The sequence below is a fragment of the Oncorhynchus tshawytscha genome, unplaced genomic scaffold (genome assembly GCF_018296145.1).
Source record: "Oncorhynchus tshawytscha isolate Ot180627B unplaced genomic scaffold, Otsh_v2.0 Un_scaffold_9311_pilon_pilon, whole genome shotgun sequence".
NCBI lineage: Eukaryota > Metazoa > Chordata > Actinopteri > Salmoniformes > Salmonidae > Oncorhynchus > Oncorhynchus tshawytscha.
The window spans coordinates 1-212500 of record NW_024609770.1 but is presented as its reverse complement, the minus strand read 5'-3'; the positions used below and the strand labels follow the sequence as shown (position 1 = coordinate 212500).

General features: G+C 44.8%; 5 protein-coding genes across 13 annotated transcripts; 2 read left to right on the top strand and 3 right to left on the bottom strand.

Moving 5' to 3' along the window:
* The first annotated feature begins 4249 nt into the window (after window positions 1-4249).
* tarbp1 (TAR (HIV-1) RNA binding protein 1) lies at window positions 4250-41110 on the top strand. 2 transcript variants are annotated; one of them, XM_042317828.1, is made up of 29 exons: window positions 4250-5547; window positions 5702-5805; window positions 5921-5990; window positions 6086-6234; window positions 7424-7476; window positions 7623-7720; window positions 9079-9214; window positions 10350-10446; window positions 10608-10697; window positions 11593-11743; window positions 12123-12449; window positions 15654-15751; window positions 16318-16470; window positions 16696-16925; window positions 18908-19133; window positions 19467-19655; window positions 20962-21167; window positions 21313-21384; window positions 23488-23608; window positions 23963-24073; window positions 24149-24298; window positions 24897-24983; window positions 25527-25747; window positions 26482-26563; window positions 26785-26956; window positions 27264-27449; window positions 34240-34364; window positions 34770-34906; window positions 39824-41110. In XM_042317828.1, exons 1-29 carry the CDS (start codon window positions 4536-4538, stop codon window positions 39990-39992), a joined length of 5022 nt encoding a protein of 1673 aa, XP_042173762.1. In that variant the 5' UTR covers window positions 4250-4535; the 3' UTR covers window positions 39993-41110. The 2 variants fall into 2 exon arrangements, with proteins under 2 accessions (XP_042173762.1, XP_042173763.1); XM_042317829.1 differs by lacking the exon at window positions 5921-5990 and having other exon boundaries at window positions 5408-5547.
* LOC112243578 (NACHT, LRR and PYD domains-containing protein 1 homolog) lies at window positions 28949-32169 on the bottom strand. Its single transcript, XM_024411393.2, has one exon. The coding sequence runs from the start codon at window positions 31706-31708 to the stop codon at window positions 30161-30163; it is 1548 nt and encodes a 515-aa protein (XP_024267161.2). The 5' UTR covers window positions 31709-32169; the 3' UTR covers window positions 28949-30160.
* An 82-nt stretch (window positions 41111-41192) lies between the features above and the next one.
* On the top strand, window positions 41193-49522 carry LOC112253202 (octopamine receptor 1). The gene is made up of 5 exons (XM_042317822.1): window positions 41193-41673; window positions 45301-45461; window positions 47004-47119; window positions 47860-47982; window positions 48277-49522. Exons 1-5 carry the CDS (start codon window positions 41502-41504, stop codon window positions 49520-49522), a joined length of 1818 nt encoding a protein of 605 aa, XP_042173756.1. The 5' UTR covers window positions 41193-41501.
* Window positions 49523-59490: 9968 nt separating this feature from the next.
* slc35f3b (solute carrier family 35 member F3b) lies at window positions 59491-149643 on the bottom strand. 8 transcript variants are annotated; one of them, XM_042317807.1, is made up of 12 exons: window positions 149284-149638; window positions 91927-92153; window positions 91667-91788; window positions 82856-82964; window positions 80851-80961; window positions 69033-69158; window positions 65847-66039; window positions 64171-64260; window positions 62424-63620; window positions 62298-62393; window positions 61956-62217; window positions 59491-61215 (listed from the first exon to the last, which is right to left on the bottom strand). In XM_042317807.1, exons 1-9 carry the CDS (start codon window positions 149357-149359, stop codon window positions 63382-63384), a joined length of 1293 nt encoding a protein of 430 aa, XP_042173741.1. In that variant the 5' UTR covers window positions 149360-149638; the 3' UTR covers window positions 59491-61215; window positions 61956-62217; window positions 62298-62393; window positions 62424-63381. The 8 variants fall into 8 exon arrangements, with proteins under 8 accessions (XP_042173741.1, XP_042173740.1, XP_042173744.1 ...); XM_042317806.1 differs by having other exon boundaries at window positions 59491-61929; window positions 62026-62217; XM_042317810.1 differs by lacking the exon at window positions 64171-64260 and adding an exon at window positions 64044-64115 and having other exon boundaries at window positions 59491-62217; window positions 149284-149643.
* A 30209-nt stretch (window positions 149644-179852) lies between these two features.
* LOC121845812 (proline-rich protein 36-like) lies at window positions 179853-181890 on the bottom strand (the record flags this gene model as incomplete). Its single annotated transcript, XM_042317803.1, has 1 exon — window positions 179853-181890. A coding segment is annotated over one exon (2038 nt), but the record flags the coding sequence as incomplete, so codon positions are not given.
* Between the last annotated feature and the right edge of the window lie 30610 nt (window positions 181891-212500).

Sequence of the window (212500 nt, the reverse complement as noted above, 5' to 3'; positions counted from 1 at the left end):
TGAACATTGCATTTCTTCGGCTTGTGTGAATCGTGGCATAGTTTGAACCAGGAGAATCTCTAGAAGTACTTTATGGTCGATTGTGAAGAGCAAAGGACTTTACTGCACATTGACATCCTGTGTAAATGTAAATGTACCATCATTACATTATTACAGTTTTTTTCGATTGCTAAACGACAGTGGGCACAACTGGAGTCATGTGCAAAACTCTAACTACAGTCTGCACTACCAACAGTCACCTGAGCTAAACAGTTCACATCGCCTGCAAAACTCATTCCAAGCAACACAACTCTTAACACATGTCTCAAAACACGCTCAGTGCAGCCAAACACTATGCACAACCCTCACTGAGATAACACACACTGTCACTCAGAACACACTGAGAGTAAAAACACTAGCATCAAACACCAATACAGAAAATACAAACTTTTCATCTTTACAGTTTGAACAATTTCAGTGACTTCATACAAAGTAATATTTTCTTCAAAGAAAAGAGTGACATTCTTTCACATGATTTATTAAAATTTTTAGAACATAACAATTCTTTAAGGTAAATGAAAATTAGCAGTTTGCTTCAATAGTCTGTAGTAATTTACGGAATTACAGTAATGAGAAAAAAAAGGTAGAAACTGAAAGTACATACTGTAATTCTAACAAATAATTGAGGGGCTAATCCTGCCTCTAGCATCAGGCCACAGGTTTTCTTCAACATCACATCTAATGTTTTCTCTTGCCATGCACCTGGGGAAGAACCTACTGGAGTGCCTTATCCATCCCTGGCAGTCCTCTGGACTCGTGTCCTCACATCCGGCACGCATGGCTTCCAAAAGAGACATTTGGTCATGTGGGTGGTGACCAAACACTTTCCACCTCCAGGCAGAGAAAAACTCCTCTATTGGGTTGAGGAAGGGTGAATATGCAGGCAGGTACAAAACCATAAATCTGTGACAGCTGCAGAGTGGTGAAAAGCAATGTTATCGCAAACTATGACAAAAACTTGGGGGTTTCTTACAGGCTCCCCCTGTTCTGCTGGCACTAGCTGAGCATAGAGCTGTTCTAGGAAAGCTATAAGCCTTTCTGTGTTGTATGGGCCAATAAGTGGTGTGTTGAGAAGCAAACCATCATTGGCCATTGCAGCACACATGGTGATATTTCCCCCCCTTTGGCCTGGAACCTCCACAGTGGCCCTTTGACCTATAACATTCCTTCCTCTGCGCCGTGTTTTGGCAAGGTTAAATCCAGCTTCATCGATAAATACAAATGAATGTGGTCTTTCCAGTGCTTCCACCTCCATTACTCTCTGAAAAACAGTAAGTGCACAGTTTTACTGTAGAAATGCTAGTGTTTTTTTTTTTTTTTTTTACTGTAAATATTTTGTATAGCTGTGTACGTAACCTCAGACGTGTTACCTGGACATATTGGTATCTTTGCTCTTTTACCCGTTCACTGTTTCTCTCAAACGGTACAGTGTATAACTGTTTCATTGTAACTTGGTGTTTCTTTAGGACTCGAGCAATAGTTGTTGTGCTGACAGAATTAACATTTTCAAATATATCATTATCAGCCAGCACTCTATCTTGAATCTCCCGCAGTTTTATTGCATTGTTGACAACAACCATGTCAACAATAGCATTTTCCTGTGCATCTGAAAATATTTTTCCTCTTCCCCCTGTTGGGGGCAGCCTTTGGGTCCTGTTGTAAAAATATATTTTACAGTCAAACTTACTGTAATATATATTGGTGTAAATATTCTATAATTGCAATAAAATAGATTCCTGTAATGTTTTCATTTACTGTAAGGATGTAACTCACCTGTTTGCATGATGGAAAATTCGCATTACAGATGCCACTGTGGATCTTTGCAGATTGGGTTGCACCCTCAACCCTGCCTCTCTCAATGAGAGACCATGGTTCACGACATGGTCTATAAGTGTAGCCCTTATTTCATCTGAAATAACAGCTCTTTGTCTTCTTTGCCTTCCTCCACGCATCCGCCCTCTCCCTGCCACCCTTCTCCCTCCACGAACCCATCTTCCTTGTTCCATTTCCAAAACAAGTCTTTCTGAGCTCTACCTATATATACTGTAATATGTGTGTGTGTTCACTAACAAGTCTAAAACAAGACACCTGCTTAGCCTTTCAGCTGAAATTGCAATCAGCAGTGTTTGAAAGGCACAAGGCTGAAATCTATTCTGTTTTGAATGTGTGGTTCACAGTTTTGACAGCAGTGTGTTAGCATTTGAACAAAGTGCTGTAATCCACAGTGTTGTGCAGGTTGTGGTTAAAGTCATGGGATAAGTGTGTAGAGTTTTGAAAACTGTTCAAGCAATGAAAAACGAACTAGAGTTTGGTCCACATGAACTGCTGCTGTGCAGACTGTAGTTAGAGTTTTGCACATGTGACTCCAGTTGTGTCCACTGTCGTTTAGCAATCGAAAAAAACTGTAAAAATAACCAACTGCATTTTTAATCTTATGTTTTGCTTGTTTCCCTTGTATGTCAGTTTGTCTATAAAAAAAGAATGCTCTGAAATGAACATCACATAAACAAGATTGTATTTTGTGGCGATAATATTTGATGATATTACAAGTCTGCCATAGCTGCAACAATGTATTGTCCTTTTTTTAAATACAAAACTCAAAAAATTAAATTGTAAAAAACAGTTCATGCTTTCACTGCTTGTCAATATTACATTCACTCCTGTGTCAAACTACATTTCATCTTTTCTTTCTATACTAATGTTTTTACTTTCTAAGTAGAGCAGCACATGAAATATGTCTGTGTCTTCATGCATACACTGGAATGATTATATAAATAAAGCAATGACGAATCTCTCTGTACGTTGCTCAAAGCACATATTGGGGTCAAATCAAATCACATTTTATTGGTCAAATACACATGTTTAGCAGATGTTATTGCGGGTGTAGTGAAATGCTTGTGTTCCTAGTTCTAACAGTGCAGTAATATCTAACAATACACACATCAGTTCTATTTTATATTGGTCCATTACCTCTTTGTTACTATAGTGTGTAATTGGTGCACTTTGGATTAGATACAATAAGCCTAAATACTGATCTCTTTTTTGATACAATACAGTCAATGGCAGTGTTATTCAAAGTCGGTTGCGACCCCTAGTGGGGTTTCAACTGCACTGGTGTCGCCAAACATTTAAGAGTGAATTATTGTATGGGACAATATACGTTTTTGAGAAAGACATTTAGAAAAATGTATTTGATGAAATGTATTTATTGGTTTCTTTTCATTTTGATAAGAGAAATGTTATGAATTTAAGGTTATTTGATGTAAAAATCGAATGTACCGATTTTTAAGGTCATGAGTTTGAAATTATAATTGGCATGGGGTGATGTTCCCGCTGAAAAAGTTTGAACGCCACTGGGTCTATGGAATGATCTTAATACTAATCCAAGGAAATATTGACATTTTTCCAGTTTATTTGCCAGTTATTGAATGTTTTTGTTGATTTACTCAAGAACACTCTCCTTCCAATGAAAGGCATAACTATTGTAGTGACTGATAGTAGAAACAAATACAACAGGTGAGTTATAGTGGTGTCTATTGGTGCATTGTATTGGTGTGTGTTCTATTGGCTTCTATTGGTGCATTGTGTTCTATTGGTGTATATTGTTATATGCATTGATGCTGAAAAGTATCTCCTGATCCACTGAATCTCAACAGATCACATGAGCTTCATATGTGACCCATGCATTTACTGCTACTCCTGAAATTGCCCTTCCTCTCAACCACCCAACACAATCAGTCTGACAGTCCTGCCTCCACCACCCAACACAATCAGTCTGATGTCCTGCCTCAACCACCCAACACAATCAGTCTGACTGTCCTGCCTCCACCACCCAACACAATCAGCCTGATGTCCTGCCTCAACCACCCAACACAATCAGTCTGATGTCCTGCATGTTGCACCAAGTGCACCTGCCATTAAAAGAGCGAGAGAAAGAGAGGGGGAAAGATTTTGCATCTGACAGGAATTATTTTGGGCTCCTGAGTGGTGCAGCGGTCGAAGTCACTGCATCTCAGTGCAAGAGGTGTCACTACAGTTCCTTGTTTGAATCCAGGCTGTATCACATCTGGCCGTGATTGGATGGCGCACAATTGGCCCAGTGTCGTCCGGGTTTGGCCTGGGTAGGCCGTCATTATAAATAAGAATGTGTTCTTAACTGACTTGCCTAGGTAAATAAAGGTTACATGTCAGTGGTGCGGGTCTGTCTCAGATTAGGGATGTTTGAAATAAAATAAACGTTTTCCACTTGCAGGTAATAGAGAGAGTTGTATAGAGTACAACAATTCATCAGGTTAAGTGAGCCACATGCATTTATATATATATTTGCAAATATGGTGCAGTAGGGCTAGTTTGAAGCTTTGGGTTGCTGTAAGTTTATTTCTCTCGCGAGAGTTGCGTTTGGCAACGGTGAGTGACGTATCAGGAAGTTTACATACCGACAAGAAACGTGAGGTCATGTATGAATCTCTGTGAACACATTGAAGTCGGCTTTTGAAATGTCTTCTATTTTAATCAATGCCCTTTTATCAAGTTGCCATGATCCGGATACTTTGTTTAACACGTTGCGCTGGCCAACTGACTCGTGGCCGGACACAGAAAGAGTAGAGGCACTGACAACGTTTATTGATGGAATTGGTAAACTACCCCAGTCTGACACATCTGACGATGGCGACAAAGTTGCCTTTTCAATTGCAAAAAGAGACATCTTTCTACGAAAAGTTGAATCGATCATTTGGACACAATGTTTACCACTTCTCTTGAAAGTCTCTAACGGAGACGGGGCGTGCAAAGGTAAACGTGTGCCAGATGGAAGGGCTGAAATCACCATCGCTGTGTGCAGGCTTCTTTCTGTCTGCATCAACACACTGTGTGACACGGCAGTTTCGGGGCGAGTCGCCCGCGCTGTCCTGCCATCCTTCCAGCTGCCAGACGGGGAGACAGAGGAAGAGCTTCCCGGCCAGGGTGAGGGGCGGCTGGGTATCGACGTGGCTATCGAAGCCTTGTCAGTCATCCTACCCGCTCTCTCATCCAACGAAGAATTGACCACGTCGATCCTCTCATCTGCCCTGTCCTGTATCAAGACGTTGCCGGATGCTCTGGTCTCCAAAATCACCGTTCGGCTTATTTTCACTCTCCTCAACTGCTACAGCGAGGATGGGATAGCGAGTAAACTCCGGTTCATTTTAGAGGATTTGTGTAGTTGGCACAAGAGTGACAGCTCAAACACGGACTCACCTGTGGTGACAGAACGCGCCTTGCTGTGTTTAACAACTCTCTCGGACTATCTCTTCTCTCCGGCTAAACTACAGCAACACACCCTTCCTCAAAGTCTGAGCTATACTCGACCTGACCCTCGTCGTTCTCTGCAGTTCTGGAGGATTCTACAAGATGGACTGACGCACAAAGACAACGTGTCCCGGAAACGGGCGTTGTACCTGCTGAAAAGGTGTGTCGCTCTGTCAGAGGATGAGGCGGTTGAGTTTCCAAGCAGTTCAGTGTCAAGTGAAGGTAAGATGCTGATACACGTGACTGACATTCAGACAGACAAGCTTGATTATAATATTACCTGTGTTAAAATATTTTCTTCACTATACAGAATCATACTCAAGTCTCTAAAACTGGTATAGTTTAACCTAATTGTAACTATGTGAGTCCTTTGCAGATAATGAGGAGATCATATTCAGATGGGCCCCAGACAGATGCAAGCTGCTCAGAGAGTTCTGGGAGGACTATGCCTTGGTTATGGAGACACTGGAGGAGAACCAGGTGAGATATAACATGGATAACACTTGCTATGAAACCCCTCTTCCTAATGCATTATACATTTATAACACCATTATGATGTCATAAAGAACTATTACTGTTCCTCTGTGTTGTGTAGATTCACGTGGTCCGCCCTGTGCTCAACAGGATCCATACGTTGATCCAAACAGCAGCCAATGATAGTCAAGGTGATGTGTGTGTCTCTCAACCATAAGGTGACAACACATAACCTTTTATATCCCGCTAAATACTGCCTACCAATCGTCCATCTGTCTTCTCTCAGGCGTCAGTCTGTTCCACCCGTCATGGCTGCTGGGTGTGTACCAGCGTATGTTCCACAGTGAGAACAAGTCCGTCATGAGAGAGGGAGTGGATCACCTACTGGAACTCCAGGTGCTCCGACGCCCTGCCTTCTCCCTGGCCTTCTCACAGGTACCTGGTACAGTTGTCAGTCAGTGTTATAGAACATCAACCCAGACTCCAGGTGCTCTGACGCCCTGCCTTCGCCCCGGCCTTCTCACAGGTACCTGGTACAGTTGTCAGTCAGTGTTATAGAACATCAACCCAGACTCCAGGTGCTCTGACGCCCTGCCTTCGCCCTGGCCTTCTCACAGGTACCTGGTACAGTTATCAGTCAGTGTTATAGAACATCAACCCAGACTCCAGGTGGTCTGACGCCCTGCCTTCGCCCTGGCCTTCGCCCCGGCCTTCTCACAGGTACCTGGTACAGTTATCAGTCAGTGTTATAGAACATCAACCCAGACTCCAGGTGCTCTGACACCCTGCCTTCGCCCCGGCCTTCTCACAGGTACCTGGTACAGTTATCAGTCAGTGTTATAGAACATCAACCCAGACTCCAGACTGGGTCTGACGCCCTGCCTTCGCCCTGGCCTTCGCCCCGGCCTTCTCACAGGTACCTGTTATCAGTATCAGTTACAGTTATCAGTCAGTGTTATAGAACATCAACCCAGACTCCAGGTGGTCTGACGCCCTGCTTTCGCCCTGGCCTTCGCCCCGGCCTTCTCACAGGTACCTGGTACAGTTATCAGTCAGTGTTATAGAACATCAACCCAGACTCCAGGTGGTCTGACGCCCTGCCTTCGCCCTGGCCTTCGCCCCGGCCTTCTCACAGGTACCTGGTACAGTTGTCAGTCAGTGTTATAGAACATCAACCCAGACTCCAGGTGGTCTGACGCCCTGCCTTCGCCCCGGCCTTCTCACAGGTACCTGGTACAGTTGTCAGTCAGTGTTAGAACATCAACCCAGACTGACCTAATTCTATTTTTCCCTTTTCTATGTTATTAGTTTGTTTATTTTATTTATTTAACCCTTATTTTACCAGGGAAGTTGAATGAGAACACATTCTCATCTACAGCAGTGACCTGGGGAATAGTTACAGGGGAGAGGAGGGGGGATGAATGAGCTGATTGTAAGCTGGGGACGATTAGGTGACCGTGATGGTATGAAGGACATATTGGGAATGTACAATAGTCAGCAACTTCCTTTTCAGTAGTGGTGTATTCGCGGTCGTTGTTTAGTTTGTTGTCTTGGTGGGTGAGATGATGAGGGACAGTAGGTGGTTAGTGTATGAGACATTGACCTCTTATCCTTTCTTCCTCAGTTCATTCTGGGTCCTTTCATGGATGTGATGTCTGAAAGCTCCCTCTTTCACAGGTGAGCCAGTGATCAAAGCAGCACAACAGCAAAACACAATATTGATTTATAGACCCACAGATGATGCCGTTTCTGCTAGTGATGAAGTAGTGAGTTAGGCCTATTTAGAGTGACTGTTGAGGAAGGTTATGTCTCTTCATCTCCAGGACTGCAGGACAGAGTGTAGGAGAGTGTCCTGAGCTGGGAGTCAAGCTGCAGGTCTTCATGGTCACGTTCTTCAGCAGCCTGCCACAGGAGAACAGAGGTACTGTAACAGAGCTTCATCAGAGGGCACTGAATAACCTGGGCCATGTTCAGCAGGATACACCGTAGCACAACTTTTTGCAGAGGAACATCTGCGTTCTTATTATTGGACAAATTCATGTACATTTCAAAAAGGTTTTCTCCCAACTGAACTTGAGCCAGATGTTTGTCCTGCAGCTCGTTGTAACAGTAATGACTCTTCATCAGAGAGGGTCTAATGTTGATCCTCTGTCTCCTCAGGTCCTGTGTTGCTGCAGCTCGTTGTAACAGTAATGACTGTTCATCAGAGAGGGTCTAATGTTGATCCTCTGTCTCCTCAGGTCCTGTGTTGCTGCAGCTCGTTGTAACAGTAATGACTGTTCATCAGAGAGGGTCTAATGTTGATCCTCTGTCTCCTCAGGTCCTGTGTTGCTCCAGCTTGTTGTAACAGTAATGACTGTTCATCAGAGAGGGTCTAATGTTGATCCTCTGTCTCCTCAGGTCCTGTGTTGCTGCAGCTCGTTGTAACAGTAATGACTGTTCATCAGAGAGGGTCTAATGTTGATCCTCTGTCTCCTCAGGTCCTGTGTTGCTCCAGCTCTTTGTAACAGTAATGACTGTTCATCAGAGAGGGTCTAATGTTGATCCTCTGTCTCCTCAGGTCCTGTGTTGCTGCAGCTTGTTGTAACAGTAATGACTGTTCATCAGAGAGGGTCTAATGTTGATCCTCTGTCTCCTCAGGTCCTGTGTTGCTGCAGCTCGTTGTAACAGTAATGACTGTTCATCAGAGAGGGTCTAATGTTGATCCTCTGTCTCCCAGGTCCTGTGTTGCTGCAGCTCGTTGTAACAGTAATGACTGTTCATCAGAGAGGGTCTAATGTTGATCCTCTGTCTCCTCAGGTCCTGTGTTGCTGCAGCTCGTTGTAACAGTAATGACTGTTCATCAGAGAGGGTCTAATGTTGATCCTCTGTCTCCCCAGGTCCTGTGTTGCTCCAGCTTGTTGTAACAGTAATGACTGTTCATCAGAGAGGGTCTAATGTTGATCCTCTGTCTCCTCAGGTCCTGTGTTGCTGCAGCTCGTTGTAACAGTAATGACTGTTCATCAGAGAGGGTCTAATGTTGATCCTCTGTCTCCTCAGGTCCTGTGTTGCTGCAGCTCGTTGTAACAGTAATGACTGTTCATCAGAGAGGGTCTAATGTTGATCCTCTGTCTCCTCAGGTCCTGTGTTGCTGCAGCTCGTTGTAACAGTAATGACTGTTCATCAGAGAGGGTCTAATGTTGATCCTCTGTCTCCTCAGGTCCTGTGTTGCTGCAGCTTGTTGTAACAGTAATGACTGTTCATCAGAGAGGGTCTAATGTTGATCCTCTGTCTCCTCAGGTCCTGTGTTGCTGCAGCTTGTCCAGCGGCTAGGTTCTCAACACTGGTGTGCTGTCCCCATCCTCTTCCTCTCTCGGGCCCTGTCCCACCTTCCTCCCTGCCCTCTCCTGGGCCCTGATGGCCTGCAAGCTCTCAGGTAGTCTGTCCCACCTTCCTTCCTGCCCTCTCTCAGGCCCTGTCCCATCTTCCTTCCTGCCCTCTCTCAGGCCCTGTCCCACCTTCCTCCCTGCCCTCTCTCAGGTAGCCTGTCCCATCTTCCTTCCTGCCCTCTCTCAGACCCTGTCCCATCTTCCTTCCTGCCCTCTCTCAGACCCTGTCCCATCTTCCCATCCCTCCCTGTCCTCTCTCAGACCCTGTCCCATCTTCCTCCCTGTCCCACCTCTCCCTGGTAGCCTGTCCCACCTTCCTCCCTGCCCTCTCCCCCTCCCATCTCCTGCCCTCTCAGACCCTGTCCCATCTTCCTCCCTGTCCTCTCTCAGGTAGCCTGTCCCACCTGTCTCTCAGGTAGCCTGTCCCACCTTCCTCCCTGTCCTCTCTCTCTCAGCCCTGTCCCATCTTCCTCCCTGCCCTCTCTCAGGTAGCCTGTCCCATCTTCCTCCCTGCCCTCTCTCAGGTAGCCTGTCCCATCTTCCTCCCTGTCCTCTCTCAGGTAGCCTGTCCCACCTTCCTCCCTGCCCTCTCTCAGGTATGCCTGTCCCATCTTCCTTCCTGCCCTCTCTGTCAGGTAGCCTGTCCCATCTTCCTCCCTGCCCTCTCCTGGGCCCTGTCCCATCTTCCTCCCTGCCCTCTCCTGGGCCCTGTCCCATCTTCCTCCCTGCCCCCATCTTCCTCCCTGGGCCCTGTCCCACCTTCCTCCCTGCCCTCTCCTGGGCCCTGTCCCAGGCTCCTGGGCCCTGTCCCATCTTCCCTGCCCTCCCAGATGTGGCCCCTGATGTCCCACCTTTGAGTGCAAGTGAGATTTTTGCACCCAAATAGCCCTGTCATTATAGCTGTCGTACAAATGACAACATCTCCTGGGCCCTGTCCCATCTTCCTCCCTGCCCTCTCCTGGGCCCTGGCTGCCTGCATAGGGAATAGGGTACCATTTCAGATGCATACATTGTCTCTAAGACTCTAACTTGACATAAGGTTCATTATTTCTTGTTCATAGTGGCATTTCTTGGTGTGGAAGTGTGGATTCCATGAATCTCCGTTGAACAGATTGTTCAAGTCGATGGCTAGGGGCAATCTGTGTCTGGGAAACTGTCCCTAATGATTTCTGTGTATCTCAGGGAGGTGCTCCGCTGCACTATGATCACCCACCAGGTGCTACTGAGAGGAGCTGCCCAGTGTTTCCTGCTGAACAGTGCCCTCTCCCTGACAGATGTGGTAAGACACTATGATGTGTTTGAGGCTGTGCGGCTTTGGTGCAAAGTGATGACATTTTGCACCCAAATAGAGTTGAAGAAGAGATTATAGCTGTCAGCGTACAAATGACAACATCTGTTTAGCAACTGCCATTTAGATTGTCTTTGTTCCATCTTTTGCAGACCTTAGTGACATTGGATGATGTGTTTAGTTTGCTGGTGCATTTCAGAGCAGACGAGTCTCTACGTAGAGGAACACCCCTCTGGAATCAGGTACTGTGTGGGGGTGGAATGAGGAAGAGCTCTGTTCTCTGGAATCAGGTACTGTGTGGGGGTGGAATGAGGAAGAGCTCTGGAATCAGGTACTGTGTGGGGGTGGAATGAGGAAGAGCTGGAATCAGGTACTGTGGGGGGGTGGAATGAGGAAGAGCTCTGTCCTCTGGAATCAGGTACTGTGTGGGGGTGGAATGAGGAAGAGCTCTGATCTCTGGAATCAGGTACTGTGTGGGGGTGGAATGAGGAAGAGCTCTGTTCTCTGGAATCAGGTACTGTGTGGGGGTGGAATGAGGAAGAGCTCTGTCTCTGGAATCAGGTACTGTGTGGGGGTGGAATGAGGAAGAGCTCTGTCCTCTGGAATCAGGTACTGTGTGGGGGTGGAATGAGGAAGAGCTCTGTCCTCTGGAATCGTACTGTGTGGGGGTGGAATGAGGAAGAGCTCTGTTCTCTGGAATCAGGTACTGTGTGGGGGTGGAATGAGGAAGAGCTCTGTCCTCTGGAATCAGGTACTGTGTGGGGGTGGAATGAGGAAGAGCTCTGTCCTCTGGAATCAGGTACTGTGTGGGGGTGGAATGAGGAAGAGCTCTGTTCTCTGGAATCAGGTACTGTGTGGGGGTGGAATGAGGAAGAGCACTGGAATCAGGTACTGTGTGGGGGTGGAATGAGGAAGAGCTCTGTCCTCTGGAATCAGGTACTGGGTGGAATGAGGAAGAGATCTGTCCTCTGGAATCAGGTACTGTGTGGGGGTGGAATGAGGAAGAGCTCTGTTCTCTGGAATCAGGTACTGTGTGGGGGTGGAATGAGGGAAGAGCTCTAATCTTTTCAAACAGTTTATTAATTATTTAGTGTTTTTCCATCAGTTGTCCCTTGTGTTTCTGTGTCACCTCACTAGCTGTGTGACTGGCTGGCTGACAGTGAAGGCAGCTTCAGGCCCTGTGTCAGAGAATCAGCTGATGGTACCAGTACTTCTCCAGAGGGAGAGACTGTGAGAGGCTACATCCAACAACAAATGGAGCTCTTCCTCAGAGTCCCAGCTAGCACAGGTGAGTCCCGGCTAGCACGGGTGAGTCCCGGCTGGCACAGGTGAGTCCCCGCTGGCACAGGTGAGTCCTCGCTGGCACAGGTGAGTCCCCGCTGGCACAGGTGAGTCCCCGCTGGCACAGGTGAGTCCCCGCTGGCACAGGTGAGTCCCCGCTGGCACAGGTGAGTCCCCGCTGGCACAGGTGAGTCCCCGCTGGCACAGGTGAGTCCCCGCTGGCACAGGTGAGTCCCCGCTGGCACAGGTGAGTCAGTTTTTCCAATTCCGAGTATTATCCGATCAAGAATATCAGCGGGTACAGGTACGAGTATGTGTAGATGGACTCACCTCTAGTATACAGAATAGATGACTGTACTGATGAACTTTGTTGTGCCGTCCAACAGACCAGACAGACAGTGTCCCAGACCCAGGAGAGGCGGAGCTGCTAGCCAAGGCCATCCTACTGTGTGTTGACATAGAGGGGAGGACTCAGAGGTCTGGAGGAGAGCAGACTACTGGTGTCAGCGGTGGGATGGACTCGCTCTTACGCCCCCTACTGGACACACTGAGCAGGCTCCACACTAATGTCTACCTGCCGCTACGCAAGACAGACAAGAGCCTGCAGCTGCTGCTACGACTACTGCAGCTCACACCAGCCAGACACACCCCTGCTGCAGTACTGCAGCTCACACCAGCCAGACACACCCCTGCTGCAGTAGAGAAAGAACAAGGTATCTACTGCACTCTACTGTATTCTAATATACTGTACTGTACTCTGCTGTACTATACTCCACAGTACTCTGCTGTACTGTTCTCTGCTCTACTGTATTCTAATGTACTGTACTCTGCTGTACTGTTCTCTGCTCTACTGTACTCTACTGTATTCTGCTGTAAACTACTGTGCTCTACTGTACTGTGTTCTACTCTACTGTACTCTGCTGTACTCTACAGTACTGTACTGTTCTCTGGTCTACTCTACTGTACTCTGCTGTACTCTACAGTACTGTACTGTTCTCTGGTCTACTCTACTGTACTCTGCTGTACTCTACAGTACTGTACTGTTCTCTGGTCTACTCTGCTGTACTGTACTGTTCTCTACAGTACTGTACTGTTCTCTGGTCTACTCTACTGTACTCTACTGTACTCTACTACTGTACTGTTCTCTGGTCTACTCTGCTGTACTGTACTGTTCTCTACTCTACTCTGCTCTACTGTACTCTACTCTGCTCTACTGTACTGCTGTACTCTACAGTACTGTACTGTTCTCTGGTCTACTCTACTGTACTCTGCTGTACTCTACAGTACTGTACTGTTCTCTGGTCTACTCTGCTGTACTGTACTGTTCTCTACTCTACTGTGCTCTACTGTACTCTACTCTGCTCTACTGTACTCTGCTGTACTCTACAGTACTGTACTGTTCTCTGGTCTACTCTACTGTACTCTGCTGTACTCTACAGTACTGTACTGTTCTCTGGTCTACTCTGCTGTACTGTACTGTTCTCTACTCTACTGTGCTCTACTGTACTCTACTCTGCTCTACTGTACTCTGCTGTACTCTACAGTACTGTACTGTACTGTGTTCTACTCTACTGTACTCTGCTGTACTGTACTGTTCTCTACTCTACTGTGCTCTACTGTACTCTGCTGTGCTCTACTGTACTGTTCTCTACTCTACTGTGCTCTACTGTACTGTTCTCTACTCTACTGTGCTCTACTGTACTCTGCTGTACTGTACTGTTCTCTACTCTACTGTGCTCTACTGTACTCTACTCTGCTCTACTGTACTCTACTGTACTCTGCTGTACTGTACTGTTCTCTACTGTACTCTGCTGTACTCTACAGTACTGTACTGTTCTCTGGTCTACTCTACTGTACTCTGCTGTACTCTACAGTACTGTACTGTTCTCTGGTCTACTGTACTCTGCTGTACTCTACAGTACTGTACTGTTCTCTGGTCTACTCTGCTGTACTGTACTGTTCTCTACTCTACTGTGCTCTACTGTACTCTACTCTGCTCTACTGTACTCTGCTGTACTGTACTGTTCTCTACTCTACTGTGCTCTGCTGTACTCTACAGTACTGTACTGTACTCTGCTGTACTGTACTGTTCTCTACTCTACTGTGCTCTACTGTACTCTACTCTGCTCTACTGTACTCTGCTGTACTGTACTGTTCTCTACTCTACTGTGCTCTACTGTACTCTACTCTGCTCTACTGTACTCTGCTGTACTGTACTGTTCTCTACTCTACTCTGCTCTACTGTAAACTACTGTGTTCTACTCTACTGTACTCTGCTGTACTCTACAGTACTGTACTGTTCTCTGGTCTACTCTACTGTACTCTGCTGTACTCTACAGTACTGTACTGTTCTCTGGTCTACTCTGCTGTACTGTACTGTTCTCTACTCTACTGTGCTCTACTGTACTCTACTCTGCTCTACTGTACTCTGCTGTACTCTACAGTACTGTACTGTACTCTACTACTCTACTGTACTGCTGCTGTACTCTACAGTACTGTACTGTACTACTCTGCTGTACTGTACTGTTCTCTACTCTACTCTGCTCTACTCTACTCTGCTCTGCTCTACTGTACTCTGCTGTACTGTACTGTTCTCTACTCTGCTCTACTGTGCTCTGCTCTACTGTACTCTGCTGTACTGTACTGTTCTCTACTCTACTGTGCTCTACTGTACTCTGCTGTACTGTACTGTTCTCTACTCTACTGTGCTCTACTGTACTCTACTCTGCTCTACTGTACTCTGCTCTACTGTACTCTACTCTACTCTACTCTGCTCTACTGTACTCTACTCTGCTCTACTGTACTCTACTGTACTCTACTGTACTCTACTGTACTCTGCTGTACTCTACTCTACTCTACTGTACTCTACTGTACTCTGCTGTACTGTACTGTTCTCTACTCTACTGTGCTCTACTGTACTCTGCTGTACTGTACTGTTCTCTACTCTACTGTGCTCTACTGTACTGTACTGTACTCTACTGTGCTCTACTGTACTCTGCTGTACTGTACTGTTCTCTACTCTACTGTGCTCTACTGTACTCTACTCTGCTCTACTGTACTCTACTGTACTCTGCTGTACTGTACTGTTCTCTACTGTACTCTGCTGTACTCTACAGTACTGTACTGTTCTCTGGTCTACTCTACTGTGCTCTACTGTACTGTGCTCTGCTCTACTGTACTGTACTCTACTCTGCTGTACTGTACTGTTCTCTACTGTACTCTGCTGTACTCTACAGTACTGTACTGTTCTCTGGTCTACTCTACTGTGCTCTACTGTACTGTACTCTGCTCTACTGTACTGTACTCTACTCTGCTGTACTGTACTGTTCTCTACTGTACTCTGCTGTACTCTACAGTACTGTACTGTTCTCTGGTCTACTCTACTGTGCTCTACTGTACTGTACTCTGCTCTACTGTACTGTACTCTACTCTGCTGTACTGTACTGTTCTCTACTGTACTCTGCTGTACTCTACAGTACTGTACTGTTCTCTGGTCTACTCTACTGTGCTCTACTGTACTGTGCTCTGCTCTACTGTACTGTACTCTACTCTGCTGTACTGTACTGTTCTCTACTGTACTCTGCTGTACTCTACAGTACTGTACTGTTCTCTGGTCTACTCTACTGTGCTCTACTGTACTGTACTCTGCTCTACTGTACTGTACTCTACTCTGCTGTACTGTACTGTACTCTACTCTGCTCTACTGTACTCTGCTGTACTCTACTCTACTGTACTGTACTCTACTGTACCCTTCTCGGCTCAACTCTTCTCCACTTGACTCAAGTAGTGATCCATAGCAGTGATTCAAAATGATTCTTAGTAATGATCCATATTGATTCATAACACTGGAAACATGCAAAATAAGATGTCATTCATTGTTTAAAAAAAAAAAGTGTTTTGTCTTCTGTCTCATACAGAAGACAGTGTGACGGTCTCCATGGAAACAATGGTTCTGGGCGTGGTGGAGCCCATTCAGGAGTTTATCCTCCGAAGACTGAGTGGAGAACTTCAGGAGGTGAACTCTCACTGTCACTCTCTCTCGCTTTCACTCACTCACTCACTCACTCACTCACTCACTCACTCACTCACTCACTCACTCACTCACTCACTCACTCTCATTGTCACTCTCACTGTAACTCTCTCTCGCTCTCTGTCACTCACTCAGTCACTCGCTTTCACTCACTCACTCACTGTCACTCACTCTCTCTCGCTTTCACTGTAACTCTCTCTCGCTCTCTGTCACTCACTCAGTCACTCGCTTTCACTCACTCACTCACTCACTGTCACTCACTCTCTCTCGCTTTCACTGTCACTCTCTCGCTCTCACTGTCACTGTCACTCACTCACTCAGTCACTCGCTTTCACTCACTCACTCACTCACTCACTCACTGTCACTCACTCTCTCGCTTTCACTCACTCACTCACTCACTCTCATTGTCACTCTCGCTTTCACTGTCACTCGCTCTCACTGTCACTGTCACTCACTCACTTACTGTCACTCATTCAATCTCACATCCTACAACATTGATCATGTACCTGCATTTCTCCTCCGCCTGTGTTTTGTTTGTCTGTCCTCTCCAGCTATGTGATGTAGAGCGTGCTGAGCTCTACCTGTCAGTGCTGAAGGAGGTGGTGCTGATGTACAGTGTGTTAGAGTGGAACCACTCCAAGGTACAGGAGGCCTATTTCCCCAGACTCCTCAGATACGTCCTGAGGACCCTAGAAGCTGACCAGGTACAGTATTCCAGGATCGACCTCCCCTCTCTCAGGCTGCTCTCCTTCGCTCGTCACTTCATACATCATTGGATTCATGTGTCAATTTGAATAATGGGATATTTTCTTTAGCAGTTAGACTCTGATTTCAAAAAGACTAGTTGAACTGCTATTTGTCATGTCATATTTATATTCATCATGGTTTTCACTATAAAACTGGAAGGGACTTGTGTGTGTTTCTCTTAGATCCCCTCTGTGGCGGGTCAGGTGTCCAGGGCCGTTGCCATGGCGTCGTTGGCCATGACCTGTGAGGTTGCAGCGTTGGGAGTGTTCAACCTCCAATCAGAGACCACGATTCTACTGGTCCATCTGTCTAGCTACTTCTACTCCCCTGCTCCACCCCCAGCCCCTCCTCTCTCTCTGGTCAACTTCAACCAGACCCTGCTGAAACCTCCAACTGCAGCTCAGTCAACAGGGTCAGTACAGAACACTTTGTGTAGTATATAGAATGCATGGTATTGTTTAAATGCAGATGTACTGTATCATCAGGACAATGTGTTGTATAGTAAACCACTAGTATAAACACTATATGACCCTCGTTTCTCTGCCAGTCACGGCTCTAAATTGTGACTGTTTTGGTCACATGCTCTTCAATAATTTGCTGTTAAACCTGGAATTTACATGTGGGAGAAAACCCATCTCCCAGAGGTTACAGGTCAAATGGAGATTGTGTCAAGGATATGCACATCTACATACAGTGAGCTGCTAATGTATTGGGACAGTGACACATTTGTTGTTGTTTTGTCTCTGCACTACAGCACTTTGGATTGATACAATGACAATGAGATTAAAGTTCAGACTGACAGCTTTAATTTGAGGGTATTGTCCTCCATATAGGGTGAACCGTTTAGAAATTAAAGGTACATAGTCCCCTCTTTTAATGGGACCAAAAGTATCGGGTCAAATCAACTTATGTGTATTAAAGTAGTCAAGTTTAGTATTTGGTCCCATATTCCCAGCACACAATGATTACATCAAGCCAGTGACTCTACCAACTTGTTGGATGTATTTGCTGTTTGTTTTGGTTGTGTTGCAGATGATTTAGTGTCCAATAGAAATGTATAGATTTGATTAGGATCTCTTTTAGCCCAAGGGCTAGTCTTCCAAGAGTCCTTAAGACATGTAAAAAACAACAAAGTAAAAACACAACATCCACATTCCTGTTACCTATACATATTACACCACCCAGCCTAACCCTCCTCCACCCACATACCTCTTTATTTTTAAAAAGGTTTTAAATGAATTAGCAGACACTCTTTTCCAAAGGGACTTACAGCAGTGAGTGCATACCTTTTCTTATGTTTGATTATTTTCATACTGGTCCCCGTGGGAATAGAACCCACAACCCTGGTGTTCCAAATGCTATGCTTTACAACTGAGCCACAGAACCTATAACTCATGTGCACATATGAATTTAAATACAACAGAACATATTACAATAAACCTCTTAGATCCACTCTAGTCGTTTTAAGATATCTTAACACAACTATTTGTTTTTTTTTCTCCTTTCCCTAAAACTAAAAGCTATTTTTGGGTATTCAGAGGTCCCTAGTAGATGTGTTGTCTGGGAGATAGTAGTAATCAGAGGTCCCTGCTAGATGTGTTGTCTGGGAGATAGTAGTAATCAGAGGTCCCTGCTAGATGTGTTGTCTGGGAGATAGTAGTAATCAGAGGTCCCTGATAGATGTGTTGTCTGGGAGATAGTAGTAATCAGAGGTCCCTGATAGATGTGTTGTCTGGGAGATAGTAGTAATCAGAGGTCCCTGATAGATGTGTTGTCTGGGAGATAGTAGTAATCAGAGGTCCCTGATAGATGTGTTGTCTGGGAGATAGTAGTAATCAGAGGTCCCTGATAGAGATAGTAGTAATCAGAGGTCCCTGATGTAGATGTGGAGATGTCTGGGAGATAGTAGTAATCAGAGGTCCCTGATAGATGTGTTGTCTGGGAGATAGTAGTAATCAGAGGTCCCTGATAGATGTGTTGTCTGGGAGATAGTAGTAATCAGAGGTCCCTGATAGATGTGTTGTCTGGGAGATAGTAGTAATCAGAGGTCCCTGATAGATGTGTTGTCTGGGAGATAGTAGTAATCAGAGGTCCCTGATAGATGTGTTGTCTGGGAGATAGTAGTAATCAGAGGTCCCTGATAGATGTGTTGTCTGGGAGATAGTAGTAATCAGAGGTCCCTGCTAGATGTGTTGTCTGGGAGATAGTAGTAATCAGAGGTCCCTGCTAGATGTGTTGTCTGGGAGATAGTAGTAATCAGAGGTCCCTGCTAGATGTGTTGTCTGGGAGATAGTAGTAATCAGAGGTCCCTAGTAGATGTGTTGTCTGGGAGATAGTAGTAATCAGTGGGCCTTGCCAATATCTCAGAAATATTAAGTTTGTCATCTGTCACAGTGTTTCAGAGCAGGGTCCTCTCCTCAAGGACTGGGGCCGTATGGCAGCTCATTTCATCCGGGACCAGTGGACGTGCCTGGGATACTGGAGGAGAATAGGCCCACCCGGGCCCCTGGAGCTCCCCAGGGCGTCAGGGTCCCTCCAGGCTGCTATAGAGGCTCTGTCTCTGCTACCCAGTGGCCTGGTACTGCCTGTACTGGACTTCATGGCCTCCATGTTGCCACAGGTAAGTCTTAGCATTGACTACAGCTGATATTGTCATGTCCACTACCTGGCTGAGACATTCTATCTCACCCAGCTCTCTACAGACTTGTCCACACCAATAACCATGTTTTAAAGGAATAGTTCACCCAAATGGCAAAACAACATGTTTCCTTACCTTGTAAGCAGTCTATGGGGAAAGACGGTGAAATCCAAGCCGTGGTTTTGTTTAACAGCTGATTTAGACTGCAACAGTGTTTCAGTGGTCATGTGGCCAAGTCATTTATGTCCTGCTTTATATGGCTTCTGATAAGGCAATATGAAATAGTGAACCTGTATTTCTCCCTCCCCCCACCAGGTGGCGCTGTCTGAGGAGGCCCTGTGTGTAGAGGCTGTGACTGTCTCCTGGAAGCTGGTGCTGGGACTGAGCAGTAACCCTCATGACTTCTGGCCCACCCTGCAGGGCTTTGTGACCATGGCCTTTCACCACAGCCTGCTGGAGTTAACAAAGGAGCAGGCACCTGGGCTCACTGTTACTCTACAACAGGTAACTAGAGGGAGGCATGGGGTATCAACACCTGGGTTCACTGTTACTCTACAACAGGTAACTAGAGGGAGGCATGTGGTATCAACACCTGGGTTCACTGTTACTCTACAACAGGTAACTAGAGGGAGGCATGGGGTATCAACACCTGGGTTCACTGTTACTCTACGACAGGTAACTAGAGGGAGGCATGGGGTATCAACACCTGGGCTCACTGTTACTCTACAACAGGTAACTAGAGGGAGGCATGTGGTATCAACACCTGGGTTCACTGTTACTCTACAACAGGTAACTAGAGGGAGGCATGGGGTATCAACACCTGGGTTCACTGTTACTCTACAACAGGTAACTAGAGGGAGGCATGGGGTATCAACACCTGGGTTCACTGTTACTCTACGACAGGTAACTAGAGGGAGGCATGGGGTATCAACACCTGGGTTCACTGTTACTCTACAACAGGTAACTAGAGGGAGGCATGGGGTATCAACACCTGGGTTCACTGTTACTCTACAACAGGTAACTAGAGGGAGGCATGGGGTATCAACACCTGGGTTCACTGTTACTCTACAACAGGTAACTAGAGGGAGGCATGGGGTATCAACACCTGGGTTCACTGTTACTCTACAACAGGTAACTAGAGGGATGGGGTATCATGGGGTATCAACACCTGGGCTCACTGTTACTCTACAACAGGTAACTAGAGGGTAACTAGAGGGAGGCATGGGGTATCAACACCTGGGTTCACTGTTACTCTACAACAGGTAACTAGAGGGAGGCATGGGGTATCAACACCTGGGTTCACTGTTACTCTACAACAGGTAACTAGAGGGAGGCATGGGGTATCAACACCTGGGTTCACTGTTACTCTACAACAGGTAACTAGAGGGAGGCATGGGGTATCAACACCTGGGTTCACTGTTACTCTACAACAGGTAACTAGAGTGAGGCATGGGGTATCAACACCTGGGTTCAAATGGTGTTTAAAATCGTTAAATTACTTTGAGCTGTTTTCTGAGCTCACAGATAGACGGACTATTCTTTTGGTTCCATTTCGCCAGGCTAGCTCAATCAAGAACAGCTAAAGTATTTTAAAGAAAATACATCCTAATTGAACCCAGGTCTGTATGGACAGATCCGTGTTGTGGCAGGCAACGTGCTACATATTCACTACTAGGATAAATGTGGCTTGGCAATTAGTTTCAAGTGTTTAGCAGAAGATGTTGTGGTTATTATGAGTATTTAAACACAGTGTTGATGTGGACACAACTGATGTGTAATTAACCCACTACTGACTCCTCTCAATCTCTAGATAGCCGTTGAGTTGATGGACCTCTCCCAGGCCAAGACCGGTGTATTCAACGTTCTGATCCAACACTGCTGCCACACCTGGCTGCCCTCTGACCCAGGAAGTGAAGGCCAGAGCCAATCAGATGCCATGTTCTCCAGTGCCCTACTGCACCTTGACATCCTGGCTGAGGCATGTGTGTATGGACCTGTGTTCAGGAGGGACCAAAGGTGGGTGTGGAGTGTGAGAGAATGAGAATGTGAGATACAATGTGAGAGGTGTGAGAGAGAGACAGAGAATGTGAGAGAGTGTGTTATTGGAGTGGTTATTGTGGACTGAGGGTCTTGTCTGGATAATGGATTGTCTTCTCCATAGGCTGATCCAGGAGGTTCAGGTCTATGTGGAGAGGCTTGGAGAGGAGTGTGCTGCTAACACTGCAGTCCCCAGGTCAGCTGCTGAACTCCGTCTACTGTACAATACTCTAGTCTACTGTACAATACTGTAGTCTACTGTAGTCTACTCTACTGTTCTGTCTACTCTACTGTCCTGTAGTCTACACTACTGTTCTGTAGTCTACACTACTGTTCTGTAGTCTACTCTACTGTTCTGTAGTCTACTCTACTGTTCTGTAGTCTACTCTACTGTTCTGTAGTCTACTCTACTGTTCTGTAGTCTACTCTACTGTTCTGTAGTCTACTGTTCTGTAGTCTACTCTACTGTTCTGTAGTCTACTGTTCTGTCGTCTACTCAACTGTTTTGTTGTCTACTGTTCTGTCGTCTACTCGACTGTTTTGTTGTCTACTGTTCTGTCGTCTACTGTACTGTTCTGTCGTCTACTGTTCTGTCGTCTACTCTACTGTTCTGCGTCTACTGTTCTGCGTCTACTCTACTGTTCTGCGTCTACTCTACTCTACTGTTCTGCGTCTACTCTACTCTACTGTTCTGTCGTCTACTCTACTGTTCTTCTGTCTACTGTACTGTTCTGCTGTCTACTCTACTGTTCTGTCATCTACTGTACTGTTCTGTAGTCTACTGTTCTGTCGTCTACACTACTGTTCTGTCGTCTACTGTTCTGTAGTCTACTGTTCTGTCGTCTACTCTACTGTTCTGTAGTCTACTGTTCTGTCGTCTACTCTACTGTTCTGTAGTCTACTGTTATGTCGTCTACTGTTCTATAGTCTACTGTTCTGTCGTGTAGTCTACTGTTCTGTCATCTACTCTACTGTTCTGTCGTCTACTCTACACTTCTGTAGTCTACTGTTCTGTCGTCTACTCTACTGTTCTGTCGTCTACTCTATACTTCTGTAGTCTACTGTACTGTTCTATAGTCTACTGTTCTGTCGTGTAGTCTACTGTTCTGTCATCTACTCTACTGTTCTGTCGTCTACTCTACACTTCTGTAGTCTACTGTACTGTTCTGTACTCTACTGTTCTGTCGTCTACTCTACTGTTCTGTAGTCTACTGTTCTGTCGTCTACTCTACTGTTCTATAGTCTACTGTTCTGTCGTCTACTCTACTGTTTTGTCGTCTACTCTACTGTTTTGTCGTCTACTCTACTGTTCTATAGTCTACTGTTCTGTCGTCTACTCTACTGTTTTGTCGTCTACTCTACTGTTCTATAGTCTACTGTTCTGTCGTCTACTCTACTGTTCTGTCGTCTACTCTACTGTTCTGTCGTCTACTCTACTGTTCTGTCGTCTACTCTACTGTTCTGTCGTCTACTCTACTGTTTTGTCGTCTACTCTACTGTTCTATAGTCTACTGTTCTGTCGTCTACTCTACTGTTCTGTCGTCTACTCTACTGTTCTGTCGTCTACTCTACTGTTTTGTCGTCTACTCTACACTTCTGTAGTCTACTGTACTGTTCTGTAGTCTACTCTCTACTCTACATTTTAGCTCAGTTGGTAGAGCATGAGGCTTGCGATGCCAGGATAGTGGGTTTGATTCCCGGGACCACCCATACATAAAATGTATGCACCCATGACTGTACGTTGCTTTGGATAAATGTGTCTGTTAAATAGTATATATTAGTATTATTTATTACTGTAGTGGGACTGGAACCTATAACCTAACCCCTCACTGTAGTGGGATTGGAACATATCACCTGACACCTCACTGTAGTGGGATTGGAACATTCACCTTTGCCCTCACTGTAGTGGGACTGTGACCTATAACCTAGCCCCTCACTGTAGTGGGATTGGAACATATCACCTGACCCCTCACTGTAGTGGGACTGGAACGTATCACCTGACCCCTCACTGTAGTGGGACTGGAACCTATAACCTAGCCCCTCACTGTAGTGGGACTGGAACATATTACCTGACCCCTCACTGTAGTGGGACTGGTACATAGTACCTGACCCCTCACTGTAGTGGGACTGGAACATATTACCTGACCCCTCACTGTAGTGTATTCAGGCTATAAAAACATGGAGTCAACCACATCACTGACAATAGTGGACCTTTTTGTACTATAGTCAACAGTGAATGTAGTCCCTATTTCTCTACAGAGATCCATTTATCTCTAAGCTTTCTCTTTCTCTCTTGCAGTGATAACCGGGATGACCAGTTCCCACGTGTGTGTGTCGTGGCGTTCCTCAGCCGCCTCCAGCCCTCCAATCAGCTGCATGAGAGACTGATGGAAGAACTGGTTCTCTGCTTGCTGAAAAAGGTAAGACCAGGGCTCTTCCTCAATTAGTCTTTCCTCACGTCCTCTCTCCTTACCTCCTTCTCAAAATACATTAGAGGAGAACATCCTAGGTTCCTCCTCTCAGATCTTATCCTCCAATTCATTTTGAGGAGGAGGTGACCAGAGAGGACCATAGGAAGCAAGGAAAGACACAGCTGGAGATTTGGCTTGTTTATAGTCCACGATGTCTACTCATTCAGTGTGTGTGTTCATAGCATCACACACATGAATCCAGTTCATACTGCAGTAATATATTAAAGACCACTGTCCATCTCCCTGAGCTCCAACACAGTAGTTATTAGTTAATGTGTAGTTTTAAGTCTTTTTCTCTTTCAGGATGAGGCCATATCGAAGTCAAAACAGCGTTACTATAGCAACTCCCTGCAGCATCGTGTCAAGAACAGGGTGTGGCAGACACTACTGATGCTGCTGCCCAAACTGAGAGGGGTGAGACACACACACATACACACACATACACACCTGAATGAAACCTCTATTAACCCTGTGTTTGTGTTCATCCAGGAGTTTGTAGGTACTGTTCTGGGTCGTGTGTTTGAGGCAGGTTTCGTCAGTAACCAGGCCTCAGTCAAGTACCTGATAGAGTGGAAGATGGTTCTAATCCTAGTCCAGTATCCTGAACACATAGACCGACTCTGGGCCTGCTTCAGTGTGGTGAGTGGCAGATGGTTTTAATCCTAGTCCAGTACCCTGAATACAGACTGACTCTGGGCCTGCTTCAGTGTGGTGAGTGGCAGATGGTTTTAATCCTAGTCCAGTATCCTGAATACAGACTGACTCTGGGCCTGCTTCAGTGTGGTGAGTGGCAGATGGTTTTAATCCTAGTCCAGTATCCTGAATACAGACTGACTCTGGGCCTGCTTCAGGGTGGTGAGTGGCAGATGGTTTTAATCCTAGTCCAGTACCCTGAATACAGACTGACTCTGGGCCTGCTTCAGGGTGGTGAGTGGCAGATGGTTTTAATCCTAGTCCAGTACCCTGAATACAGACTGACTCTGGGCCTGCTTCAGGGTGGTGAGTGCTTACCCTTTTCGGATGTGTATGTGACCACTGCAGGAATTGAACCCTCAACCTTGGTGTTGCTAGTGCCATGCTCTTACCCACTGTGCCACATAATACCACAAAAACTGGCATCTATTGTATTGTCACTGAATGAAAACGGGCGTCTATTTTCACTGGCTTAAAGAACTTGTAATAGTCAATATTGATCTATAGCCAATGTGTCTAATTGATGTGGTTTGTGTCTGAACAGGATCAGGAGAAGACCAAGACCAGTGTCTGTACCTTCCTGTCTGTGTTGGTCCACCTCAACATCATCATGCCTCAACTCAAGGAGAAGGTAAACTCCACATGTCACCATCATAAAGTAAAACCTTCAAAGCACAGGGGACTCTTCCTCCTCTCCTGAGCCCCTCTCCTCCTCCTCTGTGTCCCTCCCCACCAGGCAGTACAGTGGCTTAAGGCCCTGAGCCCCTCTCCTCCTCCTCTGTGTCCCTCCCCACCAGGCAGTACAGTGGCTTAAGGCCCTGGACACGATCCTCCAGTTGTGTTTCAGTGTGTTTCAGCCATAACTTCAGTGTTCACACCTCTCTCCCTTCTCTCTGTATCTCTCTCCCTTCTCTCTGTATCTCTCTCCCTTCTCTCTGTATCTCTCTCCCTTCTCTCTGTATCTCTCTCCCTTCTCTCTGTATCTCTCTCCCTTCTCTCTGTATCTCTCTCCCTTCTCTCTGTATCTCTCTCCCTTCTCTCTGTATCTCTCTCCCTTCTCTCTGTATCTCTCTCTCTCCATCTCTCTGTCTGTATCTCTCCCCGTCTCTCTCTCTCTGTATCTCTCTCTCTGTCTCTCTATCTCTCCATCTCTCTGTCTGTACCCCCCCACCAGGCAGTACAGTGGCGTAAGGCCCTGGATGTTATACTCCAGTGGTGTTTCAGCCATAACTTCAGTGTTCGTCTGTACGCCCTGCTGGCCCTGAAGAGGGTGTGGGGTCTGGAGGGGGCGAGGGCCGAGGCCGAGGAGGGGGCCGGGGGGGCGGATGGGCTCGGGGGGCTGGCCACCGTCGTTAAGGCCTGTCTGCACCAGGCTGAGGCCATGCAGAGTACTGGGTGAGTGAGTTACATATGAACTAGGATTATTATTTTGCCAAGGTTGCCGCAGGAATCACATTCTAAAATCCATACAGTCACTGTACATCTGTACACTATTCATAACATGCATACACGCATGACTGTAAGTCTCTTTGGATAAAAGTGACTGCTAAATGGCATACATTACTGGAAGTCGCTTTGGATAAAAGTGACTGCTAAATGGCATATATTACTGGAAGTCGCTTTTAAAAGATTTAACTAGGCAAGTCAGTTAAGAACAAATTCTTATTTTCAATGACAGCCTAGGAACAGTGGGTTAACTGCCTTGTTCTGGGGCAGAACCACATATTTTTACCTTGTCAGCTCATTGATTCGATCTAGCAACTTTTCGGTTACTAGTCCAACGCTCTAACCACTAGGCTACCTGTTGTTATTAGTGAAGGAGGAACCACACTTGGTTGTCTTAGCTCCATTGGAAACTGTGGAAATTGTTATTGGGCTCCCGAGTGGTGCAGTGGTCTAAGACACTGTATCTCAGTGCAAGAGGCGTCACTGCAGTACCTGGTTCGAATCCAGGCTGCATCACATCCGGTTGTGATTGGGAGTCCCATAGGGCGGTGCACAATTGGCCCAGCGTCGTCTGGGTTTGGCCAGGGTAGGCCGCCATTGTAAATAAGAATTTGTTCTTAACTAACTTGCCTAGTTAAATAAATACATTATTGGACTCCTAACTACTGTATATCTCTGTACAGAAATGCCAGTAAGAACTGGAGCAGGATTCAGGACCACTTCTTCTTTGGCGTCTTTCATCCTGTTAGAGACTATAGTGTGGAAGTAAGACACTGTATTGTTGATTGATTGTGTGAATTTGAAGTATCAAATGTTTTTGTATGTGAATCTTTTAAAATCTCTTGATCTCTTGAAATCTCTTTAATTTGACCTAATTGCGTTGGGTGAATGTAAAAAATGAATGTAAAAAATGAATGTACTGAGTGTTGATTGAGGAGAGACGACGTGTGTAAACTGTCCTTTTTCCTCCTGTCTCTCCCTGCCAGACCATATTCTACACATTCCCCAGCCTATCAGAGGTGTTTGAGGACGAGTGGATTCCGCCCTGGAAGTTTGAGAAGTTGGTGGACTTCTCCCAGAGTGCATCTCTCCCGTTGAGGAACCCTGTCCCTGACCTAAGCCAGATTCAGCCTGGAGACTGGATCCAGCAGGATAAAGGTACATTCCCCTGAGGGGATAAAGGAAGTTGTATTGAACTGAAAAGGGTATCACCACTAGATGGCAGCAGAGACTGTACCCAACAGACAGCTACTCTGGTTAAAGTGGAGATCACAGCTATTCAACTATTGGTCTGAAGTATTGCTGGTTCTCCTTTCTACCTGGTAGTTAAATGATCAATTCATGAAATTGATTGGCCAGGTCCCTGTTTTTATAATGAAGGAAAAGAACCAGAAGTGTTCTGGCCCTCCAGGACTTCAGTTTAAAAGCCCTGTTGTAGATACCTCAGTGTGTTGTCGTTTGTTAGGGGATCAGGATGGTGTGGAGCGCTGGGCCGAGGTCCAGAAGAAGATGACCCCCTGGAGGTTGGGGATCCAGGAACAGGAGCCAGAGCTGGGTCTGGTGCCCCAGCAGAGAGCAGCACGCCTGGGCAAGCTGCACAGTGCCCTCCTGGTGGTTGCCTCGCTCATAGACAAGCCCACCAACCTGGGAGGTTAGTTATTTATTTTCTATTTAACCTCTATATATACAGGTAAGTCAATGCTGAACAACTTGGTATAGGATGAATGTTTTAACCTTCATCTGCTGATCTCTCTGGGTTCCATGTGTAACGGAGGTGGAATGATGAACCATGTTCACATGATGAGTAACCTTGCTTGAGACCTGAAGACTTGTGTTAGCTCCCCAGGTTTGAGTCCAGTCGGTCACATATGGACCCACAGCCATTCCTATCTATATTGTATTGTATTGTATTGTATTATTTTCCATTAGCTACCCAATATACTTGGTGTTGCTAAGCGTTGCCATGCAAACAGACAGCAGCAGGCAGCACTACATAAACTAATCAGTCCTAATCAGAGTTTGTCTAAGGAGCACTAGGACAGACTCATGTTCCCCACTGGGCTGCCGTATTGCTGCGCTGCCTGCTGTCTGTTTATGTAAGCCTTATGTTGATTTAAATGAGTTTATACAGGAGAAGACCTATTTTTTTTAATCTTCATTTAACTAGGCAAGTCAGTTAAGAACAAATTCTTATTTTCAATGATGGCCAAGCTACTAGCTAGTAGTACTAGCTACTACCATTAGGCTATTAAATGATGCTAGCAAACTGGCTAGCTGCAGTGTCTAGTTAAGATTTTTTTAAACTCAGGAGTCAATAGTTACTTTTTCTGGCGAGTGGGAGTAATGTGTCATCGTCATCGATGAACCACCAAAGGCATACCTCAAAATTGAGAATTTTCATGGCCAAAGTTGACGTTTAACGTGAGAACCATTTTAGGACCATACAACGCACTGTTTTATGTTCTAGGTTTCTAACCCTGTGTCAAAGCTAGAATACCACCTCTGCAGGATTAACAATTCAACTCGCCCCTGCCTACCCAATGGCAGGTCAATTATTCCTCCTCATTAATCCCTACAGATCTGATAGATGCCGCTCTGCTTTACCACTGAGCTAGTATACGGCTAGGGACTGTTCCTCAACAGTAAAGGCCTTAGAGTAAAGTGGGCTATCCTAGAAGACGAGTGCCTATGCTCCCTCACTCCTAATTTATAAACCCCTGGTGCCTTCTCAGGATCGTCCAGGCCAGAGCTTCAACTTCAGCACACTATGAGTGGGACGCACTCCTCTGGGTTGGTTTAGACCAGACACCCATTTTACGACTCCTATCAATGCACTCCGTACCTATAGTCGGGGCTCGGGTTCCCAATGGACTAGTTAGCCAAGAAAATTAGCTAGAGATCCTCGATTAATCAAGTCAATTTCAGAAACCTAGAGTAAAACGACATCCACTTGTATGACTCTTTGATAACACAGGGTTTCAGAACAATAAAGCAAGTTTATTCAAAATTCTTGAAAAATACATAAAAAATCCCAGATCAATCAATCACAAATAAATATCACAAATCGATAAGTGAAAATGAATCCTGGATTAGATTCATAGATGCCTCCAGCGCCCTTAACTAAACCATTATTAGGGTGCCAGTAATATATTGTTTGTCCTTTTTACAATTTTATGAGAAGCACAGTATTTAATAACAAGAAAAAACATCTCTTACAATTTATAAAGCGTTTTTTGTCTTCCCCCTCGGGATGATCAGTCCTTCAGTCGGTGTTTAACAACTCTAACTACTTTAACACTCCTATCAATGAGGTAACCTTCAGTGTTCCCCCTAGAATTTTACTTAAACACTAAGAATAAATATTGATGCATTTTAAGCAAAATCTTCCTCCAGCTGAAGACAGGTTCTTCTAGCAAGCTCAAAGAGAGTCGTACCTCTCCCAAAAATCTTGCCTCTTTCACTCCTCGTATTCTGCTAACTCATGGTGGTTATAGATCTGCCCCGATGACGCACGCATTCAGTGGTTAACACCTACTGTAATGCGGCCATTTCTCAGAAGGGGATTTTTCTCTTGCCTAGACAGGATGTCTGCCTCAACTGCACGCGTACCTCTTCCTGCCTCCTCCTGGCTGTTCTGACCTGGGGAGCTAGTCCAGCTAGCACCCTTAGGATACCACATTATCATTCACTTTTAAAACATTCATTTCTAGACATGAACCTTTCTCATTCCACTCAATTCTAATCTTACTCCAACCTATTTTATTACTCCCATTACATCTTAAACATCCAACATTTTAAACATAACATTTCATCATTACACCATGTCAATATCAACCTCCTCCAAGACTCTTAAACATGTTCCAGATATACTATACCTTAAAAACAACCATCATTATAACATTCTTAACCATTTTACTGCATTTCTTTAATCACCCTTTAATATCTTCCACTGTATATTTCCCAATGTTTTCAACCTTGTAACATATTTACCCTTTTATTATTGTAAAGAATTCCAGTCCCAGTTCATTTCAAATGTGTCTTCTTTTCTTTAATGTCAATTGTCTCTCAACGTTCATCCTTCTTTGTGCTCCATGTGTGAGTGAAAGTGAAACCTCTTCATGAGTGTGTGTGTGTGTGTGTGTGTGTGTGCTGGTGGGGCCTTCCTACCCATGCCCTCTGTCACTAAAATGTCACAGAGAACTGGGCCTTGGACTGCTATTCTTGACAGCTGAAAAGTCTCTTCTTTCATAGTTCTCCTCATCACTCCTCCTCTTGCCTCTGTCCTGAAGGAGAACATGCTTCAATAAAGTCTCTAGGCATAATGGTCTCGTAGAGGTGTGTTAGAGATTGAGCGATAAGGTATTATTGATCCAAGTCTTTGACTAGAAAGGGTTCCTTTTCTTTGAGTGCAGTAAAGAATGCAGCTTTGACGTGTGGTCCACCTGAATTCAGTGCCTCGTATATCACTCTCATCTTGGCCTGGCGGGTCGGTGCAGCGCTGATATTTGCATTGATCTCTTCACCGATCATGCCCTTTGTGAAGAGAATATCTGCTATGGCAAACACATTATTGACTCTTTGAATGATCTGTGGTCTGAATTCATCAACAAACTCAATGTCTCTTGTGGATGAATCATCTCTGTATTCCTCTGTTCGTATTTCAGCTTTCCATGCAGATTCTCCCTTCTCACTTATCAACTCCATCTCAAAGTCCATCGCAGGGTCCTTTATGTACACTTCAAAGTAGTTTGGCCTGGTGCTTCTTAGCTTGATCTTTTCTGGCGTAATCAAGGATTGACACGAGGTCTTGAGGGTGAAGCGACTCCCCTTCCGAAGGGACTTCTCCGGCTTTGGCTTTGGAAGTCTTAAGAATCCATAGGACTTCTCCTGTGCCTCCACCTCCCGTGCTAGAGAAGGATCACATCGGATCAGATATGTGTGTAAGGTGAGGAGTGCTCTGGTGGACCTAAAGATCAGAAGGTCACAGTGCACTCTCCAATGCAACCCACGTCTCAGTACCAAACCCCTGCCAGAGAAGGAGGGACGAAGCAGTTTGGCGTGGAACCCCGTCACCTCATCCACTTCTTCCACAAACACTCTGTTGTCTTTCACATGTAGAACCTTCATGTCTTCTCTCAAGGAGGATTGTGGGTAGTCTGGATCTATACAGACAAAGTGTGGCAGACTAATTTCTTCTAGTTTGCCAGAAATCATTGTGATGTCCAGTAATGGACCTCCTTCTTCAAACCGCATGTTGTTCAGAGTGGCCCTGTGAGGCTCCCAGGAGCTGAACTGGTATCGCAGACTGACTTTGCTCTCACATACCCACCGCAGCCCTGATAAGATGCACTCGTAATGCCCTGCTGTAGAAGAGTCGAGTGTGTAGACGGTGGTCTCATCCTCTGTAGACACGAAGGGTTCAACCTGAATCCAGGACATTGAGCTCTTTATATGGTCGCAATTCAAACATTCCTTTGGACAATCGGTTTTAAGGCCAAACTCTTTTTGGAGACACATATTTGACTCTGAATAGTTGACTCCAATCTCTTTGGCCAGTTTAGTGAGGATTGTTCCTACTGAATCCAGTGCCTTTTTGTAGAACTGTCTTATTGTTCCAGTGATGAAACTACTACCTTCCTTTTCACCAGGACTGAGTTTGTCCATGATTTTGGTATGTATGACTTTAAGCCTATCTATCATTAAGTTCTGTTGTTTTAAATCGCGTTCGATATTATCACCAAGGGACAGAAGAAGTGAAACTAAAGTCTTCAATTCCTGTTCACTAGGTTCTGCCCTTTCAATTACGTTGGAGAGCTCATCAAGTTGTGACAACTGGGGTAGCAGAGGATTCGACTGTTCAGGAGTGCTAGTTTCACAGTTATCGACATCTTGATCTTTTGATGTGGCCATTTTCACTCCAAAGGCGCAATCTGCAGTGGCTACATCCACTTTTGGACTTATAAAGCAGTAATGTTCTTGCTAAGCCATTGATTCTAGAAGAATATAATTTTAAAATACCTAATAAGCTTAGTTCAACTGTCGTACCCCATCAGAACCCAGAATATAATCTTGCTTTATGGCAACATTTGTTAACATCGTAATTGTAAACAAACACGGTATAGCCTCAAAACGTGAAAAAAATCATATCCTCTGGTATGTGTTGTCAGGTGTAATCCATTTACTACAGGAAATGTCTAGCCAGTTTCCCTTTTTATTGTCCAAACGTCACCTTTGGACAATTTGCGTTCCTCTCCCAGGCTCAGTTAGTTCCACTCCTAACAGACAATTAATGAACGTCCAAATCAACAAAAGAAAGACTTGAGAGAACTGCTGTGAAGTAGCCTTTCCCGCTGTAAGAGTTACTTTCAGTCTTAAAATGGGTGTGATCTGTGGACTGTGATTGGCTTTAATGCAGTCACATGGTCTTTGAGTAAAGGTGGATATTTTTAAGGTGGATTTTCAACAATATTATATTTTATACAGGGTGGCTATCACAGTGTTAGATGTAAATGTGAGTTCCTAAGGCTGCAACTTGTGCATCCCACAGAATCAAAAAGCTGACGAGTATCTGGTTAAATAATCACATCCTTATTACACACGTCATTAAACCACCCTGCAAAATATGACTTTTACAGTATTTTATGTGCTGATCTGGGCTATTTTGCATGAAGAAAATATCGCTCTATACCTGTAGCATTCAGAATAATTGAAACATTTAAATAATGATTGTGTAAATCATTGTGTTTTTGTTTGATTTATATTTCTGTGTGTGTGTGCATGTGTGTCTGTCTGCCGGGCTGTGTAGTAGTTTAAAGGCTTAATGCAGCCATTTTTATATCAGTCAAATCATTTCTGGGGAACAATTAAGTACCTTATAAAATAGTTTTCCATTAAAATTGACAAAAATAGCTTTTTAGCAACAAAAAAATCTAAAGCAATAATTGTTATAGGACTGGGAGTGGGGAGGGGGAAACTAATAACTAGTTGTTATTGGCAGAGAGGTTTGTTATTGGTCTATTAACTAATTAAGCTTAAGCTCGACCAATGCAAAACCTGCTGATTAGAAAGTCCTTTGTAGATTGTATTTTCAAACAGCAAATGTTTTCACACTTTTACAGTGTTAGTTTTATCAGGTGATACAAAACATAGGAAAAACAGAATTTTGACTGCACTGGGCCTTTAAATAAAATAAAAAAATGTTCCATGCTCTGTCTGAAGAAAAGATCACCTTAAACCTGTAGCATACAAATATCTGAAACATGTAAATAGTGGTTGTGTAATTGTTTGTTAATGTGTACATACATGTGTGTGTAGGACATGTGACCTCTTTGGGGCCAGTGGCCTGTAGATATACCATATTGACCATTAAACACTGAACTAAAATATTAACGTAACATGCAACAATTTCAAAGATTGAACTTAATTACAGTTCGTATAAGGAAATTAGTCAATTGAAATAAATGAATTAGGCCCTATTCTATGTATTTCACATGGCTGGGAATATAGATATGCATCTGTTGGTCACAAATACCTTAAAAGAAAACCCCCAAAAATGGCTTTGATCACGAACTGCAATCAGATCAAGACCATGATGAGGATGACGAGCATGCAGATGAGCTTCCCTGAGGCGGTTTCTGACAGTTTGTGCAGCAATTATTTGGTTGTGTAAACCCACAGTTTCATCAGCTGTCCGGGTGGCTGTTCTCAGACGATCCCGCAGGTGAAGAAGCCGGATATAGGAGGTCCTGGTTTGACTTGGTTACACGTGGTCTGCGGTTGTGAGGCCAGTTGGATGTACTGCCAAATTCTCAAAAATTATGTTGGAGGTGGCTTATGGTAGAGAAATGCACATGAAATTATCTGGCAACAGTTCTGCTGGACATTCCTGCAGTCAGTATACCAATTGCACGCTCTCTCAAAACTTGAGACATCTGTGGCATTGTGTGACACAACTGCACATTTTAGAGTGGCCTTTTATTGTCCCCAGCACAAGGTGCACTTGTGTAATGATCATGCTGTTTAACCAGCTTCTTGATTTGCCACACCTGCCAGTTGGATGGATTATCTTGGTAAAGGAGAAATGCTCGCTAACAGGTATGTAAACATATTTGTGCTCAAAATTTGAGACAAATAAGTTATTTGTGCGTATGGAAAATGTCTGGCATCTTACAGCTTGTGAAACATGGGACCAACACTTATTATTTTGTTCATTGTAATATGTGTTGGACAGCCTTTGACAAGTCAGTGATAAACACTTTCGCTCTCTCTCTCTGTCTCACTCTCTCCTCTCTCTTTGTCTCTCTCATTGTCTTACTCTCTGTGTCTCTCTCTCTCTTTGTCTCTCTCATTGTCTTTCTCTCTGTGTCTCTCTCTCTCTTTGTCTCTCTGTCGCTCTCTCTCTCTTTGTCTCTCTCGATCTCTCTCTGTGTGTGTGTGTGAAGGTCTGTGTAGGACGTGTGAGATCTTTGGGGCCAGTGCTCTGGTGTTGGACAGTCTTCGCCACGTCAGTGATAAACACTTCCAGGCCCTGAGTGTCTCCTCTGAGCTATGGCTCCCCCTACTGGAGGTAGGTAACAACACTTTAGTAGCCTAAACCACAGGTGTCAAGCTCATTCCACAGAGGGTTGAGTGTCTGCAGGTTTTCGCTCCTCACTTGTACTTGATTGATAAATTAAGGTCACTAATTAGTAAGGAACTCCCCTCCCCTGTTTGTCTAGGTTTTAATTGACAGGAAAAAGCAAAAACTTGGCCCTCCATGGAATGATTTGGACACCATTGACCTAAAGTCTCCAGTGCTGTAGTGGAGGGAAAATGCACCTTTTTCAGTGCAGGTGTAGGAGGAAGGAGGACAGCTGAACACTCTAGGATATTGAGATGCTCACCAAGTTCATTCACTCTACTGTGTTCAGCTGACTTTTTAGCCAGTTAAAAAAAGTGTTATGTTAACATCATATATTTGTGTCTCTACCAGGTGAAGCCCGTAGAACTAGCTGACTTCTTGCAGCTGAAGAAGAGGGAGGGCTACTGCATTGTGGGAGTGGAGCAGACAGCCAATAGTCAGAGTCTAAAGGACTACAAGTTCCCTGTGAAGACTCTGTTACTGCTGGGGTAAAACCACTCTCCTGTAGGACAGCAGAGCACATTGTCATGTCCAGTTGTGTATATAACTTTGTGTCATATTGGAAGTATTTTCTGCTTCAACAAAAGCCATGACATGAAATGCAATTATTCACTAACAGACAAACCACACAAATGAACAATCAATGCACGACATAATTATTGCACATCAATTCATTGACTTGACTGTATTAACACACATGTACATACACAGCCATGGCCGGGACAGTCTCACGGGTCAGGGAGGAAGCTGACAAAGCTCTTTAATGGAATCTCAGTAATGGAGTGAGTGTTCCCCTGGGCCCCGATCAGGCAGGCACACAGATCTGCTTCCTGCTGCAGTGAGGAGACGTGCCCAGGCATGCTGGTCTCTAATGGGTGCTCTGTGGAGGGAAGAACAGGGAACACAAGCTCCAGCCATGCATCACATGCACAAATGTATGTATGTATGTATATACAGTGGGGAGAACAAGTATTTGATACACTGCCGATTTTGCAGGTTTTCCTACTTACAAAGCATGTAGAGGTCTGTAATTTTTATCATAGGTACACTTCAACTGTGAGAGACCAATTCTAAAACAATAAGTATTTGATCACCTACCAAACAGTAAGAATTCCGACTCTCACAGACCTGTTAGTTTTTCTTTAAGAAGCCCTCCTGTTCTCCACTCATTACCCTTATTAACTTTACCTGTTTGAACTCGTTACCTGTATAAAAGACACCTCTCCACACACTCAATCAAACAGACTCCAACCTCTCCACAATGGCCAATACCAGAGAGCTGTGTAAGGATATCAGGGATAAAATTGTAGACCTGCACAAGGCTGGGATGGGCTACAGGACAATAGGCAAGCAGCTTGGTGAGAAGGCAACAACTGTTGGCGCAATTATTAGAAAATGGAAGAAGTTCAAGATGATGGTCAATCACCCTCGGTCTGGGGCTCCATGCAAGATCTCACCTCGTGGGGCATCAATGATCATGAGGAAGGTGAGGGATCAGCCCAGAACTACACGGCAGGACCTGGTCAATGACCTGAAGAGAGCTGGGACCACAGTCTCAAAGAAAAAAGTTGAAGTTTGCCAATGATCATCTGGATGATCCAGAGGAGGAATGGGAGAAGGTCATGTGGTCTGATGAGACAAAAATATAGCTTTTTGGTCTAAACTCCACTCACCGTGTCTGGAGGAAGAAGAAGGATGAGTACAACCCCAAGAACAACATCTCAACCGTGAAGCATGGAGGTGGAAACATCATTCTTTGGGGATGCTTTTCTGCAAAGGGGACAGGACGACTGCACCGTATTGAGGGGAGGATGGATGGGGCCATATATCGCGAGATCTTGGCCAACAACCTCCTTCCCTCAGTAAGAGCATTGAAGATGGGTCGTGGCTGGGTCTTCCAGCATTACAACAACCCGAAACACACAGCCAGGGCAACTAAGGAGTGGCTCCGTAAGAAACATCTCAAGGTCCTGGAGTGGCCTAGCCAGTCTCCAGACCTGAACCCAATGGAACATCTTTGGAGGGAGCTGAAAGTCCGTATTGCCCAGCGACAGCCCCGAAACCTGAAGGATCTGGAGAAGGTCTGTATGGAGGAATGGGCCAAAATCCCTGCTGCAGTGTGTGCAAACCTGGTCAAGAACAACAGGAAACGTATGATCTCTGTAATTGCAAACAAAGGTTTCTGTACCAAATATTAAGTTCTGCTTTTCTGATGTATCAAATACTGATGTCATGCAATAAAATGCAAATTAATTACTTAAAAATCATACAATGTGATTTTCTGGGTTTTGGGGTTTTTGTTTTAGATTCCGTCTCACAGTTGAAGTGTACCTATGATAAAAATTACAGACCTCTACATGCTTTGTAAGTAGGAAAACCTGCAAAATCGGCAGTGTATTAAATACTTGTTCTCACCACTGTATGTATGTATGTATGTATGTATGTATGTGTATGATCCAAAGCTAAAAATACAGTTCCTATAGAAAGTCTACACTCCCTTTCAAAATGTTCACCTTTTGTTGCCTTATAGGCTGGAATTAAAATACAAAATACACTGCTCCAAAAAATAAAGGGAACACTTAAACAACACAATGTAACTCCAAGTCAATCACACTTCTGTGAAATCAAACTGTCCACTTAGGAAGCAACACTGATTGACAATAAATTTCACATGCTGTTGTGCAAATAGAATAGACAACAGGTGGAAATGATAGGCAATTAGCAAGACACCCCCAATAAAGGAGTGGTTCTGCAGGTGGGGACCACAGACCACTTCTCAGTTCCTATGCTTCCTGGCTGATGTTTTGGTCACTTTTGAATGCTGGCGGTGCTTTCACTCTAGTGGTAGCATGAGACGGGGTCTACAACCCACACAAGTGGCTCAGGTAGTGCAGCTCATCCAGGATGGCACATCAATGCGAGCTGTGGCAAGAAGGTTTATTGTGTCTGTCAGCGTAGTGTCCAGAGCATGGAGGCGCTACCAGGAGACAGGCCAGTACATCAGGAGACGTGGAGGAGGCCAGGAGGATAGGAGGGCAACAACCCAGCAGCAGGACCGCTACCTCCGCCTTTGTGCAAGGAGGGGAGCACTGCCAGAGCCCTGAAAAATGACCTCCAGCAGGCCACAAATGTGCATGTGTCTTGCCAAACGGTCAGAAACAGACTCCACGAGGGTGGTATGAGGGCCCGACGTCCACAGGTGGGGGTTGTGCTTACAGCCCAACACCGTGCAGGACGTTTTTCATTTGCCAGAGAACACCAAGATTGGCAAATTCGCCACTGGCGCCCTGTGCTCTTCACAGATGAAAGCAGGTTCACACTGAGCACGTGACAGTCTGGAGACGCCGTGGAGAACGTTCTGCTGCCTGCAACATCCTCCAGCATGACCGGTTTGGCGGTGGGTCAGTCATGGTGTGGGGTGGCATTTCTTTGGGGGGACGCACAGCCCTCCATGTGCTCGCCAGAGGTAGCCTGACTGCCATTAGGGTACCGAGATGAGATCCTCAGACCCCTTGTGAGACCATATGCTGGTGCTGTTCGCCCTGGGTTCCTCCTAATGCAAGACAATGCTAGACCTCATGTGGCTGGAGTGTGTCAGCAGTTCCTGCAAGAGGAAGGCATTGATGCTATGGACTGGCCCGCCCGTTCCCCAGACCTGAATCCAATTGAGCACATCTGGGACATCATGTCTCGCTCCATCCACCAACGCCACGTTGCACCACAGACTGTCCAGGAATTGTCGGATGCTTTAGTCCAGGTCTGGAAGGAGATCCCTCAGGAGACCATCCGCCACCTCATCAGGAGCATGCCCAGGCGTTGTAGGGAGGTCATACAGGCACGTGGAGGCCACACACACTACTGAGCCTCATTTTGACTTGTTCTAAGGACATTACATCAAAGTTGGATCAGCCTGTAGTGTGGTTTTCCACTTTAATTTTGAGTGTGACTCCAAATCCAGACCTCCATGGGTTGATAAATTTGATTTCCATTGATAATTTTTGTGTGATTTTGTTGTCAGCACATTCAACCATGTAAAGAAAAAAGTATTTCATAAGAATATTTCATTCATTCAGATATAGGATGTGTTATTTTAGTGTTCCCTTTATTTTTTTTGAGCAGTGTGTATATATATATACAGTGCCTTGCGAAAGTATTCGGCCCCCTTGAACTTTGCGACCTTTTGCCACATTTCAGGCTTCAAACATAAAGATATAAAACTGTATTTTTTTGTGAAGAATCAACAACAAGTGGGACACAATCATGAAGTGGAACGACATTTATTGGATATTTCAAACTTTTTTAACAAATCAAAAACTAAAAAATTGGGCGTGCAAAATTATTCAGCCCCTTTACTTTCAGTGCAGCAAACTCTCTCCAGAAGTTTAGTGAGGATCTCTGAATGATCCAATGTTGACCTAAATGACTAATGATGATAAATACAATCCACCTGTGTGTAATCAAGTCTCCGTATAAATGCACCTGCACTGTGATAGTCTCAGAGGTCAGAATGGTCTATATATATATATATATATATATATATATATATATATATATATATATATATATATATATATATATATATATATATATATATATATATATATATATATATATATATCACACACAAGCTACAGAATGATGTTTGATCAATAGACACACATCGGTCAGTAATACACGTTTTTTCTCTACTGTGTGTACCGTCTCCAAACGGCGTCTGTTATTGGTTTGTTATTGGAGGTTGATCATTCCTGGGTGGGATGGTTGAGCTCAGTCAAACATACAGGGTTTGTTTAAGCTGAGAGGGCCGAGCAGAGCTGCTATTTGTAATGAACACAACAAGGCAAAGTGTATCTCGCACTCAGTCAACACACCCACACCCACACACACACACACACACACACACAGCCATTAGTCAGGGAACACTCCACCTGTGTTCTGCTCTGTTCCAGCACAGCATGGTGTTTGTCTAATGTAACCCATTACAACCATATCTGTACCTGTCTCTGTCATATTGTTCACAGCAGGCCAGGGTGAATGTTCTGTAGATCAGTGACTAAGGCCGGGATTCAACCCCATCGCCCCTTTTCGGCTATGCACCTATTAAAGGCATTGCTCCCGCATTTGTGGAGACCACATTGTCAGCTCAATTGGAAATGACCTTTACATTTCAGTTGCGTGGATCTATATATATCTGGATCTAACACGGATCTAAATGAACTTTGACCTTACGCTATAGAAATAGAATGACATTGACTTAAATGGGAATGTCCAGTGTTCCAGTCCTTTAAATTTCTATGGACCAACATCCTATCTGGTCTCCTAGCACTGTGTTCCATATTTCACCTGTCTAGTTATTCTCCTTTTTATTCATACTTTCTCTCTCCCCTCCCTCCTCCCTCCTTTAGTAATGAGCGTGAGGGTATCCCAGCTAACCTGCTCCAGCTGCTGGATGTGTGTGTGGAGATCCCTCAGCAAGGTGTCATCCGTTCCCTCAACGTACACGTGAGCGCCGCCCTGCTGGTGTGGGAGTACACCCGCCAGTACCTGCCCTCTACTGGAGTGAAGTCAGACTGAAATAGGGAGGAATGACCTGGATGATAAGAAACAGATGTTTTCACTCTGTTGTAAAGCGTTTTTTAAAAATGTTTTCCATTGCGTGCACTAATGAACATGGCCCTAGTGTGGGGTAAACCCACCAGTACCTGCACCCTACTGCCCCCGCTGCAGAGTAGGGTTAAGTTGCCCCTTTACATTGTAGTCATTAAGCAGATGCTCTTAACCAGAGAGACTTATAGTAGTGAGTACATGCATGCTCATACTGGTCCCCCGTGGGAATCAAACCCACAACTCTGGTGTTGCAAGCACCACACTCTACCAACTGAGCTACATGGGGCCTTTCCCACTAATGGTTAAGGTTAGAAGGGGAAGCTGATCCTATATCCCCCCCCCTACTGGCCCTGCCGCTGGGGTGACCTCTGAACCTGGAGCCTCTTTGTGATAACTGTGGTGTGAAGTTGCCCCTAGGCACAGATCTAAGATCAGCTTGAATGCCCTCCCCAAGTCCTAACCTTAACCATTGGAGGGGAAAACGTGCCACTGACCCAACAGAAACCCAGTGTCAACCTCACCCTACTTCAGCCCTCTGAGATCTGGTCATGAAGGAAAGGAGACTAGGAGAGGAATCAATCTCAATACTATTGATATGCTGTTCAAACCAGAGAGTTTCTTGTTATTGTCAAAGTCCCACCTCAGGCAGGTGTCAGTCATCAAAGGAGAAACCATTACTTAGCTCTTCCATATTTTTAAAATGAATTTGATCATTTTTTTAACCCATTTTAAAATGCAGCCTTAACCCTCTAATGGGCCATAGATCTAGAGAATGGATGTTAGTCTTACAAGTGGTGACTTGTTATTAGACCTAGAACCCATCTCAGAACCCATCTCAGATCCATTGGAGGGTATTCCGCTTTAGCCGTGGCTAGATATTACATTAGAATATTCCAATGCGTTTGTCGTTTGGACAGGGTCATGTTTCCAAGTGCTTTCCCAGTAAAGCAGCAGACACTTGATTTTCCCCGAGTCTCTGTTTTTTTCTGTGTGGTATTAAATATTGAACAATGTTTTTTTTTGGAGTGGAGAAATTGTTGGAAAGTAATGCATCTTTTTAAACAAATAAAACAATTGTTTCGTAAGAACTCTGTTTTTCTTATCACACACATTTGGTTGATTTATGTTTTTCTTTACAAACCATGTTATTTCTCACGGAGCCGTTCATAGCGCAGAAAGAACATAAGCTCACAGTAGTTTATCGAAAGGTGCCGTGCGCCACGCCCAACTTTGACCAAGAATAACGTTGCGCAGGTGAACGAACCACTGAGCGGTGCGGCGGAGACATTAGACTGGTAGAGGATAGGAACAATGGATAATGAGAAGGAAACGTATTTACAAGATGACTGAAATGTATGTCGTTTACCCTGTGTAGAATTAATAGCCTATGGATATTTGGCGGCCAAAACTATTTCCGACCAGTATCAACAAAAAGTTTAAACTAGTCTAAATAGCATCAAAAAAGGAGAGTAGGCTATGGAGCAGCTAGGTGGCGCTTGGCTGGATACAAGTGCCCCTTTCCCGGATGAGATGCGGATTTCAGTCCGGAATGCGACATCGATGGCGGAGGCTCGGCTCAACTTGTCCCCCCGAACTAAACTGGTTCTGGAGGTCCTGATGGTGTTGATGTGTCTCGGCGCAGTCACAGGTGTGTCATCATAACGCAGCTGCAAGGAAAACCTTTTATTTTCATAAAGCTCATGAAAATATACTTAATCATTTCGAAAAAAGTGAATCACTTTTCAGTTTTCACTGACTTCCAGTTATATGCGTTATCTTCATTGTCGCATTAGACGCCCGCTATGTTCCCCTCTGCCTTTCAATACATTGGGCTCCTATAATGGTTTTAATTAGAAATGTGGGGTTTAAGAGGTCCTAAACCCTGATTAAAAAGACTCTGAACACTGATTAAAGATGCTCTGAACACTGATTTGGAGAGCCTTTTATGCCTGTGTAAAATAATCAAGGGGAAACGCTGGCGTGATGAATGCTGTACAAATCCCCGCTGGGTGCTGCTATACATTGGTGGCAGATGTCTCTCTGTGTGATGTGCTTTCTTTTAGAAAGACACTGGCCATGTTTGTGATTAAAGCACCACAAGCATCGAAATATTGTTTTTGATTTTGCCTTATTCTTTCAATGGAATTTGTAGCAATGGCTTTTCTTAGAAAAATTATTTGAGACCTCTACAGGAGGCCTACTCTGAAACTATTAATGACTTTTCTTAGAAGAATGCTTTGAGACCTCTACAGTAGGCCTACTCTGAAACGTGTTGTATAAATTAAAGCGGCAATCAGCAGTTGAAACAACAACCAAGCGTTTTCCCTGCCCCCGTTCCTCTACAAAGCTGACAGTTGGGGCTGAAGAAATATAACCACTCTCAAATTCATAGAAGTAGCTATGGATGCAAGGACTGACCATCTAGGAGATCAAAAATATAGTTTTAACCATGTTGAGGCTATATGGTGTCTTTACATTTACTTTGTTTACAAACATTGGTGTAAAACAAGTTTATATTTTGGGTTCTGATGAGGTACGACAGTTGAACTAAGCTCATGAGGCATAAGTTATATTCTTCAAGAATCAATGGATACATACAGATAACTGCCAAAATAAAGGAAACACTTGAGTAAATGAGGGGATACAAAGTGTATATTGAAAGCAGGTGCTTCAGCCCAGGTGTGGTTCCTGAGTTCATTAAGCAATTATCATCCCATCATGTTTAGGGTCATGTATAAAAAAATGCCCAGTTGCCCATTATTTTGGCTACCATGGCTAGAAGAGATCTCAGTTGTGGGTGTGTCAGTCTGCCAGTCAGTCACCAGATCCCAACCCAACTGAACACTTGTGTGAGATTCTGGAGTTTTCCACCATCATCAACAACAAAACACCAAATGATGGCATTTCTCGTGGAAGAGTGGTGTTTCAACCCTCCAATAAAGTTCCAAACAATTGTAGAATATATGTCAAGCTGTTCTGACGGCGCGTGGTGGCCCAGCGCCCTATGAAGATGCTTTATGTTGGTTTCCTTTATTTTGGCAATTACCGGTATCTTTCATTTACAGAGGTGGGACTGAATCACTATTATTCGAATTACAAGCAAGTCTCAAGTCATGAGGTCCATGTCTCAAGTCCAGTCACAAATAGAACTGGTCGAGTCTGGAGTCAAGTCCAAGTCGTGCATTGTAAGAGCAAGTCAAGTCTCAAGTCAAGTAAAATAAAACATCGATACATGCAATGACTTCAACTACAAACATGTGTCTATTTATTGAGGCTACCAGACAGCTCTTTTCATTATTTTGTCTACAACACATTTTTGATGATGTAATAATGAATTTGAACAACATATTCTAAATGCAAGCTTCATAAGTAAATTATCCATTTGAATCCATTTCGACATAGCAAAAGACCAGTAGGCCTATGCTAGTGATTGTGTTGCTTAATGCCCATTGCTGGTGAGCTTGTAAAGTAAACAGTTAATATTATTTAGGAGTTGTAAATATGTATTTACGACAATCCTCTCGCTCTACAATTTGACGTTTGCCGGCACCCGATCCTATAGTTGTACAGCAAATCAACAATCTGTTCGCTAGATCATTGTTTCCTAAACGTTTTGACCGGAGTGCGCCATAAAGGAGTGTTCAACGCTCGCGAACTCTCGCGCACGCACATGCACACGCGAACACAATCTGAGCAGATATAGCCTGTCATTGCCATAGAAATAAGAATTCATACAGCCATAAACGGTTATGCATTTTCAAAACACAAGATACAGAAATAAACTGCGTTTTCCACCTGCATTTTGAACTGAAAGTCATTCATGTCAATATCAATTAGGGATATCGTGTCACTTCTCTAGAGTCCAGAGCAAGCAGCATCATAACGCTTCGAACACACCGACAGTGTTTTGGCGCAAAATGGTATGAGGCATCATCTGGATATGTAAGCAACAGCAGTTCAACATTCACCTTCTGCTACCATTTCTGTCAAGCAATTAACACATACAGTTTGACACATATGTTCGAAAAATCCAACTTATGCACTACACCGAACGCACTGCATCTACATCTGCAACGCAATGCTGCAAAGCAAACGCTGCGTTTCATTGGAAATGGATGTAATTCTGGTGTTCCAAAATGCAAGTTGTCTGTTGGTGTGTTCGAAGCGTTACAAGGCCTACTCTACTGTATGCAGCGGGGTTCAGCATTCGCTATAGGCAGTGGAGGTCGGAAAGCAGGGTCTGTCTGTAGCCTTTCTCTTCCTCACAAACATCTTCATCCCATAAGTATTGAAGGCAGTGTGATGGTACAGCTTTCTTATGACATATAGCCAAGACGTAGAACTGAAGTACTGTATATGTAGCCTAATTAACTCACCCAAACTAGGCCTATGAAAATGTTCTAATGAAATTGCCTGGTAGCCTGTTGTTCTGGCAAAGATGCTCTGTAACAGATTTCTGAGCTGTATATAGATAATATCAACATAGGCTACTCTGTTTTTATCAGGCAAAACCGGAGAGGATGAAACAAGTGATTTTTGGTCACTTATCTGGATAAGTGTGGGGCTGCCGATGCTGCAGACTGGTCATTGGTCAACAGTCAATACACACATCTTTTCCATGTTATGTTTTTGAGAAAGGAATTTGGTGTAATGCCTTAGGCCTATGTTGGTGACCAGATCGAATAGGCTTAGTTATACATATACAATATACAAATGGTAGGCTATACCTATATAGCCTATTAAAACAATTTATATTATTATTATTTTTTAATCCATTCAGTTTCACACTCTGACCCCCAAAAGCCTTCTGTGACCCACCCCAACTTTAAAAACCACCAGCTCATCCGACCTCTGTTGACTGACAGTTTGCGGGTCCAATCAGAGGGCCGAGTGTGCGTTTCACTACCCTATCTCTTGCACGTTTTTTGCAAGCTACAGTGTCTGGCTGCGTGGAGAGAATTCCGCCAAGACTCTGTGCCACAAAATAAGTGACAAAATGTGACAAAACCTGGCCAGATAATCAGTCTCAAGTCAAGTCCTAGTCTTGAGGCTCAAAGTCTAGCCTCAAATCATCACATTTCTGACTGGATTCAAACTCGAGTCCTGGTAATGTGACTCGAGTTCACACTGTTCATTTATACATCCAAAAATGGCTGTCCACACTGTTCATTTATACATCCAAAAATGACTATAGCAACTGCAGATAGGCCCCTTTAATGGAAGGTAAAGATCCATGTGACTCTAATGCTGTCATATTATGTGTGTGTGTCTGTAGGTAACATCCTGGTGATTGTGATAGTGGCGGCCACCAAGACCTTCCACTGCGTGACATCAGTGCTCATTATGAACCTGGCCATCAGTGACCTGTTGGTCGGGGTTGGAGTCATGCCCTTCATAGCTCTCTCCATCATGAACAACGGATGGGTCGACTGTACTGTAAGGCTGATCTGGGGCTTCTATTCATCTGTGTGTGTGTGAGAGTGTGTGTGAGTGTCATTGATGTTATAGTGCCTCTAAGCAGTCATATAGTTAATCTGTAGGTACCATAACCCAGGGGTGGACCATAACCCAGGGGTGTACCATAACCCAGGGGTGTACCATAACCCAGGGGTGTACCATAACCAAGGGGTGTACCATAACCCAGGGGTGGACCATAACCCAGGGGTGGACCATAACCCAGGGGTGGACCATAACCCAGGGGTGGACCATAACCCAGGGGTGGACCATAACCCAGGTGTGGACCATAACCCAGGAGTGTACCATAACCCAGGGGTGGACCATAACCCAGGGGAGGCCAACCCTCCTAATGGAGAGCTACTGGGTTGTCAGGCGGGTAACTCTCCTGGAGCAGGGTTGTCAGGCGGGTAACTCTCCTGGAGCAGGGTTGTCAGGCGGGTAACTCTCCTGGAGCAGGGTTGTCAGGTGGGTAACTCTCCTGGAGCAGGGTTGTCAGGCGGGTAACTCTCCTGGAGCAGGGTTGTCAGGTGGGTAACTCTCCTGGAGCAGGGTTGTCAGGTGGGTAACTCTCCTGGAGCAGGGTTGTCAGGTGGGTAACTCTCTTGGAGCAGGGTTGTCAGGTGGGTAACTCTCCTGGAGCAGGGTTGTCAGGCGGGTAACTCTCCTGGAGCAGGGTTGTCAGGCGGGTAACTCTCCTGGAGCAGGGTTGTCAGGTGGGTAACTCTCCTGGAGCAGGGTTGTCAGGTGGGTAACTCTCCTGGAGCAGGGTTGTCAGGTGGGTAACTCTCCTGGAGCAGGGTTGTCAGGTGGGTAACTCTCCTGGAGCAGGGTTGTCAGGTGGGTAACTCTCTTGGAGCAGGGTTGTCAGGTGGGTAACTCTCCTGGAGCAGGGTTGTCAGGTGGGTAACTCTCCTGGAGCAGGGTTGTCAGGTGGGTAACTCTCCTGGAGCAGGGTTGTCAGGCGGGTAACTCTCCTGGAGCAGGGTTGTCAGGTGGGTAACTCTCCTGGAGCAGGGTTGTCAGGTGGGTAACTCTCCTGGAGCAGGGTTGTCAGGCGGGTAACTCTCCTGGAGCAGGGTTGTCAGGCGGGTAACTCTCCTGGAGCAGGGTTGTCAGGCGGGTAACTCTCCTGGAGCAGGGTTGTCAGGCGGGTAACTCTCCTGGAGCAGGGTTGTCAGGCGGGTAACTCTCCTGGAGCAGGGTTGTCAGGTGGGTAACTCTCCAGAAGCAGGGTTGTCAGGTGGGTAACTCTCCAGAAGCAGGGTTGTCAGGTGGGTAACTCTCCTGAAGCAGGGTTGTCAGGTGGGTAACTCTCCAGAAGCAGGGTTGTCAGGTGGGTAACTCTCCTGAAGCAGGGTTGTCAGGTGGGTAACTCTCCTGAAGCAGGGTTGTCAGTGGCTGCCCCTTCCATAACACTAGTGACTCTTTCAAACGTTTATTTGATCGTCTGTGTGTGAGAAATGTGTCCCATTACAGTGACTGGACTGGTTCATCTGTTTCTCCCTACCTTCTGTCTGCTAGGACCTGTGTCTGTATGTGGGGTACACCTCCTCAGTCTACTGTACAGCCTCAGTCCTGACCCTGGCAGCCATCGCCCTGGACCGCTACCATTCTATCATGGACTGTCTGCGCTACAGGTAATTCAATGATCCTGACCAACTACAAGACTATACATTTGAACCAACTAAAATAGATCTAGACAAATGATACAGTGCCTTCAGAAAGTATTCCCAGGGGGTGTGAATACTTTCTGAAGGCACTGTACTACTAACTTAGGATCTAGACCAATCAGATCTAAACCTAGGACATCTCATTAGACTATAGATCTAGACCAATCAGATCTAAGCCTAGGACATCTCATTAGACTATACATCTAGGCCAATCAGTTTTTAACCTAGGACATCTCATTAGACTATAGATCTAGACCAATCCGATCTAAACCTAGAACATCTCATTAGACTATAGACCAATCAGATCTAAACCTAGGACATGTCATTAGACTATAGACCAATCAGATCTAAACCTAGGACATCTCATTAGACTATAGACCAATCCGATCTAAACCTAGGACATCTCATTAGACTATAGACCAATCCGATCTAAAGCTAGGACATCTCATTAGACTATAGACCAATCAGATCTAAACCTAGGACATCTCATTAGACTATAGACCAATCAGATCTAAACCTAGGACATCTCATTAGACTATAGACCAATCAGATCTAAACCTAGGACATCTCATTAGACTATAGACCAATCCGATCTAAACCTAGGACATCTCATTAGACTATAGATCTAGATTAGAAACAGTTAAATCAAGCACAGACATTTCCTTCAGAAAATTGAACTTTTCTAGTTATTTTGATTATTATTCCAGTTCCCACTGTACCCTATGGAGGAAGTGTGCTGTGGTGCTGTGGATCTGGCTCCAGGCCCTGGTCACCAGCTGTCCTCCTCTGCTGGGCTGGAGCACTGTGTCCTACATGGCTCCCATGTACAGGTTGGTGTAGGTTCCATTCCCGCTGGGGTCAAATATACTAACAATGTATGATCTCAAAATGTATGGAATGTCAGCACTAAAATGTACGTTTGCTTTAGATAAAAGCCTGCATTGCCCTTATTAATGTGTAATATTTTCCGTGAGTACAATGTATCAATAATTGCTATTACTCATTCTTACAGTGTTGCATAACAGTGATCATTTCCAATACTTGTTACACTGTGCAGTACTTCCAGGACATGTTACAGTAATAAGGTCCCTAATGTAAACTATCACCATGTACTATTATTTCAGCTGTGCGGTGAACTGGAAGAGCAGTCCCAGCTACACAGCCTTCATGGCTGCCCTGTCCTTCCTCATGCCTGCTGCAGTAATCCTCTTCTGTTACGTCATCATCGTCCGTGTAGCCCGGAGCCACGCCAGGAGGATCCACAACCTGGAGGACCAGCTCCAGAGAAACACTGGAATGCCGAGCTCCTCCTTCCCGACCGAGAGTACTTCTGAGCGGACTAGTCCGAGGTGTCTAGGTGCCCACGGTCCTTCCACCTCCAGGCTGGTGTATCATCTGAGTGGGCGGTTTGTATCGGAGACCCATGGAGAGGTTGGGGACGAGGTTCCTTCAGGGTCAGATCATACTGCTGGAGCTCCACAGACCTCCAACCACCCAGACTCTACCTCCAGCTCCAATGCTGCATCCCGGAGACTGTTCTCCTTCCTGGCCCAACACGCCCCCCATGGCCACCCCCATCCGCCCCACCAGAACTCCAACTCCAATCACCTCCACCACCACGGGGTTGTACGTCTCTTCCTGGTTATCGCCGCCTTCTTCCTGTGTTGGACTCCATATATAGGCGTTGCACTAGTCCAGGCCACGGAGACCGCCCTATCGTGTAAGTCCTCCTTAGTCCCGCCCTCAGCGGTTACCTTCTCTTATTGGTTGGTTCTGTTGAACTCAGATATCAATCCTCTGCTGTATGCCCTGCTCAGTCAGAGGTTCCAGGGGGCTCTGCGGTGCCTGAAGCAGAAGATTAGAGTGCGTCTTGGGGGGAACGTGGTGGGGAGTGGGGGAGGCGAGACCAGGGGGGAGGGAGAGGAGGGGAGGAGCAGTGAACCATGTGACCCATGTACTCTGACTTCCGTCCATCCCCGCCCCCAGTGGCCCCGCCCCCATCCTGGCCTAGTATGTTCTGGACCTGGGTCTAACATCCACAACCCACCTGTAGGAGGGGGGCTGAGACGGGCCTACTGCTCTTCCGTCTTCACAGTTGACTCCAACTTCTCGGACAGCTCCAGGGAGCGTGTGTGTGGTGTGTTCTGCCCCGGTAGCTCCGCCTCTTCCTCCACCTCCTCCTGCCCCCTGTGGCAGGACTCAGTTGGAGGAGGTGGGGAGAGGAGTTCAAACAGGAGGTTGGAGTGCCTGCAGGTCCCCACCAGGACAGCAGAGGGCAGCAGTCTGCCGTTCTCTGCAGCCACCAGAGACAGACAGGCAACCTTCTTCTATGGACAGATCACAGTGAGGGTAGAGCATGATGTATGCTAGTCGGAGCGGATTAAGATCTTTATGAACCATCCATCTGTCGTTGATCAAGGCACTTAACCCCGAATGAAACGTCTCCAGGAGTGCTGTACTATGACTTACCCCGCGCTCCAACCTCAGAGGACGTGGGGTAAAACAGAAGATTAACGGCTCGATCCAATCAGATCCACTTTAGCCAACATCAGCATAGCAGTTGTTTTGATGGTGTCAGAGGCAGAACTGCGTTAGAGCTGTCAAATCCACAAGTGGCTCCCGGCATTATCCCTAGAGCAGACATTGCCATTGGCTGCACAGAGTCTGATTAACAGAAATCCTATACAGTCTTGTTTACAAGTTTGAATAGTGGAATGTGAGATAATCTATACCTCCATTAGAAACACCGGAATGTGAGATGTAATCTATACCTCCATTAGAAACACTGGAATGTGAGATGTAATCTACACCTCCATTAGAAACACTGGAATGTGAGATGTAATCTATACCTCCATTAGAAACACTGGAATGTGAGATGTAATCTAGACCTCCATTAGAAACACTGGAATGTGAGATGTAATCTAGACCTCCATTAGAAACACTGGAATGTGAGATGTAATCTAGACCTCCATTAGAAACACTGGAATGTGAGATGTAATCTAGACCTCCATTAGAAACACTGGAATGTGAGATGTAATCTAGACCTCCATTAGAAACACTGGAATGTGAGATGTAATCTAGACCTCCATTAGAAACACTGGAATGTGAGATGTAATCTACACCTCCATTAGAAACACTGGAATGTGAGATGTAATCTACACCTCCATTAGAAACACTGGAATGTGAGATGTAATCTACACCTTCATTAGAAACACTGGAATGTGAGATGTAATCTAGAAACACTGGAATGTGAGATGTAATCTAGACCTCCATTAGAAACACTGGAATGTGAGATGTAATCTACACCTCCATTAGAAACACTGGAATGTGAGATGTAATCTACACCTCCATTAGAAACACTGGAATGTGAGATGTAATCTAGACCTCCATTAGAAACACTGGAATGTGAGATGTAATCTACACCTCCATTAGGAACACTGGAATGTGAGATGTAATCTACACCTTCATTAGAAACACTGGAATGTGAGATGTAATCTAGACCTCCATTAGAAACACTGGAATGTGAGATGTAATCTAGACCTTCATTAGAAACACTGGAATGTGAGATGTAATCACTGAAACACTGGAATGTGAGATGTAATCTAGACCTCCATTAGAAACACTGGAATGTGAGATGTAATCTACACCTCCATTAGAAACACTGGAATGTGAGATGTAATCTACACCTCCATTAGAAACACTGGAATGTGAGATGTAATCTACACCTCCATTAGGAACACTGGAATGTGAGATGTAATCTACACCTTCATTAGAAACACTGGAATGTGAGATGTAATCTACACCTTCATTAGGAACACTGGAATGTGAGATGTAATCTACACCTTCATTAGAAACACTGGAATGTGAGATGTAATCTACACCTCCATTAGGAACACTGGAATGTGAGATGTAATCTACACCTTCATTAGAAACACTGGAATGTGAGATGTAATCTACACCTTCATTAGAAACACTGGAATGTGAGATGTAATCTACACCTTCATTAGAAACACTGGAATGTGAGATGTAATCTAGACCTCCATTAGAAACACTGGAATGTGAGATGTAATCTACACCTCCATTAGAAACACTGGAATGTGAGATGTAATCTACACCTTCATTAGAAACACTGGAATGTGAGATGTAATCTAGACCTTCATTAGAAACACTGGAATGTGAGATGTAATCTACACCTTCATTAGAAACACTGGAATGTGAGATGTAATCTAGACCTCCATTAGAAACACTGGAATGTGAGATGTAATCTACACCTCCATTAGAAACACTGGAATGTGAGATGTAATCTACACCTTCATTAGAAACACTGGAATGTGAGATGTAATCTACACCTCATTGGAATGTGAGATGTAACACTGAAACACTGGAATGTGAGATGTAATCTACACCTTCATTAGAAACACTGGAATGTGAGATGTAATCTACACTGGGATGTGAGATGTAATCTACACCTTCATTAGAAACACTGGAATGTGAGATGTAATCTACACCTTCATTAGAAACACTGGAATGTGAGATGTAATCTACACCTTCATTAGGAACACTGGAATGTGAGATGTAATCTACACCTCCATTAGAAACACTGGAATGTGAGATGTAATCTACACCTTCATTAGAAACACTGGAATGTGAGATGTAATCTACACCTCCATTAGAAACACTGGAATGTGAGATGTAATCTAGACCTTCATTAGAAACACTGGAATGTGAGATGTAATCTACACCTTCATTAGAAACACTGGAATGTGAGATGTAATCTAGACCTCCATTAGAAACACTGGAATGTGTGATGTAATCTACACCTTCATTAGAAACACTGGAATGTGAGATGTAATCTACACCTTCATTAGAAACACTGGAATGTGAGATGTAATCTACACCTTCATTAGAAACACTGGAATGTGAGATGTAATCTACACCTTCATTAGAAACACTGGAATGTGAGATGTAATCTAGACCTCCATTAGAAACACTGGAATGTGAGATGTAATCTACACCTTCATTAGAAACACTGGAATGTGAGATGTAATCTACACCTCCATTAGAAACACTGGAATGTGAGATGTAATCTACACCTTCATTAGAAACACTGGAATGTGAGATGTAATCTAGACCTTCATTAGAAACACTGGAATGTGAGATGTAATCTACACCTCCATTAGAAACACTGGAATGTGAGATGTAATCTAGACCTTCATTAGGATGATAGAAATTCCCCTTTTTTTGATTAAATTAGTTTTTTATTTGAAAATAATTGTTTCAGGGAGCTGAACTTCTAACATGAGTGTGGCTTCTTGACAAGCAGCTGCGCTCCACTGTGTAAATTACATCTGTTATACTGTCTAGTTCCTTTGTAAATTAAATCTGTTATACTGTCTAGTTCCTTTGTAAATTAAATCTGTTATACTGTCTAGTTCCTTTGTAAATTAAATCTGTTATACTGTCTAGTTCCTTTGTAAATTAAATCTGTTATACTGTCTAGTTCCTTTGTAAATTAAATCTGTTATACTGTCTAGTTCCTTTGTAAATTAAATCTGTTATAACACTGGTTCCTTTGTAAATTAAATGTTAGAAACACTGGAATTAAATCTATACTGTCTAGTTCCTTTGTAAATTACATCTGTTCCTTTGTAACACTACTGTCTAGTTCCTTTGTAAATTACATCTGTTATACTGTCTAGTTCCTTTGTAAATTACATCTGTTATACTGTCTAGTTCCTTTGTAAATTAAATCTGTTATACTGTCTAGTTCCTTTGTAAATTAAATCTGTTATACTGTCTAGTGTTTGTAAATTAAATCTGTTATACTGTCTAGTTCCTTTGTAAATTAAATCTGTTATACTGTCTAGTTCCTTTGTAAATTAAATCTGTTATACTGTCTATGTAAATTAAATCTGTTAGAAACTTCAGCACTGGAATGTGGGTTCCTCTCCTTGTTCGGGCGGCACTCGGAGGTAAATTACACTTCAGAAACACTGGAATGTGGGTTCCTCTCCTTGTTCGGGCGGCACTTATTGCACTGTCCTTGTTCGGGCGGCCTTTGAAATTAAATCTTATACCTCCAGTTCCTGGGATTGAATGTTCTACACCTTTTGGGCGGTTATACTGTCTAGTTCCTTTGGTAGGCGTCTAGTGCCTTTGTAAATTAAATCACTATACTTCTAGTTCCTTTGGGCATCTGGAATGTGAGATTTGTAAATTACACTGTCAGCTCCTTTGAATTGAGATGTTATACTCTACACCTTCTTAGAAACTAAAATGTTAGATGTCTAGTTCTACACCTTCATTAGCTCCTGGTTGAGATGTAATCTACGCCTTCATTAGAGGAATGGAGTTGTAATCTACAGCTCCTTGTTAGGGCGGCACTGGAATGTGAGATGTAATCTACACTTCATTAGAAACACTGGAATGTGAGATGTTCCTAGACCTTGTTCGGGCGGCGCTCGGAGGTAGGCGTTGCACGACTTCAGCTCCTTGTTCGGGCGGTGCTCGGAGGTAGGCGTCGCCGGTCTACTAGCCATCGCCGATCCACTTTTCATTTTCCTTTTGTTTTGTCTTTGTTTCTACACACCTGTTTTTCATTCCCCTAATTATTGTTCATGTATTTAACCCTCTGTTTCCCCCATGGCGTTGTGCGGGATTGTTTTATGTCATGTTCGGTAATGTCGGTGACTGGTTATTTCGACAGGTGCTGTTTCTTGCACGTGTGTAAACGTTGATGTTCGTGTATTTGTGTCTGGGCAAGTGTAGTGTTTTACCTTGCACCATTCATTATTCTGAGTAAAGTTACGTTGCTCCCAGTTCTCTGCTCTCCTGCTCCTGACTGCATACACCAGCTACACCCACCATTCTGACAGAATCCCGCAACAGTTGAGGATATGGAGTCAGCAGGAGCAGACAACCCAGTATTAAGGGTCGAGGAGCGCGTCCAGCAGCATGCGGCCATGCTGCAACATCTCGGCACCGGCATGGATCGCGTCCTGCAGACGATGGATTGCTGGGAGAGAAGAGGAGTGCCTCCAACGCCTCCAACGACACCACCAATGGCACCACTACCCACCGCTCCTTCACCTGGTCCCAGTGGGATCCGGCTCGCTCTTCTGAGGGAGTATGATGGGACGGCTTCGGGATGTCAGGGGCTCCCTCGGGCCGAGAGCGTGTCCACCCTGGTCTCCTGCATCAGGGAAAGCCCTGGAGTGGGCCAACGCCGTTTGGGGGGAAGGAGAAGCAGTGTTGGACCAATTTGAGGAGTTCACCCGCCGTTTCCGGGAAGTTTTCGACCACCCACCTGAGGGTAGAGCGGCGAGTGAACGGCTTTTTCACCTTAGGCAGGAGACAAGGAGCGCACAGGAGTTTGCGTTGGACTTTCTGACCCTGGCCGCCAGCACGGGATGGAACGGCAGGGCCCTGATCGATCACTACCATTGTAGTTTGCGTGAGGACGTCCGTAGGGAGTTGGCCTGCAGGGAAACCACACTCACCTTTGACCAGCTGGTGGACATGTCCATCCGGTCGGATAACCTGCTGGCTACCTGCGGACGTCCAGATCGGTGTCTGTTGGTTCCATCCCCCAGCACCACCGCTACAACGCCCATGAAGCTGCACTTAGGGCGACCGGAGGAGGGGCCGTTCCAAGCACCATCTGTGGCCGCAGAGGGCACACTGCCGGTCGGTGCTGGGGAGGTTCCTCTAGGAGTCGAGGCAGCAGGCAGGGCACTATCGTGTCACCCCAGGTGAGTCGGCACCAGGCTCACCCAGAGCCCCCTGTTGCTCACATGTTTTTGTTGATTAATTTTCCTGATTCCCCCCATTCCCAGCATAAGGCACTAGTAGATTCAGGCGCAGCTGGGAATTTTATTGACAGATAATTTGCCCATAGTTTAGGGATTCCCATTGTTCCTGTGGACATGCCCTTCCCTAGATAGTCGACCAATAGGGCCAGGGCTAATTAGGGAGGCCACCGCTCCACTAGACATGGTTATGCAGGAGGGTCACAAGGAGAGAATCAGCCTCTTCCTTATTGATTCTCCTGCGTTTCCCGTGGTGCTGGGTCTACCCTGGTTGGCCTGTCATGACCCCACTATTTTGTGGCAACAGAGGGCTCTCACGGGGTGGCCACTAAAGTGCTCGGGGAGGGGTTTCTGTCGGTGCTACTATGGTGGAAAGTCCAGACCAGGTCTCCACCGTGCGCATCCCCTCTGAATATGCCGATTTGGCTCTCGCCTACTACTGTCTAGTTCCTTTGTAAATTAAATCTGTTATACTGTCTAGTTCCTTTGTAAATTAAATCTGTTATACTGTCTAGTTCCTTTGTAAATTACATCTGTTATACTGACTAGTTCCTTTGTAAATTAAATCTGTTATACTGTCTAGTACCTTTGTAAATTAAATCTGTTATACTGTCTAGTACCTTTGTAAATTAAATCTGTTATACTGTCTAGTTCCTTTGTAAATTAAATCTGTTATACTGTCTAGTTCCTTTGTAAATTAAATCTGTTATACTGTCTAGTTCCTTTGTAAATTAAATCTGTTATACTGTCTAGTTCCTTTGTAAATTAAATCTGTTATACTGTCTAGTTCCTTTGTAAATTAAATCTGTTATACCTTTGTCTGTTATACCTTTGTAAATTAAATCTGTTATACTGTCTAGTTCCTTTGTAAATTACATCTGTTATACTGTCTAGTTCCTTTGTAAATTAAATCTGTTATACTGTCTAGTACCTTTGTAAATTAAATCTGTTATACTGTCTAGTTCCTTTGTAAATTAAATCTGTTATACTGTCTAGTTCCTTTGTAAATTAAATCTGTTATACTGTCTAGTTCCTTTGTAAATTAAATCTGTTATACTGTCTAGTTCCTTTGTAAATTAAATCTGTTATACTGTCTAGTTCCTTTGTAAATTAAATCTGTTATACTGTCTAGTTCCTTTGTAAATTAAATCTGTTATACTGTCTAGTTCCTTTGTAAATTAAATCTGTTATAAATTAAATCTGTTATACTGTCTAGTTCCTTTGTAAATTACATCTGTTATACTGTCTAGTTCCTTTGTAAATTACATCTGTTATACTGTCTAGTACCTTTGTAAATTAAATCTGTTATACTGTCTAGTTCCTTTGTAAATTAAATCTGTTATACTGTCTAGTTCCTTTGTAAATTAAATCTGTTATACTGTCTAGTTCCTTTGTAAATTAAATCTGTTATACTGTCTAGTACCTTTGTAAATTAAATCTGTTATACTGTCTAGTTCCTTTGTAAATTAAATCTGTTATATTGTCTAGTTCCTTTGTAAATTAAATCTGTTATACTGTCTAGTTCCTTTGTAAATTAAATCTGTTATACTGTCTAGTTCCTTTGTAAATTAAATCTGTTATATTGTCTAGTACCTTTGTAAATTAAATCTGTTATATTGTCTAGTTCCTTTGTAAATTAAATCTGTCATACTGTCTAGTTCCTTTGTAAATTAAATCTGTTATATTGTCTAGTTCCTTTGTAAATTAAGCCGTTTCGCGGGGGGGATCTGTTATACTGTCTAGTTCCTTTGTAAATTAAATCTGTTATACTGTCTAGTTCCTTTGTAAATTAAATCTGTTATACTGTCTAGTTCCTTTGTAAATTAAATCTGTTATACTGTCTAGTTCCTTTGTAAATTAAATCTGTTATACTGTCTAGTTCCTTTGTAAATTAAATCTGTTATACTGTCTAGTTCCTTTGTAAATTAAATCTGTTATACTGTCTAGTTCCTTTGTAAATTAAATCTGTTATACTGTCTAGTTCCTTTGTAAATTAAATCTGTTATACTGTCTAGTTCCTTTGTAAATTAAATCTGTACTGTCTAGTTCCTTTGTAAATTAAATCTGTTATACTGTCTAGTTCCTTTGTAAATTAAATCTGTTATACTGTCTAGTTCCTTTATACTGTCTAGTTCCTTTGTAAATTAAATCTGTTATACTGTCTAGTTCCTTTGTAAATTAAATCTGTTATACTGTCTAGTTCCTGTTTGTAAATTAAATCTGTTATATTGTCTAGTTCCTTTGTAAATTAAATCTGTTATACTGACTAGTTCCTTTGTAAATTAAATCTGTTATACTGACTAGTTCCTTTGTAAATTAAATCTGTTATATTCTAGTTCCTTTGTAAATTAAATCTGTTATATTGTCTAGTTCCTTTGTTAAATTGTTAATGTCTAGTGTTTGTAAATTAAATATTATACTGTCTAGTTCCTTTGTAAATTAAATCTGTTATACTGTCTAGTTCCTTTGTAAATTAAATCTGTTATACTGTCTAGTTCCTTTGTAAATTAAATCTGTTATACTGTCTAGTTCCTTTGTAAATTAAATCTGTTATACTGTCTAGTTCCTTTGTAAATTAAATCTGTTATACTGTCTAGTTCCTTTGTAAATTAAATCTGTTATACTGTCTAGTTCCTTTGTAAATTAAATCTGTTATACTGTCTAGTTCCTTTGTAAAAATTAAATCTGTTCCTTTGTAAATTAAATCTGTTATACTGTCTAGTTCCTTTGTAAATTAAATCTGTTATACTGTCTAGTTCCTTTGTAAATTAAATCTGTTATATTGTCTAGTTCCTTTGTAAATTAAATCTGTTATACTGTCTAGTTCCTTTGTAAATTAAATCTGTTATATTGTCTAGTTCCTTTGTAAATTAAATCTGTTATACTGTCTAGTTCCTTTGTAAATTAAATCTGTTATACTGTCTAGTTCCTTTGTAAATTACATCTGTTATACTGACTAGTTCCTTTGTAAATTAAATCTGTTATACTGTCTAGTACCTTTGTAAATTAAATCTGTTATACTGTCTAGTTCCTTTGTAAATTAAATCTGTTATACTGTCTAGTTCCTTTGTAAATTAAATCTGTTATACTGTCTAGTTCCTTTGTAAATTAAATCTGTTATACTGTCTAGTTCCTTTGTAAATTAAATCTGTTATACTGTCTAGTTCCTTTGTAAATTAAATCTGTTATATTGTCTAGTTCCTTTGTTTAGTTATTTCCTTTTCACATGTTTGACATATAGGGACAATTCAACACATTCTAAAACACACATTGCAAATCCCGTAAAAGAAAATACTAATACTAATCCAGTAAACAAATAAATGTAATCCAACCACGCTGTATTCTTCTTCAGATGTGATTACACTTGTTGAAGAACTAACTGATCTAACACATGGCGTCATCATGTAATCCAACCACGCTGTATTCTTCTTCAGATGTGATTACACTTGTTGAAGAACTAACTGATCTAACACATGGCGTCATCATGTAATCCAACCACGCTGTATTCTTCTTCAGATGTGATTACACTTGTTGAAGAACTAACTGATCTAACACATGTCATTGTAATCCAACCACGCTGTATTCTTCTTCAGATGTGATTAAGAACTAACTGATCTAACTAATCCAACCACGCTGTATTCTTCTTCAGTGTGATTACACTTGTTGAAGAACTAACTGATCTAACACATGTAAATTAAATATGTTATACTGTCTAGTACCTCATCATGTAATCCAATTAAATCCACGCTGTATTCTTCTTCAGATGTGATTACACTTGTTGAAGAACTAACTGATCTAACACATGGCGTCATCATGTAATCCAACCACGCTGTATTCTTCTTCAGATGTGATTACACTTGTTGAAGAACTAACTGAAATGGCGTCATCATGTAATCCAACCACGCTGTATTCTTCTTCAGATGTGATTAACTTGTTGAAGAACTAACTGTTAACACATGGCGTCATTGTAATTGTATTCTTCAGATGTGATTACACTTGTTGAAGAACTAACTGATCTAACACATGGCTTCATGTAATCCAACCACGCTGTATTCTTCTTCAGATGTGATTACACTTGTTGAAGAACTAACTGATCTTAAATCCAACCACGCTGTATTCTTCTTCAGATGTGATTACACTTGTTGAAGAACTAACTGTCTAACACATGTCATCATGTAAATTAAACGCTATATTCTTCTTCAGATGTGATTACACTTGTTGAAGAACTAACTTCTACACATGGCGTCATCAAAACGCTGTATTCTTCTTCAGATGTGATTACACTTGTTGAAGAACTAACTGATCTAACACATATCATGTAATCCAAAACGCTGAAATGTATCTAAAAATTCTTATTTTCTTCAGATGTGATTACACTTGTTGAAGAACTAACTGATCTAACACATGGCGTCATCATGTAATCCAACCACGCTGTATTCTTCTTCAGATGTGATTACACTTGTTGAAGAACTAACTGATCTAACACATGGCGTCATCATGTAATCCAACCACGCTGTATTCTTCTTCAGATGTGATAATCATATGTTGCATTTATTATTTCAGTGTAAAAGTCAGCTTCATTCCTTACAAAGGTTTACAGTTATGTCTAGCAATAATTCCAGAGGAATACAATATCATGATTATATTGTCATTACGAAGAATGACAATTAGAGATTACAGTGCTGATGTAGTACTTCTATTCAGGGTTGGTCTCAGTACCATTACAATTCAGACAATGTAAGACTGAAATTCCAAACTTCAATTAAAATGTTCCTCAATGCTTTTCAATGAGGGGAATTGGAATTTCAGTTTATTTCCAGAATTGACTGAATTGAAATGGAACTGAGCCCAACCCTGTACTCTATTGCAGAACAAAAAGAATAGGCAGTGAAGTGAATGGACTGCTCAGTTATATCTGGTCATCTCTGCATGCTTGTTCTGTAGATGTCAGTCACTCGCTGTCCCTTCACATCAGTGGTCAAACTAAATGCAGAAATAGAAAAACACGTCCATTCAATAAGATGCATCTCAGAGTTCATTCAAGAAGGATGAGTGCAATAAGAATGGTTGTAGTGTGAGGCTGTGGCATATCCAGTCAAATGGTGCCTCCCTCCGAAGAAATAGAAAAGATAGATAGCACATGGTGAGTGTTGAGCAGTGGTCATGTATACATTCACAACAAGGCAGAGGTTCTGCCCACTTCCTGTTTGAAGCCGCGCCTACATTGTGGTCTGTGTTTTGCTCGCTTCGTTACCTCATCAGTAACCCTGAAGAGTCCTCACAGTGGTTAACTTGCCTTAGAATCATAATCAATGGAATAAATAAAAACAGTATCTTGAAGACAGAGCTCGATCCTACCACAGCCAGAACATGTCGTAGCCGATCTCACTATGACTTCAATGGGACTACCTTAATGGCTCCTCCACCAAAATGCCACAGACAGAGTAATAATTTCTACCCACCCCTGGCTGTGCATCTTGGGATAAGGTTTGCACAGGAGACAACACCCTTACAGATCATCACTTGCAGTTTGATTTGTCCCTGTGTGTCATTAGCCTGATCACAGATCTGGTTGTGCTCTTTCCAACTCCCAAGCCATGACAATTCTATAAGGAGTTGGTAAGAGGGCATAAACAGACTGGAACCTAGGCTAGTGTTGCTGCAACACTGGCTAACTGACAGAGTATACCACTATAGTACGTCTGCCTCATGATAAGGTGACTTTAAAGGTGGGAAATCTACCGACAGGTATCAAAGCAGAAGCTGAGTGGTAGCTAAGGAGGTTGAAATGACTTTGAAATAATGCAAATGTAGCTGCTTGGTTAAGTTTGGCTGGTCTGGAGTGTCGTGACTGAAGCCATGGGACTGAGCAGTGGGTTTCGGCCTGGAACCAGCTGGAGCTCTGGATCTGAGGGTGTCAGCCTGGAACCAGCTGGAGCTCTGGATCTGAGGGTGTCAGCCTGGAACCAGCTGGAGCTCTGGATCTGAGGGTGTCAGCCTGGAACCAGCTGGAGCTCTGGATCTGAAGTTGTCAGCCTGGAACCAGCTGGAGCTCTGGATCTGAAGTTGTCAGCCTGGAATCAGCTGGAGCTCTGGATCTGAGGGTGTCAGCCTGGAACCAGCAGGAGCTCTGGATCTGAGGGTGTCAGCCTGGAACCAGCAGGAGCTCTGGATCTGAGGGTGTCAGCCTGGAACCAGCAGGAGCTCTGGATCTGAGGGTGTCAGCCTGGAACCAGCAGGAGCTCTGGATCTGATCTAAGGGGGAAGTGTATCACAGCAGGTGGCCAATCAGTGTGGCTGTAGATGGCTCTGGCTCTTCTCATTTGCTAGAGGCACAGCGAGACATTCCATGGCTCAGATTGATAGTGAAACGCCCAGACAGATTCTTTCACACCCTAACATCTACAGGCTCCTGAGGTGGAGGGCAACCAAAATGTGAATTAACGTCAAATCCCAAATCGCCCCCTACCCCCTATGCAGTTGTGAAGATCTAATAAGGTGGAAATTCTGAGGACAATATGGACCCATTACCTTACTGATTATACCTATCTAATAGAGGACAATATGGACTCGTTACCTTATTGATTATACCTATCTAATAGAGGACAGTATGGACCCATTACCTTACTGATTATACCTATCTAATAGAGGACAGTATGGACCCATTACCATACTGATTATACCTATCTAATAGAGGACAGTATGGACTCATTATCTTACTGATTATACCTATCTAATAGAGGACAGTATGGACCCATTACCTTACTGATTATACCTATCTAATAGAGGACAATATGGACCCATTACCTTACTGATTATACCTATCTAATCTTTTCAGATCTACATGAAGTGCCAAAGTAGTAGGGGCTAGGGTTTAGGGGCTAGGGTTTAGGGGCTAGCGTCTGTTTGGAATTGGGCTGTGGAGATCTACAGTGCACTAAAGGCAGGTCTTTGCCATGATGTTGACACCTGAGGGACAACAGGGACATGCCCACCAGAACTCTGTCTCTCCTGGTTCTCTTCTTCTTTGGATCTTGAAGGTTGATAGGAACATGATGTTGACACCTGAGGGACAACAGGGACATGCCCACCAGAACTCTGTCTCTCCTGGTTCTCTTCTTCTCTGGACCTTGAAGGTTGATAGGAACATGATGTTGACACCTGAGGGACAACAGGGACATGTCCACCAGAACTCCGTCTCTCCTGGTTCTCTTCTTCTCTGGACCTTGAAGGTTGATAGGAACATGATGTTGACACCTGAGGGACAACAGGGACATGCCCACCAGAACTCCATCTCTCCTGGTTCTCTTCTTCTCTGGACCTTGGAAGGTTGACACCTGAGGGACAACAGGGACATGCCCACCAGAACTCCATCTCTCCTGGTTCTCTTCTTCTCTGGACCTTGAAGGTTGATAGGAACATGATGTTGACACCTGAGGGACAACAGAACATGATGTTGACACCTGAGGGACAACAGGGACATGCCCACCAGAACTCTGTCTCTCCTGGTTCTCTTCTTCTCTGGATCTTGGAGGTTGGGATGGGAACATGATGTTGACACCTGAGGGACAACAGGGACATGCCCACCAGAACTCCATCTCTCCTGGTTCTCTTCTTCTCTGGACCTTGAAGGTTGATGGGAACATGATGTTGACACCTGAGGGACAACAGGGACATGCCCACCAGAACTCCATCTCTCCTGGTTCTCTTCTTCTCTGGACCTTGAAGGTTGATGGGAACATGATGTTGACACCTGAGGGACAACAGGGACATGCCCACCAGAACTCCATCTCTCCTGGTTCTCTTCTTCTCTGGATCTTGGAGGTTGGGATGGGAACATGATGTTAAAGCCAGAAAGTCCATCATCAGTCTGACAAAAACATGTAACTATTATTAGTCTGTCAATCTATCCTTGTCTTTTGAAAAGCAAAGGCAAGTTCGCAAGTCTTCCCAGGCATGATGTAAATACATGTATCAGTCCAATGGAATGACTTTGAGGTATTGCTAAATGACGTGAGCCCATGCACCAACTCTGATGACTTCTAAAATGGTGGAGGTCAAGTAGGAAATAATTCTTTGTTGATTGTGAAATGAACAAACATTGATATCAGTGCTTTTTGCAGTGAAATGAAAAGGTCTTGAACAGACCCAGATGGACTGACAGACCAACAGAAAGGTTTCCAGGCAGAAACTAGTGAGAGGGAAGGGGAAAGAGAGAGGGCGGAGGGCAGAGGTCGACCATGCAGGTCATCATGGCAATCAAGTGTCCAAGGTGTGTGTGTGTGTGTGTATCGGTATGTGTGTCTGTACACTGTATGCGTGTCTGTATCTGTCCATCTGTCCATTCATCCATTCGTGTGCGTGTTTGCCTCTGCCTGTCTGTTTCAGTGTGTCCGTCCGTCCCTCCACATTAAACGGTGGTCAGTGTGTAAAGGTAGACATGGAGGGCCTTGCTCTCCTGCTCCAGTTGAGGCTGGAGCCGGGCCCTGCCTCCTCCTCGGCTGGTTCCTCCCGTTTACTCTGCAGCTTAGCATGGAGCTGGATGAAGCACTGGTCCCAGTCCTCTGGAAGCAGCAACATCAGGAAGCCCAGGCAGATGATCAACACGGCGATCAGACGCACTGCGTTGAAGTGGATCTCACATGTGTACAGGTCAACCACTGGAACACAACATAACAAGGGCTTATATTACCTCAAACTTAATGATCAGGCCTTCATAACATAACGCTGACAGAAGAGACATAACATTAACACAAACAGGTCCCCAACACAACACATCAATCTGAATCAACACTAGGGGAGAGGGGGGAAGTTGAGTCAAAGGGGGAAGTTGAGACACCCTTGTTTCACTCAGTTGTGCCAAGAGATCACTTTTTTTTGGACAAGCTATGTTTTCAAAACTGTAATGTTTTCATGAATTCTGATTATTTACAGGGAAAGAGGCCGGGATTCAATTTCATCGCGGATTATAGGCATTGCGGCTTTGAAAAGCAATTTCCCGGCAGATGCAGCGTTTACCGTGAATGGGATCTCTGTGAATGGGATCTCTGTGAATGGGATCTCTGTGAATGCGGTAACATTACCTTTAAAAACCACAACTCCTAGAATTGAATCCCGGCCTGAGTTAAGGTTGTTCCATTGGCTGGGATAAATATCTGGAGAAAAGGACAAGGACACAGTAGAGTTGGAGGAGAAGGAGCATAGACTTACTGGCATTGACAGGGACACTCAGGACAATGCCCAGAGAGATTAATGTGGGGTACGTGATGGCAATGCCAAAGTTCACCAGGATATTGAAAGCTGTGGAGGAGAAAAAGTTCAACTTTACTTATTAACTACAACTATTTCACTCACAGTCAAAAAGAGAAAGTAGTCAGCAAGTATAAGGCAACTTTTCAATGCAGCCTATTAACTCAGTCTCCACACTGGTGGAGGGTTGTATCAGTCTCCACACTGGTGGAGGGTTGTATCAGTCTCCACACTGGTAGAGGGTTGTATCAGTCTCCACACTGGTAGAGGGTTGTATCAGTCTCCACACTGGTGGAGGGTTGTATCAGTCTCCACACTGGTAGAGGGTTGTATCAGTCTCCACACTGGTGGAGGGTTGTATCAGTCTCCACACTGGTGGAGGGTTGTATCAGTCTCTACACTGGTTGAGGTTTGTATCAGTCTCCACACTGGTAGAGGGTTGTATCAGTCTCCACACTGGTTGAGGGTTGTATCAGTCTCCACACTGGTTGAGGTTTGTATCAGTCTCCACACTGGTTGAGGTTTGCATCAGTCTCTACACTGGTTGAGGTTTGCATCAGTCTCCACACTGGTTGAGGTTTGCATCAGTCTCTACACTGGTTGAGGGTTGTATCAGTCTCCACACTGGTTGAGGTTTGTATCAGTCTCCATACTGGTTGAGGGTTGTATCAGTCTCCACACTGGTTGAGGGTTGTATCAGTCTCCACACTGGTAGAGGGTTGTATCAGTCTCCACACTGGTTGAGGTTTGTATCAGTCTCCACACTGGTTGAGGTTTGTATCAGTCTCCACACTGGTTGAGGGTTGTATCAGTCTCCACACTGGTTGAGGGTTGTATCAGTCTCCACACTGGTAGAGGGTTGTATCAGTCTCCACACTGGTAGAGGGTTGTATCAGTCTCCACACTGGTAGAGGGTTGTATCAGTCTCCACACTGGTTGAGGGTTGTATCAGTCTCCACACTGGTTGAGGGTTGTATCAGTCTCCACACTGGTTGAGGGTTTGTATCAGTCTCCACACTGGTTGAGGGTTTGTATCAGTCTCCATACTGGTTGAGGGTTGTATCAGTCTCCACACTGGTAGAGGGTTGTATCAGTCTCCACACTGGTAGAGGGTTGTATCAGTCTCCACACTGGTTGAGGGTTGTATCAGTCTCCACACTGGTAGAGGGTTGTATCAGTCTCCACACTGGTTGAGGTTTGTATCAGTCTCCACACTGGTTGAGGTTTGTATCAGTCTCCACACTGGTTGAGGTTTGTATCAGTCTCCACACTGGTTGAGGTTTGTATCAGTCTCTACACTGGTTGAGGTTTGTATCAGTCTCCACACTGGTTGAGGTTTGCATCAGTATGCACACTGGTTGAGGTTTGCATCAGTCTCCACACTGGTTGAGGTTTGCATCAGTCTCTACACTGGTTGAGGTTTGCATCAGTCTCCACACTGGTTGAGGTTTGTATCAGCCTCCACACTGGTTGAGGTTTGCATCAGTCTCCACACTGGTTGAGGTTTGCATCAGCCTCCACACTGGTTGAGGTTTGCATCAGTCTCTACACTGGTTGAGGTTTGTATCAGTCTCCACACTGGTTGAGGTTTGCATCAGTCTCTACACTGAAAGTAATCTCCAGAAGTCAGTGCTTACCAAAGAGCAGGCCTGCTACCCCACAGAGGTATAACCAGGGGATGTCCTCAAGAGAACCAAAGTATTCCACATGGGTGAAGTACAGGATGACTGGCACAAAGCTGATGAACACAAAATTAGCCCCGCCGACGATCGTCAGAAAGAGCGCTGCCTCCCCAAACTTAGCACTGCCCAGGACCATTTTAAAGAGCACCTGTGGAGAGAGAGAGAGAAAGAGACAAATAGGATCAAATCAAATTGTATTTGTCACGTGCCAATTACAACAGGTGTAGAACCTACCGTTAAATGTTTACTTACAAGCCCTGAACCAACAATGCAGCTGAAGAAATAGAGTTAAGAAAACATTTACTAAATAAACTAAAGTTTTAAAAAATTATTAAATCAAAAAAGAAAATTATATAACAATAATGAGGGTATATATATATTTTTAAGTTTTCCTTTATTTAACTAGGCAAGTCTGTTAAGACAATGACAGCCTAGGAACAGTTGGTTAACTGCCTGTTCAGGGGAAGAACGACAGATTTATACCTTGTCAGCTCGGGGATTTGAACTTGCAACCTTCCAGTTATTAGTCCAACACTCTAACCACTAGGATACCCTGCTGCCCCATATACAGGGGGTACAGAGTCAATGTGCGGGGGTACAGGTTAGCCGAGGTCATTTGTAAAGTGACTATGCATAGATAATAAACAGCGAGTAGCAGCAGTGTAAAAACAAAGAGGGGACCGTGATCCAGGGGGAGAGGGAAAGGGATAGAGGAGAGTGATAGGAGGGAGGGAGTTGATGCATCAGGTACTGTAGGTACCTCATACATTCACCCCACTTTCCGCCCCCCTTAACAAGAACATGCGGGCAGACCAAAGAGAGAGGGAGTACCTGCCAACCGTCTCCCTGGCCTGGCACTCTGCCACCGCTGTCTGTTGACCACATTAGGCCATTGTGACAGCGGGGCAGGAGACACCACAGAACAGCCATATTATAGAACAGGAGACACCACAGAACAGCTATATTATAGAACAGCTATATTATAGAACAGGAGACACCACAGAGCAGCCATATTATAGAACAGGAGACACCACAGAACAGCCATATTATAGAATAGGAGACACCACAGAACAGCTATATTATAGAACAGGAGACACCACAGAACAGCCATATTATAGAACAGGAGACACCACAGAACAGCCATATTATAGAACAGGAGACACCACAGAACAGCTATATTATAGAACAGGAGACACCACAGAACAGCTATATTATAGAACAGGAGACACCACAGAACACCCATATTATAGAACAGCTATATTATAGAACAGGAGACACCACAGAACAGCCATATTATAGAACAGGAGACACCACAGAACAGCCATATTATAGAACAGGAGACACCACAGAACAGCCATATTATAGAACAGCTATATTATAGAACAGGAGACACCACAGAACAGCTATATTATAGAACAGGAGACACCACAGAACAGCCATATTATAGAACAGGAGACACCACAGAGCAGCCATATTATAGAACAGGAGACACCACAGAACAGCTATATTATAGAACAGCTATATTATAGAACAGGAGACACCACAGAGCAGCCATATTATAGAACAGGAGACACCACAGAACAGCCATATTATAGAATAGGAGACACCACAGAACAGCTATATTATAGAACAGGAGACACCACAGAGCAGCCATATTATAGAACAGGAGACACCACAGAACAGCCATATTATAGAATAGGAGACACCACAGAACAGCTATATTATAGAACAGGAGACACCACAGAACAGCTATATTATAGAACAGCTATATTATAGAACAGGAGACACCACAGAACACCCATATTATAGAACAGCTATATTATAGAACAGGAGACACCACAGAACAGCCATATTATAGAATAGGATACACCACAGAACAGCCATATTATAGAACAGGAGACACCACAGAACAGCTATATTATATACCCATCAATCCCTCTTTGTGTCTGTTTGTCCTCCATGGGCAGTCACCAGTGTTTCCCAAACTGGGTCCTGGGGACCCTAAGGGGTGCACGTTTTGGTTGTTGCCCTAGCACTACACAGCTGATTCAAATAATCAAATCTTGATGATGAGTTCATTATTTGAATTAGCTGTGTAGTTCTAGGGAAACGTGTTTTTGGCTGATATACTGTCTGTCTATCTGTCTGTCTGTCTGCCTGCCTGCCTGCCTGCCTCCTGCCTGCCTGCCTGCCTCCTGCCTGCCTGCCTCCTGCCTGCCTCCTCCTGCCTCCCTGCCTGCCTCCTGCCTGCCTCCTGCCTGCATCCTGCCTGCCTGCCTGCCTCCTGCCTGCGTCCTGCCTGCCTCCTGCCTGCCTGCCTGCCTCCTGCCTGCCTCCTGCCTGCCTGCCTCCTGCCTGCCTGAAGAATCTATAAGGATCTGCCTGTCACAGTCTGAACATCTGCAGGTCTATCAAATGAAACACCAAATTACAGCCCGTTTAGCCCAGCCCAGATGTTTTAGAATGCTTCATAGTATTTCACAATATCTAATCTAGTCTCCTGTTACCTGATTATATAAGGAACAAATCTAAGGAGACTCACGAGCCTGTCCCTGTATGCACAAAGACTCCTTACATGAGACCTAACGTTGCTCCTAAACTGTATCTCATAAAGGAGGATGTTTGGGTGATTTATTGTTTGAAACCTTTTGAGGACATCTTCATCTCACTGAAGGAGAAAAGAAAAATGGAGACACATAAAAGGTCTCAGATGACACACCCCCTTTCAACCACAAAGAATAACCATGTATTCATTCCTTTCAACCACAAAGAATAACCATGTATTCATTCCTTTCAACCACAAAGAATAACCATGTATTCATTCCTTTCAACCACAAAGAATAACCATGTATTCATTCCTTTCAACCACAAAGAATAACCATGTATTCATTCCTTTCAACCACAAAGAATAACCATGTATTCATTCCTTTCAACCACAAAGAATAACCATGTATTCATTCCTTTCAACCACAAAGAATAACCATGTATTCATTCCTTTCAAACACAAAGAATGAGGTGTTCCTTTAATTCTGTCTTTTTAGAGAAGACTGTACCATGTCTCACAGTTAAGCAAACAAATGTGTCTTGTGTGTGAGAATGTGCGTGTGTGTTTGCGTGGTTGTTCATAGAGTAGAGAAGTACCTTGTAGAGTGCAGACATAGAAGCGGAGGCCACAACGAAGGTGATCCCCATGACAGAGTGGCTGTGGAAGCCGTCAGCGTACGTCATCATCACGATGCCAGCGATGGCAAAGATGGCCGCCACGATCTGCACAGGGAAAGGTGGAGAGGACATATTACAATATATACCACTTAGCAGGTTTTTTTAAGGAGTGGGGCACTGCTTACATTTTATTGGATAGGATAGTGTAGAAGGAGGAAGGGGAGGGTTGAACTGGGATGTGGACATGAAGCTACTGTATGGTCAGGGTAAAGGTTGAATTCTTTCACTTTGAATTCAAGCTGGATTTATTCATAGTGTGAAAGTACAAGTATCTCAACTGCAGTTCAATCTACCATAAATACATTTTACTGCTTAGAAAGAAGAGTCACTGTTGACTTGACACACCAGGATCCACTTCTGATGTACTTTTATACTGGTCTGAGATCAGATCATCAAACAGTAAGTACTGAATGTGTCCCAAATGGCACCCTATTCCCCTGGGCCCTGGTCACAAGTAGTGCACTATAAAGGGAATATGGTGTAATTTGGGACACACCCTAAGGCAGGTAGTAAAACCTGGAGCAGCCTTGAGCCCAGCCAGGATGGTAAGTTACTGTCGGAGACCTTACAGTAGCACTGAACAGATTCACGCCCCAATGGCCTTGTGTGTCAGAGTGACAGAGTTTGTGTTTGTGCGTGTGTATATGTTTGTCCCTGACTTTCACTTTCCCCTCCCTTTCCTCCAGCCGTTCCCTCTTCCTTTCCTCCAGCAGTTCCCTCTTCCTTTCCTCCAGCTGTTCCCTCTTCCTTTCCTCCAGCCGTTCCCTCTTCCTTTCCTCCAGCCGTTCCCCCTCCCTTTCCTCCAGCCGTTCCCTCTTCCTTTCCTCCAGCCGTTCCCTCTTCCTTTCCTCCAGCCGTTCCCTCTTTCCTTTCCTCCAGCCGTTCCCTCTTCCTTTCCTCCAGCCGTTCCCTCTTCCTTTCCTCCAGCCGTTCCCCCTTCCTTTCCTCCAGCCGTTCCCTCTTCCTTTCCTCCAGCCGTTCCCTCTTCCTTTCCTCCAGCCGTTCCCTCTTCCTTTCCTCCAGCCGTTCCCTTCCTTTCCTTTCCTCTTCCTTTCCTCCAGCCGTTCCCTCTTCCTTTCCTCCAGCCCCTCTTCCCCTCTTCCTTTCCTTTCCTCCAGCCGTTCCCTTTCCTCCAGCCGTTCCCCTTCCTTTCCTCCAGCCGTTCCCTCTTCCTTTCCTCCAGCCGTTCCCTCTTCCTTTTTCCTCCAGCCGTTCCCTCTTCCTTTCCTCCAGCCGTTCCCTCTTCCTTTCCTCCAGCCGTTCCCCTTCCCTCCAGCCGTTTCCTCCAGCCGTTCCCTCTTCCTTTCCTCCAGCCGTTTTCCTCCAGCCGTTTCCTTTCCTCCAGCCGTTCCCTCTTCCTTTCCTCCAGCCGTTCCCTCTTCCTTTCCTCCAGCCGTTCCCTCTTCCTTTCCTCCAGCCGTTCCCTCTTCCTTTCCTCCAGCCGTTTCCTCCAGCCGTTCCCTCTTCCTTTCCTCCAGCCGTTCCCTCTTCCTTTCCTCCAGCCGTTCCTTTCCAGCCGTTCCCTCTTCCTTTCCTCCAGCCGTTCCCTCTTCCTTTCCTCCAGCCGTTCCCTCTTCCTTTCCTCTTCAGCCGTTCCCCCTTCCTTTCCTCCAGCCGTTCCCTTTCCTTTCCTCCAGCCGTTCCCTCTTCCTTTCCTTTCCCTCCTCCAGCCGTTCCCTCTTCCTTTCCTCCAGCCGTTCCCCCTCTTCCTTTCCTCCAGCCGTTCCCTCTTCCTTTCCTCCAGCCGTTCCCTCTTCCTTTCCTCCAGCCGTTCCCTCTTCCTTTCCTCCAGCCGTTCCCTCTTTCCTTTCCTCCAGCCGTTCCCTCTTCCTTTCCTCCAGCCGTTCCCTCTTCCTTTCCTTTCCTCCAGCCGTTCCCTCTTCCTTTCCTCCAGCCGTTCCCTCTTCCTTTCCTCCAGCCGTTCCCTCTTCCTTTCCTCCAGCCGTTCCCTCTTCCTTTCCTCCAGCCGTTCCCTCTTCCTTTCCTTTCCTCCAGCCGTTCCCTCTTCCTTTCCTCCAGCCGTTCCCCTTCCCTTTCCTCCAGCCGTTCCCTCTTCCTTTCCTCCAGCCGTTCCCTCTTCCTTTCCTCCAGCCGTTCCCTCTTCCTTTCCTCCAGCCGTTCCCTCCTTTCCTCCAGCCGTCCCTTTCCTCCAGCCGTTCCCTCTTCCTTTCCTCCAGCCGTTCCCTCCCTTTCCTCCAGCCCCTTTCCTTTCCAGCCGTTCCCTCTTCCTTTCCTCCAGCCGTTCCCTCTTCCTTTCCTCCAGCCGTTCCCTCTTCCTTTCCTCCAGCCGTTCCCTCTTCCTTTCCTCCAGCCGTTCCCTCTTCCTTTCCTCCAGCCGTTCCCTCTTCCTTTCCTCCAGCCCTCCAGCCTCCCCTCTTCCTTTCCTCCAGCCGTCCCCTCTTCCTTTCCTCCAGTCGTTCCCTCTTCCTTTCCTCCAGCCGTTCCCCCTCCCTTTCCTCCAGCCGTTCCCTCTTCCTTTCCTCCAGCCGTTCCCTCTTCCTTTCCTCCAGCCGTTCCCTCTTCCTTTCCTCCAGCCGTTCCCTCTTCCTTTCCTCCAGCAGTTCCCTCTTCCTTTCCTCCAGCCGTTCCCTCTTCCTTTCCTCCAGCAGTTCCCTCTTCCTTTCCTCCAGCCGTTCCCTCTTCCTTTCCTCCAGCCGTTCCCTCTTCCTTTCCTCCAGCCGTTCCCTCTTCCTTTCCTCCAGCTCCTTCCCCCCTCCCGTTCCTCCAGCCATTCCCCTTCCTCCCCAGCTTCCTCCAGCCCTCCAGCCATTCCCTCCTTTCCCCCTCCGTTTCCTCCAGCCGTTCCCTCTTCCTTTCCTCCAGCTATTCCCCCTCCCGTTCCTCCAGCTATTCCCCCTCCCGTCCCGTTCCTCCAGCCATTCCCTCCTCCAGCCATTCCCCCTCCCCCCCTCCTTTCCTCCAGCCGTTCCCCCTTCCTTTCCTCCAGCCGTTCCCTCCTCCTTTCCTCCAGCCATTCCCCCTCCCGTTCCTCCAGCCGTTCCCTCTCCCTTTCCTCCAGCCGTTCTCTCCCACAGTAATGTCTGTTACTGGTGTAATGGTGAACACAATGCAAAGACACACACAACCACAAACACAGTCATGATAATCATATACTATCTGGTCCAGGGCTCAGTGCTTTCCAATCAGCAAAGACAGTCTCCCATACAGGAAAGGATTGATGGGCTGTGTGTGTGTGTGTGTGTGTGTGTGTGTGTGTGTGTGTGTGTGTGTGTGTGTGTGTGTGTGTGTGTGTGTGTGTGTGTGTGTGTGTGTGTGTGTGTGTGTGTGTGTGTGTGTGTGTGTGTAATGAATAGGGACTTGGCTTGGGCCAGCGGAGTGGATTAGCACTGCATTAGAGAGGTGTCAGGAAGATAAACAACCCGTGTGGTTATGCCCGGTTCTTCATTTGTAAATCGGGAAATGCCGGAACAAAAAGTGAGCATTAGAGTGGGGTGAGTTGGGGGCTCTGAGGTACCGGAACGAATAAAAACATTTTTTTAAAGGTACCAGATCCTGTTTTGGCAGGATGTGGCCCAAATTAAGCACTGCTTACACCTGGACAGAGCCAAGGGGTACAATGGGTAAACCCCCCCACTCTCTCTCTCTCTCTCTCTCTCTCTCTCCCTCTCTCCCCCTCTCTCTCTTTCTCTCTCTCTCTCTCTCTCCCCCCACTCTCTCTCTTTCTGCAGTGCAGGCTGCCTGCCTTTCCGTCACCTCTCTAGCTACATAAAAGATAGAATGACCTGCCAGGTCAACCCATTACACAACGTTGACTTGAATGGGGATGTCCATTCTCTAGAAACGCCAGCTATGTCAGTCACATAGAAATAAAAATGACTAGGGACAACGCGCCTCATACCATGGCAATTTGACTGGGAGACCCATGGGTTTACTCAATATGGCTGACATGGTAATTCTATTCAGGGGCGCACCTTCCAGTTTCTTTATCCATTCGGATAAACACCCCAAACAGCCTAGCCAACCTACCCAGTGAAAGTTGCGCCCCTGATGATATTCTATGGTCAGTTACCTCTCTACAGAGATGTGTTTCTCTGAGAAAGCCTGCTGCTTTGCTGCTTGGTTGCCTGGGACACGGACCCCTCAGTGATTGGACACGGCAATTTGTTTTCCTTTCTCCAACACTGCTGTGTCAGTAAACCCAATGTCAGGGAATGGGGAAATGGACCAAGACTGGGTCTGGGCTCTGCTGAGGCAGTCTGTCACTCCCACCACTCCACCACAACACCAGGCCAGACTCGCAGAAGACCTTTCTAACCCCAAGGGTCTTTCCTAGTTCAATGGAGGTTAAATGAAAAGACAAAACCCTGAGAAATGTATGTGTGACTGATTGGGTTAGAACCTGGGTGGGTCTCATGTGCCACAAGGGAGACTGTGCTAGCTCGCTGAGCTAAAGCCTAGGCAATGTTACTCTCACACCTCTCCATAACAACATAAAACTACAGGAGAGAGATACAGGACTCTGAGATACAATATACTCAGAGATATACAGTTAACTGCCAAAATAAAGGGAATACTTGAGTATATGAGGGATACAAAGTGTATTGAAAGCAGGTGCTTCAACCCAGGTGTGGTTCCTGAGTTAATTAAGCATCATGTTTAGGGCCATTATGTTGTCTACCATGGCTATGCCCCCCCCATAGGATGACAATGCCCCCATCCACAGCGCGCGAGTGGTCACTGAATGGTGAACATGAAAACGATGTAAACCATATGCCATGGCTGTCTTAGCCACCAGATCTCATCCCAAATGAACACTTACGGGAGATTCTGGAGCAGGCGCCTGAGACAGCGTTTCCACCATCAACAAATCACCAAATGATGTAGTTTCTCGTGGATGAATGGTGTCACATCCCTCCAATAGAGTTCCAGACAATTGTAGAATCTATGCCAAGGCACATTGAAGTTGTTCTGGGTCATGGTGACCCAACACCCTATTAAGACTCTTTATGTTGGTGTTTCCTTTATTTTGGCAGTTACCTGTACATGCATTGCATTGGGAAAGTATTCAGACCTCTTGACTTTTTCCACATTTTGTTACGTTACAGCCTTATTCTAAAATAGATTAACAAGAGGCATGTGGCAGGGTCTACAGTCAATCACGGACTACAGGAAGAAATCCAGCCCAGTCACGGACCAGGATGTCTTGCTCCCAGGCAGACTAAATAACTTTTTTGCCCGCTTTGAGGACAATACAGTGCCACTGACACGGCCTGCAACGAAAACATGCGGTCTCTCCTTCACTGCAGCCGAGGTGAGTAAGACATTTAAACGTGTTAACCCTCGCAAGGCTGCAGGCCCAGACGGCATCCCCAGCCGCGCCCTCAGAGCATGCGCAGACCAGCTGGCCGGTGTGTTTACGGACATATTCAATCAATCCCTATACCAGTCTGCTGTTCCCACATGCTTCAAGAGGGCCACCATTGTTCCTGTTCCCAAGAAAGCTAAGGTAACTGAGCTAAACGACTACCGCCCGTAGCACTCACATCCGTCATCATGAAGTGCTTTGAGAGACTAGTCAAGGACCATATCACCTCCACCCTACCTGACACCCTAGACCCACTCCAATTTGCTTACCGCCCAAATAGGTCCACAGACGATGCAATCTCAACCACACTGCACACTGCCCTAACCCATCTGGACAAGAGGAATACCTATGTGAGAATGCTGTTCATCGACTACAGCTCGGCATTCAACACCATAGTACCCTCCAAGCTCGTCATCAAGCTCGAGACCCTGGGTCTCGACCCCGCCCTGTGCAACTGGGTACTGGACTTCCTGACGGGCCGCCCCCAGGTGGTGAGGGTAGGCAACAACATCTCCTCCCCGCTGATCCTCAACACTGGGGCCCCACAAGGGTGCGTTCTGAGCCCTCTCCTGTACTCCCTGTTCACCCACGACTGCGTGGCCACGCACGCCTCCAACTCAATCATCAAGTTTGCGGACGACACAACAGTGGTAGGCTTGATTACCAACAACGACGAGACGGCCTACAGGGAGGAGGTGAGGGCCCTCGGAGTGTGGTGTCAGGAAAATAACCTCACACTCAACGTCAACAAAACTAAGGAGATGATTGTGGACTTCAGGAAACAGCAGAGGGAACACCCCCATCCACATCGATGGAACAGTAGTGGAGAGGGTAGCAAGTTTTAAGTTCCTCGGCATACACATCACAGACAAACTGAATTGGTCCACTCACACAGACAGCATCGTGAAGAAGGCGCAGGAGCGCCTCTTCAACCTCAGGAGGCTGAAGAAATTTGGCTTGTCACCAAAAGCACTCACAAACTTCTACAGATGCACAATCGAGAGCATCCTGGCGGGCTGTATCACCGCCTGGTATGGCAACTGCACCGCCCTCAACCGTAAGGCTCTCCAGAGGGTAGTGAGGTCTGCACAACGCATCACCGGGGGCAAACTACCTGCCCTCCAGGACACCTACACCACCCGATGCTACAGGAAGGCCATAAAGATCATCAAGGACATCAACCACCCGAGCCACTGCCTGTTCACCCCGCTGTCATCCAGAAGGCGAGGTCAGTACAGGTGCATCAAAGCTGGGACCGAGAGACTGAAAAACAGCTTCTATCTCAAGGCCATCAGACTGTTAAACAGCCACCACTAACATTGAGTGGCTACTGCCAACACACTGTCAATGACACTGACTCTACTCCAGCCACTTTAATAATGGGAATTGATGGGAAATGATGTAAATATATCACTAGCCACTTTAAACAATGCTACCTTATATAATGTTACTTACCCTACATTATTCATCTCATATGCATACGTAGATACTGTACTCTATATCATCGACTGCATCCTTATGTAATACATGTATCACTAGCCACTTTAACTATGCCACTTGGTTTACATACTCATCTCATATGTATATACTGTACTCGATATCATCTACTGTATCTTGCCTATGCTGCTCTGTACCATCACTCATTCATATATCCTTATGTACATATTCTTTATCCCCTTACACTGTGTATAAGACAGTAGTTTTTTGGAATTGTTAGTTAGATTACTTGTTCGTTATTACTGCATTGTCGGAACTAGAAGCCCAAGCATTTCGCTACACTCGCATTAACATCTGCTAACCATGTGTATGTGACAAATAAAATTTGATTTGATTTGATTTGAAATGATTTTTTTGCAATGCAATAATTAACCATGTCTATGTGTAGATTAGAATAAAGGCTGTAACACAACAAAATGTAGCATAAGTCAAGGGGTATGAATACTTTCTGAAGGCACTGTAGGTACAGTATGGGAGAGATGCCATCCCTTATATACCATTCTCCTACTGACAGCTATCCACCCACCTCACCCATGAAATAGCCCAAGCTAAGTACCAGAACACTGTCATACTTCAAAGGGATGATTGGACTCTCCCCAGCCTCTCCCCCTCGTATCCTCTCCCCTTCTCTCTTCATTTTCATATGAAGGAAAGCCCATCCAAGATCCTCCGCATTACTGCAGACATCAAAACACTGCAATACCCATCAACAGTCAGAGAGAGAGAGTAAGAGAGAGAGAGACAGAGAGAGAGAGAGAGAGAGAGAGAGAAAGAAAGAGAGAGAATTAGAGGGAGAGAGAGAGAAAGAGAGAGAGAGAGAGAGAGAGAGAGAGAGAGAGAGAGAGAGAGAGAGAGAGAGAGGAGACATGGGGGAGAGAGAGGAAGAGAAAGATGGGGAGAGTGAGTGAGAGAGAGAGAGAGAGAGAGAGAGAGAGAGAAGAGAGAGAGAGAGGGAGACATGGGGGAGAGAGAGGAAGAGAAAGATGGGGAGAGTGAGAGAGAGAGAGAGAGAGAGAGAGAGAGAGAGAGAAAGAAAGAAATGGGAGGATTACTCAGAGCTTTCATCACAGATGGGGGTAGTGAGGGATAATGACAGGAGGGAGAGAGAGAGAGAGACATTCCGATTAGGTGTTTTCCTTCCAGATCTTCCCTCCAGTTATTCACACAAACAGTACATACATACACACATTCATTCATTTATCCGGATTAGTCACAGTGAGATCAAACATATTTTGCAAGAGAGACCTGAACTTGTATTTATAAAGTCTCAGAATACATAAAAGAGTGCTGATCTAGGATCAGTTTGACCTTTGAGATCATGATGAATATGATTATATGGCCAGGGGGACCTGATGCTGAATCAGTCTTTCTACTCTGAATACGTGGACTGCCTGGGACCTAGTAGGGAGTTTTAAATGTAGACAGGTTCATCAAGACAGAGGTCTGTGTGGGACATCATGTTTGGTACCGTGACTTTTTGTCTGGGCTGCTTCATGAGTTTGAGCCACTCCTGCCAGATTGCATACGGCAATACAACTATTATACAATAATAGACCGCGCCGCACACTTCTCTGTCGGGTCCCGATGGCGACCCGGGAATCCCGCTCTGCATCAAGACTCCTTCCTGTCTTCTCTATCTCTCTGAGAGGTAACAGTTTCAGTTCAGAAGATCATATATAAATCATGTCATTACAAGGACACACTTCAGTTTCTACATGAGGCTTTTCAGTACCACTGCAGAGAGAAGGGAACTCTCAGCCAGCCAGGACATCCTTAGCTTGGTTTAACAGTGGCTTGCGAAAGTATTCACCCCCCTTGGCATTTTTCCTATTTTGTTGCCTTACAACCTGGAATGAAAATGGATTTTTGGGGTGTTTGTATCATTTGATACACAACATGCCTACCACTTTGAAGATGCAAAATTTGTTTTATTGTGAATCAAACAAGAAATAAGACAATAAAACAGAATACTTGAGCGTGCATAACTATTCACCCCCCCAAAGTCAATACTTTGTAGAGCCACATTTTGCAGCAATTACAGCTGCAAGTCTCTTGGGGTGTGTCTCTATTAGCTTGGCACATCTAGACACTGGGATTTTTGTCCATTCTTCAAGGCAAAACTGCTCCAGCTTGGATGAGTTCTGCTGGTGTACAACAATCTTTAAGTCATACCACAGGTTCTCAATTGGATTGAGGTCTGGGCTTTGACAAGGCCATTCCAAGACATTTATATGTTTCCCCTTAAACCACTCGAGTGTTGCTTTAGCAGTATGCTTAGGGTCATTGTCCTGCTGGAAGGTGAACCTCCGTCCCAGTCTCAAATCTCTAGAAAACTGAAACAAGTTTCCCTCAAGAATTTCCCTGTATTTAGCACCATCCATCATTCCTTCAATTCTGACCAGTTTCCCAGTCCCTGCCGATTAAAAATATCCCCAAAGCATGATGTTGCCAGCACCATGCTTCACTGTGGGGATAGATACTCGGGTGATGAGAGGTGTTGGGTTTGCACCAGACATTGCGTTTTCCTTGATGGCCAAAAAGCTCAATTTTAGTCTCATCTGACCAGAGTACCTTCTACCATATGTTTGGGAGTCTCCCACATGCCATTTGGCAAACACCAAACGTGTTTGCTTATTTTTTTCTTTATGCAATGGCTTTTTTCTGGACACTCTTAGTTGAATTAATGGTGCTCAGTGTGATGTTCAAAGTTTCTGATATATTTTTTTAACCCAACCCTGATCTGTACTTCTCCACAACTTTGTCCCTGACCTGTTTGGAGAGCTCCTTGGTCTTCATAGTGCCGCTTGCTTGGCGGTGCCCCCTGCTTAGTGGTGTTGCAGACTCTGGGGCCTTTCAGAACAGATGGACTTTATTTAACTAATTATGTGACTTCAGAAGGTAATTGGTTGCACCAGATCTTATTTAGGGGCTTCATAGCATTTTCATATAATTTTTTTAAACACGTTTTTTTTTTACCATTTCACTTCACCAATTTGGACTATTTTGTGTATGTCCATTACAGGAAATCCAAATAAAAATCAATTTATTTAAAATACAGGTTGTAATGCAACAAAATAGGAAAACTGCCAAGGGGGGTGAATACTTTTGCAAGGCACTGTATCCAGCAACTTACTTATAGCTACTCTTCAGAATACCTTTGGTGCTGCAAGGTACATTGTTAATTTGACAAACTCTCTCCCAGGGTGACACCGAGGTCCAAGTTCATTAACAATTATCTAACAATGACCCTTAATGAACTATCCCCCAGCCCTGACGGAGCAGTTACATTCGCTTGAAAGCAAATGTTTTTTTCTGCACTGCAGTACAGGTTATCTTCTGAATGCCCACAACTTGATTGAGTTTACCTGGCTTAACAGAATAGTCTCAAAACAGTATTTAAAATACTTAAAATAGTATTTGAACCCAGGTCCGCTCCCCACGCCCTCAACTCTTCTGAACCCAGGTCAGTTCTCCATGCCCTCAACTCTTCTGAACCCAGGTCAGTTCTCCATGCCCTCAACTCTTCTGAACCCAGATCAGTTCTCCATGCCCTCAACTCTTCTGAACCCAGGTCAGTTCTCCATGCCCTCAACTCTTCTGAACCCAGATCAGTTCTCCATGCCCTCAACTCTTCTGAACCCAGGTCAGTTCTCCATGCCCTCAACTCTTCTGAATCAAGGTCCACTCCCCACGCCCTCAACTCTTCTGAACCCAGGTCAGTTCCCCATGCCCTCAACACTTCTGAACCCAGGTCAGTTCTCCATGCCCTCAACTCTTCTGAACCCAGGTCAGTTCCCCATGCCCTCAACTCTTCTGAACCCAGGTCTGCTCTCCATGCCCTCAACTCTTCTGAACCCAGGTCAGTTCCCCATGCCCTCAACTCTTCTGAACCCAGGTCAGTTCTCCATGCCCTCAACTCTTCTGAACCCAGGTCAGTTCTCCATGCCCTCAACTCTTCTGAATCCAGGTCCACTCCCCACGCCCTCAACTCTTCTGAACCCAGGTCAGTTCCCCATGCCCTCAACACTTCTGAACCCAGGTCAGTTCTCCATGCCCTCAACTCTTCTGAAGCCAGGTCAGTTCCCCATGCCCTCAACTCTTCTGAACCCAGGTCTGCTCTCCATGCCCTCAACTCTTCTGAACCCAGGTCAGTTCCCCATTCCTTCAGGGACCGCAGGGCTCCAGCACAGAGAGGGTTTAGGCTGCTTCCCAAAAGGCACCCTATTCCCTATGTAGTACTTCTTCTGCACTATAAAGGAAATAGGGTGCCATTTGTGATGCAAACTAGCCTCTAACCCAATATCGTTTTTAATAGAAGGGAAGTGTTAGAGTCTGGGAGGCAGGGAGCCATTAGCCTCTGGTTCATCCAGGTTAAAGCCCACTAGAACATGGAATCCAGGACACAGTTAATTACTGTCTGCTATAATTTAATTAGGTATGACCTAGCTAGTCCAACTGAGACTGAGTCTGTGGTCTTAATTAGGTACGACCTAGGTAGTCCAACTGAGACTGAGTCTGTGGTCTTAATTAGGTAGGACCTAGCTAGTCCAACCGAGACTGAGTCTGTGGTCTTAATTAGGTAGGACCTAGCTATTCCTTACCGAGACTGAGTCTGTGGTCTTAATTAGGTAGGACCTAGCTAGTCCAACTGAGACTGAGTCTGTGGTTGAAATGAGGCTGAAATGAACTCTTATCTACTCATAACTGGAGGAATCTCCAGTCAGAATGTTATCTCTTTGTAGGTTCCCTGGACATCTCCTGACAGACTTTGTGCACACACACACACACACACACACACACACACACACACACACACACACACACACACACACACACACACACACACACACACACACACACACACACACACACACACACACACACACACACACACACACACACACTGTAACTCACCCTGACCCCCATGAAGCGGTCTCTCAGTACGATCCAAGAGAGCAGGAATACGAAGGCCTTGTTGCAGCAGAACAGAGCTGACACGTCTGTAGTGTTGATCTTCCTCAGGGCCTGTGTTAGAGACAGGATCACGTCACAGCTTAAAATGACTTCGCCCAATTGCTAGATTTTCTGTGGTGTAGTTGGCTACGAGTGTTTTTGAAGCAGAGGATCAATAGTTTGAGTCCAGTAAGGGGACAGGGATGGTGAAGGAAGCTATACCGCTAAGCTAGCACTAGAAGGAAGCTATACCGCTAAGCTAGCACTAGAGGTCGACCGATTAATCAAAATGGCCGGTTAATTAGGGACGATTTCAAGTTTTCATAACAATCGGTAATCAGCATTTTTGGACTCCTATTATAGCCGATTACATTGCACTCCACGAGGAGACTGCCTGGCAGGCTGATCACCTGTTACGGGAGTGCAGCAAGGATTCAAGGTAAGTTGCTAGCTAGCATTAAACTTATCTTATAAAAAACAATAAATCTTAACATAATCACTAGTTAACTACATACTGTATGGTTGATGATATTACTAGTTTATCTAGCTTGTCCTGCGTTGCATATAATCAATGAGGTGCCTGTTAATGTATCATCGAATCACAGCCTACTTCGCCAAATGAGTGATGATTTAAAAAGCGCATTCGCGAAAAAAGCACTGTCGTTGCACCAATGTGTATCTAACCATAAACATCAATGCCTTTCTTAAAATCACAAGTGTACAAAATTTAAACCTGCATATTTAGTTAATATTGCCTGCTAACATGAATTTCTTTTAACTAGGGAAACTGTGTCACTTGTCTTGCGTTCCGTGCAAGCAGTCAGGGTATATGCAGCAGTTTGGGCCGCCTGGCTCGTTGCGAACTGAACTGAAGACCATTTCTTTCTAACAAAGACCATAATTAATTTGCCAGAATTTTACATAATTATGACATAACATTGAAGGTTGTACAATGTAACAGCAATATTTAGACTTAGGGTTGCTGCCCGTTCGTTTAAATACAGAACGGTTCTGTATTTCACAGAAAGATTAAACGTTTTGTTTTCGAAATGATAGTTTCCAGATTTTACTACATTAATGACCTAAGGCTCGTATTTGTTTGTGTTATTATATTATAATTAAGTCTATGATTTGATAGAGCAGTCTGACTGAGCAGTTGTAGGCAGCAGCAGGTTCGTAAGCATTCATTCAAACAGAACTTTACTGCGTTTGCCAGCAGCTCGTTGCAATGCTTGATGCACAGCACTGTTTATAACTTCAAGTCTATCAACTCCCGAGATTAGGCTGGCAATACTAAAGTGCCTATGAGAACATCCAATAGTCAAAGGTATGAAATACAAACGGTATAGAGAGAAATAGTCCTATAATTCCTAAAATAACTACAACCTAAAACTTCTTAACTGGGAATATTGAAGACTCATGTTAAAAGGAACCACCAGCTTTCATACTGTATGTTCTCATGTTCTGAGCAAGGAACTTAAACGTTAGCTTTCTTACATGGCACATATTGCACTTTTACTTTCTTCTCCAACACTGTGTTTTTGCATTATTTAAACCAAATTGAACATGTTTCAATATTTATTTGAGACTAAATTTATTTTATTTCTGTATTATATTAAGTTAAAATCAAAGTGTTCATTCAGTATTGTTGTAATTGTCTTCATTACAAATATATATATAAAAATAGCCCGATTAATCGGTATTGGCTTTTTTTGGTCCTCCAATAATAGATATCGTTATTGGCGTTGAAAAATCATAATCGGTCGACCTCTAGCTAGCACAGTGACACCTGTTACACCTGCAGGCACTATACAATACAGTCACAGTCCCTAACCTGACACACACACACACACACACACACACACACACACACACACACACACACACACACACACACACACACACACACACACACACACACACACACACACACACACACCAGGATGGGGGGAAAGCAGCACAGTACCTGTAGGTACAGGTAGTTGGTGAGGATCCACAGCAATCCAAACGGAGCCACCTTAGTGAAGAACACCTTGGCTGTCAGCCCGTCGTCCCCAAAGAACCGACAACACTCCCTGGAGAGGAACACACACAGATGAACACCCACAGGCATGCATGCACACACACAAAAAAAACAGACACACATGCACAGTACACAGGTACATGTACAGTTGAAGTCGGCTGTTTACATACACTTAGGTTGGAGTCATTAAAACTCATTTTTCAACCACTCCACAAATTTCTTGTTAACAAACTAGAGTTTTGGCAAGTCGGTTAGGACATCTACTTTGTGCATGACACAAAGGAGTATCAGACCACTGCAAATCTACCAAGACCTGGCCGTCCCTCTAAACTTTCAGCTCATACAAGGAGAGGACTGATCAGAGATGCAGCCAAGAGGCCCATGATCACTCTGGATGAACTGCAGAGATCTACAGCTGAGGTGGGAGACTCTGTCCATAGGACAACAATCAGTCGTATAGTGCACAAATCTGGCCTTTATGGAAGAGTGGCAAGAAGAACGCCATTTCTTAAAGATATCCATAAAAAGTGTCATTTAAAGTTTGCCACAAGCCACCTGGGAGACACACCAAACATGTGGAAGAAGGTGCTCTGGTCAGATGAAACCAAAATGGAACTTTTTGGCAACAATGCAAAACGTTATGTTTGGCGTAAAAGCAACACAGCTCATCACCCTGAACACACCATCCCCACTGTCAAACATGGTGGTGGCAGCATCATGGTTTGGGCCTGCTTTTCTTCAGCAGGGACAGGGAAGATGGTTAAAATTGATGGGAAGATGGATGGAGCCAAATACAGGACCATTCTGGAAGAAAACCTGATGGAGTCTGCAAAAGACCTGAGACTGGGACGGAGATTTGTCTTCCAACAAGACAATGATCCAAAACATAAAGCAAAATCTACAATGGAATGGTTCAAAACAAAACATAATAAACATATCCAGGTGTTAGAATGGCCAAGTCAAAGTCCAGACCTGAATCCAATCGAGAATCTGTGGAAAGAACTGAAAACTGCTGTTCACAAATGCTCTCCATCCAACCTCACTGAACTCGAGCTGTTTTGCAAGGAGGAATGGGAAAAAATGTCAGTCTCTCGATGTGCAAAACTGATAGAGACATACCCCAAGCGACTTACAGCTGTAATCGCAGCAAAAGGTGGCGCTACAAAGTATTAACTTAAGGGGGCTGAATAATTTTGCACGCCCAATTTTTCAGTTTTTGATTTGTTAAAAAAGTTTGAAATATCCAATAAATGTCGTTCCACTTCATGATTGTGTCCCACTTGTTGATTCTTCACAAAAAAATACAGTTTTATATCTTTATGTTTGAAGCCTGAAATGTGGCAAAAGGTCGCAAAGTTCAAGGGGGCCGAATACTTTCGCAAGGCACTGTATACAGTAGCAGTCAAAAGTTTGGACACACCTACTCATTCAAGGGTTTGTCTTTATTTTTACTATTTTGTACATTGTATAATAATAGTGAAGACATCAACACTATGAAATAACACATATGGCCAATCCAGGCTGCCAGATCTCCATTCCCATCCCGACCCAGGCCAATCCAGGCTGCCAGCTCTCCATTCCCATCCCGGCCCAGGCCAATCCAGGCTGCCAGCTCTCCATTCCCGTCCTGGTCCCATCCAGGCTGCCAACCAGACAATTATATTGCACCTAGACAATCTTCCTGACACATCAATTACTGAACCGAACAATGCCAAGTGAGGCAGCTACTGTAGCTTGAGCCTCCAGGTTTAGGCTATCTGCCAGAGTGGCCTGGCCAGCCGTTCGGACACCAGGAGGTTGAAAACTGCAGTTCAAAGCCTCTCAGAACTTTGATGTTTGACTGTTTGACTACTCAAGGGTAATTATATTTCTAGGCTGGCCACAAACAGCACTATACAAACAGGAAGTTATGTACTGTTAGTCCTGGTCAGTTAGGTAGTTATGTACTGTTAGTCCTGGTCAGTTAGGTAGTTATGTACTGTTAGTCCTAGTCAGTAAGGTAGTTATGTACTGTTAGTCTTGGTCAGTTAGGTAGTTATGCACTGTTAGTCCTGGTCAGTTAGGTAGTTATGTACTGTTAGTCCTGGTCAGTTAGGTAGTTATGTACTGTTAGTCCTGGTCAGTTAGGTAGTTATGTACTGTTAGTCCTGGTCAGTTAGGTAGTTATGTAGTGTTAGTCCTGGTCAGTTAGGTAGTTATGTACTGTTAGTCCTGGTCAGTTAGGTAGTTAGGTACTGTTAGTCCTGGTCAGTTAGGTAGGTACTGTTAGTCCTGGTCAGTTAGGTAGTTATGTACTGTTAGTCCTGGTCAGTTAGGTAGTTATGTACTGTTAGTCCTGGTCAGTTAGGTAGGTACTGTTAGTCCTGGTCAGTTAGGTAGTTATGTACTGTTAGTCCTGGTCAGTTAGGTAGTTAGGTACTGTTAGTCCTGGTCAGTTAGGTAGGTACTGTTAGTCCTGGTCAGTTAGGTAGTTATGTACTGTTAGTCCTGGTCAGTTAGGTAGTTATGTACTGTTAGTCCTGGTCAGTTAGGTAGGTACTGTTAGTCCTGGTCAGTTAGGTAGTTATGTACTGTTAGTCCTGATCAGTTAGGTAGTTAGGTACTGTTAGTCCTGGCCAGTTAGGTAGTTAGGTACTGTTAGTCCTGGTCAGATAGGAAGTTAGGTACTGTTAGTCCTGGTCAGTTAGGTAGGTACTGTTAGTCCTGGTCAGTTAGGTAGTTAGGTACTGTTAGTCCTGGTCAGTTAGGTAGTTATGTACTGTTAGTCCTGGTCAGTTAGGTAGGTACTGTTAGTCCTGGTCAGTTAGGTAGGTACTGTTAGTCCTGGTCAGTTAGGTAGTTAGGTACTGTTAGTCCTGGTCAGTTAGGTAGTTATGTACTGTTAGTCCTGGTCAGTTAGGTAGGTACTGTTAGTCCTGGTCAGTTAGGTAGTTATGTACTGTTAGTCCTGGTCAGTTAGGTAGTTGTTAGTCCTGGTACTGTTAGTCCTGATCAGTTAGGTAGTTAGGTACTGTTAGTCCTGGCCAGTTAGGTAGTTAGGTACTGTTAGTCCTGGTTAGGTAGTTAGGTACTGTTAGTCCTGGTCAGTTAGGTAGTTAGGTACTGTTAGTCCTGGTCAGTTAGGTAGGTACTGTTAGTCCTGGTCAGTTAGGTAGTTAGGTACTGTTAGTCCTGGTCAGTTAGGTAGTTATGTACTGTTAGTCCTGGTCAGTTAGGTAGGTACTGTTAGTCCTGGTCAGTTAGGTAGGTACTGTTAGTCCTGGTCAGTTAGGTAGTTATGTACTGTTAGTCCTGGTCAGTTAGGTAGTTATGTACTGTTAGTCCTGGTCAGTTAGGTAGGTACTGTTAGTCCTGGTCAGTTAGGTAGGTACTGTTAGTCCTGGTCAGTTAGGTAGTTATGTACTGTTAGTCCTGGTCAGTTAGGTAGGTGCTGTTAGTCCTGGTCAGTTAGGTAGTTATGTACTGTTAGTCCTGGTCAGTTAGGTAGTTATGTACTGTTAGTCCTGGTCAGTTAGGTAGTTAGGTACTGTTAGTCCTGGTCAGTTAGGTAGTTATGTACTGTTAGTCCTGGTCAGTTAGGTAGGTACTGTTAGTCCTGGTCAGTCAGTTAGGTAGTTATGTACTGTTAGTCCTGGTCAGTTAGGTAGTTATGTACTGTTAGTCCTGGTCAGTTAGGCAGAGTGGCCTGGCGGTGTGGATGTGGAGCTGTAGGAGGTTGTTTTGATCAGGCTTCAGAAAGATGACAGGGCAGATAAAGCACACTGGACACTAACAGGCCACGTACAAACAGACAACAATACACTATAACTATAATCAGTTAATGAGGTTGAGGGCAATGCTTCATTTCATTACTGAACCTGGCCATATGCCTGAATCCATAACAATAGACCTCTTTGACTGGGGCTGCGAATCCCCAAAACCTAAGCCCTGAACTTCAGCCTGGAACTAAGCTCAAGCACCAGATTAAGGCTAAGATTCTATCTGTTTCATGTTTTCAGCAAAGGCACCTTTTAAAGACAATTTCCGATTGAGCCGACATATTTTGTGTTTACCGTGAATGGGATCTCAGTAAATATGGAACATTACCTATAAAAGCCACATTGTCGACAACCTGCAATCACATTGAATCCCGTCCTAAGCTCCAGTGGAAAGTGGTCCGATGACAACTGCGATTGGCCTCTGCCATGCTGTCATGTATCAGTTATGTCGTGTGGACTGGTGCCAGCTCTTCCACGCACTGTGTGGACCGACACATGCTAGGGCAGGGCTGCTTTAGCCCAAGAGAGGAGAAGAGCATCTGGCAGCTCACTGAAGTCTCTCCTCATCTCCCACAAAGCTGTGCATTCCACATTTCAGCCTATCATATGCTGCTCCCCAGCCCCTGCATTTTTAAGGAGATCAGAACTCTGTTGATATTTATTTTGTTTTCTGAAAGGACAGAGGGACGGGAGAGCAGGAGACACTCTGCGCATGTGTCTCTAATGGTTCTCTATTCCCTAGTGCCTAGTACACTAGTTCTGACCAGAGCCCTATGATCCCTGGTCAAAATATGTGCACTGTAAAGGGAACAGGCTGCCATTTGGAAGGGAATAATGTGCAATTTTAAAGGGAATAATGTGCCATTTGGAAGAGAATAAGTGCCATTTGGAAGGGAATAATGTGCAATTTTAAAGGGAATAATGTGCCATTTGGAAGAGAATAAGTGCCATTTGGAAGGGAATAATGTGCAATTTTAAAGGGAATAATGTGCCATTTGGAAGGGAATAAGGCGCCATTTGGAAGGGAATAAGGCGCCATTTGGAAGAGAATAAGGTGCCATTTGGAAGGGAATAGGGTGCCATTTGGAAGGAAATAAGGTGCCATTTGGAAGAGAATAAGGTGCCATTTGGAAGGGAATAAGGCGCCATTTGGAAGAGAATAAGGTGCCATTTGGAAGGGAATAGGGTGCCATTTGGAAGGGAATAGGGTGCCATTTGGAAGAGAATAAGGTGCCATTTGGAAGGGAATAGGGTGCCATTTGGAGGGGAATAGGTGCCATTTTGGGACGTAGCCACTAGGTAGAGGGGAACAGATAGAGAGTGGCCCAGGTGGATAATAAATTAGACCACACTATGGTATAACACAAACCCTGCTGCCTCAATACATTAGACCACACTATAGTATAACACAAACCCTGCCGTCTCAATACATTAGACCACACTATGGTATAACACAAACCCTGCTGCCTCAATACATTAGACCACACTATAGTATAACACAAACCCTGCTGCCTCAATACATTAGACCACACTATAGTATAACACAAGCTCTGATGTCTCAATACATTAGACCACACTATAGTATAACACAAACCCTGCTGCCTCAATACATTAGACCACACTATAGTATAACACAAACCCTGCTGCCTCAATACATTAGACCACACTATAGTATAACACAAACCCTGCTGCCTCAATACATTAGACCACACTATAGTATAACACAAACCCTGCTGTCTCAATACATTAGACCACACTATAGTATAACACAAACCCTGCTGCCTCAATACATTAGACCACACTATAGTATACAAACCCTGCTGCCTCAATACAAGACCCTATAGTATAACACAAACCCTGCTGCCTCAATACATTAGACCACACTATAGTATAACACAAACCCTGCTGCCTCAATACATTAGACCACACTATAGTATAACACAAACCCTGCCGTCTCAATACATTAGACCACACTATAGTATAACACAAACCCTGCTGCCTCAATACATTAGACCACACTATAGTATAACACAAACCCTGCTGCCTCAATACATTAGACCACACTATAGTATAACACAAACCCTGCTGCCTCAATACATTAGACCACACTATAGTATAACACAAACCCTGCTGTCTCAATACATTAGACCACACTATAGTATAACACAAACCCTGCTGCCTCAATACATTAGACCACACACAAACCCTGCTGCCTCAATACATTAGAGTATAACACAAGCTCTGCTGTCTCAATACATTAGACCACACTATAGTATAACACAAGCTCTGCTGTCTCAATACATTAGACCACACTATAGTATAACACAAACCCTGCTGCCTCAATACATTAGACCACACTATAGTATAACACAAACCCTGCTGCCTCAATACATTAGACCACACTATAGTATAACACAAACCCTGCTGTCTCAATACATTAGACCACAATACATTAGACCACACTATAGTATAACCAAACACTATAACACAAGCTCTGCTGTCTCAATACATTAGACCACACTATAGTATAACACAAGCCCACTCTGCTGTCTCAATACATTAGACCACACTATAGTATAACACAAGCCCTGCTGTCTCAATACATTAGACCACACTATTATAACACAAGCTCTGCTGTCTCAATACATTACACAGCCAATGCCACACTATAGTACAACACAGGCCATGCTATTACAACACAGGCCATGCTATTACAACACAGGCCATGCTATTACAACACAGGCCATGCTATTACAACACAGGTCATGCTATTACAACACAGGCCATGCTATTACAACACAGGCCATGCTATTACAACACAGGCCATGCTATTACAACACAGGCCATGCTATTACAACACAGGCCATGCTATTTACAACACAGGCCATGCTATTACAACACAGGCCATGCTATTACAACACAGGCCATGCTATTACAACACAGGCCATGCTATTACAACACAGGCCATGCTATTACAACACAGGCCATGCTATTACAACACAGGCCATGCTATTACAACACAGGCCATGCTATTACAACACAGGCCATGCTATTACAACACAGGCCATGCTATTACAACACAGGCCATGCTATTACAACACAGGCCATGCTATTACAACACAGGCCATGCTATTACAACACAGGCCATGCTATTACAACACAGGCCATGCTATTACAACACAGGCCATGCTATTACAACACAGGCCATGCTATTACAACACAGGCCATGCTATTACAACACAGGCCATGCTATTACAACACAGGCCATGCTATTACAACACAGGCCATGCTATTACAACACAGGTCATGCTATTACAACACAGGCCATGTCTTTGTATTTGTACTTTCTACAGGCTACACAGCAGCAGATGAGTAGAAAGGCTGTGTTAGTAAGATAACATTATAAAGGCTGTGTTAGTAAGATAACATTATAAAGGCTGTGTTAGTAAGATAACATTATAAAGGCTGTGTTAGTAAGATAACATTATAAAGGCTGTGATAGAAAGATAACATTATAAAGGCTGTGTTAGTAAGATAACATTATAAAGGCTGTGTTAGTAAGATAACATTATAAAGGCTGTGATAGAAAGATAACATTATAAAGGCTGTGATAGAAAGATAACATTATAAAGGCTGTGTTAGTAAGATAACATTATAAAGGCTGTGTTAGTAAGATAACATTATAAAGGCTGTGTTAGTAAGATAACATTATAAAGGCTGTGTTAGTAAGATAACATTATAAAGGCTGTGATAGAAAGATAACATTATAAAGGCTGTGTTAGTAAGATAACATTATAAAGGCTGTGATAGTAAGATAACATTATAAAGGCTGTGATAGTAAGATAACATTATAACGGCTGTGATAGTAAGATAACATTATAACGGCTGTGATAGTAAGATAACATTATAAAGGCTGTGATAGAAAGATAACATTATAAAGGCTGTGTTAGTAAGATAACATTATAAAGGCTGTGTTAGTAAGATAACATTATAAAGGCTGTGTTAGTAAGATAACATTATAAAGGCTGTGTTAGTAAGATAACATTATAACGGCTGTGTTAGTAAGATAACATTATAAAGGCTGTGTTAGTAAGATAACATTATAAAGGCTGTGTTAGTAAGATAACATTATAAAGGCTGTGTTAGTAAGATAACATTATAACGGCTGTGTTAGTAAGATAACATTATAAAGGCTGTGTTAGTGAGATAACATTATAAAGGCTGTGTTAGTAAGCTAACATTATAAAGGCTGTGTTAGTAAGATACCATTATAAAGGCTGTGATAGAAAGATAACATTATAAAGGCTGTGATAGAAAGATAACATTATAAAGGCTGTTCAGTATGCAGGCCACACAGTCAGAGCCAGGGGAGCAGGGAGAGCCCAGAACCAGATCCATGCATGAGCACTCTTAGAAGCTCTGACAAACACGACACACATGCAAGCATGCACAGACACATACGTACGAGCACGAGCGCATGACTGGAAGCACTCACAGGCATGGAGGCATGTATGCACACACACACGCACGCACTGACACACACACACAGTTCTATGTGTGTGCAGCAGCAGCCCAGTGGGTTGTAGAGATCAGGGATTCCTCTCAGAGGAAGAGCACGTCATGTGACTAAGCTGATCTAACTGTAGACACAGGCTTTTGTCCAACTAGAGACTGCTGCAGCTCAACACACTATACCTCCCACCTAATTTAGGAAAGTCATGACTTCTTACCTCCACTTATAGACAACCAGAGGTAATATTAATCCCAGAGCCATCGTGAAACACCAGAGCCACAAATGATGATGTATAAACTTGATAAAATGGCATATTATATTACAACAAGGCTACATTTGAGTTTCCATGATACTCTGCTATGCCTCTCAATGCAGTCTGAAATAGTTTTCACTCCTTCTTTGTCCCCTGGTGTCCTTTGTTAAACCTTTAGGACAACAGTTGATGTAAACAGTATAAATACATTGCATTGATTGATTGATTACCTGAACCTCTGTCTGGGGGTCTGTCTCTCAGGGCTCTTACACAGGTGTCCGATGTAGTAGAGGGGGAAGAACAGGCAGTTCCAGGTGGTGGCGAACCAGGTGAGGGTGAATGGAGCGTCAAACTGGGTATCCAAAACAAATGACTTTAACATTTTTATTAACAGGTTTCATCTGGCACTCGCTAGCACTCAGTGGTGGATCGTGTCAATCTGAGTTTGTGTGTGTGTGTGTTTAGCATGCAACTTCGTCAGGTTCTTCACCTGCTTAAAGGTGAGCTTGGCCAGCTGGGTGGACCCCGCCCACGATGAGCACACACACATCACCATGGCAATGCCCCACAGCGCCTTCCGCACCTGTACGGCCGTGACTTTGATGCAGCAACGAAGTCTCCACCTCCCCGTAGCAGGCTCCGCCCCCGGCGCCCCGCCGTTTGCCGCCTGGCCGTCCGCTGTGCTGCCCACCACATTCTCTCTGGGACGCTCTTCTCCTGAGCACAAAGAAAACAGTAGTAAACTATGAGACCAGAGTAGAGATTTAGAGGAGTTGTCTACATCACTACAGTATGAGACCAGGGTAGTGATTTAGAAGAGTTGTCTACGTCACTACAATATGAGACCAGGGTAGTGATTTAGAAGAGTTGTCTACATCACTATAATATGAGACCAGGGTAGTGATTTGAAGAGTTGTCTACATCACTACAGTTTCAGACTAGGGTAGAGATTTAGAATAGTTGTCTACATCACTACAGTTTCAGACTAGGGTAGAGATTTAGAAGAGTTGTCTACATCACTACAGTATGAGACCAGGGTAGAGATTTAGAAGAATTGTCTACGTCACTACAATATGAGACCAGGGTAGTGATTTAGAAGAGTTGTCTACATTACTACAGTATGAGACCAGGGTAGTGATTTAGAAGAATTGTCTACATCACTACAGTATGAGACCAGGGTAGTGATTTAGAAGAGTTGTCTACATCACTACAGTTTGAGACTAGGGTAGAGATTTAGAAGAGTTGTCTACATCACTACAATATGAGACCAGGGTAGTGATTTAGAAGAATTGTCTACATCACTACAGTATGAGACCAGGGTAATGATTTAGAAGAGTTGTCTACAGCACTACAATATGAGACCAGGGTAGAGATTTAGAAGAGTTGTCTACATCACTACAGTATGAGACCAGGGTAATGATTTAGAAGAGTTGTCTACAGCACTACAATATGAGACCAGAGTAGAGATTTAGAAGAGTTGTCTACAGCACTACAATATGAGACCAGAGTAGAGATTTAGAAGAGTTGTCTACAGCACTACAATATGAGACCAGAGTAGAGATTTAGAAGAGTTGTCTACAGCACCACAATATGAGACCAGAGTAGAGATTTAGAAGAGTTGTCTACAGCACCACAATATGAGACCAGAGTAGAGATTTAGAAGAGTTGTCTACAGCACTACAATATGAGACCAGGGTAGAGATTTAGAAGAGTTGTCTACAGCACTACCGCATGAGACCAGGGTAGAGATTTAGAAGAGTTGTCTACAGCACCACAATATGAGACCAGAGTAGAGATTTAGAAGAGTTGTCTACAGCACTACAATATGAGACCAGAGTAGAGATTTAGAAGAGTTGTCTACAGCACTACAATATGAGACCAGGGTAGAGATTTAGAAGAGTTGTCTACAGCACTACCGCATGAGACCAGGGTAGAGATTTTCTGTGGAACTAGAATTAGAATTAAAGGTGTCACATGGCATCAGAGAGCCATAACTGCTAAATCCTACAGATGTTATAATATATTGAGATGACATTTTAAGAGACAACTCTAAAACTTTATTGCATTTTTCAATTCAATAAGCTATTATGACTCTTCTATATCCATTATCCACACCGAATCTTCGATAATCTGAAGTAGCCTAAGTCACTTTCAGTAAGTACAGGTCCTTCACACAATGTCAACACATTCTTCATTCAATAACCTATTACAGCTTACAGTATCTGTGCCCACGCAACACGTTTCATCCTCCACTGAATATTCCTTATGTCTATTTCAGGTCATTTACAGTTTAACTGAACTCGGACAAAATCTATTACACAAAATATGGTGTTCGAGTGTGACAGTGTGTGTGTGTGTGTGTGTGTCTGGCAGTCATTCTGCAGCCAAACAGAGGACAGGAGAGGGCAGGGGCTGATACCCAATCTGAGACGACTTTTACTCAGGAGTCTTTGCCTCTTGACTTACAATGACACACACACACACACACACACACACACACACACACACACACACACACACACACACACACACACACACACACACACACACACACACACACACACACACACACACACACACACACACACACACACACACACAGAGAGAGAGAGAGAGAGAGAGAAACACACAGACAGCAGACAGAGAGACACACACACATCATTCATGTCTCTTCCATCATTGTCTGTCTGGGACATGTCAGGACTAACTTTGTTTGACTGTGACTTTGAAGAAGTGATTAATGTTTTAGAGAAAACTTGTGTGCAGACAAACAGTAGGTACTTGAAAACACACAGAGATTATTGGACATACTGGCTCTCTTCCTAGAGCCATACAAAAATACTACAGCATCACCAACAGGACAATAGCATCACCAACAGGACAATAGCATCACCAACAGGACAATAGCATCACCAACAGGACAATAGCATCACCACCAGGACAATAGCATCACCAACAGGACAATAGCATCACCAACAGAACAATAGCATCACCAACAGGACTATAGCATCACCAACAGGACAATAGCATCACCAACAGAACAATAGCATCACCAACAGGACAATAGCATCACCAACAGGACAATAGCATCACCAACAGGACAATAGCATCACCAACAGGACAATAGCATCACCAACAGAACAATAGCATCACCAACAGGACAATAGCATCACCAACAGGACACATCACCAACAGGGCTATAGCATCACCAACAGGACAATAGCATCACCAACAGGACAATAGCATCACCAACAGGACAATAGCATCACCAACAGAACAATAGCATCACCAACAGGACAATAGCATCACCAACAGGACAATAGCATCACCAACAGGACAATAGCATCACCAACAGAACAATAGCATCACCAACAGGACAATAGCATCACCAACAGGACAATAGCATCACCAACAGGACAATAGCATCACCAACAGAACAATAGCATCACCAACAGGACAATAGCATCACCAACAGGACAATAGCATCACAAACAGGACTATAGCATCACCAACAGGACAATAGCATCACCAACAGGACAATAGCATCACCAACAGGACAATAGCATCACCAACAGGACAATAGCATCAGAAACAGGGCTATAGCATCACCAACAGGACAATAGCATCACCAATAGGGCTATAGCATCACCAACAGGACAATAGCATCACCAACAGGACAATAGTCACCAACAGGACAATAGCATCACAAACAGGACAATAGCATCACCAACAGGACAATAGCATCACCAACAGGACAATAGCATCACCAACAGAACAATAGCATCACCAACAGGGCTATAGCATCACCAACAGGACAATAGCATCACCAACAGGACAATAGCATCACAAACAGGGCTGTAGCATCACCAACAGGACAATAGCATCACCAACAGGGCAATAGCATCACCAACAGGGCAATAGCATCACCAACAGGGCAATAGCATCACCAACAGGGCTATAGCATCACCAACAGGGCTACAGCATCACCAACAGGGCTATAGCATCACCAACAGGGCAGGGCTACAGCATCACCAACAGGGCTATAGCATCACCAACCGGGCTATCATCACCAACAGGGCTACAGCATCACCAACAGGGATATAGCATCACCAACAGGGCTACAGCATCACCAACAGGGCTACAGCATCAGGGCTACAGCATCACCAACAGGGCTATAGCAACACCAACAGGGCTATAGCATCACCAACAGGGCTACAGCATCACCAACAGGGATATAGCATCACCAACAGGGCTACAGCATCACCAACAGGGCTATAGCAAGCACCCAGAATAATAACATAATAACAACGAATCCAAAGATAATAGAACAAGACAAGATCCCTTATGGTTCACCATGTTACGTTGTTTCATAACCATAGCTATCATCTATCTGCATGCAGCTCCTGCCTTCTCCGGCTTTTTGTGTGGCTTTGTCGCCATCACATTAACATGAGGGATTTCCCTAATGGTGTTTTCCTTCTAAAGATAACGACGTGTGCTGTGTGTGTGTGTGTGTGTGTGTGTGTGTGTGTGTGTGTGTGTGTGTGTGTGTGTGTGTGTGTGTGTGTGCGCGTGTGTGTGTCAGGATGTGTGTGTGTGTACCACAGAGAAGCTAATACCTACTCATCTCCAGCCGTTAGCTACAGAATATACTCCTCATATACTCCTCATGCAGTCTTGGAAACACAAGAACATTATATAACTTCTGTCAAGGCAGCTTGAAACCAGGATTTACCTTCTCACTCATCACATGACCTATTGACTAATGTCAAAAGAAACACCATTAGAAAGATACGGCAGTACTGTACCAACATTAGATACTCTAGTCATGTACTGTAAATCTCTGTAACTCAATATTGAATCTGTATTCATGTGTGAAATAGCCAATTATTAAGAATGTCAGTTTGTTTCAATAGTCCTTCACCAGTGGTGGTCGGTGCTGTTTAAGATTAGGGAGGACAATTGTTTTATGAGCATACCCTATTTCTATTACAGCATATTGGATGATTGTCATTCATATTCCATTCACCCAGTTCAATGTAACATGGATAGGTTTAGGCTACTACATGATGCTCTAATGTTCCCTGTACCCATCACAGGGTTGCTACAACCTAGCCTACGAATTAAAGTTTATAATGTGCAGTAGGTGCACAGGTTGAGAGACAAGTTGGAGTAATCAAGGTGACAGACATTGACACATTCAATAACACCTTGCACACTCGTGCCTGCATCTAGCTGATCTGGGGTGGAATCATTAGTCAACAGTTGGCAAATAAGAGTTTCTATTGGACAAATTCAGGTAGGTCCCTGTTTCGTTCCATCGGTGGAACTTTCATTAATAGCCACATACAGGCCTCCCGGGTAGCGCAGTGGTTAAGGGCGCTGTACAGCAGTGCCAGCTGTGCCATCAGAGTCCCTGGGTTCTCGCCCAGGCTCTGTTGTAACCGGCTGTGACAGGGACGTCCGTGGGGCGACGCACAATTGGCCTAGCATCGTCCGGGTTAGGGAGGATTTGGCCGGTAGGGATATCCTTGTCTCATCGCGCACTAGCGACTCCAGTGGCGGGCCGGGTGCAGTGCACGTTGACCAGGTTGCTAGGTGCACGGTGTTCCCTCTGACACATTGTGTGGCTGGCTTCCGGGTTGGATGCGTGCTGTGTTAAGAAGCAGTGCGGCTTGGTTGAGTTGTGTATCGGAGGACGCATGACTTTCAACCTTCGTCTCTCCCGAGCCCGTAAGGGAGTTGTAGTGATGAGACAAGATAGTAGCTACTACAACAATTGGATACCACGAAATTGGGGAGAAAAAAGTAAAATAATAAAAATAAAATAAAAATAGCCACATACAATGTTAATAGCCACATACAATGTTAATAGCCACATACAAAAAGCATCTTCACTTTACTCATTCCTACTGGCATCTACCTGCTCTCCTCCTCTCACCTTTTCCCTTCACTTGTGACCTTCAGTGTACAACACAACAGCTGTCTGTGACCAGGCAACAAAAAAGATTCCAAGCCAAACCTTCATACCATAAATGTCACCATATTAGCTTGCGTTATAGTCAACATACAGTAGCTACTAGACCTAGTGCGTTAGTAAACCCGCTACAATCATGCAGAACAGTGTCCAGCAAGCAGTTTAGCAGTTACACCAGCGGGACCAGGTGGCTATAAATTAATAAAACCGAACGTTTACCTTGACTTGGAAGTGTTCCAGTGTTGGATAGCCTTAATCTGCTAGCTAACATAAATAGCATTCCTCTCTGTTTGAGCTGGGTTTTTGAGGTTAAATTAGCTAGCTGCAAAGTGAAAGTAAAAAAATACAGTGAAGTATAGCTAGCTTTCTCTCGCTCTCTGCTGCTTCGCCTTCATTTTTGAAGAAATGAAGTTGTTAAAAACGGTTCAATTATTGTATTGTTTTCTCTTTGAGTCAACTACTCACCACATGTTATGCACTGCAGTGCTAGCTAGCTGTAGCTAATGATTTCAGTACTAGATTCATCCTTTGGTTCTTCGATTGGGTGGACAAAATGTGGGGCAGCCGAAGAACCCTTTTGGAACCTTTTTTTCTGGTGTGAAATTTAATCTCAAATCAATACTTTTTGCAATTAACAGTGACACAAAACTGTTTCCCTCTGAGAAAAGGATCAAAATATATTATTCATAACGTAGGACAGCTGCAAGGTCTGTCAAACTATAATCTTGTTGTAGGTCTTATACTGCTTTTAGAAAGGCTCCTACATTCATTTATGTCCTGTTTTGCATATTTAATATTACATCCAAGAGAACAGTATGAGTCTGCATCTGTCACAACAGTATGAGTCTGCATCTGTCACAACAATATGAGTCTGCATCTGTCACAACAGTATGAGTCTGCATCTGTCACAACAGTATGAGTCTGCATCTGTCACAACAGTATGAGTCTGCATCTGTCACAACAGTATGAGTCTGCATCTGTCACAACAGTATGAGTCTGCATTTGTCACAACAATATGAGTCTGCATCTGTCACAACAGTATGAGTCTGCATCTGTCACAACAGTATGAGTCTGCATCTGTCACAACAGTATGAGTCTGCATCTGTCACAACAGTATGAGTCTGCGTCTGTCACAACAGTATGAGTCTGCATCTGTCACAACAGTATGAGTCTGCATCTGTCACAACAGTATGAGTCTGCATCTGTCACAACAGTATGAGTGAGTCTGCGTCTGTCACAACAGTATGAGTCACAACAGTATGAGTCTGCGTCTGTCACAACAGTATGAGTCTGCATCTGTCACAACAGTATGAGTCTGCATCTGTCACAACAGTATGAGTCTGCATCTGTCACAACAGTATGAGTCTGCATCTGTCACAACAGTATGAGTCTGCATCTGTCACAACAGTATGAGTCTGCATCTGTCACAACAGTATGAGTCTGCATCTGTCACAACAGTATGAGTCTGCATCTGTCACAACAGTATGAGTCTGCATCTGTCACAACAGTATGAGTCTGCATCTGTCACAACAGTATGAGTCTGCATCTGTCACAACAGTATGAGTCTGCATCTGTCACAACAGTATGAGTCTGCATCTGTCACAACAGTATGAGTCTGCATCTGTCACAATGAGTCTGCAGTATGAGTCTGCATCTGTCACAACAGTATGAGTCTGCATCTGTCACAACAGTATGAGTCTGCATCTGTCACAACAGTATGAGTCTGTCTGTCAACAGTATGAGTCTGCATCTGTCACAACAGTATGAGTCTGCATCTGTCACAACAGTATGAGTCTGCATCTGTCACAACAGTATGAGTCTGCATCTGTCACAACAGTATGAGTCTGCATCTGTCACAACAGTATGAGTCTGCATCTGTCACAACAGTATGAGTCTGCATCTGTCACAACAGTATGAGTCTGCATCTGTCACAACAGTATGAGTCTGCAGTATGAGTCTGCATCTGTCACAACAGTATGACAGCATGATCCATAATTCACTGCATGAAAAGGCACAACATTCCAGTGCAAGATTCCGAAAACATAACATTTCTGGAAATGTGCGGTCATGTGTCCAGCTGTGTTTGGCCTTGTACACGTCCCGTTTATCTCTGATAAGGAACAGGTCATATGCGTGGATGTACACGGATGTGTATATGTCTGGTAATGAATCCCCAGAAACGAACACACCCGTCCACACACTTACCAGGACAGGTCTTGAAAGGCCAGTGCCTTTGACGTCAGTTGCAGTAAATCTCGGTCCGCAGGTTGAGAGTGCTTATTCACCCCACCGAACACAGTAAACAAATGCATCAGACTCAAGCAATGCATATTCATACAATTCAAGTCTGAACTTCACTTTAAAGCCTCACCAAACCCAGATTGAGAGATATTCAAGGGGAATTCCAACCTTTGACATTTATCATTCTTACCTTGATTGTAGTTTTTGATATCTTGTGAAATTATTGGACTATTTTGAAAAGTCCAATTTTCACTGATGTCTACATTTTAGAATAATTGTGAAGACATCAAAACAATAAAATAACACACATGGAATCATGTAGTAACCAAAAAAGTGTTAAGCAAATCAAAATATATTTTATATTTTAGATTCTTCAAACTAGTCACCCTTTGCCTTGATGATAGCTTTGCACATTCTTGGCATTCTCTCCACCAGCTTTATGAGGTAGTCACCTGGAATGCATTTGGGCTCCTGAGTGGTGCAGTGGTTTAAGGCACTGCATCTCAGTGCAAGAGGCATCAGTACCTGGTTCAAATCAAGGCTGTATCACATCTGGCTGTGATTGTGAGTCCCATAGGGTGGTGCACAATTGGCCCAGCGTCACTGGGGTTTGGCTGGAATAGGCTGTCATTGTAAATAAGAATTTGTTCTTAACTGACTTGCCTTGTTAAATAAAGGTTCATTTCAAAAAATATATTAACAGGTGTGCCTTGTTTATTTGTGGATTTCTTTTAATCTATAATACATTAAAGCCAATCAGTTGTGTTGTGACAAGGTAGACAAGGTATACAGAATATAGCCCTATTTGGTAAAAGACCAAGTCCATATTATGGCAAAAACAGCTGAAATAAGCAAAGAGAAATGACAGTCCATCATTACTTTAAAGACATGAAGGTCAGTCAATACGGAACATTTCACATAGTGAACTTTGAAAGTTTCTTCAAGTGGAGTCGCAAAAACCAGCAAGCGCTATGATTCTAGCACTCATGAGGACCGCCACAGGAAAGGAATACCCAGAGTTACCTCTGCTGCAGAGGATCAGTTCATTAGAGTTAACTGTCTCTCATGAGGACCGCCACAGGAAAGGAATACCCAGAGTTACCTCTGCTGCAGAGGATAAGTTCATTAGAGTTAACTGTCTCTCATGAGGACCGCCACAGGAAAGGAATACCCAGAGTTACCTCTGCTGCAGAGGATAAGTTCATTAGAGTTAACTGTCTCTCATGAGGACCGCCACAGGAAAGGAATACCCAGAGTTACCTCTGCTGCAGAGGATAAGTTCATTAGAGTTAACTGTCTCTCATGAGGACCGCCACAGGAAAGGAATACCCAGAGTTACCTCTGCTGCAGAGGATCAGTTCATTAGAGTTAACTGTCTCTCATGAGGACCGCCACAGGAAAGGAATACCCAGAGTTACCTCTGCTGCAGAGGATAAGTTCATTAGAGTTAACTGTCTCTCATGAGGACCGCCACAGGAAAGGAATACCCAGAGTTACCTCTGCTGCAGAGGATAAGTTCATTAGAGTTAACTGTCTCTCATGAGGACCGCCACAGGAAAGGAATACCCAGAGTTACCTCTGCTGCAGAGGATAAGTTCATTAGAGTTAACTGTCTCTCATGAGGACCGCCACAGGAAAGGAATACCCAGAGTTACCTCTGCTGCAGAGGATAAGTTCATTAGAGTTAACTGTCTCTCATGAGGACCGCCACAGGAAAGGAATACCCAGAGTTACCTCTGCTGCAGAGGATCAGTTCATTAGAGTTAACTGTCTCTCATGAGGACCGCCACAGGAAAGAAATACCCAGAGTTACCTCTGCTGCAGAGGATAAGTTCATTAGAGTTAACTGTCTCTCATGAGGACCGCCACAGGAAAGGAATACCCAGAGTTACCTCTGCTGCAGAGGATCAGTTCATTAGAGTTAACTGTCTCTCATGAGGACCGCCACAGGAAAGGAATACCCAGAGTTACCTCTGCTGCAGAGGATAAGTTCATTAGAGTAAACTGTCTCTCATGAGGACCTCCACAGGAAAGGAATACCCAGAGTTACCTCTGCTGCAGAGGATAAGTTCATTAGAGTTAACTGTCTCTCATGAGGACCGCCACAGGAAAGGAATACCCAGAGTTACCTCTGCTGCAGAGGATCAGTTCATTAGAGTTAACTGTCTCTCATGAGGACCGCCACAGGAAAGGAATACCCAGAGTTACCTCTGCTGCAGAGGATAAGTTCATTAGAGTTAACTGTCTCTCATGAGGACCGCCACAGGAAAGGAATACCCAGAGTTACCTCTGCTGCAGAGGATCAGTTCATTAGAGTTAACTGTCTCTCATGAGGACCGCCACAGGAAAGGAATACCCAGAGTTACCTCTGCTGCAGAGGATAAGTTCATTAGAGTTAACTGTCTCTCATGAGGACCGCCACAGGAAAGGAATACCCAGAGTTACCTCTGCTGCAGAGGATAAGTTCATTAGAGTTAACTGTCTCTCATGAGGACCGCCACAGGAAAGGAATACCCAGAGTTACCTCTGCTGCAGAGGATAAGTTCATTAGAGTTAACTGTCTCTCATGAGGACCGCCACAGGAAAGGAATACCCAGAGTTACCTCTGCTGCAGAGGATAAGTTCATTAGAGTTAACTGTCTCTCATGAGGACCGCCACAGGAAAGGAATACCCAGAGTTACCTCTGCTGCAGAGGATAAGTTCATTAGAGTTAACTGTCTCTCATGAGGACCGCCACAGGAAAGGAATACCCAGAGTTACCTCTGCTGCAGAGGATCAGTTCATTAGAGTTAACTGTCTCTCATGAGGACCGCCACAGGAAAGGAATACCCAGAGTTACCTCTGCTGCAGAGGATCAGTTCATTAGAGTTAACTGTCTCTCATGAGGACCGCCACAGGAAAGGAATACCCAGAGTTACCTCTGCTGCAGAGGATAAGTTCATTAGAGTTAACTGTCTCTCATGAGGACCGCCACAGGAAAGGAATACCCAGAGTTACCTCTGCTGCAGAGGATCAGTTCATTAGAGTTAACTGTCTCTCATGAGGACCGCCACAGGAAAGGAATACCCAGAGTTACCTCTGCTGCAGAGGATCAGTTCATTAGAGTTAACTGTCTCTCATGAGGACCGCCACAGGAAAGGAATACCCAGAGTTACCTCTGCTGCAGAGGATAAGTTCATTAGAGTTAACTGTCTCTCATGAGGACCGCCACAGGAAAGGAATACCCAGAGTTACCTCTGCTGCAGAGGATAAGTTCATTAGAGTTAACTGTCTCTCATGAGGACCGCCACAGGAAAGGAATACCCAGAGTTACCTCTGCTGCAGAGGATCAGTTCATTAGAGTTAACTGTCTCTCATGAGGACCGCCACAGGAAAGGAATACCCAGAGTTACCTCTGCTGCAGAGGATAAGTTCATTAGAGTTAACTGTCTCTCATGAGGACCGCCACAGGAAAGGAATACCCAGAGTTACCTCTGCTGCAGAGGATAAGTTCATTAGAGTTAACTGTCTCTCATGAGGACCGCCACAGGAAAGGAATACCCAGAGTTACCTCTGCTGCAGAGGATAAGTTCATTAGAGTTAACTGTCTCTCATGAGGACCGCCACAGGAAAGGAATACCCAGAGTTACCTCTGCTGCAGAGGATAAGTTCATTAGAGTTAACTGTCTCTCATGAGGACCGCCACAGGAAAGGAATACCCAGAGTTACCTCTGCTGCAGAGGATCAGTTCATTAGAGTTAACTGTCTCTCATGAGGACCGCCACAGGAAAGAAATACCCAGAGTTACCTCTGCTGCAGAGGATAAGTTCATTAGAGTTAACTGTCTCTCATGAGGACCGCCACAGGAAAGGAATACCCAGAGTTACCTCTGCTGCAGAGGATCAGTTCATTAGAGTTAACTGTCTCTCATGAGGACCGCCACAGGAAAGGAATACCCAGAGTTACCTCTGCTGCAGAGGATAAGTTCATTAGAGTTAACTGTCTCTCATGAGGACCGCCACAGGAAAGGAATACCCAGAGTTACCTCTGCTGCAGAGGATAAGTTCATTAGAGTTAACTGTCTCTCATGAGGACCGCCACAGGAAAGGAATACCCAGAGTTACCTCTGCTGCAGAGGATCAGTTCATTAGAGTTAACTGTCTCTCATGAGGACCGCCACAGGAAAGGAATACCCAGAGTTACCTCTGCTGCAGAGGATAAGTTCATTAGAGTTAACTGTCTCTCATGAGGACCGCCACAGGAAAGGAATACCCAGAGTTACCTCTGCTGCAGAGGATCAGTTCATTAGAGTTAACTGTCTCTCATGAGGACCGCCACAGGAAAGGAATACCCAGAGTTACCTCTGCTGCAGAGGATAAGTTCATTAGAGTTAACTGTCTCTCATGAGGACCGCCACAGGAAAGGAATACCCAGAGTTACCACTGCTGCAGAGGATCAGTTCATTAGAGTTAACTGTCTCTCATGAGGACCGCCACAGGAAAGGAATACCCAGAGTTACCTCTGCTGCAGAGGATAAGTTCATTAGAGTTAACTGTCTCTCATGAGGACCGCCACAGGAAAGGAATACCCAGAGTTACCTCTGCTGCAGAGGATAAGTTCATTAGAGTTAACTGTCTCTCATGAGGACCGCCACAGGAAAGGAATACCCAGAGTTACCTCTGCTGCAGAGGATCAGTTCATTAGAGTTAACTGTCTCTCATGAGGACCGCCACAGGAAAGGAATACCCAGAGTTACCTCTGCTGCAGAGGATAAGTTCATTAGAGTTAACTGTCTCTCATGAGGACCGCCACAGGAAAGGAATACCCAGAGTTACCTCTGCTGCAGAGGATAAGTTCATTAGAGTTAACTGTCTCTCATGAGGACCGCCACAGGAAAGGAATACCCAGAGTTACCTCTGCTGCAGAGGATCAGTTCATTAGAGTTAACTGTCTCTCATGAGGACCGCCACAGGAAAGGAATACCCAGAGTTACCTCTGCTGCAGAGGATCAGTTCATTAGAGTTAACTGTCTCTCATGAGGACCGCCACAGGAAAGGAATACCCAGAGTTACCTCTGCTGCAGAGGATCAGTTCATTAGAGTTAACTGTCTCTCATGAGGACCGCCACAGGAAAGGAATACCCAGAGTTACCTCTGCTGCAGAGGATAAGTTCATTAGAGTTAACTGTCTCTCATGAGGACCGCCACAGGAAAGGAATACCCAGAGTTACCTCTGCTGCAGAGGATCAGTTCATTAGAGTTAACTGTCTCTCATGAGGACCGCCACAGGAAAGGAATACCCAGAGTTACCTCTGCTGCAGAGGATCAGTTCATTAGAGTTAACTGTCTCTCATGAGGACCGCCACAGGAAAGGAATACCCAGAGTTACCTCTGCTGCAGAGGATAAGTTCATTAGAGTTAACTGTCTCTCATGAGGACCGCCACAGGAAAGGAATACCCAGAGTTACCTCTGCTGCAGAGGATAAGTTCATTAGAGTTAACTGTCTCTCATGAGGACCGCCACAGGAAAGGAATACCCAGAGTTACCTCTGCTGCAGAGGATCAGTTCATTAGAGTTAACTGTCTCTCATGAGGACCGCCACAGGAAAGGAATACCCAGAGTTACCTCTGCTGCAGAGGATAAGTTCATTAGAGTTAACTGTCTCTCATGAGGACCGCCACAGGAAAGGAATACCCAGAGTTACCTCTGCTGCAGAGGATAAGTTCATTAGAGTTAACTGTCTCTCATGAGGACCGCCACAGGAAAGGAATACCCAGAGTTACCTCTGCTGCAGAGGATAAGTTCATTAGAGTTAACTGTCTCTCATGAGGACCGCCACAGGAAAGGAATACCCAGAGTTACCTCTGCTGCAGAGGATAAGTTCATTAGAGTTAACTGTCTCTCATGAGGACCGCCACAGGAAAGGAATACCCAGAGTTACCTCTGCTGCAGAGGATCAGTTCATTAGAGTTAACTGTCTCTCATGAGGACCGCCACAGGAAAGGAATACCCAGAGTTACCTCTGCTGCAGAGGATAAGTTCATTAGAGTTAACTGTCTCTCATGAGGACCGCCACAGGAAAGGAATACCCAGAGTTACCTCTGCTGCAGAGGATCAGTTCATTAGAGTTAACTGTCTCTCATGAGGACCGCCACAGGAAAGGAATACCCAGAGTTACCTCTGCTGCAGAGGATAAGTTCATTAGAGTTAACTGTCTCTCATGAGGACCGCCACAGGAAAGGAATACCCAGAGTTACCTCTGCTGCAGAGGATAAGTTCATTAGAGTTAACTGTCTCTCATGAGGACCGCCACAGGAAAGGAATACCCAGAGTTACCTCTGCTGCAGAGGATCAGTTCATTAGAGTTAACTGTCTCTCATGAGGACCGCCACAGGAAAGGAATACCCAGAGTTACCTCTGCTGCAGAGGATAAGTTCATTAGAGTTAACTGTCTCTCATGAGGACCGCCACAGGAAAGGAATACCCAGAGTTACCTCTGCTGCAGAGGATCAGTTCATTAGAGTTAACTGTCTCTCATGAGGACCGCCACAGGAAAGGAATACCCAGAGTTACCTCTGCTGCAGAGGATAAGTTCATTAGAGTTAACTGTCTCTCATGAGGACCGCCACAGGAAAGGAATACCCAGAGTTACCTCTGCTGCAGAGGATAAGTTCATTAGAGTTAACTGTCTCTCATGAGGACCGCCACAGGAAAGGAATACCCAGAGTTACCTCTGCTGCAGAGGATAAGTTCATTAGAGTTAACTGTCTCTCATGAGGACCGCCACAGGAAAGGAATACCCAGAGTTACCTCTGCTGCAGAGGATAAGTTCATTAGAGTTAACTGTCTCTCATGAGGACCGCCACAGGAAAGGAATACCCAGAGTTACCTCTGCTGCAGAGGATAAGTTCATTAGAGTTAACTGTCTCTCATGAGGACCGCCACAGGAAAGGAATACCCAGAGTTACCTCTGCTGCAGAGGATCAGTTCATTAGAGTTAACTGTCTCTCATGAGGACCGCCACAGGAAAGGAATACCCAGAGTTACCTCTGCTGCAGAGGATCAGTTCATTAGAGTTAACTGTCTCTCATGAGGACCGCCACAGGAAAGGAATACCCAGAGTTACCTCTGCTGCAGAGGATAAGTTCATTAGAGTTAACTGTCTCTCATGAGGACCGCCACAGGAAAGGAATACCCAGAGTTACCTCTGCTGCAGAGGATAAGTTCATTAGAGTTAACTGTCTCTCATGAGGACCGCCACAGGAAAGGAATACCCAGAGTTACCTCTGCTGCAGAGGATCAGTTCATTAGAGTTAACTGTCTCTCATGAGGACCGCCACAGGAAAGGAATACCCAGAGTTACCTCTGCTGCAGAGGATAAGTTCATTAGAGTTAACTGTCTCTCATGAGGACCGCCACAGGAAAGGAATACCCAGAGTTACCTCTGCTGCAGAGGATAAGTTCATTAGAGTTAACTGTCTCTCATGAGGACCGCCACAGGAAAGGAATACCCAGAGTTACCTCTGCTGCAGAGGATCAGTTCATTAGAGTTAACTGTCTCTCATGAGGACCGCCACAGGAAAGGAATACCCAGAGTTACCTCTGCTGCAGAGGATCAGTTCATTAGAGTTAACTGTCTCTCATGAGGACCGCCACAGGAAAGGAATACCCAGAGTTACCTCTGCTGCAGAGGATAAGTTCATTAGAGTTAACTGTCTCTCATGAGGACCGCCACAGGAAAGGAATACCCAGAGTTACCTCTGCTGCAGAGGATAAGTTCATTAGAGTTAACTGTCTCTCATGAGGACCGCCACAGGAAAGGAATACCCAGAGTTACCTCTGCTGCAGAGGATCAGTTCATTAGAGTTAACTGTCTCTCATGAGGACCGCCACAGGAAAGGAATACCCAGAGTTACCTCTGCTGCAGAGGATAAGTTCATTAGAGTTAACTGTCTCTCATGAGGACCGCCACAGGAAAGGAATACCCAGAGTTACCTCTGCTGCAGAGGATCAGTTCATTAGAGTTAACTGTCTCTCATGAGGACCGCCACAGGAAAGGAATACCCAGAGTTACCTCTGCTGCAGAGGATAAGTTCATTAGAGTTAACTGTCTCTCATGAGGACCGCCACAGGAAAGGAATACCCAGAGTTACCTCTGCTGCAGAGGATAAGTTCATTAGAGTTAACTGTCTCTCATGAGGACCGCCACAGGAAAGGAATACCCAGAGTTACCTCTGCTGCAGAGGATAAGTTCATTAGAGTTAACTGTCTCTCATGAGGACCGCCACAGGAAAGGAATACCCAGAGTTACCTCTGCTGCAGAGGATAAGTTCATTAGAGTTAACTGTCTCTCATGAGGACCGCCACAGGAAAGGAATACCCAGAGTTACCTCTGCTGCAGAGGATAAGTTCATTAGAGTTAACTGTCTCTCATGAGGACCGCCACAGGAAAGGAATACCCAGAGTTACCTCTGCTGCAGAGGATCAGTTCATTAGAGTTAACTGTCTCTCATGAGGACCGCCACAGGAAAGGAATACCCAGAGTTACCTCTGCTGCAGAGGATAAGTTCATTAGAGTTAACTGTCTCTCATGAGGACCGCCACAGGAAAGGAATACCCAGAGCTACCTCTGCTGCAGAGGATAAGTTCATTAGAGTTAATTGTCTCTCATGAGGACCGCCACAGGAAAGGAATACCCAGAGTTACCTCTGCTGCAGAGGATAAGTTCATTAGAGTTAACTGTCTCTCATGAGGACCGCCACAGGAAAGGAATACCCAGAGTTACCTCTGCTGCAGAGGATCAGTTCATTAGAGTTAACTGTCTCTCATGAGGACCGCCACAGGAAAGGAATACCCAGAGTTACCTCTGCTGCAGAGGATCAGTTCATTAGAGTTAACTGTCTCTCATGAGGACCGCCACAGGAAAGGAATACCCAGAGTTACCTCTGCTGCAGAGGATAAGTTCATTAGAGTTAACTGTCTCTCATGAGGACCGCCACAGGAAAGGAATACCCAGAGTTACCTCTGCTGCAGAGGATCAGTTCATTAGAGTTAACTGTCTCTCATGAGGACCGCCACAGGAAAGGAATACCCAGAGTTACCTCTGCTGCAGAGGATAAGTTCATTAGAGTTAACTGTCTCTCATGAGGACCGCCACAGGAAAGGAATACCCAGAGTTACCTCTGCTGCAGAGGATAAGTTCATTAGAGTTAACTGTCTCTCATGAGGACCGCCACAGGAAAGGAATACCCAGAGTTACCTCTGCTGCAGAGGATCAGTTCATTAGAGTTAACTGTCTCTCATGAGGACCGCCACAGGAAAGGAATACCCAGAGTTACCTCTGCTGCAGAGGATAAGTTCATTAGAGTTAACTGTCTCTCATGAGGACCGCCACAGGAAAGGAATACCCAGAGTTACCTCTGCTGCAGAGGATCAGTTCATTAGAGTTAACTGTCTCTCATGAGGACCGCCACAGGAAAGGAATACCCAGAGTTACCTCTGCTGCAGAGGATAAGTTCATTAGAGTTAACTGTCTCTCATGAGGACCGCCACAGGAAAGGAATACCCAGAGTTACCTCTGCTGCAGAGGATAAGTTCATTAGAGTTAACTGTCTCTCATGAGGACCGCCACAGGAAAGGAATACCCAGAGTTACCTCTGCTGCAGAGGATAAGTTCATTAGAGTTAACTGTCTCTCATGAGGACCGCCACAGGAAAGGAATACCCAGAGTTACCTCTGCTGCAGAGGATAAGTTCATTAGAGTTAACTGTCTCTCATGAGGACCGCCACAGGAAAGGAATACCCAGAGTTACCTCTGCTGCAGAGGATCAGTTCATTAGAGTTAACTGTCTCTCATGAGGACCGCCACAGGAAAGAAATACCCAGAGTTACCTCTGCTGCAGAGGATAAGTTCATTAGAGTTAACTGTCTCTCATGAGGACCGCCACAGGAAAGGAATACCCAGAGTTACCTCTGCTGCAGAGGATCAGTTCATTAGAGTTAACTGTCTCTCATGAGGACCGCCACAGGAAAGGAATACCCAGAGTTACCTCTGCTGCAGAGGATCAGTTCATTAGAGTTAACTGTCTCTCATGAGGACCGCCACAGGAAAGGAATACCCAGAGTTACCTCTGCTGCAGAGGATCAGTTCATTAGAGTTAACTGTCTCTCATGAGGACCGCCACAGGAAAGGAATACCCAGAGTTACCTCTGCTGCAGAGGATCAGTTCATTAGAGTTAACTGTCTCTCATGAGGACCGCCACAGGAAAGGAATACCCAGAGTTACCTCTGCTGCAGAGGATAAGTTCATTAGAGTTAACTGTCTCTCATGAGGACCGCCACAGGAAAGGAATACCCAGAGTTACCTCTGCTGCAGAGGATCAGTTCATTAGAGTTAACTGTCTCTCATGAGGACCGCCACAGGAAAGGAATACCCAGAGTTACCTCTGCTGCAGAGGATAAGTTCATTAGAGTTAACTGTCTCTCATGAGGACCGCCACAGGAAAGGAATACCCAGAGTTACCTCTGCTGCAGAGGATAAGTTCATTAGAGTTAACTGTCTCTCATGAGGACCGCCACAGGAAAGGAATACCCAGAGTTACCTCTGCTGCAGAGGATAAGTTCATTAGAGTTAACTGTCTCTCATGAGGACCGCCACAGGAAAGGAATACCCAGAGTTACCTCTGCTGCAGAGGATAAGTTCATTAGAGTTAACTGTCTCTCATGAGGACCGCCACAGGAAAGGAATACCCAGAGTTACCTCTGCTGCAGAGGATAAGTTCATTAGAGTTAACTGTCTCTCATGAGGACCGCCACAGGAAAGGAATACCCAGAGTTACCTCTGCTGCAGAGGATCAGTTCATTAGAGTTAACTGTCTCTCATGAGGACCGCCACAGGAAAGGAATACCCAGAGTTACCTCTGCTGCAGAGGATCAGTTCATTAGAGTTAACTGTCTCTCATGAGGACCGCCACAGGAAAGGAATACCCAGAGTTACCTCTGCTGCAGAGGATAAGTTCATTAGAGTTAACTGTCTCTCATGAGGACCGCCACAGGAAAGGAATACCCAGAGTTACCTCTGCTGCAGAGGATAAGTTCATTAGAGTTAACTGTCTCTCATGAGGACCGCCACAGGAAAGGAATACCCAGAGTTACCTCTGCTGCAGAGGATCAGTTCATTAGAGTTAACTGTCTCTCATGAGGACCGCCACAGGAAAGGAATACCCAGAGTTACCTCTGCTGCAGAGGATAAGTTCATTAGAGTTAACTGTCTCTCATGAGGACCGCCACAGGAAAGGAATACCCAGAGTTACCTCTGCTGCAGAGGATAAGTTCATTAGAGTTAACTGTCTCTCATGAGGACCGCCACAGGAAAGGAATACCCAGAGTTACCTCTGCTGCAGAGGATCAGTTCATTAGAGTTAACTGTCTCTCATGAGGACCGCCACAGGAAAGGAATACCCAGAGTTACCTCTGCTGCAGAGGATCAGTTCATTAGAGTTAACTGTCTCTCATGAGGACCGCCACAGGAAAGGAATACCCAGAGTTACCTCTGCTGCAGAGGATAAGTTCATTAGAGTTAACTGTCTCTCATGAGGACCGCCACAGGAAAGGAATACCCAGAGTTACCTCTGCTGCAGAGGATAAGTTCATTAGAGTTAACTGTCTCTCATGAGGACCGCCACAGGAAAGGAATACCCAGAGTTACCTCTGCTGCAGAGGATCAGTTCATTAGAGTTAACTGTCTCTCATGAGGACCGCCACAGGAAAGGAATACCCAGAGTTACCTCTGCTGCAGAGGATAAGTTCATTAGAGTTAACTGTCTCTCATGAGGACCGCCACAGGAAAGGAATACCCAGAGTTACCTCTGCTGCAGAGGATCAGTTCATTAGAGTTAACTGTCTCTCATGAGGACCGCCACAGGAAAGGAATACCCAGAGTTACCTCTGCTGCAGAGGATAAGTTCATTAGAGTTAACTGTCTCTCATGAGGACCGCCACAGGAAAGGAATACCCAGAGTTACCTCTGCTGCAGAGGATAAGTTCATTAGAGTTAACTGTCTCTCATGAGGACCGCCACAGGAAAGGAATACCCAGAGTTACCTCTGCTGCAGAGGATAAGTTCATTAGAGTTAACTGTCTCTCATGAGGACCGCCACAGGAAAGGAATACCCAGAGTTACCTCTGCTGCAGAGGATAAGTTCATTAGAGTTAACTGTCTCTCATGAGGACCGCCACAGGAAAGGAATACCCAGAGTTACCTCTGCTGCAGAGGATAAGTTCATTAGAGTTAACTGTCTCTCATGAGGACCGCCACAGGAAAGGAATACCCAGAGTTACCTCTGCTGCAGAGGATCAGTTCATTAGAGTTAACTGTCTCTCATGAGGACCGCCACAGGAAAGGAATACCCAGAGTTACCTCTGCTGCAGAGGATAAGTTCATTAGAGTTAACTGTCTCTCATGAGGACCGCCACAGGAAAGGAATACCCAGAGCTACCTCTGCTGCAGAGGATAAGTTCATTAGAGTTAATTGTCTCTCATGAGGACCGCCACAGGAAAGGAATACCCAGAGTTACCTCTGCTGCAGAGGATAAGTTCATTAGAGTTAACTGTCTCTCATGAGGACCGCCACAGGAAAGGAATACCCAGAGTTACCTCTGCTGCAGAGGATCAGTTCATTAGAGTTAACTGTCTCTCATGAGGACCGCCACAGGAAAGGAATACCCAGAGTTACCTCTGCTGCAGAGGATCAGTTCATTAGAGTTAACTGTCTCTCATGAGGACCGCCACAGGAAAGGAATACCCAGAGTTACCTCTGCTGCAGAGGATAAGTTCATTAGAGTTAACTGTCTCTCATGAGGACCGCCACAGGAAAGGAATACCCAGAGTTACCTCTGCTGCAGAGGATCAGTTCATTAGAGTTAACTGTCTCTCATGAGGACCGCCACAGGAAAGGAATACCCAGAGTTACCTCTGCTGCAGAGGATAAGTTCATTAGAGTTAACTGTCTCTCATGAGGACCGCCACAGGAAAGGAATACCCAGAGTTACCTCTGCTGCAGAGGATAAGTTCATTAGAGTTAACTGTCTCTCATGAGGACCGCCACAGGAAAGGAATACCCAGAGATACCTCTGCTGCAGAGGATCAGTTCATTAGAGTTAACTGTCTCTCATGAGGACCGCCACAGGAAAGGAATACCCAGAGTTACCTCTGCTGCAGAGGATAAGTTCATTAGAGTTAACTGTCTCTCATGAGGACCGCCACAGGAAAGGAATACCCAGAGTTACCTCTGCTGCAGAGGATCAGTTCATTAGAGTTAACTGTCTCTCATGAGGACCACCACAGGAAAGGAATACCCAGAGTTACCTCTGCTGCAGAGGATAAGTTCATTAGAGTTAACTGTCTCTCATGAGGACCGCCACAGGAAAGGAATACCCAGAGTTACCTCTGCTGCAGAGGATAAGTTCATTAGAGTTAACTGTCTCTCATGAGGACCGCCACAGGAAAGGAATACCCAGAGTTACCTCTGCTGCAGAGGATAAGTTCATTAGAGTTAACTGTCTCTCATGAGGACCGCCACAGGAAAGGAATACCCAGAGTTACCTCTGCTGCAGAGGATAAGTTCATTAGAGTTAACTGTCTCTCATGAGGACCGCCACAGGAAAGGAATACCCAGAGTTACCTCTGCTGCAGAGGATCAGTTCATTAGAGTTAACTGTCTCTCATGAGGACCGCCACAGGAAAGGAATACCCAGAGTTACCTCTGCTGCAGAGGATCAGTTCATTAGAGTTAACTGTCTCTCATGAGGACCGCCACAGGAAAGGAATACCCAGAGTTACCTCTGCTGCAGAGGATAAGTTCATTAGAGTTAACTGTCTCTCATGAGGACCGCCACAGGAAAGGAATACCCAGAGTTACCTCTGCTGCAGAGGATAAGTTCATTAGAGTTAACTGTCTCTCATGAGGACCGCCACAGGAAAGGAATACCCAGAGTTACCTCTGCTGCAGAGGATCAGTTCATTAGAGTTAACTGTCTCTCATGAGGACCGCCACAGGAAAGGAATACCCAGAGTTACCTCTGCTGAAGAGGATAAGTTCATTAGAGTTAACTGTCTCTCATGAGGACCGCCACAGGAAAGGAATACCCAGAGTTACCTCTGCTGCAGAGGATCAGTTCATTAGAGTTAACTGTCTCTCATGAGGACCGCCACAGGAAAGGAATACCCAGAGTTACCTCTGCTGCAGAGGATAAGTTCATTAGAGTTAACTGTCTCTCATGAGGACCGCCACAGGAAAGGAATACCCAGAGTTACCTCTGCTGCAGAGGATAAGTTCATTAGAGTTAACTGTCTCTCATGAGGACCGCCACAGGAAAGGAATACCCAGAGTTACCTCTGCTGCAGAGGATAAGTTCATTAGAGTTAACTGTCTCTCATGAGGACCGCCACAGGAAAGGAATACCCAGAGTTACCTCTGCTGCAGAGGATAAGTTCATTAGAGTTAACTGTCTCTCATGAGGACCGCCACAGGAAAGGAATACCCAGAGTTACCTCTGCTGCAGAGGATCAGTTCATTAGAGTTAACTGTCTCTCATGAGGACCGCCACAGGAAAGGAATACCCAGAGTTACCTCTGCTGCAGAGGATCAGTTCATTAGAGTTAACTGTCTCTCATGAGGACCGCCACAGGAAAGGAATACCCAGAGTTACCTCTGCTGCAGAGGATAAGTTCATTAGAGTTAACTGTCTCTCATGAGGACCGCCACAGGAAAGGAATACCCAGAGTTACCTCTGCTGCAGAGGATAAGTTCATTAGAGTTAACTGTCTCTCATGAGGACCGCCACAGGAAAGGAATACCCAGAGTTACCTCTGCTGCAGAGGATAAGTTCATTAGAGTTAACTGTCTCTCATGAGGACCGCCACAGGAAAGGAATACCCAGAGTTACCTCTGCTGCAGAGGATAAGTTCATTAGAGTTAACTGTCTCTCATGAGGACCGCCACAGGAAAGGAATACCCAGAGTTACCTCTGCTGCAGAGGATAAGTTCATTAGAGTTAACTGTCTCTCATGAGGACCGCCACAGGAAAGGAATACCCAGAGTTACCTCTGCTGCAGAGGATCAGTTCATTAGAGTTAACTGTCTCTCATGAGGACCGCCACAGGAAAGGAATACCCAGAGTTACCTCTGCTGCAGAGGATCAGTTCATTAGAGTTAACTGTCTCTCATGAGGACCGCCACAGGAAAGGAATACCCAGAGTTACCTCTGCTGCAGAGGATCAGTTCATTAGAGTTAACTGTCTCTCATGAGGACCGCCACAGGAAAGGAATACCCAGAGTTACCTCTGCTGCAGAGGATCAGTTCATTAGAGTTAACTGTCTCTCATGAGGACCGCCACAGGAAAGGAATACCCAGAGTTACCTCTGCTGCAGAGGATAAGTTCATTAGAGTTAACTGTCTCTCATGAGGACCGCCACAGGAAAGGAATACCCAGAGTTACCTCTGCTGCAGAGGATAAGTTCATTAGAGTTAACTGTCTCTCATGAGGACCGCCACAGGAAAGGAATACCCAGAGTTACCTCTGCTGCAGAGGATCAGTTCATTAGAGTTAACTGTCTCTCATGAGGACCGCCACAGGAAAGGAATACCCAGAGTTACCTCTGCTGCAGAGGATAAGTTCATTAGAGTTAACTGTCTCTCATGAGGACCGCCACAGGAAAGGAATACCCAGAGTTACCTCTGCTGCAGAGGATAAGTTCATTAGAGTTAACTGTCTCTCATGAGGACCGCCACAGGAAAGGAATACCCAGAGTTACCTCTGCTGCAGAGGATAAGTTCATTAGAGTTAACTGTCTCTCATGAGGACCGCCACAGGAAAGGAATACCCAGAGTTACCTCTGCTGCAGAGGATAAGTTCATTAGAGTTAACTGTCTCTCATGAGGACCGCCACAGGAAAGGAATACCCAGAGTTACCTCTGCTGCAGAGGATAAGTTCATTAGAGTTAACTGTCTCTCATGAGGACCGCCACAGGAAAGGAATACCCAGAGTTACCTCTGCTGCAGAGGATAAGTTCATTAGAGTTAACTGTCTCTCATGAGGACCGCCACAGGAAAGGAATACCCAGAGTTACCTCTGCTGCAGAGGATAAGTTCATTAGAGTTAACTGTCTCTCATGAGGACCGCCACAGGAAAGGAATACCCAGAGTTACCTCTGCTGCAGAGGATAAGTTCATTAGAGTTAACTGTCTCTCATGAGGACCGCCACAGGAAAGGAATACCCAGAGTTACCTCTGCTGCAGAGGATAAGTTCATTAGAGTTAACTGTCTCTCATGAGGACCGCCACAGGAAAGGAATACCCAGAGTTACCTCTGCTGCAGAGGATAAGTTCATTAGAGTTAACTGTCTCTCATGAGGACCGCCACAGGAAAGGAATACCCAGAGTTACCTCTGCTGCAGAGGATAAGTTCATTAGAGTTAACTGTCTCTCATGAGGACCGCCACAGGAAAGGAATACCCAGAGTTACCTCTGCTGCAGAGGATAAGTTCATTAGAGTTAACTGTCTCTCATGAGGACCGCCACAGGAAAGGAATACCCAGAGTTACCTCTGCTGCAGAGGATAAGTTCATTAGAGTTAACTGTCTCTCATGAGGACCGCCACAGGAAAGGAATACCCAGAGTTACCTCTGCTGCAGAGGATAAGTTCATTAGAGTTAACTGTCTCTCATGAGGACCGCCACAGGAAAGGAATACCCAGAGTTACCTCTGCTGCAGAGGATAAGTTCATTAGAGTTAACTGTCTCTCATGAGGACCGCCACAGGAAAGGAATACCCAGAGTTACCTCTGCTGTCTCTCAGAGGATACCCAGAGTTAGTTCATTAGAGTTAACTGTCTCTCATGAGGACCGCCACAGGAAAGGAATACCCAGAGTTACCTCTGCTGCAGAGGATAAGTTCATTAGAGTTAACTGTCTCTCATGAGGACCGCCACAGGAAAGGAATACCCAGAGTTACCTCTGCTGCAGAGGATAAGTTCATTAGAGTTAACTGTCTCTCATGAGGACCGCCACAGGAAAGGAATACCCAGAGTTACCTCTGCTGCAGAGGATAAGTTCATTAGAGTTAACTGTCTCTCATGAGGACCGCCACAGGAAAGGAATACCCAGAGTTACCTCTGCTGCAGAGGATAAGTTCATTAGAGTTAACTGTCTCTCATGAGGACCGCCACAGGAAAGGAATACCCAGAGTTACCTCTGCTGCAGAGGATAAGTTCATTAGAGTTAACTGTCTCTCATGAGGACCGCCACAGGAAAGGAATACCCAGAGTTACCTCTGCTGCAGAGGATAAGTTCATTAGAGTTAACTGCACGTCAGATTGCAGCCCAAATAAATGCTTCACAGAGTTCAAGTAATACACACATCTCAACATCAACTGTTCAGAGGAGACTGTGTGAATCAGGCCTTCATGGTCGAAGAGACTTGCTTGGGCCAAGAAACACGAGCAATGGACATTAGACCGGTGGAGATCTGTCCTTTGGTCTGATGAGTCCAAATTTGAGATTTTTGCTTCCAACCACTATTCATGAGTGGTTCCAAGCGTGAAGCATGGAGGTGGACGTGTGATGGTGTGGGGGTGCTTTCCTGGTGACAGTTTCCTGGTGACAGTTTCCTGGTGCTTTCCTGGTGTCTGTGATTTATTTAGAATTCAAGGCACACTTTACCAGCATGGCTCCCACAGCATTCTGCAGCAATACGCCATCACATTTTATTTGCGCTTAGTGGGACTATAATTTATTTTTCAACAGGACAACGACCCAGCACACCTCCAGGCTGTGTAAGGGCTATTTGACCAGTGATGGAGCGCTGCATCAGATGACCTGGCCTCCACAATCACCTGAACTCAACCCAATTGAAATGGTTTGGGATGAGTTGGACCACAGAGTGAAGGAAAAGCAGCCAACAAGTGCTCAGCATATGTGGGAACTCCTTCAAGACTGTTGGAAAAGCATTCCTCATGAAGCTGGTTGAGAGAATGCCAAGAGTGTGCAAAGCTGTCATCAAGGCAAAGGGTGGCAACTTTGAAGAATCTAAAATATATTTACACTTTTTTGGTTACTACATTATTCCATATGTGTTATTTCATAGTTTTGATGTCTTCACTATTATTATACAATGTAGAAAATAGTAAAAAATAAATAAAGAAAGAGTAGGTGTGTCCAAACTTTTGACTGGTAGTGTACGCCACAAACACCTACCCAATGGTCATTATAATCACGAGATATGCAACAAGTTGTGCATGTGATACTGTCAGTGCACAGAGCTACAGGCACGGACAGGAAACAGAGTTTCCAGGAGGACCCGTTCTAAATGAGGATTTGTTCTTAACTGACTTGCCTGGTTACATTTTTAAAAACTGCAATGGATACAAGGTTGATTTGATGTTGTTTTGGTGGCTAGGCCACCCATGCAGGGCCTTGCTATCAAATGTATAAAGAGCATTAAACATACCTTCAGAGAGTATCACTCTTTTTCAGAGTTTGAATGAACACCTTATAGAAGATTAAGCACAACGTTTAACCATTCTAGATCCCTGGTGAAAATAAAACATACCTCTGATGACATCCGGTGACGTGTCCGTGTTCCGTGACATCTCCCTCATTAAGAAAGAGCACAGACATGTTGTGTGGGGAGGTACATCTTCGTGTGTAAAAGAGAATGCAAAACTATTACATTTGTGTAGCTTAAAAACCTCTTAAGGATCTCTACAGATCGGTGTCCCACCCGGGACGGTTGATCTAAGGTGCGTTAATGTGATTAGCATAACGTTGTAAGTAACAAGAACATTTCCCAGGACATAGACATATCTGATATGGGCAGAAAGCTTACATTCTTGTTAATCTAACGGCATGGTCCAATTTACAGGAGCTATTACAATGAAAACATACCATGCTATTGTTTGAGGAGAGTGCACAGTTATGTACTTGAAAATGTATATATTGACCAATTATGCACACTTGGGCAGACTTGATAGAACATTTTGAACAGAAATACAATGGTTCATTGGATCAGTCTAAAACGTTGCACAAACACTGCTGCCATCTAGTGGCCAAAATCGAAATTGCTCCTGGAGTCCTAATTCAGTTAATGGCCTTTTTTCTTTGTATTATCTAATGTGTTATATCCTCCTACATTCATTTCACATTTCACATTTACACAAACTTCAAAGTGTTTCCTTTCAAATGGTATAAGAATATGCAAATCCTTGCTTCAGGTCCTGACCTACAGGCAGTTAGATTTGGGTATGTCATTTCAGGCAAAAATGGAAAAAAACGGTCCAATCCTTTCACCCAGAAAATATACCTCTCTGTTGATATCACATACATTATCAAGCATTTCACACATTATTATCCAGATACTGACTGTTAGCACTTGATGGTCTATAGCAGCTTCCCACAAGAATGGGCTTCAGGTCAGGCAGATGAACCTGTAGCCATATTACTTCAACAGTATTTAACATGAGATCCTCACTAAGTTTTACAGGAATATGGCTCTGAATATAGACCTCAACACCGCCCCCATTGGCACTTCTGTCTTTTCTGTAGATGTTCTAACCATGTATTGCTACCACTTTATTATCAAAGGTATCTAAGTGAGTTTCAGAAATAGATTAATTTGGGAAGGGAATCTAAGGCGGCTTAATTTGGAACTCTAGAATAGTAGACCATGTCAGCTGTCAGCCATATTGAGTGTACCCATGTCAGCTGTCAGCCATATTGAGTCTACCCATGTCAGCTGTCAGCCATATTGAGTGTACCCATGTCAGCTGTCAGCCATATTGCTGTCAGCTGTCAGCCATATTGAGTGTACCCATGTCAGCTGTCAGCCATATTGAGTGTACCAGCCATGTCAGCTGTCAGCCATATTGAGTCTACCCATGTCAGCTGTCAGCCATTTGAGTGTACCCATGTCAGCTGTCAGCCATATTGAGTCTACCCATGTCAGCTGTCAGCCATATTGAGTCTACCCATGTCAGCTGTCAGCCATATTGAGTCTACCCATGATGTCAGCTGTCAGCCATATTGAGTCTACCCATGTCAGCTGTCAGCCAAATTGCCCCTCAAATAGTCTGAAGGGCTTTACCAATTCCAGTAGGCTGATTCTATCGATATGTCTGAGATACTTTCATTTAAGAAGTGACTCTTTCCTTACTGTTCCACTCAGCATCTGAGTGAGTGAGTGAGTGAGTGAGTGAGTGAGTGAGTGAGACAGAGAGAGAGCGAGAGCCTGTCTACTGTTTGCTGATGATCTGGTGCTTCAGTCCCCAGCCAAGGAGGGCCTACAGCAGCACCTAGATCTTCTGCACAGATTCTGTCAGACCTGGACCCTGACAGTAAATCTCAGTAAGACCAAAGTAATGGTGTTCCAAAAACGGTCCAGTCGCCAGGACCACAAGTACAAATTCCATCTAAACCCTATTACCCTAGAGCACACAAAAACTATACGTACCTTGGCCTAAACATCAGCGCCACAGGTAACTTCGACAAAGCTGTGAACGATCTGCGAGACAAGGCAAAAAGGGTTTTCTATGCCATCAAAAGGAACATAAAATTCGACATACCAATTAGGATCTGGCTAAAAATACTTGAATTGGTTATAGAACCCATGGCCCTTTATGGTAGTGAGGTCTGGGGTCCGCTCACCAACCAAGAATTCACAAAATGGGACAATCCCCAAATTGAGACTGCATGTAGAATTCTGCAAAAATGTCCTCTGTGTACAACGTAGAACACCAAATAATGCATGCAGAATCCAGAAAAGAGCTTCTACAACCACCTAAAAGGAAGCGATTCCCAAACCTTCCATAACAAAGCCATCACCTACAGAGAGACGAACATGGAGAAGAGTCCCTAAGCAAGCTGGTCCTGGGGCTCTGTTCAGAAACACAAACAGACCCCACAGACCCGCAGGACAGCAACACAATTAGACCCAACCAAATCAAGAGAAAACACATTGGAAAAAATTTACAAAAAAACTGAGAAAACTAGAATGCTATGTGGCCCTAAACAGAGAGTACCTAGTGACAGAATACCTGACCACTGTGACTGACCAAACTTAAGGAAAGCTTTGGCTATGTACAGACTCAGTGAGCATAGCCTTGCTATTGAGAAAGGCCGCCGTAGGCAGACCTGGCTCTCAAGAGAAGACAGGCTATGTGCACACTGCCCTCAAAATGAGATGGAAACTGAGCTGCACTTCCTAACCTCCTGCCCAATGTATGACCATATTAGAGACACATATTTCCCTCAGATTACACAGATCCACAAAGAATTTTGGCTTGCTTTGGCAATGTTAACATATGTTTCCCATGCCAATAAAGTCCCATGAATTTAATTGAAATGAGAGAGAGTTTCTCTCTAAACAGCTTCTTTTGGGAAGGGACTTTCCTTATTTGTAGTGCTGCGGCCTTTGACCTTGCTGGTACATTACATTCATTACATTCAGTCTCTGATTGCTATCGACCCCAATGCCTGCAGAAGGTCAGCAACCGATTCTGTGTTTAGAGCCGTTACAGAATCTTCTATTGAGACTTTGTGATGATGCACTTTAAATACAATTGGCTTTAACTCTTGCAGTAGGCAAGTCCGTGTTATAATAGTCAGGAGAGACAGGCTATGCAAATTTCATTGTTTGATGAGCAATAAACTTGCTATCGCGCTCTGATTCTTCATTCATCATCACTGCCTGACTGAAACAATATGGTTTAGATTACATGCTGAAGTAGATGAATGATGATGGAGGAAATGAATCAGATGTAATATTTGTTTGCCATTCCAAGCTCTACACCTTTTATTTTACTAGGCAAGTCAGTTAACAACAAATTCTTATTTTCAATGACGGCCTGGGAACAGTGGGTTAACTGCCTGTTCAGGAGCAGGACGACAGATTTGTCCCTTGTCAGATCGGGGATTTGAACATGCAACCTTCCGGTTACTAGTCCAACGCTCTAACCACTAGGCTACCCTGCCGCCCACTACACAAGATTTGGCATTGGATTGACAGAACGTCTGGGCAGCAGGGATAAAATGATGAATCAGCTAAGGGAATGGGAACACACACACACACAAACACACACACACACACACACACAGACAGACACACACACACACACACACACACACACACACACACACACACACACACACACACACACACACACACACACACACACACACACACACACACACACACACACACACACAGACAGACACACACAGATGTTTATCAAAGTGTTCCACACACCACAGTGACGATGATGAGAGTCGTGTTTCTCTGTCTCTATTCTGAGCTGTGAGTGTCTCTTTGTCTTTATGCTGAAGGTCATCTCCACTCTGCTCAGTTTGTCCTTCCTGGGCCTCCATCCCTCTCACATCCTGTGGCCCTGGCCACTGACTCCTTACTGCAGACTGTGTGTGTGTGCATATATGTGTGAGCATGCGTTCACTTGTCTGTGTGTGTGTGTGTGTGTGTGTGTGTGTGTGTGTGTGTGTGCTTGGCCATGAGTCCATACTGCAGCACAGTTTAATCTTCCAAACGTAGCCACGGGCCAAGCCAGCCAATCAACACCTTGGGAGAATCAGGGACAGAGACAGAGCTAAGCACTTTATTCACTGTCAGCCTGGATGGGTTTATTAGACTTTGTGGACACTTAGTTACAGTGCTGTAGTGCTATGGTGACATTATGAACTATTGTCAGTGTGTATCAACTGAATCAGTTTCAGGACAGTATTTACTTGGGCCCAGTTATTGTGCCACTAGCTACCTGCTCTAACCACTAGGCTACCTGCTCTAGCTACTAGGCTACCTGCTCTAGCCACTAGGCAACCTGCTCTAACCACTAGGCTACCTGGCTACCTGCTCTAGCCACTAGGCTACCTGTTCTAACCACTAGGCTACCTGGCTACCTGTTCTAACCACTAGGCTACCTGGCTACCTGCTCTAACCACTAGGCTACCTGTTCTAACCACTAGGCTACCTGGCTACCTGTTCTAACCACTAGGCTACCTGGCTACCTGCTCTAACCACTAGGCTACCTGTTTATTAGGCTACCTGGCTACCTGCTCTAACCACTAGGCTACCTGGCTACCTGCTCTAACCACTAGGCTACCTGGCTACCTGTACCTAACCACACTAGGCTGACCACTAGGCTACCTGGCTACCTGCTCTAACCACTAGGCTACCTGGCTACCTGCTCTAACCACTAGGCTACCTGGCTACCTGCTCTAACCACTAGGCTACCTGGCTACCTGCTCTAACCACTAGGCTACCACTGCTCTAACCACTAGGCTACCTGGCTACCTGCTCTAACCACTAGGCTACCTGGCTACCTGCTCTAACCACTAGGCTACCTGGCTACCTGCTCTAACCACTAGGCTACCTGGCTACCTGCTCTAACCACTAGGCTACCTGGCTACCTGGCTACCTGTTCTCCTGTTCTAACCACTAGGCTACCTGGCTACCTGGCTAACCACTAGGCTACCTGGCTACCTGCTAACCACTAGGCTACCTGGCTACCTGCTCTCTAGGCTACCTGGCTACCTGCTCTAACCACTAGGCTACCTGGCTACCTGCTCTAACCACTAGGCTACCTGGCTACCTGCTTCTAACCACTAGGCTACCTGGGCTACCTGGCTACCTGCTCTAACCACTAGGCTACCTGGCTACCTGCTCTAACCACTAGGCTACCTGGCTACCTGCTCTAACCACTAGGCTACCTGGCTACCTGCTCTAACCACTAGGCTACCTGGCTACCTGCTCTAACCACTAGGCTACCTGGCTACCTGCTCTAACCACTAGGCTACCTACCTGCTCTAACCACTAGGCTACCTGGCTACCTGCTCTGGCTACCTGCTCTAACCACTAGGCTACCTGGCTACCTGCTCTAACCACTAGGCTACCTGGCTACCTGTTCTAACCACTAGGCTACCTGGCTACCTGCTCTAACCTGCCGCCCCAAAGTGTAGGCTTATGCTTTTTTTTTATTTTTTTTTTAATGTGAGCGGTAGATCTCGGCCTGCATTTTGTCTCACAAAGTGATCTTGACTCAGAAAAGGTTGGTGACCACTAAACTTGTGTGTGTGTGTGTGTGTGAATGGGGAAGGGAGATGAAGAGTGTCCTCCACTAAATGACTGGGCCTTTTAAAGCTGTTGAGGAGGCTACACACTAATCACTGAATGATACAGCATGGAACACTTAACTACATCACGGAATACTTCAATTATCAAGGTCACTGGAGGATTCGGAAGCAATATTACTATAGTCAATGGCCTCTCCTACTTGTTCACCAATCACTCATGTTAAATACAGTACTGATTAGAACATAGGATGAGCCAAGTACTGAGGGAAGGTTTTCTCATGTTCTTCTCCTTCTCTCACTGTCATCCTCCCTCCTTCTCTCTCTGTCCTCCCCCTCCTTCTCTTTCTGTCATCCTCCCTCCTTCTCTCACTGTCCTCCCCCCTTCTCTCTCTGTTATCCACCTTCCTTCTCTCTCTGTCCTCCCCCTCCTTCTCTCTCTGTCCTCCCCCTCCTTCTCTTTCTGTCATCCTCCCTCCTTCTCTCACTGTCCTCCCCCTTCTCTCTCTGTTATCCACCTTCCTTCTCTCTCTGTCCTCCCCCTCCTTCTCTCTCTGTCCTCCCCCCTCCTTCTCTTTCTGTCATCCTCCCTCCTTCTCTCACTGTCATCCTCCCTCCTCTCTCTGTCCTCCCCCTCCTTCTCTCACTGTCCTCCCCCTTCTCTCTCTGTCATCCCCCTCCTTCTCTCTCTGTCCTCCCCCTCATCTTTCTGTCTTCCTCCCTGCTTCTCTCTCTGTCCTCCTTTCCTCCTTCACTCATGTCCTCCTCCCCCTTCTCACTCTGTCCTTCTCTCCTCTCCTCCCCCCGTCCTCCTCCCCCTTCTTGCTCTGTCCTTCTCCCTCCTTCTCTCACTGTCCTCCTCCCTCCTTCCCTCACAGTCCTCCTCCCTCCCTCCTTTTCTCTCTGTCCTCCTCCCTCCTTCCCCCACAGTCCTCCTTCCTCCCTCCTTCTCTCTCTGTCCTCCCTCCTTTTTTATCTGTCCTCCTCCCCCTCTCTCTCTATCCTCCTCGCTCATTTTCTCTCTGTCCTCCCCCTCCATCTCTCTCTGTCCTCCCCTCCTTCTCTCACTGTCCCCCCTCCTTCTCTTTCTGTCCTCCCCCCTCCTTCTCTCACTGTCCTCCATCCATCTCTCTCTGTCCTCCCCCCTCCTTCTCTCACTGTCCTCCCTCCATCTCTCGCTGTCCTCCCCCTCCTTCTCTCACTGTCCTCCCCCCTCCTTCTCTTTCTGTCCTCCTTCCTCCTTCTCTCACTGTCCTCCCTCCATCTCTCTCTGTCTCTCTCCATCTGTCCTCCTCCCTCCTTCTCTCACTGTCCCCCCCTCCTTCTCTTTGTCTGTCCTCCTCCTCCTTACCTCACTGTCCTCCATCCATCTCTCTCTGTCCTCCTCCCTCCTTCTCTCTGTCCTCCTCCCTCCTTCTCTCACTATCATCCCCCTCCTTCTCTCACTGTCCTCCCTCCATCTCTCTCTGTCCACCCCCCTCCTTCTCTCACTGTCCTCCCTCCATCTCTCGCTGTCCTCCCTCCTTCTCTCACTGTCCTCCCCCTCCTTCTCTTTCTGTCCTCCTCCCTCCTTCTCTCTCTGTCCTCCCTCCATCTCTCGCTGTCCTCCCCCTTCCTTCTCTGACTGTCCTCCCTCCATCTCTCTCTGTCCTCCCTCCATCTCTCGCTGTCCTCCCCATCCTTCTCTCACTGTCCTCCCCCTCCTTCTCTTTCTGTCCTCCTCCCTCCTTCTCTCACTGTCCTCCCTCCATCTCTCTCTGTCCTCCCTCCATCTCTCGCTGTCCTCCCCCTCCTTCTCTCACTGTCCTCTCTCCTCCTTCTCTTTCTGTCCTCCTCCTCCCTCCATCTCTCTCTGTCCTCCCTCCATCTCTCGCTGTCCTCCCCCTCCTTCTCTGACTGTCCTCCCTCCATCTCTCTCTGTCCTCCCTCCATCTCTCACTGTCCTCCCCCTCCTTCTCTCACTGTCCTCCCCCCCTCCTTCTCTCTCTGTCCACCCCCTACTTCTCTCACTGTCCTCCCTCCATCTCTCTCTGTCCTCCCTCCTCCTCTCTGTCCTCCTCCCTCCTTCTCTCTGTCCTCCTCCCTCCTTCTCTCTGTCCTCCTCCCTCCTTCTCTCTCTGTCCTCCCTCCTCCTCTCTCTGTCCTCCTCCCTCCTCCCTCCTTCTCTCACTGTCCTCCCTCCATCTCTCTAAGTCCTCCCTCCTCCTCTCTGTCCTCCTCCCTCCTTCTCTCTGTCCTCCTCCCACCTTCTCTCTGTCCTCCCCCTCCTTCTCTCTCTGTCCTCCCTCCTCCTCTCTCTGTCCTCCCCATCCTTCTCTCACTGTCCTCCCCCCTCCTTCTCTTTCTGTCCTCCTCCCTCCTTCTCTCACTGTCCTCCCTCCTCCTCTCTCTGTCCTCCTCCCTCCTTCTCTCACTGTCCTCCTCTCTCCTTTTCCCTTTGTCCTCCTCCCTCCTCTCTCTGTCCTCCTCTCTCCCTTTCATTCTCGTCCTAGTATTTTCCCTTCCTTTTCTTCCCTTCAGCCCCTGCTCCGGCTCCCTAGTCCCTGTCATTATCTCTCTGGTCTGCCTCCCTCCTCCAGACCCTGTCCTCCTCCCTGTTCCAAACCCTGTCTCTCTGTCCTCCTCTTTCCCTCCCCTCTCTGTCTGCCTCCTCCCTCCTCCTCCTGTCCTCCCTCTTCTGTCCCTCCCTCCCTCTCTGTCCTCCCTCTTTCCCTCCTCTCTCTGTCCTGCCTCGATCCCTCCTTCTCCTCCTATTCTTCCTTCCCCAGATCCCTGTCCTGTCCCTCTCCCCTCGATCCCTCCTTCCCCCCCTTCCTTACAGAAATAGTTTCTTCCCCAGATCCCTGCTGATGCCTGTGGTGTCTCCTCCCTCTGTCCTCCCTCCTCCCTGCCTGAGAACCCTGTCTCCTCCCTGCCTCAGAACCCTGTCCTGTCCTCCTCTCTCTCTTTCACCCCAAGGAGTAATGCTCTGCTCTGCAGAAATATCTCCTGCTGATAGCTGCAAATCCCAAACCTGCCAGCAGAACCCTGTCCTCCCTCCTCCCTGCCTGCAGAACCCTGTCCTCCCTCCTCCCTGCCTACAGAACCCTGTCCTCCCTCCTCCATGCCTCCAGAACCCTGTCCTCCCTCCTCCCTGCCTCCAGAGACCCTGTCCTCCCTCCTCCCTGCCTCCAGAAACCCTGTCCTCCGTCCTCCTGCCATGAACCCTGAACCCTGTCCTCCCTCCTCCCTGCCTGCAGAACCCTGTCCTCCCTCCTCCCCCTGCCTCAGAACCCTGTCCTCCCTCCTCCCTGCCTCCAGAACCCTGTCCTCCTCCTCCCTGCCTCCAGAACCCTGTCCTCCCTCCTCCCTGCCTACAGAACCCTGTCCTCCCTCCTCCATGCCTCCAGAACCCTGTCCTCCCTCCTCCCTGCCTGCAGAATCCTGTCCTCCCCCTCCCTGCCAGCAGAACCCTGTCCTCCTGCTAGAGCTGACCCACTCAACTGTAAGTGCTGTTAATGTGAAGTTGAAACATCTAGGACCACCGAGTGCGGACGTGCGTAGAGCATACAAATGGTCTGTCCTAGGTTGCAACACCCACTACCGAGTTCCAAACTGCCTCTGGAAGCAACGTCAGCACAAGAACTGTTCATCCGGAGCTTCATGAAATGGGTTTCCATGGCAGAGGAGCCGCACACAAGCCTTCCTAACAGTTTGAGGAAGGGACTTTCCTGTATCAGCATGACAATGCCCCCGCGCACAGAGCGAGGCCCATACAGAAATAGTTTGTCGAGATCGGTGTGGAAAGAACTTGACTAGCCTGCACAGTGCCCTGACCTCAACCCCATCAAACACCTTTGGGATGAATTGGAACGCCCAACATAATCACCCAACCTCAATAATGCTCTTATGGCTGAATGGAAGCAAGTCCATTGTTCCAACATCTAGTGGAAAGCCTTCCCAGAAGAGTGGAGGCTGTTATAGCAGCGAAGTTCCAACATCTAGTGGAAAGCCTTCCCAGAAGAGTGGAGGCTGTTATAGCAGCGAATGGGGGACCAACTCCATATTAATGCCCGTGATTTTAGACTGAGATGTTGGACGATCAGGTGTCTACATACTTTAAGTCATACAGTGGTATCATCATTGGATCAGATCGGACAGAGACAGCAGTGGGACCTGCTCTGCTCGCCTCCAAGGCTGTTAGGGTGTGTGGGTCTGTGTTGGAGGGTGAAGTCTGTCAGGTTGTGTGGGTCTGTGTTAGAGGGTGAAGTCTGTCAGGGTGTGTGGGTCTGTGTTAGAGGGTGAAGTCTGTCAGGGTGTGTGGGTCTGTGTTGGAGGGTGAAGTCTGTCAGGTTGTGTGGGTCTGTGTTGTGAAGTCTGTCAGGTTGTGAGGGTCTGTGTTAGGGGTGAAGTCTGTCAGGTTGTGTGGGTCTGTGTTAGAGGGTGAAGTCTGTCAGGTTGTGAGGGTCTGTGTGTAGGGTCTGTGTTAGGGTGAAGTCTGTCAGGTTGTGAGGGTCTGTGTTAGAGGGTGAAGTCTGTCAGGTTCTGTGTTGGAGGGTCTGTGTTGGGTCTGTGTTGGAGGGTGAAGTCTGTCAGGTTGTGAGGGTCTGTGTTAGAGGGTGAAGTCTGTCAGGTTGTGAGGGTCTGTGTTAGAGGGTGAAGTCTGTCAGGGTGTGTGGGTCTGTGTTAGAGGGTGAAGTCTGTCAGGTTGTGTGGGTCTGTGTTGGAGGGTGAAGTCTGTCAGGTTGTGAGGGACTGTGTTGGAGGGTGAAGTGGTTGGCAGGCTGCTCTGCTCAGCTCTGTCTCAGTGATTCAGGAAGTAAACCGATCAATCACGTTCCCGTATCTAATCCTTCCTCCCTGTCTGGCCAACACAGTCTAGAGAAACTCTAAATGTATCTAATCCTTCCTCCCTGCCTGGCCAACACAGTCTAGAGAAACTCTCCATGTATCTAATCCTTCCTCCCTGCCTGGCCAACACAGTCTAGAGAAACTCTCCACGTATCTAATCCTTCCTCCCTGCCTGGCCAACACAGTCTAGAGAAACTCTCCACGTATCTAATCCTTCCTCCCTGCCTGGCCAACACAGTCTAGAGAAACTCTCCACCTTCTCTGCTGTCTGGCCAACACAGTCTAAGAAACTCCTATCCCTTCCTCTGCCTGGCCAACACAGTCTAGAGAAACTCTCCACGTATCTAATCCTTCCTCTCTGCCTGGCCAACACAGTCTAGAGAAACTCTCCACGTATCTAATCCTTCCTCCCTGCCTGGCCAACACAGTCTTGACCACGTGTCTAGCACTGCCCTTGCCTGACTAGCTTCTGATGTTGTGTTAAATATTCATTGACTGCACTGGTATACATCAGTCACCGGTCTGTAACAGGCCCATTGAACTTTTATCCAGAATTCTATGACAATAAAGAAAGTCAGTCAGGTGTAGCCTGGTCCCAGATCTGTTGGAAAATGGAAATTACCATTCATAGGAGTTGCCAAGACAGCACAAACAGATCTGAGACCAGACTACAGTGTATTGTTATTTATTAAGGATTCCCATTAGTTCCTGCCAAGGCAGCAGCTACTCTTCCTGGGGTTTATTATGGATCCCCATTAGTTCCTGCCAAGGCAGCAGCTACTCTTCCTGGGGTTTATTATGGATCCCCATTAGTTCCTGCCAAGAGCATGTATCTAATCCTTCCTCTCTGCCTGGCCAACACAGTCTAGAGGAACTCTCCACGTATCTAATCCATCCTCCCTGCCTGGCCAACACAGTCTAGCTAACACAGTCTTGACTCTTCCTTTTATCCAGGACAAAAAGAAAGTTTATAATGGTATCCCCCATCTGTTGGAAAATGGAAATTCCATTCATAGGAGTTGCCAAGACAGCAGATCTGAGACCAGACTACAGTGTATTGTTATTTATTAAGGATTCCTTAGTTCCTGGGCAGCAGCTACTCTTCCTGGGGTTTATTATGGATGCCCATTAGTTCCTGCCAAGGCAGCAGCTACTCTTCCTGGGGTTTATTAGTTCCTGCCAAGGCAGCAGCTACCCTTCCTGGTGTTTATTAGTTCCTGCCAAGGCAGCAGCTACTCTTCCTGGGGTTTATTATGGATCCCATTAGTTCCTGCCAAGGCAGCAGCTACTCTTCCTGGGGTTTATTATGGATCCCCATTAGTTCCTGCCAAGGTAGCAGCTACTCCTCCTGGGGTTTATTATGGATACCCATTAGTTCCTGCCAAGGCAGCAGCTACTCTTCCTTGGGTTTATTATGGATCCCCATTAGTAGCTTTATTATGGATCCCCATTAGTTCCTGCCAAGGCAGCAGCTACTCTTCCTGGGAGTTATTATGGATCCCCATTAGTAGCTTTATTATGGATCCCCATTAGTTCCTGCCAAGGCAGCAGCTACTCTTCCTGGGGTTTATTATGGATCCCTATTAGTTCCTGCCAAGGCAGCAGCTACTCTTCCTGGGGTTTATAATGGATCCCCATTAGTTCCTGCCAAGTCAGCAGCTACTCTTCCTGGGGTTTATTATGGATGCCTATTAGTTCCTGCCAAGGCAGCAGCTAACCTTCCTGGTGTTTATTAGTTCCTGCCAAGGCAGCAGCTACCCTTCCTGGTGTTTATTAGTTCCTGCCAAGGCAGCAGCTACTCTTCCTGGGGTTTATTATGGATCCCCATTAGTTCCTGCCAAGGCAGCAGCTACTCTTCCTGGGGTTTATTATGGATCCCCATTAGTTCCTGCCAAGGTAGCAGCTACTCCTCCTGGGGTTTATTATGGATACCCATTAGTTCCTGCCAAGGCAGCAGCTACTCTTCCTGGGGTTTATTATGGATCCACATTAGTTCCTGCCAAGGCAGCAGCTACTCTTCCTGGGGTTTATTATGGATCCCCATTAGTTCCTGCCAAGGCAGCAGCTACCCTTCCTGGGGTTTATTAGTTCCTGCCAAGGCAGCAGCTACTCTTCCTGGCGTTTATTAGTTCCTGCCAAGGCAGCAGCTACTCTTCCTGGCGTTTATTAGTTCCTGCCAAGGCAGCAGAAACTCTTCCTGGGGTGTATTAGTTCCTGCCAAGGCAGCAGAAACTCTTCCTGGGGTCTAGCAATATTAAGGCAGTTAAACATGCTTAAAACATTACAATACATTTCACAACATATTTCACAGGATCTGTGACCAGAGCCAGGCACAGTCAGTCAGATACAGTCAGTGGGGCTCAGCTGTGACAGCACTCAGAAGCCTGGGTTTAATCCTGAGGCTGGGCCTGTGTCGAGCAGTCACTCAAAAGCCTATCAGAGTGCAGCAACCGACTACGCCCTACCCAACGTTGTCAGACCAAATAAAACCAGAGATAGACTACAACCCCCAGGCTGGACTCAGCTGTCAGGGGACAAGAGGGAGACAGAGAACAGACAGAGAATATGTCTGTTATTGAACAGGCCTCCCTCTCTCCCTCCCTCTTCTCTTATTTTCCTTCACCCTCTGTGAGCTGAGCCCCTGTCACTGTGTCACTGTGTGTGTTTATGTATCAGGTGAGTTACTGTGTGTGTGTGTGTGTGGGGGGGGGGGGTGTGCTGTAGCTCTGGCTAGACAGACACGTCACATTGGTCACTGACACGGTACTACACAGCATGTCACCCACCACCACTGTTTGTGTATCTGTTTATGAGAGTGTTTGACAGACTGTGGTTGCTCAGTACGTGGTCTTGAGTATACTATTCTCTACTTTTATCCCTCCTTCCCTGCTATCCCACTCTCCCTCCCTTCACCCCCTCTCCTCTCCTTCAGTGCCCTCCACCAGTCAGCCAGCAGAGTCCTGGTGAGGTACCCAGAACTCCTTCCCTTCCTCCCTCCCTCCCTCCATCCCCCTCTCCTCTCCTCCTTCCATCCCTCCCTCCTCATCCCCTCTCATCCCTCCCTCCATCCCCCTCCTCCCTCCCTCTCCTCTCCTCCCTCATCCCCCTCCCTCACCTCCCTCCTCATCCCCCTCTCCTCTCCTCTCCCCCTCCCTCATCCCCTCCCCTCCTTCCTCTCCTTTCCCCTCCCTCCCTCTCTCATCCCTCATCCCCTCTCTTCCTCCCTTCCTTCCTCTCCCCTCCCTCCCTGCTATCCCCCCTCCGTCCTCACCCCCCTCTCCTGCAGTTCCCTGTTGTATGTTGTGATACATACAGGAAGTGTATTTATTTATGGTAACAGACAAGAGACAGTTAGGACAAAAGACTAAAGACTGGATAAAGAAGTAAAGCTTGAAAGCCACATTGACGAGTGCAGCCCATAACCACATAGCAGGAAGGCCTCTGCTTCGATGTGGCTTCGCTGCAGTTAGCAGAAGACTGGTGTCCATCTATCTCCATTGGGGAGATTCCTTCAGCCTCCTGTTTAACATACTGGAGGGATTCCCAGCACTTTTCTCCACGGATCAATATTTTATAAAGATGTGCCAGGGCTCTCCTGTTAAATTAATGGATGTGCACTTTAGGCAGCCACCGCAGGTGTCTTTCCGAACAGCAGTTACACCTCACATGCCCTGTGAGGTGTGTGTGTGTGTGTGTGTGTGTGTGTGTGTGTGTGTGTGTGTGTGTGTGTGTGTGTGTGTGTGTGTGTGTGTGTGTGTGTGTGTGTGTGTGTGTGTGTGTGTGTGTGTGTGTGTGTGTGTGTGTGTGTGTGTGTGTGCGCTGTCAAACAGTTACGACTGCTAGCTAAGTGTCAAAGGGATTTTATCAGCCTCACAAAACCTCGGATCTAAGACTTCAACACACATTTCAACAGACTCAGGTCAGTTACAGACTACCGTAGCATCTTAATGCTAAAACAGAGTTACAGACTACCGTAGCATCTTAATGCTAAAACAGACTTCAACACACATTTCAACAGACTCAGGTCAGTTACAGACTACCGTAGCATCTTAATGCTAAAACAGAGTTACAGACTACCGTAGCATCTTAATGCTAAAACAGAGTTACAGACTACCGTAGCATCTTAATGCTAAAACAGACTTCAACACACATTTCAACAGACTCAGGTCAGTTACAGACTACCGTAGCATCTTAATGCTAAAACAGAGTTACAGACTACCGTAGCATCTTAATGCTAAAACAGAGTTACAGACTACCGTAGCATCTTAATGCTAAAACAGAGTTACAGACTACCGTAGCATCTTAATGCTAAAACAGAGTTACAGACTACCGTAGCATCTTAATGCTAAAACAGATTAGTTTTATAGTCCATCTTAGCAAGGTGCTGTCTGTTTATTAGCAGGTGACTTTCATTACAGTATGGGCCTTAAGTAATGGGAAAATGAAATTGGTGGCCTACACCATAAATTATAGGGGAATTCATAGGGATAAGTAGATTTGTCAAAGTGTTGCCAAGACGCAGAGGGACTAAGCTGCCAGGTCAATGTTGTTTACCAATGAAATAGGATACAACACATAATGAACAACATAAACTTCTGCAAACACTTTTCTGCCTCTGTGGAGTAGTACTTATAATTGGAGACCGTGGCTTCTGGTCTCAGCTGTTTATAATTTTTTTTTTTTTTTTACAAAAAGTCTTTTTTTTTACAAAGAGCATCTTTGTTACGGAGGAGTATTAGGCAGAAGCGAAGAAAGAAAATAAGTGATATAAAAATCTACTTTTGTTTATGAAAAAGTGGCATTTACCTGAATAATAAAATATAAATTAAATTTAGAGAATAAAATTGACATTTCTTTGTGAGAATAAAGTTGCAGTTATATTTGAAGATTAAAGTAGGGGATTTGGTAAATTGCATGCTTCCCTGGCTCCCTGTTGCAGGTAGGTTACAGTTTTGTTCTGGAGGCAGCTGGCACAGCCAAAAGTCATTTTGTTTGAATTTATTTAACTTATATTTTATCAGGGAGTCATAAAATCCGATTTTAAGCCTAAGCCTAATCGTAACCTTAACCTTAAATTAAGACCAAAAATCAAAAGCTAATTTTGACTTTGCAGCTGGCCTTTCTAGGGGAAATGATTCAGTTCTGCCTCCAGGACAAGATTCATGACAATAAAGGTCAACCTGCCTGTTGCTGAGCACCACAGCTGAAATGCCTGAGTTAGATGTCCTGGTGAAACTACACTTTAGAATATGCCTTAGTAAGAAGGAAATCTTGACTCTTTAATGAATTATTATAAGCATTAGGACCGTGAAGAGATTGTGCCGCAGATTGGGTCTTTTCAGAAGGAGGAACCACATGGGCTATTGGCGGCAGGTAGCCTAGTGGTTAGAGCGTTGGGCCAGTAACCAGCAGGTAGCCTAGTGGTTAGAGCGTTGGGCCAGTAACCAGCAGGTAGCCTAGTGGTTAGAGCGTTGGGCCAGTAACCAGCAGGTAGCCTAGTGGTTAGAGCGTTGGGCCAGTAACCAGCAGGTAGCCTAGTGGTTAGAGCGTTGGACCAGTAACCAGCAGGTAGCCTAGTGGTTAGAGTGTTGGGCCAGTAACCAGCAGGTAGCCTACTGGTTAGAGCGTTGGGCCAGTAACCAGCAGGTAGCCTAGTGGTTAGAGCGTTGGGCCTGTAACCAGCAGGTAGCCTAGATGTTAGAGCGTTGGGCCAGTAACCAGCAGGTAGCCTAGTGGTTAGAGCATTGTGTCAGTAACCAGCAAGTAGCCTAGTGTTTAGAGCGTTGGGCCAGTGACCAGCAGGTAGCCTAGTGGTTAGAGCGTTGGGCCAGTAACCAGCAGGTAGCCTAGTGGTTAGAGCGTTGGGCCAGTAACCAGCAGGTAGCCTAGTGGTTAGAGCATTGGACCAGTAACCAGCAGGTAGCCTAGTGGTTAGAGCGTTGGGCCAGTAACCAGCAGGTAGCCTAGTGGTTAGAGCGTTGGGCCAGTAACCAGCAGGTAGCCTAGTGGTTAGAGCATTGTGTCAGTAACCAGCAAGTAGCCTAGTGGTTAGAGCGTTGGGCCAGTGACCAGCAGGTAGCCTAGTGGTTAGAGCGTTGGGCCAGTAACCAGCAGGTAGCCTAGTGGTTAGAGCGTTGGGCCAGTAATCAGCAGGTAGCCTAGTGGTTAGAGCGTTGGACCAGTAACCAGAAGGTAGCCTAGTGGTTAGAGCGTTGGGCCAGTAACCAGCAGGTAGCCTAGTGGTTAGAGCATTGGACCAGTAACCAGCAGGTAGCCTAGTGGTTAGAGTGTTGGGCCAGTAACCAGCAGGTAGCCTAGTGGTTAGAGCGTTGGGCCAGTAACCAGCAGGTAGCCTAGTGGTTAGAGTGTTGGGCCAGTAACCAGCAGGTAGCCTAGTGGTTAGAGCGTTGGGCCAGTAACCAGCAGGTAGCCTAGTGGTTAGAGCGTTGGACCAGTAACCAGCAGGTAGCCTAGTGGTTAGAGCGTTGGTCCTGTAACCAGCAGGTCGCCTAGTGGTTAGAGCATTAGTCCAGTAACCAGCAGGTAGCCTAGTAGTTAGAGGGTTGGGCCAGTAAGGTTGCTGGATCGAATCCCTGAGCTGACAAGGTAAACATCTGTGGTTCTGCCCCTGAGCAAGGCATTATATTAAGAATAACTGCTCCCCGGTAGGCCGTCATTGTAAATAAGAATTTGTTATTAATTAACTGACTTGCCTAGTTAAATAATATTAGAAACTTCCTCATTCCTCCTCCTCAGACCTCACCGCTCACTTAGTGAAGTATCATCCTGCACTAGTGTCACCCCTCATTCTCAACTCTCATCCTGCATTGGTCAGTTACCACCCCTCTGCCTCACCTCTCTCATCCACGCATCAGTCAATTCTCACCCCCTGCAGGACACCACATACTTTATATATTTAAAATCACAATGAGCATGTCTATTGGGCCAGAACACATGTCATATCACAATGAACATGTCTATTGGCCAGAACACATGTCACATCACAATGAACATGTCTATTGGCCAGAACACATGTCATATCACAATGAACATGTCTATTGGCCAAAACACATGTCATATCACAATGAACATGTCTATTGGGCCAGAACACATGTCATATCACAATGAGCATGTCTATTGGCCAGAACACATGTCATATCACAATGAACATGTCTATTGGCCAGAACACATGTCATATCACAATGAACATGTCTATTGGCCAGAACACATGTCATATCACAATGAACATGTCTATTGGAACACATGTCCAGAACATGTCATGTCATATCACAATGAACATGTCTATTGGCCAGAACACATGTCATATCACAATGAACATGTCTATTGGCCAGAACACATGTCATATCACAATGAACATGTCTATTGGCCAGAACACATGTCATATCACAATGAGCATGTCTATTGGCCAGAACACATGTCATATCACAATGAACATGTCTATTGGCCAGAACACATGTCATATCACAATGAACATGTCTATTGGCCAGAACACATGTCACATCACAATGAACATGTCTATTGGCCAGAACACATGTCACATCACAATGAACATGTCTATTGGCCAGAACACATGTCATATCACAATGAACATGTCTATTGGCCAGAACACATGTCATATCACAATGAACATGTCTATTGGCCAGAACACATGTCATATCACAATGAACATGTCTATTGGCCAGAACACATGTCATATCACAATGAACATGTCTATTGGCCAGAACACATGTCATATCACAATGAGCATGTCTATTGGCCAGAACACATGTCATATCACAATGAATCATGTCTATTGGCCAGAACATGTCATGAACATGTCATATCACAATGAACATGTCTATTGGCCAGAACACATGTCATATCACAATGAACATGTCTATTGGCCAGAACACATGTCATATCACAATGAACATGTCTATTGGAACCAGAACACATGTCATATCACAATGAACATGTCTATTGGCCAGAACACATGTCATATCACAATGAACATGTCTATTGGCCAGAACAGAACAATGAACATGTCTATTGGCCAGAACACATGTCATATCACAATGAACATGTCTATTGGCCAGAACACATGTCATATCACAATGAACATGTCTATTGGCCAGAACACATGTCATATCACAATGAACATGTCTATTGGCCAGAACACATGTCATATCACAATGAACATGTCTATTGGCCAGAACACATGTCATATCACAATGAACATGTCTATTGGCCAGAACACATGTCATATCACAATGAACATGTCTATTGGCCAGAACACATGTCATATCACAATGAACATGTCTATTGGCCAGAACACATGTCATATCACAATGAACATGTCTATTGGCCAGAACACATGTCATATCACAATGAACATGTCTATTGGCCAGAACACATGTCATATCACAAATGAACATGTCTATTGGCCAGAACACATGTCATATCACAATGAACATGTCTATTGGCCAGAACACATGTCATATCACAATGAACATGTCTATTGGCCAGAACACATGTCATATCACAATGAACATGTCTATTGGCCAGAACACATGTCATATCACAATGAACATGTCTATTGGCCAGAACACATGTCATATCACAATGAACATGTCTATTGGCCAGAACACATGTCATATCACAATGAACATGTCTATTGGCCAGAACACATGTCATATCACAATGAACATGTCTATTGGCCAGAACACATGTCATATCACAATGAACATGTCTATTGGCCAGAACACATGTCATATCACAATGAACATGTCTATTGGCCAGAACACATGTCATATCACAATGAACATGTCTATTGGCCAGAACACATGTCATATCACAATGAACATGTCTATTGGCCAGAACACATGTCATATCACAATGAACATGTCTATTGGCCAGAACACATGTCATATCACAATGAACATGTCTATTGGCCAGAACACATGTCATATCACAATGAACATGTCTATTGGCCAGAACACATGTCATATCACAATGAACATGTCTATTGGCCAGAACACATGTCATATCACAATGAGAACATGTCATATCACAATGGCCATTGAGAACACATGTCATATCACAATGAACATGTCTATTGGCCAGAACACATGTCATATCACAATGAACATGTCTATTGGCCAGAACACATGTCATATCACAATGAACATGTCTATTGGCCAGAACACATGTCATATCACAATGAACATGTCTATTGGCCAGAACACATGTCATATCACAATGAACATGTCTATTGGCCAGAACACATGTCATATCACAATGAACATGTCTATTGGCCAGAACACATGTCATATCACAATGAACATGTCTATTGGCCAGAACACATGTCATATCACAATGAACATGTCTATTGGCCAGAACACATGTCATATCACAATGAACATGTCTATTGGCCAGAACACATGTCATATCACAATGAACATGTCTATTGGCCAGAACACATGTCATATCACAATGAACATGTCTATTGGCCAGAACACATGTCATATCACAATGAACATGTCTATTGGCCAGAACACATGTCATATCACAATGAACATGTCTATTGGCCAGAACAGAACACATGTCATATCACAATGAACATGTCTATTGGCCAGAACACATGTCATATCACAATGAACATGTCTATTGGCCAGAACACATGTCATATCACAATGAACATGTCTATTGAACATGTCTATTGCCAGAACACATGTCATATCACAATGAACATGTCTATTGGCCAGAACACATGTCATATCACAATGAATCATGAACATCTATTGGCCAGAACACATGTCATATCACAATGAACATGTCTATTGGCCAGAACACATGTCATATCACAATGAACATGTCTATTGGCCAGAACACATGTCATATCACAATGAACATGTCTATTGGCCAGAACACATGTCATATCACAATGAACATGTCTATTGGCCAGAACACATGTCATATCACAATGAACATGTCTATTGGCCAGAACACATGTCATATCACAATGAACATGTCTATTGGCCAGAACACATGTCATATCACAATGAACATGTCTATTGGCCAGAACACATGTCATATCACAATGAACATGTCTATTGGCCAGAACACATGTCATATCACAATGAACATGTCTATTGGCCAGAACACATGTCATATCACAATGAACATGTCTATTGGCCAGAACACATGTCATATCACAATGAACATGTCTATTGGCCAGAACACATGTCATATCACAATGAACATGTCTATTGGACAGAACACATGTCATATCACAATGAACATGTCTATTGGCCAGAACACATGTCATATCACAATGAACATGTCTATTGGCCAGAACACATGTCATTTCACAATGAACATGTCTATTGGCCAGAACACATGTCATTTCAAAGAGACAGCCAGCAATTATCATGTATCATCATGATGATTCAATTCATTTTGAAGATACAAGCAACAACAGCGTATGGAAATATGTTTCCCTACACAAACTAGAGAACCTCACCTGCCAGCTAGCAGCTAAACTAGATGGGGTAGGTCTAGTTACAAAGCAGAACCAATGAGTTATAGACAATTCATGTGCTTAACTGTAGGAAATATGTTTCCCTACACAAACTAGAGAACCTCACCTGCCAGCTAGCAGCTAAACTAGATGGGGTAGGTCTAGTTACAAAGCAGAACCAATGAGTTATAGACAATTCATGTGCTTAACTGTAGGAAATATGTTTCCCTACACAAACTAGAGAACCTCACCTGCCAGCTAGCAGCTAAACTAGATGGGGTAGGTCTAGTTACAAAGCAGAACCAATGAGTTATAGACAATTCATGTGCTTAACTGTAGGAAATATGTTTCCCTACACAAACTAGAGAACCTCACCTGCCAGCTAGCAGCTAAACTAGATGGGGTAGGTCTAGTTACAAAGCAGAACCAATGAGTTATAGACAATTCATGTGCTTAACTGTAGGAAATATGTTTCCCTACACAAACTAGAGAACCTCACCTGCCAGCTAGCAGCTAAACTAGATGGGGTAGGTCTAGTTACAAAGCAGAACCAATGAGTTATAGACAATTCATGTGCTTAACTGAATATGTTTCCCTACACAAACTAGAGAACCTCACCTGCCAGCTAGCAGCTAAACTAGATGGGGTAGGTCTAGTTACAAAGCAGAACCAATGAGTTATAGACAATTCATGTGCTTAACTGTAGGAAATATGTTTCCCTACACAAACTAGAGAACCTCACCTGCCAGCTAGCAGCTAAACTAGATGGGGTAGGTCTAGTTACAAAGCAGAACCAATGAGTTATAGACAATTCATGTGCTTAACTGTAGGAAATATGTTTCCCTACACAAACTAGAGAACCTCACCTGCCAGCTAGCAGCTAAACTAGATGGGGTAGGTCTAGTTACAAAGCAGAACCAATGAGTTATAGACAATTCATTTGCTTAATTGTAGGAAATATGTTTGAAATGGGCTTTGATTGCTTTAATTGATTAACCAACCCATGTTATTTAGCTATATTAAGCTATGGTGCTGTACCAGAATTCTAAGATTGCAATATGTTAGGCAAGATCCAGGAAGTGGAGTGGTTGTGTTTACATGTGGCCAGTGAAGTGCCAACAACATCCATATTAGCTAGCAACATTGTCATTGTAATCAATTGAATCCTTGTTCATTATGATGATGATCATACATAATGGCCAGCTATCTTATACTTCCACATGCATTGTTGTTGTTGGTTCTTAGCATGTATTTTGGCCAATTGAAAAGCTCATTATTGTGATTAAATGAGTGCGAGGGTGAGGGGTGAGAAGGAGAAGTGAGGCTTGACCAGAGCAGGGGTGATAAGTGACCAATTCAAGGGTGAGGAGGGTTGAAGGGGAGGGGTGACACTTGAGTAGTGCAGGGTTGATACTTGACTAGGGGAGTGGTGAGGTCTGAGAAGGGAAAATGGGGAAGTTCCTAATATGTATTCCGTACATCTGTGTACCGTGGTCTGTGCTGATCGCAGCTGTTGTTTGTGATTATGGCTGGGAAAAATATCCTGCTGTATCCTACTGAAAATATCAAATGTTTTTTACTCTATTCTTGAAACATTTTGACATTATTCTTGAAATGTAATTTTTACTTTATTCTCAAAATGTCAACTTTATTCTCTGTGTATTGTGAGTTTTGAAGTACGATCCATGCAAAAACAATGATCATACAACCACCAGCCATTACTGTTATTATTCCTCTTCACTAGACTTGATACTTATAATATTCCGTGCTTGTCTAGGTGGGGAGTGTGAGCTCCAGGGACTAGAGTTTGAGGTTTGTATGTAAACACATCTGTTATCAATGGATCGCTGTATAACCTGTGGTCAAGGTAACTGGACCACTGGGGATATGGTCAATCACAGTGTGGTAACTGTCCCAGTCCAGCTGTGGTAGCCAATGAAATGTCATCTCCCCTGGAAGGCAGGAGTGTTTTAAAGTGCTTTGAAGACTAAATATATTTCAAGACAAATCCATTTTTTCATCATTCCACAGAGGACTGTGGATTGGCGCTGAGAGAGGGGATTTGTCACCAGGAGAGAGAGAGAGATGTATAGAAAGAGAGAGGTATAGAAAGAGAGAGGTATAGAAAGAGAGAGGTATAGAGAGAGAGAGAGGTATAGAAAGAGAGGTATAGAGAGAGAGAGGTATAGAGAGAGAGAGAGGTATAGAGAGAGAGGTATAGAGAGAGAGGTATAGAGAGAGAGAGGTATAGAAAGAGAGAGGTATAGAAAGAGAGAGGTATAGAGAGAGAGAGAGGTATAGAAAGAGAGGTATAGAGAGAGAGAGGTATAGAGAGAGAGAGGTATAGAGAGAGAGGTATAGAGAGAGAGGTATAGAGAGAGAGAGGTATAGAAAGAGAGAGGTATAGAAAGAGAGAGGTATAGAAAGAGAGAGGTATAGAGAGAGATAGGTATAGAGAGAGGTATAGAGAGAGAGAGGTATAGAGAGAGAGGTATAGAGAGAGAGAGGTATATATAGAGAGAGGTATAGTTAGAGAGAGAGAGAGAGAGAGAGAGAGAGAGAGAGAACGAGTTATAGAAAAAGAGAGGTATAGAGAGAGAGAGAGAGAACGAGTTACAGAAAGAGAGAGAGAGAACGAGTTATAGAGAGTGAGAGAGAGAGAGAGACAGCGAGAGAGACAGAGAGAGAGAGAAGGAGAGAGAAAGAGATAGAGAGATCCTATATGGGGTGTTGATTCAGACAGTCCCTGTCTGGGTAAGACTGGGGCCACCCATATGAAAAATATATGCATGCATGACTACAAGTTGTTTTGGATAAAATATCTGCTAAATGACCTATATAGTGGTTAAAATGCAGAGGGTGACTCACTTCTCTGTAGCAGGCTGGGTGTCTGTCTGAGAAGTGGTGAGCACAAACACACCCACCCACCCCTACACCCACACCCACCCACACACACACAATGGTATTTATACGCAGTGGCCTCTGTGATTCACTCCACCTGCAGAGTGGGTGTACTGTATGTTGACATCACAGAGGGAGCAGGCTGTTCAAAACAGGGACATCTCTGCTGCTGTCCTCTCCTCGGTCCTGCTCCTGTCTGTCCTCTCCTCTGTCCTGCTCCTGTCTGTCCTCTCCTCTGTCCTACTCCTGTCTGTCCCCTACTTTCCTCTGTCTGTCCTCTACTCTCTCCTCCCTCTCCTCTCCTCTTCTCTCCATACTCTATAATACCTCATCTCCTCCCTCTTCACACTCCCTCCTGTCCTCTCATCCTCTAATATATATAATAATATAAATAAAATATGCCATCACTCTCTCCTGTCTTGTCCAGTACTCTCCTCTCTTCCATCACTCTCTCCTGTCTTGTCCAGTACTCTCTTCTCTTCCATCACTCTCTCCTGTCTTGTCCAGTACTCTCCTCTCCTCCATCACTCTCTCCTGTCTTGTCCAGTACTCTCCTCTCCTCCATCACGCCCTCCTGTCTTGTCCAGTACTCTCCTCTCCTCCATCACGCTCTCCTGTCTTGTCCAGTACTCTCCTCTCCTCCATCACTCTCTCCTGTCTTGTCCAGTACTCTCCTCTCCTCCATCACTCTCTCCTGTCTTGTCCAGTACTCTCCTCTCCTCCATCACTCTCTCCTGTCTTGTCCAGTACTCTCCTCTCCTCCATCACTCTCTCCTGTCTTGTCCAGTACTCTCCTCTCCTCCATCACTCTCTCCTGTCTTGTCCAGTACTCTCCTCTCCTCCATCACTCTCTCCTGTCTTGTCCAGTACTCTCCTCTCCTCCATCACTCTCTCCTGTCTTGTCCAGTACTCTCCTCTCCTCCATCACTCTCTCCTGTCTTGTCCAGTACTCTCCTCTCCTCCATCACTCTCTCCTGTCTTGTCCAGTACTCTCCTCTCCTCCATCACTCTCTCCTGTCTTGTCCAGTACTCTCCTCTCTCTCCATCACTCTCTCCTGTCTTGTCCAGTACTCTCCTCTCCTCCATCACTCTCTCCTGTCTTGTCCAGTACTCTCCTCTCTTCCATCACTCTCTCCTGTCTTGTCCAGTACTCTCTCCTCCATCACTCTCTCCTGTCTTGTCCAGTACTCTCCTCTCCTCCATCACTCTCTCCTGTCTTGTCCAGTACTCTCCTCTCCTCCATCACTCTCTCCTGTCTTGTCCAGTACTCTCTTCTCTTCCATCACTCTCTCCTGTCTTGTCCAGTACTCTCCTCTCCTCCATCACTCTCTCCTGTCTTGTCCAGTACTCTCCTCTCCTCCATCACTCTCTCCTGTCTTGTCCAGTACTCTCCTCTCCTCCATCACTCTCTCCTGTCTTGTCCAGTACTCTCCTCTCTTCCATCACTCTCTCCTGTCTTGTCCAGTACTCTCCTCTCTTCCATCACTCTCTCCTGTCTTGTCCAGTACTCTCTTCTCTTCCATCACTCTCTCCTGTCTTGTCCAGTACTCTCTTCTCTTCCATCACTCTCTCCTGTCTTGTCCAGTACTCTCTTCTCTTCCATCACTCTCTCCTGTCTTGTCCAGTACTCTCCTCTCCTCCATCACTCTCTCCTGTCTTGTCCAGTACTCTCCTCTCCTCCATCACTCTCTCCTGTCTTGTCCAGTACTCTCTTCTCTTCCATCACTCTCTCCTGTCTTGTCCAGTACTCTCCTCTCTTCCATCATCTCTCTCCTGTCTTGTCCAGTACTCTCCTCTCCTCCATCACTCTCTCCTGTCTTGTCCAGTACTCTCTCCTCCATCACTCTCCTCCATCACTCTCTCCTGTCTTGTCCAGTACTCTCTTCTCTTCCATCACTCTCTCCTGTCTTGTCCAGTACTCTCCTCTCTTCCATCACTCTCTCCTGTCTTGTCCAGTACTCTCTTCTCTTCCATCACTCTCTCCTGTCTTGTCCAGTACTCTCCTCTCCTCCATCACCCTCAATGTCTGTCCTTTCATCTTCTCTCCACACTCTGTGATACTTCCCCTCCTCTTTCCCTACCTCTCTCCTCCCCCTCTGCCTCTCCAGTCCCCCCTCTCTTCTCCTCTCCTCTAATCTTCTCTCCTTCTCTTTCAACAGTCACCTGTTAGCTCCTCCTGTACACTCTCTTTCCTGCAACTGGCAATCCATCAAAATAAACTGGCCAAACTTACAAGTTATATGCTAGGCTATCAAGCACATAGGAATACAATTCTCCATCCTCTTTCCTACCTACACAGTAAATGATTTCACTGGAGATTGAACCCTGACTCTCATATCTCCAAGGCTGACAGGTCATTCTTCAAAGTCAGTGAGACCACTGAACAAGGATCTATCTCTGTGTCATAGTAACCGTGTTGATGTGTATGAGACTGTGCTTCAACGTCCACTAACTAAACAAATCCTCCATTGGGACAATCAATCACCTCCCCTTCATAAAGCTGATTAAAAAGTTAATGATCATTCTCTCACTGCATGTGCCTCTGTAAAGCTAAAGATAACGTCAGTTTGGACTGTAAAACACTTTCTCTAGGGTGAACAGGGAAGGTTCAGTTTGTCTAGGGTGAACAGGGAAGGTTCAGTTTGTTAGGGTGGACAGGGAAGGTTCAGTTTGTCTAGGGTGGACAGGGAAGGTTCAGTTTGTTAGGGTGGATAGGGAAGGTTCAGTTTGTTAGGGTGGACAGGGAAGGTTCAGTTTGTCTAGGGTGGACAGGGAAGGTTCAGTTTGTCTAGGGTGGACAGGGAAAGTTCAGTTTGTCTAGGGTGGACAGGGAAGGTTCAGGTCCTCTAGGGTGGACAGGGAGGTTCAGTTCCTCTAGGCTGGACAGGGAAGGTTCAGTTCCTCTAGGGTGGACAGGGAAGGTTCAGTTCCTCTAGGGTGGACAGGGAAGGTTCAGTTTGTCTAGGGTGGACAGGGAAAGTTCAGTTCAGTTTGTCTAGGGTGGACAGGGAAAGTTCAGTTTTTGTCTAGGGTGGACAGGGAAGGTTCTAGGGTGGACAGGGAAGGTTCAGTTCCTCTAGGGTGGACAGGGAAGGTTCAGTTCCTCTAGGGTGGACAGGGAAGGTTCAGTTTGTCTAGGGTGGAGGGAAGGTTCAGTTCCTCTAGGGTGGACAGGGAAGGTTCAGTTCCTCTAGGGTGGACAGGGAAGGTTCAGTTCCTCTAGGGTGGACAGGGAAGGTTCAAGGTTTGGTTCAGTCTAGGGTGGACAGGGAAGGTTCAGTTCCTCTAGGGTGGAAAGGGAAGGTTCAGGTTCTCTAGGGTGGACAGGGAAGGTTTGGTATTTCTAAGGTGGACAGGGAAGGGTCAGTGTGTGTGTGTGTGTGTGTGTGTGTGTGTGTGTGTGTGTGTGTGTGTGTGTGTGTGTGTGTGTGTGTGTGTGTGTGTGTGTGTGTGTGTGTGTGTGTGTGGGTGTGTGTGTGTGTGTTTGTGTGTGTGTCAGTCTCTCCATACACAACAGCAGGAGAGGAAGGGTATCCCCCTAACACAGCACTGAGAGAGACAACCTTCCTGCACGCTCACCTTTCAGACACTGCTGGAGCGCACAGGGACAACAAAGACCGCTGTGAGTGATTCAACAATATAAACACAGCTATAGGACACACACACACACACACACACACACATACACACACACACCATCCAGCTGTGAATGTAAAACAGTAATTAGTCTGTCCTCTTCCTTTCCGATCTCAACAGGAAATGCTAGTTTCCTCTGTGTACTGCTGTATTCTTCTAGTGGTGAAGCTTCCTCTTCTACTAGTATGCTGAGTCAAGGTTTTATTTTTGGCTTGGCTAACTAGCTAGCTAACTAGCTGTCTAATGTTTTTGTTTGAAAAAATGCATCTGGGCACAGTAGCATCTTTTTTGTTTCACCTGGCTGCCAGGTCCTGATCTTTTGAAAACATCATGTGAGGAGTGGTCTGAAGCGTGAGAGGAATGGGAGACAGAGCACTACAACAGTGGTGAGACAGACGGCTCGTAGAGAAGACCACTGGATACTCTTCTGAACTTTGTGTTGTGAGCTGCTGAGACGTCACCCAAGTGGTGATACACAGAATGAAGGAGGAGGAGTCCAGTGGCTGTAAGAGGCTGCTTCCCAGCTCCCTCCGCTCAGGACATGAACTGACCCTCTCCGTCTGCAGAGGATGCAGCATTCAAAGACTTCTATTGGTTGACCTGTCAAAATAGATTGTTTGTGTTCTGCTTATGAAGTGCTTGGAGATTTCTATTATGAAAAGCGCTATAGAAGTTAATAATAATACATTATCATTATTCTTATAAACTGTAGGACACACACTAGAATGTTCTGTAATCATAGTGGAACTCTGAGACACGCTAGAATGTTCTGTGATCATAGTGGAACTCTGAGACACACTAGAATGTTCTGTGATCATAGTGGAACTCTGAGACACACTAGAATGTTCTGTAATCATAGTGGAACTCTGAGACACACTAGAATGTTCTGTAATCATAGTGGAACTCTGAGACACACTAGAATGTTCTGTAATCATAGTGGAACTCTGAGACACGCTAGAATGTTCTGTAATCATAGTGGAACTCTGAGACACACTAGAATGTTCTGTGATCATAGTGGAACTCTGAGACACACTAGAATGTTCTGTGATCATAGTGGAACTCTGAGACACACTAGAATGTTCTGTGATCATAGTGGAACTCTGAGACACACTAGAATGTTCTGTGATCATAGTGGAACTCTGAGACACACTAGAATGTTCTGTGATCATAGTGGAACTCTGAGACACACTAGAATGTTCTGTGATCATAGTGGAACTCTGAGACACACTAGAATGTTCTGTGATCATAGTGGAACTCTGAGACACACTAGAATGTTCTGTGATCATAGTGGAACTCTGAGACACACTAGAATGTTCTGTGGGTCACTGGTAACCCTAGAAGGAAGGACACACACAGCAACTTAACCAAGGAGGAGGCAACAGAAGCATTGGACTGACATAAAAGGAATAGGTATTTAACAGAGTGAATAATGTAAAGTAAGCCTCTGGTTGAAACGCCTCTGGTTGAAACTCTGGGGACTAGTTGCCCCCACACTGATCTAAGATCCTAACCTTAGCCATTATACTACAGGTTTACTACCTGTTTACTGGTAGGGTTATAAAGGTTTACTACCTGTTTACTGGTAGGGTTATAAAGGTTTACTACCTGTTTACTGGTAGGGTTCATAAAGGTTTACTACCTGTTTACTGGTAAGGTTCATAAAGGTTTACTACCTGTTTACTGGTAGGGTTCATAAAGGTTTACTACCTGTTTACTGGTAGGGTTCATAAAGGTTTACTACCTGTTTACTGGTAGGGTTATAAAGGTTTACTAGCTGTTTACTGGTAGGGTTCATAAAGGTTTACTACCTGTTTACTGGTAGGGTTCATAAAGGTTTACTACCTGTTTACTGGTAGGGTTCATAAAGGTTTACTACCTGTTTACTGGTAAGGTTATAAAGGTTTACTACCTGTTTACTGGTAAGGTTCATAAAGGTTTACTACCTGTTTACTGGTAGGGTTATAAAGGTTTACTACCTGTTTACTGGTAAGGTTATAAAGGTTTACTACCTGTTTACTGGTAGGGTTATAAATGTTTACTACCTGTTTACTGGTAGGGTTATAAAGGTGTACTACCTGTTTACTGGTAAGGTTCATAAAGGTTTACTACCTGTTTACTGGTAGGGTTCATAAAGGTTTACTACCTGTTTACTGGTAAGGTTCATAAAGGTTTACTACCTGTTTACTGGTAGGGTTCATAAAGGTTTACTACCTGTTTACTGGTAGGGTTATAAAGGTTTACTACCTGTTTACTGGTAGGGTTCATAAAGGTTTACTACCTGTTTACTGGTAGGGTTCATAAAGGTTTACTACCTGTTTACTGGTAAGGTTCATAAAGGTTTACTACCAGTTTACTGGTAAGGTTCATAAAGGTTTACTACCTGTTTACTGGTAGGGTTCATAAAGGTTTACTACCTGTTTACTGGTAGGGTTATAAAGGTTTACTACCTGTTTACTGGTAGGGTTATAAAGGTTTACTACCTGTTTACTGGTAGGGTTATAAAGGTTTACTACCTGTTTACTGGTAGGGTTCATAAAGTTTTACATCTTTGAAGTTGTTTGTGGTGAGTATCAAAGCCAATTACACATTTTCAAAATGCCGCTTAAGCCACGTGTGGTCTCGGTGTGTTCGTTTCAGGGACCAGTCAGAATGGTTAGAATGTGTTTGTGTTCTAGAAATCGTTGGGGAGGGACTCAGATCCAGAGTCACTGGGCCGGAGCAAGGAGTTTGGATAGCCAGACAACCATTTTCATCCCATTGGGCCTGTCAATTTAAAGATATTGTGTGTGTGTGTGTGTGTGTGTGTGTGTGTGTGTGTGTGTGTGTGTGTGTGTGTGTGTGTGTGTGTGTGTGTGTGGCGGGGTGTCGGTCCCTGCCCTGTTCTGCTACAATAACAGCTTCATGCTCCCCCATGCACTTACTCATGATGGACAAGCAGCACAACACTTCAATGGCCCGATGCATTTTGCAGGACAAAACTACTTTTTGGCCATACATCTGTTGTCTGATTTGCATTTTACAGGTTCGCCAAATAATTTTTGGGGGTGTTATTATAATTAGTGACGATTATGCAGATGATGTTGGGGAGAAATGAATTCTTAACTACATTTTTGAAAGTTGCAGAACGAAATACAGTCTGGCTTTTAAACAATACAGCGAAAGAAGAGATTGTTCGAACAAATGACTGTAACAACATTATCTCCCATCATGATCTAGACATTTTTCCAGGGTAGTAAATGTGTAATTAGAAGCGTTGATGGTCTATTAAGATAAAGTCTTCCCGAACGCATCCCTAATTGCCGTGAAGGGGGTTCATTCCGTTGGTAATCAGAAGCGTTTTGGCACGCAACGGTACATTTATAAAAGTTCATCGGTGCCTCAAAGCGGATAACTCTTTCACCAACACCATTCATCACCCCTGACTGACCCAAGTTTCTCTGCCACAGTCACACAACACCAAACGTATAGGCTATACCTATCTTCTGGTTGATTTACAAGCCTAACCTTGGACACTACAACATGTAGGTTTCAAGGGTGAATGTGAAATAGGCTACACATATGAGGTAGACGAATACCAAATCAGGCTTTAAACAAGACCGAGGTCAAGTCACAGAACGGAGTTCTCCCTACCTTTGACTTTCGTTAAGGTGAGCACCGGGCTGTTGCAAGCGGACAGCGGGGCAACCCTGGCCGAATGTTTCTTCATAGTGATGAGCTCGGAAAGGCTGAGCTCTCCCCTCTTCGGCTACATCCCTGAATCTGGTGGGGTACCGGCTATGGGACTTTTGATGCTTCTTGTCTTTACTCTTCTCTAAACCTCAGCAGTTTTCCGCTACCTCTCTCGTCCTCTCTCGGCTCCGCAGTCTTTCGCTACCTCTCGTGCATCCACCTTCGGCCCCTCCGTTCCTCAACTCTCCCTCAGTCGTTTATTTCTTCTTCTGATTCGATTCCCCTCCCTCATTCCCTCCCTCCCTTCCCCGGTTCTGCAGTATCCCGCCAGCGCGTGAGGCTGGGCTCTCTCTCTCTCTCTCTCTCTCTTCACATGTTAAACAGTAGAGGCAATTGCTGCAATTTGCTACGTCACGCGTACCGTAGGCATCCACCATCTCCCTCACTTGTATTATCTCTCCCCCCCGGGCCCCTCTGTACGTCCCGAGCCAGACGTGCCGTGCCCGCTGCCAACCCACCAGACCCCCCGAAGCGCGGTTCCCGGGGGCAGGTGGTTGGTGACTCAGAACGGGTTGCAGCTTGGAGATGTGAGGAAGGATCGATCACGGCGGGCAGCGGTGTAACTGCTGTACATTCGAGTGGCAGGGATCTGATGAGACTGGGGCTGATGTAGAGGGAAAATATACTGTAGCCTATCCGTCCTATTCAAGGGTTATATGAAGACACAAGGCTTGCATGGGGAGGCAGTTTTCCTTCTCAATAGAAAGTCTTGGAAAAATGCCATTTTCGCCAAGCTGGTCTCAGAGCATTTCCTATTATTCTGTATGTAAATCTAGGACACTTAATTTAGTATGGTATTTTACGTTTCGTATGGTTTGTATTAATTTGTGATGTCCATCAACAATTTCGTATTATATGTTACGAATTACAATTCGTATTATATGTTACGAATTTGCAAAATGTACAATCAATATGCTACGAATTTGCCAAACATACTATATGTTACGAATTTGCTAAATGTACAATCAATATGCTACGAATTTGCCAAACATACTATATGTTACGAATTCTAGCTAGGTGGCTAGGAGGTGAACGTTAGCTACCTGGCTAATGTTAGCTGGGGTTAGGGGTTAGGGTTAAGATTAGGGTTAGGTTAAAGGGTTAAGTTTAGGGGAAGGGTTTGCTAACATGCAAAGTAGCTCAAAAGTAGTAAGTAGTTGAAAAGTTGCTAATTAGCTAAAATTGTCTGTGATGAGATTTGAACTGACAACCTTTGGGTAGTTAGACGTTCGTGGTAAACTCCCGACCAACCACCCTACTTTCATTTTTGCCCTAAGTAGCCATCTGTCTTATCTTAATCATGCCAAACATTACACATCATACTAATTTGAGTGTCCCAGATTTACATTTAATATGTTACGTTGAGTCTATGAGACCAGGCTGTTTACGCAGCACATTTTATCCAGTACACTGATTTTACAGTGTGAGAAAATAAAAGCACATTATACTGATTTATATTGTCCCTCTGGAATTGGTTTGTCTTTTGCTCTGGTTGAAAAATACACCTGCCATTCTAACATTGTGTTATTACTAGTAGTAGGATCTATTGAAGTTGACAAAGAAGCATTTTGTTTACAAGGCATTGCCTAAATAGCATTGCCTAAATAGCAACACCTTATAAATCAAATCAATCAAATTGTACTTAGCCCATATTCAACTTTAGAATCTAAGTTTGAATATTATCCTTGTTGTTCCTCAACATGTTTGATCAATACCCTGCTGATAACCACTCCACCACCACCCATTATCTTTCATAATGCTCTTCCTAAACCCACTGGAGGATACGATGACTGACACACACAACTCACAACAACTGACACACATCACTCACAACGACAGACACACACACCATTCACAACGACAGACACACACATCATTCACAACGACAGACACACACCATTCACAACGACAGACACACACACCATTCACAACGACAGACACACACATCATTCACAACGACTGACATGCATCATTCTCCCCAGGGCAGGTAGAAGTACTGAATGGCAGCGCTGACCAACTGACTGAGGATAACCTGTGTGTGTGTGTGTGTGTGTGTGTGTGTGTGGTGTGTGTGTGTGTGTGTGTGTGTGTGTGTGTGTGGTGTGTGTGTGTGTGTGTGTGTGTGTGTGTGTGTGTTGTGTGTGTGTGTGTGTGTGTGTGTGTGTGTGTGTGTGTGTGTGTGTGTGTGTGTGTGTGTGTGTGTGTGTGTGTGTGTGTGTGTGTGTGTGTGTGTGTGTGTGTGTGTGTGTGTGTGTGTGTGTGTGTGTGTGTGTGTGTGTGTGTGTGTGTGTGTGTGTGTGTGTGTGTGTGTGTGTGTGTGTGTGTGTGTGTGTGTGTGTGTGTGTGTGTGTATGTGTGTGTGTGTCTGTGTGTGTGTGCTCTTCTCATATTAGTTCCCCCATGTAACTATAATGTTACATTCCAATAGAGACCCTCAAACTCCCCCCCAGAAAGGTTGTACTGACGACCTGTCTGTGTGTGTGCGGCCATGTGTGTATGGTTGTGTGTGTGGCTATGTGTGTATGGTTGTGTGTGTGGCTATGTGTGTATGGTTGTGTGTGTGGCTATGTGTGTATGGGTGTGTGTGTGGCTATGTGTGTATGGTTGTGTGTGTGTGGCTATGTGTGTATGGTTGTGTGTGTGGCTATGTGTGTATGGGTGTGTGTGTGGCTATGTGTGTATGGGTGTGTGTGTGTGTGGCTATGTGTGTATGGTTGTGTGTGTGTGTGGCTATGTGTGTATGGTTGTGTGTGTGTGTGGCTATGTGTGTATGGTTGTGTGTCTGTGTGCACGTGTGTGTGCTCCGGTGCGTGCACGTGTGTAAAATCTGTTGGGGGAGTGTGTACATGACTAAAAGAAGCCACTCTGAATAATTCACTGGCTAGACTCTTCCTCTTCACTAGATTCTACAGGCTCATATCCCCTGATCTGATAACTAGGACAAGGTGTTGAACAGGCTAGGATCCCCTGATCTGATAACTAGGACAAGGTGTTGTACAGGCTAGGATCCCCTGATCTGATAACTAGGACAAGGTGTTGTACAGGCTAGGATCCCCTGATCTGATAACTAGGACAAGGTGTTGTACAGGCTAGGATCCCCTGATCTGATAACTAGGACAAGGGGTTGAACAGGCTAGAATACCCTGATCTGATAACTAGGACAAGGTGTTGTACAGGCTAGGATCCCCTGATCTGATAACTAGGACAAGGTGTTGAACAGGCTAGAATACCCTGATCTGATAACTAGGACAAGGTGTTGTACAGGCTAGGATCCCCTGATCTGATAACTAGGACAAGGGGTTGAACAGGCTAGAATACCCTGATCTGATAACTAGGACAAGGTGTTGTACAGGCTAGGATCCCCTGATCTGATAACTAGGACAAGGTGTTGTACAGGCTCATATCCCCTGATCTGATAACTAGGACAAGGGGTTGAACAGGCTAGAATACCCTGATCTGATAACTAGGACAAGGGGTTGAACAGGCTAGGATCCCCTGATCTGATAACTAGGACAAGGTGTTGTACAGGCTCATATCCCCTGATCTGATAACTAGGACAAGGTGTTGTACAGGCTATGATCCCCTGATCTGATAACTAGGACAAGGTGTTGTACAGGCTAGGATCCCCTGATCTGATAACTAGGACAAGGGGTTGTGTCCCAAATGGCACCCTATATTCCTCAAATTCAAATCTGGACCTTGAAGCTCGATCCATAGATTTGTTTAATTCATCCCTTCTTCCCCCTATGGGCCCTGGTCGAAAGTAGTGCTCTATATAGGGAACAGAATGCCATTTGGGACAGAGATACGCAGAACTCTACAAAAACACACCAGACACTCTAACCCCCCCTTCCCCAATCCTCTCTCTCCCAACTCACTTACCTTGGAACCCAGAATCAAATCTCATGTGTCCTAACATTTACTTGAGAGACTGTCACTAGACACAAAGTTTTCACCAAGTGCTAGGCTCGAGGTTCAAGGAAATGAATGTCTCGCTCTACTAACTATTGTAACTACTGTTCACTGTTGCCTTTCTTACACACCCTTTCACCATTTCACCATTTCCTACACCACCGGAAAAGAGTCCTTAGTGCATGAAGAGCATGTTCTTTTCCAAACCCAAACCCTCTTCCCCCAGTCCTCTCTTCCCCCAGTCCTCTCCTCCCCCAGTCCCCTCTTCCCCCAGTCCTCTCTTCCCCCAGTCCCCTCTTCCCCCAGTCCTCTCCTCCCCCAGTCCCCGCTTCCCCCAGTCCTCTCTTCCCCCAGTCCTCTCTTCCCCCAGTCCTCTCCTCCCCCAGTCCCCTCTTCCCCCAGTCCCCTCTTCCCCCAGTCCCCCCAGTCCTCTCTTCCCCCAGTCCCCTCTTCCCCCAGTCCCCTCTTCCCCCAGTCCCCTCTTCCCCCAGTCCTCTCTTCCCCCAGTCCTCTCTTCCACAGTCCTCTCTTCCCCCAGTCCTCTCCTCCCCCAGTCCTCTCCTCCCCCAGTCCTCTCTTCCACAGTCCTCTCTTCCCCCAGTCCTCTCCTCCCCCCCAGTCCTCTCTTCCCCCAGTCCTCTCCTCCCCCAGTCCTCTCTTCCCCCAGTCCTCTCCTCCCCCAGTCCTCTCCTCCCCCAGTCCTCTCTTCCCCCAGTCTTCTCTTCCCCCAGTCCTCTCTTCCACAGTCCTCTCTTCCCCCAGTCCTCTCCTCCCCCAGTCCTCTCTTCCCCAGTCCCCTCTTCCCCCAGTCCCCTCTTGCCCCAGTCTTCTCTTCCCCATCTTCTCTTCCCCAGTCCTCTCTTCCCCCTCTCTTCCCCCAGTCCTCTCTTCCACAGTCCTCTCTTCCCCCAGTCCTCTCCTCCCCCAGTCCTCTCTTCCCCCAGTCCTCTCTTCCACAGTCCTCTCTTCCCCCAGTCCTCTCCTCCCCAGTCCTCTCTTCCCCCAGTCCTCTCTTCCACAGTCCTCTCTTCCCCCAGTTCTCTCCTCCCCAGTCCTCTCCTCCCCCAGTCCTCTCTTCCCCCAGTCCTCTCTTCCCCCAGTCCTCTCCTCCCCTAGGCCTCTCTTCCCCCAGTCCTCTCTTCCCCCAGTCCTCTCTTCCCCCCAGTCCTCTCTTCCCCCAGTCCTCTCTTCCCCCAGTCCCTTCCCCCAGTCCCCTCTTGCCCCAGTCTTCTCTTCCCCATATTCTCTTCCCCCAGTCCTCTCTTCCCCCAGTCCTCTCTTCCCCATCTTCTCTTCCCCCAGTCCCCTCTTCCCCCAGTCCCCTTTCCCCCAGTCCCCTCTTCCCCCCCAGTCCTCTCTTCCCCCAGTCCCCTCTTCCCCAGTCCTCTCTTCCCCCAGTCCCCTCTTCCCCCAGTCCCCTCTTCCCCAAGTCCTCTCTTCCCCCAGTCCCCTCTTCCCCCAGTCCTCTCTTCCCCCAGTCCTCTCTTTACCAGTTGTTCCCACTAATATAATTGATTGGACAGTTTCTACCATTTTCCATGCTCCCCGTGCGTCAGTGTCAGGGTCTGTGTTTGGGTTAGAGGGAAGAGACAGAAACAGAGGATGAGAGCTGATGGATGCGGAGATAGAGAGAGGGAAAGGGGGAGGTGAGAGGGAAAGAGAGAGGGAGGGAGAGAGAAAAAGAGGGAGTAGGATGAGGAGAGAGAGAGGGAGAGGGGAGAGAAATGTGAGAGGGAAAGAGAGAGAGTGGGAGATAGATGAGGAGAGAGAGAGGGAGTGGGGGGAGAAATGTGAGAGAGAGGAAGAGAGAGAGAGAAAAAGAGGGAGGGGGAGAAAGAAAGAGAGAGAGAGAGAGAGAGAGAGAGAGAGAAAGAGATGGAAGAGAGACAGGGAGAGAAAGAAAGAGAGAGAGAAAGAGAGGGAAGAGAGACAGGGAGAGAAAGAAAGAGGTGATTACTACAGAAAAGAGTGTGAGAGAGGTGATGGAAGAGAGAGAGAGGGAGAGAGATCTGCACAGGATGTTTGATGGATAATGTAAACACACTATAAACACCGTCACGAACCAATAAGAGAGAGTCACTCACGTCATCATCCTGCAGGCTACAGGTTTGGCATGTCGGGATGTTATTGTGTGTGTGCTTGCGTGCATGTGCGTCTGCATTCAGTGTCTGCATTCATGCTCATGCCTGCATGTGTGTCTGCGTTCATGCTCATGCCTGCATGTGTGTGGAAAAACTGATCCTGCACTGTGTTTTTCACAGAAAGACCCCATTAGAAAACAGCCAAGAGCTTTTATATAGAACAGTGTTAATCTGGTCGAGCTAGACCCTGTTTACACCCAAACACCATTACAGTAGCAGGGTGAATGGGCTGTACAACAGATTACAGACTCCTGCTATAGACTAGCATTCTCCACAGCATTTAGACTCATATACAATACATCATTGACTTGTAAAACAGTGTGTAACTGTTTCACATGCAATAGCTCAGATCGTGTAAAGATCAATATAAAAGCTGGGCTGCGTCTCAAATGCCACCCTATTCCCTATAAATTGCACTACTTTTGACCAGGCCCCATTGCGCTCTGCTCAAAAGTAGTGTACTAGCTAGGGAATGGGGTCCCTTTGGGATGCAGCCCCGTCGAGCATCATGTCTTGTTAATTTCATTAAAAGGGACTAGTGATTGCTGTAATTGGTTTTCTCCATGCAGCTTCACTCCCAGGGGTGTTTTGTGAGGTCATTAATACAATCAGAAACCAGCTCTCTCTCCGACGGGACAGACAGACTGACAGACAGACAGACAGACAGACAGACAGACAGACAGACAGACAGGCTGACAGACAGACAGACAGACAGACAGACAGATTGACAGACACAGACAGACAGACAGACTGTTGCCTACCAAGAATACATTTAACTTCCCCTCTCATTTCTATGAGCTATAATGTCTTACCCTTACCTACATGTACAAATGAGCTCAACTAACCTGTACCCCCACACATTGACTCAGTACCACCCTGTATATACCCTCATTATTGTTATGTTATTGTGTTACTTTGTATTATTTTTTTACTTTAGTTTATTTAGTAAATATTTTCTTAACTCTATTTCTTGAACAACATTGTTGGTTAAGGGCTTTGTAAGTAAGCATTTCATGGTAAGGTTGTATTCTGCCTACGTGAAAAATAACATTTAAATGATTTGATGATGAAGTATGTGCGTGTGTGTGTGTGTGCGTGTGTGTGTGTGTATTGCCTCCATGTGTTGTGTGTTGCCTCCGTAAATAACATCTCACTCTCCCTCTGATCTCAGTCCTATTCCTGTGAGCCCTGGTTGGGCTGGAGAAGTTGACGTTAATCAGAAAGGAGGAAGCTGTCAGGAGTTATAGAAGTTATCACTCACTGAGGACTCTGAATCTCTCTCTCTCTCTCTCTCTCTTTCTCTCTGTCTCTTTCTCTCTCTCTCTCTCTCTCTCTCTGTCTCTCTCTGTCTCTCTCTCTCTCTCTCTCTCTCTCTCTCTCTCTCTCTCTCTCAATTCAAGGGCTTTATTGGCATGGGAAACGTGTTAACATTGCCAAAGCAAGTGAGGTAGATAATATATAAAGTGAAATATACAATTAAAATGAACAGTAAACATTACACATACAGAAGTTTCAAAACAATAAAGACATTACAAATGTCATATTATGTATATATACAGTGTTTTAATAATGTACAAATGGTTAAAGGACACAAGATAAAATAAATAAGCATAAATATGGGTTGTATTTACAATGGTGTGTGTTCTTCACTGGTTGCCCTTTTCCCGTGGCAACAGGTCACAAATCTTGCTGTTGTGATGGCACACTGTGGAATTTCACCCAGTAGATATGGGAGTTTATCAAAATTGGATTTGTTTTCGAATTCTTTGTGGATCTGTGTAATCTGAGGGAAATATGTCTCTCTAATATGGTCATACATTGGGCAGGAGGTTAGGAAGTGCAACTCAGTTTCCACCTCATTTTGTGGGCAGTGAGCACATAGCCTGTCTTCTCTTGAGAGCCATGTCTGCCTACGGCGGCCTTTCTCAATAGCAAGGCTATGCTCACTGAGTCTGTACATAGTCAAAGCTTTCCTTAAGTTTGGGTCAGTCACAGTGGTCAGGTATTCTGCCACTGTGTACTCTCTGTTTAGGGCCAAGTAGCATTCTAGTTTGCTCTGTTTTTTTGTTAATTCTTTCCAATGTGTCAAGTAATTATCTTCTTGTTTTCTCATGATTTGGTTGGGTCTAATTGTGCTGCTGTCCTGGGGCTCTGTAGGGTGTGTTTGTGTTTGTGAACAGAGCCCCAGGACCAGCTTGCTTAGGGGACCCTTCTCCATGTTCATCTCTCTGTAGGTGATGGCTTTGTTATGGAAGATTTGGGAATCGCTTCCTTTTAGGTGGTTATAGAATTTAACGGCTCTTTTCTAGATTTTGATAATTAGTGGGTATCGGCCTAATTCTGCTCTGCATGCATTATTTGGTGTTCTACGTTGTACACGGAGGATATGTTTTGCAGAATTCTGCGTGCAGAGTCTCAATTTGGTGTTTGTCCCATTTTGTGAAGTCTTGGTTGGTGAGTGGGCCCCAGACCTCACAACCATAAAGGGCAATGGGCTCTATGACTGATTCAAGTATTTTTAGCCAAATCCTAATTGGTATGTTGAAATTTATGTTCCTTTTGATGGCATAGAATGCCCTTCTTGACTTGTCTCTCAGATCGTTCACAGCTTTGTGGAAGTTACCTGTGGCGCTGATGTTTAGGCCAAGGTATGTATAGTTTTTTGTATGCTCTAGGGCAACAGTGTCTAGATGGAATTTGTATTTGTGGTCCTGGTGACTGGACCTTTTTTGGAACACCATTATTTTGGTCTTACTGAGATTTACTCTCAGGGCCCAGGTCTGACAGAATCTGTGCAGAAGATCTAGGTGCTGCTGTAGGCCCTCCTTGGTTGGTGACAGAAGCACCAGATCATCAGCAAACAGCAGACATTTGACTTCGGATTCTAGTAGGGTGAGGCCGGGTGCTGCAGACTTTTCTAGTGCCCGCGCCAATTCGTTGATATACATGTTGAAGAGGGTGGGGCTTAAGCTGCATCCCTGTCTCACCCCACGACCCTGTGTGAAGAAATTTGTGTGTTTTTTGCCCATTTTAACCGCACACTTGTTGTTTGTGTACATGGATTTTATAATGTCGTATGTTTATCCCCCAACACCACTTTCCATCCGTTTGTATAGCAGACCCTCATGCCAAATTGAGTCGAAGGCTTTTTTGAAATCAACAAAGCATGAGAAGACTTTGCCTTTGTTTTGGTTTGTTTGGTTGTCAATTAGGGTGTGCAGGGTGAATACATGGTCTGTTGTACGGTAATTTGGTAAAAAGCCAATTTGACATTTGCTCAGTACATTGTTTTCATTGAGGAAATGTACGAGTCTGCTGTTAATGATAATGCAGAGGATTTTCCCAAGGTTACTGTTGATGCATATTCCACGGTAGTTATTGGGGTCAAATTTGTCTCCACTTTTGTGGATTGGGGTGATCAGTCATTGGTTCCAAATATTGGGAAAGATGCCAGAGCTAAGGATGATGTTAAAGAGTTTTAGTATAGCCAATTGGTATTTGTTGTCTGTATATTTGATCATTTCATTGAGGATACCATCAACACCACAGGCCTTTTTGGGTTGGAGGGTTTTTATTTTGTCCTGTAACTCATTCAATGTAATTGGAGAATCCAGTGGGTTCTGGTAGTCTTTAATAGTTGATTCTAAGACCTGTATTTGATCATGTATATGTTTTTGCTCTTTATTCTTTGTTATAGAGCCAAAAAGATTGGAGAAGTGGTTTACTCATACATCTCCATTTTGGATAGATAATTCTTCGTGTTGTTGTTTGTTTAGTGTTTTCCAATTTTCCCAGAAGTGGTTAGAGTCTATGGATTCTTCAATTACATTGAGCTGATTTCTGACGTGCTGTTCCTTCTTTTTCCGTAGTGTATTTCTGTATTGTTTTAGTGATTCACCATAGTGAAGGCGTAGACTCAGATTTTCCTGGTCTCTATGTTTTTGGTTGGACAGGTTTCTCAATTTCTTTCTTAGATTTTTGCATTCTTCATCAAACCATTTGTTATTGTTGTTCATTTTCTTCGGTTTTCTATTTGAGATTTTTAGATTTGATAGGGAAGCTGAGAGGTCAAATATACTGTTGAGATTTTCTACTGCCAAGTTTACACCTTCACTATTACAGTGGAACGTTTTACCCAGGAAATTGTCTAAAAGGGATTGAATTTGTTGTTGCCTAATTGTTTTTTGGTAGGTTTCCAAACTGCATTCCTTCCATCTATAGCATTTCTTAATGTTACTCAGTTCCTTTGGCTTTGATGCCTCATGATTGAGTATTGCTCTGTTTAAGTAGACTGTGATTTTGCTGTGGTCTGATAGGGGTGTCAGTGTGCTGACTGTGAATGCTCTGAGAGACTCTGGGTTGAGGTCAGTGATAAAGTAGTCTACAGTACTACTGCCAAGAGATGAGCTATATGTCTACCTACCATAGGAGTCCCCTCGAAGCCTACCATTGACTATGTACATACCCAGCGTGCGACAGAGCTGCAGGAGTTGTGACCTGTTTTTGTTGGTTATGTTGTCATAGTTGTGCCTAGGGGGGCATATGTGGGAGGGAATGCTGTCACCTCCAGGCAGGTGTTTGTCCCCCTGTGTGCTGAGGGTGTCAGGTTCTTGTCCGGTTCTGGCATTTAGGTCGCCACAGACTAGTACATGTCCCTGGGCCTGGAAATGATTGATTTCCCCCTCCCAGGATGGAGAAGCTGTCTTCATTAAAGTATGGGGATTCTAGTGGGGGATATAGGTAGCACACAGGAGGACATTTTTCTCTGTTAGGATAATTTCCTTTTGAATTTCTAGCCAAATGTAGAATGTTCCTGTTTTGATTAATTTAACGGAGTGAGTTAGGTCTGCTCTATACCAAATTAGCATACCCCCTGAGTCCCTTCCCTGTTTCACACCTGGTAGTTTGGTGGATTGGACTACCAGCTCTCTGTAACCTAGAGGGCAACCAGTGGGTCCGTCTCCTCTTCCCTGGTTTCTTGCAGTATGACAATGTCTGTATTACCGATTTCTTTGGTGAAGTCCGGGTTCCTGCTCTTTAGGCCAAAGGCAGATGACCTCAGGCCTTGGATATTCCAGGATAATATAGTGAAGGCTTTTTGTTCCAGAGAGTGTCCAATGTTGTTGGTCGTGGTTTGGCCTCAGGCCAGTAAGTGTGAGCAGAGCCTCTCTCTCTCTCTCTCTCTCTCTGTCTCTCTCTCTCTCTGTCTCCCTCTCTCTCTCTCTCTCTCTCTCTCTCTCTCTCTCTCTCTCTCTCTCTCTCTCTCTCTCTCTCTCTCTCTCTCTCTCTCTCTCTCTCTCTCTCTCTCTCTCTCTCTCTCTCTCTCTCTCTCTCTCTCTGTCTCTCTCTCTCTCTCTCTCTCTCTCTCTCTCTCTCTCTCTCTCTCTCTCTCTCTCTCTCTCTCTCTGTCTCTCTCTCTCTCTCTCTGTCTCTCTCTCTCTCTCTCTCTCTCTCTCTCTCTCTCTGTCTCTCTCTCTCTCTCTCTCTCTCTCTCTCTCTCTCTCTGTCTCTCTCTCTCTCTCTCTCTCTCTCTCTCTCTCTCTCTCTCTGTCTCTCTCTCTCTCTCTCTCTCTCTCTCTCACTCTCTCTCTCTCTCTCTCTCTCTCTCTCTCTCTCTCTCTCTGTCTCTCTCTCTCTCTCTCTCTCTCTCTCTCTCTCTCTCTCTCTCTCTCTCTCTCTCTCTCTCTCTCTCTCTCTCTCTCTCTCTCTCTCTCTCTCTCTCTCTCTCTCTCTCTCTCTCTCTCTCTCTCTCTCTCTCTCTCTCTCTCTCTCTCTCTCTCTCTCTCTCTCTCTCTCTCTCTCTCTCTCTCTCTCTGTCTCTCTCTCTCTCTCTCTCTCTCTCTCTCTCTCTCTCTCTCTCTCTCTCTCTCTCTCTCTCTCAGTAGATATAAACAGGTGTTATTAAGGGCTGTGCTGCTCTTGAGTCCCAGTGAGAGCGAGACAGCTCCACTCCCAGCCAGGTCTCTAATGAGCTCTCTGGATGCTTCACAAAATGTTGAGAGGATTATACGTGAACATAAACTGAACATAAACACCTCTCCCAGGCCAACACCTCTCCCCATTGGCTATGTCCCTGCCGCCTGACCAAGACCAGGACCCACAGGGGGCTGGCGCCCAGATAAAGGGAGTCAGAAGGGAATGTTCTCTGGCTGGAACTAATAGGTTTCAAATCCTCCCACGGTGATAGTGTGAAATAGTCAGGAATGAAAGGCTATTATCTTTCTACTTCCATGTCTAGGACAGCGATGTGATTCAACTGTATGGGCAAATATATGTGCATTTAAAGGGGCAATCTGCCGTTCAAACCACAATAGCAGTCACCCGCCACTGTTGAACAGCAGAGGGATCTGGCTGGAGAAACGTAACCACTCAAATTCCTAGACAGAGCTATGGATGCAAGGACTGACCTTCCATGATATCAAAATGATCGTTTCTAAGGCTTTTTGAGGCTATACAGTGTTTGTTTACAATTACATTGTTTACAAACAATAGAGTAAAACAATATTTTGGGTTCTGATGAGGAATGAAACTACAAGCTCATTAGGCTGCAGTTCTGTTCTTTGACAATCAAAAGGTATATATCAGACACGTTCAAAGGAAAACAAATAGATGGACTGTACCAATCTCAGATTGCCCCTTGCCTAGCCATGCCTAGCTAACTTGTAGTTAACATGTCATTTATTGAAACATTTTATACTATAGCATTTATGTCTCATTTGTTGACAGCAACTACAGGTGCTGATATGATGTGTATTCATCAGGGAGAATGTAGTAATGTTGTCCGGTAGAGTTACAGTAGATGAGGTAGCGTTGACCTGGAAAAACAGGTCACTTCCCATAGTCTGCCTTGTGAGGCTAATAACCACGGATGAAAAGTAAAAGCTCTTCTTATATTGTCATCCTCTCGCCGTCTCGGAATAGTGCTTGAAAAGGATGCTGAGGCAAGGAGGAGGAGGGAAAACAACAGGGGAGTGTGGGGAGGGGGAGTGGGGGGTGAGTGTTGAGGTGTGTGTGTGTGTGTGTGTAGTCACCTGGAGGCTTGTGTGTGGATGGGTTTGATCTTCCTCCATATTCTGCCGTTTCCAGTTACAATAGTCATTTACAACATTAACAATGTCTATACTGCATTTCTGATTAATTTGATGTTATTTTAATGGACAAAAATGTGCTTTTCTTTCAAAAACTAAGACATTTCTAAGTGACCCCAAACTTTTGAATGTTAGTGTACATACAGACACACACACACACACATACTCAGAGGGGGCGAACATAAGCATATCCAATCCTCTGATTGGGCAGAGCCTCTTTGAGAGTCACTGGTGGTGAGTTACAGTGAGAGGGAAAGCTGTTTCCTGTTCCAGCAGAGAGAGAGAAAGAGAGAGAGAGAGAGAGAGAGAGAGAGAGAGAGAGCCCAGAGTGAGGCCTAACAGCATAACACCAGAGAGAGGGAGAGAGAGAGAGAGAGAGCCCAGAGTGAGGCCTAACAGCACAACACCAGCTCTGCAAGTCATGGGTCAAAGACCTCATCACACAGAACTCATTACTTCCTCCTACGTCCTCAGTGTCAACTCTCTCAGACAAACTGCCTCAGACAAACTGCCTCAGACAAACTGCCTCAGATAAACTGTCTCAAACAGACAAGTACAGTACATGACTATTTATAGATAGAGTAATAACTGTCTCAGACAGACATATACAGTATATGACTATTTATAGATACAGTAATAACTGTCTCAGACAGACAGATACAGTATATGATTATTTATAGATACAGTAATAACTGTCTCAGACAGACAGATACAGTATATGATTATTTATAGATACAGTAATAACTGTCTCAGACAGACAGATACAGTATATGATTATTTATAGATACCTTAATAACTGTCTAAGACAGACAGATACAGTATATGACTATTTATAGATACAGTAATAACTGTCTCAGACAGACAGATACAGTATATGACTATTTATAGATACAGTAATAACTGTCTCAGACAGACAGATACAGTATATGATTATTTATAGATACAGTAATAACTGTCTCAGACAGACAGATACAGTATATGACTATTTATAGATACAGTAATAACTGTCTCAGACAGACAGATACAGTATATGATTATTTATAGATACAGTAGTAACTGTCTCAGACAGACAGATACAGTAGCTGTAATGAGCTGTAACAGTTAGAGGGGTTTAGTTACAGGATGAGATGCAGAGTGACAGTTAGAGGGTTTAGTTACAGGATGAGATGCAGAGTGACAGTTAGAGGGGTTTAGTTACAGGATGAGATGCAGAGTGACAGTTAGAGGGGTTTAGTTACAGGATGAGATGCAGAGTGACAGTTAGAGGGGTTTAGTTACAGGATGAGATGCAGAGTGACAGTTAGAGGGGTTTAGTTACAGGATGAGATGCAGAGTGACAGTTAGAGGGGTTTAGTTACAGGATGAGATGCAGAGTGACAGTTAGACAGAGATGCAGAGTGACAGTTAGAGGGGTTTAGTTACAGGATGAGAGGGAGATGAGATGCAGTTTAGTTACAGGATGAGATGCAGAGTGACAGTTAGAGGGGTTTAGCTACAGGATGAGATGCAGAGTGACAGTTAGAGGGGTTTAGTTACAGGATGAGATGAGATGACAGAGTGACAGTTAGAGTTAGGGGGTTTAGTTACAGGATGAGATGCAGAGTGACAGTTAGAGGGTTAGAGGGGTTTAGTTACAGGATGAGATGCAGAGTGACAGTTAGAGGGGTTTAGTTACAGGATGAGATGCAGAGTGACAGTTAGAGGGGTTTAGTTACAGGATGAGATGCAGAGTGACAGTTAGAGGGGTTTAGTTACAGGATGAGATGCAGAGTGACAGTTAGAGGGGTTTAGTTACAGGATGAGATGCAGAGTGACAGTTAGAGGGGTTTAGTTACAGGATGAGATGCAGAGTGACAGTTAGAGGGGTTTAGTTACAGGATGAGATGCAGAGTGACAGTTAGAGGGGTTTAGTTACAGGATGAGATGCAGAGTGACAGTTAGAGGGGAGATTTAGTTACAGGATGATAGATGCAGATGCAGAGTGACAGTTAGAGGGGTTTAGTTACAGGATGAGATGCAGAGTGACAGTTAGAGGGGTTTAGTTACAGGATGAGATGCAGAGTGACAGTTAGAGGGGTTTAGTTACAGGATGAGATGCAGAGTGACAGTTAGAGGGGTTTAGTTACAGGATGAGATGCAGAGTGACAGTTAGAGGGTTTAGTTACAGGATGAGATGCAGAGTGACAGTTAGAGGGGTTTAGTTACAGGATGAGATGCAGAGTGACAGTTAGAGGGGTTTAGTTACAGGATGAGATGCAGAGTGACAGTTAGAGGGGTTTAGTTACAGGATGAGATGCAGAGTGACAGTTAGAGGGGTTTAGTTACAGGATGAGATGCAGAGTGACAGTTAGAGGGTTTAGTTACAGGATGAGATGCAGAGTGACAGTTAGAGAGGTTTAGTTACAGGATGAGATGCAGAGTGACAGTTAGAGGGGTTTAGTTACAGGATGAGATGCAGAGTGACAGTTAGAGGGTTACAGGATTTAGTTAGAGGGGTTACAGGATGAGATGCAGAGTGACAGTTAGAGGGGTTTAGTTACAGGATGAGATGCAGAGTGACAGTTAGAGGGGTTTAGTTACAGGATGAGATGCAGAGTGACAGTTAGAGGGGTTTAGTTACAGGATGAGATGCAGAGTGACAGTTAGAGGGGTTTAGTTACAGGATGAGATGCAGAGTGACAGTTAGAGGGGTTTAGTTACAGGATGAGATGCAGAGTGACAGTTAGAGGGGTTTAGTTACAGGATGAGATGCAGAGTGACAGTTAGTGGGGTTTAGTTACAGGATGAGATGCAGAGTGACAGTTAGAGGGGTTTAGTTACAGGATGAGATGCAGAGTGACAGTTAGAGGGGTTTAGCAAGAGAACTCAGTAGTAGTTTGCTATGATACTATATTTTTTCTGCAGAGGAGGCTGGTGGGAGGAGCTATAACACCCACTCTAACCCACACTGTAACACCCACTCTAACCCACACTGTAACACCCACTCGAACCCACACTCTAACACCCACTCTGTAACACCCACTCTAACCTACTCTAACCCACTCTAAAACACCAACTCTAACACCCTCTAACACTTTGTAATATTGTGGAGTTTATATTGTCAATGTGTAATATTAGAGTAATGTATTGATGTTGTTTAGTTTTATTGATGATGTAGGCTGTTGTGGTGTCACTGTTTTAACCCTGTGTGGACCCCAGGAAGAGTCTTGGCAGCAGCTAATGGGGATTCTAACAAATACTACATTAAAAGGTGCATGATGTAGCGTAGCTAATACAGCAGGGTTATGTGCTCTGTCAGGAGATAAAGAACTACAGACTGAGACAGAGAGTGACAGTGAGAGGAGACGTGAGGTGGTGTGGGAATCCTCAACCTGACAGATAGGGAGTGGATTTAGCTCTGTGACAGGGACAGCCATCTTGAGGACAGGTAAGGACACGTCCCTGCAGCCCGTGTCACAGATACTATCATTCATACACACATAAACAAACACCACACACACACACACACACACACACACACACACACACACACACACACACACACACACACACACACACACACACACAAATCGCAAGCACACATGCAAGCACACAGACACACACGGACGAGCACACAGACTGTGGGGAGAAGGATCGTCTCCTGTCCTCTGCTGCCTCCCCTGATTTACTGTGTGAATCTGAATATTGGCCTTTTTTTGTGTTACATCTTTTATTCAGTAGGACATAGATAACGGACAATATGCTCAACACATCAAACGCTGATTATGGACAGATGTTCCGTTTTATCTTCAGGTCTGGTAGTTACATTTTATGGAGGTTCCTATTTAAGTTTGTCCGGCAGAATGTGACGCTTCTATTTAGAGTACGTTGATGTTTCCACTAGACTCTGATCTTGGGTCAGTTTGCTGCCTGGCAGAATGTGACGCTTCTATTTAGAGTACGTTGATGTTTCCACTAGACTCTGATCTTGGGACAGTTTGCTGCCTGGCAGAATGTGACTCTTCTATTTAGAGTACGTTGATGTTTCCACTAGACTCTGATCTTGGGACAGTTTGCTGCCTGGCAGAATGTGACTCTTCTATTTAGAGTACGTTGATGTTTCCACTAGACTCTGATCTTGGGTCAGTTTCCTGCCTGGCAGAATGTGACGCTTCTATTTAGAGTACGTTGATGTTTCCACTAGACTCTGATCTTGGGACAGTTTGCTGCCTGGCAGAATGTGACTCTTCTATTTAGAGTACGTTGATGTTTCCACTAGACTCTGATCTTGGGTCAGTTTCCTGCCTGGCAGAATGTGACGCTTCTATTTAGAGTACGTTGATGTTTCCACTAGACTCTGATCTTGGGTCAGTTTGCCATTTCCCCCAAGAATGATTGTTTCTGATTGGGGGAGGTGAAGCTGATCTGTACCGAGGGTAAACTTTCAACAAGCGCTCACAGTTTCACGTCAGAATTAGACATAGAGTGGGTGAAATTTCAAAGTTGCTCCCAACTACAAAAGTGTTTAAGAGTAAGTTTAGGCATTAACACTGCATGTTTTACGGTTAGGGTTCAGGTTTGGGATAGGCTTAAAACAAAATGAACTTTCTATCGCTGGATTCAAACCTGCAACCTTCTGCATCAGAGGCTGATGCTGACACCCATCCGCCATCCCCTTCCACAACACCCTACCACCCTACCACCCTACCAAATCACAACACCCTACCAAATCTGAAACCTACTTGGTAACGGTGCTCACTGATGCCCCTAGTGACCGGTTACGACATCATCTCCCGACGTCCTCAGACATGGATAGACAGATAGAGTCTAATCCTGACCTGTATCACGGGGTGACCTGGCTGAAACTTCACCCGACAGCCTTCCGTTTCCAGTTTATCATACACTATAGCGCCCTCTGTTGACAGAATATGGAACAACTCACTCCCTTAGGACCAAGCCAAGCCTCCCGAGCCCGTATTCATGAAGCGTCTCAGAGCAGCAGTGCTGATCTAGGATCAGTCTACCCTTTTAGATAATAATAAGTTAGATTATATCGACAGGGGGGACCTGATCCTAGATCGGCACTCCTACTCTGAGATGGTTAAAGAATACAGGCCATGGCGCTGTACATCATCTCTACCTTGTCACATAACTAACACAGAATTCACCATAACTATATTAGCTCACACTCAGTGAGGTAACGTTTCACTGTGAAACAATACTGAATGTCTGTCCATGCATTTGATCCTTCAGTCACTTGTGTTGTTGGTGCTGGGAGCTGTCAAAGGTGCTGAAATCTGTTTGGCTCTCCAATAACTTTCTTTACACATGTCTCGGTGAGCTAACATTAATGCATAACATTCTCCATTTCTCTTTCTCTCTCTCTCTATTTCTCCTTCTTTCTCTTTCCGTATTTCTCTTTCTCTATAGTTTCATTCAAATTCACAGTTGCACTTCAGACTTCTCTGATCTTTGTGATATTTTCAACATATTTTATGCAAATGGTCCAATTGCTGTCCTAAATAGCAGCAATTATGTTCCAGCTCGTCAGGGTGCCGTGATCTCACTGTGATGTGGAAGCCTCGCTAGTTACCAGAATATGTCCAAGATAAAAGCAGACAGAAGCTGCTCATCATAATGAGAAGTGTTCTGGTTAGTGATTATCTTTAAATGAATGTGAGCCATATCTAATGTAGATGCATTAGTATGAAATCACTGAGGTGCACTGTACTGGAGTACTACACTGCAGTAGTTCTGTACTGGAGTGCCACACTGCAGTAGTTCTGTACTGGAGTACTACACTGCAGTAGTTCTGTACTGGAGTGCTACACTGCAGTAGTTCTGTACTGGAGTACCACACTGCAGTAGTTCTGTACTGGAGTACTACACTGCAGTAGTTCTGTACTGGAGTACTACACTGCAGTAGTTCTGTACTGGAGTACTACACTGCAGTAGTTCTGTACTGGAGTACTACACTGCAGTAGTTCTGTACTGGAGTACTACACTGCAGTAGTTCTGTACTGGAGTACTACACTGCAGTAGTTCTGTACTGGAGTACTACACTGCAGTAGTTCTGTACTGGAGTACGACACTGCAGTAGTTCTGTACTGGAGTACTACACTGCAGTAGTTCTGTACTGGAGTGCCACACTGCAGTAGTTCTATACTGGAGTAAAACACTGCAGTAGTTCTGTACTGGAGTAGTTCTGTTCTGTACTGGAGTACTGGAGTACTACACTGCAGTAGTTCTGTACTGGAGTACACTGCAGTAGTTCTGTACTGCAGTAGTTCTGTACTGGAGTACTACACTGCAGTAGTTCTGTACTGCAGTACTACACTGCAGTAGTCTGTACTGGAGTACTACACTGCAGTAGTTCTGTACTGCAGTACTACACTACAGTAGTTCTGTACTGGAGTAAAACACTACAGTAACTATGTACTGGAGTGCTACACTACAATAATATGTACTGGAGTAAAACACTACAGTAATATGTACTGGAGTAAAACACTACAGTAATATGTACTGGAGTAAAACACTACAGTAGCTATGTACTGGAGTAAAACACTACAGTAGCTCTATACTGGAGTAAAACACTACAGTAGTTCTATACTGGAGTAAAACACTACAGCAGCCTACATGTAGATATCACGTACATTCATTTAAACCATTTAACCTCAGTTGTGATTCACTGGGTTCAAACCTGGGTCTTCATCATGCTACTAGATAATGTTAACCCACTAAGCTAAAGCCTAGGCATCAGCCCAGGGAGCTAACGTAAGCCTTCAGGCCTCAGCCAATTCTCTCATCTTCATTCTATCTGCTTGTCTTGACACCATTATTTCTGGTACATCCCCTACAGTAGGTTGTGAAATACTTATGAGATACTTTATGTTAATGGACTACTAAATAACATCATCATCATTAATTAATCATTATTCTATGCAGAATTACATTGCAGTAGATATAAAATATGCATTATAAAATATGCATTATCCACTATAAAATATGCATTCTCACAGGTAGGCTTAGTAAGTCCGTTTTATTATGAGTGAGCTCTTCATCATTTTATATGCGCTCGAGACTTTGATTTGGGCATGAATTGCGAAAATGCTAATTTAGGTACCATTGACTTCCTTTGGATTTGTGCCACAAATGCTAAAAGTTAGCATTTGAAACAGTAGCTAGGTAAACAAAACCAGAGCATGGATTGCTGTCATATCTAGTCCATAGACTGCTGACAGGGTAAGGAAACCAGTATGTCATTTACTAATTTGTATGAACTATCCCTTTAACATGTAGGTTAAGTGTCTGACACATTAAAGGTAGCTGGTCCTCGTCATTAGCTGAAGACAATGTGATGTAGTGGGAAATGGGAGGGGAGTTATGGGTAAACACTAGCATTAAAACCAGTGGTGGCTGGTGGGAGGAGCTATAGGAGTACGGGGTCAATGTAAAGACTGGTGTGGAGTCAACGGAACGGAGTCATGAGGTTTCCATATGTTAGATACCGTTGTGTTCATGCCATTCCAGCCTTTACAATGATCCTGTCCTCCTATTGCTCCTCCCACCAGCCTCCACTGATTAACACCTTGTGTGAAGGTTTCTCTGTGGTAATGTAATGATGCTAGTAAACTGATAGACACGTCTGTCATGCCTCATTTGCTCCAGGGGGGCCATACTACTATGACTGACCCTGTAAAACAACACATTTCACTGCACCTATCATACTACTATGACTGACCCTGTAAAACAACACATATCACTGCACCTATCATACTACTATGACTGACCCTGTAAAACAACACATTTCACTGCACCTATCATACTACTATGACTGACCCTGTAAAACAACACATTTCACTGCACCTATCATACTACTATGACTGACCCTGTAAAACAACACATTTCACTGCACCTATCATACTACTATGACTGACCCTGTAAAACAACACATTACACTGCACCTATCATACTACTATGACTGACCCTGTAAAACAACACATTTCACTGCACCTATCCGGTCTACGTGACAATAAAGCATGTTTCCCCCTGCTATACACTCTAGATAATGTTTTACATGCTAATGTCAGGAGGTTAAGTTCTGAGATGGAACAGTCTAGTTTGTTATAGAGTCCTCTTGTTGACATAATCACTACCAAGAACTGTAGCTAACTCTGAGGATGACATCGTCAATTTGCACTAATTTACAGAAAACCTCAACTGAAATAATATATGATGAGTAGCCACTCTGAATTTATCTTAGACAAGCATACAATTCTCTAAAACGACGTTGGAGGCAGCTTATGGTAGAGAAATTAACATTATCCATTTTCAGGCAACAGCTCTGGTGGAGATTCCTGCAGTCAGCATGCCAATTGCACGCTCCCTCAAAACTTGAGACATCTGTGGAATTGTGTTGTGTGAGAAAACTTAACATTTTAGAGTTGCCTTTTATTGTCCCCAGCACAAGGTGCACCTGTGTAATGATCATGCTGTTTAATCAGCTTCTTGATATCTCACACCTGTTAGGTGGATGGATTATCTTGGAAAGGAGAAATGCTCACTAACAGGGATGTAACAGTGAGGGAGAGAGGGAGACAACTAGTGGGGAGAGAGGGAGAGTCATTGAGGAGAGAGGGAGACAGTCAGTGAGGGTGAGAGGGAGGGAGACAACTAGTGGGGAGCGAGGGAGTCATTGAGGAGAGAGGGAGACAGTCAGTGAGGGTGAGAGGGAGGGAGACAACTAGTTGGGAGAGAGGGAGACAGTCAGTGGGGAGAGAGGGAGACAGTCAGTGGGGGAGAGAGAGGGAGACTGTCAGTGGGGGAGAGAGAGACAGTCAGTGGGGGGGAGACAACAGTCAGTGGGGAGAGAGGGAGACAGTCAGTGGGGGAGAGAGGGAGACAGTCAGTGGGGGAGAGAGGGAGACAGTCAGTGGGGGAGACAGTCAGTGGGGAGAGAGGGAGACAGTCAGTGGGGAGAGAGGGAGACAGTCAGTGGGGAGAGAGGGAGACAGTCAGTGGGGAGAGAGGGAGACAGTCAGTGGGGAGAGAGGGGAGACAGTCAGTGGGGGAGAGAGGGAGACAGTCAGTGGGGGAGAGAGGGAGACAGTCAGTGGGGGAGAGAGGGAGACAGTCAGTGAGGGAGAGAGGGAGACAGTCAGTGAGGGAGAGAGGGAGACAGTCAGTGAGGGAGAGAGGGGGAGACAGTCAGTGAGGGAGAGAGGGAGACAGTCAGTGAGGGAGAGAGGGAGACAGTCAGTGGGGGAGAGAGGGAGACAGTCAGTGAGGGGAGAGGGAGACAGTCAGTGAGGGAGAGAGGGAGACAGTCAGTGGGGAGAGAGGGAGACAGTCAGTGGGGAGAGAGGGAGACAGTCAGTGAGGTAGAGAGGGAGACAGACAGTGAGGGAGAGAGGGAGACAGTCAGTGGGGTAGAGATGGAGACAGTCAGTGGGGGAGAGAGGGAGACAGTCAGTGGGGAGAGAGGGAGATAGTCAGTGGGGTAGAGATGGAGACAGTCAGTGGGGGAGAGAGGGAGACAGTCAGTGAGGGAGAGAGGGAGACAGTCAGTGGGGTAGAGAGGGAGACAGTCAGTGAGGGAGAGAGGGAGACAGTCAGTGAGGTAGAGATGGAGACAGTCAGTGGGGGAGAGAGGGAGACAGTCAGTGAGGGAGAGAGGGAGACAGTCAGTGGGGGAGAGAGGGAGACAGTCAGTGGGGGAGAGAGGGAGTTTCCTATATTCATTTGAAACACTGCTAAATTTCTGCCGCCACTTAAAAATGTGCTGAAATAATTGTCATGGTAAAGCGTTTTCAGGGGAAACAGAGATTCCCCAGCATGCCGTTAGCTGCAGTGACACAGCTCTACCTGCAGGGGTCACTCTGGCCCCATCTGGTGTTGCTGACACCTGCTCTGAAACACCTACTGACTGGTCCTGACTGGAACACCTGCTCTGAAACACCTACTGACTGGAACACCTACTGACTGGTCCTGGAACACCTGCTCTGGTGCTGGATGTCGCAGGGCAGAAACAGATTGGGAGAAAGACTGATCAACAGAAATGATGCTGCTAGAGAAGCAGGGTAGATGTAGAGCGACTGTGGCTATTTGAGACTAGTGAACATGCATGCAACACACTGTGGCCATACCATAGCCTCCGACCAGAGGTAGGAGTACGGACAACAAACACTAAGGACTGGTGATCCAGAAAAAGACTGTAGAGTGAAACTGTATCTTTACAGAAGAGAGAGAGCTAAAAGGAGAGGAGAAGGAAACACGCACACACACGCACACACACGCACACACACGCTGGGGATAGTGAGCCAATGCTGGATTGCAGCACTTTGGAGTGCAGTTCAAGTTCTGTTTTCTATCAAACTCTCCCTCTCCTCCTTTCCCTCTCTCCCCATCTACTCTCTATCTCTCTCTCTCAATTTATTTCAAGGGGCTTTATTGGCATGGGAAACATATGTTTACATTGCCAAAGCAAATTAAATGGATCAACTAAAGTGAAATAAACTATAAAAGTTCCAAAATACAATACAAATTTCATATTATGTCTATATACAGTGTTGTACAGTGTTGCCTCTATATATCTCTCTTTCTCGCTCTCTTTCTCTATATCTCTTTCTCTCCTCTTTCTCTCTCCTATCTCTCTCCTTTTCTCTCCATTGACACCTTGCTCTCCCTGCTGACATGAAACAGCCTGTGACTGGAAGAGAGAGAAAGAGGGGGACAGTGAAGAGGACAGAGACAGGCCCTTTTGGACAGTGAAGAGGACAGTGGAGAAATGACTTCCTGGTGCCCCGTGTCACTTCCCTCCTCTCTGGAGTCAGGGCTAATTGTCTCCCTGTCACACTCAGGCACAGCCAGCACTGACAGGGTGACTCATTTTACTGCCATACAGACACGCGCACATAAACACGCACACGCACACACACACACGCACACACACACACACACACACCCACACACACACACACACACACACACACAACCCTCCGTCGGGGATCTAAAACAGACCAAACTGTTACTGCCAGTACAGAGGCAAATTGTACCAGACGAATACATCATGAATTAATACCCAGCAGGCTTTAAAAGGCTCACTTATAATAGGAATAAGTAATATAATATATGCCATTTAGCGGACGATTCATTCATACATTTTAGGTTGGAGCGATGAAGGGGACATGACTTAGAATGAGACAGGCAGGAGTGTTACTGGGGTGGGAAAAGGTGTAGAAAGGAGGAGAGGAGGAGAGGAGATGAAGAGGAGAGGAGGAGAGGAGATGAAGAGGCAGCACTGAGGTTTGGTCCTAACATCGGGCCGCTGCATGGTACACTCAGAACAAATGGGGCTATCTAGAACCTAAATGGGTTATTCGGCTGTCCCCATAGAACCCTTTAAAGACCCCTTTTTGGTTCCATGTAGACACAGTTGTCTCTGGCAGAGGTGGATTTATGGAGGGGAGAGGAAGGTATTAAAGCTTGGTCCTAACACTGAGAGGAAGCTTGGTCCTAACATTGAGAGGAAGGTATTACAGCTTGGTCCTAACATTGAGAGGAAGCTTGGTCCTAACATTGAGAGGAAGGTATTAAAGCTTGGTCCTAACATTGAGAGGAAGGTATTAAAGCTTGGTCCTAACATTGAGAGGAAGCTTGGAGAGGAAGGTCCTAACATTGAGAGGAAGGTATTAAAGCTTGGTCCTAACATTGAGAGGAAGGTATTGAGAGGAGCTTGGTCCTAACATTGAGAGGAAGGTATTAAAGCTTGGTCCTAACATTGAGAGGAGAGGAAGGTAAGCTTGGTCCTAACATTGAGAGGAAGGTATTACAGCTTGGTCCTAACATTGAGAGGAAGGTATTAAGCTTGGTCCTAACATTGAGAGGAAGGTATTAAAGCTTGGTCCTAACATTGAGAGGAAGGTATTACAGCTTGGTCCTAACATTGAGAGGAAGGTATTACAGCTTGGTCCTAACATTGAGAGGAAGGTATTACAGCTTGGTCCTAACATTGAGAGGAAGGTATTAAAGCTTGGTCCTAACATTGAGAGGAAGGTAACATTACAAGCTTGGTCCTAACATTGAGAAGGTAAGCTTGGTCCTAACATTGAGAGGAAGGTATTAAAGCTTGGTCCTAACATTGAGAGGAAGCTTGGTCCTAACATTGAGAGGAAGCTTGGTCCTAACATTGAGAGGAAGGTATTAAAGCTTGGTCCTAACATTGAGAGGAAGGTATTAAAGCTTGGTCCTAACATTGAGAGGAAGGTATTAAAGCTTGGTCCTAACATTGAGAGGAAGCTTGGTCCTAACATTGAGAGGAAGGTATTAAAGCTTGGTCCTAACATTGAGAGGAAGGTATTAAAGCTTGGTCCTAACATTGAGAGGAAGGTATTAAAGCTTGGTCCTAACATTGAGAGGAAGCTTGGTCCTAACATTGAGAGGAAGGTATTAAAGCTTGGTCCTAACATTGAGAGGAAGGTATTAAAGCTTGGTCCTAACATTGATTGAGAGGAAGGTATTAAAGCTTGGTCCTAACATTGAGAGGAAGGTATTACAGCTTGGTCCTAACATTGAGAGGAAGGTATTACAGCTTGGTCATTGAGAGGAAGGTATTAAAGCTAACATTGAGAAGGAAGCTTGGTCCTAACATTGAGAGGAAGGTATTACAGCTTGGTCCTAACATTGAGCCTAACATTGAGAGGAAGGTATTATTGAGAGGAAGGTATTAAAGCTTGGTCTAACATTGAGAGGAAGGTAACATTAGAGGAAGGTAGCTTGGTCCTAACATTGAGAGGAAGGTATTACAGCTTGGTCCTAACATTGAGAGGAAGGTATTAAAGCTTGGTCCTAACATTGAGAGGAAGGTATTACAGCTTGGTCCTAACATTGAACAGTTGGTCCTAACATTGAGAGGAAGGTATTACTTGGTCCTAACATTGAGAGGAAGGTATTACAGCTTGGTCCTAACATTGAGAGGAAGGTAACATTGAGAGGAAGCTTGGTCCTAACATTGAGAGGAAGGTATTACAGCTTGGTCCTAACATTGAGAGGAAGGTATTACAGCTTGGTCCTAACATTGAGAGGAAGGTATTAAAGCTTGGTCCTAACATTGAGAGGAAGGTATTAAAGCTTGGTCCTAACATTGAGAGGAAGGTATTAAAGCTTGGTCCTAACATTGAGAGGAAGGTATTACAGCTTGGTCCTAACATTGAGAGGAAGGTATTACAGCTTGGTCCTAACATTGAGAGGAAGGTATTAAAGCTTGGTCCTAACATTGAGAGGAAGCTTGGTCCTAACATTGAGAGGAAGGTATTAAAGCTTGGTCCTAACATTGAGAGGAAGGTATTAAAGCTTGGTCCTAACATTGAGAGGAAGGTATTAAAGCTTGGTCCTAACATTGAGAGGAAGGTATTACAGCTTGGTCCTAACATTGAGTATTACAGCTTGGTCCTAACATTGAGAGGAAGGTATTACAGCTTGGTCCTAACATTGAGAGGAAGGTATTAAAGCTTGGTCCTAACATTGAGAGGAAGGTATTACAGCTTGGTCCTAACATTGAGAGGAAGCTTGGTCCTAACATTGAGAGGAAGGTATTACAGCTTGGTCCTAACATTGAGAGGAAGGTATTAAAGCTTGGTCCTAACATTGAGAGGAAGGTATTACAGCTTGGTCCTAACATTGAGAGGAAGCTTGGTCCTAACATTGAGAGGAAGGTATTAAAGCTTGGTCCTAACATTGAGGAAGGAAACATTGAGAGGAAGGTATTAAGCTTGGTCCTAACATTGAGAGGAAGCTATTAAGCTTGGTCCTAACATTGAGAGGAAGCTTGGTCCTAACATTGAGGGAAGGTATTAAAGCTTGGTCCTAACATTGAGAGGAAGGTGAGAGGAAGGTAACATTGAAAGCTTGGTCCTAACATTGAGAGGAAGGTATTAAAGCTTGGTCCTAACATTGAGAGGAAGGTATTAAAGCTTGGTCCTAACATTGAGAGGAAGGTATTGAGAGGAAGGTAGCTTGGTCCTAACATTGAGAGGAAGGTATTAAAGCTTGGTCCTAACATTGAGAGGAAGGTATTAAAGCTTGGTCCTAACATTGAGAGGAAGGTATTAAAGCTTGGTCCTAACATTGAGAGGAAGGTATTAAAGCTTGGTCCTAACATTGAGAGGAAGGTATTAAAGCTTGGTCCTAACATTGAGAGGAAGGTATTAAAGCTTGGTCCTAACATTGAGAGGAAGGTATTACAGCTTGGTCCTAACATTGAGAGGAAGCTTGGTCCTAACATTGAGAGGAAGGTATTAAAGCTTGGTCCTAACATTGAGGGGACGGTATTACAGCTTGGTCCTAACATTGAGAGGAAGGTATTACAGCTTGGTCCTAACATTGAGAGGAAGGTATTGGTCCTAACATTGAGAGGAAGGTATTACAGCTTGGTCCTAACATTGAGAGGAAGGTTGGTCCTAACATTGCTGCATGGTGAAATGCTTTGTTGTAAATAATTCACAATTACAGTCTGTGAACAAGTTGTAACAAAACACAGCTGCATGGTAAGCACACACACACACTATACATGTACACACACACAAGGTATTAACTTGGTCCTAACATTGACACACACACACACAGCTTGGTCTATACATGTACACACACACACAGCTACACACACAACACTATACATGTACACACACACACTACACACACACACACACTATACATGTACACACACACACACTACACACACACACACACACAGCTATACATGTACACACACACATTGCTGCATGGTGAACACACACACATGTACACACACACACACTATACATGTACACACACACACTACACACATACATGTACACACACACACTACATGTACACACACACACACACACACACACACACACATGTACACATGTGTACACACACACACACACACACACACACACACACTATACATGTACACACACACACACACACACACACACACACACACACACACACACACACTATACATGTACACACACACACACACACACACACACACACTATACATGTACACACACACACACACACACATGTACACACACACACACACACACACACACACATACATGTACACACACACACACTACACACACACACACACACACTACATGTACACACACACACACATGTACACACACACACACACTACACACACACACTACATGTACACACACACACACACACACACTACATGTACACACACACACACACACACACAATACATGTACACACACACACACACTACATGTACACACACACTACATGTACACACACATACTACATGTACACGCACACACACACGCACACACTACATGTACACACACACACACTGACCTCACACTACACGGGCAAGGAACCTACTGACTTAGCTCACAGTCTAAAACGACAAAACACACTGGCCTTAACTTCATACCAGACTGGAACAGAAGTGGGGCAGCTCAGTCTACACATACAACTGTTGAGAGGAGAACACTAGTAATTACAGGAGAATAGCTCCTGAGGATCTGAGGATGAGGTGCCAAAACAAGGAGGGAGGTGAGGACTTCAATCATTTAAAAAAATACAAATTATTCCCTCATTATCAGATTGGCATCAGATTGTACTGCAGGGTTGTGTCCAAAATGACAGTCTATTCCTTTTTAGTGCACTAGGGTGTGTGTGTTTGTGTGGGAGTGATATTTAGGAGAGGCGCATCCATAGTCATCCAGCTAGGCAGAGTCATTTTGTCAGTGATCAAACACACACACACACACACACACACACACACACACACACACACACACACACACACACACACACACACACACACACACACACACACACACACACACACACACACACAACACACACACACACACACACACACACACACACACACACACACACACATACACACACGTCTTCCATCCCTCCACCACATCACAGCCGTAGGTGTTTGGAAAGCCTTCAAAAGGCCAGGAGCAGAACAGCTGTTGGCCATCAACAGACAAGGTAACCAACCCACTGATGCTCTGAGATGAATGTGTCCTTTACCATTTGTACATTGTTAAAACACTGTATATATATAATATGACATTTGTAATGTCTTTATTGTTTTGAAACTTCTGTATGTGTAATGTTTACTGTTAATTTTTATTGTTTATTTCACTTTATATATTATCTACCTCACTTGCTTTGGCAATGTTAACACATGTTTCCCATGCCAATAAAGCCCTTGAATTGAATTGAATTGAATTGAATGAAAAAAAAAAAACGGTCTATTCCTCAGCCCAGCCTCACCCTCCTAGAGCAGAGAGAGGAGACTCTGACTCTTTCAGGAGAGGGAAACAGGTTTCTAACTGTACTGGAAGAAACCAACAACAAACTCTAGGACATTGTCACACAGTAGCCACTGTTTAATAGGTTCTAAGCTCAGGTGTTGGCTGGCAACACAGGGAAACACTCTCTGAGCAGAATAAAGAACCTGCAAGTCTACTCCACAGCCAATATATATACCTGGAGCAGAGAGAGGAGATTGAAACACAACAGTATTCCGGTATTGGAGGAAAACTACTTCAGGGTCAGGATATGAACAGGTGTTGGCCATCAACAGAGGATAGCCTACTGACTCTCTGAGATGAATCTAGGTTGGAGTTGCAATTGCATTTCCTTGATTCCTCACATCCTCTCTCCTTTCATCCTTCTCACAACTCATTGGATGTGAAGGTCAGTCTCTCCCCTGGACGTCTCTCCCCTAGACGTCTCTCTCTAGACGGCTCTCCCCTAGACGTCTCTCCCCTAGACGTCTCTCCCCTAGACATCTCTCCCCAGGACGTCTCTCCCCTAGATGTCTCTCCCCTGTTGTCTCTCTCCCCATCTCTCCCCAGGACGTCTCTCCCCTAGATGTCTCTCCCCTAGACGTCTCTCCCCTGGACGTCTCTCCCCAGGACGTCTCCCCAGACGTCTCTCCCTAGATGTCTCTCCCTGGACGTCTCTCCCCTAGATGTCTCTCCCTGACGTCTCTCCCTGGATGTCTTCTCCCAAGTGTCTCTCCCGTCTGGACGTCTCTCCCCCTGGACGTCTCTCCCCTGGACGTCTCTCCCCTGGACGTCTCTCCCCTGGACGTCTCTCCCCTCTGACCTTCTCATCCAATGTGTTTTGAGAAGGATGCAAGGAGAGAGGACGCTAGGAAACAAGGAAATGCAATTGAGATGCCTCCAAAGCTACCCCCCACAAATCTACTCCTCAGCCCTTTCAAAATCCCCATTAAATTCTCCATCTTCCATATGGTGTACGAAGGCAAAGCTGTTTTCTGTGGATGATGGAGGCTGTGTCAGCTGGATGATGGAGGCTGTGTCAGCTGGATGATGGGGGCTGTGCCAGCTGGAAGATGGGGGCTGTGCCAGCTGGAAGATGGGGGCTGTGCCAGTTGGATGATGGGGGCTGTGTCAGCTGGAAGATGTGGGAAGATGGGGGCTGTGCCAGTTGGAATGATGGATGATTGGGGCTGTGCCAGTTGGATAATGGGGTGCTGGATGATGGATGGGGGCTGTGCCAGCTGGATGGGGGGCTGTGCCAGTTGGATGATGGGGGCTGTGTCAGCTGGAAGATGGGGACTGTGCCAGTTGGATGATGGGGCTGTGGTTGGAAGATGGGGGCTGTGCCAGTTGGATGATGGGGGGGCTGTGCCAGTTGGATGATGGGGCTGTGCCAGTTGGATGATGGGGCTGGGGCTGTGCCAGTTGGATGATGGAGGCTGTGCCAGTTGGATGATGGGGGCTGTGCCAGTTGGATGATGGAGGCTGTGCCAGTTGGGGGCTGTGCCAGTTGGATGATGGGGGCTGTGCCAGTTGGATGATGGGGGCTGTGCCAGTTGGATGATGGGGGCTGTGCCAGTTGGATGATGGGGGCTGTGCCAGTTGGATGATGGAGGCTGTGCCAGTTGGATGATGGGGGCTGTGCCAGTTGGATAATGGAGGCTGTGCCAGTTGGATGATGGGGGCTGTGCCAGTTGGATGATGGGGGCTGTGCCAGTTGGATGAATGGGGGCTGGCCAGTTGGATGATGGGGCTGTGCCAGTTGGATATGGGGGCTGTGCCAGCTGGATGATGGGGATGTGCCAGTTGGATGATGGGGGCTGTGCCAGTTGGATGATGGAGGCTGTGCCAGTTGGATGATGGGGCTGTGCCAGTTGGATGATGGGGGCTGTGCCAGTTGGATGATGGGGCTGCCAGATGGATGATGGGGGCTGTGCCAGTTGGATGATGGCTGTGGCTGTGCCAGCTGGATGGATGGGGACTGTGCCAGTTGGATGATGGGGGCTGTGCCAGTTGGATGATGGGGCTGTGCCAGTTGGATGATGGGGTGCTGGATGATGCCTGTGTTGGATGATGGGGCTGTGCCAGTTGGATGATGGGTGCCAGTTGGATGATGGGGCTGTGCCAGTTGGATGATGGGGATGGGGGCTGTGCCAGTTGGATGTGCCAGTTGGATGGGGGCTGTGCCAGTTGGATGATGGGGAGTTGGATGCTGTGCCAGTTGGATGATGTGCCAGTTGGATGTGGCTGTGCAGTTGGATGATGGGGGCTGTGCCAGTTGGATAATGGGGGCTGTGCCAGTTGGATGATGGGGGCTGTGCCAGTTGGATGATGGGGCTGTGCCAGTTGGATGATGGATGTGCCAGTGGATGATGGGGCTGTGCCAGTTGGATGATGGGGGCTGTGCCAGTTGGATAATGGGGCTGTGCCAGTTGGATGATGGGGCTGTGCCAGTTGGATGAGTTGGATGGGGGCTGTGCCAGTTGGATGATGGGGCTGTGCCAGTTGGATGATGGGGGCTGTGCCAGTTGGATGATGGGGCTGTGCCAGTTGGATGATGGGGGCTGTGCCAGTTGGATGATGGGGCTGGAGTTGGATAATGGAGGCTGTGCCAGTTGGATGATGGGGGTGCCAGTTGGATGATGGGGCTGTGCCAGTTGGATAATGGGGGCTGCCAGTGGATGATGGGGGCTGTGCCAGTTGGATGAGTTGGATGATGGGGCTGTGCCAGCTGGATGATGGGGATGTGCCAGTTGGATGATGGGGCTGTGCCAGTTGGATAATGGAGGCTGTGCCAGTTGGATGATGGGGGCTGTGCCAGTTGGATGATGGAGGCTGTGCCAGTTGGATGATGGGGGCTGTGCCAGTTTGATGATGGGGGCTGTGCCAGCTGGAAGATGGGGACTTTGCCAGTTGGATGATTGGGGCTGTGCCAGTTGGATGATGGGGGCTGTGCCAGTTGGATAATGGAGGCTCTGCCAGTTGGATGAAGGGGGCTGTGCCAGTTGGATGTTGGGGGCTGTGCCAGTTGGATGATGGGGGCTGTGCTTGGGCCTGATTTGAATAAATATTATATAGTGGTGGATTCTTGGGGTGGGCTGACACACACACACACACACACACACAGAAAGATGTGGACCAGGCCAGGCATCACCCTGAGGTGAAAAGGAAGTCCTGGTCACCCACACCCCAGCGTGTGTGTGTGTGTGTCAGCCCACCCCAAGAATCCATATATGTGTATATACTGTATATATATATGTGTATGTGTGTGTGTCTGCTCTCATCCATCTGCATGGATACCCTAATTGCCTGGTTTGTTGACCCACAATGAGCAGAGCTGAGCAGGGAAGTGTGTTTGAGTGTGTGTTTGTGTCTGTGTCTGCGTGTGTGTGTTTGTGTCTGTGTGTGTCTCTCTGTGTGTGTACAGGTCAGTTGGGGGTGTATATGGAGGTTACAGATATGACTTATAGTGATGTGACACGGGGAGCGAGAGGGAGGAACTCCCTGCCTTGGCTGTCACAGCTCACAGCGACTGACTGTGGTCCTATCACAGACAGCCTATCACAGACAGCCTAGCCGGCAAGCCTACATCATACCACACCATCAGACAGCCTATCACAGACAGCCTAGCCGGCAAGACTACATCATGCCACACCATCAGACAGCCTATCACAGACAGCCTGGAATCATCACTTCTGTAGATGGTCCACTGTATTCAAAGTGGCCTCTTTTCATGGTCCTCCGTGCTGGACTTGAACCATGGTCTTCTGAGCTGGACTTCAACCATGGTCCTCTGAGCTGGACTTCAACCATGGTCTTCTGAGCTGGACTTCAACCATGGTCCTCTGAGCTGGACTTCAACCATGGTCTTCTGAGCTGGACTTCAACCATGGTCTTCTGAGCTGGACTTCAACCATGGTCCTCTGAGCTGGACTTCAACCATGGTCTTCTGAGCTGGACTTCAACCATGGTCCTCTGAGCTGGACTTCAACCATGGTCTTCTGAGCTGGACTTCAACCATGGTCCTCTGAGCTGGACCAGTGTGTTCAAACAATGACACCCCCCTCCACACACACACACCTTTTCAGTTTCTTAGTAGTTTCTCTACACAGCTGTAGTAGATGTGTTATCTTCCCTGATAAATCGTAACCTTTATGTTGAAGACTTTAACCTACACTGGGACATCTTTTGGTCCCATATCTCCTATCATATAGTGAGTTCAGCAGCTCTTCATGACGGTTATCTTTCTAAATAGAACATGAACTGTCTGACTCATGACTTCTGAGTTCATCTCATCTCTCTTGGGTCTGCGCTCCAGTACGCACGCATGCACACACACATCCTCTCACTCTCTCTCTTTCTCTCTCTCACACTTTCTCTCTCGCTTTCTTCTCTCTCTCTTTCTCTTTCTCTCTCTCTTTTTCAGAGTATTTTGCTTCCCATCTCAACATTCTGTTGTTATTCACTGTTTGTTGCTAGTAACTTTCTGCAGAGTACTGTACAATACAGAACGGTAGAGAGATGGTCGGTTGGGCTTTGTCACGGCTCTTGAGTTCTAAGGGTAATGAAGCGCTTAAGTTACAACCAACCACCAATCATCCATGACGAGCGCATCAACGATTGAAAAAAAAAAAACAGTGAGAGAGACATTTGCGTCCTGTTCACCGCACAAAATAATAATTCTGATATGAAAGCATCCCATTAAACCGGCTGTATTTACAGCCATTATGGGGAAGTTTTAGTTCTGAAGGGGAACTTTTTCTCTCTCTGTAACGGCAGATTTCCTCCTCTTCGTCTGAAGATACATAAATACATAGATACATAAACTGAACACTAAGAACTACAAATAACAATAAATGTGAACATGAATGAAAACCAAACCGAAACAGTCACCGTGTGGTGACAAACACAGACACGGAAACAAACACCCACAAACCAACAGTGAAACCCAGGCTGCCTAAGTATGATTCTCAATCAGAGACAACTAACGACACCTGCCTCTGATTGAGAACCATACTAGGCCGAAACAGAAACCTAAACATAGAAACACAAAACATAGAATGCACACCCCAACTCACGCCCTGACCATACTAAACAAAGACAAAACAACAGAAAATAAAGGTCAGAACGTGACACTCTCTCTCTCTCTCTGTAAATTCTGATTTAGTTTGTCTCTGTTTTGTCTGAGGCAAAGATACCTCTCCCAAGTAGATACAAATTCGTTGCGTTTTTAGTTCAGCACATTATCTTTGCTTGTCAAATTATACAAGACATGAATGTAAGTTAACATCTTATGGTTGAGCTACTTTGCAGCAGGATATTGGTAGACTGAGTGTTTCACTGTAGAAAAGACTGTCCTCAAAGTACATCAAGGCTCACTGCTCATGGCACATTAAAACACTGACATTACATTGATTTAAGTGTGCAGAGACTATTTTCTACAGATGAATCTCTTAGCTACTGTAGCTACTCTGTCAGGAGTGCACTAGATTTCTCCAGAGTCAAATCCTAATCAAATCAAATCAAATGGTGTTTGTCCCCTGTGCCAAATACAACAGGTGTAGACCTTACCGTGAAATGATTACTTACGAGCCCCCTTACGAACCAACAATGCAGTTATAAGAAAAATAAGAGTGAAGAAAAATATTTACTAAATAAACTGAAGTATATACAGGGGGTACCGGTACAGAGTCAATGTGTACAGGTTAGTCTAGGCAATTGAGGTAATATGTACATGTAGGTAGGGGTAAACTGACTAATAAACAGTGTGTAGCAGCAGCGTAAAAAATTATGGGGGGGGCAATGCAAATGTCTGGGTAGCCATTTAATTAGCTGTTCAGCAGTCTTATGGCTTGGGGGTAGAAGCTGTTTAGAAGCCTCTTGGACCTAGACTTGGCGCTCCTGTACCACTTTCCATGTGGTAGCAGAGAGAACAGTCTATGACTAGGGTGGCTGGAGTTTTTGACAATTTTTAGGGCCTTCCCCTGACACCACCTGGTATGGAGGTCCTGGATGGCAGGAAGCTTGGCCCCAGTGATGTCCTGGGCCATACGCACTACCCTCTGTAGTGCCTTACGGTCAGAGGCCGAGCAGTTGTCATACCAAGCGGTGATGTAAGCAGTCAGGATGCTCTCGATGGTGCAGCTGTAGAACCTTTTGAGGATCTGGGGACCCATGCCAAATCTTTTCAGTCTCCTGAGGGGGAATATGTTTTGTCGTGCCCTCTTCATGACTGTCTTGGTGTGTTTGGACCATGATAGTTTGTTGGTGATGTGGACAACAAGGAACTTGAAACTCTCGACACGCTCCACTACAGCCCCATAGATGTGAATGGGCTAGTGTTCGGCCCTCCTTTTTCTATAGTCCATGATCATCTCCTTGAGGGAGAGGTTGTGGTCCTGGCACCACACTGCCAGGTCTCTGACCTCGTTCCTACAGGCTGTCTCATCGTTGTCGGTGATCAGGCCTACCACCGTTGTCGTCGGCAAACTTAATGATGGTGCTGGAGTTGTGTTTGGCCACGCAGTCATGAGTGAAGAGGGAGTACAGGAGGGGACTAAGCAGCACCCCTGAGGGGCCCCCGTGTTGAGGATCAGTGTGGCAAATGTGTTGTTGCCTACCCTTACCACCTGGGGGCGGCCCGTCAGGAAGCTTAGTGATGAGCTTTGTGGGCACTATGGTGTTGAACGCTGAGCTGTCTGAGGGTTTCACTTCCAAAAATCATCAATAAGACATCTACGATTGGAACCGGACAGAATCTAGACTTCCTCCAGATGGTGTAGGAGGAGAGTGACGTTACTGTAGATTGGAACAGGACAAAATCTAGACTTCCTCCAGATGGTGTAGGAGGAGAGTGATGTTACTGTAGATTGGAACAGGACAGAATCTAGACTTCCTCCAGATGGTGTAGGAGGAGAGTGACGTTACTGTAGATTGGAACAGGACAGAATCTAGACTTCCTCCAGATGGTGTAGGAGGAGAGTGACGTTACTGTAGATTGGAACAGGACAGAATCTAGACTTCCTCCAGATGGTGTAGGAGGAGAGTGATGTTACTGTAGATTGGAACAGGACAGAATCTAGACTTCCTCCAGATGGTGTAGGAGGAGAGTGACGTTACTGTAGATTGGAACAGGACAGAATCTAGACTTCCTCCAGATGATGTAGGAGGAGAGTGACGTTACTGTAGATTGGAACAGGACAGAATCTAGACTTCCTCCAGATAGTGTAGGAGGAGAGTGACGTTACTGTAGATTGGAAAAGTGAGCTTTTCAGCCAGATGTAACTCATCCATGACAACTGCTAGGCTATACTGGATTTCATCTAGGAGCCTATTTATGTTACACTAACTGTCCAGTGAACATTTTAAAAGTTCATATTCCGTTAACTCCTATCTTAACAATGTTGTTGACTCATCCTATTCTCGTATTTGTGACCAAAGCATAAATTGGAGGAAATAACTTTTTTTTTTAAAACCACCTAAAACTTGTATCTCCAACGCACCATTTAAAAAAATGCTTATAGAAGATGATGTCATCTTACTGAGGAAGACGAGCTGACCAATCAGCAGTCTACTTTTTAAAAATGTATTTAACCTTTATTTAACTAGGCAAGTCAGTTAAGAACATATTCTTATTTACAAACACTAAACCAAATCAAACATACATTACTACTAAAACTCTGGGCTGTTCCTGTTCCTGTCAGTTCCCCTCACAGAAAAGTCTGAGTGGGATCCTTGGGATGTTGCAATGTAAAACTGTTAAGGTCAAGGTTAGGGTTAGGTAAGGGTCATGGTTAAGGTTAGGATAAGGGTAAGGGTTAAGGTTTAAGGTAGGGGCGTCCCAAGGATCCCACTTAGCATCTACCCACCCACTGTCTGTGGCTTCTCTAAATGCCTGAGACATCTATAGTATATGAACCCGTTTCAAGTGAAATACGATCGATTGTCAAGCGCTTTGAGGCAGGGTAGAGATTTCTTCTCCATATCCCTCAGAATACCAGACAAATTACTGAGGTGGGATGGTGCTTCTCTGAAGTCTAGAAATAGATTCCTCTACATTTGTTATTTTCTCTCCTCCTTTCTCTCCTTCCTCCCCTTCTTTCTCTCTCCCTCCTGCTTTCCCTCCTCCCTCTCTCTCTGTCTCTTTCCTCTTCCCTCTTCCCCCTCCCTCCTCCCTCTGCTGCTCTCTCTCTCTCTTCCTCCCTCCCTCTCTTCTCCTCCTCTCTCTTTTTCCCTCTCATGTCTGACAGATGACTGGGGATTCTTACTCTTTCTCAAGACATCCAGTGTGTGAGTGTGTGTGTGTGTGTGTGTGTGTGTGTGTGTGTGTGTGTGTGTGTGTGTGTGTGTGTGTGTGTGTGTGTGAAGATGTGTGTGTGTGTGTGTGAAGATTGGAGAAGCAAGAGGTAGATGTGCAAGTAGGCGATAACGGCATTGTGAGTTGCAGGTTACCGTTTATTGTTATTAATCTTTCCCTGGAAGCAGAACTGAGTGATTTCTGGGCCAGCTAGACGGACCAATTGCAAAGTCAAAATGAGCTATTATCGTAAAAATGTGCTATTTGGGTTAGCATTGTGCTATTTGGGTTAGCATTGTGGTTAAGGTTAGGTATGAAATGTTCTGACTTTGTGGCTGTGCCAGCTAGTGATCCCTCTGCAGAGCTTCCTCCAGGGCATGATTCATGACAATACATGCCAACCTGCTACAGAGTTAGAGAATGAGGTAAAATAGAAAGAGAAACAGCAAAGCTTTACTTCTAAATATTCTTATCCTTGGTATCAGACCAGCGCTATATCAGGCAGCAAACTCCATCAAGACATAACTACAGTAAAGTCCGAGTAAAGGACAACCAGATACTGTGTTGGTGACTTTGTCTTGACTGTGTTGGCTGTCCTGTGTGGCTCACTTGGTAGAGCTGCACTGCCATAAAATATTGTATGATGAAGGAGAGGAAATGCAGGTTTAAATTTCACCAAGTAGAAAGGGAAGAGGTAGAAAGGATGCTGTTGTCTCTTTCGCATGACAAGTCACCTGGAACAGATCATCTGGACACCACATTGCTTAGAGTTACAGCTAACCAAATATCTAGCCCGATCTCTCATATTTGTAATAAGTGCTTGATGTATGGGGTGTGCCCAGAAGTCTGGAAAGAGTCGAAGGGTATTCCACTACCTAAGGGAAAAAGATCTACATTCACTGGTCCTAATAGTCGTCCTATAAACTTGCTGCCTGTGTTAAGTCAATTATTGGAAAAAAATTGTACAAATCAAGGATTATTTCTCATGTAATGGTCTGATAACAGGTTTCCAGCATACAAAGAAGGGCATTCCATGAGTACGGCCTTAGGACAAATGACAGATGATTGGTTAAAGAGTATGGATGACAGGAAGTTAGTTGGTGCAGCGCTGCTAGATTTCAGTGCTGCTTTTGATGTCATTTATCATGAACTGTTACTAGGTAATGTCACGATCGTTGTTGTAGTAAACGGACCAGCATGCATTGAGTTCCCCATGTTTATTTAAAAGACACTCACAGAAAACAATAAAGCGCAAAACGAAAGGTGAAGCTGATGTAGTGCTCACAGGCAACTATACATAAACAAGAGAAAGACAACGAATGAGACAGCTCCCTCTGATTGGGAACCATACCAGGTCAACATAGAAATAAAAAAACTAGAGTACCCACCCTAGTCACACCCCGACCTAACCAACTGTCGTGTCTTTGGCTATTCCGGATTTAGTGATATGACATGCTATTCTATAAAATCCTTTCTCCGTAATTAATATTACCTGATTGAGCTAATCATGTAAATGTAATTAACTAGAGAGTCGGGGCACCACAAAATAATATTTATAGAGCTGTTATCTTCCGAATAAACTCTTAAAGACCTAGTAATATTTTACATCAATAGCAGTAAAAATTAATCCTCACCTTAATTCAGTCTCATCTGAAAGTTGTAAATTCTTGGTTATCTTCATGAACCCTGGCTAACAAGTTGAATCAGCAATACAACATTGGGTTTAATTATTGATTTACTAAATACCTAACTAATCACACAGTATTACATCTACACAGAATGAATTATACCTTGATTACAAATGACGTCATAAAGGACAGCTGGTTACACAAAAGAAAAGGGGCTGGGTTTGAGTGAAAGAGCAGGAAGACTGAGGGACAAAGGGAGAAGCTGTGCTATCGTAAATAGAGGATCTTATGCATTCTAAATTACCGCCCATTTGGAAAAGGAAAATGTAATAAATATTTACTCTGAGCTGCGCTTCGGTAGGTTGGTGGTAGATGGGAGGCCGTGTTGCCAAACCGAGTCCTTTGTCCTTTGAAGAATGTCTCTGGTGGCCAATTGGATACGTTGTAGTAATGGCATTGTGTGGTAGACGGGATACTCTGTCTGTTCTTTCCTAGCCCGCGTTTGCAGCTGCTGTTGCTAACTCAACGGCTAGGAGGTATCATTTCTGTAGTGAATAAGAGTTCAAAGTTCATACTATTCGCGACCAAAGCTCACGCTGAGGTTGGCTTAGTTCTGTAGTTTACATGTTAGTGCTTTTAACGCAGAGGCTGCAGACCTCACATACTTGGAACAGATAGTTACATTTTTGTCAAGGCTTTATATAGTGGAGCGAGAAGGGTGTGTCTGAAAAGTTTTATAACCCATGTCTCTTCACAGGGCCGGGCCACTGATTGAGCAGAGCCCTAACCTTATGAAACCCCAAATCTCTCATTTGGAGGCTAAAATTACATTTAATCACTTCACCAATAATTTTATATTCAAATATTTAAATTGAACAACAATTCCATGTGACTCCGATAACTACAATGTGCAGACTTTCCACTGTAGAGTTTATGTCATCCTGTCATTGATGAGAATGTCTCAGATGACAACCAAACTGACATCATATTCATTAAGTACCACTGCGTATGTTCAATTGGTCAGATTACCAGAATATAGTTCATTTCCCCCACCTTCTGATGTTCCCAGAATCTCTATGTTAACCAAGGGGTTTTCAAATGTCACATCAGTAGGGTAGAGAGAGGAAAAAGGGGGGAAGAGGTATTTATGACTGTCATAAACCTACCCCCAGGCCAATGTCATGACACAACATAGAGAATAAAAGGCTCTCTTTGGTTAGGGGGTGACAGGTAAACTCAAATTGATATGAACAAATTGAGTTGATATGAACAAATTGTTGTTGAACATATTTTAAACTAAATGTATTGTACTTGGTTCAAGATACAGTATATGCTTGCTGATGATCTCCAATGTAATTTGTTGATGAATAGAACGCATGTAGAGCAAGTGAAAAAAACAAAACTACTAGGTGTCATGTTGGACACAGCTTTATCGTGGTCAGAACACATAGATAATATTATTATTAAGATGGGTAAGGGAATTGCTGTTACAATAATATTTTCAGAGTATGTAACATCTAGCACACTGAATCAGGTGATTCAATCCCTACTGTCCAGTTATATGGTCAATCCCTGGTTGTCACGCCCTGACCTTAGAGAGCCCTTTTATTCTCTATTTTGGTTAGGTCAGGGTGTGACTAGGGTGGGCAATCTATGTTTTCTATTTCTTTGTTGGCCGGGTATGGTTCCCAATCAGAGGCAGCTGTCTATCGTTGTCTCTGATTCGGGATCATACTTAGCCAGCCTTTCCCACCTGTAGTTTGTGGGATCTTGTTTTGGTACTGTGCTGTTTAGCCCAACTAAACTTTATGTTTCGTTTGTATTTGTTGTTTTTTCAGTGTTCATTGAATAAAGTAAGATGTACGCCTACCACGCTGCACCTTGGTCCGATCCTTCCATCAACGAGCATAACACTGGTCCTATCGCACTGAGAGTACTGTCTAGTAATATGGTCAATCCCTGGTCCTATCACACTTAGAGTCCTGTCCAGTTATATGGTCAATCCCTGGTCCTATCACACTTAGAGTACTGTCCAGCTTTAGTATTGCCAGTGTAACAGTATAGCTTCCGTCCCTCTCCTCGCTCCTCCCTGGGCTCGAACCAGAAACACAACGACAACAGCCACCCTCAAAGCAGCGTTACCCATGCAGAGCAAGGGGAACAACCACAGGCTCAGAGCAAGTGACGTTTTAAACGATATTAGCGCGCGGTAACTAGCTAGCCATTTCACTTCGGTTACACCAGCCTCATCTCAGGAGTTGATAGGCTTGAAGTCATAAACAGCGCAATGCTTGACGCACAACGAAGAGCTGCTGGCAAAACGCAGGAAAGTGCTGTTTGAATGAATGTTTACGCGCCTGCTTCTGCCTACCATTGCTCAGTCAGATACTTAGATACTTGTATTCTTGTATGCTCAGTCAGATTATCCGCAACGCAGGACACGCTAGATAATATCTAGTAATATCATCAACCATGTGTAATTAACTAGTGATTATGATTGATTGATTGTTTTTTATAAGATAAGTTTAATGCTAGCTAGCAACTTACCTTGGTTTACTGCATTCGCGTAACAGGCAGTCTCCTTGTGGAGTGCAACAAGAGGCAGGTCGTTATTGCGTTGGACTAGTTAACTGTAAGGTTGCAAGATTGGATCCCCCGGGCTGACAAGGTGAAAATCTGTCTTTCTGCCCCTGAAGGAGGCAGTTAACCCACCGTTCCTAGGCCATCATTGAAAATAAGAATGTGTTCTTAACTGACTTGCCTAGCTAAATAAAGATTCAATAAAGGAGTAAAAAAAAAATTTAAACAGCAAAATCGGTGTCCAAAAATACAGATTTCCGATTGTTATGAAAACTTGAAATCAGCCCGAATTAATCGACCTCTAGTTTTGACTAGTTAGGGCAAAACAGACCTCTGCAAATAGCTCCAATTACTCCCATGACTCCTATCTAATCCATTCCATATCATCTCCACACACACACATAAAAGATAAATGATACTTAGAGTCACAATCTATATAATATCTTCAAAGTGTATTAGTCTGTACATTAAAGGAGCGATATGGCATATTTTAGCCAAAATCCATTTCTTTATGGTCCGGGGGCTCACAATGCATCTCATTTACTCAGCACTCCCTTCCTAAAGCAGTGAACAGTGTTAGCCTGTTTGTCTTCCTCAGCACTCCTTTCCTAAAGCAGTGAACAGTGTTAGCCTGTTTGTCTTCCTCAGCACTCCTTTCCTAAAGCAGTGAACAGTGTTAGCCTGTTTGTCTTCCTCAGCACTCCCTTCCAAAAGCAGTGAACAGTGTTAGCCTGTTTGTCTTCCTCAGCACTCCCTTCCTAAAGCAGTGAACAGTGTTAGCCTGTTTGTCTTCCTCAGCACTCCTTCCTAAAGCAGTGAACAGTGTTAGCCTGTTTGTCTTCCTCAGCACTCCCTTCCTAAAGCAGTGAACAGTGTTAGCCTGTTTGTCTTCCTCAGCACTCCCTTCCTAAAGCAGTGAACAGTGTTAGCCTGTTTGTCTTCCTCAGCAGTGAACAGTGTTAGCCTGTTTGTCTTCCTCAGCACTCCTTTCCTAAAGCAGTGAACAGTGTTAGCCTGTTTGTCTTCCTCAGTACTCCCTTCCTAAAGCAGTGAACAGTGTTAGCCTGTTTGTCTTCCTCAGCACTCTCTTCCTAAAGCAGTGAACAGTGTTAGCCTGTTTGTCTTCCTCAGCACTCCTTTCCTAAAGCAGTGAACAGTGTTAGCCTGTTTGTCTTCCTCAGCACTCTCTTCCTAAAGCAGTGAACAGTGTTAGCCTGTTTGTCTTCCTCAGCACTCCTTTCCTAAAGCAGTGAACAGTGTTAGCCTGTTTGTCTTCCTCAGCACTCCCTTCCTAAAGCAGTGAACAGTGTTAGCCTGTTTGTCTTCCTCAGCACTCCCTTCCTAAAGCAGCGATCAGTATTAGCCTGTTTGTCTTCCTCAGCACTCCCTTCCTAAAGCAGCGATCAGTATTAGCCTGTTTGTCTTCCTCAGCACTCCCTTCCTAAAGCAGTGAACAGTATTAGCCTGTTTGTCTTCCTCAGCACTCCCTTCCTAAAGCAGTGAACAGTGTTAGCCTGTTTGTCTTCCTCAGCACTCCCTTCCTAAAGCAGTGAACAGTGTTAGCCTGTTTGTCTTCCTCAGCACTCCCTTCCAAAAGCAGTGAACAGTGTTAGCCTCTGTTTGCTCTGTCTTTCCTCAGACAACAGTGACTCTGTTCCAGATGAATCTACAGCCACTCACTCTGACGCTCTCCTTGATATAACTGCAGAGGCAGCAGAGAGAGCTGAAACAGCCACACACGTCTCTCCCCTGTTCTCCTCTCCTCTGTCTGCATGATACCCTCTCTTCTCCTTTCCTCTCCTGTCAGAGTGTGTGATACTGATAGCTGGTGTACAAAACAGAGATTTGGGGTATGAGAGAGAGAGAGAAAGAGAGAGAGGGACAAACACCTGCCTGCAGGTGACAGCATTCCCTCCCCCATATGCCCCCCTAGGCACAACTATGACAACATAACCAACAAAAATGGGTCACAACTCCTGCAGCTCTGTCGCACGCTGGGTATGTACATAGTCAATGGTAGGCTTCGAGGGGACTCCTATGGTAGGTACACCTATAGCTCATCTCTTGGCAGTAGTACTGTAGACTACTTTATCACTGACCTCAACCCAGAGTCTCTCAGAGCGTTCACAGTCAGCCCACTGACACCCCTATCAGACCACAGCAAAATCAGTCTACTTGAACAGAGCAATACTCAATCATGAGGCATCAAAGCCAAAGGAACTGAGTAACATTAAGAAATGCTATAGATGGAAGGAATGCAGTTTGGAAACCTATCAAAAAACAATTAGGCAACAACAAATTCAATCCCTTTTAAACAATTTCCTGGGTAAAACGTTCTGCTGTAATAATGAAGGTGTAAACCTGGCAGTAGAAAATCTTAACAGTATATTTGACCTCTCAGCTTCCCTATCAAATCTAAAAATCTCAAATAGAACACTGAAGAAAATGAACAACAATGACAAATGGTTTGATGAAGAATGCAAAAATCTAAGAAAGAAATTGAGAAACCTGTCCAACCAAAAACATAGAGACCAGGAAAATCTGAGTCTACGCCTTCACTATGGTGAATCACTAAAACAATACAGAAATACACTACGGAAAAAGAAGGAACAGCACGTCAGAAACCAGCTCAATGTAATTGAAGAATCCATAGACTTTAACCACTTCTGGGAAAATTGGAAAACACTAAACAAACAACAACACAAACAATTATCTATCCAAAAGCGATCAGCATCTATCCAATTCAACGGCTCAGACACAAGAGGTATGTGGCAGGGTCTACAGTCAATCACGGACTACAAGAAGAAAACAAGCCCAGTCACGGACCAGGACGTCTTGCTCCCAGGCAGACTAAATAACTTTTTTGCCCGCTTTGAGGACAATACAGTGCCACTGACACGGCCTGCAACGAAAACATGCGGACTCTCCTTCACTGCAGCCGATGTGAGTAAGACATTTAAACGTGTTAACCCTCGCAAGGCTGCAGGCCCAGACGGCATCCCCAGCCGCGCCCTTAGAGCATGCGCAGACCAGCTGGCCGGTGTGTTTACGGACATATTCAATCAACCCCTATACCAGTTTGCTGTTCCCACATGCTTCAAGAGGGCCACCATTGTTCCTGTTCCCAAGAAAGCTAAGGTAACTGAGCTAAATGACTACCGCCCCGTAGCACTCACTTCCGTCATCATGAAGTGCTTTGAGAGACTAGTCAAGGACCATATCACCTCCACCCTACCTGACACCCTAGACCCACTCCAATTTGCTTACCGCCCAAATAGGTCCACAGACGATGCAATCTCAACCACACTGCACACTGCCCTAACCCATCTGGACAAGAGGAATACCTATGTGAGAATGCTGTTCATCGACTACAGCTCGGCATTCAACACCATAGTACCCTCCAAGCTCGTCATCAAGCTCAAGACCCTGGGTCTCGACCCCGCCCTGTGCAACTGGGTACTGGACTTCCTGACGGGCCGCCCCCAGGTGGTGAGGGTAGGCAACAACATCTCCACCCCGCTGATCCTCAACACTGGGGCCCCACAAGGGTGCGTTCTGAGCCCTCTCCTGTACTCCCTGTTCACCCACGACTGCGTGGCCACGCACGCCTCCAACTCAATCATCAAGTTTGCGGACGACACAACAGTGGTAGGCTTGATTACCAACAACGACGAGACGGCCTACAGGGAAGAGGTGAGGGCCCTCGGAGTGTGGTGTCAGGAAAATAACCTCACACTCAACGTCAACAAAACTAAGGAGATGATTGTGGACTTCAGGAAACAGCAGAGGGAACACCCCCTATCCACATCGATGGAACAGTAGTGGAGAGGGTAGCAAGTTTTAAGTTCCTCGGCATACACATCACAGACAAACTGAATTGGTCCACTCACACAGACAGCATCGTGAAGAATGCGCAGCAGCGCCTCTTCAACCTCAGGAGGCTGAAGAAATTCGGCTTGTCACCAAAAGCACTCACAAACTTCTACAGATGCACAATCGAGAGCATCCTGGCGGGCTGCATCACCGCCTGGTACGGCAACTGCTCCGCCCACAACCGTAAGGCTCTCCAGAGGGTAGTGAGGTCTGCACAACGCATCACCGGGGCAAACTACCTGCCCTCCAGGACACCTACACCACCCGATGTTACAGGAAGGCCATAAAGATCATCAAGGACAACAACCACCCGAGCCACTGCCTGTTCACCCCGCTATCATCCAGAAGGCGAGGTCAGTACAGGTGCATCAAAGCTGGGACCGAGAGACTGAAAAACAGCTTCTATCTCAAGGCCATCAGACTGTTAAACAGCCACCACTAACATTGAGTGGCTACTGCCAACACACTGACACTGACTCAACTCCAGCCACTTTAATAATGGGAATTGATGGGAAATGATGTAAAATATATCACTAGCCACTTTAAACAATGCTACCTAATATAATGTTACACACCCTACATTATTCATCTCATATGCATACGTATATACTGTACTCTATATCATCTACTGCATCCTTATGTAATACATGTATCACTAGCCACTTTAACTATGCCACTTGGTTTACATACTCATCTCATAGGTATATACTGTACTCGATACCATCTACTGTATCTTGCCTATGCTGCTCTGTACCATCACTCATTCATATATCTTTATGTACATATTCTTTATCCCCTTACACTGTGTATAAGACAGTAGTTTTGAAATTGTTAGTTAGATTACTTGTCGGTTATTACTGCATTGTCGGAACTAGAAGCACAAGCATTTCGCTACACTCGCATTAACATCTGCTAACCATGTGTATGTGACAAATAAAATTTGATTTGATTTGATTTGAAAATGGAGATGTATGGGTAAACCACTTCTCTAATATTTTTGGATCTATAACAAAGAATAAAGAGCAAAAACATATACAGGATCAAATACAAATCTTAGAATCAACTATTAAAGACAACCAGGACCCACTGGATTCTCCAATTACCTTGAATGAGCTACAGGACAAAATAAAAACCCTCCAATACAAAAAAGCCTGTGGTGTTGATGGTATCCTTAATGATATGATCAAATATACAGACAACAAATTCCAATTGGCTATACTAAAACTATTTAACATCATCCTTAGCTCTGACATCTTCCCCAATATTAAAAACCAAGGACTGATCACCCCAATCCACAAAAGTGGAGACAAATTTGACCCCAATAACTACCGTGGGATATGCATCAACAGCAACCTTGAGAAAATCCTCTGCATTATCATTAACAGCAGACTCGTACATTTCCTCAATGAAACAATGTACAGAGAAAATGTAAAATCGTCTTTTTACCAAATTACCGTACAACAGACCATGTATTCACCCTGCACACCCTAATTGACAACCAAACAAACCAAAATAAAGGTAAAGTCTTCTCATACTTTATTGAGTTCAAAAAAGCCTTCGACTCAATTTGGCATGAGGGTCTGCTATACAAATTGATGGAAAGTGGTGTTGGGGGTAAAACATACAACATTATAAAATCCATGTACACAAACAACAAGTGTGCGGTTAAGATTGGCAAAAAACACAAATTTCTTCCCACAGGGCCGTGGGGTGAGACAGGGATGCAGCTTAACCCCCACCCTCTTCAACATACATATCCACGAATTGGCGAAGGCACTAGAAAAGTCTGTAGCACCCGGCCTCACCCTACTAGAATCTGAAGTCAAATGTCTACTGTTTGCTGATGATCTGGTGCTTCTGTCACCAACCAAGGAGGACCTACAGCAGCACCTAGATCTTCTGCACAGATTCTGCCAGACCTGGGCCCTGACAGTAATCTCAGTAAGACCAAAATAATGGTGTTCCAAAAAAGGTCCAGTCACCAGGACCACAAATACAAATTCCATCTAGACACCATTGTCCTAGAGCACACAAAAAACGATACATAACTTGGCCTAAACATCAGCGCCACAGGTAACTTCCACAAAGCTGTGAACGATCTGAAGGGAAAGAAGGGCATTCTATGCCATCAAAAGGTACATAAAATTCAACATACCAATTAGGATCTGGCAAAAATACTTGAATCAGTCATAGAGCCCATTGCCCTTTATGGTTCTGAGGTCTGGGTTCTGCTCACCAACCAAGATTTCACAAAATGGGACAAACACCAAATTGAGACTCTGCATGCAGAATTCTGCAAAAATATCCTCCGTGTACAACGTAGAACACGAAATAATGCATGCAGAGCAGAATTAGGCCAATACCCACTAATTATCAAAATCCAGAAAAGAGCCGTTAAATTCTACAACCACAACAAACCTTCCATAACAAAGCCATAACCTACAGAGAGATGAACCTGGAGAAGAGTCCCCTAAGCAAGCTGGTCCTGGGGCTCTGTTCACAAACACAAACACACCCCACAGAGCCACAGATCTTTGGATTTGTTTACCAAACGCCCTAACAAAAGGAGCTATTTGGACATAAATGATGAACTTTATCGAACAAATCAAACATTTATTGTGGAACTGGGATTCCTGGGAGTACATTCTGATGAAGATCATCAAAGGTAAGTTAATATTTATAATGTTATTTCTGACTTCTGTTGACTGCACAATATGGCGGATAGCTTTTTGGCTTGTTTGGTCTCTGAGCGCTGTACTCAGATTATTGCATGGTATGCTTTTTCCGTAAAGTTTTTAAAAAATCTGACACAGCGGTTGCATAAAGGAGAAGTTTAACTAAAGTTCCATGTATAATAGTTGTATCTTTTATCAATGTTTATTATGAGTATTTCTGTAAATTGATGTGGCTCTCTGCAAAATCACTGCATGTTTTGGAACTACTGAACCTAACACGACAATGTAAAATTAGATTTTTGGATATAAATATGCACTTTATCGAACAAAACATACATGTATTGTGTAACATGAAGTCCTATGAGTGTCATCTGATGAAGCTCATCAAAGGTTAGAGATTAATTTTATCTATAATTCTGCTTTTTGTGATTCCTCTCTTTGGCTAGAAAAATGGCTGTGTTTTTCTGTGACTTGGTGGTGACCTACCATAATCGTTTGTGGTGCTTTCGCTGTAAAGCCTTTTTGAAATCAGACACTGTGGCTGGATTAACGAGAATTTTATCTTTAAAATTGTATAAAATACTTGTATGCTTGAGGAATTTTAATTATGAGATTTTTGTTGTTTTGAATTTGGCGCCCTGCACTTTCACTGGCTGTTGGCGGGGTGGGACTCTACCGTCCCGAATATCCCAGAGAGGTTTTAATGTTCAATGTATGGTTATTTTGACCCTAGGTTAGTGTTGTTCCCATTGACAATTTTGATTCTTATTATTTTCATATTGTAAATATCCAAAGTAAGCTTTGGCAGTATGTACATTGTTACGTTAAGCCAATAAAGCAAATTGAATTGAATTGAAATGAGTAAAAGGAAGAGAGAGAGAGAGAAAGAGAGAGAGAGAGAGAGAAAGAGAGAGAGAGAGAAAGAGAGAGAGTGAGAAAGTGTATCTCAGAGAGAAAGAGAGAGAGTGAGAAAGAGAGAGAGAGAGAAAGAGAGAGAGTGAGAAAGAGAGAGAGAGAGAAAGAGAGAGAGTGAGAAAGTGTATCTCAGAGAGAAAGACCAGAAAAGAGAGAGAACAAAAAGAGATAAAAGGAGAGAGAGAAAGTGAGAGATGGGGAGAGTTTTAGTAGTAGTGCTGAGGGAGGTAGTGGGACTGACCTGGTTTCAGTACATGAAGGGAGGAGGAGACACTATGAAGGAGGTGCGGCCGATCAACCGACCCTCTCTCATCCAGACACACATGACAGACAGGCACAGAGACCAACATCTAGACACACATTACAGACAGGCACAGAGATCAACATGGTCTCATTAGACTACAGTAGGTCCCAGGGCTTTATGCAGAGAGAAGAACATGTTCTCATTAGACTACAGTAGGTCCCAGGGCTTTATGCAGAGAGAAGAACATGTTGTCATTAGACTACAGTAGGTCTCAGGGTGTTATGCAGAGAGAATAACATGTTGTCATTAGACTACAGTAGGTCTCAGGGCTATATGCAGAGAGAAGAACATGTTGTCATTAGACTACAGTAGGTCCCAGGGCTTTATGCAGAGAGAACATGTTCTCATTAGACTACAGTAGGTCCCAGGGCTTTATGCAGAGAGAACAACATGTTCTCAGACTACAGTAGGTCCCAGGGCTTTATGCAGAGAGAAGAACATGTTCTCAGACTACAGTAGGTCCCAGGGCTTTATGCAGAGAGAAGAACATGTTCTCATTAGACTACAGTAGGTCCCAGGGCTTTATGCAGAGAAACATGTTCATCAGACTACAGTAGGTCCCAGGGCTTTATGTGTTCTCATTAGACTACAGTAGGTCCCAGGGCTTTATGCAGAGAGAAGAACATGTTCTCAGACTACAGTAGGTCCCAGGGCGTTATGCAGAGAGAAGAACATGTTCTCATTAGACTACAGTAGGTCCCAGGACGTTATGCAGAGAGAAGAATATGTTCTCATTAGACTACAGTAGGTCCCAGGGCTTTATGCAGAGAGAAGAACATGTTCTCATTAGACTACAGTAGGTCCCAGGGCTTTATGCAGAGAGAACAACATGTTCTCAGACTACAGTAGGTCCCAGGGCTTTATGCAGAGAGAAGAACATGTTCTCAGACTACAGTAGGTCCCAGGGCTTTATGCAGAGAGAAGAACATGTTCTCATTAGACTACAGTAGGTCCCAGGGCTTTATGCAGAGAGAACAACATGTTCTCAGACTACAGTAGGTCCCAGGGCTTTATGCAGAGAGAAGAACATGTTCTCAGACTACAGTAGGTCCCAGGGCTTTATGCAGAGAGAAGAACATGTTCTCAGACTACAGTAGGTCTCAGGGCTTTATGCAGAGAGAAGAACATGTTCTCATTAGACTACAGTAGGTCCCAGGGCTTTATGCAGAGAGAACAACATGTTCTCATTAGACTACAGTAGGTCCCAGGGCTTTATGCAGAGAGAAGAACATGTTCTCAGACTACAGTAGGTCCCAGGGCTTTATGCAGAGAGAATAACATGTTGTCATTAGACTACAGTAGGTCCCAGGGCTGTATGTCTGTAACTGTGATGTGTTGTGACATCATGTGTTATGCTATTCATTGTTTAGGCCTCTATGTCGAAGAGGGAAATAAAACATCTCAATCACACAGAACTGCTGACACAATAGGCCTTTAACGTTCTGTCTCCCAAGCTGACATGGGTTTACAGTTCTATTTCACATCAGGGTTTCTGCTCTACAGTTCTCCTGTATGTCACATTAGCAGACTAGACACAGAGTCACAGACACAGTCACAGACACGGACTGTAAAAGAGAGTGAGATACAGTAACCCTCACAGACACAGCAACCGTCAGTGATAATAGGAAGTGGGCTGTGGAGATCTTATAAGACTGGCTGGGGCCGGAGGTAACAACATTCACAGAAAGCTCATTGCTTGTTCATGGCTGGAAATTTCCCACTGGGCACGGACGTCAATTCAACGTCTATTCTACGTTGGTTCAACGTCATTTCATTGAAATGAAGTGGATACAACGTTGATTCAACGAGTGTGTGCCCAGTGGCTCTTTGCAATCTGAACTGCATGTAACATAGAGGTAGTTTTTGAAAGTGGGGAGTTGCCATGGCAACGTGATGCTGTGTAGACCAGAGTACTCTCAGCCAACAGCTACCGCTGTGAACCTTCTGCTGTTACTTTCTATCTGACAAGAGAGAAATATAATAGACAGCAACCACAACATTACAATATAAGGGTGAAGGAAACTGCAACATTAACAGTCTTAATAGGGCGTTGGGACACCAAGAGCCAGAACAGACAGAATGAGACTTTTCATAGATTCTACAAGTGTCTGGTACTCTATTGGAGGGATGCGACACCATTCTTCCACCAGAAATTCCATCATTTGGTGTTTTGTTGAAGTTGGTAGGAAACACTGTCTCAGGTGCCGCTCCAGAATCTCCCATAAGTGTTCAATTGGGTTGAGGTCTGGTAACAGACAGCAATGGCATACATAGTTTTCATGCTCATCAAACCATTCAGTAACCCCTTGTGCCCTGTGGATGGAGGCAATATCATCCTATGGGGGCATAGCCATGGGAGACAAAAGAATGGCCTGCCCAGCATTTTTATACATGACCCTAAGCATGATGGGATGTTAATTGCTTAAATAACTCAGGAACCGCACCTGTGTGGAAGCACCTGGATTCAATATACTTTGTATTCCCTCATTTACTCCGGTGTTTATTTAGTCAGTTACCTGTACATCCACTGGGGAATAAAGAAGCTGTTAATCTCTGTCTGTCCCTGTGTCCCAATTATCTGTCATTTCTCCCAAACTGTGGCACTCCTGCCCACACATTTGAAAACATTGGATTGATGTAAACATGTGCTAGAGGCAGTTTTCACACACCATATTTCTTATACCAGTCTTATAGAAAGAATACAATTGTGCCTTGAATTAGTCCTTTTGGAAGTTTATCTTAGTAAGTCCTTATCAGAACCAGACCCATAGTTCTTTTACCACCTTCCCTATCTAATCCATGAAGGGAAGTGACCAAGTGCACATTTCGGGAAAGAGAACAGTGGATGACTGTCTTCTCCCATGAAGGTTACATTTAGTCCCCAATCTAAAGCAGCAGCACATCTCTGTACTGTAACACCTGGGAGCCAACAGACACCTGGACCTCAACACCTTGTCAGTAACTGAACACGCACACACACAGACACACACACGCATGCACGCATAACCATGGCACAGTTTCTGGATAATACTGTATATGGGACATTTTAAACACATCACATTGCTTTCACGCAACCATGAGTTTTGCATAAGGAAGGTAAACGGTATATGGGTTGGATAAGTTGTTTACTTTGTTCGGAAATGACATCTGAGTCAAGTTGGTAGACTATAACTGTAAAACTCATCAATCAAGTCTGTAAGTTGCTCGCACACACATCTACAGACGCATCCCCACACACACATACACACCCACACACTTTTGGAAAGAACCTGGATTTACCCCTTACAGAGACTTACATTATTTATCAACTTAGTAGACACTCCTTTCTGTATCTGGGGCAATTTACAGTTTCATATTTTCATCCTTGAGACATTTAGCATCGGATAGGATCAGGACTTTGCAGAGATGCATAGTTACAACAATGGAATAATTACTTAAAATACCTGATCCAACCAAATCCAATCATCTTTCTATTTGGAAGTTAACTGTAATAGTATGAAACCTTGGAAAATTCCCAGGAAAGAGTAACAGTGGGTACATTATATCAAGTTTAATACGTAATGAGTGACAATAACAGAACAACCATCCATATCCGAGTAGAACAATTATCCAAACCTGTAAACCTGGTCTGACTCATAGAGCACATTAGTTAACTGGTTCATATCATTTATATATACCACATTAGTTAACTGGTTCATATCATTTATATATAGCACATTAGTTAACTGGTTCATATCATTTATATATACCACATTAGTTAACTGGTTCATATCACTTATATATAGCACATTAGCTAACTGGTTCATATCATTTATATATAACTGGTTCACATTAGCTAACTGGTTCAACTTAGTTAACTGGTTCATATCACTTATATATAGCACATTAGCTGGTTCATATCAACTGGTTCATATCATTTATATATTAGCTAACTGGTTCATATCATTTATATATAGCACATTAGCTAACTGGTTCATATCATTCATTTTATAACTGGTTCATATCACTTATATATACCACATTAGCTAACTGGTTCATATCATTTATATATAGCACATTAGCTAACTGGTTCATATCATATCATTAGCTAACTATATATAGCACATTAGCTAACTGGTTCATATCACTTATATATAGCACATTAGCTAACTGGTTCATATCATTTATATATAGCACATTAGCTAACTGGTTCATATCATTTATATATAGCACATTAGCTAACTGGTTCATATCATTTATATATACCACATTAGCTAACTGGTTCATATCACTTATATATAGCACATTAGCTAACTGGTTCATATCATTTATATATAGCACATTAGCTAACTGGTTCATATCATTTATATATAGCACATTAGCTAACTGGTTCATATCACTTATATATACCACATTAGCTAACTGGTTCATATCATTTATATATAGCACATTAGCTAACTGGTTCATATCACTTATATATAGCATATAACTGGTTCATATCACTCATATATAGCTTAGCTAACTGGTTCATATCATTTATATATAGCACATTAGCTAACTGGTTCATATCATTTATTATAACTGGTTCATATCACTTATATATACACATTAGCTAACTGGTTCATATATATCATTTATATATAGCACATTAGCTAACTGGTTATCATTTATATACACTATATCAGCACATTAGCTAACTGGTTCATATCATTTACTATATATAGCACATTAGCTAACTGGTTCATATCACTTATATATAGCTAACTGGTTCATTAGCTAACTGGTTCATATCATTTATATATAGACATTAGCTAACTGGTTCATATCACTCATATATAGCTAACTGGTTCAAACTGGTTCATATCACTCATATATAGACATTAGCTAACTGGTTCATATCACTAACTGGTTCATATCACTCATATATAGAGCATTAGCTAACTGGTTCATATCATATATAGAGCATAAGCTAACTGGTTCATATAACTCATTAGCTAACTGGTTCATATCACTTCATATATATATAGCACATTAGCTAACTGGTTCATATCACTCATATATAACTGAGCATTAGCATTAGCTAACTGGGTTCATATCACTCATATATAGAGCATTAGCTAACTGGTTCATATCACTCATATATAGAGCATTAGCTAACTGGTTCATATCACTCATATATAGAGCTATTAGCACATTAAACTGGTTCATATCACTCATATATAGAGCATTAGCTAACTGGTTCATATCACTCATATATAGAGCATTAGCTAACTGGTTCATAACACTCATATATAGAGCATTAGCTAACTGGTTCATATCACTCATATATAGAGCATTAGCTAACTGGTTCATATCACTCATATATAGAGCATTAGCTAACTGGTTCATATCACTCATATATAGAGCATTAGCTAACTGGTTCATATCACTCATATATAGCACATTAGCTAACTGGTTCATATCACTCATATATAGCACATTAGCTAACTGGTTCATATCACTCATATATAGCACATTAGCTAACTGGTTCATATCACTCATATATAGCACATTAGCTAACTGGTTCATATCACTCATACAGTGGCAAGAAAAAGTATGTGAACATTTTGGAATTACCTGGATTTCTGCATAAATTTGACATAAAATTTGATCTGATCTTAATCTAAGTCACAACACAGTGTGCTTAAACTAATAAGATACAAATTATTGCATTTTCTTGTCTATATTGAATACATCATTTAAACATTCACAGTGTAGGTTGGAAAAAGTATGTGAACCCCAAGGCTAATGACTTCTCCAAAGCTAATTGGAGTCAGGAGTCGAATCAATGAGACGAGATTGGAGATTTTGGTTAGAGCTGCCCTGACCTATAAAAAAAATCACAAAATTTGAGTTTGCTGTTCACAATAACTTTTGCCTGATGTGAACCATGCCTCGAACAAAAGAGATCTCAGAAGACCTAAGACTAAGAATTGTTGCCTAGCATGAAGCTGGAAAGGGTTACAAAAGTATCTCTAAAAGTAAGACAAATTATCTATAAATGGAGAAATTTCAACACTGTTGCTACTCTCCCTAAAAGTGTCTGTCCTACAACGATGACTGCAAGAGCACAGCGCAGAATACTCAATGAGGCTAAGAAGAATCCTAGAGTGTCAGCTAAAGACTTGCAGAAATCTCTGAAAGATGCTAACGTCTCTGTTGACGAGTCTACAATACATAAAACACTAAATGAGAATGGTGTTCATGGGAGGACACCATGGAAGAAGCCACTGCTGTCCAAAAAAACATGGCTGCACATCTGAAGTTTGCAAAAGTGCACCTGGATGTTCCACAGCCCTACTGGCAAAATATTCAGTGAACAGATTAAACCAAAGTTGTGTTGTTTGGAAGGAACACACAATACTATGTGTGGAGAAAAAAAGGCACAGCACACCAACATCAAAACCTCATCCTAACTGTAAAGTATGGTGGAGGGAGCCTCGTGGTTTGTGGTTGCTTTGCTGCCTCAGGGCCTGGACAGCTTGCTATCACCGACGGAAAAATGAATTCCCAAGTTTATCAAGACATTTTGTAGGAGAATGTAAGGCTATCTGTCCGCCAACAGAAGTTAGGTGAGGCAACAGGACAACAACCCAAAAGACAGAAGTAAATCAACAACAGAATGGCTTGAACAGAACAGAACTGACCTAAACCCGACTGAGATCCTGTGGCATGACCTCAAGAGAGCTGTTCACACCAGACATCAGAAGAATATTGTGGAACTGAAACAGTTTTGTAAAGAGGAATGGTCCAAAATTCCTCCTGACCGTTGTGCAGGTCTGATCCACAACTACAGAAAACGTTTGGTTGAGGTTATTGCTGCTAAAGGAGGGTCAACTAGTTATGATATCTAAGGGTTCACATACTTTTTCAACCCTGCACTGTGAATGTTTACACAGTGTGTTCAATAAAGACATGAAAAATTATCATTGTTTGTGTGTTATTAGTTTATGCAGACTGTGTTTGTCTATTGTTGTGACTTAGATGAAGATCAGATAAAATTTCAAATCAAATCAAATGTTATTGGTCATATACACATGGTTAGCAGATGTTAATGCAAGTGTAGCGAAATGCTTGTGCTTCTAGTTCCGACAGTGCAGTAATATCTAACAAATAATCAGACAATTCCCAACAATTACCTTATCTAAATCTAAAGTGGTGAATGAGAATATGTACATATAAGTATATGGATGAGCGATGGCCGAGTGGAATAGGCAAGGTGCAATAGATGGTATAAAATACAGTATATACATGTGATATGAGTAATGTAAGATATGTAAACATTATTAAAGTGGCATTGTTTAAAGTGACTAGTGATCCATTTATTAATGTGTCCAGTGATCAGGTCTCAATGTAGGCAGCAGCCTCTCTGAGTTAGTGGTGGCTGTTTAACAGTCTGAACAGGCCTTGAGATAGAAGATGTTTCTCAGTCTCTCGGTCCCAGCTGTGATGCACCTGTACTGACCTCGCCTTCTGGATGATAGCGGGGTGAACAGGCAGTGGCTCGGTTGGTTGTTATCCTTGATGATCTTTATGGCCTTCCTGTAACATCGGGTGGTGTAGGTATCCTGGAGGGCAGGTAGTTTGCCCCCGGTGATGCGTTGTGCAATTTTATGACCAATTTATGCAGAAATCCAGGTAATTCTAAAGGGTTCACATACTTTTTCTTCCCACTGTATATACTGTATTAGATCCCACAGGTTCATATCAATCATATATACTGTATTAGATCCCACAGGTTCATATCAATCATATATACTGTATTAGATCCCACAGGTTCATATCAATCATATATACTGTATTAGATCCCACAGGTTCATATCAATCATATATACTGTATTAGATCCCACAGGTTCATATCAATCATATATACTGTATTAGATCCCACAGGTTCATATCAATCATATATTCATATCAATCATATATTAGATCCCACAGGTTCATATCAATCATATATACTGTATTAGATCCCACAGGTTCATATCAATCATATATACTGTATTAGATCCCACAGGTTCATATCAATCATATATACTGTATTAGATCCCACAGGTTCATATCAATCATATATACTGTATTAGATCCCACAGGTTCATATCAATCATATATACTGTATTAGATCCCACAGGTTCATATCAATCATATATACTGTATTAGATCCCACAGGTTCATATCAATCATATATACTGTATTAGATCCCACAGGTTCATATCAATCATATATACTGTATTAGATCCCACAGGTTCATATCAATCATATATACTGTATTAGCTAAGTGGGTCATCCCACAGGTTCATATCAAATATATATACTGTATTAGATCCCACAGGTTCATATCAATCATATATACTGTATTGGCTAAGTGGTTCATACACTCTTAGAAAAAAAGGTGCTATCTAGAACCTACAAGGGTTATTTTGCTGTCCCCATAGGATAACCCTTTGAAGAACCCTTTTTGGTTCCAGGTAGAACCCTTTTGGTTCCAGGTAGAACCCTTTTGGTTCCAGGTAGCACCCTTTCCCCAGAGGGTTCTACATGAAACCCCAAAGAGTTCTATCTGGAAGCAAAAATGGTTCTTCAAAGGGTTATCCTATGGGGACAGCCGAAGAACCCTTTTGGAACCCTTTTTTCTAAGAGTGTACAGCACTGACTGTAATCCAGCCATGGCTTTGAGATGTCTGCCTAGTATTGCCTTTGGGTTTAGGCCCACCCCTACAGAACTGAAGAGAGAACTGAGAGAAGGAATGTTATTTGGGGCTTACCCTGAGCCAACCTAGCTTTCCCCACTACACACTGGAGATTCAAAGCACCTTAAAGGGATAGTTCACCCTAATTACAAAATGACATATTGGTTTCTTTACCCAGAAAGCAGTCTATGGACAAGGGTGGAATGCTGTCTTACTTTATCAATAGACTGCTTACAGGGTTAGGAAACCAAAATGTCATTTTGTAATTTGTGTGAACCTTCAACGTTGACGGAGACTGGAGAAAATTGCTGGGTAATGATATTGTGGCTTACTCTTGAGTTCTCACTCCCTACAGAACACGTCCCCACTCTAGATGTAATACCTTTCTGTATCATGCTGCTTCTCTAGTCATTACACAGGAAATGTAAATTACATCATAGCCATCACGAAAGGCATTTGTTGCTCACACTCAATCTCCTCGACACTCATTTGATATTGATTGGATTTCTACAGCCTCTGGAAATCAAATCAAATCAAATCAAATCAAATGTTATTTGTCACATACACATGGTTAGCAGATGTTAATGCGAGTGTAGCGAAATGCTTGTGCTTCTAGTTCCGACAATGCAGTAATAACCAACAAGTAATCTAACTAACAATTCCAAAACTACTGTCTTATACACAGTGTAAGGGGATAAAGAATATGTACATAAGGATATATGAATGAGTGATGGTACAGAGCAGCATAGGCAAGATACAGTAGCTGATATCGAGTACAGTATATACATATGAGATGAGTATGTAAACAAAGTGGCATAGTTAAACTGGCTAGTGATACATGTATTACATAAGGATGCAGTCGATGATATAGAGTACAGTATATACGTATGCATATGAGATGAATAATGTAGGGTAAGTAACATTATATAAGGTAGCATTGTTTAAAGTGGCTAGTGATATATTTACATCATTTCCCATTAATTCCCATTATTAAAGTGGCTGGAGTTGAGTCAGTGTCAGTGTCAGTGTGTTGGCAGCAGCCACTCAATGTTAGTGGTGGCTGTTTAACAGTCTGATGGCCTTGAGATAGAAGCTGTTTTTCAGTCTCTCGGTCCCAGCTTTGATGCACCTGTACTGACCTCGCCTTCTGGATGATAGCGGGGTGAACAGGCAGTGGCTCGGGTGGTTGATGTCCTTGATGATCTTTATGGCCTTCCTGTAACATCGGGTGGTGTAGGTGTCCTGGAGGGCAGGTAGTTTGCCCCCGGTGATGCGTTGTGCAGACCTCACTACCCTCTGGAGAGCCTTACGGTTGAGGGCGGAGCAGTTGCCGTACCAGGCGGTGATGCAGCCCGCCAGGATGCTCTCGATTGTGCATCTGTAGAAGTTTGTGAGTGCTTTTGGTGACAAGCCGAATTTCTTCAGCCTCCTGAGGTTGAAGAGGCGCTGCTGCGCCTTCTTCACGATGCTGTCTGTGTGAGTGGACCAATTCAGTTTGTCTGTGATGTGTATGCCGAGGAACTTAAAACTTGCTACCCTCTCCACTACTGTTCCATCGATGTGGATAGGGGGGTGTTCCCTCTGCTGTTTCCTGAGCTGGACTGGGTATTATTCTGTAGTATCTTTCATTATTTATCATCCACACCTCTTGTTCTAATAGATAGAACACCTCATATTCTCTAGACTTTTACTTCGCTTTGTTGTTTCCCCCAAAGTTTTCTAATCATAGACCAATCTAATCATAATCCCTGAAACAGCCGAACATCAAGCCACATTTAACACTGCACAAAAATCTATTATTTAGCCAGAATTCTCAGACTGTGTTCTCTGAATCACAGAATGGCTGTGTGTGTGTGTGTGTGTGTGTGTGTGTGTGTGTGTGTGTGTGTGTGTGTGTGTGTGTGTGTGTGTGTGTGTGTGTGTGTGTGTGTGTGTGTGTGTGTGTGTGTGTGTGTGTGTGCATGCGTGTGTGTGTGTCACATTGGGAGAGGTAAACACATGGCTTTAGAACTACTGGATGTGCCTTTTAAAAATGATCAGCCTTTATGTACACTACATCTTCTCTGGAACACTGAAACATACCCCCTGATATGTTGAACAGCCTTTATGTACACTACAGGGGCCCATAGGGGCCCACTACAGATCTATAGACACTACAGGGGCCCATAGGGGCCCACTACAGACCCATAGACACTACAGGGGCCCATAGACACTACAGGGGCCCATAGACACTACAGACCCATAGACACTACAGACCCATAGACACTACAGACCCATACAGACCCATAGACACTACAGACCCATAGACACTACAGTGACCCATAGACACTACAGGCCCATAGACACTATGTGTAATGATACAGTATTGAAACACCTGTAACCAAACAGCAGCCCTACCATTTGTGCTGACTTGCTCATCCAGTACCTCAAACACATGTGATGTACACACTACAGGGGCGGCAGGTAGCCTCGTAGTTAGAGCGTTGGGACAGTAACCGCAAGGATTGAATCTCTGAGATGACAATGTAAAAATCTGTCGTTCTACATCTGAACCAGGTAGTTAACCCCCTGTTTCCAGGTAGGCTGTCATTTTAAATAAGAATTTGTTCTTAACTGACTTGCTTAGTTAAAAACATATTTTTTAAAAGACAGGTTCAACACAGTACACAGTGGTGTTGTAATTATGTTGTACAGTACTGTTACAGACAGTCATGGACTGAACAAGATCTCTCTAATCATCACCCTTCCTCCATTCATCACTAGCCTGGTCCCAGGTCTGTTTGTGCTGTCTTACTATTGTAGTGAGTTGGCAAACAGCACAAATATACCTGGAACCAGGATAATGCATGAGTCTCTTACTTTCCAATCCAGAGACACAGAGAGACACAGAGAGACACAGAGCGCTGTGATGTCTGCCCCTGTTGGTTACATCGATCCATTGTGGTCCTAAACAACACCGCTGAGAGCCTGATCACCTCTCCCCCTTATCCATTCATCATTGTGGTCCTGAACAACAACACTGAGAGCCTGATCACCTCTCCCCCTTATCCATTCATCAATGTGGTTGGTCCTGAACAACACCGCTGAGAGCCTATTCACCTCTCCCCCTTATCTATTCATCATTTTCTTTCTCTGCTCCTCCCTTCATCATCTCCCAGAGACATGCTGTGAGCAGATGAAGGAGGAAGGGATTTAGGGATAAATTGGCAGCATTTCCATTACAAGGAAGAGTGACTGAGGAGGAAGCTCTGCAGCTGGAAGTGTCTGATAAATGTGAGAGTATATAACCCATTACCATCAAACATTGCCAATTCAAATCTCACATCCCTGCACTGCTGAGAACCACTACAGCTCTATGACAGCTAAGGAAAAGAAAAGACAACAGAGAGAGAGTGAGAGAGAGAGAGAGAGAGAGAGAGAGAGAGAGAGAGAGTGAGAGAGAGAGAGAGAGAGAGAGAGAGAGAGAGAGAGAGAGAGAGAGAGAGAGAGAGAGAGAGAGATGCTGTACATGACTTTTTTCCACTGAAGGGCCGTGCCGTGCCAGGCTGTGAATATCACGGTTCCTATTTAATTTCCATTTGCCCATTGTCTGCTTGATTCCTGGAACCAAGCGGGATGTTCAGCCTAATTTGATATCTGGTACTGACCTCCAACCAAGTAGGCCAGTGGGTGGGGTTACAAATGCCAGTACTCAATGATTGGTCTCACGCAATGATGTCACAGTGTCGCATATGTTGTTATTACTCATACACGAGTCACTGGCTCCATTTTTATAAGAGAAGGTCAATCTGACTAGGAATGGTCCAGCCACAGATATAACTTAGTACAGCTACACTAACCAATAACTCTTAAGCTAAAAACAAATAATGTAAGAAGCAAATTGGTCAGTTGGAGATGTCCAAGCACTCTTGAGTATCTGGGTAGACTCCAGCATCCAGAGGCGACTGGATTCTTCCACCAGGGGTGAAAAGGTCTTCCAAAACATATTGGATACACTAGCCGAAATGGGAATCCATCAGTCAACAAAACAGTGCATGTAAAAATTAAGAAACTCAAGAAAGCAAGAATATAAAAAGATAAAAGACCACAACAACAAAGAGGAAGCTGCATGCTCGAATAGTGAAGCCACAACCCCTGAGCCCTGCACCCCCAGGGTCCATCGACACAATCAATGTTCCTACAACCCCTGAGCCCTGCACCCCCAGGGTCCATCAACACAATCAATGTTCCTACAACCCCTGAGCCCTGCACCCCCAGGGTCCATCGACACAATCAATGTTCCTACAACCCCTGGCCCTCCCCCCAGGGTCCATCGACACAATCAATGTTCCTACAACCCCTGAGCCCTGCACCCCCAGGGTCCATCGACACAATCAATGTTCCTACAACCCCTGAGCCCTGCACCCCAGGGTCCATCAACACAATCAATGTTCCTACAACCCCTGAGCCCTGCACCCCCAGGGTCCATCGACACAATCAATGTTCCTACAACCCCTGAGCCCTGCACCCCCAGGGTCCATCGACACAATCAATGTTCCTACAACCCCTGAGCCCTGCACCCCCAGGGTCCATCGACACAATCAATGTTCCTAAACCCCTGTCCATCCACAATCAATGTTCCCAACCCCTGAGCCCTGCACCCCCAGGGTCCATCGACACAATCAATGTTCCTACAACCCCTGAGCCCT

Excerpts from the sequence above, each read along its gene's own strand:
- tarbp1 (XM_042317828.1), top strand. The coding sequence starts at position 4,536 with ATGTCTTCTATTTTAATCAATGCCCTTTTATCAAGTTGCCATGATCCG. Across the intron at positions 21,168-21,312 it reads GTGTTCAGGAGGGACCAAAG|GCTGATCCAGGAGGTTCAGG; the intron begins GTGGGTGTGGAG and ends TCTTCTCCATAG. Across the intron at positions 21,385-23,487 it reads GCTAACACTGCAGTCCCCAG|TGATAACCGGGATGACCAGT; the intron begins GTCAGCTGCTGA and ends TCTCTCTTGCAG.
- LOC112243578 (XM_024411393.2), bottom strand. The coding sequence starts at position 31,708 with ATGGCCACATCAAAAGATCAAGATGTCGATAACTGTGAAACTAGCACT.
- LOC112253202 (XM_042317822.1), top strand. The coding sequence starts at position 41,502 with ATGGAGCAGCTAGGTGGCGCTTGGCTGGATACAAGTGCCCCTTTCCCG. Across the intron at positions 47,120-47,859 it reads ATGGACTGTCTGCGCTACAG|TTCCCACTGTACCCTATGGA; the intron begins GTAATTCAATGA and ends TTATTATTCCAG. Across the intron at positions 47,983-48,276 it reads TACATGGCTCCCATGTACAG|CTGTGCGGTGAACTGGAAGA; the intron begins GTTGGTGTAGGT and ends CTATTATTTCAG.
- slc35f3b (XM_042317804.1), bottom strand. The coding sequence starts at position 149,359 with ATGAAGAAACATTCGGCCAGGGTTGCCCCGCTGTCCGCTTGCAACAGC. Across the intron at positions 92,154-149,283 it reads CACCTTAACGAAAGTCAAAG|GAGAAGAGCGTCCCAGAGAG; the intron begins GTAGGGAGAACT and ends CTTTGTGCTCAG. Across the intron at positions 82,965-91,666 it reads ACCCCCAGACAGAGGTTCAG|GGAGTGTTGTCGGTTCTTTG; the intron begins GTAATCAATCAA and ends GTTCCTCTCCAG.